The following is a 244,255-nucleotide window of genomic DNA, read 5'->3' as shown; positions in this document are numbered from 1 at the left end:
ATCACCAAAGAGTCATAATTTTGCCATGATTCAGGAATCTTGCCCAACAGTACTGCAAGAGACAAGTTAAAGAGTAAGGACCAGAAATGCATTTTCCAGATTAAAAAAAAAAATTAGTTATTAAGTTTACTCTAATTGAGTTCACCTTTTTTTTTTTTTTTTTTTTTTGGTGCATAAGCTTACAGCAAGGGGAGTGTCATTACACACTGTAGTGTTAAGACTTAAAAAGACCTTTATGTTAAGCAACATTACGGTTATTACATATCTCATATCTCTCCTTAGTCTAGACAGCCTAGTTTAATTTCTCATCACTGTGGTAACTTCAGTAAAAAGCTGTTTAGTGCACTAGAAGAGAAATAGGGTGTTTCCCAGGCAAACTGTAAAGGAACTTTAGGCTACAGATACCTTGTAAATTGTGAAACTTCCACTTTTCTTCTATAAATGTAAAATAGAAAGCTTATAATAAATTTCATCCAAAGGAGTTTTTGTGGTTTATAAAATTTATGTGATTTTTCATCCAGATTTTCCAAGTTTTAAAGAGAAAAAAATATTCAACTAAGTAATTAGCAATATTAGCAATTTAACAGCCTGAAGTTTGGTAAAGTTATATAACAGTTAAAAAGACAGAGCAAAATTATAAATGTTTACCGATGTCAGAAAATCCTGTTGAATTTCTGGATAAAAGAAAAATAATACATCGTACTGTAAGAAGTATAATGCAGACATTTGGAATAATCAGTTGAAATAATCAAAATCTAGTCCATTGCTTAAGCTCACTTTATTAAATTTGTTTAAATAAAAATTTTTTAAAAAGACAGCATAAGGACAATAATTTTTGTAAGTCTGTGTGAAGCAGTTTTTTTTTGCTTTGACAAGCATTAATCTATTTTATCCATTTTTTGTAGTAACAGTACCAAGGAATAGAACTGGAATTACAGATATTCTCCACCAAATTATCTGCTTGTATTAAAAGGGTCAAACTCCGCTGCAATATGCAGTGTTCGGCCAGTAACATGAGACAAATGGCAAAAAAAGATTACAGGTGAAATTCTCATAACTACTCAAAATAGACAACAGCTTGAGAAGTCAGAGGATGTACAAACTTGGAAGAAAAGTCATGTTTCTGGAACCACATGCTGTCTTACCAAAGTACATCAAATTTTGTACAATGTATTCTTTTAATAGTGACATTTTTCTTTCATTGTGGCATTTTGTACATGTGAAAACAATTATTTCACTACTGCCACAATATGCTTCTTCCTCTCTGGCACAAGTGGCACAGATCCCGGCTTGCTGTGCTTACGACGATTCTGTTCCCTAGAAACAAAACAAAAAAATGAAACTCAGTAGTCAGCATAAATGTTTAAGAAATACTGTCTTCCTCCTCAAGCTACTAATGAAGTTATCCCACAAAGAAAGCCAAAAAAGTTAAGAATCACTCTGTTTCTAATAACCTTTGGGAAGAAGGACCATCCCTTTTGAAAGTAACTTTAAAGTTGGCTAATTTAGAAAGGTTTCCTTGGGCCTTTCCTTGGGAGCTCAGCTTGGTTTTTATGTCAACAGGATCGGCTGCTCAAGTTTGTGGAGTTTTTAGCTAATAAAGATGACGAAGACCCACCACTTTACTGTTAATTCAATGGCAGAGTATGCCACCTCCTACTCCTAGAAATTCCAATATGGCAATAATCCAGATGGCATAAAACATTCATCCTGGAATCTGGCATTATCAAAAAAAAAAAAAAAAAACAAACCACAAACCCACAAAAAACCAAACCCTCCACACACCCCTTAACAGCCCATCCTATTTCCACTGCAATGGGGCATCATGTCATGCTTAACTCAGCACTGTGGCTCTTTCCAACATGGCATCTGTTGCCATGTCTTCACTGTACTTTTGGGAAGCAGCCAGCCCTCACTGGCACTGGCACTCATCTGTGTTTTCCTTATAATCAATCCAGTAGCTCATGATCCCTCATTCAGATGCTCAAAGGAGCTCTGTCACTCCCATGGGCCACTGCCACAGCAGCACTGCAGGGATGGGGTTTATTTAGAGGAAGAGAAAGTAAAGCCAGAGAGGAACACGCACTTGCGCCGCCGAGCCTCCCTCATGATCCGCTGCTCCTTGATCTGGTAATAAATGCTCTTGGGCAAGTGTCGGTGCTGAGCTATGCGCCGGATCTGTGGGTGAAACTGGAACTTCTCCTTCAGCTTCTGGTTGTAATTCATAGCTGCCTTCTCTCGGGGTGCAAGCTACAGGGAAAATAACACAGAAAAGCACGTTATAAAAGAACAGGGATTTAACTGTCAATCTCCTCTACAAAACAAAATTTTTCCTTTTCATCCAAATGACTTCTTTCTAGTAAATTCCTTTAGAAGACGGGTAGGTAAGTATTAAAAACCTAAAATTCCAACAATGTCCCAGTGCTGAAAAACACAAAATGTTATCATTTTTAAGCTGGGTGAAGCAACCAAATTTAATTCCCAAGAATCAGATTTTAATGTGCTGCAAAGTGACAAATGAGAACATAAATAGCTGACAGTAAACACTCTTTGATTAGTCTTTCCTAACCTTGGATGACAATCAACTTTCCCTGTAAAACAAAGATTTTCAGGCATTTTAATCACTAGGCAGTGTAATTATAAATGCTGTAGAGAAACTGTCTTCATGAACAGGATTACAGACAGTTCTTGAGGTGGCTTAAATCTTATCCAGCACCCTGATCCCTTGGGAAGCACCAAGCACGGATCAGATTTCACGTATTAGCTTGACTATATGGCACACAGGGAATTCCAACTTTCACCAAGCAGCTAAAAAAGTCTTGGTATCATGAACACATGAAACACAAGTAAGCTGGTATTGCCATTAAAGACTGATTTTTAATTCATGTTTAAAATTCTGTCCAAGCCACCATCAACAGCACTGAAAGTAAGAAACACCTTCTCCTGACAGCCAATCTACACAAGATTTTTTTTTTTCCAATTAGGCTTTTTTCCTTTGGTCTTAATGTTGATTTATCAAAAGGGGAAAAAAAAAAAGTGTTTCCTGTGGTTTTGTTCAAAGCTTCATGAGGAGTAGCAATCTCTATGTATTTTGGATTTGCCTGGATCTTTGGGAATTTCAGCTGCATTTCATCTAGTGAGTTTTCATATAAATACAAAATCTGTTAGTATTAAATATGAGATGATGATAATCCCATCCTCTTTTTTCTTACCCTCCTGCCCAAACTCTAACTCAAATATTTCAGACATCTTAAAAACCCTTCATAACTTCAATTAAACCATGGCACTAGTGTTTTGCCACCCCACATTTATGTCACACTACTATCTCCTAAAATATCCTAAAATATTAAATCTAAAACAATAGTTCAGGCAACTTCTCTTTATTCAGCTTTGTAAATGACGCAGTGTCACTAAATTCTCACTTTCAAGAAAAGAGAGAAACTGATGCTAACAAACAAAAAAAAAGGCACTAACAAAACCAACAACTTTATTACACACACAGTTGGAAATTTCACTTACAATATAATGAGGTGTTTTTCCCCCTCTTGAAATCAGCAATTGGCTATTTATTCTCCACTCTGGAGATCACTTTTGTGTGTGACTTCTGGTAGAATTTTTCATGAATTCTGAATAAACAAATATCACACTCAGAATACCATAAATGGTCCAGAATACCATAAATGGTCTGAAAACAAGTATTGATAAAAATTACCATAAAGGAGCTTCTGATTTGGGACAATAAAGAAACCAGGTACCAGATACAGAGTTGCTCACAGCATCAGAGATACATGATGCTCTTATAACCTGTTTCTCCACACCTTCTTGTTCATAAAACCCAAATCCTTCTGCTTTACTTACATTCAGTGTGGCCTCTGAAATGGAAATTGAGTATATTTTACAGTCTTAGCCCACTAAAGCTACTCTTCTACTGAAATTCCTTCTTGTGAGCCAGCCTGTGAATAGCTGGTTCACTCTCAGTAAATCCCAGGTGTTCCCACTTTGCAGAAAACTGCCAACATAATCCAAATTAAAGAGCTTTATTTTAATTAAATGCAATGATTTTCTTTTAATTTTAGAAGAGCAAATTGCTGCCAATTTAGTATAACCTTGATGATTCCACAGACAAGAGGTGAATCTGTAAATTAAAGATACATCCAGGACATCTTATTTTAAAAAATACTATAGATTAAGAGGTGGTGGAGCCTGACTCCGTTTTTATGGGTCCTGTGGTATAGAGAAAGGCACACAGCTGCTGACTTTCCACCCAACTACTGGATGCCAGCGGCCAACGCACCCGGCTGTGCTAAGTGCACCCTCATCCACACGATGGAAATAAAAATTTTGCAGTAATGACAAATTTCCTTCATGAGACATAGCAGATAGCTGAGAAGACACACTGCAATTGCACACTGAATTTCAGCTCTCTCTTGCAAGTCACTTTACAAAGGTCAGTGTGAGCTCCTCAAGAGAACAGTGTTACTTCCCATTCTGTTTTGGGCTGGAGAAGATGCACAGCACGATTTGCAGGATTAGGGATTTCATTTCTATGGACTAGAACACTCTCCAATTTAATATGTGTAATAAATTAGGATTTATGTGACATCATGAGGGGAAGACATGCTTAAAGGTGACATATGACTGTTTTTTCGTCTGTTCAAATTATGAATGTGCAATTTCTTTCCTACACAAGGAAAATGAACATTATGTAACAGAAACATAGCTGATTTGTGTCACTACCACAGGAGGCCTTCACAGCAAATACTCACGGTGAAAAAAGGGGAAAAAGAACACTTTCAATGCAACCAAGTTGTCAGCAATAGGAAAATGCCTCTTTGAGTAAACTGCCCATCCTCTTCTCCTCCCTCCTGATGACACAGACTGCTTATTTTTCTATCTAAGCAGAAGGAAAGTAAGCATTTTTGCAGAGTCCTGATTAGAAGCTAAAACCACTCTTAAAAATTCTTCTCTTTAAGAGGGTTGTATTTAAAACTCCACACTATTAAGACTTCCGTAATTCATGAGAATATGAAATGAATTTTTATCTGTCCTCTTCAGGTTGCCCTTCTAGGTTAGGGCAGACAAGAGCACAGATGCAATATATTTTTAGAATCCAGATATATCCCAGAAATTTTCTACACCATAGCTTGTCTTTATTTATTTTTCTATTGCTCTGCTGAAAACACTTTCTAAATTTATAGCCATGAAGTTCATTATTCATTCTTTCCTCGACCAAAAATTTTGATCTCTTTACATCTAAATGGATGACAAAAGCAAAAAACCAGAAAGGTAATGTAGGGCAATGTAGATGTTAAGAACATAAAATCATAGCTACAGGGCTGAAGTTACAGGTGCACTGAATCACAAGCTGAAAGTCACTATGAAAAGAATGCCACAACCCACAGTATCTGGTACTGCTTGTTATCAGCATTATCTCAGAAAATGGAACCCCATACTAGAAACAGACTGAAAGGATAAACAATTGCTTAAGACAGTTTTGATGTGCTCATGCTAATGCACTTTGCTAGATCAAAACCAAGATTTCTAACAGCACTTTCTCCTATCTCTACTAGCCCATATTCAAAATCTGGTCTTTCTGCATTTTTTAAGAAAGCAGTAAACCTATGCTCCACTACTGTTCACTCACTCATCAGTAGTTTCACAAAATTTCTAAGCATCCTAACCCACTGCTCTGTCCTAATTCATAAAAGTAACAGAGACAAATGTTGCAGCTGTTACTCACAGAAGTAAAGTTACTAAGAATTCACACTCTAAGAAGTGCAGGTATAGTTTCTTTTTTAATGTGGCAGTAGACTGAAGAGCAATACAGCTTTTACATGTTTTCCTAATGGTTCATTACTTACAGTACAATTCAGAAAAACCTAGTCTATCCCTTTCTTTCTATCAATTATATTAATTGTACACTATTAACTGAAATCTACTATATTACTGCTGATTTTTCAGCCTTTCCACTCAGATCAGGCTCTATTTTTCTCCTCAAAAGTCAAAATAATTTACCTTTTCATAAATCCCAAACTTCTTCAAAAGCACAGGTTAAAAAAGCATCAAACATACTTAACAAGCCATATTTTATATATTTGAACGGTCTAGAGTTTTTCAAGTCTTAACTGAGTCTTTTACTTCTGGGCATGCAGAGATAGATGTTCAGTGTTTTAAAAATAACACCTGTTACATCCTATTTAATAATACATATTTATCAATTAATGAAAATTTATTAAAAGCCAAATGCAGAAAATTATGTCGAAGCAACCTCTGCACTAGCTCCAGCACAGATATTTGGGTTTTGTTGCCCCTATGTAAAACTTATTTTACCCCTACGTGCAGACCTAATTGTCAGCGGAATAGAGACACAAGATGCCTCTGGCTTCTCCAGAAACTTTTCTTCTTTCTTTTATGTTTCACTGATTTTGAATAATGAGTGCAGTGCCAAATACATTAAAATCCAAAAGAAACATGCATGTCAGAACTGATGACTGCTCGGGTACGGTTCAGAAAGTACAACTTTCCAACTGGATAAATGTTCACCAGCCACAACATGAGTACTATATATTCACTATAACTTCCTTTGCATAATGCAAAAAGAACAACTAAGTACTCATCAAAGAAGAAAAATAATGGTTTTTTTTTTCTCTTTCAGGATGTTGATTTCTACCTGCCCCCAGCACAAAAATATCCATCTTAAAATACAATGTATTGCAAGATTTTAGCATTATATCAGAAATACAGTGACCTTAGGATGAGTCATTCAATCAAATCTTCTCAGCAAAGAAAAATAGCAGACCAAGCAACTAAGCATTTAAGACATATTTTGACACTTCTGACAGAATTACTGAATGTTCAGCTTTGAATATTCAAAACATTCAAAAAATAGCCACAGACTGTGGAATGACTGGACACTTATAAAATAAGCAAGCATATGTCTGTGAAGATAAGAACACCAATACTCTAAAAAAGAAGCAGATACTAAAAAAAAAAAAAATCAGAGGAACCTGCTAAATAGCCATTAACAGTTGCATTCTTAAGAATCACAGGAATGACCAGGTTGGATCAAAGAGCTGAATCCAAGCAACATTCCCAAGATATATCCAAGAGTGTGAAAAGTCCATGAGGACTCCTGAGTCCTATTAGCTACAATTGCTCTCTAAACATCTGAAAAATAAAACTTCATAGTGCTCCTAAAAAAATTTAAACAACTATAGCCACTTCAGACACCTTCAAATTCTGTGTCTTGCTAAATTCACAGCTTCACCAACACCATGCTTGAACACATTTTCACATAAGATATGGCGATATGAAATGTTCTTTTCTCATTATAATGTAATTCTTCACAAGTTCATCTCTGTCCTGTGAAGTGAGAGCAATTTTTCTATGCCCCTTTTAAGTTTTTCCTGTATGTCTAAATAGTTTTGCCTTCTTAAGATGACTTTTGATGTTGTGAGGTGTTTTCTCTTAGATGTTATGATAAATTATGGGAGGATTTTCACTTGTGACAGCAAAAAACAAAACAAAACAAACAAAAAAAAACAACTCCTCAAGAATAATTCAAAAAACAGGGAGGAAAAAAATCAAATAATAAACTACATGTCCCTTGACCTGTGTCACAGATAGTTATTGATTTGGTTCTTTTGGAGCCAACAGCCCAAGGGCTGTGACAGAAATACACACCCTTACACACGTTACAGAAGCTTTGCTGGGAAGATCCCACAAGAGCAGAACCACACCGTGGGCGCAGCCTCCAGGGGGCACATCAAGCAACAACACTGTACTCACAAAGAGAAACAACAAAGGCCGTTTTGTGTAGGTCAAGGAACACAAGACTATTAATGTGCCATATCCAATACCCAGCAGTCACAACTAAATAGTGTCTTTTTTAAGGCCCATCCATGGCCACTTTTCACTGATCCAAATACTACAGACAACAGCAGAATGTCATTTACCAGTCTACGTTCTGAACACTTAAACAGTAGCTAAGTTGTCCTTTTGGTGTGCAATATTTCTGCAATGCAGGAGTAGCTGTGTTTGCCTATTACTTCCTAGAGTCAATTTTCCTTACTCTTTCATAAGAAAAGAAGCCAATGCCATCTAGTACTCAATACAGCAAACTTTTTGTTCACATCTGAAAATATTAGCAACTCTTCTACATGAAAATGGTATTCATGACATTCTTTTTACCCACTTGTCCTTCACACGAAGGGCTCAGAGTAAAGATGCATGTAAAAAATACCAGACAATTCTGTTACAGAACATCGTCTTGGAGAGAAACGTCATGATCTCTTGCTAAAAATACAGTAAGTAAATGGAGAAAGCTTCAGTTAATATAATAAAATTAGGTGAAAAAGGTTGTTGCCATGGGCATACAGATATAACAGAAGGAACACAGATAATATTTCTACCCAACATTGCACTATCTAAACAAATTCAGCACAAACACTAAATCCAAAAGTCAAGTCTCTAATGAGCTTTGTGGAATCCCCAAAATTAGCAACTATGGAACTGGTATTTAAGTGTTTGACCAAAGCACCGCATGGGACAATACCAATAATCAATGCAGAAGAGCGGGGGGGAAAAAAAAAAGAAAAAAAAAAAAAAGGTATCTGTTAAAAAATTAAAATAAAAAAAATTCAACCTAAACAGTCATTTGTAATGACAATTACTGCAGAGACCACAAAGCTGTGGGGTTTTTTTAATCTACTGCTCTGTAGCAAAACTGAGAATACTAACAGGATTTCCCAATACCTATGGTGGGCCATGGCTACAAATGTCATTTTAACTGTGCTACTGCACAGCCAGTGCTTCAGAGTGCACAGCAGTCCATGAATTATCCTGTTTCCAGTGCAACCCTAAGTACTCCTCCACTCCCTCCACCTGCCACCTCTCCCAGCTCTGCTTCACTTCCCTCCTACAAATACTTTAAGTTGATGGAGCTTCAGGTAATCACAAGCAGTCCTAAACATTAGTATGCAACAGATCCAACATCTCAGCTGTATCACATTCTTCCCTGAATCACAGCTTCCCTTTCCTCTCCCCAAAACCTGTCACAAGATCAAGCAAAAACTCCCCCAGATATTATCTGACAGCTCTGCCGATGGGCTCAGAAAACACAATGTAAGCACCTCCAAAATACCATAAAGCTACATAAAGGGATTACTCCCAGCAGACAAAGTGCCAAATTCATTGTCCAAAGTCACTGAATACTTTGACACAACTGTGCAGATGAATCTATGCAATTGGTAACTGAAAGGGAACATTTGGGCTTTGTCTGTACATAAACATTTGAATAAGTATAACTGAGAAGACTTCTCTAACGAGGCTGGTGATTGTTCACACTAGGAACACCTCGACCAAGCACACTTACATTAAAGTAAGCAGACTTCAGATACCAGCCTAATTTGCCCACTTGGAATCTGAGAGTTACACAGGTTAACAACAATCTCGGTGTCAAACTACACATCAGTGCAAATAGTCTACTTTACAATACATATGCTTATCACAGCATGATTTTTTTTTTATACTTTTTTTTAACAAACGAGCTGCATGAATGAACACGAACTAATCACATGCCAGTCAAAATCTTTAAAAGTAGTAATTCTAAACTTCAATAGAATTACTTAAGTATGGCTAAACAGAATTTATTACCTTTTTCCCAGTGGTAAAGGATGAATTCTAACCATTAGCACACAGGTAAAAAATTCAAATCTAGTTTAGATAGAACTGATGATTATTGTTAACATTAAACAAGACCAAAAGAATTCATCTTGTATGGCAATAATGAGGCATCTAATTTTCTTCTTATTATAAGCTGTAGTAAATGCAATGAGCTGTACTGGACATGTCAATCTACAAATTAAACACAAATGTCAATGATTTTACAGCTTCCCTTCATAAAAAAGTTTTTAAAAGTTGAAGAGGCTAACTGGTTGTAATATAATAACAAAAACCCCCAAACATGTTGTGATATCAAAAAGCAAAATGCAACTCTTACCACTCCCAGTTTTTCCGAAGCATTAGCTTTCCACAGGCGAATATTCATCTCATCTGAGCCACACAGAATGTATTTGTTATCTGAAGTCCATTTTACAGTGATGACGTGCTGCATTCGTTTGGTATGATAAACCTCCCTAGAGCAAAGAGAAGCATTTTTAAATTATCTATCATCACTTTTATCACCAGTACCTTTCAAATAGTAGAAAGCATTCTGGTCAAGGCAATTTTTTTTTAAATTTTCTTGCTGTTGTTTTTAAAAAAACTTTACTTTTTTAAACACTGCTAATCTTATCTTTCTATAGATAGAGATACAAAGGAAGTGTGATAGACTGATAAAGGACCACCTAGAGTAAGATGCTTTTTAAAAAAGTGCTTTCACAGAAATAATAGCAAAGAGTTAAATAATAACTCTTTTTGCAAGACATGCTAAGGGTATACAGTATGAAATGCATACTGTTCCTGAAATAATTTTGATTAATATGCTTTTACCTTAAAAGTATTACAGAATGGGAATGCAGAAAAATAGGTGCCAAAGAATCTTGACACCAAACAGCAATGAAACACTTCCCAGCTGTCCATTTATGATATGGCAATGGATTTGCTACTCTTCATTGTGATTTCCCTCCTTTACCCAAAAATGAGCTCCATTTTTTTTTTTAATTTCTGCTGATCAGACTCCTGCTCAACAAATGCAATTAAAAAATGTTTCTGCATGCTTCATTTAAACCAATATTTAAGTTAAACGCTTGTCTAATTTTCATGAAGTATATATCAAACAAATTTATTCTTTTATTTCTGTTATACAAAAAAAGGACAAAATACATTTTTGGGGGAATTTTAGCAATTTATTAGCATTCTGAAAAGAAGGAAAAAGTAAGGCCTATTTATTGTCTACCAATAGCCACTCCTTTGATGCATCAGGCAGGCATTACAGCTTATTCTCTTTCTTCCACTCAGTTATTTTTGCACGGAAAACCCAAATAATAATGTAAAAGAAACACAGAAGCAACACCTTTTCAAGTGGTGTGGAGAAACTAGACTGGAGCTGAGCTGAAGTGGTTGTGAGGAAAAGAAAAGTAATCAATATATCAGAATAAAGAACCTTTAATAAGTTTAATCACTTCTTTTAATTCACCAGCAAGCAATACTCTACAAGAACAAGTATATGGAAGACTGAGCACATCTACCATCAAAAACATTAATACTCCCATCAGCTTTTCACTGTTCAATGGCATGTGTGCACATCTGCACTTTCACAAGAATTTCTATGTTTTACTTTCCTTCTACCATGTGACTCAGTAACAAAGCTTTTCTTCACCCACCTTAGGGGAACTAAGTCCTTTTCCTTTTCATACTTTGAATTTGCAGCCTTTGCCTAGCCTGTGGCTGTCATCAGAAGGCATTAAATGTAATTTTTCAGGGACAGGAAAAACAGAAAACATGGCCAAATAACCTGGATCTGTCATTTAGAAGTTTGCACAGAAATACAGTTCTGTTTACTAAGCATTTACTAAATTTAATCAACTCCATAAAAAACCTTATTTCTTAGGGCTAAACAATTTCATTATTTAAGTTTTCATTTAGAAACAAAATAGAAAGCAATTGAAGTTAGGAGTTTTTCAGATTGGCAGGACATCAGAAGTAAAAACTAGAACAGCACCAAGATCCTTATTTACAGGTATTCCTAACTGCCCTCTCAGTTTTCCAAGCAGGATCAGATCTTCTATTGAGAGACTTTTCTCCATTCCATGACATTAATACGAACTGTGCAATTCTAAAGCAGCCCAGCTTCTAAAGAATTTTAAGTGTACCAGAACACTCTAATCAGCTTACATGAGGCAAAATTTTTCATTTGTAAAGCTTCTCCTCACTAGATTTATGGCTACAACACAAAAGAGGAAAAAGTGTGGACAAAGAGAAAAACCCCTTCCATAGGCCTTGACAACAATCTGCTAAAATGTGAAATAAAGCCTTTTACTGCTGTGTTATGGGGTCTGCAAACTTCTCCTCAGTGATGTGTGTTGACTTTGTGTATTACCACTTCTGTGAAGATTATTAATTCATACAAAGAAGCTGCTAACCATATTGTTTAATAATGCAAGTCAGGAAAAAAAAAAACCAAAGCTACAAAGAAACTGCACTACCTAATTAATTTAAAGTATTATTGCAAGACAAAAAGAACATGAAAATGATCTGTAGATTAGATATAGAGGGAATGTAAATAGCCCCTCCCACTATTTAATGCAGAACAGGAGCACAAAGTTACACAGAATGCACAATTTCATCCATCAATAATAAAAATATACTCTTTCACCAACCAGTATTTCAACATTTTTACCCTCAAACCACTTGACTTACTTGACTTAGTAACAACCTTCTGGAAGGACAAGCTTGGGGAGAGGAAGTCAAGCAGAAGTAAAATAAAGTTAAGAATAAAGAAAAAGCAGGAAGAACTGACAAGAAAGAATAATGAAGCTAGGTTTATGAAGATAAAATGATACCAGAAAGATCAGATAACTTGCTTCACTTTTCATCAAACTGAAAGAAAACCAAAAAATAATGGAGACACAGTAGATTCAATCTGAACATCAGCAAAATATTTAATATACTGACTTATGAAACCTTACATGAAAAATAAAATCCATGTGAATTGTATTCAAAGCACTGTATTACAAACCAAAACCAAGTTAAACAAAATATGAACAAAAGGTAGTAAGTGCACTGAAACAGATCACAAAAGGGTCCCAAACTGATCCTGAGGAATTCATCCAGGAATCTATTTTACATAATGTCTTCAGCAATCATCCACATAGGATGAAGACAATCCCTAGGAAACCAAATGCTACAATGCTGTAATACACTACAAACTCAAATGGTGACAGAAACAGTATAAAGCAACCTAAAAACATTAAAGATGCATCGACAGGGAAATCAAATGAGATTCACCATGGTAAAATACAAATGACATGAGCACAGTAATCCACTCTAATTTTAATTCCATATTGTGGAAGTACTGCTACTTGTTAAGTAGTTCTACTCTTGATCCATACTCCAGAATTAAGTCAACTACACAGCCTGTCAGTTTCAAGCTACCGACAGAATAAGATTTCTACACTCACAGGAAGCAAATGCCCCAGTGAAGACGTTAATGAATGAATTAGTAATTTTGATAATTTGGGAGGAAGTCACTGGAATGAAGAGAGAGAAAGCTGTAAAACTACTCACCTGCTGTGACCTTTGTCTACAGGAAAAATGCGGATGGACTTATCAAAGCTGGCAGACACAAATTCTTTCCCAGTGGGTGAATAATCCACATCAAGAACAGCAGACACGTGATCCATATGCACCATCACAGGTGATTCAAGATAGCGCATATCAAAAGTATATAAGCTTTAAAATAAACACATCAATAGCTTAGTATCATAACAAGTCCTAAGTAAACAGTACATTTTGCATAAACCACACTTAAGGATAGAGCCATATTGCAGAGGGAACTCCTTAAAACAGCTCATAATACATGAAAAAAAAAAAAGAAAACTGCATAATTTAGGGTCTGAAAGAATTTGTTAATCAGAGGATCTAGTTATTGGATCAGGTTTCTTGCTCCCTATCAAAGGACAGATAGACACACTTCATTATCTGTCCATCTGCAGGGTCAGGCTGCAGACATCACACTGGCCTCCTTTACTCCATCTTCCCATGTAAGTATGCACCCTGAACTTGTAAAAGCATCTCTCAATCATTATAGCAAGCCTATCAGTTCTGAAAGGTTTCTAAATATTCCCATGCTGTGAACTCCCAGTAATTCAGAGTCTACTGTAAAGTTCCATTTGGTTGGCACCTTTTGTTACTGCCTAATTATCTTAGGCAGACAAGCGCAAGGAAAGTTTGGTGTAGCGTGTCCAGGAGTGCAGGGAAAGCCTGGTCCTTACCCATGGAGATGCTAGTTCTGCAGAGCACACTGTCTATAGAAAAACATTATGTTAAAAGTAAACACCCAGCTGCTAGACCACAGCTGGTTTGCTCTTAAGGACTTTAAAGCTCAGATAAGGCCTACCTCTACTCCCTTTGAATAAAGAAGCTAGGCATAAATCACTATGTAGATCATCAAATAAGCATATGTGCTTTACAGACAATGCATTTATTGGAACCTGATTAAGATATACTATTTAGTAGAACTATTATGTTAAAAAATTTAATTCAATAGGTTTCTCACCTTTGGTTCTGCAGATGAATGCATAACTGAAATTAAATATATCTTACTGAATACTATAATGGTGATTATTGCTTTTTCCTTCTTCCCCAAGAGAAAGTATGCAGCACCTTATTCAAAATTGCTACTCCATATAACTAGCAAATATTTGCATATATGCATTGTTGATGTTTGCATTTGCCTTTGCATATTAAATACTTCAGGCTGCAAGAGGACAGCTGTCCCTGACAGCAACAGCCATAGTTTTTAGTTTAGCAAGAGGAAGAAAAAAAATTTTTAAAAACCCAAACCAGTCAAAAAGAAAATTCATAAAGAAAACCCCCAAACTTACAAACAAACAGATTAGGTAGTCTAATAGTTTTACCATATCATAACATAAATATAAGAAAACCAGCACATTGAATATAACATCACTTTCAAGGTCTGAGCCAGATTCCATTTCCTTAGAAAAACAGCCTTAAGATAAGTGATAAAATTCCTATGTTCCAGAAGAAAACAGTGATCTATTGTTAGATCACTGACTTCCTGGAAAAAAGGATATGGAGCATATTTGCTATGGCCTAGTTTTGAAGAGACAGCTTTTTCAATATCAGATTAACTGTTCACATGAATAGTATTGTTCAAAAGTAAAAAACTGCTCCGAGACACTGAAAGGATAAGTACTGCAGTCTCCAGAACTGTCGCACAAAGGATTAATTTTATTTTTTTTAAGAAATGTTCTCATCAAAATAGCTGATCAGTACAATGTATCAAGCTTCACAAGAGCTGGCAAGAAAATAAACACTTAAATTGCCTCACACTGGACCAATAGTACTTATTTTCCAGGACCCATTTCAAGTAACACTTGCATTGGTTCAGCTGCATTTATTCTGTTACACTGCTTTTTAACCCCCAAGTACTGAGACACACAGAGAGAGGCAGTCTACTATCAATTCATATTTCTTAAAATCAGTATGCCTATAATTCTCTAGGTTATTAAGCAATTCAAATGAAGAGCTTGAGTAGTCTTTTAAAAATTTATTTTAGCGTGATCATAAATCACCAAGATACAGATGAAAATATAACCTGTCCAGTATTATCAAAAAATAAGGTTACACTTACTTGTAATCTTCATTTGCTGCAGTAAAAACGAATGCTTCCATAGGGTTCCAACACAGTGTATTTGTCCTCATGTTCAAGATAACCTGAAATATATTTATACATTGGTACCTTGTTAAAGGCAGTAAAATACAGTAAATGCAGTTCAAAACTTCCTACATACCCCTGAAGACAAGCACTTAGTAGACAGAGAATTATGGCAGAGGAATAGTACAAGACAGAAAGTTTCCTCAGCTGTGTTAGAAGTGAAACCCAAGAACCTCCTGTCCCTCATTACATGCTTACTGCTTTGGGCTACACAACAATTAAATTTTCCTCTCTAAATCACCTTAGAATCAAACTCTTCTAAGTGGTCATTTAACATGGCAACCTGCTAGCAGTCAACAAGTAAATCTACAACTTCGAAAAATTTCACTTCTCTGTCCTATTTACAGGAATCTTTAGTTAAGTGATCTGTAGACAAACCTAATTAAATGGCTATTTCAACGGATATAGTCATTAATTGAAGCTGTGAACCAGCATTTGCAAAGCAATTGTAACGTGTTTATTTTCTCCCAGTTATTACCCCTTTATTATTTTATGTCTAAAATTGCAGTTCACCAATTCTCCTGTCCAGTTGCCACTTCTTGTGGAAGTGCCAAGCAATGCACACAGAAGTTACTGGGTTGTCAGGTACTGAGCACTCTCACTGTATCAGCAGTGAATCATTCCTCACACATTTGTAAGATGTGCTTGCTGCTTGTAAGCATATGGCCAACGAAGAGGCCAGCTGGCCCTGAAGTGGGAGGAAGGCAGCTGATAACAGACTAATAAAACCCTTCTACTTTGCTAACTGCAGACTAGACAAGAGGCACTAGCAAGCTGTATGCTGGACACACCTTGGAGGACAGCTGGGCCCCTGTGGGGCTAGGCAAGGCAAGGAGAAAGTCATCTGACACACCAGACACTGCAGCTTTGGCTTCTGCCAAGTCTGAGAGGAACTCCCAACCATTTATTTGAAAATAAGAACTATGCAGTATGTCTGACACAAAGTGGATGTGTAATTACAGAGCAACTGATTAACAAACTGAACAACTCCAAACAGGATTTTCTACAACGCTCCAGGCCAGCTATAATCCTATTTAAAAATGCTGAAAGTTGGGTGTTTAATGCTATGGTACTCAAACCCCATTCTTGTTCTTGGCTTACTACACCAAACACCATAAATTTACACACATATTTCAGAATATAGTTGTACAATTATAACCCTTAAGGTAATGAACACAGTTTCAAAACAAGTTAATAGTGATGATTTTACTGAACACCCCTCCAAAAGACTGCAATGAATGTGTGTTTATTCCTGTAATTCTCATTCTCCCTAAATCCTTATTTCCTAGGTGACACCAACCTGTTCATTATAAAGTCTGTGCTGTAGAACACTGCTTATTTTCAGTAATTGCACACACCAGAAGTGAATGCAATTATCAGATCTCTAAAGTGATCTCTAATTTAAAAAATAGACATTGAGATGTCCTCTGTTTACACTAATGTAACAACTAGAATTTGCTCAAATTTCAGTATTGTTCTAGTTATAAAACTTGCACAAAACTGGGAAGTTAATAATCAAGAACTGTTCTTTATTCCTTCCTGTACAAGTTTATCAGCCACTGCAAAATGAGCACACAATTAATGTTAACCCACCGTATCTATAATAAGTACCTTAAGTCATGTTACGAAATAACTTCAATATTGCTAAAAATCCAGCTCTTTCAAAAGGAGTAAAGTCCTGTCATGCTCCGAATCTCTACTTTTTCACCAAAATTTATAAGTTGATTTCAGTTGATTTCAGCAGTGGCTTTTGGAATTAAAATAGTGCCTAAGAAATGAGACTGTCTCTACAGTTCTAGCATTAGGTTTAGTATCAACTAGACTAACCAGGTAAGATAACCTGGGCTGGAAGTGATTTAAGATGCTGTAAATACATTAATAATGGCATTTCAGAACTATCTAAACCCATAACAGAGCCATTTTAACTGCAATTTTTAATCTATTGTACATCTTCTTAGAAAATGGGTAAGTTTAAGTCCCCATTAAGACAAGTCAAAATTGTGAAGTCCCTGAAGACTTGGTTCTCTGGGTTTAATTATTTTAACTGTAAGCAGTTGCTTACAAAGAATGTCAGCCTGGAAATGCTGAGATTACTTCAACACATAAACATTACCCCAATAATTAACCTGTCTTCTTTTACTACCTACAAGGTTTTCGGCTGAGATGAACACCTAATAATGTAACAAGCAAGAGAAAACATATTTCCTGTCAGCTGTTTAAATGCTAAAGTCTATTTTTACAACACCCTAAGCTTTCCTGATCCCACAGGTTGCACAAAAATGACTTTTAAAGTGTACCAATTCCTATCAAAACATTTTCCTCTTGTCTTTCAACAGAATTGCTTTCATTCATCTTTCCCAGCTTTTTTTAGACTAGTTCTTCTTTTGAACCTAGGTAGCATCTCACTATCTCATCCCTCCCTTTTTAAAACGTAAGGGTTTGAAACCCACACTCAGGACAAATGGGCAACAGAGCTACTCCTTCACGATGTGAAAAATGTGTGAATAGGAATACATGTGTGATGTACTCCTACTTCCATTAATGAAGGGACTCCCACTGAGTTCCAACTGCTCTGCTGATCAAGTCCCAGGAATGCAGCAGTGCCACAAACCAGTGCCCATACATAAGTAAGGTACCGCTAATAAGCAAAACCCTTCTCTTAGGAGTCCCAGAGCTCTTAGCTCTCGATGCAGAAATGGACATTTCACCTCCGCTCCACACAAGAATTATTCCTATCCCAGGAAGAAACCCAGTACTGTGCCCATGGAAACAAGGAAGTACTAACCAGTCTTTTATTCCTACAGCAGGAAATGCACCTCAGCACGCTGCTTGCATGAGACACACATATAGAAATGTGTGCACACAGTCTATAATAATTCTATATGCACATGCATGTACAGTCATACACTTAGCATATATACATATGTAAACTTATGTTAGATTCAAACTTAGTTCACAAAGGATCAAACTGCATCCTTTGACCTTGTAACTGCAGCTCTACAGCACTGGCTGTGTTCATGTCAGCATGGCATCACTGACAAGTTTCTATAAGCACTGCCTCAGTGGCCCAAATGAAACTTCACTAAAAATTGTTGGGGCACCGGGAGAGAAAGAAATACTGTTATGCTAACAACATTCCTTTTTATAACTAAGTACCATTTAAACCTTGTAGTGTGTATCAGCTCAATGACACTACAGACAATATGTAACACTGAGCACATACTCACAAGCCAGAATATTGTATTTCAAGAAGAATATTGTTAAGATAGTTCTGGGGCTCAGAACTACTGAACTTGATTGAGGTTTGATATGTGTGTATGAATTACCAGCCTCATCTAAATAAATACAAATATTCTGTTAAATAGGAATCTTTAGGTCATCAGTACCTTCCACATATAAATATTACTTTGATTACACTGCACAGGATTTCTGAATGTTCACAGTAGGTGTACAGGGAAGGGTTTATCTCCCTTTGAAGGAGAAACACCTTTTCAAATACAGAGCAAAGCTCTCCAGTGGTGAAGCTACCTTGTTTCCTTCTGGTAAGGAAGAGAAAAAATTAAAAAAAAAAAAAAAATCACACATACATAGACAGAATACAATACAGGAACATAAAGTTCTTATTGTGAAATTGCTGTCAGGTCAGGCACTTGATCAAGAATTACAACAGAGCGAGCATGACAGCCTGTCTGAATGCAGAAAAAGGCCCTTCCAACTCTGTATTGCTTAAATCCCAACATTAATTCAAACTCAGAAGACTGAGACAATGAAAACTCAGTTAACTCAGAATTCTGAGCTTCCCGTTATCTACTGTCACCAACAGTTACAGGCTATTAATATATTCAGTATGATTATTAGCACCCGTAATTAATCTTAAAAAGAAAAATATTACCTTCTTTAATGGAGTTGATTTTCTCATATCATATAGCACAATATTTCTGTCAGAAGCACAGCTTCCCAAAAGGTAAGTCTGGAAAAAAAAAAAACCAAAACAAAACCAGTGTGTATGGTCTTTTGAATACATCTAGAGTGTGGTTAACAGCTTACATCAGATACCTAAGCTATTTCACAAAACTGGTCATTAATTTATTTTTCAGTCAAGGAAATACATTAATCAATTTTTCTGTGCAGCTAATTACCCAGCACAAACATCTTAAAATAGCTTTCCCTGTAAGATTCAGAATCCATGCAGTGCCCTCTACTTTAAAACTAACAGATAATTCCTCATAAACATTTTTTCTATGGGCATAACCCAGTCAAGGGGTATAATAGAAGTGCTGTAAAAGATCAAATGCAATTGTTTTGCCATGGAGAAGGTGAGAAGTCTCAGTCACAGGGAGTAGAATACTGGAACAGATGAACTGGCAGCTCCACAGCCACTTAACTACTACACTGTATGACTGAGGTACCAGGTATGTATTGTTGTGGGCAGAATGGAGACTGCCCTGCTTTTGTTTCTCCTCTCCCACACTAATAGAGATGAAAGATAGGAAGATAAAATTATATGGTACTATATTCCAAAATAATATAACCATCAAAATCTACGCATATATCCCCCTACATATTCCATTAAAACATAAAATCTAAATTCATAAGAAAAAAAAAATCAAGATGGTGTAAACAGAGTTTAGATCTCATACTGCTCAAGAAAAATACTAATTTCCAATATATAACACAATCATTACCTCAATGGGATTAAATTTTACACTGCTTATGCTATCAAAACCCCAAGTCAGAGAACATTTGGGGCTTGTCCTTTGTTCATCCCAAATGTCCACTTGATGGCCACAAGTAGCAAAAACAGGTTCCTTCCAGTGGTGATCAATTCCTGTATACACTGTCTTTAAGAGAAAAAAAAAACAAAGCAGAAATTTTAAAACCCAATTGTATGCATAAATACTCAAGTATGTTCTGTTAAAAAAAATAAAGAATCAACAAACTTTTGCATATGGAGTCTCACATGGTTTTTCTCATTTATATTACTGAAAATTAAGTCACCACTGCTACTAGGAACTAATCCTTATCAGATGTACCCCTTCCAGTAGGCAAGCTTTCTCTTCCATTTAAGGTGTATATGCCTTTCTTGTTAATTTACAATGGAGTTGGCACTAAAGGCATATTTACAAAATCCTGGCTGATTTTAAAGCAAATGAAAATTTTAAGAGGGCAACTGTATTTTCAGTGGGGACTTTAGGGAATTCCACAGACATTGCAATAACTAAAGAGTTTCAAACTATCTATTTGAAAAAAGCATTTAATATTTTTCCTAACATAACCTTATAATAAATTCAAAGTGCCAAAATATCTATTTTTAGACTGCTTTTGTCAATAAGAGAGATGTAAAGCTAGTATTTTGTATTGAATGACTGTGAGATATTGGTATGAAAAGTAAGTTATTAAACACAGACTAAGCACTGACAACACATCTGAAGAGACTACAGAGAAATGTGACCAGTTTGCAGGAAAGGCATAATTAGTACAGACAGAGCTAAGCAGTCTCTGGTGGCCTTGGAGGAGTCCCTTCTGGTTACATCTAAAGTAACTGTAATAAAAACATGAAGATACTTTAAAAGTGCCATTATAAAATTTGATGCAATCAAATTACAACCCATTATGATAATAGGCGATATCACACTATTTCTCTCTCCTTCAAAAGCTAGATAAGAAATGATTCAAAACTTAATTCAAAAGAAGAGATGTGGGAAAATCAAAACTCAGATTTACTACCTTTCCAAGAATTGTATGAATAGGTTCTTCTTCTTCTCCATATTCTGGGCTCTCCATTTTCCACTGCTTCACGGTTTTGTCATCACCAACCTGGAAATATTGGAGAAATCATGTACAGTTTTATGTAAATATATTCCCTTTTATTTTGCTAGATGTGCTTTGCAATTAAATACAGGCATCATTTAAAAAAATATTCTGTGATATACATAAATGTTTCTTCCTGCCTCTTCATTGCTCCATTTTATACCTCCAAGTTACAGATTAGCTGTCTTGGTCATCATATGTTATTAAAACACGTACATGGTCTGGCTAGAGTGAACATTCTTCATAGCAGCCCACCTGGCACTGTGTTTTTGATGTGTGGCTAAAACAGCCCTGATACAGCACCCAGGCCTTGGCTGTGCAATTCACCTGGCTCCCACTCTGTCTCCATCATCCCTGCCTCTCCCACCAGCAAACAGACTTGGGGTGGGCAGCAGACTGGGAGGGGACATGGGTGTGACAGATGTCCTGAACTGGCCAAAGGAGTACTCCACACCATAGAACAATGCTCTGCAATAAAAGCTGCAGTACTGGGAGCAGAAAGAGGAGGTGGGGGCTGCTCAGAGATTATCTGGGGATCTGTCGGCTTCTGAGAGCAGGCAATTGATTCCCAGCTTGTCACTTCCCCACCACCACCTTTCCTTCACCTATTCCACTTTCTATCTTGATCCACAAAGCTTTTCCATGTTCCAAAAGAGATAGCTGAATAGGGAAAAGGTGAGCAGGAATGATGGCTATTTTGTAAGGTTACATTTTGTGATTTTTAATCAACTGGCACCCTACGCTGCAAATTATCTTCTGGAAGTCACTTTGGTGAGCCTTTAATCAGTTAAAAGGCACTTTCCACCTCAGTTGCTCTGGTTGCCTGTTCCAAATTTTGTTCTACCTCTTGCACTAATGCCAGCACAAGCTTTTGCAGGGCTGTGCAGTGACCTGGATCAGGAAAACAGGCTTAAAAAATGTTAGCTTTACAAGTTTATCTCCTCTCCCTGACTGCACTACTACTGCTTCTCTCCCTCTCTCAATTTTCAGGCAGACAGATTGTCAAAAGGGGAGTAACTAACTTGGAGTCACTTAGGATTTTTTACGGTGACTTTCCCTATATCCTAAATACTGTCCCTGTTACCAGGTATATACCTTAGAAAAAATAAATATACTGTAGCAAAAATAGCTCTTCTATGACCAGTTCAAACAAAGCACAACATCAGGACACTTCAGTTTTCAAAAACAGTTCTTAGAACTGTTATCTTAGAACTGTTTTAATGCCAACAGGAAGACATACGATTTCCAAGCAGTTTACATGCAACTGCATCTGTTGTGGTTTTTATGAATTAATAAAGCTTTATTAACCTGGAATGATCTTAACTTAATCAGATTATTTTTAATCATAGTATATGCAAATAGTTACTTTTTTACATGGTATATGTATATGCAAATGGTTACTTTTAAACTTTCTAATGTCTTGCAATGAACATAATCCATTTACTACTTTAACAAAAACTAGTTTACTCAAGTTTTAATTACATGACCATCTGTTAGCTCTTAGCTGGTATTTATACCTTCAACAATCTTGAATGACATCCATATCACAGCATCAGAAAAAACTTCATCCTAAACAGAACTGTCCGGTTCACTGACACATTTAATAAGTGTATTTATACAATATTTAAATATTCAATGGCAGTGAGCAAGCTTCTGAGTGGAAAACAGATGGTGAGCAGGTACTCTGTGCTGCTGCACTGCTAAGGAGACACATAATACTTACAGTGAAGAATGATGTACCACAGAAGCGGGCACACATGCCTCGAACAAAGCCTTCGTGGGCTTGTATAGTGCGGATACACTGTCGTTTGGTCAAGTTCCAAATTTTAACCTAATAAATACAAAAGAGCAAATATTCTGTAAGCTTTCTACAGCCCATAGCTGCAGCTCACAATTCAAGCACAAGAGATCACACATGTTGTAATGAAATGGCAGAGCTGGCTGGGACACTGGTCAGATTTCTTTCTTGAAAATTTTAAAAGGAGGCTCTTTCATTCCTAGCCTCCCCCCCTGACCTAAGCTGTATGCTTTCTGTGTTTTGCACTCCCCTATTTCTGAACTAGAATTCTTGCTAAAAACCAGCAGCAGTTATAAATTTAGCAAAGTAATACCCCTTTGAAGACAAAAACACAAAGAAATTTGGAACCAACAGAATTTTTTCTGTCCAGCTGCTATACTACATTGTCTATAGATGTCCACTTCTCACAGAGGTTTCTGTTGCAAAGCTTTTGGGCTCATTTAAAAAACAACAACAAAGAAATGGGAGTACTGAAAGTACTAGCAAGTTTTACTCACTCTATCAGTGGAAAAGAAATTTCCTAGAAATTTCATTCACTTCTTTCTGAAAAGGTTAACCTCCCTTACACTACTGCATGACACGTGCAATTTCTATAAGAAGCAGAAAGCAACCAACTGCCCAGAAGACACCTTTAAAGTATTCAAGTACTACCAAATGAGCAACATAAGGATGAGAAAAGACAGGTAATTCAAAAGAGACAAGTAGTTTTTTCTGCAGCTAGTTCCAATTAAAATGTCCTTGATTGCTATTTATAATAGTTATGTAATACAATCAAATATACATAGGGTTAGCCTTTTTTAGGCAATATGAAACCCTGTTATTCCAAAACATTTTTGCTTGTGTCCCTTCATCATAGCTAATCTAGCAGTTTAACTTCTTTAGGGGGAGGAGTTGGGGGGGGTTGTCATGTGGGCAGCAAAAAGCAATCACAATGTGTATTGGGTTTGTGTGGCCAGGCTTTGGTACTAGGAGTCTACAGGGGTGGTTTCTGTGAGAAGCTGCTGGAATCTTCCTCCACATCCAGCAGAGCCAATGCCAGCTAGTTCCTACACAGACCCACCATTGGCCAAGGCCAAGCTAATAAGAAATGGTGATAACAATTCCGTGATAACACATTTAAGAAGGAATAAAAGTTAGTGGGCAAATGTAACTGCACTCAGAGAAGAGAGGAGCGAGAATATGTGAGAGAATAATTCTGCAGGCACCAAGGTGAGGGAAGAAGGAGGAGGAAGAACTGAGGTTCCTCTGAGCCTGTCATGAAGACCACGGTGAGGCAGCAGTGCTCCTGGTGCCCATGGAAGAGGTTAATGGGCGTGCAGAGATCCACCTGCACCTGTGGAGAAGACCGAGGCCAGATGCACCCAAAGCAGGCTGTGATCCATGGCAAGTCCTTGCTGGAGCAGTCTCCTGGCAGGGACCTCTGGACCCATGGAGAGAGGAGCCCACACTGGAGCAGGTTTCCTAGGACTTGTGACCCTGTGGGGGATCCACCCTGGAGCAGCCTGCTCTTGAAGGACTGCACAATGTGGAACAGTCACCCACACAGCAGCAATTCATGAAAAGCAGCAGCCTGTGGAAAGGACTCACACTGGAAAAGGTCATGGAGAACTGTCTCCCATGGGAGGGACCCATGGTGGAACAGCAGAGCACCTCCTCTTGCTGAGCAGAGGCAGGAACAACTTGTAATGAACTGACTGTAACCCCCTTCCCCATTTCCCTGTGCTGCTGGAGAGGAGAAGGGAGAGCCTGGGAAAGAGGGATGGGTGAGAGGAAGGTAGTTTTAAGGTCTTGTTTTACTTCTCATTATTCTGTTCTGAGTTTGTTAATAATAAATTCAATTAATAACCCCAAGTTCAGTCTGTTTTGTCCCTGGTGGTAATAGGTGAGTGATCCCTCCCTGTCCTTATCTCAACCCACAAACCTTCCACTACAATTTGTCTCCCCAGTTTGTCTCCCCTGTACAGTGGCAGAGTTACAGAGTAGAAAAAAGTTTCACCTTCCAAGTGAGGATGAAGGCAACATGCTGAACGAAGCCAGAAAAGGTGTGACAAAACCAACCAAACAACACAGCAAAACAAAAAAGAGAAAAAATAAGAAAGAAAGGTACCTTCTTTGTTGTGGTTTGTAAGCTTACCTCTCCATCACAAGCTCCAGACAGCACAGTAGACAAACTTTTTGGATGTTTGGCCATGCAATTAACTCCATCTTTGTGGCCATCAAGTGAACTAAGAAAGGGTTTTGCAAACACACGTTCTAGCTTTGTGGCATTCAGAGCTCTTGTGTACTCTCGTGCAACCTCAAATGGATGCAATGCAGGGTCATAGTTCCTTGGAACTGCAACAGAAAGAACACACATTAGAAACCCACGCTGGAGCAGGTCCAGAGGAGAGATGAGCAGAGGGATGGACTACTTCTCCCATGAGGAAAGGCTGTGAGAGCTGGGGTTGTTCAGCCTGAAGAAGAGATGGCTCCGGGAAGACCTCACTTGGCCATTCAGTACTTAAAGGGGGCTATGAGAAAGATGGGGACAGACTTTTAGATGGTCTGATATGACAATAGTAACAGTTTTAAACTTGAGGAGGGTAAATTTAGACTAGATAGTAGTAAGAAGTTTTTTACAATGAAATGGCACATGTCCCATCAAGGCTCTGAGCAGCCTGACCTAGCTGAAGATGTCCCTGTTCACCACAGGGCAGGGTGTGGGGGGTTGGACTAGATAACCTTTAGAGTTCCCTTCCAACCTCCAAAACTCTTATTATTCTGTTTGTAAAATCAACACAATTTTTGGCAATTTTAATAATGAATGTGCAAGAAGCAGAACTCGACGTACCAGGAATGAAACAGCATTAAGTGCAAAAAACTGCAGAGGATAACCTAGGAAATGCTAAGCGCAATCTCGGGGTACCAGAACAGTGATTAAACCCCAGCCTCACATTCCTGCTCTGACGCCGCTCCCCGACCAGGCTCTGGAAGCTCCAGGCTCTGCCACCCCGAGGTGCAGCTGCCGGCAGCCGCCCGGCCCCGGAACACGGCAAGAGAAGTTCGCCGCCGCAGAGGGCAGCGCACGCAAATCCCCGCCTGGGACCGGCACCCGCGGGGAAAACTCCCGGCCCTCGGAAGGAGGGAAGCCCAAAGCCCACTGCTCGAGCTCTCCGATTCTCGCTGCTAGCGGACACCGGAGCAGCGGCGGAGGGGAGGGGACCGGACCGGAGCGGAGCGGAGCAGGGCGCGGACGACGGGCGCCCGAACGCCCTCCTGCCTTGCTGCCGGCCTCATCCCTTCCGGGCGGGCCGTGTCGGGCCGGGCCGGGCCGTGTCGTGTCGGGCCGGGCCGGGCCGGGCCGTGTCGGGCCGAGGGCCGATCCCGGAGCCCCGCTCACCGCGCTGCAGGTCCAGCTTGGTCTCCCGCACGTAGTCATCGGGGTTGCGGCTCAGCACCTTCACCCGCATCGCGCCGCCCGCGCACACGTGACCGGATGCGCCGCGCCGGCCGTTCTCGCGCGAGGGCGCGAGGCCCGCCGTAGCCCCGCCCCCGAGCGCGCGCGGCCGGAGATGGGCGCCGCGGGTCCCGCGTGCGCGGCGCGCGAGCCGCTGGCGCGCGAGCCGGCGCTGCGCTCCGTGCTGCGGCACGTGCGGCTGGAGAACCTGGCGGCGGGAATGAGCGGCGGCGTCCTGTCCACCCTGGCGCTGCACCCGCTGGACCTCGTCAAGATCCGCTTCGCAGGTGAGGCCGCCCCCGCCGTCCTGCGCTAAGGACGCACCGCCGTGCCCGAGCTCGCCGAGCCCGGGCCGGGACCTGCCGGGCTTCCTGCCCAAAGCCCGCGCTGTTCGGCCCGCCCCGAGCGCGGCTGCAGCGCCCCGCTGCCGGCGGGCAGCCCCACGGCTTGGAATAAACTGGCCGTGAGCCGAAGGGGACGGTCTCCCATTCTCTTCCCTGCTATCCCAAGGCTTCTTCTTGTCCCTCGTAGGGACCGTAAAGTGTGCGGTGTGCCTCGAGCTGCTTGCGGGCGGGTCACAGGGCTGCCAGCCTCTTCCCCCCTTCCGTGACCACCAGTGCCAGAGGCGCCGGAGCACTGCCTGCTTTTAGCCGGCGGGTCGTCCCAAGCCCACGTTCAAAGTTCACCTTTATGCCAAAGATTTTCAACACTCAAAGCGTAGCGGTGGTTTTGGAATAACCTTGGTTGTTAACAATCGTGGTATTGTGTTGCAGAAAACTCTGTAACTAATTTGTTTTTCCACAGGGATGCATGGTGACTTCTCTAGACTTTTCTGCTGATTTGAGAAACTTGTCCACCATTTATCATATTCTCTTTCAGAGAGATTGAAACATTTTACTGTATCTTTAGATTGGTTTCTTAAATAAATACATGGATATTTTAAGATCTCAAAACCAAACTATCTCAGAGACATTTTACAAAATTCAAAACATTGCGTGTCCTAGCTGGGCACATCCTGGGCTGCATTATGAAAAGCCCAGCCAGCAGAAGGGCTCTTTTCTCTCTGTTTTCCATTTGTAAGGCTACATCAGAAGTGCTGTGTTTACTTTGGGGCTCCCCAGGACGTGGAAGGAAGACAATGACACATTGGTGTGACTCCAGTGGGAGCCACCAGACTGGTGAAGGGGCTGGAGCACATGGCATAGAACAGGCTGACAGAATAGGATCAGTTTGGCCTCAGAAAGGAAGGGCTTTCTATGGCAGTCTATGACAATGTTATTGGAAGACACAGAGATGATAAAGCCAGATTCTTGGTTAGTAGGCCAAAAAGGAACAGGCACAAGCATGAACATGGAAAAATCTAGTTATTTTACTATGAGAATGGTCAAATACTGGAAAAGGTTACCCAGACAAGCTGTAATCTCTTCAGCCATGGAAACATTCAGGAGTCAACTGGTCGTGTCCCTAAGTAACCAGATCTAATTAGATCTGGTTTGAGTACAGGTTTGGATTAGGTGGCTTTTGGAGGTCACGCACTTTCACATACTTCTTTGGGTTGAAAATAACAACTCCTATGTTTTGTCTTCAATCAGGGAGCAGGAGCTGATATCAGAAATGAATGTTGTGAAGTTTCTTGGCAGCATCATTGACAGACTTGTCTTTGTGTCTCTGTTTTCTGATGTTGTTTAATATGTTTATAAATTTGATCTAGTGTATGCATGGTAAAAAATTGTCTAGCAACACTTATTCTGGAAGGAGAAAAGAGATGTTTGTGTTCTATTTTTGAGTGGTTGTCAAGGTGTTGAGGTGTTGTCACACTGTGCTCAGCAAAAGCATTTTGTCTTTAATGGTGAAGTCTGTCACAATGTGTATGGGACACAGAGTTCAAGGGGAATTAATAATAAATGCGGCACTGAACATAAAATGCCAGTTTACTAGGATTAATTTTGATGGGGACATAAAAACTGCACTTCTTGTAAAACTTTGATATCAGTTTTCAGTACAGTTGCAGTCTAGCCATACGTCTGTATTAAGAATGAAAGGTGCTGCTATGTTGGCATCATAGAGTAATTTAGGTGAGAAGAGAGCTAAGGAGTTCAACCCCTACTCAGATAAGCTCTGCTTAGATCAGTTTGTTTCATCTTGTGTACTGGAGTTTTGAGTAGCTCCAAAGATGATCTTCAGGCAACTTGTTCAAGTATTTGGCCATTCTGCTGGATAAAAAGTTCTGATCAAAATTCCCTGTATTTCAGCTTCTGTCTGTTACATCTTATCATCTCACCATGGACTGTATCACATATCTCATCAGTAATCAACTTACTCCTTTGTTGTTATGGTAGGAGCAATAGTAGTTGCCACTCCAAGTTTTGTGGACATCCACGTTCTACATGATCTGTCAGACAAAAAACTTGTGCATTTTCTGTATTTTTGAAGTGATCTTTTCTGAACATTTGGACCACCCACTGTTAGGTTATTAGGTGGGAGAAGAAACCCTTGAGTGTGGTAAAAACTGACTTGGGAATCAGTAAGATGTCACCCATTGCTTAATAGAACATTTTAAAGAGAAAATTTGAATTTAAGGGTTGTTACTTAGGACTTGTCTAAACAGTTTAGAGAAACATGTCAAGGATGCCATCCATATCACTTGAAATATGATGCGCAATTGCTGCAGTGCTAAAAAGAAGAGACAGAAAACTTCAGATCTGCTGCTCATCAAAAATGTACGAAAGTGCATTTATTTAGCCTTGTCAGATTAATAGGAGCTTTCCTCTTACTGAGCTAAGGAGTTACCTCTTTTTGCCCCTTTTTTTTTTCCCTAAGTTCTTGAACTCTAGGCTTATAAAGCTGTAAACCCCAACTCTTGCATACTTGTGAAATAAAACTCATCTAATACAGTTGATCAGTTAGGTATCATGTTTATTTATGCTTGCTTTGGAGGCTGTGGACTTCTGTGTTGGCTTGGATGCAGTTGAACTTTATGCTTCCTGAAATGTTTTCCAGTATCATTTCTTTCTTTCGTAGTAAGCGATGGATTGGAGCTGAGGCCAAAGTACAATGGAATTCTTCACTGTATGACCACAGTCTGGAAGCATGAAGGACTTCGAGGCTTGTACCAAGGGGTAACTCCAAACATGGTGGGAGCAGGGGCCTCCTGGGGACTTTACTTTTTCTTGTAAGTAAAACTGTAAAATGTGTCACACCCTGCACAATGTAGTGTTCAGATATACATTGCATCTTCTTTGTGGGGTATAAAAATGGACTTAGAAACTTGTCATTGTCTTAGCTAGTCCAGGTTTGTTAATGTTTATTATGGTTTGCTGGTTTAGAATTTAAGCAATTTGAGTCAGAGACCTGTTCCTTTGTCAGGTACAGTGCATTCCCTTGATGCTGTGAAAATACTAAGGAATTTGAGAGGTGGTGATACTATTCATGAAGAATTCTCTAAAAGTTTTCTTAAAACGTCATGAAAAGCAAGAAACTAAATTGATTTCTTAAAAATTAAGAGTATGAAGTTTTCTACTAAAACTAAATGTTTGATTGTTTTTAATTATTTTAGTGACAGTTTTTTTCATTGTTTTTGGCAGTTGATGGGCTTTGCTTAAATCCCTTTTTTTTTTTTAATATTCTACTTTATTAACTCCATTACTGCTTATCCCTATTAATTGAAACATTTTAGGGACTAGTTAACTGGCATGCCTATGCAAAGCTCACTTGTCAGTTCTCTAGACTCTGTTATTGTTGTACTTAAGTCCTTAAGTTTTGCTGTAGATTGCTATTGACACTTCATCTTCTGTTGACAATTTCTTAATTCATAAAGATTGCAAACTAGATCAAGAGAAGAATGCTCAGTGTATATCTGAGCTAGAGGGTAGATACCTAGCACTCTGACTCCCAATAAACTTATTTTAGAAGTTAATTCTTGATATCTGATCATTTTCAAGATGTAGTCCCGTTGATACTGAGAGTTTAATTTTACAATTTAAATATATATTACCATAGTTCACTTTAAAGAGCTGACTGCTCGGAGATCAGTTAATCAATTAAATAAAGGTAGTTTGGATACCTTTTCTTCAAAGGCTGTGTACCACCATGATCTTAGGTATGTCATTCTGGATTGTGTTATTTGTGATGTAGGTCTGTTTTCACCTTTACTAAACTATGTTGTACATTTTCCAGTTACAATGCCATCAAAGCTTACAAGAAGGAAGGGAAGATGGAAAGTCTCAGTCCGAGTGAACACCTAGTGTCAGCTGCAGAGGCTGGTGAGGTTAAATGCAAAAATTAATGTTCACTTGTAGCCTTCCCATATGCTGCTACCTGCCTTTCTGTGTCAGTGCAGCTTTTTTTACAGGTGGCAATTGTAAGTGTTCCAGCCCAGACACAATAGTTTGTTGTCTGTAAATAAAACAAAGATGTCTAGCACAAATAGGTGGGCCACTGTGGTGCTTCAGTTTTGTGCAGAATGAGCAGTTGTCAAAATGTCTTTTGTCCTTGTTTTCATTCTGTGTAAGCACTTTCCATATTTAGTACTGTATTGAGTCCCAAAATGTAACTATAGGAATCTGCTGCTATCAGATTGTTAACTTGTTACATTTTAACACTTGGACCTTGAAAGGAGGTGGCCTCTTAAATCATGGAATGGTTTGGGTTGGAAGGGACCTTAAAAATAATCTAGTTCCAACCCCCATCTTTGTCTGGGACACCTCCCACTAGACCAGGTTGCTCAAAGCCCCATCCAGCTTGGTCTTGAACACTTCCAGAGGTGAGGCATCCACAACTTCTCTGGGCAACCTGTTCCAGTGCCTCACTGCTATCACCGTAAAGAATTTCTGTCTCATACTTAATCTAAACCTACTCTCTTCCAGTTTGAATCATTCCCCCTTGTCCTGTCACTACATGCTGTACAGGCAATTTGGAAGACTTTTTATTAGGATTTTGAAGCATTCATTTAATGTTGAAATATAAGGCTTGTTGTTCGACATGAAATATAGTAATGGATTCTGCTACAATGGTATTTTCAATAAAGTTATAACATGTTGTTGCTATTAACCTATCAATATTATTAAGCAAATTTCACATCACTGAGGTGTTCATTAAATTTTGAATTATTGTATACTGAAGAATAACTCAGATAATCAGTGGTACATTAAGAAATTACATTTCCTGTCTACTTCAGATTATGCTACTAACTGTGGAAAGGTGAAGAAAAAAGGGGCTGTACTAGGAATATGCAAAAATACATGTGCCCTGCAAAAGTACCCCAGCAGAAGTGAATTGGACTTGACTGTGAGCTTTGAAGGGAGAGAGAGGGAGCAATGGAGGGCATAAACTTCACCTGTTTTAAACAATATGAATACTCTGGTAGGAAAAGTAGTTTTGTCATTCTAGAAGCAAAAACTACAAAAAGTAGTTTTGTCATTCTGTGTTATATTGGACTGAACTAGCTGGGACAATCTGTGGAGTTGGCATAACAATGAGAGTAACTTCTGTCTGTTCTCAGGAGCCATGACTCTCTGCATTACAAACCCAATATGGGTAACCAAGACTCGACTTGTGCTACAATATAACGCTGGCGTGGATCCATCCAAGCGCCAATACAGAGGAATGTTTGATGCTCTTATAAAGATATACAAGACAGAGGGCATACGTGGCTTATATAAGGTAATCACATTTCAGAAAAATTCCATGATTGCCTGGCACCACCCAGTAGCATAGTGAGACTTCTAAATATTTGTCTAAAAAAATTAAATTGTAATAACTCATTCTGTGAGTCTTTCCCACTGAAGAACTGTAGCAAAAAGGCTTAGTCAGAAGAAAATCCATTATACTGGTGATAAACTGCTTTGTAATTTTTTTAATCTTCCTATAATTAGAATTTGGATAAGTAGGACAGCAACAATGTAACCTATGTTGCTGGTAGTACTTCCTTGCATTTTATCCCTTATCTCTGTATTTCTAACCTCTTCTGGAAGATAACATGACTAAAGTACTTGCTAATTTTTTCTTCCACAACGGATAGCTTCACAACTGCTTATTTGCCCTCTGGTTATTGATGTCTGTAATCTGTCAGCTCTAGATACCTTAAATTTGCAGACTTCTAAATATGGTCTGCATATGTGTGGGTTTTTTGTTCCCTTTAATTTAGGGAAACAGATGGCAACAAGATTTGGACTTTTTGCCTCCTCCTCCCTTCAGGTCATGACATCAAGATGCATTCATCAGTGCCTGGAAGTTGTGAAGAAACCTATTTTAGTTCAGTCTGGCTCTTCTCCTGCAAGTAATGCTGCAGAATCATAGAATCATAGAATGGCTTGGGTTGAAAGGGATCTTAAAGATATTGTTGTTCTAACACCTCTGAGACGGGCAGGTGTACCTTCCACTAGCCCAGGCTGCTCAAAGCCCATCCAGCCTGACCTTGAACACTGCAAGGGATAGGGAACAAGACCACTTTCTCCTAGAAATTATCCTGATTACTGAATGTTAGCTTATTTTCAGTGAAAAATGTGATCCTTCCTATTCTGTAGGACTTGTGTGCTTCATAGCAATGAATGCCAAATTCTAACACCAGCAACAAGGCACCTTACTTGTTCCTAAATTGAAATTGTCAGGATTTACGGTTTGCCTGCCTGGATGTCTGCTCTGTTCCACGTAGATAAGTTCTGATTTCCTGGATCTGTTAGTTTTTAAGATGTCCTTCCACCCTTCTTTTCAGATTATTTGTGCATGTAGCATGTGTCGCCTTTGGCACTAGACATTCTTTGTAGTGTTAATCTGCAAGTGTGGGACTAAAGCAGCTACTTCCTTTGAAAGAGCAAATTACTTGCTTAAATCTGCAAAGAAGGTGACCTAAATAAATCCTGAGTGACCTACATAAGTATGCACACTGAGCAATTTCCATTTGATGTCAGGACTCTCTTAACCTTGTCTATACTGGGGAAAAAGGCGCCTCTCCAGGTGGCTCTTTGACTTGTACATGCTTTAGCCTTCCTCCATTTCAGTGTTTAGGGGAACTTTTATTTTTCTTGCTCTATTTGAAATTGTACAGCTAAAGCTTTGTTAATTGCCCTGAGTCAGGAGTTGTAGTACACACAATTGTCTTTTTTTCCTCATAATCTTCATTTCATTTCATTTCATCTGAATTCATTTCGGATAGCATTCCTTATAGCAGATAAGGGGATCTCAGATAGTACCACCTCACAGTAAATGAAGGAATCTCAAATAGAGCAACTGTCTCAGATAGAATTGGAAATAAAATCTGGAAGGAGTTACTTTCTGTTTGAGATTTGTCTCCTAAAGAATGGTATTTCTGACCAAGCAATTCAATATTGCTCTTTATTGCATAGATGCTGTTACTGATCTGAGCAAATCCTTTCAGTCCTTTGAGGTACAAACTGGTAATGTCAGCCTACATCAATCTTTCTAGCAGGGATCAAAGCTGTCTTTATTAGCTCTGCTGCTGGGTATTGATTGTTCATCAAATATAGTTTGTCTGAATCTGGGTTTCTCAGTAAGTTGTTCCTTTTGAACTTGGCCTGGTTCTGAAAAGGCAGGAGAAGTCTTCTTCACTCATTATCCCAGTAATCATCAGTCAGTGGTCCTCCACACCCTCCATCCATTGGGCTTCATCTTTTTGGCCTCCATCCCCCTGATGATTAGGGACAGAGCTGCTCTGCTGCACACCAGGTGAATTAAAAAACAGCTTGGGGTTATGTACTTTGAGCACACCCATGGATCTGCTGGAGATTTGAGCTCTAAAAATTACTTTGCCATTAATGAATGACTGAGAATAATAATGTGGCATGCTAACAACAACAAAAGTCATAACAGTAATGTCTGCTCGTTACCAAGTGAAATATATTTGGACACTTCTGTGTTGATACTTCACTTTTGGTAGGCAAGATTCTGTGCTCTGAGGATAAAGTACTTTTCTTGGTCCCTCAGTGGCTAAGACGCTTAGCTCTTTTTATTTTGCAATGCTTTTGCTTCTGTTATTTTTCTTCTTGTAAATATGAAGCTTGTAAGCTTTCTATATCTTTGTACTTGTACATAGCAACATCTATTGAGATTTGGCCATCTTGATTATAACTTAAGTTGCAGGTTCTACACAGAGACATAAGCATAAGTGGCTTTCACATAAAAGATGGTAACATTTTTCACCATGAGGGAATCAAGATGATAATGGTGACTTCAGTGTCTTGTCTGCACAAGTTGTCAGAGCAGGGCACTCACATGCTGCAGCTCTCTGACACACTGAGAGCCCAGTGAAAGCAGCATTGGAGAGATTACAAGAGGTATTTGCTGCATTCTTTTGAAGCATACAGCAGAGGCTGTTCTGGCTTGAGTGCTGTCAAACATTTCTGGCAGTGATCTGAGTACCACATCACCAAATGATCCTTGTTCCTTTCTTTGCTAAGAAGCACAGGGTTTCCAGTGTGTACATTTGCCTTTTTATTGTGATGGGTAACCTTTGAAACACTAACCAGCAGGACATTTTCTTCTTGTCTGGATTTCCAGCACTTAAAATGCTTTAAGCCAACTTTAAAATATTTCTTTATTCCCACTGTCTGCTGCTCAGAATTATATGCCATTTAAATTTCTAATTATAGAATAGATAAATATAGAACTGTATTTAATTCTGTCTATTGTTCTAATCCTTTGAAGGAGAATTCGAGCAGGACTTCTTTGAGGAACCATTCATCTTGTCATGCTTTCATGGCAAAAATCTTCTAAAGATATATTTCAAATATTAAAATAAAAAAATAACAGAAAATACATGAAGTTATTATAAAATTTCTCTTTACAGTCATATTGTGGATAAAAATAAATATTAAATTCTGTCAAATTTGTGGCAAGAAAGAATTTTGAATTAAGTTATTCTAAGAATAAAAAAATAGAATATGTTTCAAAAACTTCCTCGGCCAAGATATTTCAGTGCTGTGAAGAAATCAGTTTTGCTTTGAAACATTTTTCCATAAGAATACATTATTTTCTGTGATCAATAAAAGCCTGGGTCAGCTCCTATTTTACTGGGGCACACTGGCTGACAGTTGCCTCACTCCCTTCTTGCATTAACATTGGCCCAACAGTAAAAGTCCCTCAGTCTTTGGAAGCTTTTCTCATCAGCCCGAGACTTAAAGCGTGCTGGTATTTGTTTATGAAGTACAACCAGTAGATGCTTTAGGACTCAAGGGTGCAAGTTATCCAAATCTTCTGGCTTAAGTTTAAGAGTTTAGCCCTCTTAAAGCTTGTTTAATGTTCTTCTTTTGTTGGCAGGGAAAGTATTACCTCATTCTTCTATGATACAAATACATTGTTCTAATTCTTTCCAAGTGGAGAACAATCACTTCCACTGTCTTTTAGTTGTTTTACTGATTAATCACTGGGAAATGTTTGTGAAGATTTTCCCTGCTATCACTGTCCATAAGTTTCATATTTTTTTGGTTTGTTTTGTTTTGTTTTGTTTTGTTTTTTTTTTTTTTTTTTGCTGATCCAGATAAATTTTTCTTTGACATTTTTTCATAATTTTTGTTTCTGCTCCTTTTATTTTCTTCTCTGATCCAGGATTTCTGAAAACCAAAGTTGTCCTTTTCCCTCTGTTGGGGCCCTTTGGCTTCAAACTTCACTTTGTGCTTACAGCTGACAAAATACAGATATGTAGTTTAATTACACTTGTTCTCATTTGGGGAAATTTTTTTTCTGGGACTTTCACTAACTCTTAATGCATTTCATCAGTTTGTGGTCACTCATGGTGAGTTCATGACCATTATTTCTTATTGTGAGAAGAAATTTATCCTCATGTATTAAAGAAATTCTTAAAAATAATTTCCTGAATGACTGAAAAACTTTAGAAATCTATATGTAGCGTTTGAAAAGCTGATTCCTGAAGTGGTATTTTGTGTATTATCTGTGCAATTTTTATACCTGCTGTAGTTTTAGTTGTTGAAGGTTCTTCTGCAATTTAGGAGTTTTATTATTTTGTCTTGTTAACACCAATTCAGTGGACTCCTTCAGGATCCCTTCTCTTTTTCACCTTCTCCAGGCTTTTAATTGTATACTGATAAGTCTTCAACATTTTGGGCTTCCCTTTTAGTCTAACACAGAGTTTGGCATCTGAGCACATTTTTAAATTCCTTTTTCTTGCCTGAATAGGAAATAAAACTGTTGGGTTTTTTTGGGGGGTGTTTTTTTTTTGTTTTGTTTGTTTGTTTGTTTTGTGTTGTTTTTTTTTTTTTTTTTGTGGGTTTCCTTTGTTTGTTTGTTTTTTGTTGTTGTTGGGTTTTTTGGGTTTTGTTTTGTTTGGGTTTTTTTTGTTTTGGTTTTTTTGTTTTTGTTTTTGTTTTTTACTTTGTTTCTTTGAGTGCTTTTAACCACATTTTGATCACTTATTCTGTTATAATTGTCCCCCAACAGTTCGCAGCAAGCTTTTGAGTCCCTTTCTGGCCAAGGTGATTAATCCCCCATTTATTTGTGTTTTTCAATGTAAGTGACCAACTCTTCAAAAAGAGAATTAGTGCTTTTCCATATCCATGCAGCTGGTAGCTCACTTTAATGGAGCTAGTCCTGCTCCTGGGGGAACTCCTGCCTTCTCTTTCTTGTGGACACAGTTCAGAAAGTACCTGTTTTCCCCCTTCATTTCAACTTTTTTGAAGCTAAAAGTTGATGTATATTTTCATGTGCTTGTGTAAGAAAGACAGTGCTGGAGCAGCTCACTCTCTTCTCCCACAGGGACATGGTATGCTGGTAGGCATGGCAGTGTCAGGTTTATGGTTAGATTTGATAATCCTAAAGATCTTTTCCAACCAAAATGATTCTATGATTCTACATAGACACAAACATTTTTAGTCTAGAAATACATATTTATATCTCATAGACACACATTTATGTAGACACACAAATGCAAACACATACGTATCTATTTCCTGGGCTCAATCACAATAATGTTTTTTACCCCTTCTCCTGATGGCTCTTCTCTGAGTTGCCAGCATCTGTCATTGCTTTACCAGTCTCAGGTGAGAACCAGACCCCTTGGTGCCAGTCTCTGGAAATGTGCATTGGGCAGCATGTTTGCAAGACCACAGCTTGATTTGTGATCTTGCAATCCTAATTTGTGTTACCAGTTTGTGCTCTGTGAGGTGGAGTCCCTGAGCCACTTGTTTTATCTCAGTGACTCAGTAGGTGACTTTAGGCTGTATGCCAGGAAAGTAGCATTTGTTAAGGGTTTGTGTGATGCCTGCCCTTAAAGATACCTGAGTCAGGCTGCAACTGCTGTGCAGGCACAGTCTGTGCATTAAGGGAGGACAAATGTAGGTGTGTGAGCTGTGCTCTGTCAAGTTGTTTAGGTTTTGTGCATTACCCTTTATCCTTGTTTTATCCTTTTTTTAGGGATTTGTGCCTGGTCTGTTCGGAACATCACATGGAGCACTTCAGTTCATGGCCTACGAGGATTTGAAAGAGAGATACAACAAGTATAGAAACAGAGTATCAGATACAAAATTGGTACGATGCTTGAGAATAAAATTATGTTGTGGCATATAAATAAATAGAAGTTAATTCCATTTGTCAAGTTATGCAGCAGCCAAATGTACAAAGTATTGGTACATTAATTGAAGTGCAGAATATATAGAAAGAAATAATACTTTCTCACTTTTTAGGAACAAGCAACTGGTTTTCACTGGTTTTGAAAACCAACTTCTTACTTTGGCAAGTGGTTTGAGAATTTTAGAGGAAGGAATGAGTGTTTTTTCATACTTTGTGGAACCAGAGGGGGTGGTATTAAACCCTGGAAAACCGTTCGGGTGCAAGTTGGGCAAAGGTAGCTACTTTTGGAAGAAGTGTTTCTCTTGGTGGGAATGAGAAGAAGGCACAACACATGTTTTACAGTCAATTACTTGTAGCACTGCATGCAGTAAACACTGACATTTCTTTTAATGTGTTGTATTAAAAGGGGGGAAAATCTAGAGTATTGTTTGATTGTGCATTTAAAAATCAAATAAGATTTTGGGAATTGGCTAATTTAAATCATACCTAAGGCAAGCTTGACAATTTTTGTTGCTTTTAGAACACTGTGGAATACATACTGATGGCAGCTGTATCCAAAATATTTGCTGTGGTAGCAACATACCCCTATCAAGTTGTGCGAGCTCGTCTTCAAGACCAGCATAACACATATTCTGGGGTGTTTGATGTGATCCGCAGGACATGGAGGTAGGTGTGCAAAATTAAAAGCCTACATGTTGGAAAGTGAGTTTTACAGAATCAGAGCTACCTTTACTGGCTTCTGTGCTGACTTGCAGAACCAGTACAGTTCAGAGCAAGCAAAGTGTTAGCCGTGCAAAGTCATATTGTGCAAGATGCCACCAACAGCAGTAAGCTAAGGAGAGAGGAGGAGATAGGAGGGAGTCAATGCCCCCTGCAGGTTTCTGTTGTTTATTCTGTCTCCCTTCTCTCTTCTCTTCAATGTTATTCTAAAAAATAACATTGTCATGGCTGGTTTGGGACACTAAATGAAGTCTCACTTGAACTGCTTTAGCTTATCACATAGGACAGGAGCATTGTGCTGCTGGGAGTTGTGGCTAATCCAAATTCCTGGCAAGGTGAAGTGAGCTAGCCAGAGCTGATTATACTGATGTCCCTGGGTTACCCTGGAGCCTGACTGCACTTGTAGTCTGGTCCTAGCTTCCTGTAGGACCTCTAGAGACCTGTGACCTCACACCTATTCATATCTGAGCTTTTCACACAGACCTGTGTAGTTACTACGGGTGGCCACCTCTGCGTGTGCATCCATGGCTTTGGGCAGTGCTTCTGGGTTGGCCCATGTTGCTGGAGAGGTGGGAATGGGCTCCTGGGCTGTGAAGAGGGGCCAGCTGAGTAAGTGACTGAGGCTCTGTTGTTCCAGGAGCACCCCTGGTTCAGAGGCTGTACAACCATTTTGACTGGAGGCAGTTCAGAGCAAAAGTAGCTCTGACGTGTCAGTGCAGAGCCCTTCAGTGCTGCAGGCTACAGGAAGGCTTATTAGTTCTGGTAAAGTGTAGTACAGCCATTCTGGAGCCACTGCTGTGCTTGTGATGAACAGATGGGACTTAGGGAGGGTAGTGTAAACCACACGCAAGCATTTCTCAGGATCTCTGTTTTCTCATCCTTCCAGGTGTCTTAGGCCTGTGAGGCCTGTACCTAAAGAGCTGAGATTTAATGTCTCTGAAACTTTTTAACAGCCCTAGCATGACACACTGATTCAAATTGGGTCAAATTAGATTCTCATTCATTGGCCAGTACAATCAAAATTCTGGAAGGGGTGCTTAAATTCTGAAAAAATGAATGCTGGCTTTTCTTAATTGTTTAGCCAGTTCTTGTAGCATGAAGAAAGATAGTAAATTGCCTTACTTGGACAATACCCACAAAATACAATCAAAGCCTGAGCTAAATAACTGATTTACATAATGCTATTATATGTTCAGAAGAAAAAATGATGGGTTAATACTTGATGCACTTTAAACACTGTCTGAAATTGTTATTTCTAACCTGAAGTACATCTCTCAATGGGAGTGTGAGAAATAAAATACCAGGCTTCGTTTTATGTCTGATTTTTTCTATTAAAAGACATTCATTAAAACCAATTTTTTTTTTGTCTTTAAAGGAAAGAAGGTGTTCATGGATTTTACAAAGGAATTATACCTAATGTAATCAGAGTGACTCCTGCCTGCTGTATTACCTTTGTAGTTTATGAAAATGTGTCTGGCTTTTTACTTGGTTTTAGGAAAGAAAATAATTAAAGGAACACAAATTCCTAGGAAGGAATCTATCCTTTATTTTTATATTTATGATCTGGGAGAAATTTAGTTCAGCAGTCTTCTTTGACACTGTGAATTGATCTGGTATTTTGAGGAAAGAATATAGAGGCAAGAAACCCTGCCAACATCTCTCCTGTTGAATGCTCCTGTATTGCTGCCTTCCTCTCTGAATCAGCTGTGTCTGCTTGAAGCCGATGTCTGCAACTGTGAAATAATAGTGCTGTGACTGGGTGAAGGCAGCTGCACAGCAATTCCATTCATCCTGGCCTGCCTGGAATAACCCACTAAGCAGTTTCTAACTAACAAGATATCTCAAGATAACAGTTGGTGAAATTCTGCTCCTGCACAACTGGAAAACTTCATATGAAAGCAACCCTGGAGCCTGTCAAAACTTTCTTAAATCTCTGAGTCTCATTAAAACAAGGAATATCATCTGAATCCACCTCTGTTATTCGTCACATTTTAGGATATGGAATCCTCCAGACTCCATTGTTCATCCAACACAAAAATGCTGCCTCAGTGGGGTGCAGTTTGGAAACTGAAATTGTTTTTTTTTAAACAGCTGTCCATTCTTGAGTTTGAATAATTGCAAGTCTGAAGTTCAGTTCTTGTCTCATACCAGGCCAGACTTACACTGTGTTTTTTTACTTGGTTTTAGCAGCAGACCGATGTGCTGAAAGTGCATGCATTGCTGGACACTTAATTAATTTTCTCTCTCTTTCATTCTCTCGCCATCTCTCACTGTGCCAGAATCTGTCTCCATTAGTGATACAGCTGACCAAATATTACTAAGTAAATGCATATTTGAAAGTGGGCTTACATTTTAAAGATGAGGATTTTTTTCTAGTAATCCCGTAGTGATGCAGTGTTCAAGCCAGTATAGTAACAAATAGGATCACACTTACTTTCAATAATATTCTCTGGAAAAACAATGTTTCTAGGCTAAAAGAATCCTGTGCACAGTACTTTCTTTAAAAAAAACAGAACTATCTGTTAATGTCTTCTGATTTGGTTTAAGGAAAAGCTTGTTAATATATTGATTGCTAATTTACTGATAATTTAAGTTATAGTACATCTCAGTAAATTTGTATATTAGGGTTTTTTCCCATACCAGTAATTGCCATCAAGGATATGTACTTATGAGAGTTCTGGGTTTGGTGGTTTGGGTTTTTTTATTTCTTTTAGAAAAGACATTACTGACCCTAACATCTGCCTCCTGCTGTTGGTAAGAAGATAGTAAGTATCTAGTAAGTATCATTTAACTAGGAAATAAGTTAGCAAAGGCTATCCAGCAGTTAGGGAGAAATCATCAGTTTTGTAGGGAGCAGAATAATCATTTAGAGAAGTTTCCTGTTTACCAGACTAACCTAAAGCAGAAAGAACAATTTTTAATAAAAATTTAACAGATTAGGGACTTGGTTTAAATTTTAAGTTAAAATCTGAAAAGCCAGAGAAACTACTCCGTATTTTGAATCTTCATTCAGCGATCCACTTGCTTGTTTTTGTAGATGCTGTTGCCACATACCACATTTTGTGTATAACTAAATTTATTAATAATTTACACTTTCTCTTCCACAATCTCATCCCCTCTACTGATAGATTTAGTAATCTCATCTGGGGCCAGCATGGCTGGCTTTGGTTTTTACTATGGAAGGTTCTGTGTGTATTTAGCCAAAGATAAATTTACTGGAAGTTTACCGTGTAAATTATGTAGATCCAGAACAGCAGCTCCTGCCTTTGGAGGGTGCTTACTGGGCTTTGTGTGTTTTGTGGTACACAGAATGAATTTAATGGAACACTGAATTAACTCTACCACCCAGGGTCCAAAATATATTGTGAAGACAGGAAAACATCATAAAAGAGAAGAAGCTGTGCACGTACTACCGTGGATTAGTGTGCTCTGGGCCCAGAAGAGCTTCCTCGTGCTTCAGGATAACTGCAAGGACAGGCTGTGAGCATGTGCACAATCACTCACTGTGTGTTAGCTGACGTTCTGTAAGTTCACACCGCAGCTCAGTTCATAGTAACTTGTTTGTGTTCAGGTACCTTAAAACCATCATCCAAGCCAGTGAAAACATTGCAGTTCTTCAGAGACAAAATGTCAGCTGTGTAACTTGCTGGCTTGCAGCAAATCTCACACACCATCTTGCAGTTGGGCAAGGCCAAGTGCTCCCGACACTGCAGGTGTCCTCCCCTGGTATCTGCAACAACAGCTACAGGCAAGAGCTACCCATCCAAGAGATGCCTGGGGGAAATCTTACAGCTTGTTCAGAAAAGAAAATGAGATTTAATTCTAAATAGCTGAAATAAGTTCATTATCTCAGATTTAATGGGTTTTTTTCCTTTTAATTTCTGGGAAGAGTGGAGATTTTTGCATGTTGTACATGCTTTTTGTGAGTTTTTTTATTTCGTTAATGTAAAATTGGTTTTGTAATACAAACATGACTGTTGTTTCTCTTTAGAATGTGTACAATTTTAAAAAATATTTCAGTATGTCACTTGCAGCATTTGGAAGGAAATACTTAAAACACTGAAGCTTATGGTCTGTTGGCATGATCGGTGTTGTCACTTTCAAACAGCTGTGACATCATTGTTTCACTTTAACAGTTCACTTTTAGAAAGCCTAGGCATTTCAACCTGTCTTATTTTTGTATCTTCTAAACTGTTTAATATACCTAGCTTTTACCCAACACAAAAGTGATTCTGTATATCTGAAAGGCTAAATCCAGGAGAATTATTTTATTGGAGCAATGAAATTAAGTGTTGTAACTAAAATTATTTAGTCTCTGCATCTTAGTAGTGGAGAGCAGTCATAGATATTACACTGAAATCCAGTCTGTCGAGAAGCAAGAGAAGGAAGAAGAGCTTATATTACAGCTTGGGGTTCCTGGGGTCCATCCAACCCTGGCTGCCGTAGGTGTCCCGGATAGCACTGGGCTGATAGGCACAACCTGTCCAGGTCCCTCGGGCAGGCTCCCAGCCGTGGGCAATCTTAACAAGCAGCTCAGCTCTTAAGAGAGATCAGCTCTTTGGTGAAAACAGCTCTTTAGTGATTTCAGCTCTTTGCTTGCTAAGTGCCTCGCGGACACAGGGAGAGAGAGAAGGCTGTATGCGGTTCCACAGCGGTGTCTTTATTGGCAGCTCCTGCGAAGGGACTGTCACAGCTGGCACTGACAGCTCTTCTGCCGAACTGGGCAGAAATGGGGTTTTATATGGGGTACAGAGGCATTGGAAATTGTCCAGTAGTAAGGGTCGAGGCAAATATGACCTATGGTCTTACAGAGAGATAACAAGGGTCTGAAGGCAGAAGAGGGGCTGCTTTGGTCCAGTCATCATGACTTGGCATTTCTTATTTTAGGCGAGAGACCGCCGGGAAGGCCTTGCAGGGCCTCTGGCTGCTACAAGCTTAGATAGTCTGGTTTTGCTCAGTTATTCATAATGAGGTATTTTAACACTTACCACATTGTCTAGGTCACAGTTAAGTCACCAGGAGTTTGTTGAGACAAGACTGTAACAGCGGAGCATCCTATTCTGCAGTCAGATTTACGGGAGTGCATTTTATGTATGTTTTCTAAAGGCTAAAGCCATTTTACTTTCTTAGAACTTTATCTATAAAGCCTTCTAAAAAAAATCGTGTATCATAACACCATGTAAAATACCTGAAACAGATTAATGTTCAATAAAATAACCCGATTTTTTTTTTTGTAAAAGGTCTTATTTATTTGATACAAAAAGTTATGGTTAATTCTAAAAACAGTGGTGCTATTACATCAAAAAAGAAATTTAAAATGTTAGTGAACTTGTTTTTGATATTTGTATTCTAAAATGATTATTATAAAAAGCCTCTGCCATGTACAAAACAAGGCAAAGGCTACAGATGCAAGGCTTTGGTGCCTTTCAGTCCAGTACTTGCATCCAACTCTATTGAAATAAATTCTGAAAAAAATAGTACAAAATTAAAAAAAAAACAGGTATTATAAAAAGGGAGGGAAGTTATTTTGGCAGTTCTTCAATGATGATTCGGGAGACTGAATTCCATCCAGTAGAAGCATCTCCCCGTGGATAATCTGAGCACGTCCCAACCCAGATGGCAATGTCCACCAAGCCAGCATTGATCCCTTCACACAGACCTTCCACTGGTTAGAGACAAAAATCAGGTTACCTCAGCAGACACAATCCTTTTGTATTTCACAACTGAAAGTGGACTCAAGTACTCAAGAACAGCAGCTTGTTGCTGTTTAGTTAAATATGAACAGTTTTTAGAATTTTAAAACAATCTCAGAAATCAAAACTATTATGTAGAGATGTGGCAACATCAGTTACAGCCATGCAGTGCCTCTGTCCATGCTGCTGTTTGACACTCATTGCAGTACCTGCAGTACCAGATGGCTAAATGGGAGGTATACCTGCTGCTTTAAATACCCAAATTTACACACTGGGAGCTGGAATATGGCTTCATACCCTTCCAGACATCTTTCTAGCAGTGGTGGGAGGGGGTGGGAGCACAGCCATGCCTGGTTTACAGCTCAGCTCTGTAAAGGTGGTTGCCACCCTGTAAGCTTTTCCACACGTCAGTCACTGCTTCTGCATAAAGTTGCACTCCTGATGCCCCACTGGCACCACTAGCTGGAGGTGGGGTAATGAAGATGAGTCAGCTCTACCCCTATGCTGAAAAAATCCTGTAATAGCTTTAGACATTAGATTTCATGTAGTCATGCAGTACAGGGAGGAAAATGGAGAAAGGACACAGACTTTACATTCCTTTTTCTTAGTGTCACATCCTTTTATATTGAATGAATTCACTAATTTGTCTCTGCTAAGCAAATGAATAATTGCTCCCAGATATTTCACTTTGGAGGTACTTTTGTGCCCCACCTAAAATCAGAGTAGAAATTGCAGGAGGAAAGTCTCATTTTTGCACAGATAGTGTGCAAATACCAGTATTTTAAGCCAGGATGACACTGTCTACTTGGCAGTAAGCTGTTTCTCCATAGGCTAATACAGCACAGAATGTCTCTGTAATCATATTGTGGCAGAGATCAGTAGACCTGTCTGGACAGAAATCTCTTCCATTTCTAAATCTCAGGTTTTAAGTGCCACGAAAAATGCCACAGCAAAAAGTACCACTTAATAAATAATTATTATACTGTTACTTATCAGTAGTCAACTCTGAGAGAGCAGAGTAAGAGGACAAGTGTGAGTTGGCCACTCTGCGTTTGGTAACCGCTGCTGCCTTCTACTCCATCTCTGCTCTCCCGACATACATACCTGAGGAAGTTCTGTGTATGTTAATAGTAGAATTCAGCTCTGGGCTTCCTTGATCTAAGTATATTATGGCTTCAATAGGCAGTGGGCCAGCACACTCTGCCCCGTTGAAGGTGAAGTACCAGCGCTGGCAGCAGGCGTTCCTGCACTTGAGCCGGAGGGAGCCGCTGAAGAGCACGCGGAGGGCGCTGTTGGAGCGCATCTTGGTAAACGTGCATTCCTGACAGGAGACAAAGGTGCTTTGGCACAAACCTCTGGCTTTGAGCCTATTTATTTTCTATATATTTATATTTAGGACACAGATTTAGTAATATATTTATTTCAAAATGTTTTGGCTATTCTCTTTACCCCCCTCTGGGGAAAAAAAAAAAATCAGAGCCTGTAAAATCCATTGTGGTGCAAAGATGCAAATCAGAACAGCACCTCAGAGATGGTAAAGGAGAAACAGATTATGGAAATTCTTAACTTTATTTTGATAACACCTACTGTTAAGTTGGTAGCTTAGTTGCCTTCTGGGATTTATGTAAAGGGATATAAGCTCTCTGAAAGCTGCACTCAAGCCACAGGATCACACAATCAAAAGGATTGGAAGGGACCTCTGAAGATCATCTAGTCCAACCCCCAGTCTTTGCATGACAAGACAGCACAGTTTCTGTCTCTGCTAACAGAAATCCTGGACTTACCAATTATCACAAGATTTCTGAGCAGTTTATACCCAATAAAAGCTACACAACTTAAAAGTAAATACTCATGTTTTTAAATGGTTGTTAACCTGTTTTCAAAATGCTTGATATCATGGGGGAAAAAAAAAAAAAAACGAAAACAAAGAAAAAAAGCTAGGGACAGTTCTGTAAGTACAAGGCAGGCTGTAAGAAAAGTCTGCTGAAAAAGTTGATTCTCCCTCTAACCACAGCACAGCAGTTAAACTGCTATAATCACTCTGGGCTTTGCTTCATAGCTGGGATTGAGCAGGGATTTTTCCAAAAGTTTTACACCCAGGGCTGCAGTGGAGGACAGATTGTGTCAGTCTGGGTGACACTGGCAATTCTGCTCCTGAGCAATGGTGATCCTTTGCAGTAGCATCCTGCAACTGAATTTCAGTGAATAACCACTATGAAGCAAGAGTTATAAAGACGGGTACAATTAAGAGACTAAAGATGTTCATCCCTTCTTAGGATTGAAATGGTGAAAACCTTGCCCTGTTTTGGGCAAGCTAGAGGTACTTTTTTGGTATTGTGACTTTCAGCCTTACAGTTACAAATCTGGTCTACTAAATGTACTCTTACACCAGGTACAAAATTCTTCCGAAACCCTATTCCAGGAATGAAACAGGCACATAGCTGAAACGCAGCTGAAAGCAATCCAAAGTAGCTAAGCTTTTCAGAAGTTCACCATTGCATGCAGAAAAAGGCCCCAGCAGGGAATCTGTGAGGCTGGTGCTGCCCAGCTCCCAGAGGCAGACCTAGAGCCCGCTGTGGCTGGTGCAGCCCCTCCATGCAGAGCCAGCTTACCGCGATCTTCCCAAGGTCGATGCCGTAATTCAGCGCACTCCACGAACACTGCTTGAAGTTGGGTGTCCAGGACTCCTCGATGCTCTCACGCATGCACTCACCCTTCTCCCCTTTCAGCCCATCCCGTCCTGGGATTCCAGGTGTCCCAGGGATCCCATTGGCTCCTGGGTTTCCATCCCGTCCAGGAACGCCACTGGGGCCTTGTAAGCACATGCCATTATACTGGAAGACAGAACAGATCTTGCTGCTTCCATCCCTTATCTCCAAGGCTAACCAAGTCAAACACAAGTGAATAACAACAAAACACAAATCCCCTGCTGTGCCACAATGGGCTATTTCTGCATCTCCAAGAAAATGATTCCACAGAAGGAAAAAAAAAAAAAAAAGGAAGAATAAATTTTCAAAGATAAGCAGTCCAGCAAAATTTGCTGTAAAATAAGATGCCTTTTTTTAACAAAAAGATGCATAAATCCTAGAATTAAAAATTTACCTAGTCCAAGAATTAAAACCTGTTGGAAAACCTCACAAGAGTCAAAACATTTCAATACAGAAACAAAAAAATGTTAATAGTTAATAGTAACTTTCTCCTGACCCACCATTACTTGTATAACTGTCTATGCTAATACGTGTTCAGTATTATTTTTCTTTTTTTTTTTTTTTTAAGAAGATTTTCCATTTCATAGCGAGCAAAGGTGCAAAGGTTAATGCCACTTTTCTTCTGTCACTGCTCCTCTGGTGATGAGGTGACAACCACATAGTGATAATCAAGCCCCACAATTCAGACTACAATAAGCACACAAATGGATGGGGATATGGATGTGGGAATCTGCACCCTAGAATAAAGCTGAACTCAGGAATCCTATTTGTAAAGGGAAGGTATCTGTGGGAAGGTACATGTGGGAGGAGGGCACACTAACATCCTTCCTAACATCACAGTATTAGGAAAGATCAAATATTGCTTTCCCAAACTCCATGTTAACACACATTGCCTTTTCACCTTCTGAGACTTGGAGCTGCCCACCTTGGAGCATAGGTTTGTGAAGCCCAGGGCTCCCTCCCCCAGCAGCCTGAGTGCTGGGATGCAGGAGGAGCTCTGGGCATGGGAATGCTGAGCAGGAACCTGCAGGGGCTGGCCGTAGCTTTTACTTCATGTGCTCTGTCCCACCTGGTGACTGACTGCTTCCTCCAGTCTTCATCCCAAAACCTCACAAATAGCTGTATTCTGCTCTTCCACTTTCTCACATTTATTTGTCTTTATCTAGTTTAAACCACCTAATGCCCACCTGTTTCAAAAAGAAACAGTGCTGCAGCTATTCCCCCTCATGCCAGCCATGCCCCTGTCTGCACTGCAGAGCTGTAAACTACAGCCCCCACGCTCTTTCCTTTGTCAGAATTTTCTTCTGAGGCTGTGCCTTTTCACGAGGTCTGCTGCAAAAACCAGCAGAGCCATCACAGGCTTAGCTGGAGCCACACCAGAAGTAAAATCAGTGACTCTATAGAGAAGTCTAGTATGAAGTCAGATGAGGGTTTGACTAATGGTTGCTAGCTTTCCCTTACTACCTTCACCAAAGAAAACCCTGCTGGCTAAAGGCAGTGGAAATACTGGAATATTTTCATTAAGAAAACCACATTTTAGAAAAGTTAGCTGAAGAGAAGGCTGGTTGGCAAAGCACACACCAACCCAGGAGAACAATGCAAAGATATTTCTATTTCACACAGCAACAGTTATCTGGTTTTGCAGTTGCTTTCCCACTGGACTCTATTTGTAACAGTGACAGGCTCTGGCTTTTGCATGTGGTTACTCACCACAGAAATCCTGGATGTGGAAATAGGCAAGAGCTGGGTCAGGCCAAAGCTCTGGCCTATTGCCCCCCATCCCCAGAGACACCAAGAGGGGCTGACCTGCCTTCGCACAGGAGCTGCCACCCACAGCCAGACAGGGAGAGCACCTCAGCCATGGCACATCCCAAAAATAAATGGGAGCACAAGAATCACCTGGGCTTTGGGCTCTACTCCAACTAAAATTATCTGTCTTGCCAAGTCAAGAATTTTTCATGTTTTCTTAAGCTGGAAATGCATAAAACATACTTTAAATATCTACTGAAGGCAGAAGCCCCCCTCAGTTCTGCCTCCACTCTGCCCTGGCAGGGCTTCTGCTGAAGCAGTCTGTACAGCTGGGCTGTGCACGAGTCAGCTGCTACTGATTTACCCGCACTTTGCTGCTCACTCTGCTGCACCCAAAAAGCATCGAGCAAATTCAAAGAAATGAGGCATCCTAAAATACTGCTTAGAAAATGTTAGCTCATCCATGTGTACAGACTCCTTATTCTCAATGCAATTCAATTTCCACAATAAAAGTGAAAAGGCAATGAAACAGTGTGAAAGAAAAGGAGCTTTGCTAGCAGTGATGCTTCCAGCACATCACTTTAGAGGGTCTCTCTGGAGATCATGGAAGAAATGGTCATACGATTGATTTTCTACAGAAGGTGAACGGCAGTCCAGCAACTTACAGAAATACCTTCACATCTGCTTTCTACATTCCAAGGACTGGAAAATTTCCCTCCTGTCATCATCTATCCCTGAGATGGGATAGTCCCAATGCATTCAGGTTTCTAGGAGCAATGGAATTGCAAACAGTGGTGTGCAGTCCCTGCCGCCAAAGGAAATAATGCATTCATGGACTCAAAGGAAAAGTGTGTTCGGTAAGCATGCAGATAGTTTTCAGAGCATGCAGATAGTTTTTCTCATCACTATTTATCCACTAGCATTTTAGGAGATAAACAGCAGTTAACTGCTTATGTTGGAAAGAACTAAGCAGCATTTACTACTTATGTTGGAAGGGCAGGAAGATTTCGGCGTTGCCCAGCCCACGGCGCTGCCTCGGCTCCCGCCGCGATGTCCCCCCGGCACCGGGCACGGCGGGGAGCGCGGGCTCGGCCGGCTCCAGCCGCCATCCCCGACCCTGGCCCGATGGGGAAAGCACTCAAACACCGGGCCGCCGAAAGCCTGCGGTTTGTGTCAAAGCCCGTCCAGCGCCTTCTCCGCGTTTTCCTGATTCAGCACAACAAGGGCATAATTAACTGAACCGAGAGATGCCCGCAGCGCGGGACCGGCGCTGCTCTGCTGGAGGGGCCGAGAGGTTTTTCGAAAGCCTCTGATCGATCGCTTTTTTCATATCTTTGCAATAACAAAGCGGCTGCGTGGCTCCTCCAGCCACCCTCCGCCCGCACGACTCCCCCAACACCTCCGCCCGCCCCGCTCTCGGCCCCCGGCCCCGCCGCTCTCACCACGTCCACCACCTCCCGCTGGCGGAGCGCCTTCTGCTTCCCCTTGGGGCTCTCGGAGCCGCCGTGCGGCGGCGCCGCCGCCAGCAGCAGCGCCAGCAGCAGCAGCAGCGGGGCGGCGGCGGCGGCCGGGGCGCGGGGCATGCTGCGGGGCGGGGATGCGCCGGGGCCGGCTGCAGCAGGAGCCCGGGTCCGCCGCTCTGGGCGGCAGCGCGGAGATAAATGAGCCTTTCAGAGCGCGCAGCCCGAGCTCCCTCCCCGGGGAGGCCGGGAATTTCCATCCTGTAACCGAGCGAGACGGCCAGGCAGAGCCACCCCCCCGCAGCCATTGGCACGGGGCCGGGGGCTCCCGCCCCTCGGGCCGGCCCCGCCGAGCTTTCCCCGGGCCGTGCCGGAGCCCCCGGCCGCGCCGAGCCGAGCCCAGCCGAGCCGGGCGGCGGCAGCGCTGCGGGGCCATGCCCGGCTCTCCCGGAGCCCCTCCCGGCTCTCCTCACGGGCTCTCCCGGAGCCCCAGGCAGTTCCCTTCCACGTCTCCAGGTGTTTGCTCGGCACTCGGTAGCTCCTTTCCGATGAAGGAGCTGTGTCTGCAAGAAACCGCTTAACGCCACAGCGGGATCCTGATGCACTGTGTGATAACGTATCAGCTGGGCATCAGTCACAGATTTCACTTTAACAGAAATCAAGGTAAGGACAAAAAATCCTTCTGAACAATAGAGGATTTTGGACTTTCTCGAAAAACCTGGTATTGCCAGACTGAATATTGTCAATTTAGCAACAGAAGGAAAGAAAGTTCTTGGCTATACAGTGTAAACCATCTCATATTGCTTTAATGTAAAATCATACATTGTTTTTCATCATTCTAGAACTGAAAGCACTGTAAAATAAAGGATGTGATATGTCCTCAAGAATTCAAAATAGAAATAACAAATGTTTGAGATGTAGCTTCTGTATACTGCAAACTTCGTGGGATTTGTGGAGGTAGAGTTTCCAGAAGGGGGAGATAAGCTTCAACACATTTTTTTTCCCCCTGAAGTATTTAACAAAACCACACATTTCTCCTGCAGGAAAGAATGCTACAAGATGTTGAGTCATTCAAACAAGCTGCATGGAACCACATTTCTGTGTAGACTGAACCCCTTCATGTGGCTCTGCATTTTAAGCTGCTTCTGCCTTTCTCCCCTTTCCATGTCTGTGCTGGTGAAGAACAGCAAAGAGAGAGCTACACCACAGGCCAGTCACACTGCTGTCATCAACCCCGTCACACGCTGTCCTGAGAGCTGAGACTGACATCAGCCACATTGCTGAGGTGAGGGCTGCTACCTTGTGAAGAAGGGCAGCGTTACACCCTGCCAACTTCAAAAAAACAGCTGGAAAATAATAATGTTTCCCTAAACCAGCTGGGAAAATTTATGGAATTATGTAAATCCTTAATTGTAACAATTGCTTTGGTGACAGCTCAGTCAGCATCCACAAACACACGCAGGCAGAGGCTTCACTGAGCAATTGTGTGGTGCTGTCAGCAAACCCTGCCGCCTCTGGCCTGGGCTGATGGCAGCGCTGTGAAGGCGGTAATGTTTGATTTCTGTGTCACCTGCATGTTCACACAAGCGTCCTTACCAAGGGCTGGGGATCCTCAGCATCAACACAGGCTGTTGCTAAGGTGTGTCTCTTCACAGGGTGCCAAACTTCTGCATTACAGAATTAATTTCCTCAGGCAAGGTGCAGCAGCTGAAGTGCACAGTGCAGCAGCACTGCACGCTTTCCTAAGGCAATCACTCAGGGTTTTAGAGAACAAAATTTGCATGGACGTTCACAATTATTTCCCCACCTGGGTTTGCTCACCATATAGTTGAGTGTGGTTTAGAAGCTTTGGAATTCCAAATGGCTTTGCCAGAGGAAGCAAACTGAGGAGCATTGTAAGAGAAGGTCTTAGCAAACAACGGTGGGACATCTGCTTTGAGCTCTAGTGAGTGCAGTTTCTAGCACTCATTTGACTTGCAGTGTGCATTTCCATCTGGAAAACAGAAATGTCAACATCCTCTTTAGCCTTTTCCAGCCCAAGCAAGCCTTGCCATCTGTTAGGCTTATGCTCTGTGGGCTTCTGATATATTTAAATGCTTCTGAGGGCACCAATCACTGCCAAATGCTGGTGAGATACTCAAATTGAATCAGAACTACTGATCTATTTTACCTTAACTATTTTGCAGCTCAAAAGAGTGATAATAAATTTGCCTGAGCAACCTCTGACCATGATCTGTACTACATCAACTAGTGATTCCTTCAATTTATCCATCCTGCCATATGATATAGGTTTTATCTTTTATACAAGGCCTCACAAACATATCGGCAAATATTATGAGTTATTAATGTCACTAAAATTTCCCAGATGGTCAGTCTGCTCTTGCACAGGCTGGGCAGGTTCACACAAGGTCACTATGGCACAGTCAATGCATCTTGCACCATAGATGAGGCTGATGCCGTAAGTGCAGTCTCTCTGCTGCAGCTTGAGCTGCTTTCCCCCTCACACAGCCTCTCAGCATCCCAAAAATCCAGACACACAAGTCTGGAGAGGAGGATGTTCCCATACACACATGTGTTTCCATTCACCTCAGCTATAACATATTTAAATTCAAGGGACTGTTCATGGGGGTCACTGGGTCTCTCTGCCTTTCCTGTCCAAACTATTCCAGTTTATGAATACTGTTTGTTAACACACTGGTTTGAATTCAGCCAGTAAGTATTTGTTATTCAATTCAATTATTATTCAGTCCTTAGTCTTTACAGTGTGAAATAACTGCAGGGATCCAGGAACACCAGGCTTAGGTGTCTAAACATTAGAGAAAGTTAAAGGCTGAGGATCCTGAGACAAAAGAGGCCCAGGAAAGTAAATGCCAAGACTTGGACCTTTCATCTGCCTTTAACTCTTACTGCTCTTACATTTCCCTATTCTGAGGATGTCTGGGGATTTTGACCTTGGCTGGCAGCCTGATCTCTGCACCACTCTGGGGATCATGTTGTTATACCCCAGGTAACAGCAGAGCAGTCGAGGTTAGCACTGCAGTGCTCAGCATCACAACACTCAGCACCCTTGCCAATGCATCCTTGGTGCTTTTAACTGTGAAGTTCATAATTGAGATCTTGTTCACTTTATTACTGACATTTTAGGGTGAGTTTTAAGTTGGTGTAAAAGGCTGAGATCAGGGAAAACTGTTGAATTTTCAAATGGCTCTTTGCAGGCTGCCTGTCTGATCAAGGAGACAAAGAGCTGTCTGTATTGCTGTGGAAGAAAACCAAAATAAAAGCTCTTGAGTAATTTATTACAGATTTAAGAAATTGATTCCAACTTCTTCCACCAAAAAAGCCTTTGGAACGGCACAAAAATCAATGGGATTGTGGTCTTAGTCCCTTCTAACACCTCTTAATTTAAATATATGATTCATATAGCATGAGTAATATTAAAAAAAAAATCCAAAACATCTCTCCCTCCATTTTATTGCTTTACTAGCACAGAACAAAAAATCTTCCAGTAACTTCTACAAAAAATGATAAAAGCATTTTAGCCACAGCAGTGCTTTGCAGGTACACATATTAACATTTGAATCTTAAAATCTGATTTGGGGCATGTGCTCACCCTTCAGAGGTGTGTCTGTAGAAGAGAATTCCTGTGTTCACATACATGAGGACAGCATTTTTTGAGTTTGAGAAAAAAAAATCCTGAAGGTAAGTGTTAATTCTTTATTTTTGAATAAGCACATGGTAGTTCTTAATGTTACTATAGGAAATGTGTTTTTACATAATAGAAAACATGAGAGAATTGACACTTTTTATTACTCATATTAATTATGTTTTCTATGGAGAGAAATCTTTAACATTGTCTCTGACAAGTCAAGACCAGAACATAGGTCATATACCAATGAAAACTTATGGAAACAGTTCCTTCCATTGCCTGCTGGGATTCCAGGCAGATCTGGTTATTTCTGTCCAAGACAGCAGTTGATTTATAGTTGCATTTGCTTATAGCTGTGTTTCTACAATAATAATGGAGGCACTGAATATTTTAAACTAAACACTATTCACAAACAGTCAGAGAGAGATAAACTTTAATAAAACTATTTGGGGGAACTGTCTGCTTCACTGATAAAGGATAACTCAGGACATCCAGATGTTTCCATAGTGCAAACTTTATGATGAGAAGCCCATACTGTTTCCATTAGCTGCTGGTTGCAAATTTCAGACCCTGAAGGGGTCTGGTCTGTGCCTCTGCAAGTCTGCTCCCAAGAGCAGCTGGCACAATCCCAGCTGCAGCCACGGAAACATTTGGGTCTGCAGGGACATCAGGGGCACATCTGGTTGAAGCAGGTCCACTTATATTGGGTTGTTCAAGGACTTGTAGAATGGTAAAATTATTTCAGTCCGGTTTAAAATTAAATCCACTGGGTGTCCAGTGAATCATCATGTGCAAGGGGAGAGCTGAGTCTCAGGAGGAACATTTGCTCATTACAGTGGCTGGGAATCAGTCAGTGATAGAAAAATCACTTGGCTATCTCATGAAACCTCAATGAATAGAAAGGCTTATACAGAACTGAAAAGCTAACTTTCCTTAAATCCTGTGCTAATAAATGGTTATTAGGATGTGAAATACAGTGCTCCATTCAGACAGGAAGGCTTCTTCAAATGAAGGGCACAATCTTCCTTTTTCTACATCATTCATCAAATGCACTGCCAGAAGTTTGTCCTTCCAGTTTTGGAAGGTAGTAGCTCAAATAAGTGATAATCCTGAAATTAAAGGAATAGACTTGAACTTTGAAATGTTTTATTTGTGTCCAGTAAAACCTTTGAAAAGGAGTTCTTCAGGATAAGCAAGATATGAGCAGGGCTGAGGCAGGGCTCTGCAGCCCTTCAAGGTAGTTTACAGAAACCAGAGGTCAATAGCCACCATAGAAGGCACACACAAAATGCACAGAAGCCTGTAGATGAAAGATTTGGTCAAAGAAACAAACTATTTGGTCCATTTGCACAAAACTCAGAAGAGAGACAGATGAGCAGAGCCAAACAACAATGACAGATGGGAGCACATGTGATCACTGCAGCTCTGCTTCTTGGATGCAGTGGTGGAGCTTGAAGCCTGTGGCATTCCTGTCACCTGCTCCCCATGCTCACACTGACCTCAGTGAAAAAGTGCCATGGCTTGAGGCAAGCAGGGCTGTGGAGCTTCTGGAGACCACCCCCAGCATCTCCTCACACATGACCCACTGTCACTGAAAGGGCAATGCATGGACAGGGGCTGCTGGGTCAGGCCAGTGAAGTTCACCACAAATGGCTCAGTGGGGTCATCCTTCAGTCCTGAGGGGTACTGAAACAGGTAAAGTCTTGCATTTAAGTTGTTTTATGTGCTAATATAGAAATCATATTTGATTTGCATCAACAGGTGACTGGTACAATGGCACTGGAAAGGATCAAGCACCTGAATCCCTGGCTCACCTGGAGATGAAATTGTGTTTGGCCAGAATAGCAAAAGACTCACCAGGTTCCTGTGAAGAAAAATGTAATTTTGAGCCCTTCTTTAAGTTACATTTTTTCAGCAGGTGCTCATCTAACTATTCTTTTGTGAGGCATAACTTAGTGTTGGTTTCCTTGCTTCTGTCCTTGTAACTTTGCTGTAATTACAGCACCTCTTGGTTGTTTACAGATCTTATTTATGAGTTCAGAATTTCCCATTGTCAAGTAGAGGAACTTTCAGGGTGTGTGCCCTAAAAATGCTGTTGAAGTAATATTAATTTAAAAGGCAAATTCCTCCTTTTTCTTTTGTGTGTGTGTGTGTGTTTGTGTGTGTGTGCATGCGCTTTCTTGGCTTTTCCTGCTGGTTTGGTGCCTGTCCATTTCTCTCCATAGAGAACCTCATCACAGCTATCAGCATCTTTAGGTGTCTTTCTAAGGATAATCTGGCCTACTAAAATTTTAAGAAATAATTTAAGAATAATTTTAGGAAAAATAAATTAATTTGCATGGTGAGCCAGCCCAATACATTTGCATCTCATCCACCCTCTGGCACATCACACCTACACACCTATCAATGCCATGTCTCCACATTTCACAGATTCATGTGTCTAGATTATTTATCCCTGCAGTGCATCCACTTGTTCTTTACTTGGAAGTCTGGATCACAGCCATGCCTGTAGGAATCTGGAAGGAGAAGAACAAGTCCCAGATAGGACTGTGTCCAGTGGGCAACACCAGTGACTCAAACCTAGTGAACTCAACTGCTTCAGCTTCCTGAAAGCCTCCATCTTCGGTCATTCAAGACTTACCTGCACTCTTGGATGGTAGGTATGATACTATTAGAATTGGGTCTGGAGGGAATGCTTCCCAGATAGCTTAAGCCTTCAACTAATAACTAAAAATTTACTATTAATTTCTTGTGATCTAGTTTCATGTGGTAAGGTAGAACATCAGGAAGATAAACTGGGACACACATTCTCTTCTTAGTCCTTCATACACAACCAACATGGAACATCCTTTTTCCCATTAAGACCCCTTTGGTGGCCATGTCTAATCATCCTCCCCTCACCTCTGACAAACCTACTCAATGGCAACAAAATGTCTTATTGCTGTTTCTCTTCACCTTGCACGGCAAAAATGAGTCCTAAAATACCTTTCCTCTTTAAATACCCAATGTTCTCTCATAACTACCCTGCTGTACCTGAGTGTGCTCTCTGGGAGGGAGGTCAGTGTCCCTCCACATCACCTCTGCCCAGCACTAAGTGCCTGTTCAGCACTGCCCTTCCACAAAAAGTGCTTTCTTCCAAACAGCAGGAACTACTCCCCTCTCCAGCTCCTGTCTGTGCTAAGAAACCAGCTCTGACCCATTTAATGAAGATAGATCATTGTTTAAAGAGCTCACTGGCCATTACTTTATTTTGACTAGTAAAACCTGAAAGAAAGCAAAATTTTATTTCACATTTTGTTTCAGTGATCAAAGTTTAAAATGCAGGGAATAAACATTAACAAAGAGCTCAGATATAAATGTCCTGGCATGTTTTTAATCTTTTATTATACTTTTAATCTCAAGTGCTTTTTAATAGGAAGTAAAATCCAGTTAATAAACAGAAGTGGATTTCATAGATGTAAATCAGAAATACATTCTGAGCTCCACTTCTAGGTATACAAAGCAGAAAGCTCATGAATGCATGGTATAAGTTGCTTTAATTAAACTCCAGTCCATTAAAAAATACAAGTATGATAAGTGTAAAGGCATGAAAGAATAAGTGCAAAAAAAAGGTAATGTGCAGGAAATAACATCTATACTCATGAGACTCTGAAATACCTTTGGTGCCAGCCATCCCAATTACTGCAAATACCACTGGTTAATACCGGCAGTGAGCTTTACCAGTGAACGCAGGCAGAGAGCAGCCAGATGCCTTCAAAGACTGATCCAACAAGTGGCCAGTGTGAAGGGAAGGATGCAGAATCTGTCCTTTGATGTGCAGCCTTCTGAAACAGCACGTTGAGACTGGGTGGTCAAACTTCACAGCAAAACTTCAGCTACTGCATTTTTCAGTGTTTTGCAGAATGCTAAACTAATTTTTATTAAAGAAGTTCAACTTTTCATATTAATTTTTTTTTATATTTTGCTTCTGAATTTCAACTGGATTTGACAGTTTAAACCAAATATATTCTGTATCCTGTAAGGAAAAAGGAGCTACAGTTCTCTGTAAATCAGCTGAACAATTGTCAAAGAAAATAGTGTGATACTTCAGCTTGTTAGTGCTCCATCGCTGAATTGTTGGGATTTTTACTTTAAAAAAACAGAAGGATTTAAACAGGTCTTAAATACTGCAGGTTTTTTGTTGGTTTTTTTTTTCCTTCTCTGGTAATAGCATATTTTAAATGCTACAAATATTATTTTATTTTCAAACTTTGACTTAATTTTTCAACTATGTGCATAGATTTACAGTCTAGGTAAAGTCTACCCTAGTTTTCACTAAATACATTTCACAAAATACAGCAGTAAGATACAGTATAAACAACATGTACCATAAAAGTACCACATTGGCAATTTCAGGTGCTGTTTATTTCACAAATCAAATATTATTTGATATGCTAAATTTTTCTTGTCCTTTGAAAATTTTCTATGCAACCTGAAAACTCAGTGCAATGCATAATTTGAACTGATTTATGACATCTTCATTCAGAGAAAGACTATTTGGCACACATAATTCCAGTTTTGGAGAAGCTGTCAGTATCCTATAGTCTAGTTTCTTGCAAACAGTGGCACCAAACAAGATTAGAATGGCTGTATCAATGTAAATAGCTGGATTTACAGCACATCTTCCAGAAGATTGCCAGCCTCCATTAAACAACTTCAGCTGATGGAGATCAGCTCCCTTCTTCCCAGGGAGAAGTTATTCTCACAGGTTCAGAAACACCCTTTGAACATGAATGGTTTAACTTCATTCAGATTACAAGAGGAAAGCAAACAAATAAATACCTTTTGTTAGAGAAGCTGCTTATGAGATTCTGCACTGCCCCTCACCATAAGCCAGTCAGTCTTCCAGGCCCTGACTCATCTCTGTGCCCCTTTTCTCTGTTTCCTTCTCCTCATCACTGATGTGAGCATTCAAACAGCACTTCAACTTCCCATTCACTGCTTGGGTACTTAGCAATTAAAGCACCCAGAGAGGTCACAGCCTCCTTGCCTGCAAGGATCACCCTGGGAATTCTGAGTCTGATTTTTCTGGTGCAGCTGCCCTAGAACACACAATGTGCTACAGTCTCAATCTACCACTGATGCGTTTCACTGCCAGTCAGTGTTTTGATTATTGCTTTGTAGTTCACATTTCTTTGATAATTTATCTATTTTTAATATATAATTTATCTATTTTTTTTGCTATAACTTCAAAATTACTTTGCATTTATCTTTTGTAGAGCAGTTACCACAAAAGCAATTTTTTTCAGAACTTCCTAAAAGGGGGTTTAACACTAAAAAATTAAAAATCATTATTTTAAGAAGGTGGCAGCATGAGCAGTCTGGAAATACACATTCTACATAATCTAAAGGAGGCCTTTGGAGGTCATGAAAGAAAAAATGTTGTAAATATGAGGATGAAAGAACTAGCTCAAGTTCCTCACTCCTTCATAAGTCTGTTCATGTGAACAATTCCCAGCATTGTTCTCAGTTTCTCACACAGGAGAAACAAAAACATTGCAATCCTTACTAACTCACACAGCCCTACAAAAAAAATACTTGTGTTTTAGGTGCAAAAATAATACAGTAGTGGGTACAGCAACAAATATGCCACATCTAGTTACTGAGAAATATCCACTCAGAAGCTCTTACTATACAACAGCATATTTTATTACTAACAAATACAGTAATAACAAAACTACTGAACAGGTGTATAAAGAACTAGAAAAATGAAGGGTATTTAGTGCACCTTTTCACAGGAGGTTTTTCATATATTTCTTACTGTCCACTCAGTAGCAAGAATTCTGTGTACTTTTAATGGGAAAATTCTAAAAGAAAGAGCATATCCCATTGAAGGCATTAAATTACAAATACTAAAATGCAGGTACTGTAATAAAAAGGTAAAGAAATTTCATTTTTAATGCATGATGGATAAAACAAATAACTTTGGTTTATCAGAACTGTAGTTCCTGTTGTTCCAGCAGTTACATGTCCTTTGAACCATGCAATTTTCATTGTTCAATGCATCACCGTGAATGCTGCCTCAACTCACAGTAAATTCTCTGCACAACACCATAACATTGAGACATATTCTCATTAGTGGTCAAATGCAAGATGCTGGACAGTTTTACAAAATGCACTGACATTCAGGTTTAGAAAATAGCAAAATCTGTCTCTAAATTATGTCAAGTAATAAATCCCATTGGCTCTTAAAAAAATCTTGACTCAAATGAAGTCAGACAATGAAATTGTTATCCACATCAGCAGTACTTGCTCCTGAGAACCACCTAGCATTAAAAAGGCTATATGTATTAAGGCCTTTTTGATTTAGAGAAAATATATTGCTGTAGCATAATAGAAAATTAGGTTTTGTAGAAAATTAGGCTTTGGAGGAAAAGCACTAAGGCTGTCTTCTGAGTAAAGAGATTGTTAAAGAAGCCTGCACATTAATAACTCACCAGTTATTTGCAGCAGTTATATCTGCGAGACATTTCTTTATAGCATTTTTTTTTTAATGAAGTTACTCACATAGAAACAGCACAAGACGAGCTGTCGCTGCAGCCCAGGACAAAAGCCCAAAGCCTGCACATCAGGCTGTGCCCACTAAGCCCAGGAGTCTGAGGTGTTCCCTTTGGCACCATGCCCTGGAACACCATGTCAGGAGAGGCTCCAAGAGGCATTTTTCTGAGACAGTGCTGCACCTTCAGCATCATCCCTGCGGCAGGACCCGTCTCACCCTAAATATCAGTGCATGCTATGGATAAAGGTCCAACCTGCTTTTCCCAGAACTGTGTCATGTTGGCTGATCACCAACTGCTGGCTTCAGCAACACCCTAAGGGAATCACGGGAACTTTCTCAAGTTTGTACAATACATACAAAACAGTAGTTCTAAAGATTGACCTTATGCATTCACTTATTTACAGAATTCATTTTTATGTACAAAATAAACTGCTATAATTTCAGATTCCCTTTCATATTCAGTGTACAAGCTACCATAAACCAGTGCTATAATTGGTACAGCATAATGCACAATTTATAGAGTTTTTATAAATTTGTGCATCACCTATTAAAGTGATACTGTTGTTTAAGAGATAGTAAAAAAGAGAAAAAAAATAACAAGTTTTGAAAAATATTGAAGAGGCAGACAGAATTTTATACCTTGAGAAGTAACAGTGCTTTCGAAGCATTATTTTAATGCAATTCATTACAAAGTGTTCTTTATATAAGGAATAATATTTGTCTCTCATCTTTTTCTTACATTATTGCCATGTCCTACAGAACTTCAATTTCCATTAGTCCTGGACAGGATTAAATACAGTACATTATTGCTAGCTGTCCCCACAACTAAACATACATTTTTTAAGTGCAAAGCAGGATATATGTGTTTTTAATAAGGCACAGAATATCCGTTATTTCCAGTGTAACAAAGAATTCATGTCAGTTTTATACAATGCAAATGTTCATACAAATTTTCAGTCTTTCAGTTTTATACAATGCAAATGTTCATATTCATTTTCAATCTTTCAAGGATTAGAACTGTTTCCTGAATCCAACTCTCTTCTGATATCTGAAGCTGAGTAGACAAGCAGTGATACAGAAGGTGACTGTGAGACATCAGGTATTTGGGAACAGCTCCTTTGTAGTGAAGGAGATTCACTAAAATCATTTTTAGGAGTTATTCTGTAAGTAATGAAAAATAAAACACAGACAGTAAATTTTAAGCACAGTTTAATTTACATTACACTGGAAAAAAAAAAAGAGTAGTGAAATCATAATATATATTCAGCTGTATTCTTTCAAAAGAATGCAGTACAGTTCTGTACGCTTTCCCAAGCCTACAGTCACCATTGTTCTTTTTCAGACCCATCACCTCTCAAAGTGATTGCAGTGCAGACACAGGTTTCTTGAGGGTCACTGTTCAGCAAGGCAAGAATATCCTACAAGCTGAAGCTCCAGCACACAATGCTTAAAAGAAAAAGAAGAATCCTACAAAAATACAAGATAGTCCATATGCTAAACATACATGACCACAGCCTGCAAGTTCTCTTGACAGCTACTGAGCGTCAGCTGCATCCTGAGAGTACCCTGATTCCTCAGAGAGAAGAAACAGAACACTAACAAAACCAGTGGTAATATGTAGAAACAAAGAAAATACCAAGTTCAGGAGCCTTACCTTCCTTCACCTACTCTCTTAATACTCTCAGCCAAAGTACTCATATGGCAGGTGCTGTCTGCTTTGTTTCTCCTTTCCAGCTGATCCACGGTCACTTTAGCACTGGGTAACATCTGATCTCCACTGTTTTCACCTTCCTCCGCTCTTTGGGCAGATGCTCCATCTGCCTCCATCTCCTTCTCAGATGTCTCTGGAGAGCTTTTAATTTCTGCCACAGTTTCTTGGCTCAAGTAATCATGATTAGTGATTGCTACTGCAGAAGTTCCATGATTTGTTGTGCCACCTGTACTGGTCCCCATTGACTTTGAAATGACTTTCAGTCTGTGTGAAGTTGACTTGTAGTGCTTCTTTTTATGTTTAACTTTGGAATTGTGCCTCAAGAAAAATTCGCACGATTCTTGCAGCACTCTACGACTCTCACTGATTGGACTGGAAGAGAGTACAAGCACATCACTGAACAAAGAGGATAACCTTAGCTCATATAATAAAGAGTAGTACACAAAACCTTGAAAGAACAGCAACCAGTGATGCAATCCGAGCTGGATGTTAATGAACAGGGAAAAAATTGTATGTGAAAAGAGGAGGAAAAATCATAGTGGCTCCAAAGTAACTGTCTGTGGAACAAATAAATAAAGCAGATTTCTACATTTCTTACTTCTGCAAACTGGTCCAATGACTACAGTGAATTAATGATATACTAGAGAGAAAAGAAGAATTAGCTCATAAGCAGCTGCATTACCAACTTTATATAGAGTCAACCTCCTCCAAATGAAAAAATATAAGCATTGTAAAAATGACTCCATTATTTTTAAATCCTTGTAGCTGAAAGCAATTAACATCTGAAACACAAGAAAAAAATTATACAGGAAATGGAAAAAGAGGGGAGAGGGAAAGGAAGCTATAAATTCACCATTGAGAAATGTAGATGTAAAATAAAAAGAGCTTAGAGACTACTGCCTTGGGAAATCCAAAGTAACAAAATGATCTAAAACCACAATATCATTTATAAGTAACAGATAATCTAAAAAGAAATAATCAAGTCATAAAAAAGAATTGAAAAAAACGACAACTACAAGAAATGGAGACAAAACTTATAAGCTGTTTAAATTCATAGGTACCCATTTGCTCAAATTAGGTAATTAAACTGAATTCTTCTGTTTAATAAAAAAAAAGGAACACTAGATTAACACAATAAAAGCAATAGGAAGGAGGGTTCAATGAATATTAATTTTAAAATAAGACAAGCCTGGCAGAGGAAAAAAGAGAATATTATTATTGCATGACAGTAAACATAGTGCTAAGTACTGTGTCGAATGAAGTGGTCACAACACATGAAAAAACTAAACCGATGGTTGAAATTATCTTTCCTCTTTAGACTGTGAACCAGAGATGTATTAGCCAATGCTAAACACAGCAACACACCTTCTGCTCTACAGAAGAGAAATCAGCAGAGGAAAATATTTTCTGTCTTCCTAAGACTATTGTTAAAAAGTCACTGTGCATTTAAAACTTCCCCAGATTCCAATGGAATTCTGATTTCCACAGCAGCATTTATAGTCTGGGGACAACATTTTGATTACCTGAGCTATATATAAAAAAAAACACGTTGAAAGCCAAATTTAGGTATACACTTTAAAAAACAGAGAAAAAAAATTTCTTACTCTCTTTTGCGGTTTCTGTTGAAGAAATTGGCCCATTCGGAACAGGTCTTTTTACTTCCTACCCAGAACACTGGAGATATGCCAACAATTAAAGTTAGCAAATATTTCATCAGAAACAAAAATATTTCTGGTCTTGCTAGTGCCTTTGCCTAGAAGATAAATGCAAAGAAGAAAATATACTCATTGATTTATTTTTTTAAATGAAGAAAACATACAAATTTCTTAAATGAGAGAATTTCTCCTTATGACTGTTGCTCTTTGTTGAGGCTTGTATTGTGGACAAACATCAGACATGTACAGACAAGTCAGATGTGGTTCAGCTGAATATACACACGAGAAATCTGTCAGAAGGAATTGTTTTTCTTTTAAATTGAAAGGAAAGGTAACTTTGGGAGTAATAGTATTAGCAAAAATATTCTCCAGAGATAACTGTGAAAGATTTATCCCTTCAACTTAAAAGAAACAGCAAGTGGATCACAGAAACACAGAATGGTTTGGGTTGGAAGGCACCTTAAAGATCATCAACTTCACCCCAGCTGCTACAGGCAGGGACACCTCCCACTACACCAGGTTGATCAAAGCCCCATCCAGCCTGGCCTAGAACACTTCAGGGATGAGGCATCCACAACTTCTCTGGCAAACCCATTCCAGTGCCTCTCCACCTTCAAAGCAAAGGATTTCTTCCTAATATCTTCCTAATCTAAACTTAACTCTCTTTTCAGTTCAAAGCTATTCCCCCTTGTCCTGTCACTACATGCCCTCGTAAAAAGTCTCTCTTCCTCTTTCTTGTAGGCTCCCTTTAGGTACTGGAAGGATTAGTTGGGAGTTAATCTGATTAGACAGCATCTTCAAGGAGCTGCAGGGAACTACACAGTAGCTTTCTGTTTATTGCAAAATTAATCCACCTATTTGCAGAGCTGTATCATAGGAGCTGAGACATTTAACTCAGTTAAATCATTATCTTCAGCTCTCATGCTGCAAATTTCAGAGAGATCATTATCTTCAGCTCTCATGCTGCAAATTTAATTTATGCCACTTGTCTTATCTGCCACATCCATCTATGAAAGTCACTATTTTTGTTAGCCAGGTAACATTAGCTGCTTCAGTTTGTTTTTATTTGGTTTTCATCTGGAAAATGTAACCAAAGTCAGCTCAGGTAAGCCAAGGCCAAGCACACCACTTTGAGCTATTCCACACTGTCCATCATAGGGACAGATCTCATAAAGCAGATCTTTGAGTAATATTTAATGTTGATATTTCTTCCTCCCAATGGGTTAAATAAAGGCTAAAAATACACGCTCTGTGTTGTTATGCCATGGTGTTACATTTAAACACTACAAAACAAATTTATTGATTATTTTTAAAGCATAAAAGTCTTGTTTTCAGACTTGTATATTCTGAACCATTTAGGTTTATACAGAGCTCAGAATAAAACCCACTGAAGTAAAAAAATACTTGTTAAGAAACAGTATTGGAAGCCAAAATAACCAAGTTGTCTGTGAGCTGTGCTTCTCTCAGCCTACACTTCAATCCAGAGGATACTAAATGATGTTTAAGAATGAAAAAAGGTCAATCCTGATCATTCCATAATTCCTCATTTTTAATGATAGTCTATTGCAGCAAAAACATAGATGGGAAGCGTAATGCAATGAAAGATGACACAAGACACTTGCATTTCTTAGTGATGTTGTCTTCTTATATATTTGTTCTTAAACGGAAATAAACAATACTTAAAAGTACATAAAACTCCCTGTAACTGCAGCAGATTTAATTCCCTAAACATGGGCAGATTTAATCTAAAAGTCTTTCCAAAGAAGTTGGATTTTAGGAGGCAACTGTTAAACACAACCACCTCCACAATTTTGAGTTTTTCCAGTTTTGCTTTTTTTTTCTTTTTGCTGTTGGTTTTTTAATAAAGAATTCTTTGCAGTTCTGAAAATCAGCCTGCAAACGACAGCTATTGTGGCAAAAAATATATGGGAAATTTGTTCTGTAATTTCAAGTGGTTTATACTTCTACACTTTAAAGAAAAAAAGAAGAAAAAAGTGATTCTAAATCTGTGGTTATAAGCAGCATTTAAAATCCAATTTAGTCTAAATTTTTAAGAATCATTATTTCAGCTTCAACTGAAATTGATGGAAATTCAACTTACATACTTTGATACTGAGCTTGGTACCAAAGTACTAAGCAAACACTTTTAGAAACAAGTATCATAAAGAACAACCCTCCTCTATCACAATTTGTAACATGAAGTTCAAAGACCATAAAAATGCTATATATTCTGTTAGAGCTGCAAGTTGGAATTTAACTGCTGAATGCTACCAATTAGATTAAAATTTTCAAAGCAACAGTAATATTCCATTGTTTTTGACTTAAAGAGGAACTAATCACTCCATGTTTTTGAACTGATTACTTAACATGAAAATAATTTACTCATTGCATGGTAGATATGCATAAGGGTTTTTGCTAATTAACTTTACAGTATTATTTATAAAAGAAAACATTACTTACCTGATAAGGGCAAGGAATATGGTACTGGTCACAGTGGTCAAACACCCAAGTAGTTTCCCAGATTTTCCGGTTCACCAGTTCATAAACGTAACATCCGAGAAGTGCTACAAGTGGCACCAAGTACAAACCACTAAAAACTCCAATTCGGATCATGAACTTCTTGAGCTTCTCCTGGTTCCTGCCATCGTGCTGAATGACCTGCCGCACGTGGTTGAGAGAAATGATGCCGGCTAAAAGGAGAGACAGACCGAAAAAGACACAAAGGCACAGCGGCAAAAGCACGAAGTACAGAGAGGCGTCCAGGTCATAGAGACCCACAAAACAAACTCCACTGATATTGTCCCCTTCGACTTTGTTCATTGCAAGGAGCATAATGGTTAGAAAACCAGGTATTCCCCAGGCAACTGCATGGAACCACATGGCCTTTTGTGCAATAGCTTCACAGCTCCATTTTCTTCCTGCTGCAAGGAACCAAGTGATTGTCAAAATCACCCACCATATAGTTCCTGCCATAGTGAAAAAGTACAAAACCATGAAAAGGACAGTACAGGCTTTGTTTTGGGAGCCAAGAACAACCGTTTCACCAATTTCTAACTTATCATCTGCTTCATTACAGGCAGTTCTGTTCCCAAGTAAAAATCCAATAAAGTACATTAGAGAGACTATGCTGTAACAGACAGAATAATATATGATTGGTCTCTCTGGGTATCTAAATCTTTTAACATCAATCAGAAAAGTTAGGAATGTGAAAAGCGTAGCACAAAGACAAAAGATTGAAACTATTCCAATAAAACTTTTTGCCACATCCAATTCATAATTTTTGAAATACATATTGGGACATGGGGGTGCACACTGATCAATTCCTAGAAACTTGTAGCCTTGTCCATTGGTAGTGTGTAGGTGTCGGGGACACCAGAATCCATAATCCCTTCGGATTTGGCTTGGGGTCTTCTGAGTTCCATGTACGTTTGTGGTTACAGCAGCAGTGGCAGGAGCAGTCTCATCACAATTGATTAATCTGAATAAGTAAAGAGAAGAGGAAATATCTCAATAGCCCTCATTGTTAACTAGAATTGATGCCTTAGATTTTAGCTTTTATATTTTTCAGGCTCTGTACTGCTTTAGTGTGTAGCTCTGAGCTTCATATTAAGGGATGGTAAGCTCTCTTCACAGAACAGCTAGACAAAAACAATTCCTTTCCTAGCTTGGAAGCAAATTTCAGACCCAAGAGCATAAACAATGTGGACTGAAGAGAGAAAAACAAGAAGGATGGGACTTCATAACCTAAAACTATAATTGGACAATTAACTCCAATATGCAAATGGACCAGAACTTATAAAAGTGAGAGACCTCATGACCAGTCATACATTTTGTGACCATTTTGGGTTCTTCTTAAGTGTAGCCCTGGCTGGGCTCTTGTGCTGTCCACCCAAGGTGTATCCACTGAGGCCTTCTAATAAATACCTACTTTATTCTTTAACTCCATCAACCTCTGTTCTAGGTCAGCCTTGATAAGGCATCGGAATCACTTCTTAGAAATATGAGAAAAATCTAATCCTAAGCACTGTTAAATTTTATAGATGATGCAAATGTGAAATTATATGAACAAAAATCAGATGACATTACAAAAAACAAACTTCAACTGTCTTCACTTCAGAAGATTTCAATCGCAGTTATTTAACTGTTGCTCTCCAGCTGTTGTTTTATAGTTTATGAAACACTACTCAAATTGCAATCATTATACACTTTAAAATTATACTAAACCTTTACATACTTACATAAAATATTTACAGTATTTTTTTTTAATTTTTGATAACAGACTCTTTGTGACAGCAAAAAATCTTGTGAAAATACAAGCTTCCAATTAAGGAAGAGGACTGACATCATACTTGATGACTAGTACATGATTATTAGAATTTTTTCTGTTGTACTGCTACTTCATTACCAACAATAAACAACCTAACTGGGAAAAAAAACCTAAATAGAAAATGCAAGCACTGTCAAGATTTTTAGTATTTTAGCAAATTTCTAGCTCTGTGATGTTAATTTAAAAACTGCTCAAGACTCAATTGCTCCAGGGTTTAACTGGACACAAGATGTGATTTTTTATATGGATAATACCATATTAGCAGTGCTGGATGTATCTTCAAACAAGATTATATAACTCAAGCAAGTAAGCACTTACTCAAAATGGGATTTATGGTCACATGCATTCCAAGTTTAAGTGTACATTAAAAGAAACAAGTTTTGCATTCTAGCTTTTAAAGTAAAATTCTGTTACCTCGACATTCTTTGTCAAACACTATTACAAGAGTCTCTCAATTCAGTATCCAAGCTCAGCTCCAGCTAAAAACTCCTTTAGTTCTTTGTTTTACTGCACTATCATGCTGTCCAATTAAATCCAGACTAATTGTTAAGGAAACTGATTCTATGGCAGATTCTCTCATTAACCACAGGCTAGAGCAGTACATGTGGAAACAAGAGTGAATTTCATTCTCTCATTGTCTTAATCACCTTCAAGTTCATCTGTAAGAATACAGAAGTGTGAACCTCAGTATTCCAGTTACTGCCCATGCTCACACCAGCTCCTCTTCCATGGGCTGCAGCAGTTGGATCTCTGCTGCTCTAAGAACATCCTGGACTTCTCAGAACACGGACATGGACTTTTCTGTATTGGCTACCAAGGAGATATCTCTTCACATATGAACTGGAAAGGTTCATTTTCAGTAAATGCTAACAGTAATAAAATAATTTAAAGCTGCACTAAATCCTACAAAAAAACCATAATTTGATTTAAAATGTCATTTTAAACATATATTGAATAATTGGATTTACTTATAATTGTCCTACTTTTTCAAAACAATCCTTGAAGATATCTGCTGGCTGAGGGGCACTATTGTTACATAGAACCCCATAAAAGATGGGAGAAATTTAAGCCTTCTTGTCTTAAAACTCCACAAACTTCTGTTTTTCTACAGAACTATGGGAAATGGCATTAATGCCACTTGTCACATTGACTCCAGTACTGATTCCTACCAGAAGTCATCCACAGAACTACTGTCCCAGCTCTCCCTCAGCCCCATCACAGATTAGCAACTGCATGTAGGGTAGAAAAATTGAGTTTCCAGTCTCTGCTCCTTTCCTGTACCTCTTGACCTGATGTGTGTTAACAAACAAAAAAAAAAAAAAAACTGGCCTTAATAATTTATAAATATCCACAGTTGGAGGTCATAATCTCAAAAAGATTGCTCTGGAGTGCTTCCAGTGGTTTCCATTTAAAATATGCAGACATCTTTTCCCCAAGTGAAGTATTAACTGTCCTCTATCTAAAACAGACGTGAACACCTTTGAGGAGAAGGTGACATTTCAAAAAATAGAGTTTTAGCAGGCAGTGCAGGTAAAGCAACACAAGAGTAGTTTGGCACATTTAAGCAGTTAGGAGCAAGATAAGGTTTCTACTATTTAATGTTCTGGATCTGTTATATTCTGAATACAGAATATTCTATATTTCTTATGAGCAGTTACTTCTAAAATCCCTAATAAAGTAAGCATGATCATCCCTAATTTAGAGATCAGAAGCCAAAGCAAAATCTATGCTGTAACATATAATATCGTAAACTTTTAGAAATGCATAGTAAAAAAAGCTACCTCTTTCAGGGATCTGATTATTGAAAGGAACTGCTGCAGAACTTTGTTGCAAAAAAGTGTCAGGCAGAAAATGCAGGTGATCATTTGAATAACAAAAATATTTTAATAAAGAAATGGTCCTGTGCATAAGCACTTAGTCAGCATACTAAGGCAGTTACTGTGAGGTGATATTTAACATTCTGCCTCAGATTTTCAACTCAGTCTGGGTCAAACATGAAAATACCACTCCCACCACCTGTCAGCATGAAAAATACCTGGCACATTCCAGCTCTTCAGGCCATGCAATTCCAAAAGTGTCCATCAACTGCTTACAGTCAGAATACACTTTCTCACAGAGGCTTCGACACGGGGGAATCACGCGAATCTGATCTAGGCAGGCTGGGACAAAGGCTCTGCACAGAAATGTGTGGACGTCTGGTGAACAGTGAAGATTCATAAGAATAAGGAAAGGCTACGGGGAAGAAAAAGGCTTTGGTTAGCAATTTTTAAAAGATAATTCAAAGCATCAAAATTAACTTTCATCACTAGGGTTTGCATTTAATCCTATGTAGGTTTGAAAAGATACAGCAGTTTGTTTGTTCAGCAGTTAAAAGATAATTCAAAGCATCAAAATTAACTTTCATCACTAGGGCTTGCATTTAATCCTATGTAGGTTTGAAAAGACACAGCAGTTTGTTTGTTTGTTTGTTTGTTTGTTTAGCAATTCTGAAAAAGCAAAACCCGCTGGCCTGAGTGGCAAGAGGCTCCATTGGCACTTCCAGCCCAGCCCTTGTCCCAGGATCTTGGCAACCTCTGGCTATCCAAACCTCATTTTTCCTATCTGACAACATTAGAAATCTGAAAGGTTTTATGAATACCCAAGATATTTAAAAATGAAGTAAAACATTGAGTTTCTTTGTACACCAGTCAGCTTCTAAACAAATGCCCTGGGGTTTTCTTAGGTGTGTCTGTTCCTGTAGTTCCTGTTAGATTATATTTTCAGTCCTAAATGGTGTGATGTACCCATCTCTCACATTAAAGAAATTTGGGGATTTTTAATTTTTTTTTGTTAATGAGGTCCAAACATTATTTCCCATTTTTGAACATCTCATTTCAAATCTCTCTCAACATTATTGAGAATTCCTTTGCCTGGATTACCAAGTGCCACGCAGTGAGTAACTGATGACTGCTCTTACTAGAGAATTCATAGAACAAAGTTTAACTTTTTCTGCTCAATGCATTCAATTGCTTATTCACACTCAGACTTTTAAATAAAAAAAAAACCCAGCCTTTCTGTTCTACACTTTCTCAGTTTTATTGTTAGGGCAAATTATTTTGCCCAAAATACTACCATGTGTGCAAATGTTATGTGTGATGATAAACAGGGACAGTGCACGCAATTTTCAAAGTAGGCCAAGCTTTTAGTAATATTTTTAATTAAATAAAATTCTTATTAAATATTTGCCATCAATATCTATGTCTCTCAAGTATTCAACCAATGGCTGTAAAAGGAAAGATAAGATTCTGAGTCCAGAACAGTATCCTTACTTTTTTCAGCTTTTAAGTATCTCATATCTATCTATGTATCTACATGTCCTTACCCAAGAAGCAAGTCTTACTGCTGAACATGCAGTTTAAAAGAAAAGACATTGCTAAATAAACTTCCCTTACAAAATGGAATATCTACAAGTCCTTAAAGGACCTTGGTAATAAATACAGGAATGTGTGGGGAGGAAGGAAGGAGATAAGGCAGAGCAAGAATAACATACAAGTGCTTTATGATAAACCAAAAAAATGTTGGCAGTACCCTTCAGAGCACTCCAGCTGTGTGCTGCATCTGCACATGCCATTACAACAGGCACACATTACTTTGATCCCTTCTTTGAATGTCTCCTCTTGAGCTGCCTTGGTTGGAACCCAAGATTTGAGTATTTTGTAACAAGGACAGAAATGCAGTTCTGCTATTCTGTGTTCCAGTTCTATAAATTGGATTATTTCCTAAAGGCTGCACAGCTTCAGATGAAAAAAGTAGTCAGAAGTTTACTTTACATGAATTAAATTCTCTTTGCATAATTATGATGCTTCTTCTCTTCTCAATTGTTAAATTTATTTGCTCTGTTCCTTCCAGAACTCAGGATAAACAAAAAAGCCTGGGTAGTCATATTCAATTGTTACAGAAATTATTTTTGACATTGTCTTGCAGAATTTGTCTTGATTATTCTGAATTCTTCCTTTTTGTCACCCACAGTTCATCTCATTCAATAAAAAGTAAAATTAATTCTCTAGAGCAAGTTTTGGACTACCAGCCAAAAACTTTTTCATAAATCTTATCTAGAAAAGTAAAGATTTTTTTAAATCTCAGTATTCATATCAATGAAACTGAGTTTACCTACAGAGATATTTTACCAACTATTTTTATAAGCAACTCGACAATTTTTAAATAGCATTTTCCAATACAGATAATAAGGTTACATATTTTAAGCCTGCTCCTTTGATACAGAAAATGAGCATAAAGAAGAAGAAAGGAAGAAGAAAGTCAGGACATAAAACCAACCTCTACCACTCTGTTAGAGTTTCTGTCATATGAAGCTACCAAAAAGCTAAAATAGCACAAGAATCACAATATGTGTAATGATATTGTATATTAGAGGCAGATAACAAACGACAAGCAAAAATAAAATGTTTACAAGAGTTTTACTAAAGCATGTTGTCATTGTTTAAACACTTGTTTAAAGAGCATATCTTATTTAAATGCAAAACCACCCTAACAGATAAATTGAAAAATGCAAATTTTTAGGAAGAATGCTACATTTAGCCTATAATGTCATCAGAGTAGTATTCTAAGGACTTGGCTGCCAAGAGTAACTGTTTTTACACAATTTCTTTTATTTCTTTCAGCTTGCTAAAAATATTTACCTTCTGACACCTGAAAGTATGAGCACAAGAGCAACAAGTTTGATGTTCTGAAAACACAAGCTGACCTCCCAAGTCAGACCATTCAGCTGGACACCTCACCGTGCTGGTAGCAAGGGGGCTGTAATAAGAGAAGCTGACATCTCTTCCATGTTCCTGCTATCAAGGGTTTAGGAAACAAGCTGCACATTGTAACACAACCACTGTGTTGAGAAGACAGTGACAAACCTTTCTTCCTAAAATGCATCTTATCCCTTTTTCAATCATATAAGTTTAAACCCTTTGTAAAATACTACAGCAGTAAGTTGTCCTGCATAATTTAAGCAGACATTGGTGAGAAAATACTGCATTTTACCTGTTTATTGTAACTCCTGGTTTTGCAGCCTAATGTGTTTTGACAAACAGGTAGCAGATTGCACTATACTTTTTCCATGTCATTTTGTCTTCCTGCTATAATTTTTATATTATATTTATATATTAGTATAGTAATGCTTTAAATTTTGATTTCTGCTCCTTTCATAATATATTTTGCCTTCAATTTGCCTTGACTAAATTTGAAGACTGACATCACATTTCCAGAGACTTTCTGAGTGACAGTAACTGGTAAAAAACTGTGCCCACCCACTTGTACAGAGAGTGGGTGTTACTCTTCCCCCATATTTATTACTCTGGGGGTTATTTTCCCCCAAACTTATTACTCTGCATTTCCCTACCCTAAATCACACCTACCATTTTATTGTCCAGTTGCTTCTAGCACATGATCTCTCTACAATTCTTTCATCCCACTTTGTTTTCTCAGGAAATTTAGTACCTATCCCTCTTCTCAATCCATTTATGAATTAGTTTGTTATCAGAGGTTTCAGTACCAGAACTAAAGAGAACCACTCTAGTCATTCATTTGGTATAGCATGAAACTATCAGCTCAAGATTTAATATGTCTTATTGGGAAAAAAACATTTATCTATTTATTTATACCTATTTTTCTTCTTGTTCTTTAGGCAGGCATTGGAAAACAAAGTCTCCAATGGGTTACCAGCAGAGTTTCTTAAAAAAAATACAGGCTGTGACCATGTTTTTGGAAACTGATGTATAATATACCATCTGAATTGTCCCTTTCAACAGAAGTATGGAGTCCCTCAAAAAACTCTAATAGATTTTACAGCCAATTATTTTCTCAACCAAAAAAAAAAACCTCTATAAAATGTAAAACTTTGCCTCAAGCACATACAAATGGGATTTGTAAAATACAGGTGTATTTTCAGCAACTGCCTACTTTTACCATTTAAGAACATCAGAAATATTAGCAAATTGTGCCTGGAACTCTGCTAACAATGAGGTATCTTTAAATGCGGGCTTCACTTCCAGCTAGCCAAAATGGAAAAGTCTGCTCATAGAAAATAGTATATCTGTATTTTCTGATGACCATAAAAGCAAAATCTTACCAAAACCAAAGTATTTGCTCCAGCTTCATAGTCTGAAAGCAAAAAGTAAAGCCAAGATCATAAATTCACTGTCAGTAAGAGATTTCAGTTCCTTCAAGGGCACTTTATCTGAGCCATGGATGTCCCAGCCACGAACCACATTTTACCCACGTGGTCAGCTGGGTAAGTTGCATGCACACGCTGGTGTCCTAAGCATGCAAGTCTGGGATTAAATGCACAATCTTATACCATAATCCTCCTCTCTTCAGGAAGTTCAGGGTCTGCATGTGGCACAAACAAACAAAATACACTCTTCCAGGAAACCAAGGTACTTGGCATTTCAAGCATTAGCAACCACTGTCCTGTCATATGAAGAAGAGATGAAAATCTGCATACTGGGTGATAAGAATGTTAAAAATAGAGTGAAACCACACTCTTGGAAAAACAGAAAGGGAGCCTCACACAGCCAATGTAAGTTCTAAAATATAAATTCTCATCTTCTTGACAATGGGAAACAAAACTCAGTAACTATAAGGCAAACTAGAATACAATAACGATCCTTAAAAAAAACAACACCACAAAAAAAAACCCAAACCAACAAACTAATAGCAGCTGTAAAGTCAACGATAACATAGCCTGTACCAGCAAGAGGGGCACTGCCTCAAGCACTATCAGTGAAGAACAAAGGACTGTAGGATGCAAACTTTCCACTAACAAACATGAACACCTCATTAAGTCCTAGATTCCTTACAAGGTGTGTATATGTTATATTTTCTCCAGCAGCAAAGACAAGCAACCTCAGAAATTCAGTTATGGTGTGGTTCTACAAACAGTAACATAACAGAGACAAGTGAAAACAAATGGTACAAAACACAGAAAAATGTCTAAGTACAAACATGTTCTTAAATGTGCTTTGCCAACAAGTAAATTGCAACCTAGAACTATATATGGATCCTGTGCTTGCCATGCTTCTCTGTTTTGTGCTTAGCAGGCTTACAACTCCAAGACACAAGAGAAACAAGTTCATTATTCCATGCAGACATTTCAAATGCTCTGTTGTACCTCACCTCAGTCTGATCCTAGAGAGATGCATTACTAGAGATGATCAGTCTCTGGGGTTCTGATATGTGATAACCAATATATGCCAAAACAAGTAAGTGAAAACACTCTCCTGTACTCTGCTGATTAGCCTCACAGAGACACTTTCATAATATAGAAAATGGTGGACTGAAATATCAAGGTCTTTGTTACAATCATCTATGGCAAACCTTTACTGTAAGAGACAGGAAATACTTTGAATTGCTGAGAGGCACAGAGGACTTGAGACTTTATTCAGCCACTGGAGTCAGATGTCTAAGACAGTAACAACCTGTTCTCCTAACCCACTGGGTTCTACCTACCATGTGAAAGCATTTGGTTTTATTAATCTAGTTAACACTGAGGTTAACTGAGTTGAACAACGACTGAGACACCGTCTCAGTGTTAAGCCATGTCACCTCTTTGATACATATCTTGTGATTAAAGAAACAACACTACAACCTTGTTGCTTACAGAACTCTGTATTTCAGTCACTGAAGCAAAGGCAAGCTTTAATCTGTATTTCTACAGTTGTACTACACTCTGTACCTCAGATTCCTACCCATATTAAAGATACACATTGCTATTCATGTAACTATGTATCTGCTTTACAGGAAATAGCACCTACCTAAATAATGAATAATTAGTCACAGAATATCTCAAATTGGAACGGACCCAGAAGGATCACCAACTCCCTTGCTTCTTGCAGGGTACCTTAGTGATTAATAATTAAAAATTAATTGTTAATAATTTACAGTACCATACAAACAAACCTACTATCCAGTCACTAGAGAATTGAAGTATAGCCTCAAACCCTAAACGAAATCTATTTATAAACATGTAAGTTTTCAGACGTGATAGTCAGGAAATGCAGCCACTGTCAATCACAGTGCACATAAAGTATCTCAGAAGAGGAGACAGTAATTACTCTTAATAGTCACAGAGCTACACTAACAATCTTCACAGTATCTTTAGCCACTTTTACAATGATAATCTGTTTCAATTAAAAACAGTGGAGCAAATATGGCACGGCTGATTTAATCCTACACTATTGTTACAATGGAGTTATTCTCTACTGGATGCAAACAAGATTAGCATCACACCCAAAGAGATTAATGCCTTCATGCAATTCCTAGACAGGCTGGCAAGGGCAGCAATTTGCTGATGGCCATAGTGAATCAGTTGCCAAGATCCTCTGACTTCTAGTTCATGCACAATTAACTAAGTCATGATAAATAAGTATCCCAACACATGAAACTAAATGAAGGATGACATTTACAAGTTCAATAGATTCAAAGCAAGGTTGAGAAAAGACAAGGTTTTTCCCATTGGAAGTTACATTGATGAATTTAGATCAAAGGCAAGTTAAATACATTTAATTTGGTATGTAAGGATTTTGCAGGAAGCTGAGGCAGTTTAAGTGTCAGTGTCTTGTTGCTACATGCCTGCTAAAAGCTGCTACTTAACAGCAGAACTGCAAAACAGGAACACGGGAATGCCCAGAAACATTAGTGCAATGTCAACCATCCTTTAAACCAGCAAGGAACATGGTATGAGCTCATTTGAGGGCCCACATACACCATGTCTCTACCTGAGCTGTGGGTAATAATCAACTACTGCTGCCAGCAGCAAATATCAGCTGTAATCTGTATTTTCTCAATTCAGTTAAAATTGCATGGGTAAACCAACGAAAGTTTTTCAGGACTAAAAGACACCATTTATATTTTAGTTATAAATGTATATAATATATATATTATAAACCTGAACACTTGTACGTTTAATATGCATTATTAGTGCATCTTGATTTGACAGAAGTAAAAAGAAAACCATCAAACATATATGAATTTGATTTCTTGTTTAATAAGCTGCTTTTAAAAAAAACAGCATTACTTTCTGCAGCTTCCACAATAAACTAAAAGTACATGAACTTGTGTTTAATCTAAAAGCTTTTCAAACATTTTTAAAATGTAATCAACTTAACATTTACATAGATAAGAATGAATTATTTTGTCATAGTACAAACTAGGTTGCCCCTGTAGTTTAAAAGACAATAGTTTAAGTTTCCTACTCCAGGAAAATCTGAAGTTCAAAGAGCTGGTAGAGGGTAGGGGTGGTGCAGAGAAAGAAAAGGGTAGTAAACAAGCAGTGGCACAAACGTTGCTGTTGTGCAGTGAAAGATGCTTGCAAAGATATAAGCTTATTTTTGTCCTTCAACCAAACAGCAAAGGCAACAAATGGACTTAGACTGTCAAAGGGCTGTGAACAAAGCCTGGGGCCAGCCCAGTGTGCAGTAGCTGATAAGCTGGACTGTGCCCAGCAGTGCTCCTCCCATAGCTGTACAGGCCAGGAGCTGCCTGCTGCTCAGTGCCTGAAGATCAGTGTTTAGAGGGCAAAGGATGGCAGCTGATCCTAAAAACCCCTGTGCTGTGAAGTGCCCAGGGACTGGCCAGCAGGCAGCCAGGTGCCCGTGGGGGCAGGCTCGGCGGGACTGAGCTTCATCACCCATCCAGGCAAGAGTTCAGATGCTGGGCTGAGCAATCGCTCAGAGAGCCAAATCGCTCAGCAGTGAAATGTTCAATGTATCTGCAACAAGAATGAGTCTGTCTGCAAACTCTTCACCATCATTCCCCCAACACATGCAATGTACATACATACATATATATATATATATATATATATATACATCTATGTGTCTGCATATATATTCTGGTTTGAACTTTCATATTAGCTATTCAAAGGTTATGGGAATATTAATCAAAAACTCCTGTCAAGGTAAGGATAAAGCACATTGGGGAATGTTTTCAAAGGTCAACAGGACAGCAAGGCACTCATACACTTTCAAAAAAAAGGTAAAACAAACTCCAAAAAACTACTTCAATATCACACCTTGGCCGTAAGGTTGTCATTGACACTATAAATGGGCACAGACACAGAAGGATAAAGCAGACAATTCTGCTTTTTTACTTTTATACACTCTGAATGGTTTTGTATTAACTATACAGAGCCGCAAGATATTCTGAGTTGGAAGGGACTCACTAGGACCAAGTCCAAGTCAAAAGAACAGCACATGCAGGGATCTAGCAACAGATTTTTTTTTTCTATGTATAAAAATACATATATACCTATATTTTTTAACTATAGCAAAGATTACAAACAATATAAACAGGAATATTACATCTCACTACCTGAAGCAAACTAAAGTACAAGTATTTCAAATACTTTTCAAAACAGCTTATGACCAAAACCCACTGCATTTTTTTGTTCTAACCTAAATTATAGCTTGACCTAAATTATAGATATTCCAGCCTCTGCAATTTACAGTCCTTAACAAACATGAGAGATTTTTCCCAAGTATTACAGAACTGATCTATTTTTACTGAGATTTTCAGTTATACATTGTATCTGGTTTAGCTTTTGTGTAAACTAGACAGCATAAAAGACAGACTATAAGTTAACTGAAGGAAGGTTTACTGTAGGCCCTCAGACGTCTGAAGTCTAGACAGAGCCTCATTACATCTGGACTGTGGTAGCATAAGAATCTCAAATCTTAAATTCTCCTTTTATTTGCCACAGGAGTATTGTGTTACAGGAGTACGTGGATTTATTGCTAAACTTTTTGTGCTGCATTCAATGTAAAGGATTACCTGTAATAATGTTGATAGACAGTCTTACTTTAAAAAAGCCTCCCATTTCTAAGAAATTCCAGCACAAGTCATTACTGCTCTGGTTCCAAAAGTCATCCAGATTTATGCTTCCCCCTCTCTCTGTGAGTACACAGATACACTTCAGCATAACAGCACCACCCAAGTTACCAGAGCAGTAAACCTGCACCATTTCTTTCTTGCCTACTTCATGCATTTTTAAGCAGTCTTAAATGAAAACTTTAGTAGTCTTAGAAAATCCAACTTTGTTATGATGTAGGAGATGTCAGTCAGGCATGCACAAGTCATTTGACCAAGTTGAAGCCCATGAAGATGCAGTCATCTACCTCAGCATCTGCAATCATTACCTCTGTCTTCTGCTTTCACTATTTCCAGTTGGTCATACTTTGAGACACTCCCCAGTTTTGAATGCCTGTATTAGACACTGTTTCTTTATTGTTAGCCCACAGTGCACATCTTGGTGACATTCTCCTTATTATCCTCCCTATTTCTCCTGCTCTAAAATCTCAAGGCCACCTTTTCTTTCTTGCTGTCACATTATGATTTGTGGGCCATGTTAGCCTTTGACATTTAATGTTCTGTTTGTAGCTCTGCGTATAATCCCCAGCGAGATCCCCCACCCAACTGGATTCTTAGAATGGTGCACCTTGTACCTTCCTTGCAAGAGCATTAGCTCATGTGAAACAGTATGCAGATGGGACATGGCATCCTAGCAAACAGGTATTGCTAGGGCACCATGAGGCTGGATAGGTACAGTCCCTCTCCAGAAAAGCAATGCTTTTAATTTTGTATGCAGGACAACTGTGTGGAGGGTTTGGCCACTAAGTGTTTGGTGGCTGTAGCTACTGAGTCAAAAGAAATCTGGTTAAGCAGGCCCTCTGGGGAATACAGCATGAGCCAAACTTGGAAGGATGTGGTTATTCTCTGAAGTAACTTGATCTACCAGAAATTTAAGTACAGGAAAGGTGGAATTTTTTTTTTCAATCCCCGATCCCTAGCTCTTGTCTAGAGGAGAGGTATCTTCAGTAAGAGGACATTTTTACTGTCCTACAAACACTGAGCATCCAGGCCTCTCTCCACCCATCTACAGTAGCTACTTACACAGCTCTTACACACCCCTGTACACCTCACCCAGTAGCTAAGCAGAAACCAAGCAAGACTCCACTCATCTACACTACACAGCTCAGAAGAAGAGGGCAGACATATGCATCTTTTAGTCTGGCAGGCAAATTACCAATGTGTTACAGCAATCACAGATGGACACAAATACACAGAAAAGACCCAAAAAGGCAACCATGTGACAAAGGAACTATGTTTGCCCCTAAGGGCTGGTGAATCAACAGTCAACATTGAGAGAGAGAAAAAGGCAGCAAATTTTGTGGTGCAGCTACTCCCACCATCTCCTTTGGAATACAGTAAAGAACTAAGATGACACAATAGTAGTTTTAGAAACTGTCAGCTTTAATCACTGCACTGTCAAACTAGAAAAGAAACCATGGACATTTGACCATATTTGCCATGCAATGTGGTTATTTTCTGGACCAATTGCTTTTTATGGTCTATTTCAATGAAGGCATAGGTAACATCTTGTAGCCAAGCTGTCACCCTGAACATCCATCCTGCAAATGCAAAACTAAGCCTGCATTCCACCTCCACCAGCACAAAACAAGGGCCCAAGCTCCATCCAGCCTCCTGACCCATGCAACACTGTGGACAAAGAGCATCTCACACCCCAATACCACAAAGCTCGCTTCAGAAAGACATCAGGATCCTCTGCCATTCTTAGGCTAGATTTGTAGATGACAAACATCAGGAGCCTTGCAAATATGTCCCACAATGTACCTTGGTTCACCAAATCCTTCAAGACTATCCAGTTGCTATTTCCAGAGCTGCTGTGGGCCAATGCACTGGGTGTGAGTTGTCACCCAGTTTTTGATCCCACACCGTTTGACAGCTCACAGACAGCAGAGGGCAAACAGTGTGGACCACCAGCACGTAACAATATACAATTTTGTCCTACTTGCCTACTATTCAAAGAAAGATATGTGAAGATGACCTCCAAAATCATGGTCACCACATCACCCTCAGCAGACCTATCCTACCTAATCTAATGCTAGGTTTTACTAATGACCAGGTAAAGTTCACAAGGTTCAACTGGGCAGCAGCCACTTCCATAAAAACACTAAAACAATATGGAAATTGCATCTGTCTCAAAGCTTTGTACCCACTGCTGACTCTCCCCAACTCCAAGGATGACGTGTTCTCAGCAGACAGCTCAGCTCCCAGGCCCTAACTGCCGATCAGTGAAGGCAAAGTAGTTACAAACTCAGTAGCTCTGTTCCTGTTTTCATTCTCTATATAAATAGTTTCAGGGAAGCTGTTTTGTTCATCCACAGGTGTCCTCTAGGAGTAGGCTACAGCCACAGGACTAAGTCCATCACTGCCCTGTTTTAGCCAGTAATTGCAGATTTGAGCGTGGAGAAGAGGGAGTTGGAGACAAGGCTGCACAGCAGGACTAAGGAACCACAACAGCTTGCAGCTACACTTGAACATTAACCAGGGAACATTAACTGCAGAAGGGACAGACATCTGCAGGAGACAAACAACAAGATACCATGGTATTTCTCAGAAGTCTGCTGTTCACAAAGATCTGCAAGATCTGGAGACAGCCTTCCATAGGTCAGCTTCAGACCTCATGCACAGTGAGACTGGCCAAAATCTCACCCAGGGTAGAACTCCTCTGTCTCAGGCAGCAGACACGTAAGAAGTGTGCTGACAACTTCACCTAGTGATCCACTCCTGTAACACCAAATTACTTGCTAGTGTAGACATAGCCTCTGAAGATGGATAAAGAGGAGGCTGTTGGAATCATACTGTCAACACCATCTCCAAGAACTCCAGCCACCATCTTTTTTCCAAGCATGCAGTAGTTTGGACCCCCATACATTCTGAAAAGCATCCTTGCAGAACAAAGAGCAAGGCAGTGCTATTCACATTATCAAGTGGGCAAGTCCTGCTGCTCAGAGAAACCAGCAGCAGATTTTGCAGACGACTGATAGGTTTAAAGGCAGGGTAATGGGATTGCACACATTCACCTGTCTGCTTTCAGTCAATCTGCACAAGCCAATCACACTTGAAGGGCCTCAGTACTACAGGTAACAAACACTTTTTGTAATTTACTGTACCCATAGGAATCAGCAAAAATGGTTTATGAATGTTGCTATAAGCACCACTCTATGAACTAAACATGATGTGTGTTTCTTTGGAATACCCGAGAGCAAGAGAGCACAACAAATGAACACATATCCCAAATTTTTATGTTATTTTATAAAATTACACAGATAATTCACATTTTTAAACCCTTAGTCAATGCTTTTCCGCACCTTCCATGGTGATGCTCAAAAGAATTACTCATGTCCAACTATTCCATATTTCTTGAGACATAACCAGCAGAGAAGTCAGGTGCACTGCCTTGTATTTCCTTTGATCCATATGAAGTATGTATAAAAAAGACATCTGCCAACTTTCATTTAACAAGCATCAATTTAGCTGTTTCATCACCACAATCTTTTGTGACATCCACTACATTCTGAGAAGCTAGAAAAGTTACCTTAGTTTGTAAACAGTAACACATGATCTTCTAAATTTATCACTTTTTACAAAAGCCTTCCCTGCTCTTTAGTACCAAGGTAAAGAGACAACAAAAATGTTACTAACAAAATATGAATTAAAGACTCCTTTGTGTTTGTTCCATTGGATCAATGTCCACACCTCTGCACACATTTATCCACTTTAGGGTCTGAGGCAGCACCAGGGACAAAACATAACTCCAAGCAGATCAAGAATATTGACTGTTTTCTTAAAAGATGCTGAGATTTAAGCTTCAAGTTTTAAGTACTAGTGGTTCATATATTACACTGCTCATGTGGAGTACAAGCAAGAAGCAAAGACAGCTGTCTCTAGAGATTAAGTAAATTCACACCTGTGCTACTTTGTAGGCTACCTCAGTAGTAGCTTTTTCACAAAACAGCACTTATTTCCCCAAAACTCCCAGCCTACACTGGTAGACAGCTTTTTCCTCCCTGTGTGTATACACACACACATTTACCAATTTCAGCTTGCATTCACCAGGTTTGCAGGCTTTTATAAGTATCATTATATTGAATTAACTGTAAATTTGGATTTAGTGGAAGCAAATGAAGCCATTACATTACAAATTTTAACTGATGCAACTTTAGTGTTAAACTTTTGAAGGTGCTTTTTAACCCCCTCTAAATGTCTTTGTTTAAACTGACCCCAGTTCTCACACAATTTCTGTCACTGCTGCAGCCAGCTGCACTTAACCCTCCATAGACATGCACACACATATTCTGGCACACGGCCATGGACTCAGAAGTGAATGGAAAACTCACTACTGAATCATTTTTTCAGTCTCTCTGAGGTACTTAATTGTTCTCTGTGCAACATTTTCCAGTGTTTTCTATAGTCTGCTCTAAAAGCTCACTGGCAAGCCTTTTCCCTTTGTACTTCTACAGACCTGGATCTTGCCCACATCAGGAAGTCTTAAGGGTTTGTCTCCTGTGGACACATTCCAGAACTGCAGCAGAACAGATTAAGAGATATGAATGTAAGTTACAACACAGTAACTCTCTGCCTTGATGGAATAATGCCTTCAGCTGACAACCTATTTATATTCCAGGATAGTTAAATTAGGAACTACTTTGGAATTAGAAGTGACTTGTTTTTGTGGATGACCACGAGGGGGAGTTACACCTATTTAAGTACAGCTGTAATGAACCAGACCTTCTGTTATGTCCACTTATTCTCCTCATCAGACAAACCCCTAGATCTTCCACCTCCCAATCTGAACTAGTAGTAACAAGAACGGTTACTGATAAACTGCTTTGAGATATAGAGATTGTAGGCATCTGTAAATAATCAGATTCCACAGTCATGCAGCTGTTTAGCAAACATGCACAAAACTTCACACCATAAAACCATGTGGTTTTATTTTCCTAAAGCCACCATTTGTTGTGTAAACAAAACGAATCCAAATATAAAGTAAAACTGAAGAAGCCAAAACTCAGTCTGTCAAGTTGAAAGCTCAAAATTAAACTAAATAAATAAATATGTGAATAGAGGGAGCAACTGGAAACTACACATCTTGCACTGCAGAAAACAAGATCCCAGAGGACTATCCTCACTACCCAGAACATCCATAACAGAGGCCCTGGGACTGAGTTAGTCATCTTCCTGCTCTAGTGCTTCAGTGTTCTGGTTTATAGCACATCATTATGAACAGCTGATATGTGAGGCAGAATTGCAAGACATGTATCAGCTGCTTTCCTGGAAGACAACCACTACCTGAGACAGTAGCTCCACATCATCCTCTTCTGGAAGATGAAGACATCATCCAGAAATACCAATTTGAAAGATTCCCAGCACAGCTCTTCTGGCTATACAACACTCCCTTACAGCAGAACACACCTGTAGAGCCTTCAGAGTGGGGCATTGTGAGCTACCACTGTTTTGGAGAGTGAACTTCACCTTGAGGTGAGACTTGCCCCCTTGACAAATCTTGGTTCTTTTGGGGAGTAAACACTCCCCAAGGAGTCTTAGAGGGGATAGAAACATAAAACTGGATTAACATCAGGGCTTTCTCTGCACAAAAAAAAAAAAAAAAAAAATTTCTGTAAGTCTCTACCTTGATCCTTAGAATTATATGATCAAGCATCTTACTCAAAGTCAGTTATGATACAGGAAGCAAAATACTGCAGGCCTCAACCTCAAAACCCTGTGAGACCTTACATGCAAAGATGTAAATCTCATGCCCAATTTTGAGAACAGGCACGGGGAGGGGGAAGAGCAAGACAGAATTAACAAAGAAAGCCTTTAAGCACTCCTACTGAGGATCAAAAGAAATAGAGTGAAAACATGCCATTAAAATTCTTTCTTTGGTATGAATGAAGTTCGGACAGAAAATTACAAAAAAATTCAAGAGGAGTCTCTTTCACCTCCTAGCCCGCTGCCTCATTATGGCTGCAAACTGAAATTACTATTGCAGAAGTGAGCGACTCCTCCTCCCCTGCTGCAACACCAAGTCCCCTGAAAAGCAGAACCCTTTGACAATCCTGAGAAGATTCTCTGTTGCAATCAACTATGGACAAAGTGGTGCTATTACTGAATGACATGAAGAATGACATCAAAATATGTGACACTGGTCCATACTGGTCCCTCTCAGAAAGAAGGCCCAGCAATGAAGCCCGGTAAGCTTTTACCATATTAATTCCAAATCTAACCACTAGCAGCGGATTCAACGTGAACTTCATACAGAATGGGAGCACAGACCTTTTCCAGACCTTTTCACCTGTAAAGCAGCTGTCTTAAAAATTCACTTTGACCAAGTAATCCGTCATCACTGCTGGACCACAATAAAGGCAGGCAGACCACCACTCAAGAGTCAGTTCAGAAATGTCTGCACAGCAGCACAGTAGTTAGGAATATCAAATTAGAGGCCAGGCAGTGGGAATGACAGGAGACTAGGAAGCAAATCAAAGAGGGCAGGCAAATTAAATCCTAATAGACACTGTTGCTCCCTGCAGCCACCCAGCCAGTTGGCTGAGTAGCAATCCAACACTAGTAGTCAGGTTATAAGGGTGACAGGATGGAAAAAGAGGAAAACAAGAAAACCTCTCACTACCACACAATTTTTAATGAAATAGCTATACAAGAAGGTAGGTAGTTATATGTAAGGCAAGCCATGAATACTTTCCAGGAGGAACTCCCTCCACACATGCACTAGGCACAAGTTACTGACAGTTGAGAAAAGTCAGTCAATAGCAACCTAATAAAAATGGCTCTGTGGTCTCTCTGCCCTAACAGCAGCATGACTGGAAGGCACAAATACTGACACGCGCTGGCTCAACGGCTGCAGTTAACACACACCAAGTCAGAAGCAGCAGCGTACCTGAGGAGATAAAGTGGCAGACACTGCAGGAAGCATTCCTGAAAAGTGATGGCTAGAGAAGCACTGCACAGCTCACAGATGAAGCCTACAGCCTGCTTTCCAACCAAAAAGCCCTCAATTTGTCAGAGATCTGCAACCGAATTCAGTTGCTTGCATACAGATGGCTTAACATTTGATACCAGAATTTCTCACACATCTACACCGGGCTGACAAAGCCAATGTGAGACCAAAGCCTGTGCTATTCCAGGCTGGCAACTGGCAGCCAAACAGGGAATTGTGATTATCCCAAGCAACACTCAAAACATGTTTCAGCAACTGAACCAAGCTCCTCCTCCAAGCTCAGTAAACAGTATGCAAATAAGAATTTAGTAGCATTACCTCCAACACCACATATAATTTTTTTTTAAAACAGAAACTTAATATTCACCTCACTTCTGTTTCACTCTCTGCATAGCACAAGACACTGAGCTTTTCAAGACCTGTATTAAGATTTTCCCCCTTCTCTTAGCACTGAAAAGCCATTATTAAAACAGGTTTAAAACTTGTTTTACAAGCCTCTCACCCAGAGAGGTTCTCGCCCTTTACTGGTATTGCTATGGGCAAAGCCTTTCCACAACGTGGCATATTCCCAGGGGAGCCACACTTACAGTCAGTTCAGGTAAGAAAAGTGCTTATTTTCAGTTTAAAATAGTAAAGTTGCACTTTCAGTGAGAAGTTTCAGCATCCAGTTAGAAGACAACAGAATGCAAAAGCCACAATGGAGATAGAGCTAAGAATAACTTCAGGCGATTCTATTTAGTAGATGTAAGGTGAGAGAGGAGCAAAGAGCATCTTCTAAATATGATTTTTGCACAGAGTTCAGGCAGGCCAGGATATCATAAACTATTCCCCCTGAGAATTTCAACAATTGTTCTGTATAACAGTAAGGTGCCTGAGCTATAAGAGATCAACTCTGCCAAAAAGCTCAGAATAGCCACATTGCTGTGCTACTCCCATTCCTCTTCCACTCTAATACAGGATCCAAGGCAGGGTGGAGGGAGGAAGTTGGTAGCTCCCTTTTATAGTGCTTTACAAGGAGCTCTAGAAAACTCTGTTTGAAGACACATCTACTCACTAAACATTATCAGTCTTGTCATTCAGTGCAACAGGTATCCCAAATAATTTCTTAATGACAAATTTGTTACATATTGGGGGGGGTGGGGGGTGGAGGGATGAGAAACTTACATCCATTTTGCGAGCAGCCGTGTCCTGATCATAGTGTCCCATGAGGTTTGGGAAAAAAGTCATATTGTAAGGCATTCCTGAACATCTGGAAATAGTAATTGGCTCACATGTGAATAAGCTGTGCCCTTGCACCAGAGCTAGAAGTAAACTGCACGTCGCAGAGAACACAAGCACTTCCATTTTGTCAGGATCTCCAACTTCAGCACATCGCTCCGTTCAGTAGTTAGACAGATCGGCGTTGCACAAGGATAAAAACATGCATCTTCCTCTGCTAGCTCCAGCGCAAGGCAGTTAAGGCACACAATCAGACTCCTCAGAGCTGCTTTAGCTATTGCCCCATTTCAGCTGAGCGCGACTTGACTAAATCCCTTCTTCTTCGAGCCTGTACGTGCAAAGACGGGACAGAGAAGTGAACAGCAGAAACAACCCGACCGCGACCACCCGTGCGAAGGCCGAGCTCGGCCTCCCGGCCGGCCTGCAGGCGAGAGGGCGGCTCCGGCCGGGCCGGGTGCCCCCCGCGGCCCCTCCCCGACCCCACACACCCCGCCGGGGCCGGGGCTCGGCGCAGCCGCGCTCCGGGAACTCCGTCTCCCGCTCCCGCCCGGGCCCCGGAGCTGCCGCCGCTCCCAACGCTCCGTTCCCAGCCCCGCCCTGGGAAGCGGCGCCCGCGGGCTCGGCAGTGCAGTCGGCCCAGGACCCGGGGCTCGCCTGGCGCGGCCCCGGCGCCGCATCCCCGCCACGCCCGGGCCGCGCCCCCGCCGCCCGCTCACCGGGACCCGCCTCCCGGTGGCCACCCCGCGGCAACTCTCTGAGTTGGAGTCGCTGCTCCCCGGGACGAGACGGGACGGGGCCCGACCCGCTGCCCGCCGCACTCACCGGCGGCGGCCCCTCCGCGATGGCCGCCCCGCGGCACCTGCAGGATGTGGCGTCTGGCGGGCGGGGCGGGGCGGCCGCACCTTCCCGCCCCGGCGGGGCCGGGGGCGGCGGGCGTGGGCCGCGGCCGGGGCTGTGAGGGGCAGTGACCCATCCGGCCGTGCCCCCGAAGCCCTCCGTGTTGTCCCAGCGCGCCTCGCTTGCCGGGGGAGCCCCGGCTGAGAAGGGCTCCGGGACTGCAGCACAGACGAAAACGGCGTGAAAATCCCTACAAACTGACTCGGCACTGGGGTTTTCGTAAACATCTCTGTAATGCACTGTGTAAATTCTGAAGGCAATTTAACGTGTCTGGCCATGAACCTGTCCCGCCGCTGGAAGCGATCTCGAGGATTGTTTCCAAAGGCACCTCGGCCCCTGCCAAGCGGGAGGGCTCCGCGGCAGAGGGCAGCCTGCCCGGCGCTGCCACCTTCACTGTCACCTTCACTGTCACCTTCGCTGAGACCCTTGCTGCCACCTTCACTGACACCTTCACTGTCACCTTCGCTGCCACCCTGGTTGCTACCCTCACTGCCACTTTTGCTGGCACCTGAGCTGCCACCGTCCTGCAAAAGGCCCGAATCCTCAGGACCTGACAGGTGCAGACACTCAGTAGATGAGGCTATAGCTGAAGAAGAGATTGATATTAGAAATTGATGTTCAGCAATTGAATTTAATGAAGGAAAAGGAAGTAATCAGAAATATTTGCTGAGGAAAGGGACGCTGTGGTGAGAACAAAGGGAAATGACTGTTCAAGTGAAGGAGGAGCATTGTGGTGACTTTGGTGCTCAGACTACAGCTGTCTTCCAGAAACACAGCTCGAGGATGTGTGAACTGTCCTCCCACTGCTCCCATACCTGCTGCTGGCTGAGACCACACATACCAGACAAGTGCTGGCCAGTAGTGTTCAACTGTGTTGACAAACACAGGCCTGAGCTAATGAGACCTAACTATAGAAATTTGGAAGGTTACTAAGCAGAGATGACCAAATTTCTCAGCATGGAGCCATCCAAGGTCTCTTCAGGCTGTTGTTCAGCCATGCAAGTTGCTCCACGCTCCAGGACTGGAACAGGAAACACCAGATGCCAAGACATGCAAACCAGATTTAGGAATGGGTTGCTGATGTTCAGGCAGCACTGCCTCTCTTCTAATGAGCCCCTAGATAGTCTGTGCAGTCTGGCACATTCATCCAGAGAAAGCTTCCATGAATTGTGTGTGGAGAGCATGAACTTGCATGTGGTTATTCAGAAAACAGTAAGTATCTAGAAGCTCTCTATTCATGCAGATATTTTGTGTGTCATTGCCTGTTTTACCCTGAAGAAATATAAAACTCCTCCAGATTCCCTTACACCAAACCATTTTAGCACCTCTATGAATCATGAGGAGGATTATACCTACCTGCTGCATGTCCACATAGCTCTGCCACTTGAGCACATGGAGTAACTTGATAGCTGGAATTAAATTTGCTGTACAAACAAACAAATGATGCTAAATTAAATGTTATTTGCAGGTTGTGGAAGTTAATGTACTTTACTGTATGATAACCCCCACCTACATTATCCTTTGTCATTGCTCCATTTCTCATCTTCCAGCTATCTTCTGTCCTAGTCTCTTTCAGTAGCTCTTCCTATCCTAGAAATATTACATTTTTCTTTTCATGAGCTCTGGGAGGCCACATACTCTAGGGGTCTGGAAGTGAGAGCCCCAGGAGCATGCAAGGGACAGTTTCCCCACTCCACTTCTGCAGAAGTTCTTCTTGGGAAGTTCTTGATCAGCCCTTGCTGAAGTTGCAGAGTTGCTCTCAGCTCTGGGAACATCAGACACACTGAAACCTTGCAGGGACAAAGCATGTTTAGTGCAGATTTACACTCCACGAGATTTCTAATGAACTCTCTTTCCTTTCTAGTTCCATTGACTAAGGCATTATATAAAGTCGTGGCTTAGTTTGTTCCATCAGAATGCATTTTATTACATAAATCTCTGAAAAACAGATATGGTTAAGTAACATTCTTTTCCTTCCCTAAAGACTCATGTTTTCATTGGATGACAGGAAAAGGCAGAGAACAGGAAGCATGAACCCTTTCTTCAGTCACTCTATTAATATACTTTCTTTGCTCAGAACCTAGTTGTTAAGCAAGTTATTCCAGAGGTTGGTTCTCAGAGTGTGATCTAAATATATTTGTTTCTGGCTCTATTAAGGTCTTGACTAACCAGAGTGGGGAATGTGAGCACTCTCTTTGGTATCTAGCAAAGCACCTTTAAGTATGATTAAGTATTTTAAGCATGTGCTCAGCTATATTGCTGGTTAGGGATGCAGCTACTCAGATGTGTAAATACTTTTCTTACCTGGCAGTGGAGATATTGTTAACATTCCAGTTAATATTGATTTGCTGATCTTACCTGGCACTGCCTCAAATAATTATAGTTTAGCAATTTTTACTGCAAAGAGTTTAAGTTATTTAAAACTTTATTTAAATCCTAGGTCATCTTCAGATGTCTTTCAACAAGAAGGGAATTCAGCAGTCACGCACAGCAGGTCCCTTCCAAGCTCTGCTTGCTCCCACCATCTTTGCAATGGATGTGCCGGAACAGGCTTTGTGCCATCCCCTCCATGCCCATGCTCCCTCCAGCTTGCTTAAACCCACCCTCAACAGAAACATTCACAACTTGTGTGGGCTATGAGCTAAAGCACCATTTTCTCCATCCAATTTTTTGTGGTGACATCCCTCCAGCAAAGGCAAACAGCAAGGTAATGATGTTTACCTGCTGCGTGAACATGTTAGTGCCCCACGTGGTCATGCTTTATGGAGGAGGGATCTCAAGCAGTGGCAGTTGTCAGGAAGAAGCTTTCCTCTGACACACAGGAGGATGTGTGTGGTGGTAATGCTTGGAGTCTGCACACGAGTACTTGTACACAAGCTTTCTCCTCTTGACACATCTAACAGCTTCATAATTGAATTGCACTGTTGGAACATTGTATCAAAGTTTGACCTAAGGTAATTTAATCTTACAGATTTGCCAATTACATAGTTTTATGTTAGCTGATTCAGTCATAAGGCTCATAATGTTCTTGCTATTCTGCATTTAAAACACATTATTCATCATTTGCTAGAATTTAAAAGGACTAAATAGCCAGTAGATGGCACCAATAAATCCTGTTGTGAGACTTAGAATGGCAAAGTGTAGTTCTTGTCTTTTTCTCAAATGCATTTTGGAAATTAAAAAAACTAGACAAAACAGTGTTATTGACATAATTTATACTTTTTAGTTTACAGTAATAGTTTTTGAACAGAATGTTTGTCTGAAGTCAAAATTCTACAGTGTGATTGAACACATAAACTCATGAGGAAGAACATAAAGATGTCTTACAGTAATTTCCCAATTATTTAGAAAATCCAGTCATTGATGAGTTAGTGCCTTCTGAGTACTTCTGCAGTCTCATTGCAGCTGTGTCAGCTAAAACATTGTTTATAACATTTTCTTCCATAAAGCCTTTAAACTGTAACTCACCCCCCTCAACTCACTACAGCAATGAAGACAAGAGAAGGAATCATATAGAGAAAGCTAAATGTTGGTGCATTGCTGTGTATTAAACACATTACTGGGTACTTGGAACCCATGTCATGTTCTTCCCTGAACAAAGTATGTTATTTAGACTTTAGTCCTTCAAAATATTACAGCTGTGTGGGTTGTGGCACCCACACACAAGAAGATGTTGATTTCTTTGATGTAAGAAGGATCTCAAGAAAGATCTCATCTTTCATTTGTCTGTAAATGACAACAGCATGCCTTCACAGCATTGCTTTAATAAAACAGTGATTATGCTAATAGTATTTCTTTCCAAACAGGTTACCTCACCTAGCCTCAGATATTAAGCACAATGCAAACTAAACAGGAAGTAAGCTTGTAAAGAGTAAACTGTCCTAACAGTTTAAGGCCAAGGACACTTTATTCCTTGTGGACCTTTAGCAGCTGCCTTTACTCCTGATAAATCTGCAGCCCGTCTGTGTGGGTGACAGTAGCAGCAGCAGTAAGCGTTTTTCTTGACAGAGCCCCTCTTGTCCCATTGTTTCTGTGGCTGGAGTGGGACTCACCTCAGACAATGGCACACAGGCTAGGGAAAAGAAATCTGTGTTTCAGAGCATAAGTCCTATGGAAAAGACTGATACAAAACAAGCAATCTGTTAGAGTGGACAGGCAAGGTATAGATGATTCTGACAGCAAAGCAGAAAATCCTGGTTTAAGAGGTATATTGTAGCTTTGGGTTTTACTCCCTCCAAAACATTGACCCATTAATTAGAGGTGAACTGTCCATTTCAATACAAAGTGCAATTATCAAAGCAGGAGTGTCACACATAGGTAAAACCTTACAAAAGAAAGGCCTTGTAAGACCATGATTCAGGCCTTGTTACTTCAGTTAAGTATAGCTAACAGCTAGCCTGTCCCATAAGAGCCTGCAAGCACATCAGCCATTGCTCATGAAAACTGTCCAACACCTGTGAAAATAAGAAGTTTATCCCGTGAGAATCCATGAAGAAAACATGTAAACATCTGTTGAAGAAGAGGGCTTTAGCACGTACACACACGAGCACCTATGAACCAATGAATTAAGTGGCAAGAAAGTTACTAACCGATTAAACACAAGGCTTTTGAAAACTGTATAAAAATAGGCTGTGAACATTAAAGGGCAGCTTTTGCTGCTTGACTTTGAAAGTGTTGTGTTCATCTTTATCCTCCTCACAGCAACACAGGAGTAACTTCACACACATTTCAAATGATGTTCTTTAAGGTGGTAGTTCAAGATATTTATTGAAACGTGAGCATGCTAGAGATACAAGAAAACAATAGCTTTGGAAGTTCAGAGGCACCTGCTACAAGGTGATTCATGTCAGCCTGTTAAAGGCAGACTAATGAGCATCCACAGAAGTGTTTCAGGACATTAGTAATTATATCCATCCCTTAACCAGCTACTGTATCATCTCTCCTCATCATAACAATCCTGTACTGCAGGGATTTCTCAGGTTCTGGTGAACTACATAACAGAGTACCTTGTAAAAATAAAACAGGTCTGTCTGTAAATACATCCTCTCAACACCTCCTCCCAGTGGGATTTCTGGAGTGAGCAGATTCACTATTTGCTAAAACCTGAAGGAAGAAGTTCAGATAAGAAGCACAAATTTTCCATTATTATTGCTTCTCAATTTCTTTAATAGCATTTCTTTTAAAACCTGTGGAATAAAGTTATTGGTAATGTGTAGAAAAGTTATTAGAAAGTGTCATGATCAGTGTATGCATTATCTTTACAAACAGAACAGCAAGTCATTTTCTGTCTTTTTTTGGTCACTGTTTATGACAACAAAAACTTATTTTATTAATGGTTTTAATGCTCAAAAATAATGCTTTTCCTAAGCCTGTTTGCAGGTTCTCCTAAGCTATTATAAATAGAAACATCATGCAAAATATTAAGGATGTTTTCAGCTGAGACATACATTTTTGCCTGAGATCAATGCACAATACAAAAATGAGTCACACTTTAGATCTTATAGTAAGTATAACCACATAAGAACTAATTTCTCAGGTTAATAAAACCTGCTACACTCCAGGACTTGTGTCAGCATAACAGTTTTAAATTAGAATTTGCAAAATAGGGTTCTGGAACCAGTTATACCATGTCCTGGGAGATAGTGCTGACTACTTTTAAGACTTCTAAATTATATAAACCTCATTTTCTTAGTCTCCTTCTGTGTTTTTTCATCCTTGGTGTTTGAGATCAACCATCATATAACCAGTGAATGTCTGGAAACTAAGCCTTTCCATCCAGGCATTTGTAGTCAGATGATGGAGACAACTGTGTGAGTGTGAAAGCATCTCAAGTACAAATTATAGCAGAAAATAAAATCATGGAATTATAGAATGGTTTGGGTTGTAAGTGGATCTTAAAGATCATCTCATTTCAATTTCCCTGCCATGGGCAGGGACATTTTCAAATAGACCAGGTTGCCTAGAGCCCCATCCCACCTGGCCTTGAACATCTGCAGGGATGCGGCAAGTGGAACACGGAATATTGTCAGGCAAAAAAAATTTAAATAGACAAAGCCAATAATGAACGAGATAGGAAAGATTTTAGTATGCATCAGTAGTAATCACCTTGAGTCTAACCATAAAAATGCTTTTTTTCTGACTACATCTAGTTAACATTCAAATTTGTCTTCCCACCTGGCATGCCAGAGTTTCAGTAATTCACAGATATCATCAGCTATGGCAGCAGACAATTTGAGACACGAGGAGGCAAACAAGGGGCTAACCACTACTCTCATTTATTTTTACATGACTTTTGTACAAAGTATACTGATTTCATGTTTATGCCTTCATTTCCCTTCTTGGACTTTGTGACATATAACTGAGTGTATTTAATTTGAAGGTGAAAGAGGAGGCCAGAAGTCAGAAATTAAAGCTTCAGATAGAGAAGGAAGGCCAGGAGCCAACAGGGACAGAGGGGCAGGATTCTCCAAAGCATAAATATGAGAAGCAGAGGAGGAAGGCCAGGAGGCTCTTTGCTTCTCTGAGAAGAGTGTACGGGATGCTGGGTGACAGTTTACTTGCTGGATGGGGATGGAAATTATAAAGCTCAGCTGTGGGCAATTGCTAAGGATCTTACAAAGCATCCAAAATGGCAAAGCAAAGCAAAAATGTGGCATATAAGCAACAAGAAAAGGGAAGCCTGAGATACCAGGTGGGATTTGTGCCTCTCTGTGACACAGGAATCCGAAACCACCCTTCTCAGAGCACTGGGTCATAAAGGCCTATGGTGTTGTTTTCCAGACAGGATATATGGCAGAGAAGTATCTATAAAACATTCCCTATTACAAACAGAAAGTGAAAGGCATTCATGCCATCAGCTCCTGGATCCTAAAGACCTTCTGAGAAAAACATATACTTAGGATTCTTTGGAAAGTTCTCAGACCTTCCTTGCCAACAGCAGCCTAATCATCATCATTATCTTTGTCCTCTGAGGACCCAAACTGCCCTTGAATGATGGAGATGTCCATGTCCTCTTCCATGGAGCATGATGTGATGCCCTTGTCCTGCAACAGGATACAATTCAGAGCTTTCCAGTAGCAGAGGACAATGACTTAGCAATGGATAACTGCTCATTATTGTATTGAACTGTTTTCCAAGTCCATCTCAGGGCTTTAATTTTAGTCCTGCACTGCAGTAAGTTGCATTCCTACCTGTGCTGGGCCATATGGGCACAAAAGACCACAGTGAATCATCCTATGCCACCAATTGTCACCTCATGCACTGATGATCCTTAGCTCAAACTTTCAGGCAGTGTAAGAACCATCCAAAAGGTTCAATTTGGATCATGATATGGAAGTACACATTCTCCTGGAACATCGTTTTTCATGGTTGCATTTAGGGGTAAGTTCGGAACTATGTTCTATGTCTCGTCTAATTTCAGAGTGGTATCATTCTGCAGAGCTGATACTTTCATGGTGGAAAATGAAGAAAGGCAAAATAATCCCAACATAGTAGCAGAGGCCATAGGTCTGCTGTGCAGCAAGATGGAAAGGTTGATTATGACTGGGAGCCACTCCAGACTTAAGGATACTGACAACACTTAAGGGAACAGGCCAACCAATCCATGTAAAGAGGAGCATGGACATCCAGAGGTGGCAACCCTCTTTACAGAGGTCAGAAAGATAAAGATATTCCATGCCAAAGATATTGTAATACAGCTTCCAGGACCCTTTCAAAATGTCAGTAGATCAAAATCAATAGAAAAGTAAAAAATCAGTTTAACTCACCCAATTCAATTTCTGATGCAAATGCAATTGGGATAATGTTACTAGAATTTGTCAGTTTGGCCCTTGGATTCATAAATCTTTCATAAATTCAATTGTCCTGTCTCTTCTTTGTGCATCAGATGTCACAACAGCTAGCATAAGTACTTAGAAACTTCATTCTTCACCACTCAAGCAGTTATTTGCTCTTGAGCAAAGGGACTGAAATTAAATAACAGACAAAGACAGCATTTTTTTCTATTCTCTTCTTTGCACTTGCATTATATGAACACATGCCTCATTATATTTTGCACCAAATTATTTCAGTGTCCTTAGAAAAACTCATATGAAACTTTTTAAGCAAGTGTTGTGGAGTAATTTATCCTAAGAATAGATACTAACAATTTTAATAGAAGTTAATAACAAATTCTGTTATCATATCAAAAATGTTAATGCATTCATTGATTTATACAGGTATAATTAGAACAATGATTTTATCCAATGGACTGACATTCCCATAATTTCATCATTTGTATATTTCCCTTGTTCCATTCTCCTCTCTGTGCCTTTTCTGGCAAAATATACATGTTTCTGCATCTCTGCCAATTGCATGGTGTCTTTTCCTCAGTCACTAGCAAATACAAGGTTTCTACGCTCCTGGGAGTAAAGTGAATAATTTAGCTAAGCTTTTGTTTGAGCTTTACAAGAACTGTGTAAGTGAAACTGTTGAGTGCCAGGAACAAGTTCTCAAATCTCTACCAATTTGGAAGAATCTAAAGTTGCTTTATATTCAGGAGCTCTAGCTGTGTGAATTGAACTGCTGGTTTTAACCTGTTTCTGAGTTTGAAAGCAATAAAAAGGGAAGGAAATCAAACCTGCATTACTAGAGCTTTCTACTTTCATACTAATTTGTAGTAAAGTAACATGGTTTCTTCTAGATTGTGGACTATTGTACGAGAACAGCAGCAGCATAATCCATGTTGAATGAATGAAGCCAGAGGCTAACTAATGAACACAGCGAAGTAATTTTTTTGGTATAAAAAATGTATAAATTTATAAAAGCAAAACCATAGGAAAAACTACAAATGCACTGATTTGAGCACACAGTTAAATTACTTTATATCACAATGCCAATATAAAGTGTAGAGAGTGTGCAAGCCATACTCACTTCCAAGTTTTTATGCTAACAAGTAGACAATGTGGTATGCAATGGCCTTAGTAGTGGTGAAAATCAGTGTCTCTTGAATCAGAACTTACCTCTGCTAAATGCAACCAAAATGGTCAGTTAATGGAAGGAGAAAGCTGTCACACAGACCTATTGCCACTGAGTTTTAGATATATGGGAAAAAATGCTAGAGTAGAAAAAAATTATACTGAATTGCTCTGGTGTAAGCAAAGCTTAAACTTGTCTGTCATGTGAAGATGGGAATCATTATTTCTTTTGATCTCAAGGATATCACAAATATCCAGCAGAGGTGGAAGGTGCTATTACTTTTCTAAGAGTACCACAGGCAGTCTGAGAGCACTGTCAGGATATATTTTATTATACTACACATGTCAAAATTTAAGTGGTCACCTGGACTTACTCAAGCAAATCTCCAACAGGTTCTTGAGAGCACAGAAATATATCTGAGTGGCACTGACTGATCAACTATGTAGGATAAATCCCACATGAATTGGAAGAGAAACAGTCCAAAGAACTGAGCAGATATAAATGAGGATATCGTGAGCTAATAAGATCATAAATTTGCAACTGAAGCTGTCCTGGACCAGCATAGTTTCATTGCAGAGGGAACTGGTTGTTTTGTTTCTGTGTGTTCACCAGAGGTGAACTTGCACATGTGCCATGTGTGCAGAGCAGATGGTCTGGGACTAGGATCCAGGAGCTGGTACTGGAGCTAGAAATTTGGCAGCATAAATTCACCCTGTGATAAAAATGCATCTGTAACATGAAATACCAGCAAGAGCTTATTAGACATAAATTAAAAATACCTATATGGTGAAGGCATAAGAAATTATTTCTCACCATGGATGCAAGTAATCAATACATTGTAAGAAAAGACAGCATGCAGACAGATGAGCAGCAATGATGACACCAATTTTGTGGTGGAAAAAAAAATATAATATATATACACCACTGTATATTCTGGAAGTTATTCTGTTATACTTGTTAATTATTCCTCTAAATTGTCAAAAGATATCAGGCACAGACCAGGGACAGAAAATCCTTATCAGATATGAAATCCCAGGTAGAGCAGGAATGATTATAAAATGTTGGCTTCCACAATGATTTTAAGCATGTTAGTTCATCTGAAAGACGGCTTTGAATCAAAAACATGAATAATGAATATCATTTGCATAGGACACTGTACATGTACATTAATATTGAACTCCTTACATCTCAACAGTTCCCAGAGGTGATGATACTGCTTGGGTGGAGTTGTATCTGTTCAGTGAGTTAATGAGAATTAATTTTGCCCCTGTGCTTGGCAGTTGTGATCATGAGCTTTAGTTTTCAGGCCCATGTCTGAATTGGTAAAATTATGCTCTTAATAATATAATAACGTGTCTAATAATGTGCTTCAAAAAAATATGTCGTATTAATAGTAAAGTGGAAAATAATAAAATGGAAAAAAATTTCTAGGAGGGAACTAATTTGAGGGCAAAGGAAATGCTACTACACTCCAGAAGGGCTGGTTTAGGGACTTGAACAGGCCACAATGCCCAGTGTTTTAGGTTCAAATCAGTCCTTGAGTCAGGCAAACTGAACATTAAGCCATTTACTGTGTGACCTGGAAAGTTCTACCTGTCTTGAATGACCAACCCCAATATTTAATTCCCTGGTAAAACCAGATACAGATGAACGTGAATAATTTCATGCCTTTTGTATTTGACAGCTCTTCATAGCTGATAAAGAATAGGCTGCTGCTTAGCTATGGTGCCTTTTCTTAAGCTGCTTTTTGACTGTGAGCAAACTGTTTTTTCTATCCATGCAATAATACCCCAGATGTTTCCCTGTATCCAAACATGTGGGTGTTTTTGATGTTTGCAGAGGTTAATGGAAATTAAATTAAAGCTGAATAATACTGATTATAATGCAAGAGTGTGCAAGCAAAGCTAATTAATACAACTGGCAGCATGGCTCAGTCTTGCCCTGTGACACCACTCTCTCTCTCTCCCTCAATCCCATTTTTTTCCTAAGCAGGAACCCACAGCAACATAAGGCTACTTGTTTTATACAGTCTTGAATGATAGATATACAGCAGCATCCCAATTTTTGCACTCAGGATTTAAATGATATTCAGTCCTCCAGAAAGAAATGAAAAGCTATTATATTCTCCCTTTTTCATTCTTGCTTATGAACATCGTAGTTCTACCATTAGGATTACAGTATTTCCTAGATTTTAGTGTTTGCTGAGTTTTTCTGTGCAAGGAGCTGTTGCAAATAAGCTTGGATTTTATCTTGATTAAGTGACATATATCAATCAATGTCATTTCTGGTGGACCAGCTCACTTTTTATCTTATATTAATTACCCAACTTTGCCATTAGTTTACCAAAGGGTAGAAGAATGGCTTTTAACTATGGATAGTATGCACGGGCTACCTGAAAAAAAACCTTTGAAAATCAGAATGAAAGATTTGAAAACTGGAGGGTGATGGCAGGACAGAATGAAATCTTGCATTCATGCATCTTAGAGTACATCTTATTTCTTGCTAGCACCTTTTTCACATGCTTCACTGAGCCAGTCTGGAAAGGAGGCACCTGAGAAGGCACTGGTGCAATGAGGGATGCTTGGTCTGAGGACAATGAAGGTTTAGTTTTGAAACACTGCAGTGTATTGAGTTCAAAGGCTCCACTTGCAAGGTACTGTCTGATCCCAGATTTTGAAGCATCCGTTTGTGGGGTTCCCTTGGGCTGTTACACGCCTGACTGCTGGACTATGGTTTCCTTGTGTCCCTAAATCCGTCTTCTTTTTTAGTACATCTGAAAACCGTTCCTTTGATACTATTCTTCCTTTTCCACAGGAAACAAACAAGTTGCTGTGTCAGCATCCTGGCCAGGAATCAAAGAGAACAAGCAACTTGTCAGGCAACACCCAGGGCACAGACAATTAGGATGGAGATGATATTTCAGCAATAGCCTTTCTGGTAGTAAGGAAAAATATATCGAAAATTTCATGCAATTTTGGAAAAAATAAGAAGCATCATCTGTAAAAGTTATGAGTTTATTTCTATGGCAGAGGTCAAGCAACACCACAGCTACTTTTCCATCCTGTGCTCTCCAGTTCAGGCAGGAATAAGAGCTTTTCTTTAGCTATGTATTCTAGTTGCCTCATAGTTGCCTCATGGCATCTTAGTAGAGAAAGTGTCTCAGATTCCCAGTGTCTTCCACTTTAGCCATGACAGCAACCACAAACTCTCCCATTTATAATTACAGAGGTACAACTGTATTTTGACCTCACAATCCCTCTTTGGCAAATACACAAATTTCTTGTGGGAATATATTTATTTTGCTTTCTTTCATATGACCAAACAGTCCATGAGCCAAAACCTGAGGACATCAAATACAGAAATATTCTGATTCCATGGATAGCAGATGTGGGAGCCATTTGCCCTCTTTGATCTCAGCTTTAAAAGTTAACCCAACCATAAACACAGAAATGTGAAATAAGTGGAGTAATAAACAGACACTTTAAAAATGTTCTTTATTTTCATTTGCAAATTTAAGGTCAATCTTCATTAATTTGCAGCGAGTACAAAAATGTTCCCGTTAGTCTAGTTTGAATTTAGATATATTTGTAAATAAAACTAAGCCTGAATTTTCAAATAACCATTTCTGTGCACAAATTATATAGCTCATTCTTTTCATATAGCATGTGAAACAGATTTTATTTCAAAATATTTTACACTTGGGTATCAGAATTACAAACAGAAATTAAAGGTTCTCAAAAAAATATGCCTGAACTGCAGAAGTACACACTAAAGACATTACAATATACACATGCTGAGACATGCACAAATAAATATTTATGTATATGAACATACTAGGTAGATCAAAAATACCTGTGTCCATTTTTTAGTGAAATCTCAGTGATTTAACGAATAAGAATGCATGTTTAATGCAGTGCTCATATATTGCTTACACAATAATTATAATTTCCTGTTTATGTCAGTACAAAATCATTTCAGTTACACAGTAAAACTGTGTGTCTTCCAGTCAATGTCCTACAGTGATGCTGAAATGAAGAAATACATTAAGGAATCATAAGGGAGAAGATGAAGGAATAGTGCAAGATAAAGCTGTACTGAGTCTTTGAGAAGATTAATTTGCCTCATGATGAATTTGTAACTGTAAATCCTCTCTCTTCTTTGGACAATATCCTTTTTCTTTTGAATTATTCCATTTCTCACATAGTGGAAGAAGATATATCAAGATATATAGGAAAATCCTATGTATATATTGTGTTGGAATTGTGGAAACATGACAAAGTTCCTTTCTGTTTAAAATCTGAACTTAGATAAATCATAAGAACTCACCATCTGTTGGCAAATCATTCCAGCAGAAAGTATGTTGTTTCAGTGTATCTGTAGAAATCTTCATGTGCAGCCAAGGGACATCAAACAAATTATGTGGCAATAATGTCTTTTTGGGGAAAATTACATTTTTAAAATCCTGGCATATAAGACAGAGATGCCCACAGGTTCATTATCTGAAAGTCCATGTCTTTTAACATGGTTATTTTAGTTGATGTCTTTGAGCCATTTGTATTTGAAAGATGATGCTCAAAGAACAGACCCTGTAAATAAGACTCCTCATTTCTAGGAAGGCCACCTGGAGTGAAAATATCCAGATGATTCTTTGGGCTTGCTTCTTCCACTACAACCAACATGAGAATCTATTATGAGGACTTTAAATTGTCTGAAGTGGTATAGACTAGATTCTGTCACCCTAATTATACAGAGTGGGGTATTATTTTATAAATTGGTTGTTTCTACTTGTGGTTATCCCTAGTAGAAGGAAAGTAAACATAAGTATATCCCAATCTGTGTACAGAGGCAAGATGTACATCTCCACAACAAGCTCTTAGTTTTATTAAGGTCACTGGAAGTTTGCACATCAAACACTAAGAAGCCACCTAGGACATAATGTAATTTCTTTTCAGTTACTAATGTCCAATGAATAAGAAGAGTAATGTACTACATAAGGAGTGTGTATAAAATTGCTTGTTACTAAACATGGCTTTTACCACAGAAGTTGGATCCAATATTTGAACGTCATAAAATTAAGTTTCAGGATATAAACAGGTCTAGGGGATCTTGGAGTAGCTCAGGAATATTATCATGAGCAGTCCAGGGCAGGCAGCATCCAGCACTTTGCAGCTGCCACCCTGATGGGGGGGATGTGGTCATCATAAGAAAGGTCTGTGCTATTGCCCAGATAATTGTGTACCAAGGCCATCTCCTGCAAACCATCCTGTCATCTCTCATGCTGAGAATACAAGACTCGAGAGCTGCCTCCCTGATGGCTGCTGGCGTGAGCCAGGGCTGCTTCATGTGCCATGCAGCTCATGGGCTTCCTTCTGTGGTGTGACCCAAGCTGTCTGACACATCTGGTCAGCACATCACCACTAAATAATTTCTTAGCTAATAAATAATCTCACTGCCAGGACTCCTTTGTTCTTGCATCTACTCACTCTAATGTGGTATCCACCCAAGGCCAAAATCTCTGGAACAGCTTCTTACACAGCAAACCTTCCCTTTTGCCTTCCTTCAAAATCCTGTTTACCCTTAAACTCATCAGGATCATTATTCACTTTCTGTAGCTTTCTTGTATCATACAAGTTTATACTGCACTCTCTCTGCCAGTAAATCCTTTTAGAATATGTTATGGTATGCAAAATTCTGGCTCTAACTCTGGATTCCAGTTTGTCTTTTTGTTGGAGTAATTAATAAACAATTCCTATTGCATAGACTTGTTGTACAACAAGGAAAATAACTCACACACCTAAGCAGCAAGCTATTAAAATGATCCTAATACAGAATAAGGGTTCAGTTCACAATCCTAATCTTGTGTGCTTGTTTTGAGTAGTTCTTTTAAACTTTAAGGATATATATATATTATATATATATATATATATAAAAGGCCCTTTAAGGATATATATATATATATATATATATATATATGTCTGATAGGGAAGGCAAATACATTTACCTCTTTTATCTTCATAAACATGCAAACTCACAGAGAATATATATTATTACTTCCATATTAAGAAGTAATACATTGAATTAATTCCTAGACTTCACTATACTGAACATTTATATTCCTTTTAGATATATATTTATTATAATCATGGAATACTGTGGTACAGGATGCTCACAATGTATTAAGTAAGTTCTGCACAGTGAATTAATTATATCTTCTCAAAGAAAGTTAATTTTTTGAATTGACATAAAAATATGACTTTAAAAATTGTGGTTATTTTCTTGTAATGTTAATGGTAACTTTTTTCCTAGTCAGACTGGACTTCAACATAATCGAAGGGGCATTTATAAAACAATCAAGTAGCCATAACTTACTAGTTAAGACTAGGACCTTCAAGTAAGGCTAATCAATATGAAAATTACTATTTTTAAGACCAAAATTATGTCAATACGGACAATAAATTAAAACCAAGTAATTGAACATTTAATATATAAAAATGTTACTGTATGACTTAACTACATATAGCCTATATATATAGTTGAAAAGAGATTTAGTAGAAAACTAGACTTTAGTCTCACTTTCTTTAGTTGTCTGGGTTTGTGTTTTAAAATATGTAAGTGTTTTAAATGAGCTCTGTGTGGGTTTGAATGTCCACACTCAAAACCCCTTTATGACTAAAAATGCAGATTCATTTGTTCATTTCCTGGTTTTAATTGTGATGAGCTGTACCCCTTATTATCCAGTCTCATCTTAATAGCAATGTGGAACAGGACATAACGAAGGGATAGTTAGTAAAAAGATGGAAGTTAGATGGAAGTTAGTAAAAAACAAATGTCATGAATTTCTGTGTATGTCTGTATGGTGCTGCTGCTTTAGACAAACAACGTCTACAGTGCTTGCAGGTGGTTTCCACAAGACCTGCTTCTGGAGGCACTCAGTAGCAGCTGCCTGCTGTATTCAACCTGGAACACCTAGAGATCTTCATGTCTTCAGTGAATGATATTTAAAGTGCAGTGAAGCTTTGTTAAGTCCATCGTCACCTGCAATTTTCTTCATTAATTGGCACAATTCTTTGTTTTTCTTCTGTCAATTTGTCTGATGCCTTTTGTAACATTACTGGCAACTTCTTGTGTGGAGGTTTTCTGTGTGTCCCATTTACTCTGTGAGAGTTTTAAACAGCACAGTGAGTTCCACGATGACAACAGAAAGAGTCATTGGTGATTAACCCTGGATTTACAGAAACAGTTCTATGTAATAAACAAAATGTCTCCAGCATATTTCACATGGCACTGTGATGCAGAGCAACTGTCTCATTCAGCGTGGACACAAGCTTTTATATCTGCTGCAAAGGCAGCGGGTGTCAGTAGGCTTTGGATCAACATTCTTGCCTATAATTATCATCTCTGCATGTGTGTACTATAAAGGCAGAGCAAATAAATCTGGTTTCAGTCCAGAAGTGAAAATTAGAGGTTCTTTTTGATGTCACTGTGAATAGTGCATCACTAGCCTGAGCTGGAATTTTCTGTACTTGATTTTTTTTTCTGATGTGAAAATACAGTTTTAAAGTAACACTTACTTCTGCCTGCATACAAGACCCAAGCACAATATATACCTTTCAGAGCTTCATCAGTTTATTTTCAATATTCAAAAAAGTCAGTCTTTCTGAGGCATGCAAGTGCATCTCTAATTTAAACTTATAGTTTTCCATCTCCCAGACTGTCTGCTTGTTGCCATAAGCAACGCACCATAATGCACAGGAAACTGGATAGGTCTAACAAAGTGGGCTGATCTGGGCTGATAGAGACACACAGCTGAGTTAGGTGGGTTTGATTATTGCATTGCCAGTGTTCCATGAGACTATTTGTCAGTGTAAGGAATGCCAGGTAAATTAGGCATTATTTACATGGTAAGAGTGCCAGGTAAAATAATGTCTGATAAAGTTCAGGCACTGACATAATGGAAGGTTCATATATATCACAGAGAAACACCTGGAGTTAATTTGTTGCTGTGTATTATTTCACATTTCTGCAGCCTGAATACACCAGCTCCTTTGCTATTTGCTCCCCCAGTGCTACTGCTCATGCAAGTACTTGCCAAAGCCTTCAATGAGAATCAAACTAGATTATTGTCAGTCAGGGACATAATCTGGATGCCACCTTTTCTTTGGAGGGGTATCTGACCAACTTGTTATCTTCACTGGTATTAGCACTCCTTTCTTTATTATCGTCTTCATCATCATCATCATCATCATCATCATCATCTTTTACTTCTAAATTGTTTTGACATTGCCGTCATGAGAGGATGATAAAATTTCCCAGATACAGTCAGTGTCAAACCTTTTCCCCTTCAACAGCACAAGCTGCACCCTGTCATAACCAAGTATCAAGGGATAAGGCAGATGGCTGCTTTAGAGCTTGATGCAGGAGAAAGTGAGTGAGAGAGAAGTTTATCTCCTGCTGAGACATGTGAGACATGGTTTATCTCCTGCCAGGCCACAGGCTGATGGCACTACCCAAGGCTCCCAGGAGCACCATGTGCTGCATTGCACTGTAATCTATGGCTTGTCGAGACAAAAGAAAAACAGTAGTCAGTGTTGAGGTAAATAAAATGGGTACATTTTGAGCTGCAGGGGACAATCACCTTTTCAACTCTAGGCACCTAAACTTAAGGTATTCACATTATATGCTCACCTTATGGTTCTCTAAACAGTGGAAGAACAGAGATGCAGAATGACAGACCAGAGCTAGAGCCTACATTAGATACTACACTTTCTCTCTAGACATATATATTTCCTTTTTGACTATAAGAAGTTTTGACAGCTTCTTATGTACCTGCATTGGATGTGGAGAATAATGTAAATGCTTTAGTTATCATCAGAATTTTTTTTGCACTGAACTGCAACAGCACAGATACATGTTACTGAATGTATCTCAGCTAGAAAATGCAGGAGGGTATCTTCCAAGTCATGGGACCTCAGGCAGGAACCCACACTTCACTGAGTAGTACCATTACAGTCAACACTGTCATTGTTAATATGTTGTGGGGATTTGCCCATACTTCCTACTAATGCAATACAGAAGTAATTTTCCATTCAATTACAAAATTAGCCAATTTTGTCTAACAGTAGGACAGGTACACAGTGTAATTATAAATTGTGACCAAGTCTTTTTCAAATTGGATTAATAATTATGTAGTTCTGTTTGACAGAACTACACCAATTAAAATTTCCACTACACCAATTAAAATTTCTCTGTGGGCTAGTGGCTATGACAAGCATTTGGGCTTTTCATTCACAGAAATCCCATGGCTCTAGATGTCATGCTGCTGTGGAATGTGTCCCTGTCCACCTGGAGGTGCAGTATCTCATGAAAAGATACAGCAGTATCTTTTATGTCACCTGGGAATATCTTTGTACTATAGCAATACAAAAGATAATAATACAATGGAGGTATAAAATAAATAGACATGTACTGATGTGTTGTGTGTTGGCAAATGCAAAGTGAAGTTCAATCCAAACTGCCTTTGTCATTTGCTCAGACCCCTTGGTTTAAGGATATGACCCTCAAGATGGGACAACTTCTGATGGGGTGGGTGTAGCTCTTCTGCCCCAGGCTGTGCTGAGGCACTTTCTGTGGAAAAATGTCAAAAGACAAAGCTTAGCAAGGAGGCGTGCCCACACTGGCAGTAATTCAGCAGAAACAAACTGTTCACGCCTGAGGAGCAGGGACACCAGGGGAGCTTGTTTCATGTGTGAGAGAGGCAGGAAACAAAGGCTGGAATTGCAAAGAGATGTTGCAGTCATTCTCTGTTTAAAAAAATGCAGCTAACAGGAATTAAACTGAAGGAATGACCCAAATGGTGACCAAAAGCTGAAATTTGCTTGAACTTGAAAACACATGTTCCTTTTCATGCCCCACGCAGCATGCTAACAAAGTAATACTTGTACAATCTTTACACGTACATAAAGTCACTCCAACTCCATTTAAGTGTAAAATTATGTCAACTGAAACTTTTTTCCCCCATCCTCGAAGAGAACAATATAAATATGACTTAATAGGGGAGGGAAGTCAGAGGAGACTCTTCCTTTGTGTCCTGGGATGGTCAACAGGCTGTACTCTCTCCTCCCCCATGGGGACACCTGTCAGGTAAACTTTCTTCCACAGCAATACTATTGCTTATGCATTCTGATATCAGTGCATTTATCAACAGCTATTTGTGGATCTTACTTTGTCCAAGAGGCAAGAAATTACACTATTTGTGAATGTGAAGTCTTAGTGAGTTTGCCAGGATTTACAGTGCAATGCATGTCTGTTTTGCATCAGGGATTGGGATCCTCACCAGAATTACTGAGCCACCACACTGCATCTCTGGCACCTCACCAGACTCAGAGTGCCAGATTGCTTACTCTGAAATATTGTCTGTGAAGGCCTCCCAGGATCTCAGGCAGATAATACTGAGTGAGAAAGGGAAGGCCCCCAGGCCCACTACATCTGCAGACAACATGGAAAGCAAGGCAGGGGTCTCCCTTCCCTAATTTTTTATGTGACAGAAGAATTGGTGTAGTCAGCAGGATTGCCATGGATAAACAGCTACAGAAGTATGAATATGCTCCTTCCCAGGCAGGCAAGGAATGAGCCCAAAAATTCTGGAAAGGCAGAGCAATTATTTGTGCAGTATTGGAGGCTCACTTATCTTACATGCAAAAGGGAATCAAAGAGTCCTTCTTCCCTCAAACATATTATCTATAGAACATGCTGCTTTGAAATCAGAAAATGGAGTATTAAAGTCATCACTGGCTTTTGAGAGGGAAATAAAAGAAAGATTGGAACCCCAAAACCAAGCTTATTACTGAGAAAGATAATTTTAAGATTCTACTTGCTTCAACACAGCACAGGGAAAGACAATTATAGCAGAAATTAGGTAGGAAAAAAAATGCAGTGTGAACAAAATCTGAGAGAGGAAATAAAGGGAAAGAAAACAACTGAATTGTTACTATCTGTGGAAACTGAGCAGCTGCACAGTTACAGAAAGAAAAGGAGATTAAGAAAAAACTGGAAGAAAAGGTAAAAAATATGCTTAAGGGGGCTGCCAATCCAACCAGCATTGTACAGATAAGAAAACTAATTGAAAACCATTCTCACCTTGGAGAATGGTGAAGAAGCCGAGGGGACAGTGGCCACTCACCATTGTCTGCAGGAGACTGAATGCCAATATTACACCTTTAACTACTGCTGTGCCAAATTTCGTGGAACTAGTAATGCAAATTCAGGGAGCATCCTATTCACAGAGGGCAAAACTAGATGTAAAAGACATTATTTATGATTCCACTCTGTGAATACTTCAAGGCTCAGTTCATGCGTCCCCAGAAGGAAGTGCAGTGTACCTTTGACAGATTCCCACAGGGACATAAACATTCACCCATGACTGCACATTTTGTGATTGCCAAACTTTTACAGTCTCACTCTCCCTACATGTGAAATTAGATGATATTGTAGTAAGAGGAGACTCCCCTGAAAAAGCAGGGGAAGCAGCAACAACAGCATGGCAAGCACTTCTCAAAATAGAAATTGAGATTCCCCCAGAAATGCCAAGGACCATGTAAAGGACTTTATCTGCTACATCTGCAGATAACCCAAAAGACAAGGAAGTCTCCCTTCCCCACATTTTTATCTAACACCTTCTCATATGAGAAACCAGCCATAAGCAGTAACCCACCAGCCATAGATTTTGGCTTTCTTTAATCTGCAGCAGCTCAGCAGCTGCTATGCAAACAGGGCAGCAAGTGGAAGCCTGTAGGAGGCAGGTGGGTGGGTAGGCAGCTGTGGCAGGAGAAGGCTGGTCTTTGGTGTAGCCCCAAAGCCTTGCTCTTACAATGTATACAATGTACACAACACATAAGTGAGGGGGGAAAGGGGGGAGGATCTGATCCAAAGCCCACTGAAGTTATTGAAAAGACACCTACTGACTTTTTCAAGCTTCATGTTCAGCTTTGAATGAACCAGGGCTCATGCAGTGCACATATTTTAAGCAGAACGTCAATTAAGGGAAAACATGTTCCTTTTCAGATAATTAAGCTAAATAGTTTGCATGATACATGCCACAGCTGGACTGAGTTGAAAGAAATTAGCATGGGGGCTTTTTTTTATTGTAGCAAATGTGTGTTACTCTGATTGACAAATAAAACATCAATTCTGTGGCTGTTCAGGCATGAAGCATTGCCAGAGGTGCTCAGCTCAATCATGCCATACCTGTAGTGCAGCCTGGCACCATTTTCTCATATCTCAAGACATTAAATACAGTTTCACTGCAAAGAGAAAGGCTGTCACAAAAGTAACTTAGACCTGGTTAAAGCTAGTGTTGGGCAATAGGGAACATAATTATACTCATACCTCTGTGGTCCTGAAGCCATTCTGTCTCTGTGCTGTAGTTCCCATGCCGTGGACTGTGGGGTTTGCACACTGAGGGCCACAGTTGTTCTTCTTCTCAGCATTCAGCATTCCAGCTGTGGCTGGTGCTGTAGATACACCTGTGTGAGCCAATTTCCCATCCTCCAGAAGACCTAGTAGGGACACATGGAATTGGGCAGTCAATTTGCAGCTGGCTCTATTTTGCCACGTTTTGTGATTGTGTCAGTGATGCAAGGTGTGGTACAGTACCACAGAGAAAGCAGTCTACCTCCCTGTGGCATCTTCATCCTCACATTTGACATCATTTGGCCTTTTTTCTATGGTCCACTTCCCTGTGAAACATTGGCTCAGAAAACCTGGGAAAACAGTCAATGAGTGCAGCATTTCAGTAGATTTTTGTCACCTGCAGGTCTCCACTGACGTCTCTACACACACACCTCCTTGCATGACCAAGAGTTGAATTTAAGACCCAGAGAAGGCCTCCTTAAATCTGTTCCAGTTCTGAGAAATGAAGGGGTCAGATGTGAGCATGACAAATGAGACCAATATGGATGGAAGGGTTGCTCTATGTGTGACCTTGCCTTGAATATCTTTTTCATTTGAAATTGAGAAAGTTAGAAAGAAGTTATTTCATGTTGTTTTATCTATCAGCAATCAAATAAATGAGTAATTTGCATTCTGCTCTAGCTGTGTGGATACACATGAATTGTACAATATGACATTGGACAGCATGGATGAATTTTCCCATCTTAATGCATTAACAAAAATCAATTGTCATTTATGGTGAGTGAAAGCACTCAACATCCATTGCAACTCTGAGTGGGAAATCCAAATACAAGGAGTAAGTCGGATGCATGACTGTTGCTCTCAATTTAGTTTTTGTCAAAGCTTATTTATGAAGAGCTTTATGTTAAAACAGAAAAAAAGAAGGCAAATTTACTAACTGGTAATGCAGGTATCAAACCTAGAAAAATTAAGGAGTCACAGACACTAAGTGAGAAAAAAGTATGTGGAAAACCAATGACAAGCCACTGCTGTATGAAGTGACATTGTGTCATCAAAACCTTCTACATTAATCAGGTAGGAATTCAAGTGCTGTGTTAAAGATATTTAAAAGAAAGCAAAGTCCTGAATTCTTTTTCAGAAATCTGTAAGAAAAGATGATTTGTTAGTAGAAAGCAACATTTGTCAGTATTAGCTAGCAAAGGCAATGACTGAATTCAATAGTTTCACCCAAATATTCAAAGCCTTGGCTTTGAAAATATATAAAATTTTGTGGAATTAAAAAGTCTTCAAGATCTCTTCTGACTCAAGTCATTCTATGATTCTGAGTTAAGAAGTCTGAATGCAAACTAGTCACTGCATTTCCCTGAGCAGTCAGAAGATGGAGGCAGAGTATTCCAAAGATGCTTTAACTTGTAGTGGTGGTAACTAATAATGCTGTCATCTATTTTTTGATAGGAAAAAATTGAGCTGAAACTTGAAAATATTATAATTTATTTTTTTAAAAATACTTCTCTCTTTATAAACTGCCTTTTCTGCTAGATATAAAAACGGATGTTGTTCTTGTGTCTAAGTTTAGATGCAACTTCAGTAAGGCAACAGTAAACTTCACCTCTCCTGCACCTCCCAAAATTGCCTACCTACTTATGTTTTAGGTCTTACCTCTTCCTATCACTCCACAGGACCAGAGGAGAGGCAAATAATGCCTCGGTGCAGAGCAGTAAGTGGCACAGGCTGATATTGTAGACAAAAGCAGCTGTCAGGAAGGGAGATGGAGAGGCAATGAGCCACGTGTGAGTCAGAGCTCTCAGCCAGGAGTCCACTGCTTCACCTGGCAGAGGAGCTCTGAGAACAAGCTTGAGCACAGCTTTCAACAGGCAAGCTGCACTAGGAATTACATACTAATTCCATTAATTGAGTCTTTGACATTTCAAACATCCAAATGATGAGTTTTAACTTCTCTGGAGTCATCCTATGAAATTACTTTCCACCATGTGTCTCTTTGGCCATCTGGCCTCTGACTAAATTGTCTGGTGAAACATCTGTCAGCTAAAAAGCCATTTTGTTATTAAGTCCAATTGTTCATTTATCAGATTGTGTTGCATCTTTTGGTCTTGCACAGAAAAGATTTTCTTACATCAATCCATTTCCAGAGGCTGATGGAAAATCTCAATCCTGAAAATAGTATATCTGATTCATTTTTTATTTCTGTTAGTTTGCAGCCCGAGCATACTTGCTGCATCCTGCATTGCAGGGGTGTGCCTTTTTTTGTAATACTTGTCAAATATAAACCGGGTATCAGTATTTGAGCCTTCCACTATCACTACTGTATTTTTATATGGATGATCACCAATACTAGGCAAAAAGATTTTTTATTTTATCATGTAATATGTTTGCTATTCTGAAGTTAAGAAACTATTTTAGAATTCATTTTCATTAGCAAATAGATGATTTAGTCAGTGGGCAACAGTTAGTGGCTTCAGTGACTTGCTCACTATGTATGAACACCAGGAAGAAATGACAGTGAGAATACAGAGGCAGTGGTGTTAAGAGCATGAGATTTGTTGGCAATCCATAAAGCAACACCTATTTTATAGACACAAGATGATTGCTAAACAGAGATGATGTTTAAAAAGGATTAGGAACACAGGGCTGGTTTTAAAATAGCAAATATTTTTGCACTGTTATTTGGGATTTGCTACAGTACACAAAAATAGTTAACTCTCTTATGTACTATTAGAATTTAAAAGCCAGCAGGGTGGCAATACTAAGGGTCTTGCCTCAGTGTGGTTTAAAACAAGCGAAGTGTTGAGATATTTATGCAATCCTCACAGCAGGGGTTTGGTAAATAATCTCCTTGGTCTTTCATGGTAGACCTTCAGTTTACATCAGTGTAGACATTTAAATGAACTGGTTCAGTAATGTTTTAATTCTCATCTTCTCATTCATGCCACCCCTGCCAAAAGCCTATGGGCCAGAGGAAACAGCAGATCCCACCTCAATGCTCTGTCAAATACCTATGTTTTACTTTCAAATGAACTGGCAAGGCTACAATATTTGTAAGAAACACACACAAGTTCTCTCTCAAAGGCCACAGGGAGAACACCCCTGCAGCAGCCCCATTGCTCATAAATTCATAAATCCAAGTGTACCTTTCCAGCACAAAATGTGCCTAAAAGAACTTGTCCTCCCATGGCAACATTTACCACCACCTTTCTCTTTGCTTGCTAGACTGCACAGGCACACTAAGTCTTGCCTTTCTTACCATGCCAATAGAAATCCCTTAGGCTGGAGCTTAACAAATGCTTTCTTCAGCAGCATCAGGGGAAAAAAGGGTTATTGTAAACTGAAATCAATCCTAGACTTATTCTTCCCCCCAGTGACGCAAGCAGTCAGACTGGCACAACTTGGGAGGTAGCAGAGGAATCAGAACAAGCAGCTGAAAGCAGCTTAGCTTTGTGTGCTCTCCAATAAAACAAAACAAACATGATAATTTTTAAATTTTGAATGAGTTTCCATAAATTGTCAGACAGCATCATCCCAATTTAGTGGTTTAGGAGATAGATATTTAAAATTGCAGTCTGAAAAATTGCTCACAGACTTGCAAGCTTATGTCTATTCAAATAGCTCTAAACCTCCCCCCTGCCATTTACTTGGGGAGGGAGCTGTCTAAGAAAGCTTTGAAAAGAATTATTTTAGTAAATAGGGTGTTCATCACAGAGAAGTCAGTGAAAATGTAAAATACAGAATGAACATTTAAGACATTAGACCTGTATTTCTTTTTTTTTTTTTTCTGGTCTCTTATTATAATGACAACACTAATGATAACCAAGGATAAACATTGCATACATGCTGCTCTAGTTCTTCATACAGCCTGGTTACACCTAAGAATTCAAATTATTCTTAATAACAGTATCTCATAAAGAGAAGAAGAAATATTTACTCTTAACTCTTTCTAACCAGATTTTTTGTATGAAGATTTTTGTATCACCTTTGTATAAAGATGATGTGGAAATGGGGGAAATCACCTAATTTATTCAATTTGTGAATGTAAAATTAGTCTAAAAAGCAAAGTTGTGTCATGGATTGACATCTGGCACAGAGAGACAGAAAAGAGATCTAGGAGGGACAATTCTGTAGCCCTTAAATATCAGGACCACAGGAAACATCTCAAACCACAAATAACACATAGGTAGGTCTGCCTGGATTTCCTGCACAGGCTTAATCAGAAGAGTCTTAGTAAGGTTCAAGATGATTTGAAAATTTCTGTGACTAAGAAAATCAGCAATGCTGCAGTAGCTAATACTGTCAAGAAGTTTGGGCAGGGTATGAAGCCTGCAGTAAGGAGGCAAAGTTAATCTTAGCCAAAAGAATCAACTATTTGTGAAGAAAATTATTCCACGTGTGTTTGCCATGGTATTCTCCCACTTCATTTTAAAGCAACAGGTAGTGACCAAAACAGGACATGAATTCTGACCCAAACAAGCTCTAGATCTGACCCAGTACCCATGAGACCCTGTGCTGTCAGGTGTTCTGTTATGGAGTAACAAGCATACATTTGTTTAAAGCAGGTGGCTGTTGATTAGCTAAATTTATACCTTTGGAACTGACTATGAACAAACCAGTAGGGTTCCATTTTCTAGTTCAGCAAGACCCTTTTTTATTTATCATGACTCTTATCTCATGTATAATGCATAAGATGCTGGTTTAGAAAATGCCTGCCTAAAAAGATGCTGCACTGTAAAGATGGACTCTGAGAAAGCTCACAGTGAAGACAAATGGAAAGTGTTATCACCACATACAGGTGCTTCCAGAGGAAATATGTGTTTGCAATCATCACTGAGTTTCTGGCATTTAATGCTAGTGATAACAAGTACAGAAAGCACTGAAACATCTGTTTTCTCTACCTATTTTTCTGATTTGAAACAATATATTTTTGGGAAAGCCACGCATCTGCAGGCCTGGGGACTGGTGCACGCTTTGGCTGCAAAAACAAGACGTAGCAAGGATCCAATAAAAAATGGAGTGGGGGCTGTGTGACAAAAGTCAGGTTTAAGTCATTTCCTCCAAAGCAGTAGCCTCACGGATGAGGCCAGATGCTCAGGAAATATGCAATAGCTCTTTTACCTAACAAGAAACAATTTAGAAACTTTCAGGCATATCAGAGTGGGTTTGTGAGCTAGGATGAAGGATCCAGATTTACAGAGGGATGACCTACTGCAGCAGGAAAATATTGTCAGAAACAATGTTTTGTATCAGTAAATACAATAATGCAATAAATTTGCTTCCCAGACATTCAGAGAATCCAGAATGATTTCTCTGAACTCTAATGTGATATGAATTGTAGACAGTGAAGCAAAATACAACAAACACATTTTCACTTTCCACACATTTTGGAGGTCTCTCCAAAGCTGTCTCCAGGCAGGCAGGGCTGAGCCATGCCAAGGCACACTGCTGGTGTGGGGAGGCAGCCAGGAGCTCTGTGCCTTCCTCCATACTTACAGGGGGATGCTTTTCTGAAGTGAGCTCATCCTAAAGCACAAACAAACTCTCAAGCTGCAAACCTTGATATCACTTGCATGGCCTAACTTCCCAAGTACATGCTAAATCTTTGCATGTTGGTATATTTCAATTTCAATTGGGGATACAGAATCACCGAATTACTATCTTGTAAACAAATTTAACAATGTTGCAACCATATCTGTGAAATAAAGGTGAATATAAAATTTATATTTATCCCAACTAGGAAAAGCATGATGCAACACTCTTTAACAAATGCGTGATCATTTCAAAGCTCCAGACAAAGGGTTCTTCATGGCAAATAGAGTCCAGAAGATGAATTAAAGGGAATTGGCCTGATCATCAAGGGAAGATGCAAAAGGTAAACTTGAGAGAATTGTAATCATGGTGCTAGGCAAAGACTTCAGAAAGACAACAGAGTTTAATGTATGAAGGTACAAATTTTGATAACTGTAACAAGATAGAAGAATCAAATTTTCACTATATTTTGGAATAAGTATTAGCAACATTTTGGAAGACCTTGACACCTGAGTACATCTTTTGCCTGGGAAAATGACACAGGAAGGATTAAGCAACTAACCAGTGCCACATGATGTGCCAGAAACAGATCACTCCTTCCTCCAAACTGAAAACCTGACACACAAATAGCAAAGCTCTGAAGTACTTTTCATAGTATTGATTTTCATAGTACTGAATTTTAGAAGGATAGAGAGTGGGGGCATTTGATTTTCCACATGCAAACATCAGCTGTGTTTCAATAAAGCCCATGAAAAATACATGTTTAAAATTATACACTCTGTACACAATACCTCATATCATGGGTCAAAATTATGGCAAATCAGCCTGTTTTCCAAAAGTGCTGGCTTTTGGCTCCGTTCCTGTCTAAACCCATCCTTAAAATGCCAAGAAAGAAGTTCTCCTTATAGGAGAGCACTGTGTGAGATGGAAAACAAGCAGCAGGCTGCTGGCCCTCTCTCAGTCATCCTTCCCACAGCAGTACCCACCCTGTTTTGAGCAGTGCCTTACAGCTGTAGGTGTTCACATGCTCTTCCTCTCCCTCTCATTTTCCTGGGCTTTCCTTCTCCTTTGGGATGTGCTAAAAAAATATCTCTCATTCCAACACAGACATGGAAAACATTACTATTAGTCTTATTACCTACCTAATCACACATGGAGTTTTAAGATGAGCAAAATTCATCATTTCAGTTAATCACACTGAGGAGCAGCAAAAATATTTAGGCAGACTAAATACAAATCCTCATGAAAAGCATTTAAAGGTACATGAAATGTGAGCTGAAATGACTCCTGAGTTTTGCTTACCAAGGTTCAGCAGCTGGAATTGAAGTTAAACATTCCAGGTAGTACATTGCACATTTGTTTTAAAAAATAGTGATTGACTACTGGGATAATTTACAAAGGCTTAGGCAAAATGTCAACCACTCGAAACCTGTAAATTCAGTCTCAATGTCCCAAAGGTATGTTATCTGTGGGAATTAACTCAGGAAAGTCCAGTGGGCTGTATGGCCTGGTGGCATTCCCAGCCTTACAGTCCATGAATATACAGAAGGATACTGCTGACTTAATCGGTGTAACTATCATCATAAAGTGCTTTGGCTTTAAGGTATCTGTATGCATGTGAAAAAGTCATCAGTCACATTTAGTGTTCACCCTAAAATGAAGGCAGTAACTACATTAAAACTTAATGCCATCAGCCATCAACCATCTTCTAGATAAATTCACTGCATTTTCCCATCTTTTCCACACACAGTGTAAACATTCAGAAAGCACTCAGGCATCTGCATTGTGCAAATGTCAGATATTCCTGCTTTTAGTAGTGCAAGTGCTTGAAACAATTCTGATGGCCCACTTGGGAAATGCTAGCAGTTTCCAAAAATGAAAATTGCAACACAAGGACAATATCCAGACAAAATGTACAGAGACAGAAACACAACTATATACACTGTTAGGAAACTGGTAAAAAAAAAACACAATCAAAATATTTCAGTCAGTCAATAAAGAATGGGCTGGTTATTTTTCTCTTCAGTAGCTAGCATGCATCTCAACCAACTAGCCTAAATTTCCCATCTCCCAGGAGGAACGAGGCTCAACATTGCTTTGTTTTAATCAGCTGCTTAAAATGTTAGGCTCAGTTAAGCAAACAGCAATGCAGAGGAGCTCAGTGAACTCAAGGAAAACTTAAAATGTAAAGTCCTGGGTCACAGCCTCCAGTTGCCCATGTTAAGTGGTAAAATACCACTCCTTCTTCTACTTCTTTGACTTACTTTTAACCTGTATTTTTCCAAAACAGAACAGAAAAGGCACTGTGGCAGTCTAGGGAAGCAGACTGGCGTATTATTTTCTAATGTATTCATCAGAAGATAAAATTCCCTTATTGCATTATTTCTTTGTGCACAGCAAAGGACCAAGCCACTTGTTTCATGTGAGACAACTGCTGAAAAATGTATGCACTCACCACACAGACAGAGAGGTCTGGTCCTGTACTCCAGAAAAGAGGGCTGCTTGGTGCAGGTCAAAGAGAAAGCCTTACAATAAACTGCTGGCTTCGATCATTCTGTTCCTGAGTCTTAAGTATTACAGATTTGATTTAAGATAAAACCCAACTTTCAATCACAGTTGTTTTTTTTTTAACTGCAATCTGTTTTAAACATGTGAGGAACATGTGAGGGAAAAAAGTTGGAACTAGCAATATCATTTCTGTTTCTATGAAGATATATATTTCTAGAACTGATTACAGTTAAAGAAAAGAGATTTTGGCCATTTCAATGCTGAATTACTGCAATATGTGCTTTATGTGGAAATTTTAGAAATTTTAATCAATGAACAACAAGGTAAACTGCACTCTGTGTTTCCTGTATGCAATACATGGCTCTTCTGCTTTGAGATTGTCAGGAATCTTTGCTTAAAGCTAATTAAATTTTTAATTGTTTGCTGTGAACTTTACATTCCTAAACTGGAAAATGCAGAATTAGAACTGGCTGGAAAGTGTAAATACATTCCCAAGGAAAAGAAAAAACAATTTTAAATGTCCTGGATCAGGATATAAAGGCTGAGATGAGGGAAAGAGTGCTATTTCCACAAAAAGAGTAATTTTGCAGGGCAATTTCCTTCTCAGCATTTTGCAGGCAGGATCTGCCATTGACAAAACCACGATTCAGGTTTTCTGCTCAGAATCTTTCAGACACTCTCCCTCTCTCACCATCCCTCCTCCCCACCACGTGTTGCAGAGACAGTGTAAAACCCCTTCCTTTAGTTAATGACAGACCTTTGGCTCGCAATAACTAGGAATATTTTTGCCTTTAAAGATTTCAATGCGGCAAAAAAGAGGGTTTTTTTCACAGGGAAGTAATTTGGAGAGATGGTTCCAGTTCATCTTCCTGAAAATCATCTCTATTGATGCTCAACAGCCTTTCTGCTTTCTGGTACTTTGACAGCTGGGAAAGCCTTTCATGTAATTCAAGTGCTCCTGTACGTGACATTTTTAGCAAATTTACTTTATCAGTGGGAAAATCATTGTACTGGGGTAAACTGTGGGTGATCAATCCTAGCAGGTCTGCTTTAGACTGTAGGGAGGGTTTATCAGGACTGTTAGCCACTAACTAAATGGATGCTAATCAAAGCCTGAGATGTTTTGTGGAAAGATTATCACAGTTTAGGTTGGCTGGCATTACAGCTTTTGCAGAGTTTTGAGAAAATCCCAGAGGCAATGAAGAGGCTGCTGGGGAAGGAGGAAGCATCTGGAGAACCCTGTCCAGCCCCTGCCCTCCCTTCCTGTCACAGGCCTGAGAGGTGGCTGCTCCCACCTGAGACACGAGAATGGGTCAGGAGGCTTCATGCAGTATCTGAACCACCTACTCTCAAAAAAGATTGAAGTTTTCCCAACAATTGGGTCTGACACATCTCACAGAATAGCAAGCTGAAGGGTCATAATAGAAAAAAATTTCTCATCTCTCAATTATCTTTCACACTTAAGTTCTGCTATCTATGGATGCATCCTTTTTTATGGCAGTGGATATTTATTAAAAACCAATTAATTTAAAAATACTTCCAGAGGTGGTGGGGTAGATTGCTTAGCATGATCTGATGGGCCAAATAAGTATTGGCGCCATTTTTAAACTGAAATGTGAAATTAAACCATTATTGCACTATCAAATGACAGCAAAGTTGAAAATGTATAGAATGGAAGAATTAACAGCTAGGGTTGGGCTGAAAAATATGGTCATTACAAAAAGTTGTATTTATCATCTGAGTCTGATTTTTTCCAATAATTTCAATACTCTCTTGTGGAGCAATAAATAGTGGCTTAGGCCAATACTGTAATCCTTAATCGGCTTCTATGCCGAGCAACCCCCTACTATATGATCTACTGTACAAGAAAATCCTAACAAAGGTTTTAGTGTAGTGGTAATTTTCCTGCCAGAGAAGACCAAAGTGAGACTATGTGAGAGGAACAACCCTGCAGACACCAAGGTCAGCAGAGAAGGAGGGGAAGGAGGTGCTCCAGGCACTGGAGCTGAGATCCCTCTGCAGCCCTTGGTGCAACCCATGGTGAAGCAGCTGTGCCCCTGCAGCCTGTTGAGGTCCAAAGGGATGCAGAGATCCACCTACACCTGTGCATGAGACCCATGCTGGAGCAGGTGGATGCCTGTGGAAGAGCCAGTGGAGAGAGGGCCCTGCCCCAGGCTGGAGCAGCCTGTCCTTGGAGGACTGCACCCATGGAAGCGTGACCCACACTGCAGCAGTATTGGAAGGACTGTTTGCCTGTGGGAGGAACTCACTCTGCAGCTGTTCACAGAAAGCTGTTGCTCATGAGATGGACTCACACTGGGGAAGTTCATGGAGAACTGTCTCCTGTGAGATGGACCCCACGGTGCAGCAGGGGAAGGACTCTTCTCCCTGAGCAGCAAGAGAAGCCTTGGGTGATGAACTGACCATAACCCCCATTCCCTGTCTTCTTTAGCCACTGGGGAAGGACGTAGAGCTGGGAAGGAGGGAGAGGTGGGGAGAAGGTGTTTTTAAAGGTTTATTTTACTTCTCATTATCCTGCTCTGATTTTGTTAGTGTAGTAAATTCACTTCATATCACTAAATTGAGCTTGTTTTGCCAGTGACAGTATTTAATGAGTAATCTCTCTCCCAGTCCTTATCTCAACCTTTATTAAATTTTATCTCCTCTGTCCAGCTGTGGAGGGGAGTGGGTGAGTGCTTTGGTAGATGCCTGACATCTGGCCCAGGTCAACCCACAACAATGTGTTGAATGGGAAATGGCAAAGGCACTGCTCTCACAGATTCTCACTCCTCTCTCCAGCTGCTCTTCTGCAGGTTCTTCCCCCACTTACTTCTTAAATGCGTTATCCCAAAGGTGTCACCACTATTGCTGATGAGCTAAGCCCACCCAGTGGTGGATCCATCTTGGAGCTGACTGGCTCCTCGGGACGTGGGGAAAGCTTCTAGCAGCTTCTCACAGAAACCAACCCTGTACCCTGCTCCATTCTACAAAGCATTGCCCCAAAACACAATACATTATTATACCCAAGGTCTGGACTAAGATGGAAAGGGAATTGCTGCAATATGTCTACAGTCCAGAAGAGCTGCATTTATTCACTTTTACTGTAATTCTGAACTGTAATAAGGCTATCTCCTGAAAATATCACATCAGAATCACTGTTATAATTGTTTATTAAACATACCAGATTTTGAAACAACCCATTAATAAAAGAACATAAGGACATAAGAGCACAAAGAGATCCTGATATACCCATGTATTGCACTGATCCCTCTTTACCCCTTGACCTAAACCAGATGGTTTATTAAATATTTCTCTGCAGTCCAATTCATGAAAAACACTCTGCTGCACCGGGTTCATAATTTACAACCTGATGTTTGCTTATTTATGTCTGTTAAGCTCTTAGCTTTGCGTACACCTGGTGCACGAGGGAGCGGATGACGGCAGCGCGGTCCGAGCCAGCGCCAGTCCCTGTTGTCACGGCAACTGGAGATCGCACAGCCCGGCCTCGGCTGCGGCTGCTCGCAGCCCTCTGCCGCTCACGATGCAAAACTGACTGACCAAAACTTCCCTGCGAGAGGTTACCTCTGAAACGCTGCATTTTGCATGCTGAGGCTTGACCAAAGCCTAGCTGCAAATTATGAGCCTGGTCCATAAAACGTCTCGGAGTTGTCAGCGACCAGAAAAGAGTGGAGCAGCAGCATGGGCCAGGCATTTAGCCCCAAAGAGCAGAGCAAGAATCATTCATAAACACACAAGTATATTAGGGCAATTATGCAAGATAAACTGTTAGCCAGCCAGATTGCTAGATAGTGATAAAATTTCTCCTGTATTCCTCTAATTTGCTCTATTTATTTTACAAAGGACTCGATTGCCCTCCCATTTCATAGCTATTTTGCAAATGTCTTCACTGATCCCAAACTGCAGGTTTCATTCCTGGCAGACCGCTTACTGCAGTTACCTTTGCTGATGCCATGGGTAAGGTTTCCTTCTGAGTACATCAGGAGAGTCTGTGAAACACGGATAATGTTTTCTTCAATATGCCTCAGGAAAAAAATTACTTCACTAAGGAAAAAGTGTAAAGTTCAAAGAATAAAAAGCACTTTTTAAAAAAAAAATCTGCTACTGTGTGTGACATCATGATAAAAAATCAACAAACAATTTAATAGATGAGGAAGAAGTCAGTCCTGAGGCAATCAGTATTCAATTTTTCCATTCTGAGATGAGAGAATTATTTTTTACTATATTTTTTACCATATTTTTTATGGTTACTACATAATTTAAAAATTAATTACTTTTATTTGCATTTCAATAACAATCCTTATTAAAGACTGGGTTCTTACTGTGCTGGTTGCTGTGGGAAAACAGTAATGAGAGATCCTTTCCTAAAGTACTTGCAGCCCACGGGGTAAATTGATTCTAAAGTCTCTCTGACCACAAGACAAGGAGCCATATCCACTCTGAGGCACTTTCAGGTATAATAAAGAAGAAATATTTGAATACAGCAGCTAACTTAGTAAGTGAAAATAGAAAGTAGTAGAAATAAGATGGCTTTAAACCTGCTTTAAAACAAACAAAATTAATTTTTGTTAGTTTATATTGAATGTGTTAATAGAGTACATTTACAGTTCTGGTTTCTGGTAGTTAATTGTACAGCTTAAATTCATGGGATATACATATACATGTACATGTACATATACATTCCAACAAGTTATCCCAATATAATATAACAGGTTGTGCAAACATGTTCCAAAATACTTGACAATTTTTGTGTGCTTTTTGTGAATTCGACCTTTTCCCCATGGTTTGAGTGCAAGCCGAGGTGACTGCCCTGGGGGCTCATCTGTACCCACAGATTATTACTTCCCCTGAAAGTCATTACTTTGCTAACACTTCCACTTAGCTGAATCAGACCTTCTAAAGAGAAAGCAATTTATGCAAAGAGTTGCAAGGATCAAGGAACAGTTACTAAGCAGAAATGAAGTCTATTATTTCCCCCAGCTATAGCCTATGCAGTATTTCAGTCCTGTGAAGAGTTCTTTGCTCACATAGCAATGGAGGTTCTTCCAAGAAATTGCTTTATTGTAAGGGCTCATCGTGATTCTTTTTCTTTTTCTCCCCCTCACAGAAGCCACTCATCCTATGAACAGTATGTACACTTATTTTCCAGAAAATGCCTTTCAATTCCAGCACGTGCAGTGCTTCATGAAGTTATTTATTACTTTTCTATCCCTCTTCATTCATACCTGCTTGCCCTGTTCCTCATTGCCAAAGCCTCAGCAGTGTACTGCAACACTATCAAGTTACATAATATACATTACTATAAAAGTTACAACCACCTATATTTGTGTCTGTTGGTGACTTCTCATGACCTAAGTCACTTCTCATGAACCTAAGAACATCTCTCTTATTTTAGGTATGTTATAGCAACTAATACTGTCCTCTATGTCTTCCTGTAAAAAATAAGGAGATTACAATACACTTTATAAAAATAAATGTAAAAAAATCAAATAGGGAAATTAACAAATAGTCAAAAAAGGGATCAATTGAAATTGGAAAAATAGAAATGCAAATTAGAAAACAAACAAAAAAAACCCTCAGTACTTCCCTATTAATTTAATAATATTTAAGCTTTCAAAATGCTTTGGTAAAGGTACAAACATTTGGCTACAGAAATACTTATAGTTCCAATGAAAGCAGGCACAGAAAGCTGAATGTACTAGTTAAAAACAAGAGAAGCATATGATGAAATTTGTGGTGGTATGAAATCACTAAGATTAATATATGGTAGTTACTAACCCTTTCCTCATTGATACACTCTCTGATTCTGTATACATTACATTTCTGAGTGATTTACTCCTCTTTACATTTTGATGTCCAATTCTGTTTTTTTCTTTCTACAACTGAGACATGTTTGCAATCACAACCACCTTTACTGCTTTTGTCTTTTCCCCAATTTTTTTTTCTTTTCCCAAAATATTTCTTTTATCCTATCTCTATGTCTCTCTCTTCACAGAATTTCACCAATTTATTCCAAATGAAAAATGAAAGAGAAGAACTTCATCCTCTTTCCCCATCCTCGTTTGGCTGATGCCCTTCCCTGCTGCCTCCTCCCTTTCTGTGTCCCAGTTACAGCACCTTCCTACCTTGCCTTGTGCCGGTGTCATCTCCCATTTCCCCATCTCTCCCATTCTGCTCTGGTCCCCTCCCTTACCCTTCCTTTTTGTCTCTCACTCTAAGGTAGTTTTCTGTTCTCACAATAAAGGCATGCATTCCTCTTCATGTCTTAATCCCGTATTTGACCTCACTTGCCCCTCCAATTGCTCCTTCTCCCTTTCATCTGTAAATTCACTTGAAGTGCTGTTTCTAGTCCCTGGAGTACCTCTCCTTATCCCTATTCCTTCCCTACCTCAAACCTTATGCTACAACAGCTCTCCCTGAAGTACTTTATTACTTTTGAGGCACTAATTGGGAGCAGTGTGTGTTCCTCGGGCTCCTTAAACTGCTGCTCTGTTGAAGAGTGAATCTTGCCCTAACTGAAGTTCTACTCATCGTTTTTGCTTCTACTCTGTCCTTTCCTCATCACCTTCCTTCTAATTTCTTCTGCAAGGTTTTCTTGTAAAGCTTTTCATGCCTTCCTCAGTCTCCATTGGTCTCGAGTGTTGTTCTCTTCTTCTTATCTCTGCTGTTCTCATCTCTAAACACAAAGTCAATTCCCACATTTTTCTAGAAAGAATACTTACTGATCTACCTCTTTATTGCCTCCTATTCAGAGTCAGATCTTGGACTGTCTAGCTTCTGTTTATGATGTTTAGGCACCAACTCAAAGTAAACATGGCTAAGATAATGCTAAGTGTGGATAAAAAGGTAACACTGTTTAGCTTTCACTGCTGGAGATGACACTGTTATCTGTCATTTTGAACTTACTGATCAGCATAATCTCAAACCTCCTTAAATTTCTTATCTAATCTTCTTTAATATGGTATTTCATAGACCCATTCAACTTCAAATTCTCATAATTTCCCATGTGACTACGACAGAGTCTTTCTTTAGCCTTTAGGAGTACAACATAGACCCTTTGTGACTTCTCCCTCTCTATCATATTTTGGTCAGCAAAGAGTTGTGGTCTCCCTGTTCCAGCTGGCTTGTGATGCCCATCTTTGTGAATTTTCACTTCTGCACTTACATAATTTCTTCCTGGTGCTTTGTTACTGTCTACAAAAAGTCTGTAAAGCTACTTTTTTTCATCTGAGCCTGCCTATAGGCATTTACTGCTTTATATGGAAATTATAATTATTCTGGGCAGCAACCATTTGTAGAATATCTAGCACAATGGATTTCTGGACTTAGGCTGAGATTTCTAGATACTGCTGCAATACACAATAATTCTTAAATAATTTCAAACTGCTCAACAGATCAGAGCTCCTCAATCCCTTTCCCATATCTGTCGCTTCTGTAACACCTCAAGTGCACAACTAGGGATGTAGCATACTGACAAGAACTGGGAAATTCAAACTTGCAGGTCTGCTCTTGTGCAACCCACCCTCAGGTCAACTTTCCGTATATCAGAAGGCATCAGAGGTAGTGTGAAAGAAAGCTTCCTCTTCCCTAATTTCAATTTATTTCTTAAGTTACTTGTCTTGCAAAAGAAAAAGCCATGTATTCCACGGCAAGAGCCTCAAGGACTGAGTTCTCTTCCCTTCTGATAACACAGTTCTACAGCTGACGGCGTCCGTACGCTCTCGCTCGTAGCCGAGCACTGCCGAGAGAGGATCTCTAGAGCCCGAACCGGCTCTGGTAGCTCAGAGCCCGTAACGCGGCGGCGCCGCTCTCGGCGCCGCCTGGTCCCGACTCTGCCCGGTCCCGGGGCCGCTCCTGGCGCTGCCCGGTCCCAGGGGCCGCTCCTGGCGCTACCCGGTCCCGGGGCCGCTCCTGGCGCTGCCCGGTCCCGGGGCCGCTCCTGGCGCTACCCGGTCCCGGGGCCGCTCTCGGCGGGGCTGGCCGGGCAGGGCAGACGCTCCGAGCGCTCCGAGCCGCTGCAGCTTCAAAGCAGACTTGGGCGCCTGCATTTCTCGCCGTGGGGGCTGGAGCGGCGGAGTACGTTCTTCTCACAGCAGGAACACGGGTACAGCCCCCTCCATGCACACACACGGTGTGTGTGTACGGGTATATACAGCGGGTGTCGGTACACACAGCGTGTGTAGCTGCACGTACAGGGTGTGTAGGTGCACACACACGGTGTGCAGGTGAACACACACGGTGTGCAGGTGAACACACAGGGTGTGTAGGTGCACACACACGGTGTCTAGGTGCACACACACGGTGTGCAGGTGAACACACAGGGTGTGTAGGTGCACACACACGGTGTGCAGGTGAACACACAGGGTGTCTAGGTGCACACACACGGTGTCTAGGTACACACACACGGTGTCGCCGCCGTTCCCCTCTCCCCGGTGCCCGCTCGCGTCTCCCGCACTCACCGGGGCGCGGGCCGCCCTGCTCCCGGCCGGGGCCCTCGGCGCTGCCGCCCTCCTGCGGCGGGCTCTCGGAGTCCGTGTTGGTCAGCCAGGTGGACTCGGTCTCCCGCGTCCAGCTCTCGTAGTAGCGGGGCTCGATAGCGTCGGCCCGGCTGCCCCCGCAGCCCATGGCGACGCCACGCTCACAGCCGCCGCCTCCGCCGCCGCCCGGGCACCATGGCCCCGCCGGGCACGGCCGCCCCGCCGGCCCCGCTCAAGCCCTCAGCCCCATCCCCGCTCGTCCAGCTCCCCCCGGCTCCGCTCGCCCGTCTACCCCTTCTCCCCGGCTTTATTACCTCCGCTGTTCCCTCCCGCACCCCACCCCGACTCCTGGCTGTCCCCTCCCCTTCTCCTCCCTCAACCATCTGCACTCCTCTCCCGCTTCTCTCCGCTCTCCCGCCCCACCGCCTCCCGGCTCGTCCCCGATCCTTCCCATCCGCGGGTGTCTCCCAGAAGCGGGGACGCTGCCTCCGCCGCGGCGTTGGCTCTGCCCGGCCGAGTCCCTCCGGCTGCCCGCGGCCGGGGGCAGACACACGCCGCGGGCAGCAGCTCTCTCCTCCCCGGGTTAGGATCTGGATAGAAAGGATTTACACCTATCTGCCAGCGTGCCACAGCTAGTACCACACAGCAGCCCCCCGGCCTGAGCTGGCACCCAGCTCTTGTGCCCTGACTGGGTCTTGTGCTCTGTTTCACTAAGCCATCTGTCCCTTCACTGTTTTAGCCTCGTTGGAGAGCCTTGCTCCCACTTTGGTGTTGCAGTTTGCTGCTGTATAATTGGGAACCGAAGGTGCAATACTGAGTGCTCATCTCCAGAGATACTTCCACTCTTTCCTCTTGCACACTCACTTTGGAAAACAACCAAGAACATGAGACCCTGAAAAACAGACTATAATTAAAGCTTATGCTTGGGTAGTCCAAGTGACAGACGGAGATTCTGCACTGAGTTGTATTGATGGTGATTGCGGTTTGTATGGCAAGAGCTGCTTCACAAGGTTCCTGCAGGGCTGGAACCAGCCTCATGAACACTAGGCACTCTGGAATCATATCCTGAGGGGGAGATTTTATCCCAGGTGAAGGTTTCTCTCCTGGAATAATTTTGCAGTAGAGCAGCAGGAATGACTCCTTCCCATGTGAGAACTTACAGAGCAATACAGAAGTCATGTTCCACACTTCATGCCATTAGCCAGCATGGCTGTCGGCTATAAAGGATTCTTCCACTGAAATCCAAAATTAAGCTGTCCAGCATTATGGGAGCTGCAAATAGGAACACAAAGTCTCTGGAGTAAAAGCTCTTGTCCCTAAGGCTGGCTCAGGATCTCTACCAGGATCCCACAGGCCTTAGCTTTGCATCTCAGATGGCAGGTCCCGTGTTCTTGCTCTGAAGGGATTCAGGTCAGACATTGCTGTCCAAGCCACCAAATCTCTCATTGTGCTTCTCGAAACAGATGACCACTGAGGTGCTTCTAAGCAGCTTCCCAGCTAAATACTGACTCCCAGCAATCTTACTTTCTGACTGAGGTCTGCTGAGATCCCTTACCCACGTGGGTGCTGCCAGCAGCTCTTGTCCCTGTACTTGTGCTACTAAGGTCCCAGGGTGACTGGGGCAGTGATCTGAGCTACTTTTTCATCACTGTGGTAATGTTTTGGTAGATTAAAAATACTTTACTTTTATAAAAAGAGAGTTTCAAAAGAGATTATATTTCAATCAAACTGCTCCCCAGCAAACAGTCCCCAGGGCAATGGGATATAATGGTGTTTGAAGCCAATAAAGAAGCCTAACACACATCCCCCCTCCCAGGAGTTGTGTGTGCCCTAGGTAAGCACAGGACATGGCCCAGGAAAAACTGCCAGACATCCCTGAGTCTTCAGATGAAAACATGACCAACACATCAGTGTCTTACACTGCAACTGTGCAAAACTGCCTAGACCAAGAGCTCTAAATGAAGAACACACTGGAGCAGAACCTTGGGGGAGCCTTTATATGTTGTTTCATTTTAACTTAAAAGTTTAAGGGGCTCTGGCAGGCTGCTCCCTTCTGGCATGTGTGCTTTCACATCACTTTGATTTCAGTTCTAGCTCGACTTGCAGGAACTTTTTTTTCTGACACTTATTTTTCCTAGCAGTTTTCAAACCCTTGAAAAACCAATGGCAAGAGAGCAACAAAAGGCTTCTCTTTCTTTCCTGTTATTACTACCAGCACTAGAGAGGAATTAGACCATAAATGTGAAGCGGGGTCTTGAAGCATTATATTGAACCATGTTCATTTTCCTTGCACTAGTATTTCACATCACCTTTCAAATTTCCACTTTTGGTGGAACATTCAGAAAACTACTGCATAAAAATAATAATGTAACTATTACAGATTTCATATTTAAACTTCTGGTGTCATTATGATTTTGAATTTAAAAACATACTTTCAAATAAGATTTTTTTTGCATGACTGAAAATGTTTGTTAGCTCTAGTAAGCAAATTATTTCATTTTATTTTCATCAGTTCCTAGTGGAACTGAGAACTACTTTTTGAAACTGGAATTTTTTTTTCCCATAGCTAAAGGAAGTTTTATTCTTTGGTGTGTTTAGAATAAACTTAAAAGACTAGGAGAAAAAATGAGGTTTGCATTGTTTTGTTAAAAGAACAATTGTGGGTAGCCTTTTATCATAATTAGTTCTGAATTATTGAAAATTACTCCTCACTGCCAAGTGTGCAGGGCACAATGTTGATGGATCTGCACCATTCTGACTCCCTCCTGAGCTAAAGAGCAAACCCTGAGGCACAGAGGCACACAGCCATTGTGTAGAGGGTGTGTGAATAGCCTGTGGCAGGGAAGTGCATGTTGGCTGGCATGAAACAGAGATGGCATCTTTAATACAGCAAGGTAACAGTACAAGAGTATGAATTTGATAATCTTAGTTTTGCACTGAGAATTGTATTGGGAAAGTAAGTGGACAGACAAAGAAATCTGCCTCCAGAAACAGAAAATACCCAGCATCAGTTGAATCCTTGGCCTGATTCCATCTCCTCCAGTAGTGTAATTGTATGGGAACTACTCAGCCTCTGAAGCTGGGTGGAGAGCAATTGATGCAGGGCAGGAAGAGGTTGATGGCAATGTGCAAGTGAAGAATTAAAATCTGCAGAACACTTAAGGGGAAAAACTTCACAATTTGTTTTTCTTCCTTTACTTCAGCACCTGAGGTGGTGTAGCCTAGCAGGAGAGGGATTAAAAATGCAATTTTTTGGATCAAGTTTAATTTGTCATGCTGCTACCCTCACGCTGAGAGATGATTAAGGCATTAAAATCTGACCTCTCTTCATTAATTGCTAAAAAAGGGTGGTCTCCCACAGATCCTATTAGTGGAGCTTGGACTGTGTTTTAGCTGCTCTGGTTTTGTGCTGCCTGGTGCACACTGCAGTGATGCTTTTCCTCCTCATGCTGTCAGTGATGTCTGCTCTGTGTATGCTGGTTTCAAAACATGCTACTTGAAATAATGGGAGTAGGAAGTAAAAGGACAGGGTGGGCAGGGGATGAACAAGGGAAGGGGATTTCAGAGAATTTACATTTACCTCTAAAATAAGTTTAAAATAATGAAAAGAAACTTTTCCTCATAAAATCCGTACGTAATTGTTGTAGGACCCATTATTAATTTTTCCTTTGGTGATACCGAGTCAATTAAATCTTTTGTATCCCCATGACCATTTCAGTGTTAGATGAAGAAGAAGAAACAGGAGGTTTAGGAGATGTCCTGCCTGCCTTCATTTTTTGTGTGGCATCTCTGCTTGTTTTATAAGATGGCACTAAATTTCAGGCCCCAGCTTTTCTCACAAATCTGTTCACCCCAGAAAGTAGACAGCAGATCAGTTTACTGACCTACCCAGGATCCCTGTGGTTTAAGAACATTATTAAAGGGGGGGAGAAGAATTTGAATTTAAAACTTTTTCTTTCCAGTAATGTATTCTGTGTATCAGATAAGGAAGAATTATTTAAATGTGTTATACCCATTTGACATCATCACTCTAAGCTTGCAATATTCCTGGAAGCAAGATTGCCTCTGCAGCTTTCACACCATTTATATTAATAAATGATCACACATTCCTCTTTACTGCTGTGAACACTTGAAAAATATTATTTGCTTACCTTGATTTCTCAAATAATTGTCTTTAAAAGTTTTAAAATTTATACCATATAATTTCCACATTGCTGTGCATTAATTATGCATTTCTTTCCAACAAGGAAATAGTAGCATTCATTTATCTGATACGACCATTCAAACAGAGAAAGTTTTCATTTTAGTATTCACAGCTTCCTGGACATGTGTGGGTGATACTCAACATTAGCTACATGTGAAGGTTTGGTAAGATATCTCCAAAGAGCTCATAAATAGAGAGAAGTAAATTAACTCACTCTTCCACTGCATCTTTTTCACGTTTGAAAATGACTCTGAAACAGAACCTCAAATTCCAATTTCACAGAGTCAGAGAGCAAGGCCTTGAATTCTCCCATCTGAAATTTTCAATTTAATTTCAAAATAATAATTTACTAGATTCTTAATTGTGAATAACTGTAGCCTGGCAGCACAGAAGTTTCCTGTGATGGAGTACTATCAATGAAATTTTGTGGTCATTTCTTTTCAGCTTTCTCAGCCTTTGAACCACAGCTGGACTTTAATGCTGACCTGAACTTGTCAGGGTCCAGTCTCCTTCCCTTGTGAATAGTGAATGTTTCTCAGTGAACAAACTGTAAGCTTTGCATAAGTGGGAAGTTTAGGATCAGTATAATTATATTCACTTTCCCAGCAAGTAGTGAAAAACCGATACATAGCAAGCATCAAAATGTCCTCACTGCATGGCATCTTACTGATACCTTATGACTGAAAACTGGGGCAGATGTGCATGTCTGTACAATGTATATCGTGCCTTTTCTGTGTGCTGTGTGAACACAAATCTTCAAAATCAGTATATGGAAAGATAAAACTCTAGGTTTGCCTCATCTACCTTCTGACACATTGGAAGTTCAAACATTCCAAAGTTGCATGAGGATATTTGCTTCATTTGTGGCTTGAGCAGCTGTGCCCTTCGCTGGTCTTGGAATGCAGAGTTACCCCATTTGCTGTCAAGGATAGAAAGTAGATTGCAACCACTGCACAGAAGCAGAGACTGGGTGATGGTGGATCCCAGGTTTTCATGAAAGGGGATGCTTGGGGGATAGCATACTTGCTAATGGCTAAGTGTATTTTCCTCATGGAAAATATCTCCTACTTTCCTTTGAATTCAAATAGTTCAAAGGGATCAAAAGAAAAGGTGGTAGGAAAAGGTCATAATAGAGAAGTTTTGGCTGTATTACTTTGTCACATTGAGAGCTCCTGGCTGTTCTAAACAGCCATTCCCTTCACCAGACTCTTTGGAGGGTGCAATAACCACCTATGGAAACAAATCCTCCAAAGTATTGCTAGGCTGTGACAGCCCAGCTGAGATCTCTTTCTTAAAGAAGGTCTATGGTCTAAACCTTCCTTAGGTTCTTCTTAAAGAAGGTCTAAGATCAACCTCCAGTCCCTTTGGGTGTCTCAGGCTTGTTCAAATAAACTGGCAGCTAGTGAAATAAAATTATTTTCTGGGAAAAAACAATTGTCAGCTGTGCACCTCATTTGGGGGTGTTTAAATATCTATTGATTAAGGCACCTGAATAAAGGATGTCAAGTGTAGTATCCAGCAAGGATATTAAGGGAAAGTAAGAAAGGATAATGCAGAAAATCTCAAAATACCTGGGTGGTGCTCCCCAGCAGAAAGAGACATTGAGTTTGTTCCTAAAAGGGCTCAAATCAGTCACTGCCACCTTGCAGAAGCCCACATGGGCACTAACCATAATGTCCCTGGAAAACTCAGACTGCAAACAGAGCTGTAGCACAGAGCAGTGATGGATTTATTCTCATTTACCCAAGTCTCTGCAGAGCTCCTCCACATAAAATCTGTTTACCACGTACTCTGTTCCAAGATTACACTTTGTTCCTAATTAAGAAGGTAAATCATAAAACCTAGTTATGAAACCAGTATTTTATGTAACTAAGTATCATACTGGGTAAACATTTAGCACTTCAGTTGTTCTTGGCAGAGTAAGCCTGAAATTTTATGGCCCTAATACCCAAGTCTTAATTAAATATCTTTGACTTTTTCCTTTGGATGCATTCTTCTCTCTGTGGGTATTACAAAATTAAGCATGTACTGCCACATTTTAATTGTTTACAGGTAATTCATTTGTTTTGAAATAGACTAGATGCTCTATCAGCCTAATGCAACAGTGCAGGAAAATCTAAATGCAATTAAAAAGGAAGTAGTCAGACACTCCATTAGCTGTGTTCTACATTAGGAAAGCTCTGTAATTTGAGGAATTTCTAGTTCTACATATACAGGGTCTACTCAGTCAACTATAAATCTGACAGATACAATATTTTGCTGTCTTCTTTTCCTAGGCTTTTTTTTTCTGTTCCCTACAGTGCCAAGAGGACAGGAAAAAGGAGATGGAAACCTGCAGGACTTAATTACATTTGTGTTATCAGTAAGAGACCAATTAAGAGCAATCATGCTGAATTTTAAAGCATATTTTGTCATCTAAAAAATAAAAAAAAAAAAGAGAAAAAAATAATCTCCATTCAATAAGTACTTGTGAATATTTCTAAACTTCAGCACAACCTTTTGTACATGTGTCTTCCTTTGAGCTCCACTGCTTCTGCTGAGCTTATTTGAAAGTGCCACTGAAAATTTACCTCAGTACAATTATTCTGAATTCAGCCTCACTCTTTATTAATGCTAACTCTGAAAGATTCTGTCCTCCTGTTCATATCTGTCCTCTTTTATTCTGTCTAAACACTGTGGAGCCTAGAGCAGCATCTTCCTAAGATTCCTCCAAAGTTTTGACTCCTGGTTGGGTGTCATCAGTCCAGGGGAAACCAGAATAGCCGTGCACCACCTGTGCCCACTCCCAATACCTTTTAGCACTGAGATGTGAAATGCAACTGTAAATATTTTGAGGTTTCCCTGCTTTTAGGTTGGTACACAGCGTATGACTCACTGGCTGCTGCACAGAGCCTGTGTTTGCTGTTGCAGAAAGCAGATGATACTGTTATTATGCAAAATCACTTCCACCCACCCTGGTGACTCACCAGCACGTCACCAAACAGGATTTACATCAGTTTCAAAATATATCTCCATTACCATTCCCATCTCAGCAGATTACTTATTTCTTCCTTCCACTCCTTCTCTGAATGACGACAACGCGGCTGCGTTTTCCTCTCGGAAGCAGAGCAGGGCCGGAGGCTGCTCCTGCCTGGTTGAGCTCAGTTTGCCAGAAGGTTTCACTTACAAATGGAGCAGGAATACTGGCAAGGGCTGCCTCTCCATCGAATGACCAAGCCCTTTTCCTATGATGGAGGTTTCCCTCTTCAGCTAAGATTTTTTTTTGCTCTCTTAAGATCAGTTCCATTAATTTGTATCTTAAAGAGTTGATTCATCTGCGAATTAACATAAGGTAGCACTGATCTCAGCTTGCTGTGATGTGACAGTCTGTAAATAGTGTCTGTAAATGGTGACAACTCAAGGGCTGCTTGACTTAAACAAAAAAAACAAACAAACAAAAAAAAAGATTAATTTGCCTCAGTCTAAAATTGTTACACTTTTTAACTCCATAGCCAAACAAACTGCAGCAGGAAATCTGTCAATTCAGGAAAGGAAAACTAAGATAATCCTCTTTTAGAAAAGTTATTCTCCTGTGGTAAGCCATTACCTCAGTCTTGTGGAAGCGCCTGGTGATGATAGTAAATAACTAAAAGCATTCCTATTTATTTGAGGAATTCTATTAAATTATTAATTTCATGGCTCTCTGTTCTGGCATGTTTTGTGTCTCAACATGAGTAGATAACATTTAAGTGTCCTTGAATATTTGGGCTTAAATTGACTTGAGATTGGATGGATTTGCAAACCTGAACATATTCAGAAATTTGGAAGTTTAGCTCTCTGCTTCACCTGCAAAAAGGGAATATTCCAGCCCTTGTTTGCTGACAAAATAAATACACACATTATATGGGACACTGTGCCAGTATACCAACTAGGACATAAATATAAAAGCTAGGTTATGTACAAAAGCAAAGAGATCTCTCAGGAAGATCTATCCTGACGAGTATCCCAGCTGCTTTTGAGGAGGCATGGGCTCTCAGGCTGAGAACATTCTCTGAATTTTTGATTCACCCAGCTGCTCTTTTCAGAAGGAGCTATTCTGTCAATCATAACACTACTGAAGGCCATCCTCTCTTTGTCCATTCCCATGACATCCTTTCAGTGCCCAGGTGTTCGTTCAGCTTCACTCTGCCCCTGCTGTGTGCTGTGGCTGCATTGTGCTACACTTGTGCAAGCAGAGCAGCCTGAGTCAGCTGGCTCCAGAGGAGAGACCAGAGCTGGGAGGGCACCAAGTGTTTGCTCTTTATACACCTGATGGTTGAGACCAAGCCATGAGCCTGAAGCTGCTGTGTCTGACCACAGCTGGATCACTGATACAATCCCAGCGCACTCAATGCTTGGCTGGGTTCACATTTGGCAGCACCTTTGTTTCATGTTCTGCGTGTGATTCACCATAAAGATAGGGAAAACCCCCACAAATTTAAATAGCTTCAAGAATGTTTAAAAGAACAGCAAAAAAAAAGAAAGCAGCTTAGCAAAACAGTGATTTGCAGAGAGCTCCAGGTAAGAACTGCAGCTTGAGGAGGTTGGAGACATCACAGTGTGGAAATGAAGCCCTTGAGATTCAGTTAGAGATGAAGACATGTAACCCTATCTATGGCCCACTACAGTCCATGGGGATCTAAGGAACAGAGTTCAGCTGCTCAGCCAGAGGGGATTCAGGCAGACAAACAAAGCATTTAGTGATCCAGGGAGGATCCAGATGGATATGGGCCTCCCACTGGCCCCATGTCTTACCTATCATCCTACCTTTGATGATCTTAAAGGTCTCTTCTAACCTAAACAATTCTGTAATTCTTCCAGCAGATCTCAGCTGCCTTATGGCGTTTGACATGGCACTGGCCACCCCTGCTCAGACAGCACTAACAAACTGCTGCTCAGCTTGTCTAGGGTGAGAGCTGAGCCAGCCAGCTTACAGGCAGACATCACCATTTTTGCTGTTTAGAGCTGAATTTCACACTTTGGTGAAGCTGCCTTCTGTTTGCAAACCCTGCTCCTCCCATTCTTTTGCAGGAAATGCTCACATCCTGGTTCCCTTGCCATGCTATGCAAAAAGATTGGCTACTTCAAAATGTGTTGCTTTGAGATATTGTCCTTTGCCAATATTTGCTTAAGGTAAAACAAGGTGTTAGTAATTACATTAAAAAATAGTTCTGTAAAGCAGCTGACCCCCTTCCAGAGGTTGTTGTGAAATTCACAACTATCTTCTGAAACTTGAATTTCATTGCTGAGGAGGACCTCTTGTTGTGGGTTTGTTGATTTTGGTTTGGGTTTTTTTGGCTGCTGTTAGTTTGTGGGTTTTGGGGTTTTTTTGGAAAGAGTTTTTGTGGGGTTTATTTTTGGTTGTGTTTTTTTTTTTTTTTTTTTTTTTTTTAATTAGGAAATAGTTCAAGAGGAACAATGTATCCACATAGTTATTTTAAACAAAAATGGATTTTGTATTATTATTCTTATTTTACTATTACATTTCTTGGGATCAGCTGCATGAGAGCCAATGAGAGATGCAAAGGCCTGAATTAGGAGCCTGAACTGTCCTCCAGAAAAGCAGAACAAAAGGAAAATTATAGGTTTGATTTAGCATTTTGAGTGCAATCCAAGTCTGACAGAAACAAGTGGCAAGAGATCATTAACTGAAATGGGGATGGCATGTAACCTGCTCATTTTAGCTCCAAATTTTGAAGCTCCGAAGTTTGAAGTGCTTGAATGAAAAAGTACTTTTTTATTACAACAGCTTTTTTTTTTCACAGAAACAAAAAGGAACCCTTATCTGTCTTAAGTAATACCTTTTAATAAGGCCAGCTGAAATATTTAAAAAATTCAAACCTGATTTTTAATAATTGGAAGTGGCTTTTTTTAAAGAATGTAAAGCTATTTTTACCTAACCATTGTATTAATATGTTTTCCACTAGAAAATATACTAAAATAATTTGAAAACACTACTTTACAGCACTAACCACAGTAATTTTTAGAAAAATATCAAGATGTGGGCACCATAATCCATTCTGGTATCAGCTGGGCCAATTCTTCCTAAATAGTTTAATTATCAATTTTCCACTGAGTTTGGTCCCACTCAAAAAACACTGAGTATTAGTTTTGAAACTGTTATTTGTAGTACTAATGACTGTCTCAGCAGTCACAGTGTTGAACATGGTGGCAGTAAATGCCTACTTAGCATCTACAAAAAGTACACCCAAGCCCAAGAGTGTGTTGGTGTTTCAAGATGGCTTTAGTGCTGTCCTCTCAGAGACACAATTCCAAAAGGTTTGGTTCTTTCATCCATCTTCATTCATCTACAGTGCCATTGGACCACCTCAAATCTTCAGAGGAGGAAAAAGTCCTTTGCAAAAGAGTCAGTCAAAGCTCTCTCTACTAAAGCTGGGCAAAGATGTTTTTCTAAACCACAGCATTTCCACAAGGTGACAATCCCAGGTGAAAACCGGAGGGAAACTGGATTAAAAGCACCTCTAGTTGGTAACAAAGTTGCTCATAGATATGTACTTACAAGCATTTTTCTAAATTCTTATGAAAATTTAGCCACTAGAGGTGTGTCGCACATTTTTAGAAATTAACCATTTTGGACAGTTTAAGTGAAGAATTCTTATTACACCAGTTTAGTATTTGGGAAGAAACTTGCTATTTCTATTTCATTCTGATGAAGTAAAATTGATAGAAGGTTTATTCTTCAAAGTTATGTACCCCAGTTAAAAATATCATTGATTTACTATTTAGCACAAAATTGTTCATCATTATTAATTTCAGATTTTGTTGCCACCAGGAATTAAAATCTGTTGTTTTTCAGTTTCTCTGTAAGTGCAGACAGAGCCCCTTACAACACTCTGCTGACACAACAGTTTCACTGGTTAGAGCCAGGATCCATCAGCACAGCAATGGTGTCAGAACTAATCCTTGTCAGATGGGGAAATACACTCAGCACGTGCTAGACTGGCATGTCAAGGCAGACCCTGCCACTTCACACCAGGTTGTGTGCAGTAACAGCAGTGGCAGAGTAACAGCATCCCACTGGTTCAACACTATTTAAATGGAAAATTATCTGCTGGGAGAAGAAAGAACCAAAAATACTTATTAGTTTACAGCAAATGACAGTAAGAAATTCTTACAGGCTGGGGCTCTGCATGGCAGACATTCCTCTCTGTGCACAGATTACTCATCGTGGTCTGAAAAAGTACATTTAAATTTGTCCTTACAGTGTAGATAAAGGTGCTGAGCACTTCTAATCCATCTGAATGCCCAGTGTATCAGTGACAGGCTAACAAAGCCTCTGTGGTGCCATAGTGGCACTAACACCTCTCCCACACAGTCCCAGAAGCAGTACAGGCCTGTCACCTGGGGATGAACTCTCTCTGCTTGCATCTGCTGTGTATTTCCTATTGCATTCATCTAAGCTCATGATGCTTGTTTTGTTTTTTTTCTGACACCTATTTAACTTTGAATTAAGTTGAAAGAACACTGAAATAGGTAACTCTGACCCACAGTTTCACAAGGGTTAAGCGGAATTTTTATGGATAGTTTGACTCCAAAAGCTGGTGAAAACAGTCTTTTCATCTTGATTACTTGCTGTACCATTAGTAGCTGAAAATCCATATGTAATTTTGTATTTCCACACCCTTAATCAGTGGAGCATAATGAGCAGATTGGCCAAATAATCAGCCTATCCTTTGCTTCACAATACTTCGGGGCATTGATGATGGCTGCAGCATGATGGGCTTCAAATCACATGCTCCAGAGCCTGGTCCAGGTTGGATAAGCCCTTATGAGCAGGTTGCAAGTCTCTTGTAACAAAACACAGCACAGTCAACAAATACATTGTGAAATATAACCAATTCTGAAACAGTATTGTCCAAGAAAACAGTTTTAGTAATGACTACAAGCTTTCATAAGGCTAAATGTGGCAAGGTAAACTGTTGTTTAGCTATGGGAGATAAAAAAGCATCTGAATTTAGGGCAACTAAGTGGGAACTGCAGGTACTAAACACTTCTAAGAAAACCAGGCTGTTGAGAAGAGAGGAAAAATATCACTTAGCAACATGAAAACATTTAAAAATGCAGTCTGTGGTACTGTGGCAGTTTATAAATACAAGAGGAACAAGGAAAGGGAGGAGTAGAAGAGTGTAAAGAACTGGGGAAAAAGGGGAAAGTTGGAGCTGCAGAAGGACAAAGAATTAAGAGATTCAGTAAGGAACATGCAATGACCTGCAAGAGAATAATGTAACCAAGGTGATGTGACAGAGCAGAACAGGAGTGGGAAGCTAGCAGGGCTGAGGCCCTGCTCCTGGCTGCTCTGCTGTGGGAAAGCAAGGCCTTACCAAGTGAGATTGTCTCATGTAACCCAGAGTAACACTTCTTACAGCTGCTTTCTCCATCGTGTTTACAGGTGAAGTTTGGTTGAAAACAGTTTTTCTGTTTTCTCTTAGCCAAAGGAGGTAAGCAGGACATGGGAAAACAGGTGGGGTTCAGCTGGACCAGCTGGCAGATCTGCTTTGGACTGATGCTGTTGCTCACACAAGGCAGAGAATGGCAAAACAAACACGTGCAAGATGAAGTAACTGTGTCATGATTCCCACATGTCCTAAGACACCAGGAATTCTTCCTGAGGAGTCTGAAAGCAAAAGGCAACCTTCTGCCAGGCTCTACTAGAAGTTATCAAAGCCCTGCATTTTGAGTATTTGATTTAAAAATCTAAGTTTGTTGTGGAAAGAAAACTTAGTAGCTCAGGAACTACAGGAATATTTTCACACATCAAAAAACTCACAAATCTATTTTAAAAAAAGATTAAAAGGCCTGCATTAAAGTTCTACAGCCTTCAGCTGCAGGATCTCCCCTGTTGCCACAGGTGTGGAGCAGGGCTGAACATTGCAAAAGGAGATGGTATAGAAACTGAAGACTTTTGCTTTGCTGGAAAATACATATGATCCCTCAAATTCCTTCATTTAATACTTGGTAAAATAAACAGTACCAGTAAACAGTGTAGTCAAAGAATCTACTTTTAAAATACTGAAATCTCATAATGTACCTTAAATTAGACATGTAGCAATTCTGAGTCCACCAGAATTCTCTTTCACCATTGGGACATGCCAATTGCTTCAGGCTCTTCAGCGAGAAGCTGGATATGTGCTTGGCACCACATAAATCTTTAAGGAGCATGGGGAAGCAAAACATAGTAATTACAGACAATATTAAAAACTTCCTTGGTACTATGAGACCACGAGACTATTCAAAGACCAAACGCTTCAGTTCAAACTCAAATCATTCAGCAAAGGTTTTATGAGAGCTTTACCCCACAGTTATTTGAGAGTAGCTCGAGGTTGCTCTCTAGAGGTGGAAAATACAGATTTCACTTCTGCAGATGATGCAACCAGAGCAAATCGTCAAGGACACGTGACAGCACACACCCGGACAGAGCTAGACAGGAGAGATCCTTGATGAGCCTACAGAGGACAAAAGCTAAACCCATTACATTTTTAGAAAAGTGATAGTGAGGCCAAAACCAAGAGATCAGTTCTACGATGTTGTGCACACACACTGCTCTTTGTAACTCTTTAGCATGACAGTGTTGTCATCTGTTCAAAGCTGGCTCTCCACCATCTGCTTTTGCCTAATGTAGTTTCCCCTGTAGTTTTCTCATTGGCTCTGTCGAATGTAGGACTGCCCAAAAGTGTCCACACAGCCACAGCTTCCCAGGTCCCACCACCACCATCTCACCCAGTGTCTCAGGGAAATACAGCATTGCAACAACCTACTTACAGACTCCCAAGAACCTCAGGAAAACCACATTCTACTCAGTGAAGCTGCAGGAATATAAATATTACACTTGTATTTCCCCAGAACCTACAGAATGTGAGCTTCTTGGTGAAACATAAACCCCAGACCTCTGCAAGAGGAAACAGTCATGATTTAGTCTATCCATGACTCTTGCTATTAATGCCACAGTACAGAGAGTGACAGAGTTCATTCATTTATACTGAAGCAACATTAACGGAGCCCAGGCAGGGATCCTATCCCCATGAAGTGAAGCGTGATACCATTTGCTTCTGACTCATCTCCCCAGTTGTGCTCTTTAAGATATTTAAGTCAGTATAAGATAAACTACACACTGTCTGCCTGGAAACAAATACTAAGGTGCTAGCAAATATTACAGTCTTTCACTCTAAGAATCCAGTCCTGGTTGGGCGGAAGACAAACACTGCAATTGTTGACATAAGTGATGAAGCACAATTCAAACATCCCTTCCGCAGTGGGAATTCTGCCAGAAAACCACAATTAAAGTATAAAGATATCTGGGAAGAACTTACTTTCTAAACACTTTTCAGAAACCAGTCACTGCCTGAACTATATCTAATAGCTCAGCAGATCATAGATACATTTATCTTTCAGAAAGCTTTCAAAATCATCAACATCTTTATGAAAAGTGAATTAATATACAGGTTTAAATGCTAAGCATTTCAGACTATTATATATTAAAAAGAAACAAAACCAAAGATTCCCACATCAGCTGGTCACTGTGCATTGCTATATCCAAGAGCTACAACAAAAATAGCCCCAGAAAACAAGTGCTTGAACACTGCAGAGGGCTCCAGTACCCTTGCTCAAGAAAATAATTAGTCTCAAGAGCACCTTATCAATGTTTATTCATTCTGAGAGGGTGTAAAGAGGGAGCCTGACTTCTCAGTGGTGCCCAGAAACAACAGGCACAGAGACACATCTTATCCTGTCTAAACAGAACAGTTTTACTACCTGGATGTTTGAACACCAGGGAAGATTGCACTGAGAGCATTGTGGAGTATCCAGTCTTGGAGATTTCTAACCCCTTACTGGACACAGTACTAAGCAATCTGTTCTTCCTGACCTTGCTTGAGGAGGGAGGACTAGACGATGGTCTTCAGTGGTGCCTGCCAACCTCAGCCACTGCCAAGCTGTGGTGTGTCTCCTTAGTGCTGAGGTGAAGGGACTAACCACCCTCCTCAACCCATTGGCAGTGCTCTTCCTAAGGTGTGCTATTGGCCTTCTCCGCTACAAGTGCACATTGCTGCTTCATGCTCAGCTTTTCCAAATGGAGCCCTGGGTCCTTTTTCTGCAAAAATGCTTCCCAGCCAGTTGGCTACCAGTGTGTACTGGTATACGGCAATCCAGTATTCTTCCTCAGATGTGGGACGTGACATTTCCCTCTGCTGGACTTCATAAAGTTCCCATGTTCCAACTTCTGCAGTATACTGAGTGCCTTTGAACATGGACCATTTAGCATATGAGCCTCTCCTTCCAGTTTTGTGTCACCAGCAAACTTGGTGAAGGTGCACTGTCCCATCATCCAGGTCACTAATAAAAATGTATAAAATATGGCCCCAGTATTGAACCCTGGGACATACCAGTAGTAGCTAGTGGCTTCTGTATGGACTTTGTATCACTGATCACAAACCTTTGGCCCCACAAATTCACCTACTTTTCAGTCCACCTCACCATGCATTTAACCTACTCCAATGTGCTCCATCAGATTGCCAATGATGCTACAGGAGACAGCATCAAGGGCCAAGATACACAAACATCTACTGCTCTGCTCACATCCATTGATCCAATCATCTCATTGCAAGAAGTCCATCAGGTTGGTAAGGCACAAATCCAGACTAACTACCCTTAATTACCTTCCTGTCCTTGGCACAGTTTGCTCCTTCATCCTTCCCAGAAACGAGGTCAGGCTGCCCAGACCTCATCAGTAGATCTGGGTCAGTAGTTTCAGTAGATTCAAGACAGAGAGATGCCTCTTTTCTTCCAACAAGTTTGTCATGTTTCATTTTCCTTAGAGTTCACTGAAATCCTCTCCTGCTCTGACCTCAGCTATTGTGATGCTCCCTCATACCTCTTCCTGTTCAGTAAGGAGTTACTAAGTTTGCTTAACTGCCCCTCCTTCAAGCTCCTGGCTACCACATTCCTACCGCGTCCCCAGTTCTCTGCTCATTCTTCTTCCCAGTCCTGGTGATCCTGGTGATCACTGCAGGTATTGCTTTGTCACACAATTTCATTACTAAGTTTTATTTGTGAGCTTTCAAATGGCATCCATCAGCATTTCAAGACCTATGTTAATTTTACTAAAAGACTAGAATTTAGTAGAATTTTAGAATTTTACTAAAAGTATTGCTATTTTAGCTGCTGCACAGCAGAAGTATCTATCTCCCCTTCTCAGACTTTGATTACAGACTGTAAATTGTAACAATCCAGTTATGTCTGCTTTTCCTATTAAGACATAAATCATCTGTTGATACTTAATTATAAGAAAAATAACATTCCCAAACTCCTCACATTCCTGAGTATACTACGTTTTTAATTTCTTCCACAAATTACTCTCTAACCTAGTCACTTGCCCTGCTTCTTGGAAACAAAATGAAAAATTTCCATTTCTACACAGTTTTAACTTTGTTTCAGTTGCCAGAAATCTTTGAAGAACCACAGAAATACAATAAATTGTAAAATGATGTGGGTTTGGTTCTAGCTTTTCCCTATAAATCAAATCTAACAGACTAACTAATCTAACTGACTCCCAGCTCCTGTATCCAAAGTATCTCTTCATCACTAAAAAGGCCCAACGATATCCAGACATCAGCTATTCCAGGCTGGTTACTAATATTTAATACTCTGCAATTTTCCCTTCTTTTAAACAGCAATTTTGAGTCTACTCAGCCACAGGTAATGCCAGACTAGATACATCACTGAAAGGAAATGCACTGCAGGTTATTAATTTCCCTATAGCCCACAGAGGGGACCACAGTGGAGCAGAAACTGTCCTGCAGCCTAATTAGAGGTCTGTGCCAGAGCACTTATCCACACTGCAGCCTCTGGAGGACCCAAAACAGAGCAGGGGGACAAGCTCTGAAGGAAACATGACTCACGGAGGATCTGTGCTAGACTAGGTTTATTCTGAAGGACTGCAGCCTGTGGAAGAAGCCATACTGGAGCAGGGGAAATGTGTGAGGGGGAAGATAAAGCAGAGAGGAATTATTATGAATATATGATCATAACCTCTATTCTTCATCCCTCTAAGCTGCTGAACAGAAGGACAGAGGTTAGAAGTAAAGAAGTTGAGCCTCAGAAAAAAAAAAGGGATATGGTATTCCACTTTTTATCTGCTTCTCACAAACCAAATCTTCTTGAACTGGCAATAAAATTCTTCAACTCCAACTCTCCCATCTTACCCAAGCCTAGTCTGTTTTGCCTGTGACAGTAACTGGTAAGCAATCTCTACATCTTTATCTCAACTCAGGAACTTTAGCACCCTGTATTCTCCCCTGTCCCATCAAGCAGGAGTAGTGAGAGAGCAGCTGATGGGTAACTGGCCACCAGCTAAGGTCAACCCACCACAGCCTCCAGCGAGCATTTCCCACAGTCAAGCTTGCATCCTTTGCCTCTCCTTATTGCCATGTACCTCTGAGAAGTGCTCAGGCATATCAGAAGGCTCCATCTTCTCTGTATCCTCTGTTCAGGCAGTTGGAAATACCAGTAAAATCTGCTCTTTGCTTTTCCCATCTCTTCCCCAGCAGGGAGAGACATGATTCTCTCAGTCAGTGTCACATGCTCCATCTCCCTGACAAGCTTGGGTAGTTTCCACTGGACTTTCTCCATTGTGGTACTCCATTTTCTTGCATTATAGAGCCCAGACATGACTTTACAAGTGCCAAATCCTGGGGAAGGATGGCTACCCTCTTGCTAGCAGCCATCCCAGGAGATGGCTGGCCACAAGCACAACTAGCTTCCCATGAGCAATCCCAGCTCCTTCTCTGCAGTGTTGCTTCCTGGCTAGTCCACGCCCAGCCCAGACTGGGGAATAAGAGTTATTCATCCCCCAGCACTGGACTTGGCAATTCTCTCTGCTGCAGTCCATGCAGGGCCTGTCAGCCCATTTCTCCAGCATTTCCACATCTCTCTGCCTTTCAGCATATTGACTGCTTCCCTCACTTTGGATGGTGGTGTCATTCTGTTGTCCACTTGCCCTTTGCTTCCATTCATTGCAGAAGGCTTTAAGGCTGATTGAGCAGGGACCAGTATCTTGAACAGGGTGAAATACACAGCAAAGCATTTCATACAGCACTTACTGGAAACCTAAGCCCTTATGTGCACTTGTTTGTAGAACGGCTTTGAAAACAAAATCAAAAGAGAACTAAGGTGAAGGACAGAGACAACAGTTTAGCCTGATTCCTCCTGTGATTCGAGAGACAGGACAAAAAAACCCTCTTTACCTTTAAGCAGTGTATGTGTAACAGGGGGCTCAGAGCCAAGATGACAACCTTTGTGAGCAGCAGTAACAAAAGCCAGTGGAAGAGGCAGAGCTGGGTGATAAAAAGGAAAACCTCTTCCACTTGGGTACACTTTTAACAACCTGGACAACATAGCAAACAGCTGTTAACTTCTGTAAGGAAATGAGAAGTGGGAGAAGCAGAAATGTGACCACAATAGGACACCTGATCTCACTATTTCCCTTTTTGTCCATAAAAATAGGAAGAAAAGCAAATCTAAATTTACACAGCAAATATTTTCATAGATGTCAAACCCTGTCATAATTAGAGATAACAATGTAGGCTTACAAAGTTAGCCAATTCCTCAAAGGTGCTGCTGGGTTATGATTAGAGATCCCACAGCTGAAAGCTCTATACTGCTTGGAGCTCTGATATTTTCAGTTAGGGAGAGAAAAGAATACAGTGGTTACAGTACTTCAAATATTAGTTTTGCTAAATCAGAACTCCTCCAGTCTCACTCTTGATTCAAGTCAGTTTTAAACAATACTGCAGCTTTCACTGCATATTTAGCTACTCAGACAGGTAGAATACTTGTAATAGCTGCTACTGAAATAAACAACTCCTCTCTATCCACATTAGAAGGAAGTCATCATATTCCCTGTGTGGTAGAACAGATGTTGCAAAAAAAAAAAAAAAAAAAAAAAAAAAAAGAGCATCTAATAGTACAGTATTAAAAGCCATAAAATAGTCTCAAGCTTCAAGTCTCAAGCTGACTGAAAAGAATTCTTAAAATCCCAGCTCAGCCTAGCTTGTTTTTATCCCAGCTTGCCATCATCTTCCCAGTAATTGTCTCACATCTTTTCTTTAGAGTCACAAAGATATAAACATAAAAAACATTCATACATATGTGTGGTGGCCAAACAACATACTTGAGGACTTTCTGCAAAAAGCAAAATCAGTTCTTGCATCTCTTAAAAGTACTTGTGCTGAAGCCAATTGCATTTCTGTACCAGTGCATGCAGGATGCAGCACTATTAAAGACTTAACATATTGCTTCAGTTTAGACACAAGTATCTGCAATTTTATGTGGTAGAAGAAAGTGACACATTTGCACAGGTATGTTTATTTTCCCTGTGTTTACAGTGCATCAATTGTAATTTTAAACCATTCAGAAAGCACAATTTCATACCAATTTTACATACTTTACATCACAGTTCAACAACATTAACACAGTTGTATCTACTAAATCAAATTAACAAAATGGCCATGAACATTTACACTAGTCTTCTGTAAACAAGTTTTTTTTATAAACAACAGTAAATGGAATTAACACAGACCACCATAGGAAAGAGGGATAAGCTTTTCCTTAAATAAATCACTCTGTTTATAAATACTTCAATTCTCTCAATATACATTTACAGACATAGTCGATTAAAAGCTTGTTACCTACACTGCTCTTTAAAAAGAAAATGTCTAGAGATGGACCACAGTGTGTTCAATTCACCTAACATAAGGAGCAAGCATATGATTAGTAGAATGTTAAAAGTATTACTATACTTCAACCTCACTTCTGCTTGTTTACACCAACACTGAGAAGATTGTCATGTTAGGGAACTTTTACTTGAATTCCAGCAAATTACAATCGATCTTGTAGTACACATATGGGTAGTACTCCTGTTGGCTGAGGTTTAAACCTGGAATATCCATAGTTGCCTGCAAATAAAGTTTTGAAACCAGTTATACTCTTACAATTCAGACTCCTATTAAGAAGTAGATGAAATATTCATATGTTTTAGAAGCAAATAGGCCAGGTAAGACTTCAAGCTTAAATTTTCACATTCAAGTGACTGTTTAAATAACAGGTAAAGTTAGAACTTTGACAAATGACTAACAGTGTTTTTCAAAAGTAAATACAAAGTGCTTTTTCAAAATCTAAGTAGCTCTGTATCAATAATTCACATCCATTGCTATAGTAAACACAGCATGACTACTACATCTAAACACTGTCAGTTTCTGATGAGAATGTTATAGGGTGCTAAATGATCCAGGATGTTACATAAGTTCAGCATCTTTAACTTTCACCTAAATTGTCTCACATCCTCTTTCCACAAAAAGGCCTGGAAATACATTACATTCAATATAACATTAAGAATCTTTTCTAATTCAGCTAAACTCATGGTATCTTCAGTTAACCTTTAACTACGAATATCATTGCTTTTCAATACAAAGCAAATTAGTAGAATAAGCCACCCAACAAACCAGTTTTTACACATGAAAATGAGATCTCTACAGATGGAAAGGCTGATTCCATTTTGACAATGATTCAGCCTTCTTCAGCAGAGGACTACTATGCTAACTTGCAGTCTATCTTTCCATCAGTAGTAGGGAAGAATGCAGTAACAAGAAATTACATGTGACTTTTAAACCAGACAGCTCTTCAAATATATTGGCTGCAACTTTGAATACCATCTGCCTTGCCGAAGTGTAAAACAGAAGCAGCATTTTTTTAAGGAGACAAAATTCTCTGTACTGTGAGAAAATGAAGAATATGGAGAGGTATAGCTTTTTAATGATGCCAATAGACTTTGTTTAAACATACTAGTAGCAGTTAAAAAGTACTTACATCAATGATAGCTGCTGCACTGCTGTCAAGATGTTTGTATAAGTCATACAGAACTTCCCTCAGTTTCTTCATTGTTTTCTTATTAGGCTGAAGCAGCATTGCCTGGAAGTTAACTGGCAAACCGTACCTGAGGAAGTCAAGTAGAAAACCATGGAAATGCTGAAATAAACCATCTTTCATAATTCAAAGCAGAATTTTATTTTGAGAAAGAATCCTATTGCTGAAGAGGAAATTCTGCTGATTTCCATTTTTGCAAAACCATTCTATGTCCACATTTCATAAGGCATCAAAAAAGTAGAACTTCAAAAGTTTAAAATAACAAAACAGAAGCCTAAGTATTTTAAAAATGATTTTAAATCCTTGAGTATTTAGTATAATTCTCAATGTTACCTGAACACAGACTAAATTTTGAACACTCCATTAGTTTACTTTGCTTATGACACTTGGTGGACAATGTACTTAATCCTCCTTTCTAGGAGTGTGGAAACAGCTGCCAACATTCCAGTCAGGTTCAACTTTCTTCTTTACTCAAGTTTTGTCTTCACAACAAGGCCATAGCAGCAAGAATGCAAGTTCATGTGATTTGTTTTCTTTTTCTCCTCTGCTTTTCTCCATTATGACAACTGATCAAAAAGGCTAAAAACACCTTGCCCTTTACTAACTATGGTAGGAACGTCTTCAATTATAAAAAATTAAGGTCTTTCCTTCGCAGAACAACTAGCGCTGTTCTTGACTAGTAACAATACTTGTGGATAGTATGAAGAAAAAAGCAGATAAATTTTCTCGTTAGACTATTGAGTAGTTTAATATTGAAAAATTTAGACTACAAAAGACATGTATTGAAAAAAAGCATAGATTTCATGATGCCAAACTATGTTACTGAAAGCCCAAATAGTTTTTATTCTGAACAATTCAAATTTGCCTTTTAAATATAAGATGTATTTAGCTCTTGCTACAAGCAGCTCATAAAGTAACCTAAAAATTAGCAAATATGTCTCCCTGCTACCCACCCAGTATCTGTAACTCCTAAAGCAATAGTAAAAAGACTATCCAAGGGGCAGATACACAATTATCTACCTCAAATATTTCACAACTGGCAACAAGAGCTATTACCACCAGCTATTCTTACTACCCTACTTTTTGCTTCCTACTTCCCAGGAGAATAGCATTCATATGCTTCAGTTTGGTAAACCCAAACTAGATGTAAATTCTTATCAAGTCTAGGAAGAAAATCACTATTCAAGTCTGCCTCATTACCTTAGAACAGATTCAACAAAAACACGTAATGCTTTCACATGAATCCATGCAATGAAAGCTTCACTGAAATTAACTTTCAGCCACCGAACCAGAGGCCCCTGTGAAAGAAAAGAGGGTGAAAAAAAAAAAAAACTATTCAAACATCAGAAAAAGACTCAGCCCATTATGCATGTTTGAGCAGCTACTCAATATCTGTACCATGATAATAAAAGACAAGTTAAAGGCAGAGTTCACTATGGACATTATGGCTCAAAAGTGTTTTGATACAAAGTAAAGAGACATTTAATGAGACTTCCCATTGTCCCTTCAGGTCCCCATCTCAGTTGTCATGATCTAACTATATTAAAGATCCTTTTAGTATTATCTGATTATGTAATTCAAACACTTGTCCATTTTCAAACTTCAAACATTATCAGCTGCGATACCAGCCCTTGGTTCAATGCAGTGAGGAGCTCTTGTGCTGCAGGAAATTCAATTATCCCAGAGTAGATTAGCTGGGTGACAGGATGGCTATATCATGTCATCCTTACAATGCTTTCTCTGAATCACAACTTCATGAAATTTTTATGTAGCAATAACAAGTCTTAGATGTCTCACATTTCTGCAATGACCAGTTTATTAAGACTTACAAACTGTTTCTTCTTGTCAGTTGACAGTCTATTCATTTCTTCTTTATCGGCTTTCATCTCTTCTTCATTGTACTGGAAGTCACGGACCATAAACCTGCAATTGGAAGTGAATAAAATCAAAAGTGCCTGTCTAGAGATCCTTCAAGCTTGAGACAGAATGCACACAAAATAAACCTTACTTATATTCTCTGGCTTTGTGCTTGAAGTCATCCACTGCCTTCCTGAACAAGGTGACATTACAAAGGTAGCTGTCTTGGTCCTCAAAGAGTACACTACACAGAAAGAAAACAAACCAAGTATCAGAATTAACCAGGTTCAAGTCAGCAGAGATCAGTCACACAGTACCACATGTTGTACTTTATTGCTACAAGGCAAGACATAAACGTAGATAATTATACAAGGTTTAGTTCCCAAATTAAGCACCTCATACAGAATGTAACTGACTGCTCTTAATTACTCCCTTCATAAATGATGGCAGCTTGTAGTTCACATTCAGAGACTTCATCACACAAAACCACTTCATATATTTGTTCAAATTAAAACTTAATTAACAAAAAAAAAGCAACTGAAGCTGGTTTAGCATTTAAACATTTGGACTACAGATTTATTAGAAACGTGTGTTATAAAGAAAAATTGAATGGATATAAAATAGAAAAGTACACAAAAAAAAGATACATGTTGGCAAAACAAAATGTTTCTTAGGCTGCAAAGATGACCCCTAGATTTACTATTTTATAATTAAAAATAATATTGCTTATTTTGAGGCTTTACCTTAGGAAAATAAAAAGCTTGAATGGATTTAGACTGTTCCTCAATGTCATACTGTCTTCAACACAAGAATTATCCAACAGTTTAACAAATTGCCTTTTCTTAAGCTAGCCCTAGGCCATGGCTTCCCAATAATAAGGACCACTAGCAGGTCTTCCAAATGTGAAGCTACCCAGAGCAGGTTCAGATTTTTTAACTGGCACAGAACCAGTAATATCAGATTTGCCTGCTCAAAACCTCAGTCTGTCAGTTAAAATTAATCACAAATTGATGCTTTGTGCTACATGTGGACTTTAACTTCAATGTGTTAAAATGGTTTAATCTTACCCACCACAGCATCTAGCACCAGCTTGATACCAGGGACCCAAAGAGACAAGCTACCTTTCTTTGTATACAACAAAACCATTTACACTTCCAGTTGTCCTTTCTTTGGAATTTTTCAAAGAGTTATACAACTTGCTTCAAGTCCTGTGAATACAGACCTAAAGCTTACAGGCCAGCAGCCAGCATTTGTTGCTTATCTCCACCACACTCCAGCTAGAGGCTGAATATATCTGACCAAAACTAGATTAATTTTTCAATCCTCTTACTCTTCTCACATAAGTTTGATAACTTTGTTAACCCTAGAGTTCATTTGAACACTTCGGCAATTATTGGACCAGATTTGGTCAGATAAAGCTTGACAAGTTTTTCAACAATTTTTAGAATTCGAAGTCTTTCTAGATAAAGAACACTCCTGAAACACAGCACATGCAAATATGAGATTTAGCATTTAACAACTTACTTGCTGGAACGTGGTACAACCATCTCTGCTAGTGTTTCATACTGCTTAACCCAGTCGTTGTAATTTAACCTAAAGAATACACAGGTTATTGTTAGACTTTAAATCTGAGATTAATGGATCAGGGTTTTTTTTAAAGGGAAAAACATTTAATCATCACATCTTCCATCTAAGGTGTAGGTTGTCAGAAATACGCAAGACTCAAGAAACGCTCAGTTCTCCTTATGCTGTTTTTATAATTATTGATAAATAAACTACTGTGACTGCAAAAGTAACATATTTTCAGTTTTCATGTCAGTTTGCAAGTGCAACATTTTTTAAATCAAAGAACTATGAAATTAAATCATCATTAAGTACAGCTCTCAGGAGACAAAATGGAATTAACTGTCAAGGTTAATCAGAAACTCCTCATCCAACTCTGCTCTTTTGAGAAGAGGAATACTTCTTCCACAATTATAATCAAGTCCCCTAGAGTCCTACACTTGCCTGAAGGACTGAGAATTTTGGAAGCCCTGCCTTTCTGTAGTTAGCTGTGAAGAGGTTCCATCTTTTCAACAGCAAAAACAAGACAAAGAAAAATAACAGCTGAGATATTCTAACCACCTGATTTCTGCTAAAGCCTCTGCAAAACTGGTTTTCCTTCACCAGAGTTTGACATGTGACACACTCTAATGGCTCCTGTGGTAAAGAGAGCCAGTGGGCTTTTAATAAACTAGAAGCTCTCTTTTGTTTGCAGCTCCAGTCAAGGGCCATTTTTATATTTTACAACAGTTTTGAGGGCATCTGTATCACCACTTTCTTTGGCCAGGGGAAAACATGAGGTTTCTGTTGTTCAAACATTTCAAATAAGACCAGCCTGTTCCACCAGCAAGCCATTGACAGGACATAAGCAGGGTTACAATGGTACAGACTTAGTTAAGCAAAAAAATAATTAAAAAAAAGGTCAGTGTTCAGGCAATCTAAAAACATGCAGAGCAAAGCAGTAGAGTTCACTCACTTAGTGGTGAAAGTTGGCATAGTTGTAACCAAGATAATTCAATGATTAAGCCTTCTAATGTAAAACAAGTCATGTTTTTACTCAGCACTTATTTTCCTAAGGACACCATCTGGAACATGACTAGTCATAGCAAACACTGGATAAGAGACATAAATCTTTTAGGAAATTCATGAGCACTAAGCAGTCCTTATAAGAAGTTTTTGTGAACAAAGGAATGCAGGCACAGATGCTCACTTATCTCTCCTGAGCATCTTGACAGTTCTGTTTGCTCATCCAGGAAAGCCCCCAGTAAATTCAGATGTCATTCTTACAGTATTATAGAGCTGTGAGATCTATTATTTGATTTATATTTCTTATTGTATTCTGCTCTTAGGAAGAATAAACTTACTTCGGCACAATCACTAATAATGTGACCAAATATTCTGAATCAAGTACAAAGTCCTCTTTCTTTACAATATCAGCAAGACTTCTGGTTAGCAAGCTTCCCCTGCAGAGAAACAAAGACAGCCAGAACAATTACATGTTTAAGAATTGAATTTGTCTGGATAACAGTTTCCAGTGCTTGGCAATATAGCATTCTCAAAAATACATTTTACCTACACAATTGCTATTAGCAGAGCAAACAAATGTCCTTATATGCATTTTATATCTCACTGTCCAAACTCACTGACATTTTTATCAGTAGCTCCACTGCCGTGTGTCATTTCCATATTCCAAATACGTCACATGCTTAAGTGGCCAACTTGTCTTTTTAGAAGTTATTTAAAATTGCAAGAACCATTAAAACCATTAACTGTTGATTCTAGCACACGGAGCCTCAGAGTTATAACTAATGTAGTCCAGATCTACATGCAGAACATCAATAAAAACTTAAAGCCATGTATTTCCTCGTATTCATAAAACAGCAAGAAGGCACATAGGTTTAATTGGCATTCAGCTGACAAACTGCCATGGCTTAGCACAGAACTTATGTCTCACTCCTTGAAGAGCTTGACACGTACTGTCATTGGCACGACCCATGGTTCTGAATCAGCCAGCAGGCTTGTGCCATTCACTGTAATGGCAGGGTTCAGGCACATTAATCAACCACATTTGCACAGAAGAACAACTGTACTGCAACTGTACTTCAAAGAATCATCACACGTATGTGACAAGACAACACACAGTCCTTGTTTAATTTATTATCCGGGTGTACACAACAGCTGTCTTTGCAGGTAAATTCTGAGGAAAGAAAACCAGGTAAGATGGTGTGAAAGAAAGACTTTCTTATTTAGACAAGACACCTAAGTAGCAGCATTACCACTAACAGCAAGCTCCTCTCAGAAGTTCCAGCAATTTATGCTATTTGCACATGTTTTTGTGATTTCTTAATTGCTTTTCAGTCACAGGTAAGTTCATACCAACCAGACAGCTGGTAATAAATGTTCTTTTATGACAGCTGCTCTTCAAGACTGCTAAACACCTCAAAAATACATTAAGCTTAGAGCCTGTATCACTCTGCATTTTCTTAAGTTTTCATGATTAGATAACATTCCTGCACTACATTAGCAAAAAATAATACAACTTACGCATTCTTTCTTTCCAAATTCTGAAGATTCCCTTTCAGATTATTGTATGCCGAGGCTCTTGCTTTTAGATCATTGTCAATCTGGTTTACTCCCTTAAAAACAGAAAGAAAAGGAACTGTGTCTAAAGAACTAGAATAGAACTTATGTTCAGTTTGCCACTGCTGTTCAAGTAATCCTGGAGGATGGATTTGAGAAGGATGGCTTAATTAGTATGATTGCCAAAAATGATTCATTCCCAGCTAGATAACTTGGCAGCAAGTGGAAGAATACAAAACAAAAGAAGCACTTTAGTGCATGTTGAACTGCCAACCATACTCATATCGGTGTGTATCCTATACAAGGAAGTGTTTTAAAATCAGCCTACTCAGTAACAGCTGGGTAAGTGCAAGAACATGGCAGTGTTGGTCTGGGATTATAACGCTGCCTACTGCCTCCTTCACTGCCTCCTCACCATAGTAAGGAGGTGCAAGCATGAAAAAATTCCCAGGGAAAGGTTTCTGAACACTGTCCAGGGACTCTCCCTTTATATAGACTTAGAACACTGACAGAACATTTTATTTGCATAAAACACTTCAGCTTGGAGATCCAGATATGATTTGGTTTCCACAAAATAAATTTCTCTTAAAAGCAAGACCACTTAATTAAATAGCAACCTAGTTTATGGTAACACCTAAGTTGGCTTGTCTGTAGCAGGAAGTCATCAAAAGCCTGAACATTCTTTAAGTTTCATGTAGCAACACATTAACAGCTTGCACCTTTAGAGATACAGAAATCCTTTAGACAAAATACTCTGAAAATGACAAAATTAAACAGATGAGTACTTAAGGCTATTTAAATCCTTTGACTGATACAACCTTTAGCAAAGCAACATGCAGAACATTTCAGCAGGTGTCACACAAGGAATATACCTTCATGAAAACTTTTTAATACTACAAGTAACACCAGCACCTTCTTTTTACATCTAGAGGACAGCATAAGGGGAACATTAATCAGAAGATATTAAACTAGTATCTTTGTGCATTTCAGCTCTTCCCCAGACTGACAACCTTTTCCAAGGATCAAAACTTTCAACAACAGTATAACTATGCATTATTAATTACAAAACCCCAAAATCTTCGATATCAAATACTGCCTTTACAAACCAGTTTCATTCAGCATTTTCTACTTAACAATACTCTAATTGCTCTCATTTGTAGAGTCAGTAGTCTTTTAAAAGATGACTGCTTAGACAAAAACTTGTTACCGCTGCACTGACTGAAGTTTATTGTAAAGACAACCAGCTTCGCTTCCTACTGAATGTTAGAGAATACAGAACCACAAACCTCAATGCCACAGAAGAGCTCTTGAAAATGAATTTTTGTAAAATCACCAAATGAAGCAACAATACAAACTTCCTTTTGCAAGTAGAATTGGTGAATAACTCACAAAGGTCATTGCAAAAGGAGGCAGACTCACAGTATTGCTAAGGAAAGTGCCAGTCTAACATAGTGAGCCTATTCCTACACGGAAGAATCCCAGATATTTAAACCACTTAGGTAATCATTGGCAATACATGAGTGTCTTGAGCTGTTTGCACTTCAGTTGCAACTGAGCTGTTGCACTTCAGTGCATGCCTGGGTTGCTGAAAAGGTTGGACTACGGTACTAAAAATATTGAAGTAGTCTCCTTGCACAAATTTGATCACTAATTTCAAATTCAAAGAATGACTCAAGTGACAGCTCTCACATAGCACAGATGCCATCTCAAAAGTCTTCTGTATTGACATTGGGGCTCACAAAACTTCCGGAAGTTAAAAGCTGAAAAAACCTGATGGATAGTTTTAGCAGATATCATTTTATTTTAAATGTTTCTGACACTGCTGCAATTTCCTCTCAACTGACAAACGCCCCACTGCAATTGCCATTACTCATTTTGACAGACATCAGAATCTGCTGCCTGAGTGAGTGAGGATGATACAAAACCGTACAGGAAAAGGAGTAATTCATTATTTGACAAACTTTTCAAATTATTTAACATCAACCTGTCAAGAGGCTTCGCAGATTTTAATTACTGTAGCTCTATCAATTTTCCTCTGTCTTCACTTTGGCATGTGATTACATGAAGATTTTATCTTTGTCAGGACTCTTTCTGCCTTGGGACAAAACTGTTTCAAGTCCTGTGATATGATCTCCTTGGGGTCATTTCTATAGGAACATAAGGCATCCTCAGTCATCTTCCTTCTCTACTTTATGGCTCACAGTTGAAAATATTTTATAATCTATTTGAAATCACATTTATGACACAGGTGTCCTAAAGCTGTCCCTATAGAATACAAGCACAGCTAAACATGAAGCAAAATGGAAACCCCCAACAAGATGACTCAGGCTGAACTCCAGCAGACCTGTTTCTCTACATTTACTATCCAACACAACACGTCAATGAGGTCCCTAAAGTAGATAAAGAATGTAAGACAGTTAAAGTTCAGGTTCTAGAGCTTTGTTGAAGCAGATTATTTATCTAGCAGACTCTGGGACACAAAATAATATGCACTGAATATTTGATAATTTTCTATAAGGGGCATATCTCTTCATGTCCTATGTTTCTTTTTCAACAAATTTATCTTCTACAAAAACAAGTGCTGTACTATAACAGCTGTAAAAAGTTCAGTGCTTCATTTTGGTACCTTCTTCTGAAAAAGCAAATAGTATGTGCTAGTGTCAGATATTAAGATTATTACTTTATATCTGTGAAATATTTTTAATGTGCAAATCTTCAGAGCCATACGACAGCCAGTCATCCGTTAACAACAGGCCACACTGCAGGTGTTTTCCAAGAATACTTACTAAATGTAATTTGTGAAATAAATTCAAGATACAGTGATAGTCCCAAAGAAAATATCAAAAATGAAAGTAGTAATTGCATTCTCAGTCAGCTTTGTACCACATATTAAGATTTTGTAATCTCTGCAAAAAAATTAATGTAATAGTTTCAGAAATCTGCAGTTATAGCAAAACCCAAGTCTGTCAGCACTTACCCCCATCTCAACCCCATTATAGTCCCTACACATCCACCACCAAAGACTGTCTCTATAGGTACCCAGAACAGCCTCTTCTTTTTTCCAAGTTATGTATTTCCAGTTAGTAACACAGGCAGTTCAAGAGCCAGTCTGCAGATTACAGAAAACAGGGAAGGGAAAAAACCAACCTGAAGAGGTTGGGAAGATCTTAAAGCAAGGACTGTCTACAGAGAATTCTCTTACTGTCTAAATCAGCCAGTCACTGCTGAGGATCCTGTATAGGCTCACAAGAAAGTAAAATGCAAATTAAACTCTCCATGTATGAAACACTTTGCCAAAGATGAGAAAAACGCATGACAACTCTCAAATCAGCTTTCTTTACATCTAACAATGAAGGCTTATTTCTCTCCTCACAACTGAGTTCCACAGCTTTCAGAATGTAAATAAGTTCCCTGGTTCACTGCTAACAGCCCACAAGGTTTGAGAACATCAGACAAACAATATGCTAGTACAGCAAAATGAAAACATCATTTCCTGGCTATTTATTTGTTAGCTCAGTGATCTTAGGAAACAAAAATCAGCAAAGACAGCATGATGGCCTTCAGGGAGCACTCTCCAAATTCTAGCCACATCCTAATGTATTTATTGGGTTACTAACTGTATTGTTAGCTGACTAAAACAGACAAATTGTTTTGAGAGCAAGTTCTGTGCATAAATATCTCAAGTTCAAATAGGGAAGTTTTATAAAACAAGCTACCTTACCTTTGCAATAATTTCTGAAATATTCTTCAAGGATTGCTTGATAGGGTATTTGGCCATATCCCATTGGAACCTTGTTATATAGGTGACCAAGTCAACTAGAATTTTAAAGAACTTTGTTAAGATTGACAATAAAAAGACTACTGCATTATATTCTATGTAGAACTGCTCTAACAGAAGAGAACTGTAACAGACTGGACCTTCCCATATGTGGACCCTGTTGCTTAAGAAATTTGCAAATTAACAAGTTGTAAATTATCCATGACCTCTGTCTTCTGATATTGCTTTCACCACCTCTGTAGACTGTAAATGACATTTACTACCAAGTCAAGGATGGCTGGAGAACTACAGACTTTTTGCTCTGTGTGTGAAAAATGGGTGGGAGAAGGGAAGGTTATGATGGCAAAAAAGGCAGTAATGACCATGCGGCCCCCTGAAGTGACAGGTTTGTACAGCTATCTATAAAAGACACTACTCCAAGCCCTTATCCACTCATACTAGCCTCTCTTGCATCAATACAAGTTGTGATAATTCTATTAAATAGCTCTGAAAATAAAATATTGGTTCAGAGAAAAGTGCAGCTCTTTACAGAAAGAAAATGCACACTGGCACCCCAAATTCTTCTCAGCAGGGCTGCTCTTGATCCGTTCATGTCCCACCTGTATTGACACTGAGGGTTGCCCTGACCCAGCTGCAGCCCCTTGCACTTGGCTTCTTTGTACCTCAGTAAGTTCCAGGATCATTGCCTTCCCTTCTACAGTTTTAGAATACATTAGGATATCATGGTTAATACGTTACCTCCATTGGCCAGAAGATTCTCCTGAACTTTATCTTTACTGTCTTCCAGCACATCAGCCATATATTGGGCCACCTTCTTTACAACACTGAAAATTGGAAGATAAAGATCAAAATATATTAAAAAAAAAAAAAAAAAAAAAAAAAAAAACAAAACCCCAAACCTGCCATTTGAAAAATACCATTCATAAAACTCATTTTAAATTGCCTGAGATTGGTTCAAAAGTGACTGGATCAAACAAGGATGAGGACTGCTCTACATCCAAACTTTCTGAGAGCACAAGCTGGGCTCAATATCTGAAGGAGACCAACTTCTCAGTATTCCACAACTTTATTTAAAATCTCTACTGCTGCTACCAGTTCTCAACAAGGTGAGGCTAGCTCCCTCACATTGGTGTTGACTTCAAGTGAAAAGTCACTAGATTGTAAATTTTTTTTTTAAGTCTGTTGTACTTCCAAAATTCTAACCCCCTTCTAGAAACAGGTAGAGAGGTAGAAGTCAAGAGTAATACAAATTAAACACAAGGTTTAGTTTGACAATGCAATCTGACTCTCAAGACCTGCCTTCATAAGTCAAAAGATATGTATATTATTCACACGTGCCAGGCCAAATAGTTTCCTTTTCTATTTAAAAATGTCTACTTAAGATTTCTCTCCTTGAAACAGAAGATGGCTCCATGAGTTCTGGTCTGAAATTTTGCTACTTTTGCTCAAAATCACTTTCAAAACCAACCTGAAAGTTGGTTTCTTCAAAATGAATAGGTTTTGCATTTTAATATTAATACTTTTAAGTATTTCTATGGATTAGGAAATTACAGGGTTACTTTCTCAAAGTGTGTAAACAGTATTCCTATTGAAAGAACAAGCTTTTACTTCATTTCATCACCACTTCCTGCATCTGTCTGGGTCAATTCTTAACAATTCTTCAGGACCCAGCAGCACACAGCACTACTGTAGGGAGAACCATCATTCATCAATGCATATGTTCCACTATTCCAGAAGAAGTTCAGATTATTTTTCTTTTTTCAAGAACAGATACTGTGAAAACCAGCATCTTAGCTTTCTTAAATCTGAGCTTGCTGACTGCCTGCAGAGGATCACTGTGATACAAAAAATCCTGAAAATAACCTGTGTATTATTAGGACTCAGCAAACCATCGCATTATTATTCTAATACTTTGCATCCTAGTAAAAATAAACTGTTACCTCTCCACAAATGCATCCAGTTTAGCCAGCTCATCTGACAAACCAACTAAAACATCCAGTGTGCCAACCTAGATGCAAAGATCAAAATGCATTAGCACATTTATATAAATATAGAAAGATAAAAACAGCTAACAGTAAAAATTACATCTCTCAACAAGTATCTCTGCAGAACTACATGAAATGCTGGACTCTTAAGGTTTCAGACATCTTGATTTACCAAAGTCACACTCTGTTTCACTTGTTAGATACCATGCCCCCCTTAAAGCACCGCAGGATCAGATCTAACTCACTAGCTTGGTGCTCAGCTTCAGTTCTGCAATCCAGCCATCCAAAACATGTTAAAACAATGTCTACGCTATGGACTGGCTGCATTTTCCACAAGGCAGTTGCTTCAGCGTTTAATTCACTACTTTAGATCAAATGTGAAATTTCACTGATCATGAATCTCAGCACTGGAGGGAACCTGGACATTGAAAACTTTGACAATACAAGAGTACTGCAGCAGTAAGACCAACAAGAGTCTCGACTTTTTGCATCTTGGGTAATAAAATATCTAGCTTGTCTACAAGCCTTTGCTCTTTCTTTCCTTCTATAGAAAACACTTTCTTCCCCAATCTCATGTATCTCGAGTACACATTTCTCACTGAAATATTACAGTATTTAATTTATTCATATAAGTTAATCTTCTGTCTAGCCAAGATGCTATTAACATTTAGCATACTTGTAGCCTAGTATCTACTTTCTATATATCTGATCACTCAAATTCACATTAGTCCTTTTCTGTTTAGCTTTGAAGCAGAAAGGAGCAGAATTACTTAAGAAATATCACACCAAATGACTCTCCATGCCCCACCTTCTTGTGGGTCACAAGCAGAATAAGGAAGCTCATTTTAACTAGTCACATATTAGCCTCAGGACAAGCAAGTCCTTAAGCAATAACACTGCTGTTCAGTGGAGACTAAACCACTGTTTAAATTAGTTTTAACTAAAGGATCTCACTGCTTAAACAGTTTTACCAGGTCTGCAGAAGACAGACTATTTCCCACTGTACATAAGGTAAATTCAGCTTCTGCTCCTTTTAGGAAGCAGAGTAGAAACAAAACAAATAGTTTCTAACCCTGATAGACCCCAACAGTTTTCAGTAATAACTGCTCTAAAATCTTCAGTCACCCTACAGTTTGAAAGCCATCCTGACTCATGTCCAAGGATATCGGGGGAGGAGACACACATTTGTTCTAGTCCCTATTCTAACTCAGGACAGTCCAAATGTGAATACAAGTTATGGCAGTTTGAAAACCTTAAAAGGCACAGTGAAGCACTCTGTGCCCTGGGCTCATTCCTTAGCAGAGACAGGAAAAAGGCATTATGCCACGTGAACTTGATCCACTCTGTAGACAAAGAGTGATGGCACTTTTCTCCTCAATTTTGTAAACTCTGATGTGCTTTCAGTATGTTAAACTGAGCATTGAACAAATTCTTGTTGAAGAAACATTCATGCACCAGGAAAGACCTTTTCTAAATGAATACACTGGCTCATAACTTTTCCATATCCTGATGATTGAATTAAACCAAGATTAACTACCTTCAGATTTTGTTACTGTTTGCTTTTCACTGAATAGTTCAAACAGTTGTTTTTTTTTTCACTTTCCACAACACATTGGCAGGTCACACTGGAATGCTCAGAGAAAAACCACTGCTCTAGTAGAAGAATGCTACTTCTGGATGGAGAAAAGGCAGAGCAGCTCTTTAATCAACTCCTGTATTTTAATTTGAACCTTTTCACTGTATCTCAGACAGAGAAAAGGAGCAGACAATTCAGACGGGAAAAAATGTAAAATACCTTTTTATAAAAGGCAAAACAAAACAGTCAAAGGAAACTCTCAATAATCAGATCACAAGTTCCTGTTTTTCTTCTCCAAGGAACTGCTACCACCATGATATCAAGACTACCATCCTCAGAAAAAAACTGCTTTATTTGCTGAAAGAACACAGGTTGCTGAATCTTGAAAACTTACAGAGTGAACAACTAACTTAGAAGTTCAGAAAAAAAATATAACCATTGTCTGAATTATTTCTTAGATCCACACATAAACCTCAAGAGAAGTCAGCTGTTCTCGCTAAAACATTTGCAGGTTTTAATCTAGAGAAATAAAGATGGTGCAAAACAAACACACTTCTTAGGACACAACGCGGGGTTTACATACCTTCAAGTCCGGAATATTGAACTTTGAATTAGTGGAAAGATTGTTATGTTTTGTAGTTGCTGCATGTAGCTTCTCCCATGTCTGTTGACAGGTCTTTTCCCCAGGAGCAGAAATCAGCCAAAACTCTGTCATTTTTGTGCCTTTATCTTGATAGTTGATTCTGAGGATAAAGGCAAGATGCTAGCAGAAGGGAAACAAGGGAAAAAAGAAAAAATTCTGCCATTAATACAGAAGTCAAAGCTTTGCCTGAAGAAAAACTTCTCATTCTGTATTACTAAAGTGCAGTTCCAGTCACTGTAAGAGATTTTACCAGTAGTATCATGCAGTTTCAAATTAATTTTTTCCTATCTTCCAAATCACATTTACACAGTTGGAAAATATTTTTAAACTGCCTATCCTGTATGTTAAAGTGGGCTGAGTTTGCAACATTAGCACCTTTCAGCTGCAATCTCATAGAAAGTTAACAAGCAAACAATCTAACTGAAAAGGAATCAAAACAAACAGGGTCACAGCTATACACATTTTCCAGTGTCTGTACAACAAATAACTTTTTCTGAAAACAACAGAAAAAATAAGAAAAACCAAACAAATTTCAACTCTGACATCTCTTTTCCAATCACTTTTCAGATTAGGACAGTGTTTTAAAGTAAGTAAATGCCTAAAATTATTTAAATGTAGTAAAATCTAGTTTATTCTTTCAAGTAAAGAAGCTTCTCCTGGCAGCTAAAAATTTCAACAAAAAGGAGAACACTTTCTAGTATTGATATCTCTGTTATCACTGCAGACCATCAATAAAATTACACATACTTGCATTAGTCAAGAAAGTGTTGGTACTAAATATGAATGATGTTGTTTTGCTTTGCAGACAAGCTCAGGAGGTTAGGAGTATACATGTTCTTTTGTCACTAAGAAGCAGAAACAGCTGGTTGAGAGTTACTGGATGTTTTTAATAAGGGAATGAAGAACAAAATCAAAGAGTACCTTGACAGAATCTAAATGTCAATTTCGATATCTGCAATGTCTTCTGTAGCAGCTCTGAATGAGTAGAGACTAACCTACATTTCATAAGCACAGACTACAGCACTCAATTTTTTGAGGGAGAACAAATCAAATGTTGTATTTGTTAGAACTAGTATGTGGTAGCAAACTTTGCCCAAAACAACACACATAGATCCTTCATCTGTGTATTTATTCTAGGGGTAGCAAGTTATCAAGGGTGTTGAAATTCCAGGTAAGATATAGGCCTGCCTGCTGCTTCTTTTGCTCAGCTACTCAGGAAGCCTAAAGCTGAAGTTTACCAGCCATTAAATCACAGCCTGGCATAGCAGCCATCCATCCCCCTGGGCTTAAGGGGCCTCGTTTTCAGCAGGAGATGATGACGCCCAGTTCCTGAGGCCCTTGACAGCACACACTGACATCTGGCAATGCACCACCAGGCACAGCACAGCAGTGCCACAAACCCCAAGGCAGACAATGCCAAGGCAGGTACAGGTAGCTGAGAAATCAAAATATTTACAAGACCAGACACACAACATCAGTTATCACCATGCTACAGGGCTTCGTTGTTTAGCACCAACTGCAGTATCTCACATAACGGGTCTGCACAGGAGGGCTATTACTTACTGATGATTTGGAACAAAACAAATTTTCCTCTTATTCAGACTACTATGATGCATTATCTTCCTTAATGCATGCCAGACTTGGCACAAGAGAGGTTTTCCTACACTCCACTGAACTCTGGCCCTATAAAAGGGTTACACTAAACTTCACCTATGCAGGGAGACACCACTACAGCTGACACACACTCTCAAAGTGTTGAAGATTTAAATTGGTTTTGTCTGGATTTGACTAGACTAAGACTAGAAAAAGTTGTAGAATAAATGTGGATAAACAAACTAAATGGTGACAGCAGCAACTTGCAAATATCCAAGTAAAAGACAGAAAAGCGGTAACACAGAAATCTAGGATCCTATTCAGGAAGACATAGGGAACATTGCATTCTCATGTTTTCCACAAACATCAATACTCTCTAAAGAATATTTATAAAATTTCCAGAAATGGCACAGAGGAAACAGTTGTAACACCCAGGAATCACTAAGTCACTGGACTTCCCTTCCTCCCTCACCATTTTCTGTCTGTGTGGTTGGTTTTCCTGAAGCTCTGTTCCATTTCTAATAGTCATGGGAAGGAAGATGATTTCCTATTTCAGATAAAATTGAGGTATTATGGGGGAACAAGGGAACAAAAAGCTTGGTAGAAGAGTTTCAAGTGTTTTTTACATGAGGGGCCTTGAAACCAGAACAATGGAGAATACCAAACAAGAAGTGAAGAAAGGAGAAGTGCTACAGAAAAACAGATACAAATGCTGGTCAGACAAAAAATACATACAGACCAATTGCAAAATGAAAGCCAAGCAAATTAAAGAAAAGAACCACAGGATAAAGCAGGAAATAGCAAGTGTTCAAAGTAAAACCTAGAATAAGCAGTAAGAATGGGTAGGTTATTCACACAACGTACCTCTATGACCAGGACTTTTTTGTGAAATACACTGTTTCATCCCTATGTGACTAGAAAAATGGATTTCCAAAGAAAAATCTTTCATGCAGTATACTACAACCTAAAACAAAACTCGTGAATAAGTGCTTTCAGTGCTGTACCCAGAAAAAGAAACAGCGATGTCGAAACAGAATCTCAACTACAGCACTGCATTAAAAAAAAAAAAAAAAAAAACAAAACAAAACAAAAAAAAAACCAAAACAAACAAACAAACAAAACAAAACAAGGCAAGGGGCAGGGGACAATTGCTTCTATTTAGCTCAATAGGAAATCTCAATTTACCGATGCGGCTCAGCACTAAGTCCCTAGGATGTCACTTCTTCAAGCTCGTTTTCAGAAATCACTTCTGCTGCTTGGCCTCCACGTTCCCTAAGCAGAAGCGGCCACAACCAGGCAGCCGGGGAGATTGCGCCGTGAGGAGTCCCCACGCTTGTGCGGAGGCGACCTGGGGCTGGCGCCGGGAGCGGGGGGCGCTGCCCTCGCTCCCCACGGAGCCGCCGACCCGGATCACGGGGATTAGATGGCAGTTCCCACAGCCCGGCAGCCGCCGGCTCGGGCTCCCCGGGCCGCGCTGTCCCTTCGCCCTCCCCGAGGTAAACAGCCCCCGCAGCGGCAGAGCGGTGGCCGGGCGGCCCCGAGGCCCCTGGGAGCCGCGGTGCCGCCGGGCCCGGCCAGCGCTGCCCTTCGTGCCGGGCCCTGCGCAGCCCGGCGCGGGTGAGGGCGTGCACCGGGGGAGGCCGGGGCGCTGCGGCAGCCGCTCGGGGTAGCCCAGACACTCGTCCGTCCGTCCTTCCTTCCCTCCCCCTGCCCGCTCTCGGGCCCGGCCCCGCCGTTACCGTCACTGCTCCATCCCCGGCGCCGCCGCCCGCTCACCCGCCGGTGGGTCACGTGACCCGCGGTCAGCTGACGCCGCCGCAGCGCCGGGCACGAGGGGCGGGAGGAGGTGCTGTGACGTAGCTGCGCAGTGACTGCCGGGTGCGCGGGGGCCGCGGGTTCGAGGCCGGCCCCGGCGGAATCGCTGCTCTCCTCCGTGCTCCGCTATCGCCACGGGCACCTCAGGGCACCGACTGCCTCAGGGCCCGGGCCACTTCTGAGTAATCTGGGCTTGATTAGGGAATTGGTGTGAAAACCACATCTAGCCCAGGGCGGCCCTGTGACAAGAAGGCCTTGTACGATTCTGCCCTTCGGGCAGAGAGGATGGTCGGGTTTGAAGGCCTGTGTGTTTGTTCTTGCTGCGGCCAGTATATTTTCCTCAAATTACAGAAACACAGGGTCAAGGAAACATTTAGTCTGGAAATGACCTGTAGGGTCATCGAATCCACCGCGTTGAACACCGCCACGTAAACCAGACTGCCACTGAGTGCCACATCCAGTCTATGAGCACCTCTGGGGACGGTGACTCCACTACCTCCCTAGGCATGGGCAATCCATTCCGATGCTTAATCACTCCTCCAGTGAAGAAGTTCCTCCTGATGTCCAACCTAAACCTCCCCTGGCACAGTTTGAGGCCATGTCCTCTTATACTATACAGCCTGTTCCCTGGGAGAAGAGCCCGACCCCCACCTGGCCTCAGCCTCCTCCCAGGGCTCTGTCGGGAGCGGTCACGGCCGAGCCTCCTTCGCTCCAGGCCAAACACCCCCAGCCCCATCAGCCGCTCCTCGCAGGACTTGAGCTCCAGACCCTTCACCAGCTCCTTGCCCTTCTCTGGACTCGCTCCGGCTCCTGAATGTCCTTCCTGAATTGATGGGCCTGGAACTGAGCCCAGTACTCGAGATGTATCCTCACGAGTGCCCAGTGGAGGGGAAAAGATCAGCTTTGGGAAAACACACAGTGCTGGAAAACAGAGGGATCACAGCTATGGAACGTGTGCTGAAATGCTTTACTGCTGTCAGTCTGCAGTGAAGGGCTTGAGAAAAGAGGCTTGCATGTAGGTGACAGTGGAAAAACATGCACTTGAGAAGAAACTGTCACTGTTTTATTTTAGCACCTAACCCCATTTGTCTTAGCTCAGAGTAGAAATGCTGAATGAAAAAGAGCAGATTGTAAATTGCTCTATTGCTAGCTAAGTTGTGTGAAACTGCCTGTCGTAACTCACAACATTATCTGAAGAAAGCAGAAACTGTATACAAAAGGCAAACTATTTTGGTTTGCTAGTTTTAGTGAAACAAATAGTTTGTTCCTATTTTTCTTCAATTTTTTTTTCCCCCTTTTTCCAAATAAGCAAGAGTTGGAACCATTATATAGCTGTGGGTGGCTTGTGGGGAACTGCAGCAGAGAGGAGGCACACATGTGACCAGAGATATCAGAAAGATGACTTCACACAGTTCCAACCCAGCGAAGGATGCAGCTTTGTGACTCTGGGAGCAACTTCAGGCCTCTAGTCCTGTGCTCTTCTGCCTTTAAGTACTTAAAGATGCAGAAGCTCCAAACTGTGCTTAGTCAAAGTGTGAATGTTGTTAAACAAGACCTGATCTGACAGATAGTTTTCCTTCAGCCATTTATGTTGTCCTTCAACCACCAGAAGCTGCTGAAAATGTTCCCATTGCCAAAGTGCCCAAAGCCCTTTAAAATGCTCTTACATGCTCCTATTGGTACAATTTTTTTAGAGAGGCTTTTCTCATATCGGTATAAAAATACTTACCCTAAACTAACGCAGTAAAATGGAAACTTGCCTATCTTAAAAGTAAGCAAACTTATTTTTAAATCCCAAACTAACAATTGTAGCAAGAATAATTTCTTAATGGATGCATTATTGAGTTTTCAATTAAAAATCCTATAAAATTTCACAATAGGCATATTTTTGCATTAGTATTGCAAGCCATTTCCTCAAAATGTGGCAATATATGCCATATGCAAGCAGTAACCAGCAAATGCAAGACATTATCTCTGTTATTTTTGGAACAAGATAAGATTTTTTTGAGTGATCCGTAGCTCCAAGCTATCAGGCGGAAACTTGGCATCAACCTCTATAAATAAACAGAGTGGTTAGTAAATGAGACTCAAAGTCTTTAAGAGACAAACAGCAAGCATTTCTAACCTGCAAAATGACAACCTGCTTGTAAAACTGCAGGAGGGGATTTTGAGAATGAGGACTTATGATCTGCTACTTAAAGTCCACTGCCTAATGTGGTTGGTTTTATAATTATATTTGCCATTTGATTAACTGATATCAATGAGATACAAAGCAAGGCTGTAGTCAATCTATAACTCTTCACTAGAAAAAAAAAAAAGGAAAAAGTGATTAGCACAAATCAAACAACCAGGATATTAGCACCCGTGGAATAAATGCACAGTACCATATTGCAGTGAGCTGCAATGTGGTCATTAAGTGAGCTATTGGTGAGAAACCCAAGCCAGATGTGCAATCATTATAAATGCTATTAGGGAGAAATCTGTAAATAGTAGCATTTAAAACCACAGCTGCTACAATAGGAGTAGCTATATGGTAGATTAAACAGATATGTTCAATAATATTTTTATAATACTTCCCTGTACTATTACATCATCTAGTCTGACAGGGATATTTGTATGAAGACTCTGAAACCTGGAAAAAAATAGTACATACTTTTTTTATGTCTTAAGAAATCTATTTGTTAAAATTTCATTCAGGGAGGAGGGAACTGTTATGTGTCTTTTTGACTGCAATTATTTTCTGTTGTAATTTTTGAAAAATAATTATATCTTTAAATCTTTGCATAGATGTTTTGTTCTATAATAAAAACATATGTCAAAAATTACTGTGGGTCAAGTCTCTGTGTAGGCCTGTATTCAGCTTTGAATATCTGAATGACTCATTTTTGTTGAATACTCCTTTTATGCACAGGCTAAACACAGATTGACTTGAGTGTGCAGTGGGCTGCACAGAAGTATTTGAGATAAATCTACTTAGGCTTGAGAAAGCTTACCTGGGAGTTAGCAAGCAATGGTGGGTGCAGGGCTGCCCTTAGACATGATCTTTACCAGCTCCATGAAGTGGTTGCTCTTTTAGATCTCTAGAGTGAAAATTAGAACACATGAGATAGGTTATGAAAGTAGCTGCTGCTCTTTGAAAATCCTGGTGATGAAAGTATCCCTACTTGGGGTTAGGAGGATTTATATGACCCCAAGCATGTGTGCTGCACCAGGCAGCAATGGGGAGTCCCCAGTGAGGGAACCCACTGCGGCTGTGCAGGAGCCTCAGCCAAAAAGCCAATTGCAGGCTGCTGCCATAGGCCGTCCAAGGGCTCTGTCCTGCAGAAACCCTCTCAGCTGTGAGTCAGGACTGACATTCCACATTCCCTTACAGCAACAGATGGCTCCAGAATGAACATGGTGAAAAGATTTTAGCTTTTCATTCTAATGTGGTGGGTCTTGACATCTCTGGGTCATTTTTGAGGGAAATACAGATTTTATTTGAATTCTGATTATTCACCCATTCTAAATTTATTTGATTTTTAGCCAAATTTTCTCCAATAATTATTGCAGAGCTGTGTGTTCTTCTTTGATATGTGGATGTATACAACAGAGATCATCACAGATGGTACAGATTTCCCTTGCTTTTGGTGTCCTCTGAGGCTTCTCCAATATTATACTAAGAAAAGCTGACAAACTGACTTGCTGAAGACAATGGGAATATTATAATCTGTTTTAACATGATCATAATTTTTATTATTTTTTTTTATTAATATGTCAGTGGGATTATTTTTTTATTCTGGTAATAGAGGTGGTAAAATAAGGATTCTATACAATTTGCAGGACTAAAGCCCCAAAAATGCAAAGTTATAATTTTAAAGATGTAGATCAAAAGATAGGGAAGAATAATATTGTTGTACTAATATCCCAGTATCATGTTGTGCAGTATTCAAATGTCTGAAAAATATATACAATTAGGTTGGGTCATAATGTTCTATGTAATATGGGTAAAATGCAATATAAGACCCCATCCTGCAGCTTCCATCAGTTTGGCTGATATGAGAATGAGATAAAAAATACTTTTGTTTTCCAAAAACTAGTCAAAGAAAGCAGAGAAAAAAATTATATTAATTTGTTATTTATTTTTCCTGGAGGTGCTCTTTTGAAAGCATTTTAATAAAAAATACCTATCAAAGCACACTGCACTTTCATCTTTCCTGATGTTGTCTGGGAGGCACAAGCCTCAAGATTGAAATGTAGTCTTTGAAAAAAGACATTTGCAAACTGTAGAAATGTTTTTTTTCTTCAGGTAAGCTTTGTGCCGGAGACAGAATATCACTTCCCTAGCTGCTTCTGTGTTTTAAAACTTCATCCCTGACTTTCAGCTTCAGTTCAAGTACTTGAGGTAGATAATAAATCTGAATTCCTAAATTACCACAATTAACATTGAAGTCACCATTTATATGTATTTATGCATATGAGCATTTAATTATTCTATACAATGTGGGCAGCGTGTTCAGGACAGGTGCAGAAAGATTTAAACCATCGTGCCTGAAAAGCTGTGGGGCAGGCTGCCTGCTGACAGAGTTGAAATCCATGTCCAAAGCCTTGTTCCAAATCAAGCTGAGGGAAGCTGTGAAAAGCATTTGTGATCCCAGTTCATGCTCCACATGGACAGCACTGTCCATTACCTCCCTTATTCCAAATAGGACAGAGTTCTCAAATACTCTACTGTTATTTGGGAGAGCACCTGATTTATGGAAGGGGGCACTGGGAAGCTCAGTATTGCCGTGGATCTGTGTTTCAGAGCCCATCATTTAGAGTTCTGGTGTAGAGACAAGCTGATGGGGGCTTCTTGTGGGGCTCCTAACTCCAGGCTTGCATTGATCAGAAGGGGCTGGGAAGGCTGTAGCCCTGTACAGTGTGTAACACCTGGGGACACGTTCAGCCCCGTGGCTGCAGAGCGCTTCCATCCACACCCTGCTGCATCCAGATCTCATGTTAGTCCCATTCTCAAATAATCCAAAGTCAGGCACTTTCCTCTGTCCAACACACCTCTATCTACAGCAGACCCAAGCTGGCTGGGCTCAGGCAGCAGAACTTTGCAGGGTGCACAGCAAAGCAGTGCACAGTTACTAATCTGTACAGTGGAAGAAAGCTCGAAGTCCAGAGGGGTCTGTCAGCAGAATGGTTGGATGCTTTAGGAGCTGGGCGAGAAGCCATGAATAAGATGTCAGGACACCAGTGATGCCAGGTATCACTTCACTGGAGTTAAATGCCTGAACCCTACTGTGAACCTACACTGAATTACAATTCCATTTAGGTAATTTCATGATCATAGACCTTAAGTCTATCATAGTAGTGCAATACTAGATCATAGTATTTAAATGAGTTATATGGCTGTATATTCTGAAAAATGGAAACCATATATAATCACATCAGTAATAGCAATAATGGGTTGGCAATTTATGTTTTATGACAGATTCAGAAGATATGAGTGACAATAAAGTCCCAACTGTTATAACTTGGCACCCCGCTCTAGAAGCACTCATTCAGCCTAGCAGGATGTATGTCCCTTGTGCCTTTGTAGATGACACATTAGAACACAGAAGTTGCTGACTAAAGAAGACACAATACAGACTATCACCACAGTAGTTTTGACAGGAAAAGCAAAATCCCTGCATCGCTACCGTATAACTGTCCTAGACAGTTTTCCTTTAAAATTACTTTTTAAAAACCAATTTGAGTAATTGTATTCTCATAAGTTCTCAGTTTCCTCTCATTTAAATCCTTTGGTTATAATCCTGGCCAAATATTTTCCTCATCACAGCATTATGTTAGAAAATGTTTTCGGGCATATTTTGATAATTAACTGCTTGACATCCAATTACAAAGACACCTTATAATGTCATTATCTCCCTTCTGTGTTCTTGTCTGCTGGTCCTGCCCCGCATAACCTCCCCTATTGCTCAGCAGGAGCAATCTGCAACCACATAGTGGACTCATGTGGCTGGAAAATAACCTTTTTCCATCCCCTTGGTTATTTTTCAGTGGAATCAGTTCTTTAACCTAATCTACTCGGTAGCTGTAAGTGTGCCAGCGCTTGAGGGACAGAGGTGGTGGGAGAGCAAGAGGCTGATCCATGCAGCACTTCCTCTGAATCTTGTCATCCCATAAATAAAATTGCATATATGTTTATGGTTTATATGATGTTATATGTTTCTTTTGCTAACTACAACAATAACATCTGCTACATACAGAATTAATAAATCATGTAAATTTTGTCTTTACTTCAAATTTCTGATAGAGGGCAATGTTAGAACAGCTTATCTTCTGTCCTTGTTTTTCACAGTCTATAAACTATGGTATGTCTAGCTCTTCACAGACGTGCAGCAGAGCTAATAATTCACTCAAGGTTCCTGGGAGCTGAAGTCTCATTTTGTCACACATACCTCCAAGGCAACCACATGGACTTTGTGACGCTTATCACTGCCAGTTTATTTTTAATTTGCCAAAAGGGCGGTGATTTACCTGCCAGTAAATTTAGATCTTTGAATATATTCCCCATTTCTTCACCAAAATGAAATGATCTCAGAAGGAGGCACTGAAGTTTATGGGGATAAGTGATGTTATTTATGAGGATAAGTGATCACCAGCAGTGGCATTTTGGATATTTTATCTTTGAGTCTATTCTACAAGTGTATCCCAAAGTTCAGACAAGGAGTACATTTTATTCTGTCTGACACCTGGAATGCAGAAATACAATAAACATTTTTCAGTTAATTCCATCACATCCCTTTCATCTTTTTGCCTTTTGTTTTTTTCTGGAGCTAAAAATGTTGAAAGTCTCTCTTTTTAGCAGGTTCTTCTGGAGTTGGGCTAAATAACATACTAGATTCTTCCATGTCAAATTCCTTTCAATCACATTTGTTCTGCTTGGGTGGATTAATAATGAGATCAACAGTGTTTCAATTAAACAATGAAGATAGACATGAACTTGTACTGAATTCCCTGGATCTGGAAAATACAATGTGAAACAGCACAATGTGAAAGGCATGCATTGAGAACAAAAGGGATAGCTGGAAGAGCTGCTGACATTTGTTTCATGTATTTGAGACAGCAGTAAGATACGGAGGCACCTTTTCTTGCCTAAAGCACAACTTGGATGGCAAAACCCCAAATTTGGTAGATAGAGTTCCAAGTTTCATGTAAGGTAATGCCTAACACATTGCAGGTGAGAAAGGACATGTAAACGTGTGAATAATAATAAATTACAACAGCAATGATAGCTCTTCAACACTACTTTCACTCTTAAATCTCAAATATATGTCTCTCATATATTTTTATTTTATGAATGAGGAGAATGAAGCATTGGGAAGGGATCTGACTTGCTCCCATTCAAGCAGTGTTTGAGTGAAGATTGAGCCCTTAGCACATGGTCAGAATGGCCCTACTGTGGAAATTGCTACCTTCTCCAGGCTGTCTTTTCTCATCAACAGCAGAAACCTAGATTTGTATTTGAGAATGCGCCTCTACTAGTAGGACTGCTGGTTCTCACCATGCAAAGGCTGGCTGAAAGGATGCACTTCCCAGTAAGGAAAATGAGCACAGGAGAGCTTCAAAAAGGACAGAAATGCTGCAGTTCAACTTGGGATCATTATATTTGAAATCAACTGTCTAAATGCTGTATTTAACCTGTGTTTCAGGTAAAAATGTATTTTAGGAAGGTCATAATTGCCAAAGGAAAGAAATGGCCTTCTCTGGCTATGACAGAGGGGAAGGTCATCTAGCTGGACAGCAATTCATGGAAAACCTTATTTCTTCACATTATATATATATTTAAAGAGATATTTTGGCAGATAGTGCTTCTGGCAATGCAGAGCATGTGCTGTTCACAGAAGTGCTTGGTGGATCACTTCCCTTCCTGTGCAACTGAATAAGGTCCCTATGCTAACTCCAGCAACTGCTTTGGTTTATAACTATTATTGGGATAGTAACTACTTTTTTTTCTTTCATTAAGGGTGTTTTGCATGTTTTATTTCTTCTTTGAGCAAGTTAATTGATCTTGATTTCTTCACTCTCATGTGCTTTTCTTCTTCTCAGTGTGTTTTTCCTATATACCCATTCTTCCTCAAGTTTTGCACACTTATCCCCTCCACAAACCCTCCAGGGCAATGCTGTCCTGCAAGTGAGGAACCACTATGATTGCTGTGATGTAGTAGCCATGATTTGGAGGTAGTTCTTGAGTTTCTGTCACCCCTCTTCTTTAATAACAACAACTCCTGGGATCTTTTGGCCCAGAGGCTTACAGGTTTCCAGGCTACTGTGAGCAAGAGTTTATTCTGATCTGATCTTCTAGTTGCATCACTGGGGTTTGAGGAGTCTGTTAATACCTGGAGTTATGCTATGGTCATGAGGACACAGTGCATTGGGAAAGCCTGGAGGTGCCTATAATGCATGCCCAGACAAAATGCCACAGTTATGGGACCCACACGTAGCAGCGCGGCTCTGCAGGATGGAGCGGGTTGCTCAGAGAAGTTGTGGATGCCCTCTTCCTGAAAGTGTTCAAGGCTAGGCTGCATGGGGCTTTGAACAACCTGGTTGAGTGAAAGGTGTCTCTGCCTATGGCATGGGGTTGAAACTAGGTGATCATTAATGTCCCTTCTAACCCAAATAATCCTGTGATTCTCTGATTCCATTTATATCTCTGTGGTGAAGTAGATTTTGTGTCTGTGTGAAGGATACACAGCTGAACAATGACTGGCTGGCTGAAAGGGTAGGTGCCATTTCTGTGCTTCATTGCTCTGCGCCAAAATAGTGATAGTAATGTATAATCTGCAGCATGTCAACTACAAAAACTACAAAATAACTAATTTTTTAAAACCCCTCATGATTACATTTTATTGATATTTGCTCCTTTCTGATGCCACCAACAATCCCCACCTTTGAGTTTTTCTACACAACCCATGATTTTTTCTTTTAATGAACATGCAGTAACTGGGCAAAAACCAGTGTAATATCGTATGCTCTTCCAGTCCCTGTTGCAAGCATTGTGACACCACCTCTGTCTCACTACATTTGCAGAGAGACCTTTTGCCTTGGTAGCTTGCACATCCCATTGGTCTTAATGGCACACAGCCAGTCTGATGGATTAATCCAGACTGTGACAACTGATAAGAGCTGGTGCTTGCAGGAAACCCAGGGTATTGGAGATCTAATACTTGATATGTCGTTTGCTGAGCTGGAGATGTGCACAGACTGCTGGATATTTCCGCTAGTGTGATTATATTTTAAATTTGACTTCTAAGTACTCAAAGTAGGCTATTTTTACAGAGTTATACATATTTAAATAGGTTTCTTTAAAGTGCCCCTTTATGGAAAGGAAGTGTGCAGGGCTAAATTATGGCTGAGCCCTAGCCTCATGTATCCAAGTCTATAACATACCTGTAATCTAACCCATGTATCTGATTTTTAAGGGCAGCAAACACAGGCTCCTAGGAGCTTCCACCTCCCATCCAGTCACTAGGTAGTTAATTTTCTAGATTTTACATTTTTGTCATTTTCAAGTCCTTAATGAATTTATACAAGACATAGAATACAGAAATGGGTGAGATACTCCTTAAAAGGAAAGCCACTGCCACCAAGGCCTCTACCTATTACAAAGTCATGCTGTTTTTAATGCAACATTCATGTGTATGTCACACCAGCTGTTTTGCTGGATTAGCCACATGACTCACATAGTTTTATATTCTGTCCCTGAAAGTATTCAGCAGAGGAAGGGGCAAGAAATATCCTAATCATGTTCAGCTGAGGACTGGGGAAAACTATGACTGATTTCAAAATTTCAATGTGTTGCAACTCTCAGCACTGGTGTTGGTGTTCATGCCCTTACCAACTCCTATGGAGTTCTAGCCATTGGTAATATCTATCAGCTGGGAGTCCCACAGTTGAACTGTCTCTCATGAGAAAAAACCTAACTTCATGTCACTCCTAAATGGGTCACATTTTGATTTATTCAACTCTCCATTCCTCCTTTTATCAGGAGAGAGAATAGAAATCCACACTACACATTTTCTGTATTGTCATTTTCTGATGCATTTCTGTTACTCATGGTTCTGTGCTTAAGCAGACTTTTCCATCTTCAGGCTTATCCACCCTGGAAATAAGCTGTTGTTAAGGAAGTTAGAGTGTGAAATTGAAGGTCAATATTATTTTGCACAAACTTTTTGTGCAGCTGCCCCTTCTCTGCACTCGGAGGGCTTTTAAAAATGTGTTCCAGATTGCTTCTACTGCATACTGAGAGCACGTGGTGAAGGTGCCAGCTTACTCCTCACAGCTCAGATCCTTTCCCACTATACCTCAACAAGCAGAGCAGATGTGCTGAGCCAGGTGCAATGCACAGCAATACCAGCTGGGCAGGACTGCCATGTCCCCTGGCAAGCTCCACTGCTACCCCTGTGCAAGCAGCCTCTCCAGAAGGTTGCTGATGACCTCCCCCAAAGCCTCCTTTAAGCCCCTCTGACTCTATTGTTCCTGAAATAGGGTGAAGTGCTGTCATTTTGTGCACAGACATGGCTGGACACAGTGCGATTTCACAAATTCTGCATAATATGGAAGATTAAAGTGATTAAAAAAAAGGAGAAGTAGAAAAAAAATCAGATTAAAAAAAAAGGGGAAGAAGAAATGTCCCTCCATTTTTCATGTCTGCATTCACTGTGCAGTCACAAATGCTTTGGTGCTCTGATTCAAGGAGAATTTTGTCATGTGGGTGAGTTTGGAGGTAATCTATGTATAATTCTTTAGCTTTTAGAGCAATAGTATGCCCCAGGTGGAGCTCTGTAGAGCTGTCAGTTTTATTTGGGTGGGGCTTTTTTTTTTTTTTTTTAATTTACAGAATATCTGAACATTTGAGCTACAAGAGCAATGCAGAAATAATTCATTCTGTAATAAATTTTTGTAATAACTTTTCCCTTAAAGGCAAGCTCACAGCGTAAAAGGTCTCCCAGGCTCTGTGGAGGGCTGGCAGGAGTTTCTGATTGAAGGCCAAAAATATGTTCTTGCAGCAGTGTTTCCAAACTGATGGCACTACAACAGAGGCAGCTCCACCAGAGACGAAGCAAGCAAGCCCACGCTTTGGCAGGATGGGGAGTTCTGCCTGCCTAGATGTAAGGGTAGCTGTCATCTTTTCAGTTTTATTTGTCTTTGCCTAAGGCACTGGGAGGAATTATGTTCATATGGTAAATAAAAATAGTCCAGGTAAAAATATCCTGTGTCTTTATCCTCTCGCTTTTATCTTACTCAAGAGTTATCTGCATCACTTGGGAAAGCTGATACTCTCTGAACACAGCACACGCCCTATATAGTGTTGGGTGCTGTGACTAATTACTGGGTAGTTACAAGTGCTGAAAAGAGCAAAGAGGAAGACAGACCCCCTGAACTTTCCACTGTTTTTGTCTTGCTTTAGCCGCCATGGGCTTAGCACTCCTTTCAGCTGGGGCCAAGAACAGGTTTCAAATGACTGGTGCAAATGGACTAAAATTTCAGGGTAGCTACATGCCTGGGAGGACATTCTCTTCTACCTAGCTAATTCCCAAAATATAATCAGCAGGCATCGGCTGAGCTGAGGGAGCCTCTCACTTGTACGGTGCTTTACCCTGCTGGTTGACCTAATTGCTGATGCAGGGAGTTATACACAATGCCAAGCCTGTTAAGTGACTGCAGATTTCTTTGCACAAACAAGCAAACAAGAAATTAAAGAAAAGCTTCAGCAATGCTGATAAGCTTGTACTTAGGGCTTGTTTGTTTGGTTTGGGATTCAGTTTGGCCTTTCTTTGAACTCAGCTAAGATGGAAAGCTGTAGTAAGCTTCAGTGCAGTACACGAGACCAGAGGAGGCCAGAGGTGGCCGCAGCTCCCTGGTCATTTGGGGCTTGCAAGAGCATACACAGCATCAGTCCTGCTCTGTATGTCATGTTCCCCAACGCCCTGGAAGTGTTTGCTCTGTCATGCTGGTGTCGAAGAGATAAAAGGAAAGATTGAAACCATCTGTGCTATAACACACCCTAGTCAAAGGTGTGTCAGGGCTTCTGGAGACGAGCAGTGTCAGTGACGTTTCCATGCCTGCTTACCCATGATTATCATATCACTGAACATTAAAGAGACTGAGGAACTTCCAAGGGGCATGAATTGTAGTGGGAAAATGTGTAGCAATTTGTGCACAGTAGCTCGGTAAGGACTACATCATCCTTAAAGGATCATGCAAATGCAGTTGGTACTAGCCACACGTGTTTTAGGACTATATTTAAATGCCATGTAAATGTTCTGGGGTAGCAGTTAAAAATAATTTCAGTCATTTTAGAAAATTTTTTAGTAATTAAACTTTGTTTTTAGTACCAGGCATTTAGTACCATGAAGTGTAGGAGATTATGGTAATACATGATGATGATGGAGAAGTGAGGATTGCTCCTGTAGGAAGCCCTTATTCCTTTAACACAGATATACAGGAACTGTTTTTATGTTCTACTTTGAAAGATTATTTGTGAACACTTTAAGAACTGAAGACAGGATTTATGATGCACAGAGAGATAAGCCAGTTCTTTGCTTAGTAGTATTGTTGCTCAAAGAGCCAGACACTTTACTGGGTCATTTGTTCCTCTGACCTTTTTCAGAATATTTTCATCAGTTTTTTTTCTTATTTTTAATATGTCTTCAGGCAGGGAGAAGTGACCTCATAATTTTGTTTTATAAAAAGAAGGACCATGAATTTTCCTTTTCATTTTGACTGTATCTATGAGGTTAATGATGTGTATGCACTCTGGTACTGGGTAGAAGACTAACTTGTGGATAACATTCAGGGCTGTGATGCTTTAGATGTACAACTGCAATAAGCTGGAGGTAAATTAAGCTGATCTGCATATAAAATATTCTCTTAATGAAAAAGCACATAAAGGTAGACAGATCTTGATGCTACAACTACATTTTTAGGATCCTAATGACAATCACAGACTCTTTCAGCAACATATTTGTGAGACATGAATGGTCTAGAAACCATTCTTCCTGCTAAAGATGAAACTGTGGAAAGAATCTTCTCATCACCAGCAGCACAAATGACCCCCCCCCCGAACTGCTTTTCATTTATAACATATTACACTGCATAAACATTAATGGACCATGTGTGCTAGAGCCAAACCTTCTGAATCAGGTCCAACAACCACAGGCATTACCATGGTAGTGTCTCCACCAGCTTCTAAGCAGTCTTCTTGAGCAGCTCCACCATGTTGGCTCTTGTTCAGAGCCTGAGGCCTAAACTCAGTCCCACAGACCTTCTTTTCCTACACAGCTTATTACTATCCTCTCATACCCTTGCTACTCAATTGTACAACCACAGCTAAGGCTTGCCCTCTCCATGACAGTGCTGTCAACAAAAGGTCTCTTTGCACAGGTTTTGGGCTGAATGCTCAGAGATCTGTACTGCAGCAGGTTCCCCAGGGATGTGGTCACGGTCCCAGGCCTGACAGTGGGCAAGAAGACTTTGTACAATGCTTTTAGAGATATGGTTTACATTTTAGTCTGCCCTTTGCAGGAGTTGGATTGAATGATCTTCTTGAGTCACTCGCAACTCAGAATACTGTATGATTCTAAGTTTCTAGTGTTTTCTACTTTTCCCACTTCTTGATATGCAACTACAAGAATATTAGCACAACTGTTTGGTGAAAACTTTTGAGATCACTAACTACAAGAAATAGGAATAGAAGAGGACTTCACTCTCTTAGCTGTTAATTAAACACAAAAAACCAAATAATGTTGCTGTCTTACTATGCAATAGTAAGTGGAGCTATTATGCAATCTGTTGGAGAAGGAGAAAGAAAGAAGCTAATATGCAAACTCAAGCTGTCCTTCAGTGCGTGTTACTGTGGCTAGTAGGATTTTTACAATCTGCCTCCCCTGCTATTGTCACTTTATCCTGCCGTGGAAGTCTTACTCAGCTGAAAGTGTTAGTAACTGATCAATGGCCTGCTAGAGCCTGGATGTGAGCTGCCATTTGCTGCATGAACACAACGTGCCAGGAGCAGCAGCAGGCCGAGGGCTGGCAGCAGGAAGAGGTGTCCCTCCATCTGTAAAGGAATTCCTTAGTCATAAATGAATCAAACCAGAACTATTATACTATCTTATGCAATGTTTTTAGATGGGCATTTATTCTAATATATTGTGAACCTGGAAAACTCTTTTTCTCTCCTCCCACTCCCCTGAAGATATGTATTAAAGCATAAAAAAATTGTGGCTGCTGGTACTTTTTGATTTGCAGAGTTAATTTCTAAAGCAGAATGATTCTTTTTACTGCAAGATCTAACTAGAGGGTACATAACTCTGCACCTCCAGTAATGAAAGAAGCACTGTTTGGTTTATGGGAGAAAGCAACTGCAAGGTTTAGGTTTCTTCCTAACATCTTAGTAGCTGCATTACAAAAGACCATCACTTATACTGTCCATATTTCCATAGTCTAAACATCACCAAAGCATGTAGACTACAAGAATCTGGACCTAACAGTGTCAGAGAAGCTCCTTTATCTCACTTTTTGCAATGCATAAGAAAAGCCCAGTCATGGTAAAATGCTCATTGCTGCAAATTACATTTTAAGCACAATTGACATTCTAGGCTTAAATCTGGAAAAAAAAATCAAGGAAGGATTCTTGTCCAGGTGTTCTTTGAGTTAATTCTTTGTGCATCATTGTAGCCATTAAGTCCTTAGTATTGGTCTTGTATATGTATGAAATTGTGATTTCCCTGTCGTGAACCAAAGTACTGTTTTCACACAACATAGAGGATTGAGATTATATTCATTATCATACTGGTACTGATTGTCGGTAACACTGAAGTAGCTTTTATTAAATGAACCACTTCAGGAAACAGGTAATAGGTCATTGAACTTACCAAAATGAGTTATTTCTTCAGGATTTATTTGAAACCTGATGGCTTGCAAGAGATGAAGCTGAAAAATAAGACAAATGTATCTGTAACTAAGACCACATATCTGAAGCATAGTTTGACCTTAGGCTTCTATTATATCTGGAGTTGTTATGACAAGTTTAAGGGATGTGTGGCCTTCTGGGCCAAATCCTATTTTAATAATGCTGATGTATCTGAAGCTTCTGTAAAATTATTCTGCTGAATTTGGGCAACTAGGATCACCTATGCTTGAGTATGATTTTTTTTTCTTTCATGTTTCTTTTGCTTTAGGAGCACAAGTATTGCCACTAAATGTATTTGCAAACTTTCCTGGCTGATATTTTTCTCCCAATGAGCTGTAATTCTTGCCTAACTGAAGGAACAGATCTGTGTTTTCAGAGGTCTGGACAGCTTATATGCCATATTTAGGACTTCTTAACTTAAATCATTGAAAAAGAGAAATTTAAATGTTTCTAGTGTCATCACATCCAACTGTAATTTCAGGTTGACTTTGATCTTTCCCAGCCTCCCAAAATACAATGTAGTGGCTTGAAACTTGGTGTACTTCTTTCCAGAGAGCCCCCCTGCTGATGAGAGGATATGAATGACTGCTAAAGCATTTACTGCTTCATATTTTATCCCCTAAAATACTGCATATAATTTGGTTGATTTTGCAATTACTGTAGTGGATACTAAACACCGGGACATGGGGATGTATTATTATTTAAATAAATTTATTTCTAATAGTGTACCAACACCTCAACCTTCAAGCATATTCCTGGCAAGGAGCCTCTCTAACTAGTAGCTCCTCGTCTCACAGCTTAGTTGCTTCAGTTGGTTCTGTGACTGCCATTACAGTGACACTTTCAGAGCATCAGTCAAGCAGCTTTAATTACTGATACGGTTACTCTACCAGTATATAAGCCTCACTGTACCAGCTAGTTAATTCTTTGTGGACATTTATGTTTATGAATTAACTCACAGCCCAAAATCACTTAGTCTTTAATAAAGTTTGTTGTTTTATCTCTCCGTATCATGCCCTATACAAGCCTTTCAAAATTTATTCTTCACAGGTTTAGAAGTCATCACTTCCACTATATTATTAAGAAAACCTGAACTTCTTATCTGGGGTTTGGGTTGAATTTTTCATTTTTATCTTCCCCTGCAGCTTCTTTGGAATATCAGGTCTCTGATCTGCCTGCAAACCCCAAGCAGTTAAATACTACTTTGGGCAGCTTTTCTACTTAAGGGCATGATTTCAGATTGCTTGCTATGACAGCCTTGCAGTACCAGTTGTTATCTGGCATGGGTAAGTATTTAACTTTGTATTTTCATTGGAATCACACTCGTTTATTCTCTGTTCAGTAAGTACTGGAAGTTTAACATGTCATTTGTATTCTCTGTGGTATTTTGAAAAATATCAGCTGAATCATTATGATACAAGGAAAATAGGTGCCTCCCAAATTTGTTTCCAGTTTTCCTCCTCTTAGGGCATGCAAACTATGTGAAAACTTCATTTTTGGCTTGGCACAAAAGCAGTTCCACGTAGAGCTGAACATTAGTGAAAACTAATTACACTATCCTCAGCTTCCCAGCAATGAAAGAAAAGAGGAGTTATCAGAGGAGGATGAGCCAAGAGAATGACCTGGTTTTCCAACACTGCGCAGAGAGACATAAGCCGTGGCTGATGAGGAATGCTAATGGTATCATGCAGCTGGCATCCCGTGCTAAAGCAAGCAGCCGCAGTGACAGCTTCGTCTGCCATCAGAGGAAATCAGCGCCTGTCTTGCAGGAAGCAGAGCTGCCTGCTTTCTCATCAGTGTCCTGAGGGATTTCACTGCAGCTCTTTATTATTACCTTTATTTTATACTTCACTCATGGGGTTATTAAGCATGCCATGTGAACATGTGATTTAGATCTCCCCTATGGGGCTCTGATGCATGGTAATGGTACATGAACTGCATGGCTTTTGTGTCATTGTCCCATAGAAGCTCATCTAAGGTGTGGAAGGAGGAGACAATTTGCCCCATGGACATCAGCAGTAACCCTGTCTGCTTCCCATGATTTGTGCAGAAATCCTATCTCACCTCATCCCATCCTTGTCTCCCTTCTCCTCCACAGCCCCAGATTCCCTCCATATCTCCTAACACCCTTTGCCCCCAGTAGCCTGGCAAGGACTGGCCAGGGAGAAGACAGTGTATGCTGTCTTCAAGCCAGTGCTGTTTGGCTAAACAGAGCAGATGATTACTGAGCTCCTGCTGATACCTCATCTCAGTGCAAGCAGCCACTTGGCTGCAGAAAAAAAATGATGAGCAAAATGTGTTTACCCAGTGCCCGCTCCCCAAAAGAAGAGGAATCTATTTGCTAAATAAATCCTTTTTACTTGGAAGAAAAAGGTGAAGACAAAAGCTGAAGACAAAACTTTCTGCAGGTGGTCATTTTAACATGACTCCCTAGAAAAAGATGAGTCGTACTCTAGAGAAATGCAGAGCCTTTGTAGTGCTAAAATCACAGAGCCGTATCTGACCAGAGCTGAGTGGAAGGCATAGCAATTATGATGGACTGCCTTTGCTGCAATGATGTACTGCTGCTATCGGTGGCTGCAGCTTTCCTCAAACTGAAAAAGAAGCAGCTCTCTGCCACTTCCTGCTATTTATGTTGGAAAACCAAAGTTTAGAAGGTATGTATCATCTGTCAAAAATCTTTATGAATCTTGCTAAGATAAATGTGGGGGCAATGAATACATACTATGGAGTGTAGGGGCAGAGTTAAACAGAGCTTGCAGCTTCAGGCAGCCCTAGGCCAGTCATGCAGAATTTGTGGAGGTCTCTTTATCTAGACAGAGATCCTCAAGGGAAATGTTATCCCAGGGAAAATAGGAGACAGGATGTCATCTGAATGATGGGAATATACTTCTGATCAGAATTTAGAGACCAGACAGTTTACAGAGAAAATAATGAGGCAGAGCCTTAAAGTAAAGGCTAGCAAACATAGCAGTGTATCAGCTGTGGTCCTGCAAGTGGAATTTCCCTAGTCAAATCTCCCTGTTGCAACTGGTTTTATTCAAGATTAACAGATTTATGAAGACATTGTATGGACAACAAAACTGGAAGGATGATTTGAATGTCTAGGGCACTTCTTTTTCTTCTAAGGAAAAATGCCAAGATGCCCTTTTCATTTCTATGTAATCCTCGGCAGAAGGGGCAATCCATGGTTGTTAATTTTTAAGATTTTACTGAGATCAGTATGATATTTGTGATGTTTTTAAGTGCTCATCATGAAACACTGGTGTATTTTCCAAGTTTCCCTTCATCCCTAGTGTCAACTTTTCCTATCATCTTCAGGGGGATTGAACTGTTGAGAAGAATAACCCCTGCACACAAGGAGCAAGAAGACATGGAGCTCAGAAAATGGGAGAAGGTACTAGAGTGAGAAAAAATCTCTGAGGAATTAGATAAATAGAAGGAAGAACATTAAGGAAATGGCAGAAGGGTGTAAGATTTAGGGATGTGCCTGGAGGGGCTGCAGCCAGGTGTGGGTGAAAGGAAGGGAGGAAGAACAGGGAAAGCAGGAGGTTTTTGGGAGGGGGCAGACAAGTGTGTGCAGGTGGACTGGGGCAGAGCAACTTGATGTAGGCTTGGCTTGCTGTTATTAAGGTAACCACAGAAATAGGAATTAATTGTCCATTTCTGTAATCCCTCATGTTATGGAAGTATTTTCTCTAACAACAATGAGAATTTGCTGCCTGCATTATTTTGAAACTTTGAATAATATAAATCAAGATGGGACAGACCTGCCTTTTGATGATAGGAGAAAATTTGGATATAAGTGTGTCATGGTTTGACACTGGCCAAATGCCAGGCACCCATGAAAGCTATTCACTCACCTTCCCCTGCTACAGCTGGACAGAGGAGAGGAAAATTTAACAGAGGGTTCATGAGTTGAGATAAGGACCAGGAGAAAACACTCCAAGAGCAAAACAGGTTCACCATAGAGATACAGAGTAAGTTTATTACTAACAAAATCAGAGGAGGATAACAACAAGTAAAATACGCCCTTAAAAATACCTTTTCTTCCCCCAATGCCTCCCTCCTTCCCACCGACAGCGCAGGGAGATGGCGTGAGGGTTTTGATCAGTTCATCACCTGAGGTTTTCTTCCACTCCTCAGGGAGAGAAGTTGTTCCCCTGTGAGACCATGGGGGTCCTTCCCACAGGAGACAGTTCTCCATGAACCTCTCCAATGTGGATCCACTCTCTTGAACAGCAGTCCTCCCAAAACTGCTGCAACATGAGTCCCAATTTCCCACAGGCACACAGTCCTCCCAAAATTTCTATGGTGTTGGTCACTCTTCCTTGGGGTGCAGTCCTCCAAGGACAGGCTGCTCCAACCTGGAAGCAAGGGCCCTCTGTCTCTGTTTGGGCCTCCCACTGGATCACAGGCAGAAGTGCATCAGGCATCCACCTGCTCTGGCACCTCCTCTATGGGCTGTGGGTGGATCTCTGCATCCCCCATGTCCCCACAGGCTGCAGGGGCACAGCTGCTTCACCATGGTTATCACCACGGCCTGCAGAGCAATCTCAGTTCTGGCACCTGGAGCACCTCCTTCCCCTCTTTCTCCACTGACCTTAGTGTCTCCATGTTGTTTCCCTCACATGTTCTCACCTCCTCCTCTTCTCTGGCTGGAATTAGAACTGCACCTCACACCTTTGTTTGGATTTCTTCTTAAATCTGTTATCACAGAGGTATTACCATCATTTCTAATTGTCCCAGCCTTGGCCAGCAGCATGTCCATCTTCAGAGCCATCAGGGATTGGCTCTGCTGGACATGGTGGAAGCTTCCAGCAGCTTCTCACCAAAGCCACCTCTGTGGTCCCCCTGCTACCAAAAACCAGGCCATGCAAAACCAACACATAGTGAAAAATTAGGAAATTACTTTTGTCTTCTGAAGTACTACACTCTCTTCGTTAATTTTTCAATTATCACGGTAAGCTCATAATAAATTTCTGGAGGGAAAAAAAAGTAATAATTTTCTTGTTAAGAATTAGAAGATGCATTATGTTAAAAATGCCATAAGAACATTTAAATTTGAACATTTTCTTTAAGATTAAATATCCATTAAGTGACTGCAAATCACTAAGAGGCAGCATAAATTTTTTTTATTTGTGCAATTACGAGAAATATATATAAAACTCTTCCAATTTAAGGTTTTATGACTTGAGCAATGATAAGGATTTATTAAATGAAACTCATTCATGGAATCACTTTTTTCTAGCCTTTAGTATCTAATTTTGAAACTTATCAGTTTGCTATGGTTTAATATACATTAGATTTGTTAAATGCAAGAGTATAACCATTAGCATTGGATAATAAATGTTCTGTTGTAAGAAATAATTTAGCATATCATCAAAGCAAATAGTAGAACTAATTGCATTCCATTTATCATTAACCGTGTCAAATCTGGTGTGGTATTTAAAAGCAAACTTTGTCTGAGAATTAAATGGAAGTCATTGACATTGATTACACTTATTTTTGTGTTTACATGTAATAAAACCTCAGAAACACACTCTGTAGTTATTATTATAATCATTCATTTAACTCCACTGCTATCACAGAAAATGGTAAGCACGCCTTTGGTTTCTCACAACAAACCTAAGCCCAAAGCCCTGCTCCATAGCTAACAACATATTGGGATGTTCTGAGTAAAGGGCCATCTGGGAGATGGTAACCTTATATACACACTGCTTTGGGCATTTTTTCCCATGATGGATGACATGGGTGCAGCCATCTCTCCTTCCACCTCCTGTGGTAACTGAGCTGATGATCCAGCTCAGCCATGGGACTACAGCAACTTCCCAGATGCTGTGTTGGGTCCCTGCCCCTCATTTCCCATCAGGAGAAAAGAGAGGAAACAAATTCTAAATCATGCAAGAATATTATACATGACAAGAAAGTTGATGGTGGCTTTGTTTGTTTGTTTTAGTTTCAAGATGGAAGAGCAATTATCTGTCCCTTTGGAAAACTTTATCTAATAAAAGGAAGCAAATCCCAGTGTAAGAGCACCAGGCAAAGCTAATGACTCAAGTCCAGTTTAGGTGGTATTTTTCATGAGCAGATGGTATGCATGCAGGAAGCGGCCACTGGTACCAGTAATAACTCCTTAAATCGGACCATCTCCCATTCCTTGCAGCGGCTGAGCTTGCAGGGGCTGTGCCTTGGCCTGGGAGCTCTCTGCAGAGAGGTAAACAACAGAGACATGGCAGAACACCATGGCAGGGACAGGGCCAGGACCCCTGAGGACTGGCTGGGGCTGAAAGCTCAGCTCAGCTCATCTCAGCAGCACTTTGCCCTTTGGTCTTCCTGCTCTGCAGCCCCCCAGTGGGGCCCTGGCTACAGCCCCCCCCCCCCCCCCCCCCCCCGTCCTGGGGCTTCCTGGCTAGTGTTACCCCATTGTCCTGCACAATATCCTCCTTGGGTCTTGTCCTGGGGTTTGGGAGATGTTAAAAATAGGTGAGACCTTCTGGCTTTGCATTTACATCTTATGGTGTGAGTGTGCACAAAAGGCTGCTCAGTCTTGCTGATGAAACAGGGCAGGACAAAGGGCATCAAACACAAGACACTGTTCCAAGCTTGTCTGGTGCTCACTTCAAGTTCAGTTTTCACTTGCATTTCTATCTGGTCAGATTTGGAAGGTACTGAGTACTTTGACCAGCTGCAAGGAAACTGAGTGTAACAAAAATAACCCAGCACTTTTTGCCTTCCTTTGCTAACTTTCCTGTTGCTTCTGCAAATCTGGCTGGAAATAGCGAAGCCGGGGGATAGCACTGACACAGTACCCTGAACAGATGATATCCATAGCTACTGTTTCACCTCCAACAATGTATCTGAGCCAGGACATATATCCACATTCTTGAGCCAAGGAGTCCTAAACAAGATCAGGGATCTTAATGGTAACAAAATTTAAAAGGGGTTTCCTTCATCGTTGTGATCCTGATTTTTGAGGATCACAAAAAGACTGAGGCTGGGGAAAAAAATTGCAAGCTACAAATCTAAGCATTAAGGCCGAGGCCTTAAAGAGTAAAAGGTACACGGACATAGTTTCTTGAGGTGAAGATCAAATTTGGTTGAGTACAATTAGGGACTCAAAAGCATGTTGACAAACAACTTGTTTGAAGACCCTGAGTACCAGCAGCATCATTCCTGCAGTACTCTGACAACAAAATGGACATGACAACACCATGTTTCTTCCTGTATGTAGGTGACACAGATGTGACAGATCCTTCTGTATCTCTGAACTGTGTTAAAGAGGTAACTATTCCATTCTGGTCACTATTGCCAACCTATCATCTGTGGTTTTTCTGGTTTTTTATGTGGAAGAAAAAATAATTATTTTTTTAAAAAGCCTTCAATTTCTAAGGGAAAAATGTATATGTTACAGAAAATTCAAATGCAGAGGGAAGTGAATAGTTCTACATGCTGCTCATCTTCCTCCTGCTAACATAAAAACTCTAATCATGCAAGCAAAGTAAACAGGATTTACAGGATTATATTAAATGGGTCAATTTTGCTTTTCAAATGTGTTGTTACTTGCTTTTAAAGTAGCAAAGGAGTTTGCTAGAGTTTTGTGTAAGAGTCCTGCTCCTTTCATGCTACTGGGAAAGGCCTCTGCCTTGACTTGTGATTCTCTCAACCCCAAAATGTGTTGAGACAGCATTGTCAGTGAGAGAAAATGCAGGCACACATTTGGAGGCATCTCCAATGGCACTGGAGTGCAATCTCAAGAGACCACTTCCCTTCTTGCTGCTCTTGGATAACAAGGGGGAGATCATCACCACCTCTCAGAGTTGGGAGGGTGATGAAGGACATTGACAAGTAGAAAGTGCTTCTCCAGGGGTTAGCTGGAAATCTTTCTTTTGAAGCCTGTGAGTCTTCACTCTTGACAAAATGCCCTAGCAGCCTGGGGAAGCTCAGCAAAGCTGGAGGCTATCAGGGGATGCTGTTACTAGAAATCATGAGATGAACATGTGCATGTTCAGAAAGCTGAAACGTGACTGTCAAGAGCAAAACAAGCAGCCTGAAAAAACTCTTAATCATTGCATAAAGCTAAGGTCACATTTGAGGAAGACTACTTATACAAGAAGTACAGGGCTGAGAATAAAAACTGGGAACAAAAACTTCTTGCAAATGCAACCAATGACAACAGAGAGAGTATTCATTCCAAAAAAAGTTAATAAGAAGAATCTCCCCATTCAGTAACCATCAGTCACAGCACATGATATGCATACTTTTAACCTCCTTGCATGGTACACAGACCACTTCATCCTGCTTTAGTGTTTAGATGTTGTGTTTTAAAGTTGATTTATTGCTGCTGACCAGTTCACTCTTCTGGGAACCAGTGCCTCCTGTTTATCCACGCAGGGGAATTCCATGCCACTTCTCCAATTCTGAGATATTTGCAATGAGAAATGATAAATTCCACAGAGGCATAACCTTTGGTCTCCAGCTGACCCTTCAGGTATTAGTGATGATGCATCGCACCTGGAACTGGAATGGGTGTGATTAATTTAATGCACAGCTCAAAATCTATCACACAATGAACCCAATGAACCCAAGGAAATTATAACCTGATCTCAACTTGGGCACATTTCCTACAGTAAAAAGTCCATATCATGTTGCAGATACTTAAAACTTTCAAGTTTTCTTAACCAGTTAATGTTAAGTAGGCATGCAGGTGGCTAGACTCTCAAGTAATGCTCTTAGCTGAATATTCTCTTAAATAGCCCTCATTTAGTAGCTTGGATTGTGCTGGTTTTGGCAGGGGTGTAGTTTTCTTCACCATGGCTGGTACAGGGCTATTATTTGGATTTTTGCTGAACACAGGACTTCAAATATTGTGATGTTTTTGTTATTGCTGAGCAGTGCTTACATAGAGCCAAGGGCTTTTCTGCTTTTCTTGCTGCCACACTGGAAGGGAGGCTGGGGGTGCATGGGAGATTGAGAGAAGACACAGCCAGGAGAGGTGACCCAAACTGACCAAAGGGATAGTCCAGACCACATGATATCATGTTCAGTAAAAAAAATGGGGAGAAGAAAGAGGGAGGGGGCACACTTGGAGTGACAGCATTTGTTTTCCCAAGTAACTGTTACTACATCTGATGGAGCCTTGCTGTCCTGGACATGGCTGAATGCCTGCCTGCCCCTGGGAAACAGAGATTCATTTTTTTTTTTGCTTTGCTTTGCTTTTGTGAGTGGTTTTGCTTTACCTAGTAAACTGTCTTTATCTCAACCCAGGAGTTCTCTGGCTTTTACCCTTCTGATTCTCTCCCAATCCCACTAGTGAGGGAGTGAGTGAGCAGTGATGTGTTACTTGGTTGCTGGTTGGCTCTTTTCTCTTAGTTTCTGCCCACCCAGTCTAGATTTTTTGGAGCTGACATCGTTCTAGCATTGAACTGCAATCAACTTATAGTAAATCACTGAATACTTCTAAACCGAGACTGACTTTTCTTTTGCTCTTTCCCTCTTTGACTTTGTAAAACAACCCAAATTTAAATAACTTGTGATGTCTTTATGTAGTGCTTTGAGCTGACCTTTCCATTAACTTTGTGTAAACTACTTGGTTTGAGTATGAGATCTATTCTGTAACTATACTCCATAGAAATTACACTCTTTTGAAACCAATAGAAAGGTGGAACCCTATTTTTGCCCCAGTTGTTTTGATCCAGAAAAACAGTCAGTAAATATAGGTGAAAGGTGACTGTCCCTGTGAGTTAAGGCAGAGATGTCTTTCCTCCCATCGCTCTGAGCTTTTAATAATTATGAATCATCCTCCAGCTGGTTATCAGCATTTCTGTCAACTGGCTGGAACAGTGATAGCTCCAAAGTATGCAGCAATAAAAAAAGTCTGAAGATCAGAGTATCAATTGATGCTACTACTAAAAGGTCCTATTTATACAGGTTATTTTACTAAAAAGAGGGACTACCGGAGTTCTAGTGTTTCTATGTCATTGTGGGTATGAGGGATCCAGAGCTATCACAGTCTTTGTTTTCTTTTTCTCGTACCTCTTCCCTTTGCACAAGCGTTCCTGCCCTGAGCAGCTCAGACAAAATTGCACTTTGGACTGATTCTTTCTTCCCACCCCAAGAGCTGAGTGCTCTAGCTGGATGGCTACAGATTTTTAACTGTACCCAGTGTCTACTATACCGAGTGCCACTACATGTAAAAGGAGATGGAACAGGGAACAGACTCCCAAGTCCAAGCATTCAGAAATTGAAGCAACCTTTTGCCTAGTTTGGAAGGTGGATCATTATTTGTATTTGTCTTCTGTTGCACTGAGTTTGCAGTAGCTAGGAACATTTTATTTTCAATGGAAGATGAAATTCCTGCATAATCACGTAATTCCTGCACCTGAGGCTTTAAGAAAAAATACTGACCGCTGCAGGAGTTGGCAGCAGTGGGGGAAGAGGAAGAGGAGATGGAGGAGGAAATAATCTCATTCTCTCACTGCAGGAGTGGAATCTGACCCTGCTGCTGATGAGTGGCGATAGAGGGTGCATCCGAGAGGGAGAGGAAATGGGAGAACCAGAGGAGAAAAGAGCCTTTAGAAGACATCCTTAAGAGAAGGAAATATTTGGGATTAGCAGGGAGGGTCATCAGGCTGTGCAGCCCTCAGACATGTGTCCAAACCAGTCTGGAGCTCCTGGCCACTGGGTTGCCTCATTAGTGAGTGTTTTTTGCACTCCAAAAGATGAGGTGGGGAAGGATGTCTTTCCTGCTCCAGTTTATCTGTGTCATAGGGATAACATCCAATTTTGTCTATATCCAACTGTGAACTGTACTGAAAAGAAAGTGTGGAGGCAAAAAAAACCAAAAAAACAAAAAAACAACAAAATTGTAGAAATGCATCACAGTTGGAAGTAAGGGGAACTCAAAGCTGGAGATGCATTTTGTGCTTTGTTCACTTTCTCTCTTTGAAGCAGAAAATGTAATGTTTTACTATACTAATCTATGAAATGTGGATATGGAGCCATACAATGTTAGGAATACAAGTATTAAAACTGAATGCGAGAAATGAGGCAGAAGGAAATTTTATTTAAGCTTTTTTAAATATTTTGCCTCTCCAGACAAAACAGAACTGCTAAAATAAATATATATATTGAGCTGTGGCATCAGTTTTCTAGTTCTGCATTAATATCACCTGTGGTAGCAGAAACACTTTATAAAGCATTCATCCATCACTTTTTTCTCATGTTGTATGAAGTGACTACAGAGTTCAGTCTTGTACTCTCCCTAATAGCGTGCCACTCTTCTTTTTCCAGTAGATTTGAGAGGATGAAGTTTATGTTTCTGTTTTCAAGTGTTGCTTCCTTCACAAGCAGGAAATCCTCCCTCCCTCTGTGCTTTTTTAAAATAGTTGACAGATCCCCCAATTAATTGCATATCAAACTGAAGTTCTTTTTCCTGTCCTACATGCTATGCACTCCTCTTAAATAGTCCATCTGTTTTCTTACTCCCGATAAGAATATTAAAAACATCCCCTACCTACCAAAACAAAAACTCTCCTGGGAAGATGAATGTGGCAGTAACATGTGCCAGTGAGATCACTCATGTATCACTGGGATATCTTTGAGTATTACCAACAGGAGACCTCTAAGAACATATATAAAACACATAGTAACATCTCCAAACTAGTCAAGTCCTTTTCCTAGTTTATATCCCTTCCAAAGATGTGATTTGAAAAATCTACCTTCCTAATTAATACAGCTTTCTGGGTTGCTCTTCTGTATATACCACTATAACCTTTGTCCTCCCATCTATCCCTTCCTCCTTTCTTTGCCTGTTAATAATTCACAATTACTGTACCATAACCAAGCTCTGCCCAAATTTCTTTTCCTATCTCTCTATAGCTTTTTTCTGGTTTGTTTTGTTTGTTTGTTGGTTGGTTGGTTGGTTGGTTGGTTTGTTGTTTTTTTTTTTTTTTAATATAATCTGATCCCTCCTCCTGCTCTTGCATTCTAGAATGGGAACTCAAAATACAAGTAAGTCACTGTTGAAGGGTGTAATACAGAACACCCCTGAAAAAACAGCATTGTAAACTGTAAAGTTGAATTTTTGGTCTTCAATACAGGGTTTGTTGCAAGTGTATGTAAGAGGTTTTCTGACTTCCTAATCCATGTGCCTGCTTTTACTAACTTCATCTATAACCCACTAGTGCATTTATCACAAAAAAAGGAGACATGATAATGAGATTGCATATATTTCTCAATTCACTTCCTCCTCATTTAAAATTATTTGCAAAAGAGAACATGGTAACAGATGAAAAGAGTAAATAAACTACATCTCTGTGTGCTGTGGAACCTCAGTCCCATTCTTTTTCTGAAGATATGACAGGTGTGTGTCTATTCACTCCTTTTCTAAATTCTCTCTGCTATACAACTAAACAAACCCAAATTTGCTTTGAAAAAAAAATGCAAACTGTACTAATATACCTTTTAAAAAGAAAATAAATACTTCTTCCTGAGAGGAAGAAGTACTTTCTGGAACACGTATTTCTTTTGGTGGATTTCAGTGAACTGCATACCTACGTATTTTAGTGTCTGGAAAGAATTGTGATTGCTGGAATGAATTTTTTTAAAAGCAGCCCTGTGTGGTTTAGTAAAATTGACATGGCAGAGCCAGGCTGGTAGATCAGGGTTCATCCACAGCTCCACCATGAAAGAGTTCTGTGGCTTTTAACTGAGGCACCTCATCTCTGGGTGGCTCTTTTCTACTTGCAGCTGAGCGACACTCCCTCATAAGGGCGTTAAGAAAGCACTAAAGGCTTTGAGGTGTGCTGAAGATGTCCCAGAGCTTCAGTGAAACTCTCTGTGAATTGTATGGGTCAGCTAAAGCTTTCTATTCATGTATTGACTTACAGAATTCTTGAAGGCCTGAAATTGCTGGGAGACTGAGGCTGCCAGCTATGCAGTGTAATTAGTTTCCTCTGGTGAGCATTATGAACAGCTTATCAATGCCCAGGGAATCAGGGCGATCTGTCAGGCTGTTGTTACCTCGGTGAATGAGGCCTCTGGCTGACCACTGAACCCTGGGTTCTTTTTCCACCTGCTCAAAGCCGTAGTGACATAGAATAGGTCTCGGGTTAGTTAGGAAGCCATGACAGAGGCGCAGATCCCAGATGCCGTGTGAAGACACGTATGGTAACCACCTGTCCGGGATCCCGGGGGGATGCTGACGGTGTCCATGCCCTGGCTTGTGTCAGGAACTAACCAAAGACTTGACCGCTCCTGCAGCACTCTCGGTGCCAGCCAGGGCGGGCGGGCGGTCCGCCGCGGACACGCTGGCCCCGCCGCGGACACTCCAGCCCCGCCGCGGACACACGCCGTACTCGCCTGGCCCAGCGCGCCCCGGCCGCCGCGGCGGAGGGAGGCGGTGGGTCCCGCCCCCGGTGCGGTGACGGCGGCCCGGGTGCCGCCCCGCCCGCCCGCCCTCTCTATAAAAGCGCTGCCGGTGCCTGCCCCTTCTTCTCGCCCCGTGTCTCCGCTCGCTCGCAGCTCATCGGCCGCGCTCCCGTCTCCGCCCGCCGCTGCCGCAGCCCCCGGCCCGCTCCGGCTCTGTCTCTCTTCGCCTGTGCCCTCTGGTCCCAGCGCTGCGCTGCGCTTTCCCCGCCGGCCGCCCCCGCAGCCTATGGCCCTGGAAGGCGCCGCTGCCGCCGCCTGTATTTCTGCTGTAGGTTCCCACATCCCTCTTTAAAAATTCCGCCTAAAAAGAGAAGACGATTTACCAAATCTTTCGGGCCGTTATCTCACGTGAGTACCGGAGCGGGAGTCCTGGGTCTCTCGCCGCCCGTGGGGGAGGTGGTGGGAGTGAGGGAGGGAAGCAGTGCCGACGCCCACCCCAAGCTCCGAACCGGGCCGGAGCGTCTGTGATCACCGGCGGCGGGCGGTAGTGTTAGGGGTTTCCCTCTGCCTGGGGCCTGAGGCTCGGGGCAGTGCAGGGAGGGACGGGGAGCGGTGGTCGTGGTGGCCGGAAAGGGCGGAGGGGCAGCCGGCGGGCAGTACCGTGGCGGTGACGGCCGAGGAGGTTTGGGGATGGGGCCGGTTCCTCCCGCTGCCCTTTCTCCGCCCGGCGGCGTAGGGCGAGACCGGCTGCCACCGGCAGCGGCAGATGGAGAGCGGCGGAATGAGTCAGAGCCGGAGCTCCCCCTGTCCCCCGGCGCGCCGGGCGGTGCGGGGCCGCAGTGCGGGGGCCGAGCGGGCGGGCAGCGGGACCCCCGCACCCGGGAGGGTGGCGGCGGCGGCGGGCGGAGGGTCAACGGCCGCCGCGCTAACATGGCGGACAGCGCTGCGTGCGAGCGGTGACGGGGCGGGAGCAGAGGCCGGACACCGGGGTGAACGCTGCGGCGGTGCCGCCGGTCCCCTTCTCCCGCAGTCCTTGGGACGCAGAAGGGCGGCGGGGCCGCCGGCTCGGCGGGCAGCGGGGGCTCGGCGGCCGCCCTAACATGGCGGATTCCTGCGGAGGGGGGCTGTACGGTGTCTTCCCCCTCGCAGCCGAGGCAGTGCCCGCGGCTGGAGACCCGCGCCCACCGGGCGCTGCTGCCTCTCGCAGGGCGCCCCTGCCTTGGGAGCGGGGGCCGAGGGGCGTCCTCGCCTGGATCCCGCAGAGCGAGGGGCTGCCCAATGCCCTGTGGCAGCAGCCTGGGCTGGCAGCACGGGCTACGGTGCGGGTGCTGCAGGGTCCCTTTCTACGTTTGACCCACACGCCGTAAGCTCCCCCGAGCCCCCGGGGCCAGCCGTGTGTGACAGGTTTCAGCGCTGGGCAGCCTGACGGGGGCAGAGGCAGGAGAAGGGCTGGTGGCATGGCCGCGGCGTCTCCTCGCCTGCTTCTCAGGGGCCATGTTGTGCTTCTGTGAGCGTGATTATCCATCCGGGCTCCCGCTGCCATGCTCCACTTTTCCCCCCTCACCTGCGCTGCGCTTGCACGAGGCCTCCTCACCTGTCCCCCTCGGCATGGTCAGCAAGGGCCACGCCGAGGAGCAGGGTGGCAGCGCCGGCTGTCAGAACTGCAACGCGCGAGTCGTAAGGGCATTGCACAAGTGACGCTTTCCGGGACTGCCTTCACGCAGAAGGGCCGTGGGGTCACCCGGCATGTGGAAAGGGAGCCCTTCCTTCCCGTTAGCAGTCCCCTCCTCCCTTTGCCCGAGGAGTAGCTCTCTGGTCGTCTCACAGGTGCACCCTTTACCCTTCCCCTTGGTCAGACCCTTAGTGTAGCAGTAGTAGGTTTGGTGCCCCTCGTCCTTTTGAAGGTCTCTTGGTTGAGCTCAACCTTCTTGGCTTGGCTGCCTCTGCCAACATATTGTGGTCCATTTGGCCACTGGTGTACTAGTGGCTTTTGGAAAGTATGGGGAAGAGATTCTGGTTCCTGCTCAGCTGCCAGCTGAATTTGTGTGTGTAAAGTGTGTGTACCCAAATATTGGCGTATCTGGAGTGTGTGTGTTGGCTGCAGTGCCATTACCTGTTTGGTAGGAGGTCAGCAGAGTTGTAGTGGTGACAAATTAGTAGAGGTGTTCCTGATGGTAGGGGAACTGAAGGCGAACGGTGAGCGAGCGGGCTCATGTGTGCACAAGTGGGACGATGCAAGTGCAGGATCATAGTGTGGCTGAAGAGGATGCTGTTATGGCTGAGTACTGGGCAGCACTGCAGATCTTTTCCGGTCATCAGTCTGAGCCCGTGAAGATGCCTGTGTGTGCTGGGGGTTACCTGGTTGTGGTGAAGAGGGAAGAAAGTGAGCTTAAACCTTTTGAGCCTTTCTGAAGTGCATCTCCTGCAGTACAAAATCCTGCACAGCTGTCTTGTGTAGGCAGGAGAAGCACTGCATTTCAGACCTCTGCAGCAGTCTCCGGTGACTAACCAGGATACAATTGTGTTGTCCCAGTTGGTTATAGCCACCCTGAATGAAAACACGGTATGAAGGCCAATAAAACAGCGTAGAAATGCCTACCATCTAGTCAGAGGCGTGATTGAGTCTCTTGTGTGTGAGAGGGTTGGGGGGTAGTTCTGCCCTACTTCTGCCCTCCCCGGCTGCCGGATTTTTGTCTCTGAAGATGCTGCACTTGCCCATTATTCTTCCTTGGAATAAACGTGGGAAGCAGTGGTGCTGGGGGGGAGGTGGGGGTTGTGAATAATGGTGATGGTAGGAGGGGTTTGTTCCAGTCTGGACTGGTCCAGTCTAGTTCTTTCCTTCCTGTCACCGTGTGAACAATGCTGCTGCTGCTGTGGCTGATGCCTGTGACAAGGCAGCCCCTTCCCCGTGTGCCTTTGGCTGTGGTGAGCTCCCTTCTCTGCCTCCTGTAGGCCAAGACCCCCGGCAGGCCAGCCGGCCTGCTCTCCCCCATCCCTCCTGCTGGGCATTGAGCTCCAGGGAAAGGCTGTTAAACCCCAGAAAAAGGAGGGTCTTTGGGAGGGGGAGGGTGTTGTTTGGTGGTGAGCAGCTGTGGGAATGTTTCTCCTGTGGGCACAGTTTTACTGGAGGCAAGAGGAAGGATTACTGCCTTTCAGCACTGCAGCCGGCCCCTGGACCTGCAGCTCGTGCCTCTCACTACTCCCTGGAAGGCTGCTGCAGGTGTGTGTTTGCAGCAGTGCTGCTGGAAATTATTCCAGCTCTCCAATTTCAAGGGGAGACAGAGTACTCTGGAAGAGAATTAAGACTGTCCCTTCCTAAAAGCGAGGCTTAATCATGTAGTGTGCTAATATAGGTGTAATGATAAATATCAGTTCTAGATGCTGTTGATGTGGCACAGGAGCAAGAGTGTGGTTCATGGGAGAACTCCTCAGGGACCTGTGCTTCCTTCAGGACCTGCTCCCCCTCCGGGATCCCTGTGCCACAGTGTCCTCTCTCTGCTCTGGAAGATGCTTACTGTAACTCAAAAATACCTAGGCTTTTCTGTGAACCAGAGTAACATTGGTGCCTTTGAGTCTGTCACTCAGTGTAAATGTGCAAGGTCATTTTAATTCTAGATTTTTACGGTTTGGTTAATGGATATATTTTAGCTCAAGCCACTAGTGAGCCTCTTCTCAGAAACAAATGTAGTGGATTTTTTTTTTTTCCTTTAAGAAAATGGGTTGATCCCTGGTTTTGTAGGCCTGTTGGCATCACACATGGGGAGGTGAGGGGGGCCAGTGAACTGGAAAAAGCCCAGCCCTGCTGGGCACTTATAGGGCTTGCTGCAGGGATGCAGGTGTTCTGACAAAACTATGTGCTGTGGACAGCTGGGGGGTGATTGGAGTCCTCAGGTGAGTTGTGACTCTTGTTTGAGCTGTAGTCAAGCTTCAGGAACCTGCTAGTAGAGTATACCAATAGATGATAAACACATGCATGTAGGTGTCACTTGAATATTAAAAAGCAGAGCTACCTTGCTGACTATTTCCACAAGTCAAAGCTCGCTGCTTAGCAAAGAATACTTTTATACCTACTTTAAAACCCTTAAACAAGGAATGCTTCATTGTGGTTCATAACATGTGCTATTTTTGTAAAACTGGGTTTGTCCATATGGGTTATGGACATCTAATACACTTCTACTGCAGCCCAGCTCTGCCACTCGACAGCAAAATCCCTTTCTGCTGGTTGAAGTAGACTAAAATGCCTGTGATTGGAAAGGCTCAAATTGTTCCATTTTCCTATGAATGTTCAGAAGTAGCAAAGCTGCACAAAAAGAGTAGTCAGACTATTTTGTATGTTTGTGTATATCCTTTACATAAATAATTCTCATTTAAAATAAGTTCTGAAAGACAGAACTCGGCACAGCTCAAAGTTTTCTGTTGCTACAGAAAATTGTTGGGTTTCATTCCTGCTCCACAGGAATTTTCACTGTAAACTTTTCTCCCTGGAACTTGGGAGAATATTTATTGGCATAATATTGCAGGTGATATTTGGCTGAAGCATTGCATTTTAAGTTTTGCATTGAAGGTAAGGTGCTCTACCTAGAAGCACTTGTGTTTAATGACTTGTTTGGCTAGGAAGGTAAACTTAATTCCTATCACTGGAAAATTTGTATGAATTCTTGAGTATCATCAGAACAGCAGTAGGAAGTAGGGTAACTACCAGTTAATTTTAAATGTTGGCAACACCTTCCTTTTGTAAAACTGTTTTGTGCAAAACTAAATGTTACTGACTTGGTTTAGTGAAAGAAGAGGATAAGGTTAAATATACATATGCACTAATTCTAGCTGTCAAAATTCTGTAATATCTCAATTTTGAAGCATTGAGGTTGTTTTTAATGTTGCATGCTAGTAAATGCTAATTTATGTGGTAAAGCTGCAGGAATTGCTCTGTGGGAGTTGCTGTGAAACAGTTACCCTCAAGTTGCATTACCTCTGTGTGTTATGCAGTACTTTATGGCGTGTACTAGTTTAGTTTTCCAATAGCAAGAATAAGTGGAAAAGTACATTTCAGGAGTTTAGCTAACACGGCTGTGAAGATGATCTTTTGTGTTGGGTGATTCCCAGAAGTCAGGCTTTTGTAGTCAACCCATGTAGTATTACTTCTCTAATGAAAGTATCAAAAGTTTATTTTCACAATAGGTTGGTATGTTCTATGTTCCATGCCATATATTGCAGCAAATTTGTAGAAACTTTGTATTTTGGGTTTACATGTGACCAATTTGGTAGTGTATTTAATCCCATGAAAATTATTGTTGCTTTTAGGAGGAATAACAGGCCTAATAAATGTTTCCTTGACTGCTTTTATGCTCATTGTTCTGGTTTGTGTAATTGCTGTACCTTGAGTAAGCTAGCCTTGTACTTTAAAATGCTGCTTTGGTGATGTGTGTAATAGCCTTTAAGGGCCAGCTGAAATGTTTCCTCATTCCTGAAGGCAAGCATAAGTTTTTGTTTTTACTGTCTTGCTTATTTCTGGATTTGTCTGTGTGGTGTTCAGTTTCACTATATAAAGCACTCTTTTTCACCCACGTAGCTTTTTCACCCACATGCCGTGTTCATTCACAGCAGAGGGAGAAGGAACGTGGCAAGGGAATTCTAAAATAGAAAGGAAGTGGGGAGGGGAAGAATGCAGTGGTTACAGGGTTAAAAACACTTCTGGGAGAGTAATCCAGTATTAAGGCATACTACCCTACAGCAGGATCATGTAGAGCTCTTTGCCATTAGTTTTGAAAATCTTCTCGTTCAGACTGTAAAAGATAAGTAAAACAAGCAGTTTCATGTGTTTTAGCAGTTCTTTGTACATCTGACTTGTTCTGGCTCAGAGTTTATATTAACTCTTGAAAACTGTGTGTTTGATGTGATTATAAACTTTCATTGGTGGGGTGTTGCAAGCCTCCTTAAAAGCACTGCTGAAAAGGCATTTGTTACATGATTTATGGTAAAGCTTTTATTCTGTTCTGGCTATGAAATTTATTTTTGTGTGCATTTTTCTCCCTACAGGGCAAAATCTCTGATCAAGTTTACAACTATCCAGAAGGCTTAGGAGAAGTGCTTTATAGAGAGCAGTTCGACTTCAACGCTGAGCCACCTTGGGAACCTAGCTGATGATAGTAGGGTTCCATCTCCTAACTTGTCCATGTAAGTCTCTCTTCATCTGTATGCAGGAGGATAAGCCCTTGCAAAAATACAGCTTTATTTTTGATAAGCAGAGTAACTGTCTGGATGCAGATTAACAAAATTATGTAGGACTTTCATTCAGGATGGCAGGGGGGACTAAACTAAACATTTTACTCACCTAACACCTTTCTCAGTACAATTATCTGATTAAATCCTGCAGTAAACTTGGTAAATAAAGCTACTTTTCTGAATTAGAGGTGTTGGCTGCAGAAATCCTGAAATAAAAATGCTGTAGCTTCAGTCTCTGTGATAATTCTGAAGTCAGGAATTGGACTGCATGACTGTTAACATCAACTCATGACTTGCTGAGTACTCTATAGTTTTAGAGTAGTTTATACTGAAATAGTTAAGATTTGCTATTGTAAACAGTAACTAAGGCTGATCATGGAGGGTGTGCCTTCCCAAATGCTTGTCTCCATTATTTGTTAATTACTATCCATTTCCACAAATAGTTGTAGTGGGGTTACAGTAGAATGTGGAATTTAATGTTGGATGGAAAATGTGTACCAATTATAAATCCCTTTATATTTTGAAGTAGCAAATAGGTGTTAAAGGAAAACAAGACCATGATAATGGAAAACAAATGAATGCACTTAGCTGATCTTAAGGAGCACAGAAAACTCTGAAATATATGTGGTTATCACGTTCTGTTAACTTAAAATAGTTTTATGTGGTTTTTAACAATAGTCTTAACTCAGACATTACAAATGCATTTAAGCTGACTTTATACAGTATTTGTACAGCATTACCTTTTTCCTGTCTAGCTGAAGGCGTTTTTGTTTGGCTTAGTACCTATAAATTATGGAACACTTTTTAATGTAGAACTTGCAACTGGTTAAATACATCTTACTGAGCCAGGTACTTTTTAAAGACCACAAAGATTCCAAATGCCAGTTGTGTTATTATGCATCCTAATAAGGTGCTTCATGTAGATAAACTCGTTCTTTGAAAATACCGCAATTGCTGAGGCACAGGATGAGCTTGGTTTATCCTGACTTCTGGCTATATCTCCAGAGGTTATGTTCTTTTTGTTTTGTTTGAAACTTACTGAATTAACTGCATATATCTGGTTCTTTGTAGTTGAATACTCTAGTCAAATGAATTCAGTTAGCACTGAGAATTTTCTGAATATCACAGTTATGTTTAAGGTGTGGTTTTTATAAGCAAAATAGCTGAGAAAATTGCTTCTCCTGTTCAGTTTAAGTTTTGGTTTGCTCTTGTATGTGGCTAGAAGTCTTGCATGACATTTTGCACTTGAACAGGAATAAAGTAAAGTAGTAAAAAGCTAGGAAAGGCAAAAGAATTGTTAGAAAGAAGTGAATAAAGTATACAATCTTAAGGTACTGTACATGCATCTTAATTTCTAAAACTGTTCTGAAGATAATTTTGGCTGTGACAGAAGTTCTTACTCTTGAGATGCAGGCTGTTATGATACCTTCTTTAAGATATTCCTTCTCAAACTGGTAGATCCTGTGCTGTGACAGATATGATGCAAAGTACGTTGCCCTAGAATGGAAATGCCACTGGATTTGCTTTATTTGCAGGTGAATGTTCAGATAATGTATATTTATTTTGAGATTGGATCTATTACACATTCAGCAATAATGTACTGTACACAAGTAGAGGTAATTCAGTATTGAATCTAGTGGTGATGTAGGTAGCAGTGGTGTTTGCCAGGAAATCTGTACCTGTTTTGGTGTGCAGAAGCACAAGTCATTGCCTCAAATGCAGCTAAGACTCAAGTTAGAGACTTAATTGGTACTTTGAGTCTTGTTCAACTTGCAAAGTAATTTAATGGGAAAAAGGTCAAGTGGGCTCTTAAATATAACTGTAGTGTTATGTTAATGTTCCAGTGGAACTAAAAAAAAAATCTTCTGTCTGAAGGTGTACTTACTTCCATTAAACTAGCTTCCTTTTTATGATTTTCTCCATCTCACTTTTTCCTTGTGTTACACTGGCAGGGGAAGACTTGGGGTTTAGTTCTGTCTGCTTTTCAAGCTCTCACTCCCTGAGCAGTCTGGCAACTGGAAGTGGCCTGAAGTCTTTCTCCTTTAAATCTCTTTTATTTATTGTCCCACCTGGTTGGTCAGAAATTATGGGAACCAGCAATGGAAGTCTGATGTATTAACAAGTCCTATCTATGCCAAGTGGAAGCAGGAGCTACCTGGACTGGCTGACTTTGAAAGCCTTCATGACTTTGTGTGGATGGAGCTGGAGGCAGTTGGGGAACAGGAGGGCTGAGAGTTGGGAGTTGTAGGGGGTAGTGGGGAGGCCAAATACTAACACTGACTGAGCGAGTAAAGAAAAAGAATAGGGAAGTGACTGCTTGCACTGTTGTAAAAGAGAAGTGCTGGTCTGCTACCACGGAAGTATATATGCACTTAGAAAATTAACCATTCTTTTGTTAGCTTTGTGAGCTTATTGGGTCTGAATAATGTATTCAGACTTCAAGAATGCAAGAGGAGGTTTTTGTTCCTGTGCAAGATGCTGGATGGGGCATTGTTTTTTCAGTATCTATCCTGGTTGCTTGCTTCAGCAGAATTGCTCTTTCTACATTGCTCACTTAACTGTGTGGAATGCTGCTCAGAGAATAGAGTAGGCTGCAACTGACCTAAGCTTTACAGGTACCCTACTTATGGTCTTCAGTGGATTTGTGCTGAGGAGAGGTAACTTGAGTAATGCAAAAAAAGACACCTGTTTCAGCACTTCCATCAGCTGGTTAGGGGCTGCATTCAGCTAACTGAATTACAGTGATGCAAGTTGATGAAATGGTGTCTTGGATTTTTTTTTAAAAGATACTCACATTAAAAATAGGCATTCCCTGCACTGAAAGCAGAGGACTCATGTATAGTGAGTATATATATAAAATATATATACTTTTCTAGTATGCTTGTTCTGTACTGAATTGCCAGTGTCAGTGACAAAATGTTTCTTGTTTTGATTTGCTACCCCTGAAGAACCAGTGTTGCAAGGAATGAGAAGAATGTGTTTTTAGCCCTTTATGATTTTTGCATTAGCATAATTGTTATAGGTCATAAATACTTTTGTTTAATAAGATGTGGTTGAAAGGCATTATTTGGAGCCCATTTCATTTGCAGAGACTTTTTTTTGCAGAGGAAGTTTTTAGTGAAAGACCCAAACCTATAGGTGTTTGGGGTTTTTGGAAGTTCTTTTCTTAGGCCAAACAATACATAGTTTGGACAATGTAAAGAAGAAATGAAAATTGTCACATGTAAGCATCCGTAGCACACACAAGCATGTGTTTAGACTCTCTGTTCAGAGAATTTTAATTTTCTTTTATTCCCAATGTCTGCAGTAATTGCAGTGTTTAAATAGGTACACCTTTATCTTAGAGTTCTTCATCTGGGAAGTCATTGTGTTAAAGAGCCTGAGGATGTAATGTTACTTCAAAGAAAGCAATTACATGCCTATGTAGAAGTCTCATACCACTTGACAGCTTTTGTTTGACTTAAAATGTATGTCCTGGAGCATTGTGCAGACTAACATTTCAGGTGTGAAAATGGGTGGTGTTACCACACCAAGTCTGTCAAATAATGACTTGCAGCAAGTCAGCATTTCCAGCAAGGAGTGCACTCTGTACTCTAATGAATTCTGACTCATCTTACAGACATCAAAAAAAGTCCTAAACCATCCTTTAGATTTCCTTCTGCAAATTTTATCACTGATTCTCCTCCCCCTCTCAGGAGGGAACCGGTCAGGACAGAATAAAGTGATAGCAGAGTCCCAAATCCTACTGTAAGGTATTAACCCCTTAAAGAAATGTTTCTCTAGCCACTGTCTTGTAGTGATGCTGTAGCAGTGCTTCTAGGAATTTGTTTTTTCTTTGTAGAATATTATTCCTATCAAGACTGAAGAGATACAAGTTATTCAAAAAAGGGGAAATTGGACAGTAGTGAAACAAATGTTAGCACTTTTTTTCTACTAGATTAATTTTGTTAAGTGGAAAAGCTTCCATGTCTTGAATGTACTTAGAAAAAGCAATCACTGTTTAGCAGCCTGGGAGAGGTTATATCAGGTTGTTTATGGTTTGTTGCAATTTATGTAATTGAATCTCTATTAGCATATATTCCTTTTGGTCTCTGCCTCTTAACCATAAGATGCTTTTTGATGAATGAGCAGGAGGCAGGTCTTCTTTAGGAAATGATCTTTATCAAAACTAACTTACTAGATAATTGTTCGTTTTGTTGGTGGCGGCTTTGGGTGTTGGTGGTAAAGAGTCCTCCACCCATGCTTTACTTGAACCGACTCTCCCCAAAATTAAAAGGGCAGCTTTTGAAGGAAAGTATTCTTCTACATCATCTGTCCGAAAGCTAGACACCACAGTCATTAACTATGGGAAAAAAGCCTTTCTTTTAAGAGTGCTAAACAACTGGCTTAAATCCACTCCACTGTAACTCAGATGAACATCCACACTCAAAGAGGAAAAGTGTGCAGTTGGTTAGATTGTATTTCAAAAAAGGCAGCTCAAGGTACAAGCAATTAGCTATGTGTGTCTGGCAAGTCTGAAAATTGTTCAGGGCTGTGACTGGTTCCAGTGGGTGTGCTGAGACCTTCCACTATGGTAGATCTGGGGTGAAAGGGACTCTTGACTGTGCAAGCTTTAGAGTGTAGGAAGTAGCTTGTAGCATGAAAAAAAAAAAAAAACACCTCAACGAAAATTTAAAAATCTAGCTAAGTAGTACCCTTGTATATACAGTAATTCCTTAAAAAATTTTTCAGTGAGATGCTGATGCCAGCATTTCTTTCTGGGGGGAAAAAAGATAACTCAACCTTTTTGGTCCTCTGCCTCTGAAAACCATGGATATTTTATGAAGATGACTGTGGTGTTTATCTTTGTTAGACTGATTCTAAGGCAAACTTAGTTCACAAGCTTCTTTTGTTCAGTGGTGGTATTTTTTTAAGGAGTTTTAGCTATTAGTCTCATACTGAGATATGACTAACTAAAGGCTTTCCTGCTTATTATAATCTACCACCTAGTCATTGTTTTTATAACTCACTAAATCCCTACATCAATGTGATTAATTATCTTGCTCTTCTGGGATTGTTTTGGATCTTCAGGATTCCCTTAAATAATCATAGGACTCACTATATATGTGTGAGACAACTTTTTCTTACCTGGGGTACTTGTCTTTATCGTTCAGCTTCTGAACAGAAGTAAATATTCTTGCTGCCACTAAATTAGTTCACCTGGCAGTAAATTCTTCTTGTAACAAACACAGAGGGCATGTTTCAGTTGTGCAGAAAGCATATAACAAGCCTGCTGGCTCCTTTCCCATTATTTGGCATAATGACAAGCAGGAGCAACTGCTGCTTAGTTGTGGTAGTATTAAACTACAGCAAAGTAACTTTGTTCATATTGTTGACAACATTAACTAAACCTATGTTGCAAATCGTGGTGGTTTTTTTTTTTTTTTTTTTTTTTTTTTTTTTTTTTTTTTTTTTTTTTTTTTTGCTGTATGAAGGTGGTGGATGAAACGTGAGACTGAGTTAATACCATGGTCCTGTGATGATTTGAAGCCAAAATTATCTTAATTTTTATAGTCCTAATGAAGTACTTTCGGCTTTCAGCTGTAATGTTTGTGGTTTCTATAAACATTTTAATTAGAAAAACAATTCTGCTATTGTAAATCTACGTGCAGGTGGCCTTAGAAAAGAACCATCACCTTTTTTGCAACTACTGTGCAACTTCTGTTGAGAGATTTAAAAATGTCTTGGGTCTTCATTTAGAGAAGGAATCTAGTTAGCTAGCTGCTTTTGATCAATCTTGTGTTAGTCATAAAGATGACAGTTGAAACAAAAATGTGGTCAGTGGGTTGATGTAAGCTAATAAGCTGCTTTTAAACAAGACCCACAACTCTAATGGAATGTAAGCTGCAGATTGTTCTATTAATCAAGTAAAGCAAATGAAGGTATATGGTCAGCTGTTGGTAGTTTTCTGCTGTCTGCTGATTTTTACTTGTGATTAGTCAGTCTGCATTCTAAGATTATATTTAACAGTGTTTTCAGTGTTTGGACTTTGATTTAGATTGTCTTTTGGAAAACACTGTATAAACTACTAAGCTAATTTGCAGTGAAGATCTGAGGATAAGCAAAATGCAAATAAAGTTAGACTGTAACTATCACTTTATTTTAATAACAGTTCTACATGCTAAGATTATAACTTTTAAAATTACTTCTAGACTATTGGCTTCTTTTTATTAACCTCTATTTTGAGTTTTGTAGGTAATACTATGAACAGAACAACAAAATAAATGTCTAATAAATGCAATGTGTAAATGCAGTGGCTATAAATAAGCATCAAAAACCTAGAATGTTAACACAAATATCACTGCTTACATTTCATCAATAAGCTACAAGTTTTCTGTAACAAATTCAGAAGTATTCTATTCCAGTTGCACACTCAAATGCTAGCATTGCTTAAGATGCTGTATTTGAGAAGAACTGAGCTGAGACATTTGTACAAATATGCTGCACTCACAGTATTTTCATAGTTTGCATAAACTCAGTGCAGATCAGTGTACATACAGTCTGGAATTCTTCTCAAGAACAGCCTTGCATCAGTTGTTTCTGGAAATTAGTTTCAGATTTAAAGTACTCAGATTCTGTTTTATTCTTGGCTTCAGTAGAGTTGTTCTGTCCAGATCTCTTACAAACGTAGGGTGAGCAGCGTAAAACATCTTTGGTCTTTGTAGAGGGTGTGTTACTGTTTGTAGGACATCAGGTGTAGAAAGCTGATTTTTAAATAGCAGCATGGTATGCTTTGTGCCTCTTGTTCCATTGACACATGTTTTCTTTGTACAGTTTGTTGCATAATTTAAGGACCCGGATATAAGGCTTGGAAGCCCATCCCTTGTGTTTCTTGGTTTATGACTGTCGGCTTTGTGGAATACGGCTGAGATGAAAGGATTTCTTGAGGATGCAAATTATTCCATTGGTCTGTTGGATGAAGGAGCAACTCTTGCAGATGTTATTGACAACTGTATTTATGAACATACTCATGTAAGTTTGCTTCCCAGTTCTTTTTATTTAGTTCCCTAAGTCTTCAAACTAGGTCAAAGTATTTTAGAACTGATGAGCTGACAGCAGCTGAGAAACAGTCCTCACTCACCTTATAAAGTAGTTTCCCCTTCTAATTCTGCTTCTTTGCTGTTTTCTTGCTTTGAGCAGAATTCTGTTGGGAAAATTTGGGCATCAACTCTTATTTCTCTGAGTGTGACTGGCAAGAAAGTAGTCTGGCTGATGTAATTAAATACAAGTTTTCCCATCTCATTGTTTCAAGAGATTTTATTAGCAATGGGGTTTAGATCAAGCACCTGAAATTATGCAAGTGGATATATTCAGTTAGAACCTTTTTGTTGTTGTTCTTTCCCTGAAAATATGGCAGAGTTCTGACAAATGTGTATGCTGAGCCAGTTTAAAGCCATGCTTAAATTTTCTGTGGGCCATCATGGTTAATATTCATACATCTTCCTGTTACCCTTCTCCCCACTGGAAACTCTGGTACAAGCACATTGTGAAGTACTATCTTTCAAGACAAACTGGTGTAAAAGCTACTGAAGTTTAGCAGCCAACTGGAAAGAAACTGAGTAATTTCGTGTGTACAATAGTCATTTTTCGAAAAAGGCTTCACTCATTTCTTAGGAGGAGGCAGGAAGATGTACCTTTTGTTCTGCAGACAAAGTTGTAGAAATAGCAAACTTTTTTAAAAAGGTTCATTAAGCAAATCCTGTGTTCTTCATATGCCATACATGTGAGTTGCTCACTTTTCCCTTGGTTTATCAGAACTATTCATGTACAAGTGGTCAACTATAGTACAGCAAATAGCTAAATTCCATGGCCTTCTGAACTCAGGTGTAGGATTCCCAAATCCTGATTCCTAATATTCTTTTTCTGTCTAGCAAATAAATAGGTAAACTACTGGCAACATGTCATGTCTCCAACCACTGGCTGGCTCACAGAGGATAGCTGCCTCCTGCTGCTTTCATTTACTCCTTTAGCTCAAGGGGTAGAGGCCTGTGCCATGGATCTAAAGCTCCAGATCCCATTCCTGCTGGTGACCCGTACAGGGGGTCAGTATGCTTCCACCCGATGGAATTTCTATTTGTGTTTTTTAAACAGAAATAAAGACTTTGTATAAAATAAGCCACGACATTTAGAGTTTCATATCTGCAAAAGTCAAGTGCTAGAATTAACATTTGATGTACAGTCTCAATTCAGATCCATCATATATTTTGTGATGGTCTTTAATTGCTTTACAGTAGGTCATTCACCTACAGTAGTTTTACTGAGTGCACATTATGAACAAATCTGGAATGATCTGTTTGCATTTTGATCTACTACACCTGCATCATGACCTGATTGTGAGAAACACTTTGTTGTAACAGATGTGCAGAGGGAACTTAACAGTTCCAGAAAAGTCTGTGATCCAGAAAAGTTCTTAAAGTTCTTAAAGATTATGTACTTGAGTCTGTCACCTTTAACATGGAGTCTAGTTCTTAAAATTCCTTTTGAACTTCATTCTTCACAAGATGTGGAGATAAATCTCAAAATTGACTTCCTGAACTAAATTACAATCAGACAAATTTTTAGTAAAACAAGCTGTTACCTGGATGCTAAAATAATGTTAGTGCATCAGATTTTATTCCTTGTATAATAAGTTATAAATTACATTGAGACTGTGGAAGCTTTCATCCCAGTGGATTTTCTTCCTATAAATAGCTGCAGACTTCTGAAAATAAAAAGTTGAAAGAAATGTGTAACTTATTCTGTATTTTTTGATAAAATCAGCATTTGGCATTTAAGTAGAATCTTTTATTCAGGAATCTCAGAATATTGTCAATAGCATTCATAATATCTCTGAAGTGGTAGGTATTCCCTTTGGTTTTTTTAAAACTAGTTCAAATTGCTAGGTGAGCAGAAAAACATGATTCAAGGTCAAATCTAAAAGTTAAGAGTAGGTTAAAAAAAAGGTACATAATTCTTTAAGACTTTGGGTTGTTTGTCTTGACAGCAAACCTACAATTTCAGATGTTTTATTTTCCTATTCTTCCTTTTGCAGACTGGAAAAAAGGCATTTTATGTTGGTGATCTTGGAAAGCTTGTAAGGAATAACATGCAATGGCAGAGCGTGATGGCACCAATAAAGCCATTTTATCCTGTAAAATGCAATTCTACTCCAGGTGTACTCGAAATTCTGGGAACCCTTGGTGTTGGTTTTGCATGTTCCAGTAAAGTAAGTTTTTCTTGACTGTGTGCCTAATTTTCTTTCATATGTCTGCTGGTTTAAATTCATCTCTTTGGTGTTAAGTGCCATGATTATAAATAAAGTTTGAACTGTGAACTCATTTGTAACTGGCTGTTGAAAATCTGTACTTCTGCCCTAGAAGCAGTAGATAGTTTTCTCTTTAATGTGGTAGTAGATCACATCTAATAAAAATTAAAGGAAAGATGGTACAGTGCACTTTGTCAGACTCTGGTATGCTCCTGTTTTTCAGGCTGAAATGGCTTTGGTACAAGACCTGGGCATTTCTCCTGAAAACATCATATACACAAATCCTTGCAAGCAAGCCTCTCAGATCAAGTATGCAGCGAAAGCTGGGATAAACATCATGACTTGTGACAATGATATTGAGCTGAAGAAAATTTCACGTAACCATCCAAATGCCAAGTAAGTGTCAAAATTCTGGTTTTGCTTTTAATGTGGGGGAAACTTTTTGCTTGTATTCTGGGTGGTTTGAGTTGCAAGCAAAGTACATGGCTTCTTCAGTACAAGTCACTTGTATCTTCTTCTGTCTTCTTTCAAAGTAGCTTTCTTGCATCTTTTCTTACTGAGTCTTGGCTTCCTAAAACAATGGCCCTTGGTTTGGGAGAAAGTGATTTTTTTTAGGGCAATCTTCATGTAAAGGTTTCAGTGATTAAAGTTCAGAAGTCTAGGATTTCATCATCTGCAAATAATATCTTCCTCCTGCTCTGTTTTGGCTTCAGTGTTATCTTCCAGGGAGTTCTGTTTGGATACTAGGGCTCTGGCTGAAGTCAGGGCTGAGCTACCAGTGAATGACCGTGTGCATTGGATCCCACCTGGGGTTTGGGCACACTCTGCAGGTCTATTAAATACACCTGCAGGTATTTTCACACAATTAAAACAGAAATTTTTTCATCACTTTGGTATTAGCTCAGCTGCTCTCTGTAGAAAAGTGATCAAAGCTGATCATCTGGCTGTTAAATATGGCAACTTTATTGCTGGCAATGTATAATGGTCTCTTGGACTGATAGGCACTCCTGTCATTTAGCATCACATCCCTCACCTATGAATGCTTTAGCTTTGGGCCATGCCTTTAAGAAATATGGAGCCAGAGTCTAAGTGAATGTTACAGTGGTTTGCAGTGATTAAAGATACAGCTTTCCATAAGTGTCATTGGAGAAACTGAATTCCAGATATCCTTAACAAATTCCTTGGTTCTGAAGAGTCATTTTTGAAGTATTGTGTCTTCTCCCAAAACTGTGGCTTTTTTTTTTTTTTTGTTTCACTGTTTTTTTTGGGGAGGTGGTGGTATTTGAGACAGTTTTTTTTTTTTTTTTGTTCAAGACTACAAGATTTAATATTGCTGTTGCTGGTGATAACACTTCATGGAAGTCTCTGCTTTGCATGCTGGAGAGAAATTTCTGTGCAAAAATATTATGTATTATAAATAAACTTCTCTGAAACTGCTGGCTCTGGTATACTTAGTGGATTTGAAAGCCTTGGCAATGCTAAAGCTGACTGTTAAATCATTAGTGTTTTACCAGTTATTCACTGGTGGCTTTAGAGTTTTGTTAGTTTTTATGTTGATTTATTTCCATGATTCTAACAATCTCTTGGATTTCTAGAAGTCAGATTTAGTGAGTTTTGCTTGAAAAATATCTTGATTCTCTTAAAATGCTGCTATAACAATTTGTCAATAAATTTCACACTGGATGTCTTTAAGGAGGGGTCTTAATACAAGGTTACAAATCATAGCATGGATTTGAATTTTTGTATTGCATTTTAAAGAGTTTGACTTGTAATAATTTTTTGCTATAGTTAGCACATTTTTCCAAATGCTTCACAAAATACTGTCTGACTACAAATTTTTTGAACAGAATTTTCTGTGCTAGTGAGAAGCAGGAAATGAAATGCTCGTCAGTTTCTCAAGACAAAATGATATAAATTAACAAGGATTGCAGGGCAACCTGTATGAGAACTTAGGACTTTTTGCTCTTTACAAAATGCATGTTAAACACATCATGAAACATTTGGAAAGTACCTGTAGAAGTCATGGTATATGTTAGGCCAACTGTATTGGCTAGGCTGAGTTCTGTTTGTTGCCTGTCTTGTAAAGAGCTGTTTCACTCTGTTTGCAGAGTTTCTTCCACTCATTTACACTCCCCATCCTGGTTAACTGCAGTGTGCTCTGTCCAGTCTGCATGTATGTCATGACACCACCTCTGTTTAGTTTACTGCATGACTAATTAATTGATCTTGTGGGAGTGTGACTTTCTCAGCAAACAGCAGTTTGAGTTTTGGGAGGTTTGGAAGTATGTCTCTAGAGGTTAGGATGTGACCATCAAGTGTTACTTTAACATAGAAAAAGGTTTGCCAGACCTACCTAAAATGAGGCTTTGACCAGACAGAGGAAGATGTCCCACTGCATAAGAATGTAAGAAATGGTACTTGCTGCCTCTCTCCTCTTCAGTGTCCTGGAAAAAGGGGCAGGGAATGGACCGATCACCCTACCCCCTCATCCTGAGTCCATGTGCTCAGCCAGAAGGGGAGGCTATGTGATATGGCCAGGGTGTGCTTTCAGCCTGGTGTTCTCCAGATGCTGAGTTTAACTAAATCTGATATATGTCTAACTGAAGGGGAACCTCTGGGCTGGGGAGGAGTACAGAAATGGGAAAAATCATATTAGTCTTACTAATTTTATGAGGAACTACACTTTAGTAGAAGGTAACATTATTTTTTATTACAGCACTCAGCAGACTCTTGCTGCTGCAAGAGTCTTAGTTGCTGCATTTCGAAATCCCTTGTCCTTGTTGGCTCCATGTTTTAGCCCCTAATTGCTAGTTTTTTCTCTGTACAGGATTGTTATTATTAGGTTGCCTTGATTCATCCATCGATGGAGCTGGAGTACTGACAACATAATCAACACACTTCTGACAATCTTCAGGCTTCACATGTGCTGATGATGTAAACCAACTGCCCCAATCATCTTCCCCTTCTCTTAGGCTCTTACTGCACATTGCCACAGAAGACATTACTGCTGGTGAGGAGATGAATATGAAGTTTGGCACCACCCTGAAGAACTGTAGGCACCTTATGGAATGTGCTAAGGAGCTGGGAGTCCAAATAGTTGGTGTCAAGTGAGTAACTTCATTGTCCTCTGCTGGCTGAGCAGATATTTGTATGATGTACTTAAGATGTAAAATAGAAAATAATTTTTTCCCTGGTGACACTATTTTACAAGGTTTAAAAAAAATCAACAAAAACCCCAGACAAACAGTATCACATCAATTTAGAATCATGAGCTTTTGCTTGCAAGCACAAACTAGTATGAAACAAAGTAACTATTACAGACATCAAAACCATATGAAATGAAGTATCATAAATCCTTCTGTCAGCATAAAAACTAAGTTTAAAGGCCTCTCCTGTTCTCTAACTGTACTCTTGAACTTCTATGGTAACTCGATTTGTATTTTTCCAGCAATAAACATCATAAGAAAAGTGCTAGTACAGCATGGAATAGGTTGGATACTTTGAACAAGATGAACAAGGGGTCAGATTTTGAGTTAGAACCTAAAGATTAAGGTTCTATTACACTCTTTGATCATATCAAGACAAAATACTCAGATAAGTTTTTGACTTGCACGTGGCAGGAATGAATCCTAGAGTTCCAAGTTTGTATAAATAATCTGTGGTATTTTAATTGGAAGCTTGATGGATATTTTACTGTGTCTGAAAAAAATGTATGCACGAGTCTGTTCTGTCTGCCATCAGCTACAAATCAATCACATGCTCATGACTGTTTTAGGAAAGCAACCAAACAAATAAATGGGTCATCAAGACAATAAAAAAATGTTAAGCCAGATTTTGATGATTTAAACCATAAATGTTTTGATGTATATCTGTTCGAAATGGATATTAAAGCATAAACTACAAATGTCTTAATAAATTAGATACTACTGAAAAAACATTCCTCATCATATAATGTCTCAACCAACTTTTACAAAAATCACGTGGGTCTTCTGCATTATTTTTATTTAATTTTAAATTCCACACGTGGATTCATGCAAGTGAGTTTGAAAAGTGACCTTTGCCTCAAAATGGCATTCCTTAAAGGAGTAGACTTGGAGTTGAGAACACTGTGGCTCGGGTGTGTGTATGGTCTGTCTAGAACAAGTAGACCACATTCCTGTTGCGGAAGCCCGTAGGAATTCTGGCACTTGTTTTAGCACCTCAGTGCCTAAGTGCATATGGCAGTACTTGAATTTTTTGAACAAGGAACAAGAGGGGATTCAGGAGCTTGTGGTGGGCATCAGTACTTCTCTGCAGCTTTGGCACCTACTGAAGAACAACTTTTAGCCACTTTGCTAGTGAAGACTGAAAAATTCAGTAAATCTGTTGTTTCTCAAAGATGAGAATATTGTGGGACATTCTTAGTATTAAGAGGAGGGCAACTCTCAAGTACAAATTTGGTGAAATAGAAGGCAGTGGTTGTGGTCTGAGCTTCTTTGCACAGTTGCTGTGTTATCATTTAAGCTTGTTTTGAGACACTTGGAAATGAATTGCTTCTGTTGCTGTTTTATATGGTGAAACAATTTGGTTGGTCTGAAAGCTGCATAGTTCAGCGTATTTACAGTGTTTTTATTTCTTTCAGATTTCATGTTTCAGGCTCTTGCCAGGATCTGCAAACATACATTCATGCTCTATCTGATGCTCGGTGTGTGTTTGACATGGCTGTAAGTAGATCTATACACACATGCAATTGCTACAGTAGAGGATCCATTCTATTCCAATCATACTAACAAACCAACTACATTCTTTCCAAAATAAATCATTGGAGATGGAACTTTTAGTAAGGGACTAAATACTCCTTTGTGATATGTGGTAGAAGTAAAACCAACTTTGTCATAATTATGGTAATGAATGCTGTCCCACTGACAGGCAGTAGCCTTACATGCTATTTAAATTAGTTTCCCACTTTGAGTCAAAGCTTTTTGATATTCAAATCTCAGTCCTGTAAATATACAACTGATGCTTTTAGGTTACATTGAAATGGAACAATTGTATGCTAGCATCTGTTGTGGTATGAGGAGTTTGTAAACTAAACAGAGAAGACTGCAAGTCTTTTTACTCTTATTACTGCAGTGCCTTAGCTGTGGCTGGTAACATATGGGGGCAATAAAATTGAGGATCTTGCTGATCTTTGTGCAAATTTCGTTGTAGTGGTGTTGTCACAAAATTAGTGAAATCCTAAAACTGCCTTTTGTCAAAATACACCACCTGTTCAGCAAACACTGTCTGAATATAACAAAAGCCACTTGGTATTGCTGTGGGACTTGCAGAGAATTGTGTAACCAGCCTCTATTGACATCCCAGTGCTTTGCTTCTAGATTTAATGGATCTGTACTATGCCCTTACTCCTTCATTACTCAGCTAAATAGTTTTAAAAGCTTAAATACACAGAAAACAATCACAGTAAGGAGCAACAAAATATTTTTGCATTTGCCGTTGTTCATGTACTTACCTTCTGCCTACACATTTTAGGAAGAATTTGGCTTTAAGATGAACATGTTGGATATTGGTGGGGGCTTCACAGGTTCAGAACTTCAGCTGGAAGAGGTACGCAATGTGTTGGAAGTTGACACTCTTACTTTTGAAGAAGTTGAAGTGTTTAACCTTCAAACTGCAGCTTGAATTGATAGCTGAAACATAGTTAAGTTCCATGCTAGACTGTAACTCAAGATCTCACTAGTTGGGTTTGTGTTCTTGATGATGAATAGTGTAATCTGTTCTTGGAGGTGATCATGACTTCTTTTTAATCCCGTTCATCCTGGGTGAATGCTCGTTTAAGTGTGTTAGAGATTAAATTACTATCTGAAGCAGCCCTAGCAGTAATAATTCAAGGTTTTTCTTGACTGGTGTTGTCCAGCTGGTGATTCTCGCATGGTTTGGGCCAGGGTGCCTTCGCATGCTTTGAATCATAAACCCTGTTGCTACTGGATGAAAATTTCCAGTATTTTGCTTTGGAACTGAAAGCTAAAGGTCTTGATTTGGCTGGCCTCTGATTTGGCATAAATGCTATCTTTAGTATGAAGTGGCACGTAAAACAGGATACCCAGTTTACACTGTTATGTTGTCTTAAAAACAGACTCCATGAATTCAGAACAGTGAAAGTGATATATGAGGCGTTACTAACAGCAATCAGGGCTTTTCTCTCCATTCTAATGGTTCTGTTACTTGTCCAAAATATCTGTTAATCTTTAAATATCTGTCCTAAGATATGAACATTAGTATTAAATAATTCTGTTTCTAATATGATACTATTCAGAACTGATCACAAAAAGCTCCTTTGCCCATTCTTGTGGGTTCACATGTCATTTTACATTATCTGTTGTGCTGGATGGGCACTGAAGTTACTGGTGCAGTCATGAGTGTACCACAGCTTGAACTTTGGTTGTGAAAAGAGACTGTATAGTAATCAGACTCATGGTTCTCAATCTTCAGTGTTTAGCAGAATGATCCGTTTTCTTACATGTTGTTTATAAATTGTGGATCTCTGCTAAAGGCATTTCTCAGAGAATGGAGGACCAGAGTAAGCATTTGGTGTGCTGACTAGACTTGTTGCTGACTGGAGGTGTGTGTGTGATACATCCATAAGCTGAGTTCATTGGCCTTACCTCTGACTTCAATTTCCTAGGTTAATCATGTCATCAGGCCATTGCTGGATGTCTACTTTCCTAAGGAATCTGGTGTTAATGTGATTGCAGAGCCTGGATGTTACTATGTTTCATCTGCATTTACACTGGCAGTGAACGTCATTGCAAAGAAGACTGTTGAGTATGATAAACTTCTTCCTTCTGGAGGTAAGGGTAATTTGTGTTCTTTGTTATGAATCAGTACAGATAACTGCCCACTATTAGTTGGGATTGATCAGTTTGTTTATATATTTAGTGCATCCCCTAATTCTTGCACTGTAATATGCCTTCTGGATTCTGACCGTATGTTATCTGTGTGTCTCACTGTTATTTTTATGTGGCACTTCTTGTATCCTTACTAGGTTAAACCTATAGTGGGTGCATCACAGATGGTGTGTTAGAAGGTTCTGTATTAGAACATAAAAAATCATGTCACAGAGCAAGCTACTTCCCTGCTTCTCTGGATTTATATTCTTAGCAGTGGTTATTACTGAAAGCATTTTATTAAGCCTCACACTTAATAACTGAATTTATAATCTGGTCTCATACAGATTACTCTGCTTGTAATTCTCGTATTCCAGTATATATGGAACTCCTTTGTCAGGAGAAAGCAGCTGACTTGAGTTAGATTGCAAAAAGACTACTAATGACAAAACATGCATGCAAGACAACTTCTTTTTTTACTTCCAGTGGAGCAAACCAGGAATGATGATGAACCAGTATTTACATATTACATAAATGATGGTGTTTATGGTTCTTTTGCAAGTAAATTGTCTGAGAAACTGAATACTATCCCAGAGGTTCACAAGGTGAGTCCTTCTATATTCTTCAGAGGTAGTCCTTACTATCCTTCTTTATTGAACATATATTTAAAACTTCATGCATATATAATTGCATGTTATTTATTAAATTAACCTTCTGTATATTTGAAAATTTTCTTATTCAATAAACTGAAGCCTGAATTGCCTCAATCATTTCCCTATAGAAATACAAGGAAGATGAGCCTCTGTTTGCAAGCAGCCTTTGGGGTCCATCCTGTGATGAGCTTGATCAAATTGTGGAAAACTGTCTTCTTCCCGAGTTGAGCGTTGGAGATTGGCTGATCTTTGACAATATGGGTTCTGGTACCTTAGGTGAACAGTCTACCTTTAACGACTATCAGAGGCCACTGATTTACTACATGATGTCTTTCAGTGACTGGTAAGAAAACTATCCTGGTAGTGGCAAGATTGCTTTTGCTTCCTTTGGGAGTATACGCTTATAAATTACATTCCGTGCCAAATAGAGGAAAATGCTGAGTGCAAGAATGTGCCTTTTTAGTTTGTGGAAATATTTTTGTCTCTGTCTGACTGCTGAGACTGAACTGAGATCTGTGATAAAATGCCTACTTTGTTTTAGGGCTGACAAAGGAAAGCAAAATACCTGACTGATCTCACCTGTGAGTTTCAGTGGCAGTTGTAAAGTCTTGTACTGGCTTAACAAAAGCTGTTTAATATCAACCTTTGAGCTTTCCCAATACATGTAACTGCAGCTTGTGTGCAGTGTTGGCACCATCACAGGCAGGAAGGGCGGTGATGCTCTTGTGGTGATGGAGAGTGTGGTAACCCATTCCTGCCCCCAGGCAGGCAGGGCCTTTGTGCTCCCACCCCTGGAGAGTGGCAGCATTTCTGTGTGTGCCAGGCACTGGCACAGCTGCGCTGCCTTCTGCTGAGCCAGGGCCAAGCCATGCGGGGGCAATTGGCTTCAAGTGCTGTGTGGAGGCTGGGTTCTGAAGGGAAATTGAACCTGAAAACATGCTATTACATCTCTTGACCTTTTCTGCTGCAGGGATGAGATGCAAGATGCTGGAATTGCTTCAGACACATTGATGAAGAACTTCTTCTTTGTGCCTTCGTGCATTCAGCTGAGCCCGGAAGAACGCTTTTCCACTGCAGCTTAAACAGGCATTAACGCTTCATTTAGACCTGCAGTTGCAAGTCTGTAGTTTGTCTGGTCAACATTCCAATGTGGAAGAAATGGAACAATCTTGAATTCAATTCATTCTCTTCAAAACTTGAAAAAATAGTAATAGTAATGGGGACCAGGCAAAACAAGCTACAGCTACAATTCAGTGGGGTGGGTGGGAGGGTTAAATAATGGTGTCCAAATTTAAAATCAAGTTCATTCAACCCCTGAGCGTTAAATATGCAACAAAATGGATGACTTAGTGGAGATGGAAACCCATCACTTGGGTTCTTCAACAGTTTACATACAAGTACACAGTTTTTATACTAAGGATTCCTGTTAGAAAAGTCTTGTAAAGTTATTGTCTTTCGCCCAGATATATCAAATGTCAGTGGGAGACCAGTGTGACTTCATTAGATGTTGTAGTGTATTTAGAATGTGTAAATTTGTGCTTTGAACTGTAGTTTAATAAATGTAAAATTGCATCATAGTATTTGTTGTATTTGACCCATGATGTATCCCTTGTATGATTGCAATAAAACTTTGTGTAGATTTTACTGTTTTCCAGGCTAACTTTGGGAGGAGCTAGGCAGATAGCTATAAAGTAGATGTATATGTGATTGATTTGAGAAGCTTTCTTTTCTCAAGCCCATTGATTCAGCTTTGTGTTAACCAGTAAAAATTTCAAGGTTGATCAATCTGTATGAAGTGAAAGTCATGTAAGTTCCTGGAAGGCTAAAAGGCAATTTGTGGTGTGTTTTTAGAGCATGACCTTAGATTCAGTTCTTCACACCAACCAGCTAACCTGCAGTAGGCATGGGTGTGCACAGAGAGGTTGTCCTAGTTCGTGTGCATGCAGTGCCCTGAGGCAGCATGGGTTAGTCCAATTCTGCATGTTGTCACAGAACTTTTGGCTCCTTTTTTAATAGTGTTTATTTGAAAAGTCTTAACTTTCAACTTTAGCTAGTTCTGTATAGTGCTGACTCTAGGGTAGGGCTGCACAAGACTACAGAAACCTCAAATGCTCTCTTGCACTGGACTTCATTTAGCTGTGTCCATAATGTAAAGGTAAATCAGACTGCTGCAAGTATATGTGCATTGAGTAATGAACTGCCTGAACTGGTCAGAGAATTTCTTTATTGTGTTACTGCAGCCTCTCGATTTCTTCAAGGTCCTTTGCTTACTTTCTCACTTGAACTTACCCTACTTGAAAACTGGGGGAAGGAGGAGAAGGAGGTTTTAGGGTTTTGAAATGATGCACTGAGGTCTGGATCCTGCAGATAAAAGGGACTTTTTAAACACTTTAGTTGGAGGTAAAATTTATACCCTTTGGCTGCAAGTGTATTGCACATGAGTGCCAGCTAGTAGGAAATTTTATTTTCTGATGCTGTAAAGCAAAGATTTTATGAAACGTCACAAACTTTTGCTTGAAAGTAAATTCTCAGTTTGTATTTGTCAGAACAGTTTTACAGGCCAGTTAGAATATACAAAATGGCTTGTGCTTTGGAGATGCAGTTTAAGAAATACTTATTACTGTAATTAAATGTAGAAGTGGAAAGGGAGTAAATTAAGTGGGTAACTTGTGTTTTGGTTTGGTTTTGGTTTTCTGTTTTTTTTTTTTTTTTTTTTAACCTGAAGTTACTAGCTGACCCATGTCAAGCAGTGATAAGCTCTTCAGTTTTCCTGCTGAGGTCTATATAGACAGACTGCTGTGTGGTTTTTGACTTAATGCAACTACAGTTGCCTAAGGTTAGATAATCCAACAGGATTCTGTCATACAGTCTTTAAAAGTTGTTTTATGTTGACTTACAGATGAGTAGAAAACAATTTCTCTATAAATGCAGCAGTGGTCAGAGCAGAAATACTTGCTGTACTTGAAGACAGTCTGCCATTAAAGCCACCCTGGAGTCTGAACACAGTATGTATTTCAGTTTGATTTGCTATGTGCTACTGTTTATGTTGTAACTGCAGTTCAGAATTTTTACAAAATATGAAAGCTGGATGATTTCTTTAGAGTACTTGGAAGTGATGTAGCCCTGTTGTGCTTGCTAGACAGCTGCAGCCCCTCTTGCTTGCTGAGGCTGTGGCAGGAGCAGGGGTGTCTGACACAGACCTGCAGACGGTGCTTCACTGTGTGATGTGATGGTCGTGCATGGCAAACAGGCACGCCTGCTTTGGCCTGAATGCTTCCCTGATCCAGCCCTGCAGCCTGCGTTCCATTTCCTAAGGAAGATCCAGGGCTGTGAGCCCAGACAAGGCTGTGGTACTGGTGTTGCCAGTTACTTCTTAGGAACAGGAGAAAATGGTTCCAACTTTTCATTGTGTGCATAAGCAGCTGCACAACTGGCTTACATTGGATCAGAATAAAAGTGGGTGCCCTGGATCCACCACTGGATATTTTGCTGCTTCCTATGTACTCTTGTTTCTGCTTTTTTTGGGGGGGGAGGGTAGAGGTGGGGAAGGGTGTGTGGAGTTGTCTATGTCTCAGGTTTGAACCCTTGGGGTTTTTTAAATTAAAACCAAAACACCTAAAACAAAAAAAAACCTGCCACCCAACCAAAAAAACCACTCGCCCCCAAAAAAACTTGGGCTAGAAAACAGCTTTTAATCCTTGATAGCCAGGCAACTGCCTTTGTTCTGGTCCAGACTGATCTTGCTGAACCAGGAATGTACCTTGTGAGTCTCCTCTTCTGTGAGGAGAGGAGGGGCAATGCTCTCAGAGCTTTGCTAAGGCCTTGGGCAGCAGCTGGAAAGTAAATGTAGCCCTAAGAAGCAGCCTGGAGGCCAGCAAGGGTGGCAGTGGCTGCCCATAGGAAGGGCTCGGTGAGTGCTGGCAGTACCAGCTGACTGCTGCAAGGAGCCAGGAGAAGGAACAGAGTATGTGACAAAGATGGCTTAACTGGCCCTGATCATAACTGAAGGAGAAAATACCTGTGAGTGCCACATAGACTGCAGGAGGGTGGCAGATATTAAACACCTAATTTTTCCTTTTGCTGGAGACACTGCACTGACTGCAGACTTGCTCCTTCTATGAGCTCTTATTTCATCTGTTTATTAAAACTTGAAGTAAGTAGTAGCAACTGATTCACCAATTTACTGCTAGCTATTGCTTTACCATGTGAGAGTCACTACTTGTGCATCAAGTACTTGCCCTGAGTTTTAGGGAGAAGCTCCATTGCTGAGGGGAGTGGGGATGTCTGTGGCACTGGCAGAGAGGCTGCCAAGAGAAGGCAAGTGAAGGTCCCTAACCCAGGACTCCAGGACTATTCCCTAAGACCTGATCCTTTCACAGATGTGGGAAGGGTGGGGACCCTTCCTATTACAGTCCTTATGCTTGGAGTAACACCTATATTCACTATGTTTGCAAGCTTTTTTCCCCCTCTATATTTTCATCTATTTGCAACTGCACAGTCTTAGAGCTAAATTAGGGGCATTAACAGGATTACCCTCTTGGCTCACAGGACAAAGCTAATTGTGTTTGTCAGCCTGAGTTTAGATGTGGCAGCAGAGATTCCCTGCTGATCCCCCCTGTCTTCAGCCGGCTGCTTCCCATAAGTTCTGTTAAATATGATCCTTTATTTTAATGTTCTCTTGAAATGCTTGAATGCTGTAGTGGGCAGTAGTGCAGAGCCCAATCTGTCACATGTGCATCGTGTCCTGTCCTACTGTGCCATGTCAATATGGGGCAACTCCTTCGTATCAGTCAAATAGGGGAGAGAATTCAGGCCCAAGAAATTGCATTTAGATCCTGACTGGATATTTTTCTCAACTACCCACTCTCTGAATTCCCTTCCTTGTACCCTTAGACAAACCACTTAGCTATGTGGGTCAGCAGTTTATTGCACCTTTTCAATGGAAATCCTCGGGATGGAGGTGATGAAGCAGAGAGGCGCTGTGCACTACAGGTCACTTGTCAGTCGCTTGCTGCAGCCAGGGATGGCCGAGCGATGTTCAGGCTCCACGGTGGACACCCTCCTCCCAGTAACTCCCCTTTGGAGCACCAGCAATACCCAGCGAGCCCCAGAGCGAGTATTGCCGTTCGGGACTGCCTTGGGGCACCGCGGCGGAGCCGCCCCGGCCCCTCTCCTTTCTCAGGCGGCCGCTGGAGCTGCGGCCAGCAGGGAGCTCCAGCGCCCGCCCGGAGCCGGGGCGGCGGGAGAAGCCCTGCCCTGCTCCAGCCCGGGCCGTGCCCGGCCGCTCCCGCGTCCCGGCGGCGCCGGGGAGTCACAGCCGCTCGCCACACGCTCCGAGCCGGCACGTCACGCTCTGACGCGCTCTTTAAATGCCCCTGGAACTGCGAACGGGGAAAGCCGTCTGGATGCGTGAAGCAGTGCCGAGGGCTGCCCAGACAGGCTGTCGGGATCCTTTCCCGCAGGCTTTCCCAGCCCCGACGGACGAAGCCCTGGCAGCCTGGTCTGACATCGTGGCTGAACCTGCCCAGAGCCAGCAGCTGAACCTAAGACCTCCCGGGCCCTCTTCCCCACAGAATTACCCGGTGAGTCTGTGACACCGGATCACAAACCCCCTTTCCAGTTTGTGCTGCACCACCGCCCTGGCTGATCGCTGCCGGCCCACACAGCTGGAGCTGTGCTGGCAGGTGCTGTGGGTAGGGCTGGCTGGAAAACCCTTTTTTTTTTGAGCTGTCTGAGGATCCAAAGCCTTTCTGTTTCATGTGAGAATGGGGACTGACCTACCCACACTAGGGCCAGATAGAGGGGAAAGGGAGGAGACACTCCAGGACACAGGACCAGGGACTCTGTCTCCCATACACATACGAACATTCCCATTAAAAGTTGCAATTTCGACAAATTACTACTCCTTTCCAACAACAAACACCTGAACAGCAAGTTCCCAGCCCACCCTAGGTTTTAAAGTGCATGGTCCTGGGATATCAGCACTGAGGGGAAGGATGAGGAGCGGACATCCCCTTCTCCAGCTGGGCTTGACCGCGAGGCGCTCGCCCCTGCCGGCTCCAGGCCGCGGTCCCTGGCCCGAGGCGAGCTCTCCTGCACGGTTTCAAGGCCGGTGCTCAAGACCTGTGCCGTCAGCAGGGCTGGTGACATGCCCCATGTTATTCCTGCAGGACAGGGATTAGCCCCGCCAGCCACCGCACCCAGCGTCCCTGCCGCTGCACTCCCCTCCATGGGCTGCACCGAGGGGAGGGACTGCGGCTGGGAGACGGGGACAAGGTGGAAAGGCAGCCCTCAGCACCGGGAGAGTTGGCACGGTTTATTCCCTGCCGGGGAGGGGTTAACAGCGGCGGCAGCAGCCACGCTGACTGAAGGCTGCATCCCAACCCTGGCGCTCCACTGCGCTCAGGTTTCCTTTCTCCCCATCGGAGCCGCTGCCAGACCCAGCCCTGCCCACGTGGCAGGCACGGGCTCCTGTGGAGCCGTCCGTCAGTCCGTCCGTGCTGCAGAGCCAGCGGCAGCTGGGCCTCACCTCCCTTAACCCCGCCAGCCGAAATCAATTCAGATGAAATTTTCCACTTGAGAATCATGCGAGACCAGAATAGCTTTCCAGGGTATTCTTTTTTTTCCCTCTGCTAGCTAGAGGAAGGCCAGGCAATGCTTTGCAATGTTTGCTTTTAAAACACCCTCCAGATGGCTTTAGGAAGTCTCTACTGCGTGGGCAGCCCCACAAGGAGGACCACTCAGCCTCCCGCGTGCCAGGCTGCAGCCGCTGGCTCAGCTGCTGTTCCCCTGGCTGTCCTAGCCCTCCATCCCCTTGGGACCATTGAGCCGAGTCCCACAGAGCCACAATGCATTTTTCCACGGTGCTGCTGTAGCGGCTGTGGGGGCCCTGTGAGATTCTGCAAGGGGCTGGATAAGTGGGGAATAGACAAGTGGGGGAAAGGCAGAAACAGAAGGGGCATTCCCAGCTTCTGTTCAGGCCCCAAAGTGGTGTTTGTTTGGTGGCTTGTGAGAAAAAAAAAAAACAACCCACAAAGCAACGCTGATATAGCTTAGCACATTTAGCATGCTGTGCTTCTGCTTCTGCCAAATGCATTTTGCAATCTCCCTGGAGCAGGGGCTCTCCCATTGCTGGTGCTGCCAAAGGGCTGGAGCCCCTCTCCAGCGGCAGCAGGCATCCACAGCCCCAGCCGCACTGCACGCATGGCATGAACCCACCCACACCCACCTCCATGGGCCACTCACTGTTGCTCTGCCTGCATGGCTGGCATGCTGCTGCTCTCCCCTGAGCCTAAGGCCCTGGAGGATGCCACCTGCTTGGGCATTTCTGTGGGGTTCAGCCATCTCAAAGTCAAGATAAGGGGAGTCACCTGTAGCCTGGCAATGAAATGGCAGGCACATAAAGCCCACAGCAGCCTTGCAGCCCACTGCTCACACATAGACCTGGCTCCAGACCTTGGTGCTCTGGACGACCTTCTGGTGCCTCTCACCTGGCTGCAGGCATGTAGGGCTGGGGCTCCAGGCACTAGCTTGGCACAGCATACAAAGCTGCTGCTGGCCCAAGCAGTCTCTGGCAACCACGAGGTAATGTCTCCAGCTCAGAGCAAGGAGTTTCTTTGACATTAAACTTATTAAACCAGCAGACTGGTAATATTGGCTGCACCTTGAGCAGGATGAATCCTGCCCCAGTGCAAAACCCTGGAGGACACCGGAATTCAAGAAGAGGAGAGATCTCTGTCTCACGTGCCAAGTGCTCTATCATGCACTCACGCAGGACTAAAGCACTCAGGATGAGATGGTGGCCACAAGCCCCTGGTGCAGGAATGCAAACAGCCTGCATGCCACACCAGGGCCAGCACTGCAGCCACAGCCAAGCAGTGTGCCTGGCTGCCGAGGCACTGGCATCCTCCACACCTGCCAGCCAGAGCCTTGCACCTGCCAGGACAGGGCAGGAGACCACTCTAGATGTGACATGGCTGGCAGGGAGAGGAGAGAGGGGATATGGTGCCAATGCACACCCTGTCACACCATAGCCCCCTGCCCTCAGCAGCACTGGGTTTCCTAGGAGCTGGTGCAGGCTGCCTGTGCCACAAACTGAGCCCATCTGCCCAACATGCTGCTCTGGGCTTGGAGAGGGTTCAGCTGTGCTTGCTCCACCTGCCTGTTTCCATATTATCACATTTTCTTTCTACCTGTGACTTTCTATTGCCTCTCCAGTGATTACTAACAATCCCCCAAACTCAGACTGATGTTGTCCCTTCAAGCTTCTGGGGTTTGTCTCATACTGAAGCAATTTCACCTTAAAACATGTTGTCTTGTAAGCTTCTATTTACACACTGTGCATGTTTTACACACACAGCATGCTGGGCTTTCTGCAGCATGTCCCCAGGATATTCAATAAACCAAAAGTTGTTTTTATACCCAGTACAGTTCCCAGCTTCCCACATAAATGAGATCTAAGGTGATTTGTTTCATTTTTAATTCCAAATGAATGATTGCAAGTCCCAGAAGCAGGGTTTCAGATAAGATGCACAATGGAAAGGTGAAGCTGAGGACATGCACCATAACATATAAAGCATCATGGTCTGGAATAAGCTACACTCAAACCAGCTGAAGGCCCTGGCAGCTCGTCAGAAGGCATTGTTTCAGCATTAAGTAGATTGCTAATTTTTTTCCAAAGAAAATAAATTTCTGCACTAGGCTCCCTTGCCCAGTTGAACAAACTGATAAAAGCAAGAAGCAAAACTGTAATGCTCCAGATGGAAGCACAGTGTTTGGCTTGGTATCTAGTCTGTAATTCACACAGAGTGTCTGTACTGTCTACAAATGGCAGGACCAGATCAGTAGAGACAGCTTGTTAAATGATTGTAGCTTCTTTGGTTGTTTTAAAATCAATGATCATGGGATTTCACAATGATCTCCAAAAGGTCCTTTGGGAGCCACTCTGGGAGTCTCACTCACATCACCCCAAACCAGGCAGTTTGAACTGACAGGTGCCCCACTTGACTCCATACACACACCGCTCACACAGTCGCCATCCCCACCCTGGCCTTCCCGTAGCAGAATTTCAAACATCTGGCTCCTTTAAGTTTTTTAATTGTGGTACAGCAACAACAGCTTGAGCGGGTGCCTCTGGGGAGGGAACCCCAACAAAGAGATCCCCGAGGTTTCATACCTTCACAGTCTATGCACCTGCTCTTCATATGCCTTGCACACATCTCTGGGTCCAGTGATGATATTTGGTCCCAGTCGTGCTGTTCATGGGGCCCTGTGCAGTCCCCAGGTGACCCTCCACCCCCCCGGCTGGGTCCCCATGCAGGCAAAGGGTCAGTGTCCATTTGTGGCTCATTGCCTGCAAGCAACTTATCCCCCCAAGGCATGATGTGCAGCTTGCACACCCAGCTACTGGCACTCAGTGTGTTCCTCAGACCTCTCCTGAGATGGCATGAGTTGTAGATGACTAACCAAAGGATGATGGATGCAGCCATGAGCTGTCACTCCCTGCATGTGCTGTAGGTGCTTTCAGCCCTCTCTTCTGGAGCAGAGAGGAGCTGCTGGCCACTCCTCCTGGCAGAACATGGGGCTGCTCTTGCTGAAGCCACTGAGGGAGCAGGGCCCTGGGGATGGGGCTGATGCCTCCAGCCTGCTCTGTGGCCACTCCTGTTCAACCAGAGTCAAACCAGAGTGTGTCTGCAGGTGTGCAAAGGAGTCACACCCTGAGGCTGGCCGAGCAAGCCCTGCAGAGGGGATTACACTCATGGCAGGGACCACAGACATCAAGGGACAGCCAGAGGCTCCCCTCCTGAGTGTCACTGGCTCCACCTGACAGGCTACAATTAAAAACACAAAAAAGGAGTGCAGGAGAAGGTGCTGGTGCTCCATGGGAGTTCTCAGCCCTTTTGGTCACAGGGACAGCTGTAGGGCACATGGTCCTTCCAGCGCTCGGAGTCTTAACTGTCAGCTCTTATTCTTGGAGCTGGAGAGGAAATGGGTAGGAAGCACCTTTGATAAACTGCTGGGGACAAGTGAGTATTTTCTTTAACAAAACACCTGCAGCATTTCCAGCACTTGCAAGCAACCCAAAATCTGAGGTCCATGGCCTCAGATGGCATTTCGTGCCTCCATGACATTTCAACATGTACAGGTAAGGCAAAGTAATGTTTAAAAACTGATCTAAAACTATTGAGCTGCATCTTCTTTGGTGTGTGCCTAAAGCACAGCCAGTCCCATGCTTACTTTGAGAATAAGCAAATTCTCAAGTTGTGTTTATTTCAACATGTTACTCCCAATGAAATCCTCTCCTTGCTGGAAGTGAAAGAGGAAAATGTTGCCCTAAACTAGAAGTCAAACCCAACAGAGTGCCACTCAAAAGATTGGCAACAAGATCCAGGTCAGGTCTGGGGATGGGCTGGTTTTCCCCACACTTGGACTTGCTCCAGCACTCTGCAGTGCACCAGCTCATTTCCATCATCCAGGCAGCTCAGAAAGGCAACACTCACTCCGTGCAGCCTAGGACCACGCTGGGTAGCCCCGCTGACAGTGCAAGGGGCCTGGTGCCCACTGCCCACAGCTGCTTCCACTGCTCGCAATGGCCTCCCTCGAGGTGCGGGCCGGGGTTTTACTGGCAGCAGAGCAGCTGGGAAGGCACTGGGATGGATGGAACACCCTGTGCCTGAGGCTCCTCGGGGGCTTCAAGCAGCACCTTGCCAGATATGGAGAGTGGCGCAACAAGCCGCCTTGGGAAGCAGCACCGAGACAGGCTGTGCTTTCCTCTTCCTGCCTGGACAGAACTGCCTGTGCAACATGAGAGCTTCCCGCTCGGCGTACATGTAAACAGAGCACCCGCAGCCTTTCACCTACTCCGCTCTGTTTACAGATTCCACTCCTCGCTCTTTTCCCACCGCTGCACACCAGCTCCTGCGTGCGCGGGTGTTGCACTTGGCAGGGCCATATGGTGTTCTCCTGACATACATCTGAGGCCAGATATGTACTGTACTGCTGAGAGATTTAAGATGAGAAAACCTTTCCAGGACATTTAAGCTGTACAAATAATGATAATAAAAGGCCTTCATAGATGTGTAGGCTTAGTCCAGACAAACCCTTTGCTACTCTGCTCAGTACAAAATATAAACAGACTGTGATTTAAGAGCTTCCTCAGTAAACAAAGCAGCAAGTAAGTAAAATAAACTAATATGTCTAGAAAAACAAATGCTTCTTAAAATTCCACTTAAATAAATTTTTATTCCATGGCAGCAAGAAAAGAGCACTTAGAAATTATTTTAACATGGAAAAGGTCTTACCCTAATATACTAAGATAAGCAAAGAATTATGGCTAAGATTTTCAAATCTACCTAAGGGATTCAAGTCTCCAATTAAAACAAACAAAGTGAGTACCCAAATCCTTTAAGCAGCCTTGAAAATTGTCCTATCTGTGTGCAAAATTCCATGCATATAAAAGTAGATAGAGCTTCATGAGTAAAGATCTAGCATAGACCAAAGCAAGCATTTCAAGGCATTCTGAGAATATAAATACATAAAAATGAACTCTGGAGAGTTGCAGTATTTGAAAGAGTGCTCTGTTGGGTGATCTAATGATCTAATATGATCTAATCAATACTCATTGTTTATTTAACAAGAGTAAATTTGATCCAAAAGTTTCTAAAACCTCAAGCTCTCCAACACCCAGTGTCAGCGGGATTATCCAAGGGCATTCACCCAGAGTTGCCAAATAGCTATTCAGTAACCAAACAGACCACACACCACTTGAATTTGGGCTGGTCAGACACTGTGCCAATAACAGTCATCCCAATGAGAGGAGAGGGGTTGGTGCATGCAGGCCCACTCGTAGATCTGCACCTAAAAACATGTCTTCACTGTATCATCTGTGTCATCCTAATTTGGATCCAAAAAGCTTCCTTCAGCATGGGTTGCTATGCTGTGTTTCTTTAATTTAGGAGATGCTTTCCAGACATGGTTTTATTTCACATACATGTACTTTAGTGTCTCAGCTTTGCCTTCCATGGGTGTGCTAACCAGGATGATACAGAACTGATTTCTCTATGACAGCAACTCCTCCAGTTGCTCTTAAATGACATCTGAGCTTTTAATTAACTGAGCCAAAGAAAACAGACCCAAACTGTGACAGGCTCACAATATGTGACAATGCAGCTCATACAGGACACAAAACACTGGGTTGGAGGAGAAGGAGGTGTCATACCAGCTTTAGGAGTTCCCAGGACTTCACCAGAAGCAGGAAGTCTTGGGAAGCTGAAGCCCAAACAGCAGGCAAAGCTTTCTGGAGAATTGTTACGGACATTACATGTTCCAGAATAATTACAGCTTAGATCATTCACTGTCTCATGAGACTGACCTGGATTTGAGGTTAACATCAAAGCTTCTTGAGGACAAAGAAACCCAAAGGGCTTCCACCTTCCTCTTTTTTTTCTGTACTCAGGTTCCAGCACTGGTCACAGACAGTGCTCACTGATTGTGAGCAGGACCCCTGAGAGTGAAATCCACCACCGTTGCATCCAGGTTTGTGCAGTTGAAGGCTGAACACACAGGCAGAATAAAAGTGTGGGAAATGTGACCCACTTTATCTGACAAAGCTTGTTGCAGGCACAAGAACCCCCTGACCCTCACTTGCTGCTTTCTCTTCCACCCACACCCACATTGATGCTGGAAATGCCCTTTTTTGGCGGGGGGGGGGGGGTGGGGGGGGCTCTGAAGACAGTTCCTGGTGAGTGCATGACCCTGACTGCACAGAGCAGGATGTAACAGTTTTCTGATAGCTAAAACTGTTCTAGCTGCAAAACAAACACATGTACACACACAGATATTATGACATCAGTGGGGTTTTTTACATCTGGTGCCATCAAATACACGAAGATGGTCTTCAGAACCATCTTGAAAACATCTCAAAACTAACTAAAGCATCTTTAAACTAGCCAAAGCATCTTGTTAGCTTTTTGAAACTAACAACTAGATGCAAGCTTTCTTCTGGTAGATACCTCTTTCCCATTGTCTTTTAGTCCTTGCTCTAAACAGTTCACTGCACTGGCATCAAGAGCTGCAGAATCACTCTCTTTATTTCTGTCCAATATCTGCATTTTCAGTCCCTAAAAAAGGGAGATGAAACAGTATTTTGCAAGAATAATTTTGTCCTTCCACTACTGCAAACCAGTAACTTTTCAACAGTACCTGTGAAAAGACTTCCTAAAAGTTTGTGAAGGAAATGAACACATCAGTCCATTTTCAGCCAATCCTCTTTTTATAGAAATAGAGCTTACCTGCAAAACCCACCTTAGCTAACTCAGAAACAGGAAGATACTAGAAAAATGTTGAAAGAAAAAAAAAAAAAACATTTTACAAAACCAAACGTTCCTGGAAGTAGTAAGAAATTAATGTCAATTCTCTCCTGGGAGAATGGAGCTAGTTACACACAGGCTGTCTTCGGACTTAAAAATATTTTTCAATACAAGATATACTTGTGAAAACTAAACTGAAAACCAAAGGGATCACAAAGCCTTTTACATCAGTCTTTCAGCTTCACCCAAAGAGACAGAGCAAGGAGCCAAAGAAGAGATTCATGGTGGACAAGCGTGTTCCTGAAAAACTTGAAGGAACAGAGCCACTGCCCCTCAGCAGAGCAAAGCTGCAAGTGACAGCTGTCATGCTGTGCAGCACATCCAGGGGGAATAGGGCAAAATGGATGCTTCTGGTGCAAGCTAAAGGTAACCAAGCTTTCCCTGAGGCAGCTGCTCTGTGGGAGCCTGGTTCACTACAGGGTCTGAAACTCTCCTCTATGTGCCCCGTCTCAATAGCTACACCATACCTTCTTTCCTGCTTCCTTGGTGCCCTTGCAAGTCACTCAACCTTTTCACCTTCTCTAAATCTGAGTGCCCATCACAGTGTCTTCTCTCTTCCCTCATTTTTTCCCCCAGGTCTCTTGGCAGCAAAGAGTAGTGTGTGCTATGTTCGAGCTGCAGACATGCGTGTGAACACCTGCATGCCAACAGCCGGCAAACAGCCTGAACCCGCTCCTGCTGTACCTCCACGGGACTCTGCTCTGCCCAGCTGATGGTTCTTGTGGGCACTTGTGGTGGGATCCACCTAACCTGCTTTGTAGAGTCACCCACTGTGGTTGCTGCCCAGGTTTCCATTATCATCAGGGAGATGGAGTCAACAGAGCCTAGAATGTAGTTCATTCCACATCAGGGAAAAACATAACTTGCTTGAACCCAGTGATTTATATTTATTAGCACTTCACTGATGATAAAAAGAGCTATAAAACCACATGCTTGTGTTATAAACACCTAATCTCAAATGAACTCAACCCATAGTGATTCTGGGTACATTTATGTACACTTTGCTCTTGAAACCCAAGAACAACTGTGGGCCCAGGGTCATACACTGCAAACTGGCTCAGTTCCCTGCTGCTGACAACAAGGATCCTTTGGAGGAGATGATTTGCACCTACAGAGAAGATGAAGGGAAGCATGTCAGCCCAGGGCCCACCTGCCCAGGCCTTCTTGGCTTCCCATGCCTGTGTACTCTCCATGCTCAAGAGCCTCCATGGCTGTTTTGCAAAAGACCCATGCCTACATATCTACATCCTTTCAGATACTGACCTTGTCCACCTCTTCTCCACCTTCCCTGTCCCATCCTCCCCTTGTGGAGAGAAGACTTTGGACCAGGGCAGCAGCAGTCATAGGCAGGCTCAGATTGACAAGGTCTTTAGGAGGCTGCTTTAGAAGGCTGCTTGCCAGCCCTTGAATGCCAGCACATCACTCAGGCCCTGCAGAGTTGTGGGTACCATAACCAGCTAAATGGGTTCAGTCTGCACCACAGATCCATCTGGAAAAATGTATCCTCTCTACTATAGACAAGACAGTGCCCTCTTCTAGCAAAGCTTCCATTAGGTCAGGATGTCACTGTGCATGTCACCTCAAACAAGGCTCATACTGCCCTCTTCTTCTTACTGTTTGTTGTGGTTTAACCTCAGCTGACAACTAAAGACTATGTAGCAGTTTGCTCACTGCTCCCCCAACCCCCTGGGATGAGGAGGAGAATTGAAAAAAAAGGTAAAACCCATTAGTTGAGATAACAACAGTTTAATAATTGAAATAAAATATAATAATAATAATAATAATAATAATAATAATAATAATAATAATGTATAATATAGATGACTATAATGAAAAGGGAGGGAATAAAAAGAGCTATAAATAAAACCAAGAAAGACAAATTATGCATAGTGCAACTGCTTACCACCCCTGTCCAATACCCATTCCATCCCTGGGCAGTGACTGGCAGCTTCCAGACAATTCCCCACAGTTTATGTACCAAACATGGTATTCTATGGTATGGAATATCCCATGGCCAGTTTGGGTCAGCTGTCCTGACTGTGCTCCCTACTGCTTCTTGTGCAACTCCTCATTAGCAGAACACAGAAAGCTGAAAAAAACTTGATTTTTTGCAAGCCCTACTAGCAACATCTAAACCATCAGTGTGTTACCAACATTGTTCTTATCCTAAATTGAAAACATAGGACTGTATGAGCTCCTGGGAAGAAAATTAACTCTATACCAGCCAAAACCAGGATACTGTGGCTCCCACAGAATGAATGTCTGTAGGACCAAGGATGAGCTGTGGGACAGAAGTGACTCTCCAACAGTGAGCTGCAAGACCAAAGTGTGTATGTCCCATGCAGAGCTGCAGGAATGAAGTGCGTGTCCCCAGAGTTGAGCTGCAAGAGCAAAGTGAGACACAGAGGAGAATTCAGAGAGCAGATGGATGCTGGCAGCCTGCTGCCATGCAGGGTTTGGTATGCAGGCAAATACACACATTGTGCGTAACCTGCACAATCTCCAGCTACACCTGGGATCTTGCAAAGACTGATGAAAATCTTTGGGCAAGTTTTTCTGGTCATGAGGGCAACTCCACTGACAGAGGTTCCCTCCCTGTAGTCTCTGACAAAGCCAACACCGTCCCTGCACATTGTGCATTTGGAGAATAAAGAGAAATCTATCTCCTTGCAGCCCCACATGCCAGTCTGAGCTCACGGTGGAGATACTTGCACTGAGGAACACCAAAGCTAGCTTTCACAAAGGCTCTTGTTTTAAAGATTTTAAGTAGAATTGTTTAATCCTTATATTGCTGCTAAGAGACTATGTGAGCAACAAAGGTGTGGCTCTTATCTCTTTAAATGAAACACAAGGCCTTGATCTCCACAGGTCTCACAAGTGTGCCCCTTGCCTTAATTCATGTGAAATCTTAAGAAAAACAAGGAAACCATTTACTAATATTAAGTGGGTGGCTTAACAGCTTGTCAGTGATGTGTTTTGTACCATGATGCCAAGGGTGTGGTATGTGAGCCAAGAATTTGGCAAGAGAGAGCAGCAGGACATGGGAGAGCTCAAGGCCTGCTGACACATACAGAAGGAGTGTATCGGCCGCAGGGGACCAAACTGGATGCAGTTTAGTCTGTATCAGATGAAGGACATGCTACCTGTCCTTTTTCACTTTAATTCTCCTATCTAGAGATTGTTTGTTTGTCTGAACATAAACTAAGCGGTACACAGTGGGTTCAGGCATTACATTAATAAATTAACACTGTGGCAGCTATTAACATCTCTATCTCATTTGTCATATGAGGATTAAATTAGGCAATAGTCCAAAAATAATTAAAGGCAGATTTAAAGGAAAGAAGATCCTTAGATCCCATGACTTCTATCAAAATACATGTCATGGCTAAAACCCTGCCAGCAACCACACAGCCACTTGCTTATTGCCTGGCAGTGGGATGGGGAGAGAATCAGAAAAGTGAGAAAATTCAGGGACTGAGATAAAGACAGTCTAATAGGAACACAACCAAAGCAAACCAAGGAATTTGGAATTCATTCACTCTTCCCCATGGACAGCCAGGTGTTCAGCCATCCTCAGAAAAGCAGGGCTCCATCACATGTAATGGTGACTTGAGAAGACAAACATCATTGCTCCAAACATCCTCCCCTTCCTTCCTTCTTCCCCCAGGTTTAGATGGTGAGCATGATGCCATGTGGTGTGGGTTATCCCTCTGGGATATATAGCTGGGGTCAGCTATCCCAGCGCCTTGTGCTCCTCCAGCCTTCTCACTGGAGGGATGAGGTGAAAAGCTGAAAAGGCTTTGAGTCTGTATTAGTGCTGCTCAGTGATAATAAAAACGTTCCTCTGTTATCAATACTGTTTTCAGGACAAATCCCAAACATAGGCCCAAACCTGCTACTATGAAGAAAATTAATTCTACTGCAGCCAATGCCAGCACCTTCTCCACCCCTTATTCCATACCATTTATGTCATGCTCAGGTCCCACATGGTGTGGGGACCTGAGCATGACATTCTATGGTCTGGAATATCCCTTTGGCTAGTTTGGTTCAGTTGTCCTGGCTGTGCTCCCTCCAGGCTTCTGTGCAGCTCCTCACAGGCAGAGCGTGGGAAACTGAAAAGTCCTTGACTTGAGGGAAGCACTACTTAGCAACAACTAAAACATCAGCATGTTATCAATGTTATTCTCATACTCATACTCCATAACACAGCACTGTACCAGCTACTGGGAAGAAAATTAACTCTATACCAGCCAAAACCAGGACAATACCTATAGTGGGAGGTATGGAAATGCTGTTACCTATGTTAGGAGGAAAGGCAGTGTCCCTGCTGACTTTTATATTATAGTGCTATGTCCCATACCACCACCACCTCATTTCCTTCATACCTTTATGATGGTAATTTAGGATTTAGCCCATCAGATCATTTTAAAATGCAGCAACCTCTAGGTCACAGTGTAACAAGCAAATTCTGTTTTGGCAGGAAAAGGACACAAATGTGTTTCTAACACTTCCATTGGGAAAAACATTTATTTGATCATAGCAGGAACAGGTGGGTTTGTTAGCTACACAAGCTCATCCTACAACGTTTACAGGCTGTCTGCTTCTCATTTTATTGGCTGACAGTTCAGCTTCTAAGTATCTGATTTTGATAGCAGAAATTCAAATTGATCAGTTAAGTTTTTTACTGAATAGTAAAATCCACCATGACACTGAGAAAACTCGAAATATATTAAATATACCTTTCCAAGTGGTGGAATGCACAGACCTGTATGTTATCCTCTCAAGAAGAAAACATTCTCTGTTGTGTTTTCTGATATTTTTCAAGCTCTGTCTGCAAAAAAAAAACAATGTCACTTTGCCACATTCTTCCACAGATCTCAGGTATAGGTACCTATATTGCTGTGAAATTACAAACTCCATGTGACACAGCAGTGTTGCACTTCACTGGAGGTATCAACAAACCCACCAGCATTGCACAAGTGAAGAAAGATCACACAAGATACTAAACAAAAATAAACACATGGTCACACCATGGGAAGTGAAATAGGAAGCACTGAAGGAATCAACAAATCATTCCAATATTAATTCCTGATTGCCACTGGGTTCCCAGGATTTCTTGGGTCAAGACACTCAGTGAGTATGTGACTTGGCTGGTTTGAGCTGACCAGACACCTGTTTTGGTTGACCTTCCAAAAAGACAGATGGAAGCAGGGCTGTAGCTGTACAGGACCAACCATCCCACATAGTGTCCTCAGAAGAAACACAGCCACAGGACCCAAGGAAACTTCTTGTTGGCATACAACCTAATCCTGCACTGAAACAGCTGAGTGTAATCTTCTCACAATTTTTAGTATGTATCGAAGCAAACATTTACTTACCTGGGTTCTTTCTGTGCTGACTAAAATAGCCGTCTATCCTACAGTCTTATGTGAAACATGTACTCTTCAGAAGTAAAAAATACCCCTTGATGTCCTGTCATGAGAAGTGGAAAATGTCTCTTGCCTATTTGTTGGTAGAAATCAAAGAGTTTAGGATAAAGGAACAACTTAAAACACCTTCTTAATTTTGCATGCCAAAACCAAGATAAGGCACAGATAACAAAGCTGTTTTTCTTAAGTGAGGGGTGAAATTCAGGAGACTGTAGTTTCACCTGACTTAGCCTCAGCCCCTAGACCAGCTACAAAGCTGGCCAGTAAATTACTAGCTGTGTTCCCAATTCTCTTCTCTAATTTACTGCCCCAATCCTATGACAATTTAGCTTTTCAATCAGAAAAATAAGGTACTCTATCCCTTAAAGTGTTCACAGCCAGGCTGGATGGGGCTTTGAGCAACCTGGTCTAGTGGAAGGTGTCCCGGCCTGTGGCAGGGAAGTTGGAACCAGATGATCTTTAAGGTCCCTTTCAACTCAAACTATTCTATGACCTGCAAGTTGGACAAGTGGGTCTTTTTGAAATTTAAGCTTAAGTGTACAAGGCATACATAATAACCAACAAGTGCTTAACAGTCAAAATCCTAAACATTTTCCTAAAGAAATAAACATTTCCTCCTGGGTGGCATAAAACCACATCCCCAGCTTCTCTGGGAAACTGAATGGAAAATACTTATTGACAGTGATCCTTTAGCTGCTTCCAGTGCTGCCAGAGATCAACTTCACTGGAAACGGCTCACTTGTCAAAAAGAAGTTTCTCTCACCTGCCCTTTGGCTTCCACTAGGGATGTTTGAGGTTTCCCTGACCCCACGAGGCTCTCTCCTATGGCAGCAGTGCAAACATCAACACTGCCGACAGCCTCTGAAGCCTTCCACTGAGCAGGCACAGCAGGACTGGAACTGCAGTGACTCAGGCACAGCCACAAATGTTCCAGAGACAAAGGGCCACGAGCAACAATCTGTAAAATGCAGGTACACAGAAACCAGGGTGAGTATCACGTAGAGCTGGGGAGGAACATGGCATTGCCAGGCAAATAGGATTTGTTCCATCTGGCAATCAGATTGGTAAAGCAAAGTAAAACCCATAAACTGAAATCTTAATGACAAGTTCTGTTTTTCACTCAGTACTCCAATAAGCAATTGAAGAACCAGGATGAAGCAGATTTTTCTTACAGTTAGGATATGTGAGGAAAATGGGGCATGAAGAAGAAGGAAAAAGGAGACAAAAAAAGCACCAAGCTGTCTTGTTGCTGACTGTATGCTCCCTCTCCCAGTTATCTGATATATCAAGCTTGGCAATTGCTGTCATTAGCAGCAGAGATACTCTTCTAATTCAATAACTGAACAGGAGCAGTAGAAGGACAGGGAAAAAATAACAGCCCCACACTGTACAACCCTCTCATGCCCTGGACTTGCTGTCTACTGCCTCCGGCCCTCCTTCCACCCCCTCCCCGTTCTTCATTTGCTCCCTTCCTTCCGTCCTTCCTCTCATGTTCCCCAGCTGCCATTTCAGAGATGCCTTTCCCCGGCCACCCCCTCAGCCTCAGCTGCTTTCAGACACCCACTGCATCGTTCTGCATATGAAAATGAGCTGTCACATTTTCCAGCCTCTGAAGCAAGAGATTATTTTTGGGAGAGGTGGTTTTGACAGTTCTGCTCTGTAATTCAAAGGCAGAGCACAGAGCAGGGGGAGAAGATACAGCAGATGAACACACACACAGGGCTCCTGACTGTGCATCTAGAAGGGACTGGAGGTCTCTGGGGGGACACAAAGCTCCTGTGGACTGTGGGAGTCAAGGAACAGATATGTCTTCTCACTTCTGAGCACTGTTCTTTCCTGAGCCAAGGCCAGCTGCTACCAACACAGCTACAGGACATGCCACTGAGATGACAGTCAAGCCTGCTTGTGGAGGACAGGCACAGCAAACCCCCTCTCTACCTTCTCACGAAGTCCTTCACCCCGCCTGCATCCCAATCCCCCACACCACCAGGCAGTCTCTTTTTCAGAGCCCATACGCCCTGCTAAACCCAGAACTCATCCGAAGATCTGGCCTAAAGGAGGGGAAGTGTAACAGGTTTTTGATCTACCAGTCCAACCCCAGTCTTTCTGTATATTTTGACTGCAGCTGGTCAGTGCACAAAACTTGCAGGGCTCTGCACTTGGATGGCAGCAGCAGCAGACAAGCATTGACATGGTGGGAACAAAGCCCAAGGGTGAGAAGAGACTCACACAGGAGAATGAGCAAGAGGCTTCCTGAGTCAGGAGACAAGCAGACTGAAGAGAGGCGTGGCTGCAGAGGGCTGATCTGGAAATTAAAGTTGAATCAAACTGGTTTGAAGAAGCAAAGAGGGCAGTTGGGGAGGCAAGGCTGGAAACATCAGTGGCTGGAGGTGTCAGTGGAGGAGGAATACCTTAGGGAGGATCCAGAAATGGAGGAAGCAGCAGGATCTGAATGGCCTATGCATGATGCAGACCAGGCTCTGGCAAGTGCAGGTTACTGGGAATGGCCACAGGGAGAGACTTTCATGGAGCAAAAGCAGTATGGAAATCATGGAAAGGAAGGTGCATTGAGATGTATTAAGAAACACGGTGTGTGCCGGGGCACATGAGATTGGCAGCTGGGACAGGCAAGCCGAGAGGACCTGTGGAGAACCACTGCTGAAAGGGGTGCCAAGGGCAGCAAGGGTGATCCTGCAGCACCCACAGCAACAAAGAGCTGAAATGGCTTACTGGGAAGCCAAGAGGAGGATGGGCAAGGAGGTAAAGCAAGGACAGGGGAGAGAGAATTAAGAGTGGGAAGAGAACAAAACAGAACAGACCACCTGAAGCATGAGCTGCCATGCAAGTCAGCCCTTTATTTTCTCATAGTCACACCATAGCAAAGTCAAGAAGTACCTGTCAGTGTTGGATCATAACTTACTTCACGTCACATAAATGAAGAGATATGGCCAAAACTCCAAAGATGAAAGTCACCCTTATGACAAATCGGAAATGCACATGATCAAGCTTAAACATCACTGTGCTAATTTCACCTTTCCATTTTATATGAAAGTAATTGCATTCCCTCCAAAGAACACTTGACTTATAGAAGATTACTGTGGAATCACTGTAACTTCTTCCAACAGTCCAGCACACACCTTCAACACGTTGCCATAGCAAGCAAACTAAAAATGGCGACAGTATTATAATGTTACAGATATTCTGTTCATGTTGGAAACTGGATTTTTAACAATAAAGTTCTTACTGTATCAGTGAAATATTTGTATATATGCATTACATAAAAGTAAGAGTGAAAAAGTGACCATTTTCTGCTGAATGTACAGAGAAACTATTAGTTTTGTGGGTGAATTCATCATATTGGCTGGTGCAACTTTTACAGATTTAGTTTTAGTGGCAATAATTTGTTTCAAATGAGATTTCAGAATGTTTTAAATAAAACCACTTAAAATCACAAAAACTATGACAGAACTTGCCATAAACAGCAAACACAGAATTTCACCAAGATCTATTGAGTATTTGCTCCACAACCTTTATTTCAGCCAGGGCAGATACACTTGAGGCAGGCGCTCTCTCCCCAGCTGCACCTTGGGTGACAGTAGCACCTTCTGGCAAAGGACAGCATGTTCTGGGAGCCAAGCAACCATTTTATCAACATTTTTTTCCCTGTTGATTTCAGTGTGAAACACACAGTAAACACACTTTCTCATTTCTCCACCCAGAGACGTGGGATCCAATGGAGTAATTTGTAAACAACTGTTTGCTACTGGTAGTGAAAGGAGTTTGGATCATCCTGAAATGAATTCTCTTTTGGGAATTCCCTCTAGATAAGGCAGTCAAGCCAATCTGTTTCCCTGCAGTGCCTGCAGGGATCTTATAAAATCTGTCAGAAAGTCAGGCAGATACTCAGGCTGCAGAACCAAAACAGAAGATGGGAGATGGAGCTTTCTCTCTATGGCATGTTTTCCTACAGGTGCCAGTTGTGGCAGCTGTAGGAGCACAGAGAAAGGGATCCTGGTGCAGCCTGGTGCAAGGGGCATAGTAGGACAGCACATCCCATCAGATGGGGTACTGAGAAGCCAAATAACAGACATTCCATCTGTATAATGTATTAGTCGAAATACTGGAATTAAAGCAATATTAAAAAAAAAAAAGTCTTCCTGGGAATAAAATTACCACTCTTTTGTCAATACATGTCTGTGAAATTATTAAGTGTTACTTTAAATTACATACATCTGTGGTCATGTTTTGCAATATTTATATCCTTTATCTTCAGGCTGAAGAAACTGCTCATTTCTTGCAGGTTGGTTTGTTTTTCTTGTTGGTTTTTTTTTGTTTTTGGTTTTTTTTTTTTGTTTGTTTGTTTTGGTTTTTTGGGGGTTTTTTGGGGTTTTTTTGGTTTTTTTTGGTTTTTTTGTTTTTTGTTTTTTTTTTTTTTTTTCTCTTTCAGGCATAACTAAACTCTCTGGGAGAGGTGTTTCTTGTTTCCTTGCTTTCCAGCAAGTTTCAGGAACACATCACTTGCTGCCAGACCCCTTCTGCCAATTGGGATTGGCTGACATAGGGAAGAACTAAGAATGAAAGAATAGGACCATGACACCATTGAAAAGGGGAAGGACAGGAAGAATGACATAATCACAGAACAATTAGGTTTGAAAAGGTATCTGAGACCTTTGAACACCACCATGCCAACTGGACCATGGCACTGCACGCCACTTCCAGTCTTTCCTTAAACACCCCCAGGCACGATGACTCCAGGACCTCCCTGGGCAGCCCACTCCAGTGCCTAATCACCCTTTATGTAAAGAAATTCCCCCTAATGTTTGACCTAAACTGCCCCTAAGACAGCTTGAGTCTCTTCTCATCCTGTTGCTTGCTGCCTGGGAAAAGAGCTCAACCTCCACCTGGCTACAACCTCTCATCAGGGAGTTACAGAGTGATAAGGTCACCCCTGAGCCTCCTTTTCTCCAGGCTAAACACCCCAAGTTCCCTCAGCTGGTCCTCACAAGACTGGTGCTCCAGACCGCATAGCAGCTCAGTTGTTCTTCTTTGGACTCTCTCTGGCACCTCCATGTCCTTCTTGAATTGAGGGGCCTTGAACTGGACACAGCACTCAAGGTGTGGCCTCACCAGTGCTGAGTACATGGGGAGGGTCACTGCCCTGGTCCTGCTGGCCACACTATTGCTGATACAGGCCAGGATGCCATTGGCCTTCTTGGCCACCTGGGCACACACTGGATGATGCTCAGTAGCTGTTGAGCAGCACCCCCAGGTCCTTTTCTTCTGAGCAGCTTTCCAGACACTCTACCCACAGCAGGTAGTATTGCATGGGGTTATATGGACAAAGTGTAGGACTGAGCAATTCTCCTTATTGAACCTCCTACCACTGGCTTTGGGCCATTGATCCACCTGGTCCAGATTCCTCTGCAGAGAATTCCTATCCCACAGCAGACCAACACTCGCACCCAACTTGGTGCCATCCACAAATTTACTGGATCCCCTCATCCAGATCTCAACGAAGATATGAAACAGGACTGACCCCCAACACTCATCCCTGGGGGACACCACTGGTGACTAGATGCCATTCACCACCACTCTCTGGGCCAGGCCATCCAGCCAGTTTTCAACCCAGTGAAGAGAGTTTGCCTCTCCACGCCACAGGCTGCCAGCTTTTTCAGGAGTATGCTATAGGACACAGAGTCAAAAGCTTTCCTGAAGCCCAGGTAGACTACTACATCCACAACCTTCCCCTCATCTACTAGGCATGAGCTCAATCCAGTCCCATGGACTTGTAAGCATCTAAGTGGCACAGCAGGTCACTAACTGCTTCCTCCTGGATTACAGGGTGTCCATTCTACTCCCTGTCTACCAGCTCAGGAGGCCCATTGTCCTGAGGATAACTGGTCTTACCGTGGAAGACTAAGGCAAAGAAGGTGTTAGGAAAAAAAAAAAAAAGGAAAATGCTCTGACCAAAGACCAAAGACGCTGGACTGCTTGGGGAGGAGAAGGAGGAGGGAAAATCTCTTAAGTGAGGTTGAATAAGCAGGAGGAAAGAAACTGAACCATAACGAAGCATCAATAGCATTTCTAGAGCGCAAGACCAGTCACAGCTGCAGCCTGGCCTGGATCTGGCTTCTCAGGTCCTAACACACACAGCCACTCTTTCAACTTTCATTAAACTTTCTGACGGGAAAAAGAGCCCGCCTTAAACCCTGCATGGAGCAGACCGGATCACACGGCTCTCGCCCCCCTGGCGCGCCGCAGCCTGCGGGGTAACGCGATTAGCAGTGACCCAGCTAAGCCGCAGCTGCTCCCGAGCCGGCCGGGCGGAGCAGCCGGCGAGCGGGCGAGGCAGCCGCGGAGAGACACGGCCGAGCCCCGCGGGGCCGACCTGCCTGGGGTCTCCTCAGACTGCGGTCTCGCTCGGATCTCCCGCCAACAGCAGCGCCCTGGGTTGACACGGACAGAGCCGGGCGTCCCGATGCAGACTGGGGTGGTCCCGACGCGTGGCAGCGACCTCCCCCACCCCGAGGGGGCTGCCAGCACACGGCAGCGGGTCCCCCGGGCACGCCCAGCCACGGGGATGGGCCAGAAAGGCCCGAGGAGGTCGGAACGACCGCGCCGCTCTCTCCGTCTCCCCGCGCCCGCGGCCCCGCTTCACCTCAGCCCGGCGGGGAGCGGGGGCCGCACTGGGGAGGCTGCTCCCTCCCCCGCCGCCGTGTGACCTCATGCAGGAGGAAGCGCCGAGCCGCCCCCGCCGCTCCCACACGGATGCCGGGGAGGGAAGGGAAGGGAAGGGAAGGGCACGGCGGGGGGGGGCGGGGGCGGCCGCCCTGACTCAGCCGCCGGCGGGGACACGCCGCGCTGACACTCCGGCCACGCCGCCGCGCGGCCGCCGATCACGCGCGGCCGCCGGGCGCCCATTGGCCGCCGCCCCACACACCTTTGCCCGCGATTGGCCGGCGGGCGGCCGGGGGCCCCGCCCACCCCCCCGCGCGCGGGCCCGGGGGCGCCGACGCCCGAGTGGGGAGCGGCGAACAAAAAGAGGAAAACCGGGAGAGCGGCGGCGGCACCTCGGGGCGGAATCGGCTCCTCCGGTGAGCTGAACCGGGCATCCCGGGGGGTCGGGGCGGCTGGGACGGAGGGAGTCCTCGGGGGTGGTGCGGCATGGGGATCCCCAGGGCACGCGCGGGGGCGACCCACGATAGGAAGGACCGCGGGCGAGAGGTCGGGCTGGGGTGGCGGCTGAAGGGGTTGAGTCGCGGCGGAGGACTGGAGCTGCTGTGGTGGGCTGTAGGAGCGCCACCCGCATGGAGAGCCCTCCGCGGGGCAAGCCGGCGAGGGAAGCCGCGGGAGGGAGAGAAGCCGCCGAGAACCTGTTGGCAGCGCCGGTCCGGCGCCGTGCAGTGTCTTGTGCCTGCGTTCCCGACCGGGTGCGGGCGCTGGCCTCAGCGGCTGCATGTACCAGGTGGCAGCGATGAGGGAGGAGGAGAAAGCCGGGGGGATCCCGGCGCCACGCGGGGTGGGCGGCGCGGCGGCAGGGAAGCGGAACGGCACTGCGGGAAGAGCCGGCCGTCGCCCCCGTAACCCGCTTCGCAGGGTCGCCGCTTCGCTTCCCTTCCCCCGCGGCGGGAGGCGTCGGGTGTGGTGGTGCTGACCCCCGCCCGGCCCCCGCCCGCTGTGACGGCTCCTCCCGCCCGGGCTCCTTCCCCCGCCCCCCCTCCCTCACAGCCGGCCGCCGCCGCGCGCCAGAGGCGGGGGCGCCGCGCGGGGGAACTGGGGGAAAGGTCGGCGCGCGGCGGCGCCCGATCACGCTTTGTTCAGGTGCCCCGCCCCGGCCCGCGCCCTGCTCAGTGCGGGCCAATGGGCGCCCGGCGCGGCTCCGAGGGAACCAATAAGGGAGGGCGGGGGCGGCGCGCGCGGGGGCGGCCGGCGGGGTGCGCTGAGGTGACGGTGGCGCGCGCCCAACAGCCGGGGGCGGGGCCGCGCCTGGGCCCCGCCCACAGCGCTGCGTGAGGGCCGGGCAGGGACACACGGAGCGTGGGGGTGCATACGTGTGGATATGTACGTATGTCTCGGTTCTCCAAGCAGGTGATTTCCCTTGCACATACGTGTGTGTGAGAGATCCTTTGAGTATTTTATAGAACATTTTTTGTTGCTAATACCTTTCGAAGAAAATGTGAATCAGCCCCAGTGTGGCCAAAATAAGCACAATCCTGAGGGCTGTGTGCTTCCAAAGCAAAAATAGAAGGAGGGTGGGATGGTGGAGGAAGCTTTGATTTACTTTTTTGGGGGGGTGTGAAGATTTTTCTTAAGTTCTCAGACACAGCTCTTGTAGTGTGGAATAACTTTAACATACTTAACATCCAGAGTAGTTCTTTTGTCTCAAGTAATTATATAATTTTCATCTGATGGCCAGATTTCATCGCTAACAACTTCATAAAAATATTACATAAATAAGAAAGTAGGCAGGAAAATACAGGTACATTAAGTGTATTTATCTTGCACAGGTTGCCTTGCTTGTTTTTAGCAATGCCTTCTTACAAGCAACTGCAAAATACTCAAACTTAGCATCAGGTTTAAAGTTTCTTTTTTTTTCTCTAACCAAAACAGGAGTGAGAAATGGAGATGATGACTGAAAAACAGAGAGATATGAGGTATTTCTGGAACAATACCCCTGAAAAAAGTGATTATGAGGCCGTAGAAGCCCTTATTTCTATGAGTTGCAACTGGAAATCAGACCTCAAGAAACATGGAGAAATGAGACCCATAACTCCTGCATCTGACATGTCAGAAGAAAGCGATGAGGCTTTGCTTCCTGGAGCAGCGGACTTTAATGCAATACCAGCATTTGTAAGTTTTCCAGTTTGTGTGTGTGTGCTTGTTTTTAACAATGTGGTGATGTCCTGCTGGCATCCCCCCCTTACTGTGTCTCTCTCTCCTGCGCAGTGCCTGACCCCTCCCTACAGCCCTTCCGACTTGGAGATGTCGCAGGTGATCCATCCGCTCGGCAAGGCGCTGCCCGAGGCTGCCAAGCCTCCTCTGGCCACACCTCGGAGAGAAGGAGAGAGGTCTCCAGCAGCCAGGCCTCTGAAGGCTCGAGTGACAAGTGTTATCCGCCACACGGCTGATGCCCAGCTCTGTGATCACAAAACCTGCCCTGTGAGAACAGCCAGTGTGCTCAAATACCAGGACAGTGCTTGGAGGGAAACAAACAGGAAACAGAATGCCAGCGAAGAGCACTCCGTGTGCTCTGCCGCGGCACCGAGTGGAGCCAGTGCTGAGACCAGCGAACTGTCAGTGGCAGAAGGAAGAATTGCAGAACCAGCTGTTGGTCCCGTGCCCTTGACAAAGCCCTCGGTGAGGAAGGAGTCTGTCCCTGAACCAGCCGAGCAGCCAGCGGTGGCAGCACCGCTGTCCCCTGCCCAAGGCAGCGGAGCTCCCCCTGTGCCAGTGATTTGCCAGATGGTCCCACTGCCCGCAAACAACAATGTTGTGACAGCTGTGGTGCCCAACACTGCGCCGAGC

General features: G+C 41.1%; 9 protein-coding genes and 1 long non-coding RNA gene across 19 annotated transcripts in view; 3 read left to right on the top strand and 7 right to left on the bottom strand.

Moving 5' to 3' along the window:
- Nucleotides 1-759: 759 nt before the first annotated feature.
- Nucleotides 760-26,492, bottom strand: DCAF13 (DDB1 and CUL4 associated factor 13). Its single transcript, XM_053991385.1, has 11 exons — nt 26,389-26,492; nt 25,144-25,343; nt 22,935-23,042; nt 21,128-21,217; nt 20,086-20,241; nt 19,293-19,370; nt 15,317-15,399; nt 13,228-13,392; nt 10,001-10,136; nt 2,087-2,250; nt 760-1,317 (listed from the first exon to the last, which is right to left on the bottom strand). The coding sequence occupies exons 1-11, from the start codon at nt 26,456-26,458 to the stop codon at nt 1,230-1,232; spliced, it is 1,338 nt and encodes a 445-aa protein (XP_053847360.1). The 5' UTR covers nt 26,459-26,492; the 3' UTR covers nt 760-1,229.
- Nucleotides 26,493-26,560: 68 nt separating this feature from the next.
- On the top strand, nt 26,561-43,833 carry SLC25A32 (solute carrier family 25 member 32). Its single transcript, XM_053979621.1, has 7 exons — nt 26,561-26,732; nt 29,467-29,617; nt 30,622-30,707; nt 31,946-32,106; nt 37,828-37,941; nt 38,504-38,649; nt 40,079-43,833. The coding sequence occupies exons 1-7, from the start codon at nt 26,561-26,563 to the stop codon at nt 40,212-40,214; spliced, it is 966 nt and encodes a 321-aa protein (XP_053835596.1). The 3' UTR covers nt 40,215-43,833.
- A 112-nt stretch (nt 43,834-43,945) lies between these two features.
- Nucleotides 43,946-50,436, bottom strand: CTHRC1 (collagen triple helix repeat containing 1). Its single transcript, XM_053979631.1, has 4 exons — nt 50,296-50,436; nt 47,009-47,230; nt 45,501-45,717; nt 43,946-44,368 (listed from the first exon to the last, which is right to left on the bottom strand). Exons 1-4 carry the CDS (start codon nt 50,434-50,436, stop codon nt 44,226-44,228), a joined length of 723 nt encoding a protein of 240 aa, XP_053835606.1. The 3' UTR covers nt 43,946-44,225.
- Nucleotides 50,437-59,625: 9,189 nt separating this feature from the next.
- On the bottom strand, nt 59,626-88,156 carry FZD6 (frizzled class receptor 6). Of its 4 annotated transcripts, none has more exons than XM_053977121.1 (7): nt 88,091-88,156; nt 87,215-87,596; nt 70,226-70,422; nt 66,324-67,341; nt 63,813-63,961; nt 62,152-62,580; nt 59,626-61,658 (listed from the first exon to the last, which is right to left on the bottom strand). In XM_053977121.1, exons 2-7 carry the CDS (start codon nt 87,392-87,394, stop codon nt 61,502-61,504), a joined length of 2,130 nt encoding a protein of 709 aa, XP_053833096.1. In that variant the 5' UTR covers nt 87,395-87,596; nt 88,091-88,156; the 3' UTR covers nt 59,626-61,501. The 4 variants fall into 4 exon arrangements, with proteins under 4 accessions (XP_053833096.1, XP_053833086.1, XP_053833078.1 ...); XM_053977111.1 differs by lacking the exon at nt 88,091-88,156 and adding an exon at nt 87,757-87,894; XM_053977103.1 differs by lacking the exon at nt 88,091-88,156 and having other exon boundaries at nt 87,215-87,700.
- Nucleotides 88,157-103,944: 15,788 nt separating this feature from the next.
- On the bottom strand, nt 103,945-126,214 carry BAALC (BAALC binder of MAP3K1 and KLF4). Its single transcript, XM_053977138.1, has 3 exons — nt 126,049-126,214; nt 109,505-109,674; nt 103,945-104,275 (listed from the first exon to the last, which is right to left on the bottom strand). Exons 1-3 carry the CDS (start codon nt 126,212-126,214, stop codon nt 104,171-104,173), a joined length of 441 nt encoding a protein of 146 aa, XP_053833113.1. The 3' UTR covers nt 103,945-104,170.
- Nucleotides 126,215-146,141: 19,927 nt separating this feature from the next.
- On the bottom strand, nt 146,142-164,622 carry ATP6V1C1 (ATPase H+ transporting V1 subunit C1). 3 transcript variants are annotated; one of them, XM_053980123.1, is made up of 13 exons: nt 164,517-164,622; nt 161,125-161,304; nt 158,921-158,988; nt 157,719-157,804; nt 156,924-157,018; nt 153,167-153,258; nt 151,987-152,085; nt 150,605-150,673; nt 149,232-149,324; nt 149,053-149,146; nt 148,424-148,521; nt 147,167-147,293; nt 146,142-146,256 (listed from the first exon to the last, which is right to left on the bottom strand). In XM_053980123.1, exons 2-13 carry the CDS (start codon nt 161,254-161,256, stop codon nt 146,161-146,163), a joined length of 1,149 nt encoding a protein of 382 aa, XP_053836098.1. In that variant the 5' UTR covers nt 161,257-161,304; nt 164,517-164,622; the 3' UTR covers nt 146,142-146,160. The 3 variants fall into 3 exon arrangements, with proteins under 3 accessions (XP_053836098.1, XP_053836116.1, XP_053836106.1); XM_053980141.1 differs by lacking the exon at nt 164,517-164,622 and adding an exon at nt 164,457-164,475; XM_053980131.1 differs by lacking the exon at nt 164,517-164,622 and adding an exon at nt 163,963-164,331.
- Nucleotides 164,623-187,608: 22,986 nt separating this feature from the next.
- Nucleotides 187,609-194,406, bottom strand: LOC128809209 (uncharacterized). The gene is made up of 3 exons (XM_053981035.1): nt 194,338-194,406; nt 193,294-194,253; nt 187,609-188,059 (listed from the first exon to the last, which is right to left on the bottom strand). Exons 1-2 carry the CDS (start codon nt 194,404-194,406, stop codon nt 193,315-193,317), a joined length of 1,008 nt encoding a protein of 335 aa, XP_053837010.1. The 3' UTR covers nt 187,609-188,059; nt 193,294-193,314.
- On the top strand, nt 193,060-217,578 carry AZIN1 (antizyme inhibitor 1). 2 transcript variants are annotated; one of them, XM_053975549.1, is made up of 12 exons: nt 193,060-193,318; nt 198,947-199,084; nt 205,946-206,143; nt 208,203-208,376; nt 208,639-208,811; nt 211,388-211,522; nt 213,037-213,118; nt 213,927-214,001; nt 215,080-215,245; nt 215,768-215,886; nt 216,063-216,277; nt 216,905-217,578. In XM_053975549.1, exons 3-12 carry the CDS (start codon nt 206,042-206,044, stop codon nt 217,014-217,016), a joined length of 1,353 nt encoding a protein of 450 aa, XP_053831524.1. In that variant the 5' UTR covers nt 193,060-193,318; nt 198,947-199,084; nt 205,946-206,041; the 3' UTR covers nt 217,017-217,578. The 2 variants fall into 2 exon arrangements, with proteins under 2 accessions (XP_053831524.1, XP_053831534.1); XM_053975559.1 differs by lacking the exons at nt 193,060-193,318; nt 198,947-199,084 and adding an exon at nt 207,043-207,213 and having other exon boundaries at nt 206,056-206,143.
- A 16,180-nt stretch (nt 217,579-233,758) lies between these two features.
- Nucleotides 233,759-242,374, bottom strand: LOC128810658 (uncharacterized). 2 transcript variants are annotated; one of them, XR_008438101.1, is made up of 4 exons: nt 242,104-242,374; nt 235,494-235,688; nt 234,680-234,803; nt 233,759-234,132 (listed from the first exon to the last, which is right to left on the bottom strand). It is a non-coding gene; the product is annotated as an uncharacterized LOC128810658 (long non-coding RNA). The 2 variants fall into 2 exon arrangements; XR_008438100.1 differs by having other exon boundaries at nt 234,680-234,773.
- Nucleotides 241,716-244,255, top strand: part of KLF10 (KLF transcription factor 10) — a 5,247-nt gene continuing 2,707 nt past the window's right edge. Inside the window, exons 1-3 of one of the 3 annotated variants that reach the window (XM_053983688.1) lie at nt 241,716-241,824; nt 243,341-243,580; nt 243,677-244,255. The exon at nt 243,677-244,255 is cut by the window's right edge and continues 295 nt beyond it. In XM_053983688.1, coding sequence (XP_053839663.1) covers nt 243,350-243,580; nt 243,677-244,255 — 810 coding nt within the window. In that variant the 5' untranslated portion in view covers nt 241,716-241,824; nt 243,341-243,349. Of the gene's footprint in view, nt 241,825-242,706; nt 242,819-243,340; nt 243,581-243,676 lie in introns of those variants that run through there. The other 2 variants (XM_053983698.1, XM_053983706.1) reach the window with 2 other exon arrangements.

Source organism: Vidua macroura, chromosome 1 (assembly GCF_024509145.1).
Source record: "Vidua macroura isolate BioBank_ID:100142 chromosome 1, ASM2450914v1, whole genome shotgun sequence".
Taxonomy (NCBI): domain Eukaryota; kingdom Metazoa; phylum Chordata; class Aves; order Passeriformes; family Viduidae; genus Vidua; species Vidua macroura.
This window is presented reverse-complemented; position numbering and strand designations above follow the sequence as displayed.

Coding starts and splice junctions, on each gene's coding strand:
- BAALC (XM_053977138.1), bottom strand. CDS start 126,214: ATGGGCTGCGGGGGCAGCCGGGCCGACGCTATCGAGCCCCGCTACTAC. Junction 109,675..126,048: donor GCAGGGCGGCCCGCGCCCCG/GTGAGTGCGGGA, acceptor TGTCCCTACTAG/GTCTTCTGGAGGATGGGAAA. Junction 104,276..109,504: donor ATGGCTTCAGGACCACAGAG/GTATGAGTATAA, acceptor AAACTCTCACAG/AGTAAATGGGACACACAGAA.
- LOC128809209 (XM_053981035.1), bottom strand. CDS start 194,406: ATGGCCCCTGAGAAGCAGGCGAGGAGACGCCGCGGCCATGCCACCAGC. Junction 194,254..194,337: donor CTTCTCCTGCCTCTGCCCCC/GTCAGGCTGCCC, acceptor GGTCAAACGTAG/AAAGGGACCCTGCAGCACCC.
- DCAF13 (XM_053991385.1), bottom strand. CDS start 26,458: ATGCGGGTGAAGGTGCTGAGCCGCAACCCCGATGACTACGTGCGGGAG. Junction 21,218..22,934: donor GTGGTACATCATTCTTCACT/GTAAGTATTATG, acceptor CAATATTTCCAG/GTTGGTGATGACAAAACCGT. Junction 2,251..10,000: donor CTTCGGAAAAACTGGGAGTG/GTAAGAGTTGCA, acceptor TTTTCCCTGTAG/CTTGCACCCCGAGAGAAGGC.
- SLC25A32 (XM_053979621.1), top strand. CDS start 26,561: ATGGGCGCCGCGGGTCCCGCGTGCGCGGCGCGCGAGCCGCTGGCGCGC. Junction 26,733..29,466: donor CGTCAAGATCCGCTTCGCAG/GTGAGGCCGCCC, acceptor TTTCTTTCGTAG/TAAGCGATGGATTGGAGCTG. Junction 38,650..40,078: donor GTGATCCGCAGGACATGGAG/GTAGGTGTGCAA, acceptor TTGTCTTTAAAG/GAAAGAAGGTGTTCATGGAT.
- CTHRC1 (XM_053979631.1), bottom strand. CDS start 50,436: ATGCCCCGCGCCCCGGCCGCCGCCGCCGCCCCGCTGCTGCTGCTGCTG. Junction 47,231..50,295: donor AGCGGGAGGTGGTGGACGTG/GTGAGAGCGGCG, acceptor TCTGTCTTCCAG/TATAATGGCATGTGCTTACA. Junction 44,369..45,500: donor CATACACAGAACTTCCTCAG/GTATGTATGTCG, acceptor GTCTCTAACCAG/TGGAAGGTCTGTGTGAAGGG.
- ATP6V1C1 (XM_053980123.1), bottom strand. CDS start 161,256: ATGACAGAGTTTTGGCTGATTTCTGCTCCTGGGGAAAAGACCTGTCAA. Junction 158,989..161,124: donor TCAATATTCCGGACTTGAAG/GTATGTAAACCC, acceptor CTTTGCATCTAG/GTTGGCACACTGGATGTTTT. Junction 147,294..148,423: donor TTTGTTGAATCTGTTCTAAG/GTAATGAGGCAG, acceptor TGACTTCCTCAG/GTACGGTTTGCCAGTTAACT.
- FZD6 (XM_053977121.1), bottom strand. CDS start 87,394: ATGGAAGTGCTTGTGTTCTCTGCGACGTGCAGTTTACTTCTAGCTCTG. Junction 70,423..87,214: donor CGGCTGCTCGCAAAATGGAT/GTAAGTTTCTCA, acceptor TCTTCCCCGTAG/CCTTTCCTTATTCTTATGAA. Junction 67,342..70,225: donor GAAGAGCTGGAATGTGCCAG/GTATTTTTCATG, acceptor TTACTTATTCAG/ATTAATCAATTGTGATGAGA.
- AZIN1 (XM_053975549.1), top strand. CDS start 206,042: ATGAAAGGATTTCTTGAGGATGCAAATTATTCCATTGGTCTGTTGGAT. Junction 211,523..213,036: donor GTCCAAATAGTTGGTGTCAA/GTGAGTAACTTC, acceptor TATTTCTTTCAG/ATTTCATGTTTCAGGCTCTT. Junction 215,887..216,062: donor CTATCCCAGAGGTTCACAAG/GTGAGTCCTTCT, acceptor ATTTCCCTATAG/AAATACAAGGAAGATGAGCC.